This window comes from Gopherus flavomarginatus, chromosome 5 (genome assembly GCF_025201925.1).
Source record: "Gopherus flavomarginatus isolate rGopFla2 chromosome 5, rGopFla2.mat.asm, whole genome shotgun sequence".
Classification (NCBI taxonomy): Eukaryota; Metazoa; Chordata; order Testudines; family Testudinidae; genus Gopherus; species Gopherus flavomarginatus.
Genome location: NC_066621.1, coordinates 2,763,607 through 3,049,083, shown reverse-complemented (window position 1 = coordinate 3,049,083; position 285,477 = coordinate 2,763,607). Strand labels below are relative to the sequence as shown.

Below are 285,477 nucleotides of genomic sequence, written 5' to 3'. Positions count from 1 at the left end.
ACCCTACCCTGGACCTTCACGAGGATCAACTGTTTTCAAGTCTGAGTAAGGCTGTGGATTTTAAAGCCAATGGAAAGTGAGTCTCAAGCTTATCCATAACAAAGCTACTGCTCTACTCTAACGAGCCAGATCATCAGCACATGTAAATGGAAAATTGGCTTTAGTGGAGTTAGGCAACTGACACCAGCTGAGGATACAGCCTTCTTAAAATGTCAGGACCTCTAGAGGCAATAAATCTGATCTCCATGAGATTTGGCTCTGAATCAGAATTAATTCAAATTGCCAGAACCAAAAGAGAATATTTATTCCATTTTCATCAGAACCAGAGCAATTAAACCTACCTGCAGGAGGGAGACATCTGTTACTCTTGACTGTAAAGCAGATTGTTTGGAAGCCTTGTTTATAAAGTTATTTCAGTGCCATTTGGGGATGGAATCCTTGGGGAGCCCCAAAGTTCTGCAGTTCAGGGCAAACATGGATGGGGTCATTAAAACCTTCATATCTCCTAGGGATAACCACACAAAGATGTGTTGTGTCCAGTTATTGCTCCAACTTTTCGGTATTTTCTTTCCTCCCTTTTTCTTTGTTTCAAAGAGAACTGGCCCATTCCTCCCCTCCTATCCCCCAAATCCTGATCAGATGCTTAAGGGTCATTCACCTCAGAAGGTGCAAAAAGTGACATATGTTGGAAAATAGATCCATAACTGGTTCCTTTAATTAGAGCCCTGCAACTCCACAGATATCCATTTTATATCTGCAGACCATTTTGGTGGATCACGAATTGTCTCTCCCCTTGTGGGTTCCCATACCAGCTGCTCCATGAAGCAGCCATTTAAAGTATTGAGAAGTTTTGTCTCTGCCTTTCGTCCTGAGGCGACATGTACCCAGTCAATATGGGGATAATTGAAATCCCCTGCTATAACTGAGTTCTGTACTTTGATAGCTTCTCTGATCTCCCTTAGTGTTTTATTGTCACTATTACTGTCTTAGTCAGGTGGTCGATAAAAGATTCCTACTGCTATATTCTTCTTAGAGCATGGAATTACTGTCCATGGAGATTCTATGGAACATGTGAAATCATTTAAGATTTTTACTTCATTTGATTCTACATTTTCTTTCACATATGGTGCCTTTCCCCTTCCCTTGCACGACCTGTTCTGTACTTCCGATATATTTTGTACCCCGGAATGATTGTGTCCCATTGATTGTCCCCACTACACCAGGTTTTTGTGATGCCTATTATATCAATACCCTCCTTTAACCTGAGGCACTCTAGTTCACTCATCTTATTATTTAGACTTCTAGCATTTGTGTATAAGCACTTTAAAAACCTGTCTGTTTATTTGTCTGCCCTTTTCTGATGTGTCAGATTCTTTATGTGAATGTTTCATATCCATTCAGACTGCTACTGCAAAGATCATTTCCCTAGCCCATTGGTTTGACTATGTCATCTCTTTCTCAGTCTCCCTTTACTGGATCCCCTTTCTCTATGCTTCCTTCACTTTCAAGACTCTTCACAATCTATTCCAGCTGACCCTACCAACACTCACTATTGAAAGGCCACCATTCATCCCAGATTGGCCAGTAGGCCCAGCTTCTGTCGCTAACATGTTAAATTTTCAGACAAGAATCCTTGTGCTTTCCTCCCATGCCCCTCACACTTGGGAGGAGTGCCCTATAAATATTCACAACACTTTCTCATTCTCCTCCTTCCAATCCCTCCTGAAAACTCATGTTTGGTCTCACAGTCTCCAGAAACTTGATAACGATTAGGCCACAGTCTTATTGAGACAATTGCCCAGTATTGTGTCTTTTCTCGTACTGCCCCACCTGTCTGCAATGTCTGTTGTCTCCTGTCTTAAACTGGAAACCTCTGGGGCAAGGACTGTCTCTCTGTTGTGTCTATATGTACAGCACCCAGCACAATGGGGTACTGGTGGGCTCCTAGGGGTTCATTTTAATACAAATAAGAACAGTAACAATGAAGGCTGAATACTAGTGCAGGAGCCAAATCACATGGACCTAATTGCAAACTCTCTGGGGTATTTTATTATGTTTGTCAAATAAACAAACAAACAAACAAACAATAATAAATGACTAATCTATAGAGTTTAAGGCCAGAGGGCAACTATCAGTCTAATTTCTTACATATCACAGATCATTAATTGTTACAAATATAAAAACAGGGCAAGGAGAATATCTGACAGGTATGGCAATTTCCTGCCATATTTTTGGGAGATCTCACTGTAATGAGTGTATGTAACATTGTAGGCCAGTGAATATATGAAATTGAATGGCAGAGGAGACCACAATGCTCCAGTGGGAGGTAATTAGACAAATTGTCTCAGATTCTTCAGAGATCAGAAAAAAAGGGGTTTTTGGGTCAATAACCTGAGTTTAAACTGACTCAGGGCCTCCTTCCTGATCCAGCAAATGTACAGAACTTCTGTCCAAGGGGAGGGCCCCCAGTATTTAGGGAAGGGCTGGAAGGACTGTCACCTGCCAAAGATCTTACTGGAGTTGAGAGGGTGGGGACAGTGATCTATGGGAAGCTTTTCAGTGGGTGTGGAGGTTCTTTTATCATTTTAATTTGTTTTCTGTGTAAAGCTTTTACCTTAAGGATAAATGTGCTTGCTTAGAAAGATCTGTGTGATAACTGACAATTACACTGTTTTCTATCTCTGAGGAGACAAGTAAAGCAGGCTGGCTCATGGAATCTCATTGCTGTGGAATTCACAGTATAGGCAGGGAACTTTACAGCCTGGAAAATTTCAGTCAGAAAGTGGAGAGAGACTTCTACACATCCAAGGTTAGGTCTACACTGGGGGAGTGTGTCAACCTAAGATACACAACTTCGAGTAGCTGAAGTCGGCGTATCTTAGGTCGATTTACCTGGCCGTGAGAACAGCGGCAAGTTGACCGCTGCCGCTTCCCCCTCTCACCGCAGTGGAGTTCTGAAGTTGACAGCAGAGCGATCAGGGATCGATTTTATAGTGTCTACACTATAAGCAATATATTGATCCCTGATAGATCAATCACTACCCGCCAATCTGGAGGGTAGTGTAGACATACCCCAAGAGAAGTGACAGGTGGGGAGCCAGAATTCTAAGAGTCGGGGCACTTTCTGACCACAGAGGGGGAATATAGGGGCAGTTGCCCTGAACCGTGATGGAAAAATTGTTATTTTTCTCCAACTAATTTTGTTTTATTGATTAAAATTAAAAATGCATGACATTTCAACTGTTACCCAGGGTTTTCAGAACCCAAAGCAGTGGTAACTTAAATGTTTCACCCCAGGCAATGTCAGGAATAAATCAATGGGAACACAGCAATTCTGTCTGATGAAAGATTCATACAAGTAAATGTGCTCTTATCTAAAACTACGATTTGTTAGATTTAAGCACACACAGACATAAGCAATAGGTTTAGAACATATGAAATAGTTACATAGATTCTGAGATGGTATTGAGTAATTTGCAGCAGGACCGTGATGGCCAGACACTTCCCTGCCAGGGAGTATGGTGTCAAAAAAGATCTCTGCCTGGGGTCCCAGCAGCCACCCCCATGCCTGGGGCTCCACTGTCAGGCTTGCGCCCCAGGTTCCGGATGCTGCCCCACCCTGGAGTCCTGGCTGCCGGCCCCATGCCCGTCTCCAGCAGTGGCACCAGTCTCAGCCCCTCACCCTTGTCTGGGTCACTCACTCCAGGAGACACGGCCCTGCTCCTAGCCCCAGTTCTGGGGAGTGGTGGGGGGGGGACAGGGGTAAGTGGGCTGGTTTTCTGCACCCCCACTATGAAAAATGTTCTAGACACCCAATTACTGACTGAGTTTAGGTCGAATCTTTTCCTAGGAGTATCTTATTTCATAATTCGCCAACAGGTTATTCCTTTCACCTTCCTCTCGAGCAGCTGTGAGTGGTGACTTCCAGACAAAAGAAACAGTGATCTGATCTGGTACAGCAGTTATGGCTAAACGATGAAAGAGAGAGAACAACTCACACGTGACAGATGTTAGTTATGTTGTTTAATGAACTTATCAAGGTGTTTAGAGCCTAAGTGGAGCAAGGGCGTATAAAAATCTATATGGAATACAATGGAACTTATTCATATATTTTAAGGGTAGAAGAGACCATGAGCTCATGTAGCCTGACCTCCCATCTATCACAGGAAGCTAGTCAGAGCCGTAGAACCTAAGCAATTAATTCTGATGTTAACTACAGCATATTTTTTAGAAAAAAAATTATTATTGAAAAATTTCCAGTGACGGAGAATCCACTGCAACCCTAGGAAAGTTGTTACAATGGTTATTTAGAATACACTACAAATCCTAGTGTTTTAAAAATAATACACACTCCTTGAGTATAATTAAAAAGCTGATTTCAGTGAAGTCCTGCAATGATTAAACATGAAAATAACTTACAACAGCATATTACTTTATTATTGACAATGTTTTAGGATGTTCACCAGAACACTTAGAAAGACATGGTTTTGACACAAGGAAACTTAAAAAATCTATATTATCTTCTGGATTCGCAGCATTTTGTTAATCAGGCCAGTTATTTGTGTGACTAAATATGGACCCAGGGCCCTACATTAGACATTCGTTTATAGAAAAAACCCTTGACCTTCTCTCTGAATGAAATAATTGTAAGAAACCTGTACTTCTCACTGAGATTTGAACACAGATTGCTGTGATTAGAGCTGATAGTGATAACCATTGAAGCAGCATTAAAGGAGATTCACTCTTGATTTACACAGCAACATAAATCTTAAGCACATAGATGTGGAAATTTCTCCCTCTGGTCAAAATTTCAGAGAAGAGAATATTATTACCAAAATTACTTGCTTGACCAAAAGCAAAATTACTTGCTTGACCAATACTCCCAAGTTCTCTCCCTGTCCATCTCTTTCTTTTCTGCCTAAGACAATGACAACCACCACCAAAAACAGGCTATGGACTTTGGGTGCAGATTGAGATCTGAAACTTGGACAGCGGTGATTATGGGAACTTGTGGTAAGAACTCCACTTTACACCAAGGCTGGTTTGATAAGTTGAGAAAGTCTTTTATCTTTATTTTTCTTGTAACCATTTCTGAGTTTAACACCTTATTACTTGTCATCACTTAAAATCTATGTCTTTGCAGTTAAATAAACTTTTTTTGTTCTTGTATCAAAATTAATCCAGTGTTGTGAACTGTGTGGGTAACTCCATTTAGGATGGCAAGTTGTTGCATATTGTTTCCTTACAGGGACAACAGAGACCTTTGTTATCGGAGTTGTCCAGGACAAGGCTGGATAGTGCAGTACAGAATACACATTTGGTGGGGGGAAATCTAGGACTGAGAGAATGTTTGGGTCACCCAGTGGCTATTTTGTAAGGCAGAGATGATGCATCATGTGACTGAGGACAAAGACATGCACACACACTGTTCTTTCACCTGAGGACTTACATTAGTTCTTTCTTGTTTTGTTGTTTTCCTTAATCTAAAATAAAAGTCATTCCGACATTTGATTCTTCTCTGTGTGTGTGAAATATATATTCCCTATGAATATGAATTAACTTGTTCCAACCCCTCCTCCAGAACAAACCATTGATCTCCCCATAGATCTCACCTCTTCTTCATGCCGTACATTCAGACATGAGTTGGTTTAAGATTTTGAAACACTCACATATATTTTTATGCCTTAGGCTATGTCTACACTACACAGCTTTTAGTGACAGGGCTGGGTTGCTAAAAGTTGGGCAGGGTGAACGCTGTTGGTCGGCACTTTTGCCAACAAAATACTTCTACCACCACCGAGTGGGGTCTGCATTGTCGACAGGAGAGCGCTCCTGTTGTTCACACAGGCGCTGCTCACAGCAAACTTTTGTCTTTCAGGTGTGGGGGGAGGTTAAGTACCTGAAAAAAACAAAAGTTTTGTCTTTCAATTGTCAGTGTAGATGTGGCCTTAGTGTTTTCAGTGTCCAACTGAGACCAAGAGTAGAGGTACTGGGACTCTCATGAGAAAGTGGGTGTTTGCCAACTACGTTTTGCTCATTGCCAGCCCAGTATTATAGATTCCAGATGTTTGCTTTGCACAGAAAAGCTTTGGATGCTTAAACAAAACAGACCTACATTCTGAGAGCCAGAGCCTGGCCTGTCTCTACGGGGTCATTCACACATAAGGAGAAGCAGGACCCCACAGACTTCACCCTACGTAGGGGACTCTGTGGGGAAAGCATGGGCTGCACAGCTGACACATGGGTGGGTGGAAAGTTGGCAGAGCATTGCCTCTTCCCCTGTGTTCCAATGAATCATCATAGATGAGGGTAGCTATCGGCTGTGGCACCTGAGTCACAATTCAATCCCTGACCTCCTCCTGGGGTGGTATAGTTAAGCACTTGCCCCTTACACAGAGCAGGTGATCAAAGCACAAGGTAGCCCTGAACCGTTAGATAATTCCCAATCTCTTGAGCCATCTAATCTGCACAATCTGAACAACACCAAGAACTGAAAAGTCTCCATATTCCATCCCAAGTGCTTTGACTCATTCGGTCTCAGCGACCAATGGACCCGCTGGGACCAATTACCGACATGCACCACAGCGGCCTCGCAGGGCGTTATACAAATTACTTCTCCACAAAGATACCTGGCCTCAGCAACATGAAGATAGCTGAAGCTCCTTCGTCTATCCGACAGTTTGGAGAAACTTACAGTCCCAATGGCCTGTAAGAGAATATAAATCAGCCCCCTGCCCTTCCTCCAGATGGGACTTTCTTGGAGCCATCACATAAATTATTCATCCTCACACAGGTAGGTTTGCTTTGTCTGAGTGTAGCACTAGCGGGGAAAGAAAAGTAAAAGCCTATTGCAAGCAGCAAGTAAAATCTAATGATCCACTGGAAAATCGGGTTGAAGGTATAATTTTGACCTAAAATTTCCTAACTGATCCCAGAGCTACTTATGTAGGAAATGACCCCTTCAGCTGAAGCTGCTACATCCAGAATCTAAAGAGCAGCACACAGCAGGTGAATCGTTGTGTTGCTAGGCTGTACCCTGGGCTTGGTCTGTGTCTGGGGAGAGAGATGGTGCTGCAGATAACAGCAAATCACTTTTGATTCATTTCATGTGCTGTCATTATTAACTGTCCTCCCAACTCTGAGTCCTTTCTTCTCTCGCCCCCTTGTAAGAGGCCACCTTGTGGGAACCCAATGGGTAGTGTATAAATCCCAGATCACCCTCTGAGCTTTACTCATTCTGCAACTGCCCGGCATTGGGTAGAGATTAATTCCTATGAGATTTCCAGAAGGATGCACCAGAATTGACCACAGGGATCATTCACAGCAAAGCAACAGTGTTAGCCCCAGCAACATCATACTGGGAGTGTAAGGGTCACAGAAATAATCTTCCAAAAGATTTATTCTGAAGTTACTAGACTTGGCCAAGAGGGAAATGTGACCCAAGGATCTCTTGATACCAACTAGCAGAAGGCACATAGATATACAAGGAAACCTTTGGGTCTGATATCAGCACACTAATCCACCAAATTTTGTCATGTAAGGTCTCTAATGAAAGCCTGGGCCCCACTGGTCATCATAATCATTCAGCTTTATGTATGTATGTAAAATATGTGAAGACTTATGTATATATACAAAAAAATAGGGTCTCTAGGTTTGTGAGTTAACACAGGTCACCAAAAAGTAATCCACATATTCCTGGCAGTCAGAGGGGAAGAGATGCTTATCTCACTGTAACTGGTCATGTGCAAATTAATTCCTGTATGGACACCATTTGCAGCCTGAGCAAAATGCTAATCAATAAATGTTGGAAGCTGCAGGGAAAAACAACATGGGTAACCTATGTAAGGGTAAGAATCTATCTTTGAAACTACTTCTGGGATGCAGATTAACCCCCAATTATTCCTTCAACCTGTGAAGACAAGCTGCTAGCAGGATTGATTTTGAGAAGGGATCTCCGCCAAACTGCTTGAAAATGCTGGGGAAGGCCTGGGGTAAGCTATCTTGTGGGTAAACCATGATTTTTAGTGACTAAAAAAGTTATGGATTCAAGCTCAGATGCCTGTCTTTTGACGTTGTTGTGCCTTGTTAGTTAAGTTTAGGCTCTAGGAAGCATGCTATGATTTTGTTTTATAAGTAACTGTTTCCAATTATCTTACTTTCTATCACTTGAATCTCTGTTCTTTAATAATCAACTTATTCTTGTTTTCTATATATCTAAGTGCTGTGTGTTAAGTAGTGTGGTGATCCTAAGGTGTGTTTTGCAAGCTGCTGTGTACAATTTCTTTGGGGGTAGTGAGGCTGAGAGCTCTGGGTGTGTTCAGTGGAACAGGGGCTGAGTACACCAGAGGGACACGCAGAAGATTTGGGGGGGTTGATGTCTGCCTATGGGTAACCCGCACAGAGAAAGCGAGGCCTGCAGAGGTCTGGAAGGCTGCGCTTGTCTTGCCACAGGCTGGGGAATTTAGGTCTAGAGCCAGCGTGGACAAGACTTCCTCATGCTAAGGGTAGGTGGTGCTGAGGCGCCTCAGCCCTTGATACTCCTGGAAAGTATCACAGGAGAATTTAGCATTTAAAATAAGTTGGTCTTTAATCCCTTTTGTCATTAAAATACCCGAGTAGATTCTAATCCCCTGATCTCTGACCTTAGCAAGACAAGTTAACAACCTCGCCCACATCTGGTCATCCTTACCTGGTGATCAGGAAAACTGTGTACCTTTGCCATTGTTCTGAATAATTTATTCACCCAAAAATGCAGGTTTGCATCACCCAAAACTTCTGGCAGATTTGTGTCAAATTCAGTGAATGGTTTCAGGGAGGAAAAAATTTTTAAAAAGGTGAAATATTTCATTTTGACATTTTTGAAACAATGTGTTTCAAGGTTTTGTTTGGAAATGACATTTTATTTAAAAAAATATGTTAGATTTAACTTTAAAAGAACAAACATAAGAACATGAGAATGGCCGTACCGGGTCAGACCAAATTTCTATCCATCCCAGTATTCTGTCTGCTGACAGTGGTCAATGCCAGGTGACCTAGAGGGAGTGAACCTAACAGGTAATGATCAAGTGATCTCTCTCCTGCCATCCATCTCCATCCTCTGACAAACAGAGGCTAGGGACACCATTCCTTACCCATCCTGGCTAATAGCCATTTATGGACTTAACCTCCATGAATTTATCTAGTTCTCTTTTAAACCCTGTTATAGTCCTAGCCTTCACAACCTCCTCAGGCCAGGAGTTCCACAGGTTCCAAGGGAGCAGAGGGTAAAAATCTGACTTGTAAATGATTTTTTGGGGGGAGGAGGGAACATGTTGCTGTTATTTTAGGATTTTTCAGGTCAGTCACCAAATCAAAGCAAAACAAAAATCACCTAGCTCTAATGTAAGCTCCCTTGATTTCTGCTGGGGGGGGGGGGAAAGGTTTTTCAGCTGAGCCAACAGTGAACTTCACCCTCTGGCAATCAAGTCAGCACTATGTTATAGTTTTGTGCTAATAGTTGTTCTTTGCAGATTGTCCACTTCGAAAGAGAAAGAATGAGTTACTCACACATGGATAAAAGTACTCTTACTTTCAGCAAACAAGGGTCTCAAGTGGACTAAAATACTGTCATTGGTCATACAGAATTCCAGGTCCTCACACTATTTTTTATTTATACAGAAATTCCCCTTGTGTATGTCTGCTTCAAAGCCTGTGTGTAGCAATGGCCTGGGGAAATGACACCACTGTGACTGAATTCATCCTTGCAGGATTCACTGACCATCCAGAGCTGCAGGTTGCCCTCTTCCTCATATTTCTGGTGATCTATGTTCTCACCTTGCTGGGCAATTTGGGATGATTGGCCTAATCTGGAGGGACTCCAGATTTCATACCCCCATGTATATCTTGCTCAGCAACTTGTCACTTGTTGACCTTGGCTACTCCTCATCCATCGCCCCCAGGGTGCTGGTGAGCTTCTCAAGGAAGAGTAAGGCTATTTCCTACGCTGGATGTGCTGCACAGCTGTATTTTTTTTTTGTCTTTGCCACAGCTGAGTCTTTACTCCTTGCGGTGATGGCCTATGACCGTTATGTGGCTATCTGTAACCCACTGCTCTATAGGCTCATCATGTCCAAGAGGTCCTGCGTCTGGCTCTTGGCTAGCTCTTACATGGCTGGGGTTGCAAATGCAACCATGTTTACCAGCTGCACCTTTCAGCTGTCCTTCTGTGGGCCCAATGTAATTGATCATTACTTTTGTGACGTCCTTCCGCTCATGCGGCTCTCCTGCACCGACACTCACAACAATGAAATGTTGCTTTCTAGCTTTGCTGGTTCCATACAACTGACTACCATACTGATCATCCTCTTCTCTTATCTGTATATTACTGCTGCCATACTCAGGATCCGCTCTTCCGAGGGGAGGCGCAAAGCCTTCTCTACCTGCGCCTCTCACCTGACAGCCGTGGCTATATTCTATGGCACGACGGTCTTTATCTACTTACGACTCAGTTCCACCTCCTCAGGGGAGCAGGACCAGGTGATCTCTGTGTTCTACACGGTGGTGATCCCCATGCTGAACCCCCTCATCTACAGCCTGAGGAACAAGGAGGTGAAGGCCGCCCTGGGGAGAACATTAGAGAGAAGAAAGTTCTCTCAGCCGCTTTGATGAATAATTTGATCATGTTTTGCATTCCCTTCCACTCTATGTAACTTTATCATGAAAATCAAAACTCTAATACGTTCAAGTTTTAAGAATAATGTTTTAGAGAGGTGGCATGGTCCAACAGATAAGACACTCAGGAGATCTGGTGTGACAGATATTGCAACCCCATGCAGTATCTTTGGGACCATTATATTAAATTCCATTATATGAATGGTTTATGTATTACTGTTTTCTACTCTAGGGGGGATGGTTCCCACAGCACCTATGGGAACTAAAACCTGAGGGTGAGGGGTGTTGATTAAGGCAAGTCCCTGCGAGTAAACTCCAGAGAAATTCCAAGTGGAGTGGAGTCTGTCTCATTTAGGGCCAATGAACCTGTAACCCCTCTGTATGGTCCAGCAAGGACACCTGCTTTTAGGTTTCCAGCTCTGCAGCTCTCACCTCTCTTGGGTGGGGATGCACATCTCTCTCCCTCTTGACTGGGGTTTTCTGCAGTTCCACAGTTCACTACCTACACTGTGAATTCCCCAGTAAGCCAGACTGCCTAAGCCAACCTGCTTTACTTTTCTCCTTAGTGATAGAAAACAGTGTGATTGCTGCAGTTATAAGTTACCACACCACTCTTGCTAAGCAAGAAAATTCATTCTCAAGGGGAAAACATTGTAGAGAAAATATTAAAAGCAAGAAAAGAACCTACATGCATGCAAATAACTTCACCAAAGACCACCCCCAGCTCCAACAAGGGTTGGATGCTGAACTGTCCTTCAAACCTTACCATCAAGGTTTTTTTTTTTTCCTATGGTTACAAGCTCACAACACCTTTTGCTCAGAACAAACAAACAGACTGGGCTATGTCCTTCCAAAACTTCCCGGGAAGGATTGAGGCAGCCCTTGGAGACAAGATCCTGTCTGTTTGGAGCACTAGAAATAAGTCTCTGACTCAGTTTTAACTAAGGCTATTTAACTCAATGCCCCTCCTTTGTCCACTGGGCCTTGAAGAATCCAGTTTGAAAGGGTATACATAAGCCTCTCTCCAGGGGGTGGTAGCTCTCTAAAGATGTTACAACTTGAGTGAATTTACCCCTTCAACCTGTTCTTAATTTTTGGAGGGCGACAGTCCTCATGTCCCATAGAATTAAATACAATCCCTAGCACGCAATGATACATACATTTAATTCAATAAGTTTTCACATAATTCAGTAAGGTTTGTGCAGGATAATGTGTGAAATTGCCATCATAGGGTCTATGGATAGACAAGATAAGTGAGATTTTTTTATTAGACCAGCTTCTGTTGGTGAGACAAGCTTTTCAGCTCTACAGAGCCCTTCTGGAGACCTGAGAAAGGGCCAATGGGACAGAGAAGGAGGATACTGGAAGCCAGGGTTCCTGGGTTCTTTGCCCAGGTCTGAGAGAGTCTAGTGGGTTAGAAAAAACAGGCTTCACACCCATTCTGTGCCTGAATCTCCCTGCTAGGAGTGACAATGTTCTCTGAAAGTTCTCTTCATACAATACAGAAACCAGGAATTCTAGTTCCCAGCCAGCTCTGCCCCAGCCAGACCCTACTTACCAGCCAAAACTGGGAACAGAACACAGAAGCCCTAACTCTCAGCCCTTCTCTACAAAAGCCCATAGATAGAGGATTATCTTAAAGTTGCCCAACACTCTTCCTTAAGACTGCCTATAAACACAGTCCTATCTTACAAACTCTACCCCTCAATCTAAAGGAAACCACTACTCCCTGAGCATGGTCTTTTATAAAGAGAGGCAGTCAGGCTACTTGTGGGTGGGGCTAGAGGGCCTTAGCTCCGCCTCAGAGGCTCTCCTATATTAAGGGCACTCCAGCAAACACCCTCCTCTTTAAAGGGAAGGCATTTGCAAGGTAGGTTGTGGGTGTGAGATATTGAAAACTCATCTACTAGGGTTGGGACCCCAGGATCTCACCTGGACATTCCTTTGGGGGAAGGGAGGAGAATACTACATTGGGAGCTGAATGCAGTTGATATGAAAGAGCAGGTTTCTCTTTTCCCCGAGTACATAATTAATCTGTGGAACTTCCTGCTTCAGGATATTAACCTCCCCTGCACACACACACTTCTGTGGTTCACATATCTTGTTCTCTCAGTGTTTGTGTTGATTCACTCTCCCCAGTTGATTTCTCACAGTCATCAAGCACTCTTTCTGTACTGGAGCCAAAATTCAACTTTGTTCCTGTCCCAGCCCCACCCTGGGACATATTTCCTTGGACAGCCTGGCTTTTGGACTGCCACTCCGTTGCTTTTGATAGCCCTAGCAAGAGCTGGCAGGAGGGTGGTGTCAGGATAGGGTGGCCAACATTGTATTTCAAATATAAGGGGCTGTTTTCATAGCACCTCTGCCCCAGCCCTTCTCCCAGTATTATCATCAGTTTTAGTTTAATAATAAGCAGGACTCACCTACCTTCACCAGGGGGTATTTCTTGTGGCTTATTGCAATGCTCAGCAACACCTGATCTTGTAAGGAGATGAAAAAAATAAGGGATATCCCTTGAATAAGGGATTGCAGGCAACCCTATGTGAGGAGGGCACGTTAGAGTGGGGTTTCTACAGGCAGGAGGTTCTGGCTTCTGACAAGGGAATATTGGGAATAGGGTATAGGGAACCTTCCCCTTCTGGGGAAAGCTGGTCCCAATCTGACCTTTGGCCAGGGGCAGGGATGGGAGGAGGTCTGGGAATGGCATACAGGATCTTTCCCCTCTAGGCCCCTGAATCTGTTACATTGTATTTAATGAGTTGGTGGGTTCTCAGCCCAGTGTGTAGGACAAATGTGTCCACCTCCCAAAATTCACCACAGTTGGTACCAACTGACACCCTTGCTCACAAACCTCAGGCTGGGGGCTGACCAGGCTGAGCCCAGCTCTAGGGGTTACAGAGAGGCCTTCCAACTACTCCTTTTCCTGGCCACCAGAATCAGCAGGGCTGGGTAAGGAAACCTGTGTGGTTTTAATGGCCTGGACAGCATCTGACAGCAGCCCTGCTGAGGCTGTCAGAGCAGCTGTGCTCATTTGGTGGTGTTAATAGACACGTGATGGGCTCTGGAGGAAGGCGAGTCCACCAGACCTGCTGAGATGCTGCAGGTGTTGCTATTAATACAACTCCTCATAGATTAACTAGTTGTCTTGAGGCAAATGTTAGGGCCTGAGATTTGAAATCTCTGCTAGGAAATGGAGGGAGGTTAAGCTTCAGACAGGACACCTGGGTTCTAGTCCCAGCTGTGGGAAGAGAGTGGGGTCATATAGGTTAGGAGCTGGAGTGGGGCAGGGCTGGGAACTAGGACTTCTGGGTCCTATTTCTGGCTCTGGGAGTGGGGTGGGGAGAGAAGAGAGTCAGGACTCCTGCTTTCTAACTGCAGCTTGGGAAGGGAAGTTTTTTGGGTTAGATCAGGAGAGTTGGAAGCCAGGACTCCTGGGACCTACTCCTGGTTCTGGGAGGAGAGTGAGATCTAGTGGTTAGAGAAGGGCAGAGGGATAACCTGGTTGTCAAGACTCCTGGGTTCCATTCCCAGCTCGGTGGGAAGAGCCTAGAGGTGTTTGCATTTCCACCCTGCTGAGCTAGTCTTACTGGGTGGGAAAGGTGTGCAGTTACAGCATGAGGCTGATTGTTGTGCAGACCCTGTGCAGAGCTTTTTCGTGGTGCTTCCCTTGCTGCAGAAAGAAGGAGAATGAGCTCAGAGTGTCTCGGAGCCTGGTGATGGACCTGACTTTGGGAGCAGGGACTGGATCACGCAAGGACATTATTTCCTCTGGTGATCAGGCTCTGAGCCCTGCTCAGTCCTGGGATCCCTGAGGGAGGGTCCGGTGACCAAAGCTTTGTGACAGGATGAGCAGGAATTGGAGTGATTCACCCATCCCAGGCTGGGGGCCCTGAGCCATTTTGCTGTGTGCAACATGTAGGGATGGGTGGGAGAGGTGGGGATTCTAGGGCAGGGCACAAAGGGTTAACATCCCCCACAAATTGGGAGTATATTTAATCCTTGAGCAGCTGGGGGGTGCTCTTGAGCTGTAAGGGGTGACGCTTCGGGTGCTGAAGAGTAAGGTGCCATGCAGGGGTTTGGGGAAAGCCACATGACATAGAGAAGTGGGTTCAGGGATATAGGGCCTTTGCTGCGTTATGGGGTATAGGGGCCTCTGATCCAGGGGGGCACGGGCTGGCTCAGAGGGGTGGGGAATGGGACACAGGCCTTTCCCTTCCAAGGGGTCCTGACTCTGATCCAGTCTGAGGGCAGGGGGACCAGCTGGCTGGCGGAGGGGAGCGAGAAATGGGGGTGGATCCACAAGCACCTGGAGAACCATCAACAGGCCCTACTGTCCTCTGGGGTCCTATGTTTTGGGGAGAGCCAACAACTGCAGGCAGCCCCTTTACTCAACACTGTCCCCACATTTTCCACAGGCTGGGTTTGTCCTGGAAGTTATCTCATTGTTGAGGGTGACCTGGATTGCAAGGGAGGGTCTTCTGCAACAATGCAGATTCCACTCTACTAATTTCAATGAATGTTTGCAATGTCTTTGAAACACATTCACATTAATAATGCACAGTGGACCCACTTTAACCACACTTCCAAACTTTCTTGCCAAGTTACGCAATCTCAGTTTGGCAGGCACAGACTTTCTAATCATTTCCACCGGGAGCTTATTAACATGGTCAGAAGCTAATACTGTTTCTGGAGACATGGGTCAATTACACTAAACTGATCACCTCAGATCCTGAGATGGAGGTACCTGGAGACGTAACTTCCCTGGATTTTGCATTTTTGTTTTGTGGCCAGAGCCAGGGTGATTATTTTGAACCAGCGCACATAATCACCAAAGTGCATTGCCTTGTTCCTCATAGGGGAATTAAGGAAATTACCAGCAGAGAATTCCCTAAGAGGGAACATACAAAGACAGAAACTAATTATTTGATTTGTAACTGCAAAACGGCACAGAAGATATATTTGAAATTCAAAACTGTTGTTGCAGTGACTATATTAATATCAGTCAAATATTACTATTAATTCTACTAATGTCAGACCTACATATCCACCTCTCTCTCTGTAGCCCACATACCTTCTGCCCAGACCTTGTAGATCAGGATGGACACTTCTTGATTGGATGCACCTTAATACCATGGGAAAACAGCGAAAGAATATGGACAGAATAAACATGTTTTAAACTGAAACTGCTATCAGAGCTACAGGTTACAAAACAGGCCCTCCCATAGGATAGAATAATTCCCTTCGCTGCAGGAATGATTGGAATACTCCGACTTGTGGCATGCAGGACATGAGACTATCTGATAATCATAACCTTTTCTGGCCTTAAAATCTGTGGACCTGTGTACCAATTTAATTTCCTGTTTAAAAATAAAGCAAAGAGAAACCTCTGTGTTCGGAACTATTTCGGTGAATTCAGAGAGGAATAAAAAAAAAAAATTAAAACCAGTTGCTAAAGACAGAAAAGAACATTTTGAAAATCCACCCACTCCCCAAATAGACAGCGCATTTCATTTCTGATCTGTAGCAACCTTCCTGGCGTTTCTATTTCTATTCCTGGATCCCCTGGCATTCCAGTCCTGTCCAGCTCATCTCTAATCTGCGGGAGTCCCACACATGCCCCCAGCTCTGCATCAAATCCTAATTTGCACCACCTTGGTTTCCATTACACTAAATATGTAGGATATGTGCGCGCAAGCACACACACACACGCACACACAAAACCTCCACCAACACACTTTAGTGGAGAGGGCAGACAGCCTAGCATTGGGTGCCTGTGGCAGGGCAGGGAGGTGCGCTGCAGTGGGGGCAAAGACAAAATTGGAGGCTGGGGACTGGCTAGAGCAACATTTAGGGTGCTAGCCTGTTAGATGAGGTGGGTTCATGCCCCTGCCCCCTGTCATACCCTTAGAGTGTCAAACATATTGTAGGTTATGTCTACACTACCCCCCCGCATCGGCAGGTAGTGCTCAATCGATCGGGAGTCAATTTATCGTGTCTAGCCTAGATGCAATAAATCAATCCCCAGCCACTTTCTCACTGACTCCGGAACTCCAGCGCCATGAGAGGAGCAAGTGGAGTCGCTGAGGGAGTGGCGGCAGTCGACCCTGCGTCGTGAAGACGCCGAGGTAAGTCGACCTAAGATACATCGACATATTCCCGGAGCTGAAATTGTGTATCTTAGGTCGATTCCCACCCACCCCCCATTGTAGACCAGGACTAAGAAGTTGTTGACTGATATGTGCAGGCAGCAGCAGAGAGAACCGGAGAGCTACCTCCACCTACAACACCAACTACAGATTGCAAGGTGCTGCGACATGGTGATAATAGGAGCCACATGAGGATCTTAGATAGCTAGACCTCACCTGTAACAACCCCGCTAAATTCTTTGCCTGGATCCCCTGGAATTGCAGTTACAGCCTATCCACACAGCTCTGCTGATGCCCTTCAGTCCTGTTGTGCTACAACCCCCTGCCCCGATGTTTCACTCTTTGCCCCCCACCCCACACATCATACAGCTCTGCTAAAGTCTTTTCCATAAAATATTCCATGCGTAAGCACACTGAATTCCTTTCCGCTGATAAAGCCTGAAGTGCAATGTAATGGAACAACATGGGCAGAATTGTTTATACACTGGGAGCTTTGTGTACTGAAGGAGGCCTGGTTTTTCTTGCAATCTCCATCCTAAAGGAAGTCCAAGGTCCCCAGGCCATTTCCTTCCCAGAGGCGCCTTAGTCTGCACAATGGTTCCAAGCTCACTGTGGACTAATACTGAATGAGGAAGCACTGCCGTGGACTGGGTGTATTGAAGTTCTCTGCTGCCACACTGTCCTTGTGCATCTGAGAGGCATCACACAGATTGCACTAGCTAGGAGGGAATGTGGAGCAGAGTGTGTCCGGGAATAGGAGAGGGAGTGTGTGTTATGTCATTGGGCCTTATAGATAGTGTAATGAACATGCTGGCTCATGGTCAGGCCCCACAGCCCACCTGACTCCAGAATTAGCTGGAGGAAAAGGACTAGGCCACAGCTGATTCTGGGAGGGGATCTGGTTCGTGTATGACCATCAGAGAACGCTGTCTTACTCACGTTCTGCATTGTGACAGTAGAGAGGTCCGTGTGAACAGGCAAGGCAGTGACACCCAGAGGGCAAAAGAGAATCGGGGTCAGCCAGCGAGCTGCTGAGAGCGGGCTGTGGCCGGCCAGAGGCAGCAGTCTGGGAGCCGGTTGTGGAAGAGGAGGACAAGTAGCAGGCAGCCTGAGAGCAGGGCCAGAGGCCGGGGATGAGAAGTTGTAAGCCGAGCATTAAAGCACCCGAGGCTCTGAGAAGGCGAAGTGTTTAATGGGGATCCACCAAGGAACGGAGAACCCACCAGAGGCCTAGGGCTTGGAGGGCTCACCGTGCTGATCTCTGTGCTCATGGTACATGGAGCTCACTAGAAGGGACTGGTAAACTCACAGCAACACCATCCACTGGGCACTGTAGATTCGATAGAAGCAAAAGAAGAGCTGGATTATTCCTTGCAACGGGCGGGCCCCGATTGTGCCTGTTCGGCACAGCCAGCCCAGATCTTTACAGGTATTTACGTGCCTAATTCATATTGAAATCAATGGGGCCTGGATATGAAATCAATAGACCTATTAATGTCAGTGGGACTTACAGCAGGCCCATAGGGAACAGCACCTCCTCCTGTCTGGGTTCAGTCATCTCTGCTGCCTTCTAAGAGGGAGGGGGAACATGACCCTGTCTCCTCTCCCCCCTTGGGGGATTAGCAGGGAGCGATGCTTGGACTCAGAAAGTGAAGAGAATGTAGTTGTGCCAGCTTTCCGTGCAGGGGCTCTATGGTGGAAACTTTCCTTGCACTGTCTCCTTAACCCTGCATGTTCAAGCAAGGACAATGTGACCATTTGCAGCAACTGCTCCCCTAGAAACTTAGCTGTGCACAAATCCCCAGGCGTAGAAAACATGTCCTGCATCAAAACTATGTGTCATAATTGCTTAAAGGACCCAAGACCCTCAGCACCAAAGCATAGGCCCATACCCCTTGAGTGCACAGTAATTCCGTTTGCTGGTCTCTGTAGTAGATTTTTATCTTCTCTATGGACCAGCCACTAGACAGGGGCAGGGCGCATTTAGCTAGTATGTTACATGCACTCAGAAAGCTTTCCCTGGGCAAAATGCTCCCATAGAACTTTAAATTTGCTTGTTTGTTTATGGCCAATGTAATTAGCAGGAGATCTGGGCAATTAACTTGAATAGAGCATTTCTTGTTTACACCTGGTCCACTGGCATCAACAGAGTCATGCTGACGCAGAGCAGCCAGGGCTCTAGCTTTCACAGGGCTGAGTGGGGTAAAACAGTGATGTTTAAAGAATAATAATATGAGTTTGATTCCCATTAGCACTTGATCCCTTTATGGGTTTAGGTCTGATGTGGGGGACAGAGGCTAGAAGAGTGAAGCTGCTCACTAGAGTCAAGTTTTTCAAAAGTGAATAGTGGTTTTGAGTACCAAGCTTGAAGCACCTCACAAGGACTGGACTTTCAGAGAGCGCTGAGCACCCAGCTGCAATGAGTCAGATCACAGAAACCACCTTGGGAGCTGCCACCTAATGTGCTGAGACTATTTCTGTCCCTGCTTCCCTGCCCTGCTGCTTGGGACGTCAGAGCCCTGCCTGGTTTGAGCCAGACCCGCTAGCCTGCTGCAAACTCAGACCCAGGTCTGAACCACGTCCCCTACAGCTGTGGGCTTATCTGGAAGCAGCTTAAGAAATGTTCTTGTCTTTAACTCTGAGATGCCCAACTTCCAATGGGGTACACACCCTGAATAAATCCATTTTACCCTGTATAAAGCTTATGCAGGATAAACTCACAGTTTGTTCACTCTCTATAAGACTGATAGAGAGATACGCACACCTGTTTCCCCCTCCCCCCCGGTACTAATACATACTCTGGTTTAATTAATAAGTAAAAAGTGATTTTATTAAGTACATACATTGGATTTAAGTGGTTCCAAGTAGTAACAGACAGAACAAAGTGAATTACCAGGTAAAATAAAACAAAACACGCAAATCTATCTCTAATACAGTAATGAAACTGAACACAGATAAAAACCTCACCCTCATTGGTGTTCCATTAAGCTTCCTTTTACAGACCAGTCTCCCTCTAGTCTGGGTCCAGCAATCACTCACACCCCATGTAGTTACTGTCCTCTGTTCCCGTTTCTTTCAGGTATCTCCTTGGGGATGGAGAGGCTCTCTCTTGAAGCAGCTGAAGACAAAATGGAGGGGTCTCCCAGGGATTTTTATAGACTTTCTCCTCTGGGTGGAAACCCCTTCCACTCCCTGTGTTACAAAATGGAGTTTTGGAGTCCCATGGGCAAGTCACATGTCCATGCATGATTGAGTTCGTTACCAGCCAAGCCACATTCCTGGGGAAGCTCAGATGTGGATTGGCATCCCCAAGCTCTACTGTCTGTAAAGTGCTTCTTGACTGGCCACTGAACTTGCACATTTCTTTCTCCAGAAGCTGACTAAATGCTCTACTAGGCTACTTAAAATCAAGCAAGTATACAGCCAATATTCATTACTCCAACTACCCAAATGACACCTGCATACAAGTAGGAGGAATAGATTCAGTAGCTCATAACATTTGCAGAGATTTGTTACATGGCCTATGTAGCAAAAACATATTCCAGTTATCTCATATATACATTCATAAGCATAATTCCATAAAGCCTTATGGGGGTGCACCCTCACATCCTCCTTCTGAATTTACTCCCAGAGACTTGGACACTCTGCACGGCGGAGGCAGCATATGTAAAATCTGTTTGTCTCTCATCACACCTTCTTTCAGTACCTTTAAACCATAAGATGTCATTCATAAGCGTTCTAGCAAGTTTTGGGGTTCCTAATCCCCACATGCCTGAAAACAGGTTGGAGTGTAGTATTGCTAACAGAATGCAGACAGCAATATCTGTTAAAGTATAGGTTTCTTGGCATTTAGCCACCAATGCCATGAGGCAGTGTGCCTCAGTTTCCCTACCTGCACAGCAGCATTGGCCTCTTATGGTTTTGCTGCTGTGCCAAGCTTCCAGTCTGTTTAGAGGTGTAGGGCTGGAAGGTAACATGCTTGTGGGACTGTTTTTGTCACCATCCCCGCATGTATAACAGTTTTTTCCACAAATCAAGTATGCTCCCCGTCTTTAAAGGGTTTACCACCAGTATTAACGCCTTTGTTCTAACCCACAGAGGGATTAGCAAAAGACACAAGGTTGACAGCAAATCTACGGTGGAAAGGCTTTGTTCACACAATTTAGCTTGTTTAGTATCTACTCCTTTTTCCTATTTCTTTGTGCCCCCTGGTAGGCGCTCTGCTGCAGATTCTTCTCCCACTTTGGAGAAGGCTTTTGATTCAGGCATGTGTTTGGGGCTTTGGCAAGGACAGGGTGCACTGCAACCATGCCTGCCCTTGACCCCTCCCTCAGGAATTTCTTTAGGCTGGACCTCACTCCCTTGTGAAACTTCACCCAGAGACTTTTTCCCCTCCTGCCTTGAAGAGACAGTTTTATCTCTTAAAAGTGTAGCAAGAACAACATATTTCAATGGAGTGCTTTGGATTGGTACGATCCCTTTGGACACCCTACTTTCTGTTCCCAACAGGTCAGCTGGATGGGCTCCCCACTCCAGGAGATCTGACCCCCAGTTTTCCCTTCTAACCTGATTCACAGGAGAAGGGTCTGGTATTTTAAATGTAGATTTTTCACCCTCCTCCTGGGACAGATTCTCCCTCCAAAAGGTGGGTGGACTCTCCGCTCCCCACCTCACCTTCCGTCTGGGCTCCCCTCTCTGGGCTCCCCTCTGGGTCAGACACTCCTGTGTCCCCCAAAAAGGAAGGTGACCCTGGTCTGACCGTAGGCTTACAGCTACCAGCCATCCTGTGGTGATCTCACCCTTTCATGTCAATCGAACACTACTGTCAGTCAACACCACACCTTTGGTGTTACTGGGATAGTTTCTAGGCTGGTGGCTGTGACATACCGGAGTCCAACCCAGACTAATCAGCAGCTGTGTCACCCCTGCCTGCAACCTTGCAATGCCTTGCTGAAGTGGCTTCCACCTGGGCCACTCACAAACAACCATCTAGCAGGCAAATCACACCCTGAGCATGTGTGTGTAACTGCAGCCTGGCCAGGAATAGTTAGGTTACACTCAGGTTTTCATCACCCTTAGTTATACTGCAAGAGGACCTCAACACACTCCCCAGTCTTCGATTTCCCTCCAGAAATGTACGTCCTGTGCTGCCCCGTCCTCTTCTGGACAATACAGGTTACATTGTCCATTATTTACATAGATTATGCTGATATTTTATTTTTAACATTTATTTAGAGAACCATATTTTTGATCACTGTGGTATCCTATGACCTTCCCTTGAAAAGTAGGAAAGATTGGTTCACTCATTTTGATTTATGGAGACAACATGATGACCAGAGAAGCTCAGGAGGAAAAAGGATGCCATGATGATTGGCATGATATAAATAGCTAGATAATCTGGAGTACTCTTACATGTCTTATAGGTTTTACATTCCACCTCTTGGTCCCAGGACAATGAGGTGACTCTGAAACCAGGAATGACTCGGAAGATAACAGCTACAGCTGCAAACAATTAGTATGTTTCACCTGTTTCTAACTTTCTGTTCCTTTGAATCCAAATTTGTTGCTAAGGCTGGTTGAATGTTTTTCTTCTGAAGTTTTTTTAATGGGAAATTGTGTTTTAAATCAACTTTTTTTTCTTCAGATTATTGTTCCCCTGGAAATTATCAGCTTTCCACCAAAATACCAAACTCTCCTCCTCCCCAAACCATGGCTGTGGGACTCTGGTGAAGTTCCAGAGCAGTTCAGCAAGAGGAGAGACCATCATGCATCATGAGGGGATATAATCCAGGTGGGGAACCTGGCCCATGGAAGAGATTGATGGTGTGTGGTATCTGAGGCACCCTGGTGGTATTTCCAAGTCAAAATATTAAGTTCTTAGAAAAAGAATTCAGTCTCCACAACAAAAAAAGCCCAAAACCCTTTGTGGATCCGTTCTACCCAACTTGCACTGAAAACAGCAGGATGAAATATACCCCTAACCTCATACTCTGTAACTCTGGTAGAAATTGCCTCTTTTCAGAACACAGTAAAGAAGAGTAGGTCAAATTAATCCCCAGGGAACCAATTACACCGAGGGTGGCTTTGGCTCACTGAATGCCTTAATTAGGTGTTATGGCTCTCTGAGCTCAGATATTCCCAGTTGCTTCAGGAATCATGTCCCACAGATCACACATCTCAGTATAAAACTTCCCCAATGCTCCAAACTGGCAGTTTCTGTTACTGGAGAAATGCCACCACATCTCTCTCTCTCTCTCTCTTTGCAGCAGGTGCGTGCTATTGTCCTGAATTACAGTCTCACAAACACTTGGACACTATGAGGATCAGCAAGTGTTGAATTCAAGACCTCCAGCATTTAAAGCCTCAGCCCCAACTCCTACCCCTTAGCTAAAGGAGAGACCTTCTTGGATGGAAAAAATAGGCAATTACATAGTCACGGAAGCCAGTGCTTTCCAATGTGTCTCTGGGTTTTCATACTGGCTAAAGTAAATGCCAAAAAGCTTAATTAGCACAGTAAGCAACTTTACCCCAACCTGACATGCCAAGCCACAGAGCTCCCTTTGCTCAAGGAGGGCAGAAAGATTGACACTCCTTTACTCTCACCCTTTCTTTAGCTAAGGAATAGTCTCTTCAGACTGATTCTCTCACAGCACAGTCACAAGACACTGTTTGCTGTTTGGATTAGTGAACAGGAGTGTTTGGGTGGGGGGCATGATTAATCTGTGTGATATTGTACTTGCACAGTGTGTGCATCTTACTGAACAACTGGAATGACCAGCTGTGAACATCTGGCTCTGTGAACTAAGCCCTTCTCTGAGTGGGTACTGCTATGCATTAAGAAATTGATCTCTGTTTATTTTCTCTCACTTCATTACAGAGAAGGGACAGGTTTTCCACACCATCCACCTGCCCACATCTCTGTAGCTGCCTGATCTGTGTTCAGAGGAGATGGAAAAGGGAAATCACTCGGAGGCGACTGAGTTCATTCTCTCAGGACTGACAGATCATCCGGAGCTGCAGGTTCCCCTCTTTGTGGTGTTCCTACTGATTTATGGTATCACCCTGGTGGGGAATGGGGGGATTATCTTGTTAATCATGAGTGATCCACAGCTTCAGACCCCCATGTACTTTTTCCTCAGTATTTTGTCTTTCTGTGACCTCTGCTTATCCTCGATAATTTCCCCTAAGTTGCTGCTGAATATCTTAGCCGAGAGGAAAAGCATTTCTTACACTGCCTGCACTGTGCAAATGTATCTCTCAATTGTTTTTGGAGATGTAGAGAGCCTCTTGCTGGCTGTGATGGCGTATGACCGTTATGTGGCCATCTGTAACCCTCTGCTCTATACGGTCACCATGTCCAGGCAGCTTTGTAAACAGCTGGTGGCTGGGGTGTTTGCTGTGGGGACGGTGGATTCAGTGATATACATGAGTTTTATATTTCGTCTGTCATTCTGCAGCTCCAACATCATCAATCATTTCTTCTGTGATATCCCCCCACTGTTGGCGCTCTCCTGTTCTGACACCCGCATCAATGAGATTCTGATGCTTGTTTTCACCTACCTTTTTACAGTGGGCAGTTTTGTGACTGTCCTCCTCTCCTATGTCTATATCATCTCCACCATCCTACGGATCCTCTCCACGGAGGGCCAGCGCAAAGCCTTCTCCACCTGCTCTTTCCACTTGATGGTGGCGGTCCTGTTTTACTGCACCCAATTCTTCATCTATTTACGTCCCACCTCCAGCTATTCCATGGACACAGACAAAGTAGCCTCAGTGTTTTATATGTTAGTGATCCCCATGTTGAACCCACTCATCTACAGCCTGAGGAACAGGGAGGTTAAGGACGCCCTGAGGAGATCAATGAATAAACTCTTAACCAATTCCTGAATCTGTTTAACTCTGTACTGGTTTAGTGATGGGGAGTGGAAACAGGTGAATTCAATTCCCAGCCCATTGCAATGTAATTTCACAGAGCCTTTTGGGGTATTGTTCATTACTGTTTTGTTATTATTATTAATCTGTTTGTATCCCAACAAGGCCTGCAGGCGCCACCTAAAATCAAGGCTTTATTAGGTGATTACCTCAGCAAAATTCCAGGAGGCGCCTGTTTCACATGTGTGAATATAGGTAATGTGCTTCGAAAGCACAGACTTATTTGTATTGGGAATGAAGTGGAGGGCATCTAATATAGCTCCCTCTGCTTGGTACTGGGTTTGGTTTTGTTGTGCAGTTGCAAGTATGAAGTGTGTGATTTCTATGGCTGAACCAAAAGGCGTTTTGCACACCCTCCTGGTACTCTGCAGCCCTTTATGTCCCCTATGGGGTTGTTGTAGAGATTGTCACCTGTTTTTATCCATGTGTGTGGAGTAGAAAGGTGATTTCCAACTTTCTTTTAAGTTAAGGGAGCAACAAATAAAGTAAGAACAAGGGTAATGTTTCCAAAAGAGAGCATGGTGTCTGTGCATCCTCTGTGAGAATCTGCACTGAACTGAATACAAAATAATATGGAAAGCTTGAGTTTTCTCTATCATATAAATGAACCGGAAAGAAAAAGTCATATCAGACACTAGATGTTTATACCATAGAAGCAGGTTAGCTGTGAGTTCTTACTCTTCGTTCTGTGGGAAAGTACTACGGACTCTGAAGAACAGGGCTTCTGGGAATTGTACAGCTCTGGTTACTGTGAGTGAGAAATAGATAGAGCTGGGCCAATAGCTGATTTTTGAGTTCATGGGTGCTTACAAAAAATTGAAAAACAAATTCAGTTCAATCTGAACCAAATCTGAAAATTCCCTAAATGTTTGGCAAATATAAAACATTGACAAAAATGTCCTGTAGGGTTGAAGGAAATATTTAGCATGACCAGAAATGGAACATTTCCTTTCTTTCCTGGATACTTTTTGATGTAAAAGCAAAGACAATGTGGGGCCACACTGACAAAATGGAAGGAATGGAAGAGGCAATAATGGTGCTGCTTTCCTTGTAGACTTTAACTCAGTGATTAGATCATTCCCACGGGATGTGGGAGATACAGGTCAATTCCCCCTCTGTCTGCTGGGGAGAAGCAATTTGAATGTGGGTCTCCCACATTTCCAGAAAGTACCCTGACGACTGGGCTCTGTTCTGTCCTGCATCATTCTCAGGACTGGTCTACTCTACAGCTGTAAATTGATCTCAGGTATGTTACTTCAAGTTGACTAAGTTAGTCTGATTTACAGCGGTGCCACACCGTGCTATGTCACCGGGAGAGTTATGTAACTGAAGGAGTGTATCATACATCATCCGACAGCGTTAGTGTAGCCCAGCCCTGAGAAACATCCATGATGGAACATAGTGTCTGAGGGAGCTGGAGTACAGACTTCAACAGGTGAGACCTCTCCCATCCATTGAGCATGTCTTCTCCAGACCTGCTCAATCGACACCATTTCATCTATCCCAGTAGCCCCAATTTAGCCATTAGTGTAGATATGGCCTCAGTCTCCCCTGTTGAAGCTGTTGCATTGTGAATAAAACACTTGAAGAATCAGTGGGCCAGAAAGAGAGAATGTCTCTACAGACAAGTGGTTCAGGGCACCAATATGCTCAACTTCATGTCTCTGTTCCAAAGGTTATATAATTAGTCATCCACCATAGGACAACTTGGAAAGGAGAGATTGAGAGCAACCCAGACTGGAATAGCACATCACTCAGTGGCTGGGATGCTTTCTGTAAATACAGGAAACCCAAGTGCACATCTTTGCCCAGCACTGGACAGAAGGGGGAATTGAACCTGGATCTCACACCTCACCAGTGAAAACGCCAACTATTAAGCTAAAAATTACAAAAAAAGGGAGCATCACCACCTCCTACTGGTGGCTGCTTTGCCACCGATGCCTCAATCGAACTCCCCCACAAACATTGTTTTGAGACAAGGCTATTAGGAGCCTTTGTAACACATTTGTGAATAGTTTCAGGTCAACCCCAATGGCATTGTTTTTTACAATAAATTATTACTCCAGAAGAATTTCACCCATTTCTAGATACTTTTGTGTCCCAACCCTGGGAAATTACTTTAAAATATTTTAGGAGAACTGACCAACATATGAAGTGGAATAGTCACCTCTGTTTCGTATCATATTCAAAAGACCTCACGGGAGAGACAGTGATCCAAACAAGCTGATTCTCTGGCCCGCTGTGTTCCATTTCCACAAGGAAAGACATGGCAACAACATTAATTGCATGTGCTGGGCACACCTGTTGTCCTGGGAGCAAAGATGCTCCAGGGATGAAGTCTCAAAGTCATCCCAGGATGCAGCTCCAGAGGTATTGAGGGAAACGTTGTTGTGGTGAGCGAACAGGGAAAGATTCGACTCTGACTTTACGCTTCTGATTTTATGGTTCTGAGCAGATACTGCTTCCGTCTTCAACTCAATGTAAGTGAAGGGAGGAAAAACAAAGAGGTACCACCAAGTCATGGGCAAACAAGTCAGTTTCTGAGCACTTCAGCCTTTAATTGAAATGACAGTGAGCTGTTCATGGGAGGGGAAGGAGGAATTATCCAGAGAGGAGAAATTTCAACTTTTCTGAACATATTTACCTATCAAAAGAAGGAAAGAGCTTTACCAAGGGATAGAGAAGAGTGATTGGAAAAGGAGAGAGAAATAGCTTTAACAGGAAGGGGAAAACTCCCTCATCGATTCAGGGAATCAAGTCTATACCAGGTGTCGGCAACCTTTCAGAAGCTGTGTGCCAAGTCTTCATTTATTCACTCTAACTTAAGGTTTCGCTTGTCAGTCATACATTTTAACGTTTTTAGAAGAGCTCTTTCTTTAAGTCTATAATATATAACTAAACTATTGTATTTAAAGTAAATAAGGTTTTTAAAATGTTTAAGAACTTCATTTAAAATTAAATTAAAATGTAGAGCCCCTGCAAACTAGTGGCTAGGACCCGGGCCATGTGAGTGTCACTGAAAATCAGCTCCCGTGCTGCCTTTGGCACATGTGCCATAGGTTGCCTACCCCTGGTCTATACTAAAGCCATTACATTGCCTCAGCTATGGTGTGTAGCAGTGCCGCAGTGTAGATGCTTTCAATATTGATGGAAGAGTTTTCCCTTCAATGCAGTAAATCCATGTCTCCAGGAGGCAGTAGCACAGGGTGTGAAAAATTCCCCTCACCCCCAGTATGACAGAAATCTGTTGATCTATTTTTTTAAGCATAAACCAGGCCTCAGAGAAGCTGCCGGTGGAAAAGACCAAATGGGAAATCTAGTCCTATCTCCCTGCCAGGGCAGCAGAATCCCCTTCAGTCCTTCTTTTTGTTCAGGCAAGTTGGAAATATTCCAGCTGTCCCGACTTCCCTGTAGAGATTATTTTGCATTTTTCTGCATTCTGACTGAGCTCAGTGTCAGGCTGTGTGTGTGTATAGTGGAAACTCTGTGCGTGTGTGTGTGTTTGGTGTGCAGTGGGCACTGTGTGTGTTATGTGTAGTGGGCACTGTGTGTGTGTGTGTGTGTGTGTGTGTGTGTGCATTGGGCACTCTGTGTGTGCATGTGGTGGGGGGTACAGTGGAGCTTAATATCAAGTGTAGGCAGGTGTGTGTCCCTTGCCCAGCGCAGTGCTCAGGCTGGCATTCCCCCTCCTCCTAGTGCAGGGAGGGTTCCTTGTCAGATCATAGATTCATAGGACTGGAAGGGACCTCAAGAGGTCATCTGTTCCAATCCCCTGCACTAACAGCACAACTAAGTATTATCTAAACCATCCCGGACAGATGTTTGTCTAACCAGCTCTTAAAAATCTCCAGTGGTGGAGATTCCACAGCCTCCCTGGACAAGTTATTCCAGTACTTCACCACCCTCATTGCTGAGATGTTTTTCCTAATATTCAACCTAAACTGCCCTTGCTGCAATTGAAGTCCATGGGTTCTTGTCCTATCCTTCCCCTCCACACACACATTGTTTAGCAATTTTATTCCTAATTTTATTCCTAAACTCTGTGTTACGGGTTGGGTCACAAAAACCTCTTTGGAACTGGCACCTGATGTGCTGAGACGTGAAGTTGAACATCTCATCCTCTAGGTGAATGTCCCTAGCCATCAGTTTATAAAATCATTCTCACTTTCTGGACCTGTGAGACTTCCTCAGATTTTGTCCACTGATCTCAGTTGGGCCCTGCAGACCTTGTTGGAATACAAACAAATTAAGAATAATAACAATATAATAATGAACAATACTCATAAGAACACAAGAATGGCTGTACTTGGTCAGACCAAAGGTCTAACTAGCCCAGTATCATGTCTACTGACAGTGGCCAATGCCAGGTGCCCTGGAGTGAATGAACCTAACAGGTAATGATCAGGTGATCTCTCTCCTGCCATCCATCTCCATCCTCTGACAAACAGGGCTAAGGACACCATTCCTTACCCATCCTGGCTAATAGCCATTACTTGACTTAATCTTCATGAATTTATCCAGTTCTCCATGTTATAGTCCTAGCCTTCACAACCTCTTCAGGCAAGGAGTTCCACAGGTTGACTGTGCGCTGTGTGAAGAAAAACTTCCTTTTATTTGTTTTAAAGGTGCTGCCCATTAATTTCATTTGGTGGCCCCTAGTTTTCATATTATGGGAACAAGTAAATAACTTTTCCTTATTCACTTTCTCCAAACCACTCATAATTTTATATACCTCTATCACATCCCTCCCTAGTCTCCTCTTTTCCAAGCTGAAAAGTCCTAGCCTCTTTAATCTCTTCTCATATGGGACCCATTCCAAACCCCTAATATGAACCTTTTCTAATGCCAGTACATCCTTTTTGAGTGTCACTAGAGGAGGTTTTTGATCTAATTGATACATTTAACAAGTCACCAGAACCAAATGTCCTTCACCCAAGTTGAGGAGACCACATCTGTACTCTATTCAAGACATGGGAGTACCATGGATTTATATAAGGGAAAGAACATATTCTCTGTCTTAGTCTCTATCCTTTTTTAATGATTCCTAATATCCTGTTTGTTTTTTTGACTGCCTCTGCACACTACGTGGACGTCTTCAGAGAACTGTCCACAATGACTCCAAAATCTTTTTCCTGATTTGGTTGTAGCTAAATTAGCGCCCATCATATTGTATGTATAGTTGGGGTTATTTTTTCCAATGTGCATTACTTTACATTTATCCACGTTAAATTTCATTTGCCATTTTATTGCCCAATCACTTAGTTTTGTGAGATCTTTTTGAAGTTCTTCACAGTCTGCTTTGGTCCTAACTATCTTGAGTAGTTTAGTATCATCTGCAAACTTTGCCACCTCACTGTTTACCCCTTTCTCCAGATCATTTATGAATAAGTTGAATTGGATTGGTCCTAGGACAGACCGTTGGGGAACACCACTGGTTACCCCTCTCCAGTCTGAGAATTTACCAAGAAGATCTGTAACCTAGAGCTGAAAACAATCGTATCCCATTGCAAGACCCATCATCTGTCTGGGTTTACAGACCTTGAGAGAGATTAGAAAATCCTGCTTTCTAACGTATGTCCTGCTTTGAAATCACCTCCTCCCTGGATTGGAACTGGTGATGCAAAGGGGAAAGACACCGTGTCTCAGCCTCAAAACCTTGAGCCGTTCCCTTTCTCCAAAACTGTCTTCCTTAAATAGTAAGTTATTCCCCCACCTCCGTTGCTCAGCAATTAACTCACTGCTTCAGTTCTGCGGAGCACAACACATCAGAGGGAGGAGAGAGACTTTTTTTTTAACCTGGTATCAGTATAAAGGAGGTGCTGTCCTACGGGGCAATTTAAGTGATTTGTCCAGTTTGTGTCAGAGCAGAAGCATGAACCCAGCTCAGCTGAGTCAGAGTGCAGCAAACCATCTGCCCCCTATGGATCAGGGAGAGATGGATTAAATTATTCCTTTCCAATCCAAAAGAATCTGTGATCCTGTGACCCTAAATCTTTAAATAAATACACATCAGGTCAAATTTAATACCCAAATCCAAAACACATGGCACGTCCCATTATCCTTTACATCTGTTATGTACGCATGTCTGTTGCTATAGAACATTATATCTCATTCGCTTAACCAGTCTCCTTCTTGTTCTGCACTTCCTCACTGGTGACATTTTACCAGGTTAATCAAGAGATTCATTGAGCGAGGACTTCAGGACAGAGATGACAATGAAAATGTAGGAGATGAGGATAACGAGGACGGAGATGATTTCCACGGAGCTGCAGTACATATAGAGCAGGAGTTCACTGATGGAGGTATTGGAGCACAAGAACTTGAGGAGCTGAGGTGGGTCTTCCCACCCCCTTTCCTCCCTGTGACTGGCGGGGTGTTAACAGGCCACTTGCACCTTGAATGGTCCCTTGAAACATGTGTTAACTACCTATACTAAACAATCGATTCCACCGTGTATTGACCTGTGCTAGTCTGAGTTAGTTTCCCAGACCTGAAGAAGAGCTCTGTGTCGGCTCAAAAACTTGTCTCTGTTACCAACCGAAGTTGGTCCAAGAAAATACATTGCCTCCTCCGTCTTGTCTCTGTTCAGTTCTGGTCAGCTATTGTATCGGCATCCCTTTGCTCTCAATGACTAAGATCATGTCTACACTAGAGAGTTTACAGCAGCACAGAGGTACTAATGCAGCTGCGCCGCTGTATGATCGCTCGTGTAGCCGCTCTGTGCTGATGTGAGAGCTCTCCTGTTGGCCTAATAAAAGTACCTCCATGAGTGGTGGTTGCTATATTGGTGCGAGAGCTTCTGCCACCAACATAGAATCATTGAATATCAGGGTTGGAAGACACCTCAGGAGGTCATCTAGTCCAACCCCTTGCTCAAAGCAGGACCAACCCAACTAAATCATCCCAGCCAGGGCTTTGTCAAGCCGGGCCTTAAAAACCTCTAAGGAAGGAGACTCCACTCTCTCCTTAGGGAACCCATTCCAGTGCTTCACCACCCTACCAATGAAATAGCATTTCCTAATATCCTAGCTAGACCTCCCCCACTGCAACTTGAGACCATTGCTCCTTGTTCTGTCATCTGCTACCATTTTGAACAGCTGAGCTCCACATTTTTTGGAACCTCCCCTTCAGGTAGTTGAAAGCTGCTATCAAATCCCCCCTCACTCTTCTCTTCTGCACGCTAAATAACCACAGTTCCCTCAGCCTTTCCTCGTAAGTCATGTGCCCCAGTCCCCTAATAATTTTCGTTGCCCTCCACTGGACTCTCTCCAATTTGTCCACATCCTTTCTGAAGTGGGGGGGACCAAAACTGGATGCACTACTCCAGGTGTGGCCTCACCAATGTCAAATAGAGGGGAATGATCACTTTCCTCAATCTGCTGGCAATGCTCCTACTAATGCTGTACACACCAGTGCTTCTGATGGTGTAACTTACGTCACTCAGGGTGGTGTTTTTCTCACACCTCTGAGCGACACATTATACCGACAAAAGTGGTAGTGTAGACCTGGCCTAAGATGATTCCATTCTAGCACTGTCTAATATAATACAGACACTTGTAATGGATGAGGGTGTAAGTGGCAGATATAATTAATTTTCATGGTCTCATTAGAACTAGCCTCTTTGTATTTGGGTCACGTATTTGGTATGGGCCTCTGAATAGAGGCAGAGTTCTCTGATTTGAATTTCCATCCATGATCTTTCCATAAACAAGTGGATCTCACCTGAGGTTCAAAGGAGGCACTCATAGCAGTTAGAGCCTGGGTTTAAGGTAGCAATAACAATGCAACACTATAATAGCAATACATGTTTGCCGAAAGAGAGGCCAGGGACTGCTGATCTCAGTGTTTGTTGTGTGGTTATTACACTAATGGTATACATAGCTGTACATTGTGTTCCTTTTTTAAAAAAGCACATTAAATAAATCTACTCTATGCCATCCTGCCATATGGCTTGGCTGATACCAGAATATAAAGTACAAATGTTTCTTCTCTCATGCTTACAAAAGGATCGTTCTGTGACGTGTACTTCTGAAACTATCTGTCTGCCTCTCTGTGTACCAATCTACATTCTTATACAGGGCACATCACTGTAGAATTGGAGAGCCTTACAGACTGTTCAAGTGAGCAGATATGAGTCTCTAAAACTATTTTAAAATCAGTGGTTTCATGGCCAGCTTTAAGTGAGCATTTCTATGAGATGTGGTTATTTACAACACCAATGGAAAAAACACCTGACAGAGCAGCCACCTCAACCACATTCCCCAAAACAATAAAGAGAAGAGATGAAAAGGTTTGTTATTGGTTATTAAAATGACATGGAAACACATTCATCCTGAAACCATTTCCCCTCCCCAGTGATCTCCTCAGGGCGTCCTTCACCTCCTTGTTCCTCAGGCTGTAGATCAGGGGGTTCAGCATGGGGATCACCACTGTGTAGAACACAGAGGCCACCTGGTCTTGGCCCAGTGAGTAGCTGGATTTGGGGCGTCAGTATGTAAAGATCAGAGTCCCATAAAACATGGTGACCACCATCAGGTGGGAGGCACAGGCATTGAAGGCTTTGTGCCTGCCCTCGGCAGAGTGGATTTTCAGGATGGCAGCCAAGATGTACAGGTAAGAGAAAAAGATTATCGGGAGGGAGCTGATACAGGTGAAACCAGCTAAAAGAGAAATGATATTTTCAGAGATGGAGCTATCAGAGGATGATAGGGCTAGATGTGGAGGAGTGTCACAGAAAAAATGGCTGATGATATTGGAACCACAGTATGATAACCTGGTAATAACACACACAGTAATCATGGCATTTGTGAAGCCAGTGATATAGGAGCCAGCCACCGGTGGGACACAGACTTTATGGGACATAACTGATGAATAGAGCAAGGGTTTACAGATGGCCATGTAGCGGTCATACACCATTGCAGCTAGGAGGAAGCACTCTGTACATACCCAGGCAACAACAACAAAAACATTTGAGAAAAACACCCAGTGTAGGAAATGGCTTTGTTCTCTGCTAAGAAGTTTGCCAGCATCTTTGGGGTGACAGCAGATGAATAGCAGCACAGGAAGAAGTACATGGGGGTGTGTAGTCGGGAACTGATTCTGATCAAAATGATCATCCCAAGATTCTCCACCAGGGTGATAACATAGATCACCAAGAAGAACGCAAAGAGGTTGACCTGCAGCTTTGGATCATCTGTGAATCCCATGAGAATGAACTGGGTTGCTACGGTACAATTTTTCTCTTCCATGACTCCCACTTCTGATACCTGCCGAAAAGATGAATCAAGAGGAGATGAACTATTTCATGTCCAGTCATCATTTTGTGTACAAAATATGCAGATACATACATATTTTTGCATGCCTACTGCTTTGAGATTTGAGTCCCAGGAATATATATTCACAAACATTCAACCGTCTAAAGTACAAAGAAGGTACCAAACTCTTCTCTGGGATTGGCTTAAAATGGTTTCTGTAGTGACAGGCAGAAAACAAAACAACTGAGTGCTTAATTCAGTCTTATGCATCCGATAATTTGAATGCTTTCCATAATGCATTGCCTTGTATTTGGCATACTGTGTAAATGGGTGACTGAGATGGCAGGTGAGTAAGTGTCTGACTGCATGAATAAAGAGATGTAAAAGAATAGGTGGTTGGCAGGTGAATTGGTTTGTGGCTGGATGGGAGTGTCCGTTGTGATGGACAATCCGGATGTGTTAGAAAAGTATATGAAGGAGTGGGGAGTCGATGGTTGTGTAGGGAGTTGATAAGGTGGATAGATGAGTCAGTGGGCAGTCAAATGGAGAAAGTAGAATTGTGTGATTGGATTAGTGAGAAGGTGGCTGGGAGAATGCACCGGAAGACAGGCAGTGTGTTTATAGGTGTGTTGATCTCTGGATATTACAGAGACAAGGTGGGTCAGGTAGTACCTTTTATTGGACCAGCTTCTGTTGGTGAAAGAGACGAGCCTTTCAGTGACACAGGGCTACACAAAGACCTGACCGTTGGTCCAGTAAAAGATATTACCAGGTAGTATCTCTGTGGAGCAGACAGACAGATGTGTGAAAGAGTTTGAGGATGGGTGAATTGAGTGAGTGGTACTGTAGGTGTTCAGTAAGTTGAAAAAGTTCTTCGGTCTATTTCAGAGTGGAAAATGTTTTGTATGACAAAGATCACCCACCAGAACTGGAACGCATTGCAGAAGTGAAGGAGTGGAAGCTCAGAGATTGAGCTCTTATCCTAGCACAGGGGTTGGCAACCTTTCAGAAGTGGTGTGCCAAGTCTTCATTTATTCACTCTAATTTAAGGTTTTGCGTGCCAGTAATACATTTCAACATTTTTAGAAAGTCTCTTTCTATAAGTCTATAATATATAACTAAACTACAGTTGTATGTAAAATAAATAAGGTTTTACAATGTTTAAGAAGCCCCCCGGACTGGTGGCCAGGATCCAGGTAGTGTGAGTGCCACTGAAAATCAGCTTGCGTGCCGACTTCAGCACATGTGCCATAGGTTGCCTGCCCCTGCCCTAGCAAGTCAATCTTTTAGGAACAGTGTGGCAAGGAAACTTGATCTGTTACTGGTAATGCTGTTCTGTGAATAAACATAGAACTTGATGGAGCCAGGGCTGTCAATACAAGAGCAGTATAGCTAATGTGTTTAGTTACAGATGTATAAATTTAGCTCTTTCCCTCAGTGAAACAGCCCAGACGAATCATTATGTTAAATGCCAACCCTGTGCACTGGCTATTAGTTACATTATTACTCTATTGATACACAAAAATTGACATCAGTCTAATGAAAGAGGAAGGATAAGTTTTGTACTAAAGGCACTGGACTGGGTCTCCGAAGATATGGATTCAATTCCCCCTCTACCAGCTATATCGTCTCTGATCCTTCATGAATATGACTCAGAGGAAATATTCAAAAATGTCTATGTAATTTAGGACCCTAATTCCTATTTTCAAATGGGACCTTTGAAAATGGGACTCAAGCTCCTAAGTGATTTAGGCCCCTTTGAAAAATTCATGCTTTATCTCTCTGTGCCTAAGTTCCCCACCTGTAAAATTAGGATAGTAATACTTCTTGTCTCTCATCCTGTGTATGTCCTGTCCCTTTTGATCGCAAACTTGTTGGGGCATAGATTGTCTCTTATTATGTGTTTGTATATTGCCTGGTTTTCTGGGGACCTGATCTCAGTTGTGGCATTACTGTAATGCAAATAATTATTTCAAATCATTTCTTATCAGAAGAGTGAAAATCCAAGCATATTGCTTATGTTATTTAACCCAGTCATTCCTAAACAAATAGAAACTGAATCCAAGTTAGGAGTGAACAGTTTGGATTATTAAAAATATTTTGTTCCTTTGAATATAAAAGTTCATATAATTTTCAACTCCCACATAGCCGAATACAATTTTAAGACAGAGAATATATTATTGCTCTTATATAAATTGATGGTATGCCCACATCTTGAATACTGTGTACAGATGTGGTCTCCTCATCTCAAAAAGGAGATACTGGCATTAGAAAAGATTCAGAGAAGGGCAACTAAAATGATTAGAAGCTTGGAATGGATCCCATATGAGGAGAAATTAAAGAGGCTAGGACTCTTCAGCTTGGAAAAGAGGTGACTAAGGGGGGACATGATAGAGGTGTATAAAATCATGAGTGATGTGGAGAAAGTAGATAAGGAAAAGTTATTTATTTATTCCCATAATACAAGAACTAGGGGCCACCAAATGAAATTAATGGGCAGTAGGTTTAAAACAAATAATTTGAAGTTCTTCTTCACGCAGCGCACAGTCAACTTGTGGAACTCCTGGCCTGAGGAAGTTGTGAAGGCTTGGACTATAACACAGTTTAAAAGAGAACTAGATAAATTCATGGAGGTTAAGTCCTTTAATAGCTATTAGCCAGGCTGGGTAAGGAATGGTGTCCCTAGCCTCTGTTCATCAGAGGATGGAGATGGATGGCAGGAGAGAGATCACTTGATCATTGCCTGTTAGGTTCACTCCCTCTGGAGCACCTGGCATTGGCCACTGTCGGTAGACAGGATACTGGGCTAGATGGACCTTTGGTCTGACTCAGTACCCAGAACCCCTTATATTCTTTTTTTTTAACCACCATTTCAGTGGATGGAACCAACATTCCATTTATGCAAACAGCACCACAGGGAAACCCAATGACATTATCACAGCAGCAGAGCAGATGCTGAGAACTGTTTTAACTGTGTGCACCTCTTTCGACAGCTTTTTTATTCTTCTAGAAAGTGGGACAGAACATGAGGAAGGCGAGTGTTTATTTGCCTGTAGTTCTATTACAAAATATTACGGTTGCTCCCGGAGGGACTGAAAGAAGGAAATGAAATGAGTTATGGCAATAAATAAATGTGTGGAGGTATGTACCATTTGTGGTGGATTTGAATAAATGAATAAAGAAGGATGATGGGGAGGAAATGGTGTTCATCTGGCTTATGCAAACCTTTCACTGCATGTAGGCAACAGTCCTCTATCCTCAGAAAAACTGGAACATCCTAGAAATTACAGAGAGAAGTTCTTTCTGAGTATTGATCCTATGAAGGTAAAGTTTTGCTGAAGTGCTTGTTTCTGTGCCCTAATGAAGAAATTGGCTGAAAATCTTGATGCAACTGTGGTCACTAGAAATGATAAAATCTCTTATGGGAGATAAAAGGTTGGATATTAGGAAACACTATTTCACTAGGAGGGTGGTGAAGCACTGGAATGAGTTACCTAGGGAGGTGGTAGAATCTCCTTTCTTAGAAGTTTTTAAGGCCTGGCTTGACAAAGCCCTGGCTGGGATGATTTAGTTGGAGATTGGTCCTGCTTTGAGCAGGGGGTTGGACTAGATACCTCCTGAGGTCTCTCCCAACCCTAATATTCTATGATTCTATTATTTGAAAATGTTCACTAGTATTGTTGCCCTGGAATTTGACATTCCTGTGTGTACCCCAGAACCTGACAGTACTGCTCTCAGCCATTTTGTATGTGCAGCCTCTGCCGGCTGAAAACCAAACATCATCTCGTTAGAAAAAATAGGCCTCTGTGAGACAAGGTCGGATAACTGCATATTTGCTGTTTGTTATTTAGATGGGAGGAGAGGTCAGAAAGTTTTGGAGGAAAGTGAGTGGATACCGATGCTGGTTTTAGGCAGGGCCAGCTCTGTGTTTTTTGCTGCCTCTAAAGCAAAAAATAAAATAAAATAAAATAAAATCCGGAATGCCACCACCTAAGCAAAAGAAAAACAAAAAAGTGCCAGAGTGCTGCCCCTTGAAAACTGCCTCCCCAAGCACATGCTTGGGACACTGGTGCCTAGACATACTATTGTTATGACTAGAAACACTAGAAATGTTTTGAGATAATGAGCAGTGTGTTGAAATTAGGAGAATTGGTGACCCAGTAGAGGTTATTATGCTGTGCCACTAGGAGTCACCATAGGTTATGCACTTTGTTAGAGTTAGTTATACAAGATTAGGTAATAGTAAATATCTCGGAGCAGTCTGAGGGAGTTTTTCTTTGGGAAGGAAATGACATCTAAACTCCCCATCAGCTGGATGGAAAGAGCGCCCTTGGAAATCCAGCTGGTGATTATTTAAAACCATCTTAGACTGATGGTAACTATATCTGGGATGTTCTAAACCGATTGCTTCTGCCTGAGAGTGCGTATTAGCTAGTAAACTGTAGTTTTAGATAAGACTGCACTTGCTTGTGTTAACTTTCCCTCAGCCAGAGCCCTGTGTTCCCATTGATTTATTCCTGAGACCATCTGGAGTGAAACAGTTAAATTACCGATGCTGTGGGATCTGAAAACCCTGGGTAACAGTATTTTTGAGTTTACTCATCCTTAAAAGAGCGGTAGGACGACTGCCAGCCCTCCAGGCAGGGTGGTTTGTGCTGAGTTGCTTAGCCCTCTGGGGACTGCGGAAGGTGTGCACATACCTAGTGGCAGAATTTTAGGCACCTAGATGATTTTGGTAGCAGAAACTTGTCTACACTTGGCACAGCGGGGGGCCAGGGAATCATGTTGGGGGGGGCTCACATAGGAAAAGGTTGAGAACCCCTGACCTACACCATCCATGGCACCAGATTGCCCATAGCCACACACCCTTTAAAGAAGCACCTGGCACCAGGTTGTCTTCTTATGTTCAAAAAGCCTTATGTTTAAGGGACCTGGTTCCTCTCTCTCAAACACCAATTGTGTCAATGGTACATTTGTTTCTTCAGTCCCCACAACTTGGCCCATATAACATCCCTTCATTAGCTGCTTGATTTTGAGTGTTGGCAAGGCCTGATTCAAGGGACTTTTAGAGGTTTCCTTCTTTCATCAACAGGCCTTTTCCAGCTGCCCATCCTCTTTGATACAAAAATTGGGCAACCACTATATTAGTCAACAGTTTAGAGAGAAATGAACACTTCTCTAGTGCATTCGGCTGTCTCCTGAGCTAAGGAGGAACTTTTGTTTGGGTTGTAGCGGGACTGGGTGGGGAGGGATGGGAGGGTTGTGAAAAGGAACGGAGGAAGGATGAAAGCCTCCGCCCCCTTAGTTGTGTATTTCAGGTTTTATACTTGTTGATAGATTAAATATAAAAACTAAAGACTTATGGTCTTCTGACAATAGGCCCGTGTACATGTGTTGGGGTAGGGTAGTTGTATGGGCAGTGAGAAATCTGGCCCTACGCAAAGTATCCCTGAACCACTCAGTTCTCCCCTTTTCATCAAGTCTCCTCTTAAATCAGACCCTTTCCCACTGTAGTTATACCTTTTAACTTTCCCTCCATCCCTCTGCAATGGGACTTCAGTCTTATCACTGTTGCTTTCAGTCATTTCTCATGTCTCTCGTTTACTGGCTTGTATTATTTTGTAAGCAGAGTCAGGATAAGCTCTACCCTGACATCTGGTGGAAAGAATGTCAGAGAGTGTATTTGCATAGGCACGCCTACCCTATCCCAGACTGCTGAGCGGTGGGACTGCTTGGTGACAAATGACTCACCCTCAGTTGGGTGGTACTGGCTAGACAAGGGACATGGGTTCCAAACCCAGTGAAGTAGAGAGGTTGGGGACAGGTGTCTGTGTCTGGTGGTGCAGGCTCCTTGTGGAGCCAGAAGCACCAGTTGCACCCCCTCCTCTCTCCACTGTGGAATGTCAGAGTTGATTTTTGTTATTCCCCCAAGACTCTAAATACAGGTTACTGAGCTGAACACACTTTGGGCTAATGGTGCACAAGCACTGGGGCTCCCTCACTAAGAGTTGAAATCACTAAAGAGCTGAAATAACTGAGCTGAGAGCACTGAGTACTGTGCTAACTAGTGGGGGAGCCTGAAGTTATACTGTGGAACAGAGCAGCTGGCGGAGTGGAGCAGTTGCGGGGACGGCTGGAGCGGATCATGGGACAGCTGGTGGCAGCAGAGCGGCTGGCAGAGCGGAGTAGCTGTGGGACGGGTGGAGCTGCTCACAGAGTGAGCGGAGCCGAGCAGTTTTGCAGAGCAGCTCATGGAGCAGAGCAGCTGGTGGAGCGGAGCAGTTCCTGAGGACGGCTGGAGGAGCAGAGTGGAGCAGCTGGTAAAGCGGAGCAGTTCGTGGAGAAGGCGGAAGCAGAACCCACGGAGAGGCAGGGCAGTTGGCCCCGGACCACGTAAGGTGCCCCTTTCTACCCAGGCTGGGGGGAGGGACCTCTACAGATAGACTCTCGAACTCTGGGGTGGCATTGACCAGAGACTTTTGGGTTGTTGGACTTTGGGGTGATTGGACTTAAAACCCTAAGCGGAAAAAGGACAGTGCCAAATGTACTTGGAGGTGGGTTTTTGTTTATGGTTTGTGTTATAACCCTGTTTGTGGTGTTTCTCCAATGGGATGCCGCATTGATTCCTTCCTTTATTAAAAAAGATTTTGCTACACTCAGACTCCGTGCTTGCAAGAGGGGAAGTATTGCCTCCTAGAGGCGCCCAGGGGGGTGTGGTATCTGAGTGTCCCAGGTCACTGGGTGGGGGCTCGAGCCGGTTATGCATTGTGTTACTGAAACGGAACCCCTGGATACTGAACCCGGCCCTTGTTGCTGCCAACTCAGAGGGGCAGAAGGGTTACATTTAATGTTGCAAAGTAGCTAGACTCACAGCTTGTGGAAGATCAAAATATAAAGTGTTAAATAAGACCAGACCAATGATAACTGAGGGACTTTTCAATGCGATGCTGTAGCGAAAAATGTAATTGTTCTCTGCAGATGCTGCTACAAAATATCTCCAAGCACGCCAGCACCCTCCTGATTCTTTTGCTAATTTTATTTATTTCTTATTTCTTATAGTCCATGAAACAGAGTTTAGGAATAGGAGCAGAAACAAGGGGCTTCAACTGCAGCAAGGGAGGTTTAGGTTGGACATCAGGAAAAACTTCCTAACTGTCAAGGTGGGTCAGCACTGGAATAAGTTGGCCAGGAAGGTTGAGGAATGTCCATCATTGGAAATTTTTAAGAACAAGTTAGACAAACACCTGTCAGGGATGCACTAGATAATACTCAGTCCTGCAATGAGTGCAGGGGACTAGAATAGATGACCTCATAAGGTCCCCTCCAGTCCTATGATTCTATGATCTCACAAAGGGCCCTGCACCTGGGGATGGGGTGGGCTTGGGGAATGCCAGTTTATGCTTGACATTCAGTTCCACTGTACCCCCCACCACATGCACACACATAGTGCCCAGTGCTCACCAAACGCTCACAGAGAGACAGAGTGCCCACAACACACACACACAGCCTGACACAGAGCTCAATCAGAATGCAGAATAATCTCTGCTGGGAAGCTGGGACAGCTGGAATATTTCCAATCGGCCTGAACAAAGCGAACCGAAGGGGATTCTGCTGCCCTTGCAGGGAGATAGGACTAGATTTCCCATCTGGTATTTTAGATCAGCAGCTTCTCTGAGGCCTGGTTTATGCTTAAAAATTAGCTCAACCGAGCTCCGTCACGCAGAGCAGGGAAACTTTTCATACTATGTTCGAGGCAGTTAGCTTGTACTGACTTTCAGTGTAATTTTTCCATGGACATGGCTTAACTACATCAATAGAAAAACCCTTCCATCAATGTGGAAAACATCTACATGATGGTGCTGCTGCATATGATAGCTGTGTCAATGCACAAATGTGTTAAACATACTCCTAATAGGTTTGTCCCAAAGCAATGTGTGTGTGTGGGGAGGATTTAGGTTCCAGTGGCAACGCAGACACCATAGGAGGCAGTTGTGGTCCTTCCCTCTGTAATTTTTAGCCCAGTAATTTGGGTGCTCACCTGTGAGGTGAGAGATCTGGGTTCAATTCCCCCTTCTCTCCAGCACTAGGCAAAGCCATGTGTGACACTGCACTCCATACGCTTTATTATTTCTATGTCTGGAGTTAGGAGAATAAGATATAAACTTGTAGACATATTAAGTGGAGGCCATTAAGGATGCTTCAGAATCAATGAACTGTGAATGGCTCTGTTTACCTGCAAGCCTTCCAGTGTACATGAGGGGTAACCCAGGAAGAATGGAGACTGGGGGTCTGACAGTGACATGTGACCATGTCACCAGAGTCTGAAATCCATCTTGAAGCTGATACTTTTCCAGAGGGGGCTGGAATTTCAAAGAAAGGTTTCCCGCCTTGAGGATGTTCTATATCAAGTGGGGGAAGGCAAACAATGAGTGTCTTCAGCTGGCTTAAAACACGACCTCCCCACCCCACAAAGGGTGGGTAAGCAAAGGCTGGACCAAGGTCAGAAAAGGCATCTGACCTGAAAATTATTTTACATGAACTATCAACTTGGGTGAGAAGATAACATCTGTAACTGATTTCTGAGTGTATTAAGCTTAGCCTTGAGTGTTTTGTTTTGCTTTGTAACTTAGTCTGATCTGTCTGTTATTACTTAAAACTATTTAAATTCTACTTTTCCTACTTAATAAAATCACTGTTGTTTATTTATAAACTCAGAATACACTGTGCACTTGGATTTCCTGCATTTCCTGTGATGCTTCCTGTGTTTTATCAACTGATCTGAGTTGGGGCCTGCAGACTTTAGAGGAATACAAGCAAATTAATAATACTAACAATCTAATAATGAACAATATGACCACGGGCTCTGTGAAATTACATTGCAATTGGATGAGAATTGAATTCACATGGTCCCACTCCCCATCACAAAACCAGTACAGAGTTAAACAAATTCAGGAATTGGTTAGGAGTTTATTCATTGCTCTCCTCAGGGCGTCCTTCACCTCCTTGTTCCTCAGGCTGTAGATGAATGGGTTCAACATCGGGATCACCAGCGTGTAAAACACTGAGACTACTTTGTCTGTGTCCATGGAATAGCTGGAGGTGGGATGTAAATACACAAAGAGTTGGGTGCCATAAAACAGGGCCACCACAGTCAAGTGGAAAGAGCAGGTGGAGAAGGCTTTGAACCGGCCCTCAGCGGAGCGGATCTTCAGGATGGTGGAGATGATATAAACATAGGAGAGGAGGACAGTTACAAGGCTACCCACTATAATGCAGCTCATAAAAACAAACATCACAATTTCATTGATGTGGGTGTCAGAGCAGGAGAGCGCCAACAATGGGGAGATGTCACAGAAGAAATGATTGATGATGTTGGAGCTGCAGAATGACAGTCGAAATATAAAACATGTGTATATCATTGAATCTACAAACCCCACAGCATACACCCCAGCCACAATCCATTTACAACATTGCCTGGACATGGTAACTGTATAGAGCAGTGGGTTACAGATGGCCACATAACGGTCATACGCCATCACAGCCAGCAAGAAGCATTCAACATCTATAAAAACAGAGAGACTCATTTGCACAGTGCAGGCAGTGTAAGAAATGCTTTTCTTCTCGGCTACGAAATTTAGCAGCATTTTAGGGGAAATTATCGAGGAAAAGAAGAGGTCACAGAAAGACAAATTACTGAGGAAAAAGTACATGGGGGTGTGGAGTCGGGGGTCAATCTTGATTAACAAGATCATCCCCCCATTCCCCACCAGGGTGACACCATAAATCAGTAGGAACACCGCAAAGAGGGGGACCTGCAGCTCTGGACGATCTGTCAGTCCTGAAAGAATGAACTCAGTCACCTCCGAGTGATTTCCTTTTTCCATCTACTCTGAACACAGATCAGGCAGCTACAGAGATGTGGGCAGGTGGATGGTGCGGAAAACCTATCCCTTCTCTGTAATGAAGTAAATGAAGATAAATGGAGATCAGTTTCTTAATGGACATCAGTATCTGCTCAGGAAAGGGCTTAGTCCATAGTGCCAGATTTTCACAGCTGGTCATTCCAGGTGTTTGATAAGATGAACACACTGTGCAAATACAGTGACATGCAGGTTAATCATTCCCCGCACGCAAACACTCCTGGTAACATATCCGAACAGTAAACAGCGACTTGTGACTCTGCTGGGAGAGAATCAGTCTGAAGAGATAATTCCTTAGCTAAACAAGGGGTGAGAGGAAAGGAGTGTCAATCTTTCTACCCTCTTTGGGCAAGGGGAACTCTGTGGCTTGGCATGTTGGGTTGGGTTAAAGTTGCTTACTGTGCTAATTAAGCTTTTTGGCATTTACTTTAGCCAGTATGAAAACCCAGAGACACAATGGAAAGCACTGGCTTCAGTGACTATGTAATTACCTATTTTCTTGCAACCAAGGAGGTCGCTCCTTTAGCTGAAGGGGTAGGAATTGGGACTGAGGTGTTTAATGCTGGAGGTCTTGAATTCAATACCTGCTAATCCCCATGATGTCTGCGTGTGTATGTGTGTGACAGTAATTCCGGACAATCGCACGTACCTGCTGAGAAGAGAGAGAGAGAGATGTGTTGGTGTTTCCCCATCGTCAGAAACTGTCAGTTTGGAGCATGCGGTAAGTTTTATACTGAGATCTGTGATCTGTGGGACATGATTCCTGGAGCAACTGGGAATACCTGAGCTCAGAGAACCATAACACCTAATTAACTCATTCAGTGAACCAAAGCCACGTTTGGTTTAATTCATTCCCTGGGGATTAATTCAACCTACTCTTTCTTACCTTGTTATTAAATGATGCAATTTCTACCAGAGTTACAGAGTATGAGGTTAGGGGTATATTTCATCCTACTGTTTTCAGTGCAAGCTGGGTACTGCGTAAAGCTTATCCAGAAAGGGGGTTTGTTTGTGAAAACTGAAATCTTTTTGCTCGGAAATACCACAGGGGTGCATCAGATAGCACACAACACCAATCTCTTCTATGGGCCAGGCTCCTAGTCTGGACCGTATCTATCATGATGCATGATGGTCTCTCCCTTGCTGAACCGCCCTGGAACATCACCATGGTCCCACAGCCATAGTTTAGGGAGGAGGGGAGTTTGGTATTTTGATGGGAAGTTTATAATTTCCAGGTAGAAGGTTATTTTATGGAAAAAATAGTTGAATGGAAAACTCAATTTCCCATAAAAAACACTTCTCATAAAAAATTTCAAAAATTTGGAATTAAAGGAGCAGAAAATTAGATACAGGTGAAATGTACTAATTTTTTGCAGCTGTAACTGATATCTTGTCAGTCATTCCTGGTTTCAGAATCACCTCATTATCCTGGCCCCAATAAGTGGAATGTAAAACCTGTAAGACATGTAAGAGTACTTCAGATTATCTAGCTATCTTTCCCATGCCAATTACTATGGTATCCTATGTCCTTCCCTTGCTCGGTCACTTCCCAAAGTAGGAAGGATAGGTTTACTCATTATGCTTGATGGAGAAGACATGATGACCACAGGAGCTCAGGAGGACACCATAGCATGCTACTGATTTCTGCAGTTCACAAAACTATCCCTCTTGCATGCATATTAACTGCACACAGAGCTCAGCTTTAAGATGCTAAATAAAGCTATAAGTCAACTAGAACTAGTCATGCTCTCATAGTAAATATTAATACAATATTTTTGATTATAGTAACTCTCCACTTAACGTCCTCTCACTTAACATTGTTTCGATTTTAGTTTCCTGATCAGTTACAGAACCTGCTTGTTTAAAGTTGTGCAATGCTCCACTATAACATTGTTTGGCTGCTTGCTTTGTCCACAGCTGGCAGACCCCGTATCAGCTCCCATATGCCCCCCCAGCGCTTCCTGCCGGCAGACCCCACAGATCAGCACCTTCACCCTGCTTCCCCCACCTCCTGCCCATGGTAATCAGCTGATTTGCAGCATTTAGGAGGCAGGGGAGGGAGGGGGAGGAGCGAGGACAGGGCATGTGGAATAAAGGTGGAGGAGGTGCAGTAGAGAAGAGGCAGGTTAAGGATAGGGTTTTGAGGGAAGAGGTGGAATGGGCAGGCCAAGTGTTGAGCCCCCTACCTCTGGGGCATCACAGTAGGGGAAGCTTCTGCTGCTGTTGTGCAACGTGCTTCTCCTAACCTATGGGACCGTCAGCCTCCTTGCCTGCCTCATTGTCTGCATACTCAACTGTTTCTTTAAAACTGTTTTAAAAAACTTATACCTGTATTAAATTGTTTGTTTAATTTTTTTTAAAAGTATATAATGCCTTTTGTCTGGCAAAAAAAAAATATTCCCTGGAACCTAACCACCCCTATTTACATTAAGCAAAACAATGTTAAGCAAATTCAATTTCCTTATAAGAATTCAAGCTGCATTTTTCAGGAATATAACTACAATGTTAAGAGAGGAGTTACTGTGCGTAAAGTTGTAAGATGACACTGTATCAGGTTATTAATACATGTTCCAAACGCGGGCTGGCAAACTGGTCTGTTTTAAACAAAGAAATGTGTGTTCTGCTTAATTTTTTGTCTAAAGAATCACCAGAGTCTTCAAGCAGGAAGGGAAACAAAGGAAGCCCAAAAAGGTGAGGAAAAAACAGCAGGGAACATCCTTCTACAAATACATTTTGTCTTCTGGTACAAGGTGAAAATGTTTCTCAAAGTGGGAAAAGGACTATAAAAAGAAGGGGTAGACATACAAAGGCATGGCACACTCTCTCTCTTGCTCTCTATCTCTGCCTCTGCCCACTGATGCACTGCATCTGAAGGGATACAGGAAGCAGCCATTGGACGGGGAGAGGGGTCCTAACCTAAGAAATTTGGTCAGGAAGACTGATTGAAGCATGTGGTGAGGAAACATTTGCTTTGAATTTCATCTTATTTGTTAACTTTGCATTCTAGCTTTATTTTTTTTAACCAAATCTGACTTCTGTGCATCCTTATTTGCACTCATTTAAAATCTATCTTTGTAGTCAATAAACTTGGGAGGGATGTTTTGTTTGTGTTTAAATAGAAGTGTCTGAGAACCTAAGTTGCATGGATGTTAGTGCTATTAAATAAATAATGGACTATGTAAATTGTATTGTCCAGGAGGGGACTGGGCAACACAGGCCATATATTTCTGGAGGGAAATCGAAGACTGGGGAGTGTATTGGGGTCTCCATACAGTATAACCAAGGGTGGTGAGAGCCTGAGTGTAACCCAACTATTCCTGGCCAGGCTGCAGTTACACACACATGCTCAGGGTATGATTTGTTTGTTAGTGGCCCAGGTGGAAGCCATATCAGCAAGGCATTGCAAGGCTGTAGGCAGGTGTGACACACGTGCTCATTAATCTGAATTGGACCCTGGTATGTCACAGCCACAAACCTAGAAATATCCCAGTACCACCAAAGGTGTGGTGCTGACTGACAGTACTGTTTGATTGACATGAAAGGGTGAGGTCACCACAGGGATGGGCCCATGCACTGAATCATGGGTGCAGATGCGCAAGGACATTGTGGTCATCACCTACTGCCAAGGAGATCAATGGCAGGCCAGCTCTGACTCTTCCCTTCTTCACTATGGTAGCAGAAATTATCCCCTGCATTTTGTTTAACAATTTTCTTTACTGCTGTTTAGGGGGGTTAAAATCCTCCCCCTTCTGTCTTGGCAGATAGCAGCTGGCCTCGGGCTAAAGTTAGCTTTTTATTTAAAAACTAAGCTTCCTAGCTGCAGTGTTAAATGAACCTGTTCTTTGCTCCCCCCTCTTCCCTTGGCCTTATGTTCCTGCAAAAAAACCTTTCACTCCCCACTCACACACCTTTAACACTCCCCAAACAGGTTTGCAATGCTAGCAACACCATTAGCAATACACAGTGCTAATCTGCCTTCCCAAGGAACTCCCTAAGAAAGGGGGTTTGGGGTGTAACAAGGGCAGGCTGCAAAAAGGAGGATATTCCCCAAACTGGTGGCTAACACTGAAGATCTCTGCAGCATCTCTGCAGATGCTGTTATAAAATATCTCCAAGCATGCTAGCTTCCTCCTGATTCTTTTGTTAATTTTATTTATTTCCTATAATGTATAGTCCATGAAACAGAGTTTAGGAATAAAATTGAAAAACAATGGGTGAGAGGGGGGAGGTTAAGACAAGAACTGACGGACTTCAATTTCAGCAAGGGCAGTTTAGTTTGCACGTTAAGGAAAACATCTCAACAGTGAGAGTGGCTAAGCACTGGAATAACTTGCCCAGGAAGATTGTGGAATCTCCACCATTGGAGATTTTTAAGAGCAGGTTGGACAAACACCTGTCATGGATGGTCTAGATAGTATTTGGTCCTGCCATGAGTGCAAGGGACTGGAATAGATGACCTCTTGAGGGCCCTCCTAGTCCTTTGATCTCACAAAGGGCCTTACACTGGGGAAACACCAGCCTGAGCACTGGGCAAGGCAAGGGACACACACCTCCCTACACTTGACATTCAGCTCCACTGTATCCCCCATCACACACATAGTGCCCACAGCACACCAAGCACACACACACGCACTAAATACACAGTGCCCACTACACACACATGCAATGCCCAGTGCTCACCAAACACACACACACCGAGTGTCCACTACATAAACACAGCTGGACACCAAGCTTGGTCAGAATGCAGAATCATCTCTCCTAGGAAGTTGGCACAGCTGGAATATTTCCAGCTAGCCTGAACAAAAAGAACCCATAGGGACTCTGCTGCCCTGGCAGGCAGATAGGACTAGATTTCCCAACTGGGCTTTTCTATTGGTAGCTTCTCTGAGGTCTGCTTTATGCTTAAAAATTAGCTCAACCAAGCTGTGTCTCACAGGACTGAGAAACTTTTCATACCATGTGCAAGGCAGTTAGCTTGTACTGACGTTCAGCGTAATTCTTCCATTGACCTAGCTACTGCCTCTCAGAGATGTGGATTAACTACAATAGAAAAATCCAATCCAGCAATGTGAAAAGCATCTACACTATAGGGCTGCTGCGCTCCATAGCTGAGTCAATGTAATGGCTTTAGCTTAGACGTTCCCTGAATCGGTGGGGAAGTTTTCCCCCTTCCTATTAAAGCTATTTTTCTCTCCTTTTCCAGTCTCTCTTCTCCCTCCCTTAGTAAAGCTCTTTCCTTCTTTTGAAAGGTAAATAGGTTCAGAAAATTTGTAATTTCTCCTCGCAGGATAATTCCTCCTTCCCCTCCCACGAACAGCTCACTGTCATTTCAATTAAAGGCTGAAGTGCTCTGAAACTGACTTGTTTGCCCATGACATGGTGGAATCTCTTTGTTTTTCCTCCGTTCACTTACACTGAGTTAAGAAGGAGGGAAGCTCAGAACCCAAAAATCAGACTTAGAGTCAAATCTTTCCCTGTTTGTTGACCACACCAACGTGACCCTTAATACCTCTGGAGCTGCTTCCTTGAGTGGCAGAGGTTACATTTAGCTTTGATGACTTTGAGATTTACTCCGTGGAGCATCTTTGCTCCCAGGACAACAGGTGTGCACAGCACATCCAATTAATGTTGTTTCTGTGTATCTCCTTGTGGAAACGGAACACAGAGGGACAGAGAATCAGATGGCCTGGATAGCTGTCTCTCACGTGAGGTATTTTAATATGATACAAAACTGTGATGAATGTATTCCACTTTATTTGTTGGTTACCCCTCCAAATGTCTCTTTAAGAAATTTCCCAGAGTTGGGACAAAAAAGTGTCTAGAAATGGGTGAATTTCTCCTGGACTAATAAATTATTGTCAAAAACAATACCGTGTGGATTGACCTGAAACTATTCATAAATGTGTTACAAATACTCCCAATAGCTTTGTCCCAAAACAATGTGTGTGTGCCAGGGGAGGATTCGGGTGCTGGTCCTTCCCTTTGTAATTTTTAACCTAATAGCTGGGTTGTTGACCTGTGAGGTGGGTTCAATTCCCCTTTCTCTCCAGTGCTGGGCAAAGCCCGGTGTGACTCTGCACTCCATATGCTTTATGAAAATATGCTTCTGAATATGATACAACTGGAATATGCTTTATGCTAAGTGCCCCATGTAACTTATCATTATAAAGACCATAATCTACCAAGTGTGTTCATCAAATTTGTTTACATGGATTATTTTAATGTCTGGAGTTAGGAAAATAAGATATAAACGTGTATCACTGATGTAGACACATTAAGTGGAGGCCATTAAGGGTGCTTCAGAATCAATGAACTGTGAATGGCTCTGTTTACCTGCAAGCCTTCCTGTGTTCCTGTGGGCCAGCCCAGGAAGAATATGACTGGTAGGATCAGAGTAACCCCCTTAGGGCTGTCAACTGATGTGCCAAGACTGCTTCTGCCCCTGCTTTCCCTGCCAATTTGGAACTCCAGAACCCTGCCTGGTTGTGCCAGACACACTTGCCAGCTTCAAACACAGACCCAGGTCTGAACCGCGTCCCCCAAACTGCAGGCTTAACTGAGAGCAGCTTAAGAAGTGTTCTTGTCTCTAACACTCAGATGCCTAACTCCCAATAGGGTCCAAACCCCAAATAAATCCGTTTTACCCTGTATAAAGCTTAAACAGGGTAAACTATTGAATTGGTCTCCCTCTATAACACTTATAGATAGATTTACACAGGTGTTTGCTCCCCACCCCCTCAGGTATTAATACATACTCTGGGTTAAATAATAAGTAAAAAGTGATTTTATTAAATACAGAAAGTAGGATTTAAGTGGTTCCATGGACTACCAGAGAGAACAAAGTGAATGACCAAGCAAAATAAAATAGAACACACAAGTCTATGCCTAATACAGTAAGAAAACTGAATACAGATAAAACCTCCCTCTCAAAGGTGTTCCAGTAAGCTTCCTTTTACAGACTAGTCTCCTTCTAGTCTGGGTCCAGCAATCACTCACACCCCCTGTGGTTACTGTCCTCTGTTCCAGTTTCTTTAAGGTATCCTTTGGGGTGGACACCCCTCCCTGTCCCTGCATAGAATCCCAGCTACAAAATGGAGTTTTGGAGTCACATGTCCATGCATGACTGAGTTCCTTACCAGCCAAGCCACAATCCTGGGAAAGCTCAGATGTGGATTGGCATCTCCAAGTTTATTGTTGGCTTAAGTGGTTCTTGATAGGGCACTTACTGAGAATAGTCTTTTCTCACGAAGCTGACCAACTGCTTCACTGAGAGTATTTAAAATTAAACAAGTACATAGCCAATCTTCATAACTTTGAATACAAAAATGATACATTCATACAAATAGGAGGAATGTATTCAGTTGATCATAACCTTTGCTGACACATGTTACATGGCATATGTAGCATAAAACATATTCCAGTCATGGCATATTTCCATGAACACTTATGGGGTGCATCAGACTGGTGTCTTACAGTGACATGTAACAATGTCATCTGATACAAAAATCCATCTTGAATCTGGTACTTTTCCAGAGGGGGTGGAATTCCAAACAAAGGGATGTTCTATACAAAGTGGGGAAGGCAAACAATGAGTGTCTTCAGTTGGCTTAAGAGATGACCTCCCACCCCACAAAGATACCTGCAAGCACCTGGAAACAAAAGGACTTTAACTTCAGAGGTGAGGGAGAACAGGCTGGACCCAGGTCAGAAAAGGCATTGGACCTAAGAAGGATTTTACCTGAAGTAACAACTGGAGTGAAAAGTTAACATTTATAACTGATTTCAGAGTATATTAAGCTTAGCCTTGTGTGCTTTGTTTTATTTAGCTTTGTGACTTACTTTGTTGTGTCTGTTACGACTTAAAACCACTTAAATCCTACTTTTTATACTTAATAAAATCACTTTTTTATTTATAAACTCAGTGTAAGTAATTGTTACGGGGTGGGGGAGGGAGGGAAGAGTTTTGTATAGCTCTCTTGCAGTGATATAGAGGGTGAACATTTATCATTTTACTCTGTATAAGCTTTAAACAGAGTAAAACAGATTTCTTTGGGGTTCAGATCCCATTGGGAGCCGGGTGTCTGCATGCTGGAGACAGATATAATGCTGAGGTGGTTTCAGTCTGGATCTGCAGTTTGGGGTGTGTGGCCCTGACCCTTTGAGTGTGTTGCAGCTGGCTAGCGCGTCTGGCTCAACAAGGCAGGGTTCTTGAGGACCAGGCTGGCAGGGAAAACAGGATCAAAGGTAATTTCAACATAACAGGTGACAGTCCCAATAGGGGTCTCTGTGACCAAACCTGTCACACTATGCACATGTATATACCCCTTAATGATGTGCTATTCCAGTCTGGGTTCCTCTCAATTTCTCCTTCCAAAGTTGTTACACTGTGGATAACTAATTCAATAACCACTGGAATAGAGACGTGAAGTTCAGCATGTCACGCTCTAGGTGGGTGCCTCCAGCTACGAGCTTATAAAATCATTCTCTCTTTCTGGACCTGTGATTCTTCCCATGATTTGTCCACTGATCTCAGTTGGGGTTTGTTGGAATACAAACAAATTATTAATAATAATAATACAATAATGAACAATATGACCACGGGCTTTGCAAAATTACATTGCAATGGGCTGGGAAGTGAATTCACCTGTTTCCACTCCCCATCACTAAACATGTACTGAGTTTCACAGCTTCAAGAATTGGTTAGGAGTTTATTCATTGCTCTCCTCAGGGCGTCTTTCACCTCCTTGTTCCTCAGGCTATAGATGAGGCGGTTCAACATGGGGATCACCAGCGTGTAAAACACTGAGGCCACTTTGTCTGTGTCCATGGAATAGCTGGAGATGGAAGATAAATACATGAAGAGGAGGGTGCCAAAAAGCAGGACCACAGCAGTCAAGTGAAAACTGCAGGTGGAGAAGGCTTTGTGCCTCCCCTCGGTGGAGCGGATCTGCAGGATGGTGGAGGCAATATAGACATAGGAGAGGAGGACAGTTACAAGGCTGCTCACTATAATGCAGCTCGTGAAAGCAAACATCACAATCTCATTGATGTGGGTGTCATAACACGAGAGCGCCAGCAGTGGGGGGATATCACAGATGAAATGATTGATGATGTTGGAGCTGCAGAATGACAACCAAAATGTAAAAAATGTGTTTATCATTGAATCCACCAACCTCCCAGCGTACACCCCAGCCACCAGCTGCTTACAAAGCTGCCTGGACATGGTGATCGTATAGAGCAGCGGGTTACAGATGGCCACATATCTGTCATATGCCATTACAGACAGCAAGAGGCACTCAACAACTGTAAAAGCATCCGAGAGATACATTTGCACAGTGCAGGCAGTGTAAGAAATGCTTTTCCTCTCAACTAAGAAATTCAGCAGCCTCTTAGGGCAAATTGTTGAGGAATAGCAGAGATCACAGAAAAACAAATTACTGAGGAAAAAGTACATGAGGGTGTGGAGTAGGGATCAATCATGTTTAACAAGATCATCCCCCCATTCCCCACCAGTGTGATACCATACATCAGTAGGAACAACCAAAACAGGGGGACCCACAGTTCCGGATGATCTGTCAGTCCTGAGAGAATGAAATCGGTCGCCTCCAAATGATTTCCTTTTTCCATATCCTCTGTACACAGATCAGGCAGCTACAGAGATGTGGATAGGTGCATGGTGCAGAAAACCTGTCCCTTCTCTGTAATGAAGTAAGTGAAGATAAATGGAGATCAGTTTCTCAGTGGACATCAATACCCACTCAGGGAAAGGCTTAGTCCACAGAGCCAGATGTTCACAGCTGGTCATTCCAGTTGTGTGATAAAATAGACACTGTGTAAATACAATGACACACAGGTTAATCATGCCCCACACACGAACACTCCTGCTCACTAATCCAAGCAGCAAATAGTGACTTGTGACTCTGCTGTAAGAGAATCAGGGTGAAAATTGTTTCACTGTGAAGAAATTATTTGTAAGCTCAAAAAGGGGTGAAAGTAGAGGAGTGTCAATCTTTCTACCCTCTTTGGGCAAAGGGAGCTCTGTGGCTTGGCATGTCTGTTTGGGTTAAAGTTGCTTACTGTGCTAATTAAGCCTTATGGCATTTACTTTAGCCTGTATGAAAAGCTAGAGACACAATGGAAAGCACTGCCTTTGGTGACTGTGTAATTGCCTGTATTTTCCAAGCAAGGAGGTCGCTTCTTTAGCTGAAGGGGTAGGAGTTGGGGCTGAGGCTTTTAGTGCTGGAGGTCTTCAATTCAATCTGTTGATCCCCATGGTGTCCGTGTGTATGTGTGACTGTAATTCAGGACAATAGCACGTACCTGCTGAGAAGAGAGAGAGAGATGTGTTGGTGTTTCCCCATTGACAGAAACTGCCAGTTTGGAGCTTTTGAGAAGTTTTATACTGAGATGTGTGATCTGCGGGACATGATCCCTGAAGCAAGTGGGAATACCTGAGCTCAGAACGCCATAACACCTAATTAATACACTCAGTGAACCAAAGCCATCTTGGTGTAGTTGGTGCCCTGGGGATTAATTGGCCCACTCTTTTCTACCGTGTTATTAAATGATGCAATTTCTACCAGAGTTACAGAGTATGAGGCTAGAGGTATATTTCATCCTGATGTTTTCAGTACAAGCCAGGTACCATGTAGAGCTTATCCACAGAGCGGGTTTGTTTGTGGAGACCGAAATCTTTTTGTTAAAAACTTAATATTTCTATTCGGAAGTGCCACATGGGTGCATAAGATATCACACACTACGTATCTCTTCCATGTTCCAGGATCCCAGGCTGGACTACATCCCTAATGATGCATGATGATCTCTCCTCTTCCTGAACTGCCCTGGATCATCACCAGAGTCCCACAGCCACAATTTAGGGAGGAGGGGCATTTGGAATTTTGATGGAAAGCTGATAATTTCCAGGGAAAAGATAATTTCATGGAAAAAATAGTTGAATGGAAAATCCAATTTTCCATCAAAAAAATTCTCAAGAAAACTTTTCAGCCAGCCTTAGCAACAAATTTTGAATCAAAGGAATAGAAAGTTAGATACAGGTGAAACACACTAATTGTTTGGAGCTCTACCTGATATCTTCTCAGTCATTCCTGGTTTCAGAATCACCTCATTGTCACTGCCCCAATAGATGGAATATAAAACCTGTAAAATATGTAATAGTATCCCAGATTATCTAGCTATTTGTAGCATGCCAATCACCATGGTTCGCTTTGTCTTTCCCTTGCTAAGTTATTCCCCAAAGTAGGAAAGATAAGTTAACTCATTTTTCTTGATGGAGACCACATGATGGCCAGAGGAGCTCAGGAGGACACCACGGCATGCTGCAGACTTCTACAGTTCACGAACTATCCCTCTTGCTTGCATACTATATGCACACAGATCTCAGCTTTAAGATGCTAAATAAAGCTATGAGTCAACTAGAAATAGTCATGCTCTCATCGTAAATATTAATACAATATTTTTGATAACGTACAGCAACTCTCACTTAACATCCTCTTGCTTAATGTTGTTTCAATCTTACATCACCGCTCCATTACAGAACCTGCTCGTTTGTCCACAGCTGGCAGCCCCTCTATCAGCTCCCCTGTGCCCCTGCAGTTCCTCCTGCTGGCAGATTGCATAGATCAGTGCCTTCCCCCTGCTCCCCCCCACCTCCTGCCCATGGCAATCAGCTGGTTTGCAACATTCAGGAGTCAGTGGAGGGAGGGGGAGAAGTGAGGATGCGGCATGTGGAGTAAAGGGGGAGGAAGTGGGGGGAGAAGAGGCGGCTTAAGGGTGAGGTCTTGGGGGAAGGGGTGGAGTGGGTGGGCCAAGGGTTAAGCCCACCGCCTCTGGTGCTTGCACAGTGGGGGAAGCTGCCGCTGTGCTGCTCAACCTGCTTCTCCTAGCCTACGGCAACTTCAGCCTCCTTGCCTGCCTCATTGTCTGCAATGCCACTGGGCTGTGCCTATGTGGGGTTAGACAGGGGCATCTCCCATTGTTTCATATTCAGCAATGATGATTGCAGTATTAAATTGTTTCTTTAACATCGTTTTAAAAACTTATACCAGTATTAAATTGCTTGTTTAAAATTGTTTAAAATGTATATAATGCCTTTTGTCTGCCAAATAAAAATATTCCCTGGAACCTATCCACCCCTATTTACATTAATTCTTATGGGGAAATTGGATTCGCTTAACATCGTTTCACTTAAAGTTGCATTTTTCAGGAACATAACTACAATGTTAATGAGGAGCTACTGTATGTGAAGTTATAAGATTACACAGTATCAGGCTATTAATACATGTTCCAAACTCAGGCTGGCAAACGGCTCTGTCTTAAAAAAAGACATATGTGCTCTGCTTAATTTTGTATCTAAACAGTAACCAGAGTCATCAAGAAGGAAGGGAAGCGAAGCCCCAAAAAGTGAGGAAAAAGCAGCAGGGAACATCCTTCTATAAAGACATTTTGTCTTCTGGTAACCAGGTGGAAATGGTTCTCAAAGGGGGATAGGACTATAAAAAGAAGGGGCAGACATCCAAAGGCACCACTCTCTCGCTCTTTCTCTCTGCCTCTTCCCATTGATTCACTGCATCTGAAGGGATAAAGGAAGCAGCCATGGGACTTGCGGAGGTGTCCTGACCTAAGAAATTTGGTCAGGAAGGCTGCTGAAAGCATGTGGAGAGGAAAAATTTGCTTTGAATTTCATCTTATTTGTTAACTTAGGCATAAGTTGCATTCTAGTTTTATTTTTCTTGTAACCATGTCTGACGTCTATGCCTCCTTAATTACACTCACTTAAAATCTATCTGTGTAGTCAATCAGTTTAATCCAGTGTGTTTAAATAGAAGTGTCTGAGAAGCTAAGTTGCATGGATATTAGTGCTGTTACAGAAATAATGGACAATGTAGCTTGTATTGTCCAGGAGAGGACTGGACAGCACAGCACGTACATTTCTGGAGGGAAATCGAAGACTGGAAAGTGTGTTGGGGTGACCCTGCAGTATAACCAAAGGATGGTGCGAGCCTGAGTGTAACTCAACTATTCCTGGCCAGGCTGCAGTTACACACACATGCTCAGGGTGTGATTTGTTTGTGAGTGACCCAGGTGGAAGCCACTTCAGCAAGGCATTGCAAGGCTGCAGGCAGGTGTGACCCAGCTGCTGATTAGTCTGGTTTGGGCCCCGGTATGTCACAGTCACCAACCTAGAAAATATCCCAATAACACTAAAGGTGTGTTCATCCTATTGGTTTACATGGATTATTTCTATGTCTGGAGTTAGGAGAATAAGATAAAAAAACTTGTGTTATTGATGTAGACATATTAAGTGGCGGCCATTAAAGGTGTTTCAGAATCACTGAACTGTGAATGGCTCTGTTTACCTCCAAACCTTCCTGTGTATGTGTGGGCCAACCCAGGAAGAATGGAGATTGGGGTCTTACAATGACATGTGACCATGTCACCTGATATTGGAATCCATCTTGAAGCTGGTACTTTTCCAGAGGGGAGTGGAATTCCAAACAAAGGTTTCTCACCTTAGGGAAGTTCTGTATCAAATTGGGAAGCAAACAATGAGTGTCTTCACCTGCCGTAAGAGACGACTTCCCCACCCCACGGAGATACCTGCAACCACCTGGAAACAAGGACTGTAACCACAGGAGTGGAGGAGAACAGGCTGGACTCAGGTCAGAAAAGGCCTCTGACCTGAGAAGGATTTTACCTGAAGTAACAATGAGAGTGAGAAGTTAACATCTGTAACTGATTTCTGAGTCTATTAAGCTTAGACTTGCATATTTTGTTTTATTTTGCTTTGTGACTTACTTTGTTCTGTCTGTTAATACTTAAATTCTACTTTCATACTTTATAAATAAACAAAAGTTATTTTATTAACGAAGTGTAAGTAATTGTTACCTGAGGGAGGCGCGGCGAAGCTCTGAATATCTCCCTATCAGTGATATACAAGGTGAACATTTATCATTTTACCTGGTATAAGCTTTATACAGAGTAAAATTACTTTATTTGGGGTTTAGATCCTGTTGGGAGCTGGGTGTCTGCGTGCTGGAGACAGGTATCCTGCTGAGCTAGTTTCAGTCTAGATCTGCAGTTTGGGGGGCATGACCCAGAGACTGGGTCTGTGTTGCAGCAGGCTAGCATGTCTGGCTCAGCAAGTCAGGTACTGGAGGTCCAGGCTGGCAGGAAAAACAGGCTCAGAGGTAATTTCAGCACATCAGGTGACAGTCCCAATGGGAGTGTCTGTGAACAAACCCATCACACTATGCACTTGTGTTTCCTGCATTTCCAGAAAGCATGCCAGCCCCTGAGTGATGTGCTATTCCAGTCTGGTTTGATCTCAGTCTCTCCTTTCAATGTTGTTCTAATGGGGATAACTAATTAAATAGCCCTTGGAACAGAGATATGAAGTTGAGCATCTCACCCTCTAGGTGGATGCCCCTAGTCACCAGTCTATAAAATCATTCTCTCTTTCTGGCCCTGCAATGCTTCTCGTGTTTTGTCCACTGATCTCAGTTGGGGCCTGCAAACCTTGTTGTAATACAAACAAATTAATAATAACAACAATAGAATAAGGAACAATACTACCACGAACTCTGCGAAATTACATTGCAATGGGCTGGGAATTGAATTCCCCGGTTCCCACTCCCCATCACTAAACCAGTACAGAGTTAAACAGATTCAGGAATTGGTTAAGAGTTTATTCATTGCTCTCCTCAGGGCGTCCTTCACCTCCGTGTTCCTCAGGCTGTAGATGAGGGGGTTCAACATGGGGATCACCAGCGTGTAAAACACCGAGGCCACTTTGTCTATGTCCATGGAATAGCTGGAGGGAGGACATAAATACAGGAAAAGTTGGATGCCATAAAACAGGACCACAGAGGTTAAGTGGAAAGAGCAGGTAGAGAAGGCTTTGTGCCGGCCCTCGGCAGAGCGGATCTGCAGGATGGTGGAGATGATACAGACATAGGAGAGGAAGACAGTTACGAGGCTGCCCACTATAATGCAGCTCATAAAAACAAACATCACAATCTCATTGATGCGAGTATCAGAACAGGAGAGCACCAACAGTGGGGGGATGTCACAGAAGAAATGATTGATGATGTTGGAGCTGCAGAATGACAGCCAAAATGTAAAACATGTGTGTAACATTGAATCCACAAACCCCACAGCGTACACCCCAGCCACCAGCTGTTTACAAAGCTGCCTGGACATGGTGACCGTATAGAGCAGCGGTTTACAGATGGCCACATAACGGTCATACGCCATCACAGCCAGCAAGAGGCACACAACATCTGCAAAAGCGATAGATAGAGACATTTGCACAGCGCAGGCAGTGTAAGAAATGCTTTTCCTCTTGGCTAAGAAATTCAGCAGCATTTTAGGGGAAATTATCGAGGAAAAGAAGAGGTCACAGAAAGACAAATTACTGAGGAAAAAGTACATGGGGGTGTGGAGTCGGGGATCACTCATGATTAACAAGATCATCCCCCCATTCCCCACCAGGGTGATACCATACATCAGTAAGAACACCCCAAAGAGGGGGACCTGCAGCTCTGGACGATCTGTCAGTCCTGTGAGAATGAACTCAGTCACCTCCGAGTGATTTCCCTTTTCCATATCCTCTGTACAGAGATCAGGCAGCTCCAGAGATGTGGGCAGGTGGTTGGTTCGGAAAACCTGTCCCTTCTCTGTAATGAAGTAAGTGAAGATAAATGGAGATCAGTTTCTCAATGGACATCAGTACCCACTCAGGGAAAGGCTTAGTCCACAGAGCCAGATGTTCACAGCTGGTCGTTCCAGTTGTGTGATAAAATAGACACTGTGTAAATATAATGACACACAGGTTACTCATGCTCCACACACGAACAGTCCCATTCATTAATCCAAGCAGCAAGTAGTGACTTGTGAATCTGCTGTAAGAGAATCATGGTGAAAATTGTTTCAGTCTGAAGAGATTATTTGTAAGCTCAAAAAGGGGTGAGAATAGAGGAGTCTCAATCTTTCTACCATCTTTGGGCAAGGAGAGCTTTGTGGCTTGGCATGTCGGTTTGGGGTAAGTCTTGCTTACAGTGTAAATTCAGTTTTTTGGCGTTTACTTTAGCCTGTATGAGAACCCACAGATACAAGTGTCAATTTAATTGCCTATTTTTTCCAACCTTTAGCTGAAGGGGCAGGAGCTGGAGATGAGGCTTTTAGTGCTGGAGGTCTTGAATTCAATACCTGCTGATCACCATGGTGTCTCTCTGTGTGTGTGACTGTAATTCAGGACAATAGCACGTACCTGCTGAGAAGAGAGAGAGGGATGTGTTGGTGTTTCCCCATCAATAGAAACTGCTAATTTGGAGCATTTGGGAAGTTTTATACTGAGATGTGTGATCTGTGGGGCATGATTCCTGAAGCAACTGGGAATACCTGAGCTCAGAGAGCCATAACACCTAATTAAGGCATTCAGTGAGCCAAAGCCACCCTCGGTGTAATTGGTTCCCTGGGGATTAATTTGACCTACTCTTCCTTACTGTGTTCTGAAAAGAGGCAATTTCTACAAGAGTTACAGAGTATGAGGTTAGGGGTAGATTTCATCCTGCTGTTTTCAGTGCAAGCCATGCGCTGTGTAGAGCTGATCAGCAAAGGGTTATTTTTTTGAAGAGACCGAAATCTTTTTGAATCTTCATTTCTTCACTATGGAAGCAGAAATTATCCCCCATGGTGTTCAGGTTTTCCTGGTATTATCAGTGCTCCAGGACATGTTGGTACCCCCTTTTAAGTGGTGCCAACCTGTGAGGCATTGCAGGGTTGATTGTATTAGAAGGAAAAATTGAAGATCCATGTCAGCTCTATTCTTTAGTATAATCTGTGGGGGAGGGGTTACAAAGAATGTACACAAAGTCCTGCTTCTCTGAACACCGGTAGAAAGAACCAACAGCTAGCAATCTTTGTATTCAGAAACTCCCAAGTCTGTCACTCCAGGTCTGTACCCAGGAAACACTATGCCCCTACTTCCTCTAGGAGTCATGCTCATAACTCCTCCACCTGTCTTCTCTGCCTCCTGTGACCCAGAGGTGCCTGGGGCAGTCCTCAGTGAAAATGCCAAGGTCAGAGCAGGCTGCAAAAAGGAGGATATTCCCCAAACTCATGGTTAACAGAGTGTGACATTGCACCCCATAATTCTTTATAGAAATATGCTTATGGCTGGAAATATGACATAACTATAATATATTTTATACCAGATAGGCCATATAACAGATCTCTGCAAAGGTTATGATCTACTGGATATATTCATCCTATTTGCATGCATGTATTATTTTTTACTCAAAGTTATGAATATTAGCTAGGTACTTGTTTGATTTTAAGTAGCCTCAGTGAAGCATTTGGTCAGCTTCCAGAGAAAAGACTATTCTCAATAAGTGCCCAGTCAAAAAACATTTAAGCTAACAATGAACTTTTAGAGACACCAGTCCACATCTGAGCTTTCCTGGGAATGTGGCTAGGCTGGTAAGGAACATAATCGTGCAGTGACATATGACTTGCCCATGTGACTCTAAAACTCCATTTTGTAACTGGATTCTGCACAGGGGAGAAAATCTTTAAAAATCCATGGGAGACCCCTCCATTTTGTTTTCAGCTGGCTGAAGAGAGAGCCTCTCCACTCCAAAAGATACAGAACAGAGGACAGTAACTACAGGGGGTGTGAGTGATTGCTGGACCCAGACTAGATGGAGCCTCGTCTGTAAAAGGAAGCTTAATGGAACACCAATGAGGGTGAGGTTTTTATCTGTGTTCAGTTTCATTACTGTATTAGAGATAGATCTGCGTGTTTTATTTATTTTACTTGCTAATTTACTTTCTTCTATCTGTTATTACTTGGAACCACTTAAATCCTGCTTTCTATACTTAATAAAATCACTTTTTACTTATTAATTAACCCGGAGTATGTATTAGTACCTGGGGGAGGGGGGGCACACAGCTGTGCATATCTCTCTATCAGTGTTATAGAGGGGGAACAATCTATGAGTTTACCCTGTACAGGGTAAAACGGATTTATTCAGGGTTTGAACCCCATTGGGAGTTGAGTATCTGAGTGTAAAAGACAGAAACATTTCTTAACCTGCTTCCAGATAAGCCTACAGCTGTTAGGGGACATGGTTTCAGGTCTGGGTTTGCAGCAAGCTTAAACCAGGCAGGGCTCTGGAGTCCCAAGCTGCCAGGGCAGGAAAGCAGGGGCAGAAGTGGTCTTGGCACATCAGTTGGCAGCTCCCAAGGGGGTTTCTGTGATCCAACTCGTCACAGGTGGGTGCTCAGCACTCTCTGAAAGTCCAGTCCTTGGAAGATGCTTCAAACTTGGTACCCAAAACCACTATTCACTTTTGAAAAGCTTGACCCCTGAGCTCCTCCCTGCTCAGAGCGGCGTGGAAAAGGGGCGGGGCTGCAAGCTCCAGGCTGAGCGGAGGGAACTCCGGCCCCGCCAGAGCCACGCTGCGGCTGTTCAGGGGCGCTCCTGGACGAGCTGAGGCTCCAGGAGAGGGGAGGAGGCGGGGTCGGGCCGGGGCGGGAGCCTCACTCGTTCTCTTGGGATCCCCTGCTAAGCCTGGGGCCTGAGGCAAATTGCCCCACTTGCCCCCGCCTCTGGGTGGCCCTGCCTTTTCTAGGGTAGACTAAACCTCAACACATAGCTTTTTCCATTATTGGTCATTTATGCCTCATCACTCCAGGCTTTGTAATTTTCTGCGTGAAGAGGTTTTGAAAGAGAAATGTTCCATTAAACCTGGAAACACCAAGATTCCAGCAAATTAAAAGTTCTATGGGAGCATTTTGCACAGGAAAAACTTTCCGAGTGAATGTAACATACTAACTTAATGTGCCCTGCCCCGATCTAGTGGCTGGTCCCTAGAGAAGATAAAAATCTACTACGAAGACCAGCAAAAGAAATTGCTATGCTCTCAAGGGGTATGGGGCTGTGCTTTGGTGCTGAAGGTCTTGCGTCCTATAAACAATTGGGACACACAGTTTTGATGCAGGACATGTTTTCTAGGCCTGGGGATTTGTGCACAGCTAAGTTTCTAGGGGAGTAGATGCCAGCAAATGGTCACATTATCCTTGCTTGAATGTGCAGGGGTAAGGAGGCAGTGCAAGGGAAGTTCCTACTGCAGTGAGCAGTAGATCGGGCATAACTGCATTCTTTTTGCTTTCTGAGTCCAAGTATCACTCCCTGCTAATCCCCTTTTGGCTATGATCTATACCCCAAAAGGGGGGAAAGAAGCAGTGGGGAGATAGAGTCATGTTTCCCCTCCCTCTTAGAAGGCAGTAGAGATGACTGGACCTGGACAGGAGGAGGTGCTGTTCCCTTTGGGCCTGCTGTAATCCCCACTGATGTTAATAGGTCTATTGATTTCATATCTGGACCCCATTGATTTCAATGTGAATTAGGCTCCTAAATAACTGTAAAGATCTGGGCTGGCTGTGCCGAACAGGCACAATCGGGGCCCGCCCAATGCAAGGAATAGCCCAGCTCTTCCTTTTTTTCTATCGAATCTATTGTCCCCACTGGATGGTGTTGCTGCGAGTTTACCAGTCCCTACTAGTGAGGGACCATGAGCGCACAGGTCAGCACAGTGGGCCTTCCAAGCCCTAGGCCCTTGGTGGATTCTCCGTCCCTTGGTGGATGCCCATTAAACACTTCACTTTCTGAGAGCCTTGGGTGCTTTACTGCTCGGCTTACAACTTCTCATCCCCAGCTTCTGGCCCTGCTCTCAAGCTGCCTGCTACTTGTCCTCTTCCACAACCAGCTCCCAGGCTCCTGCCTCTGGCCGGCCACTGCCCATTCTGAGCAGCTCGCTGGCTGACCCTGGTCCTCTTCTGCCCTCTGGGTGTCATTGCTTTGCCTGTTCACACGGACCTCTCTACTGTCACAATGCGGAACGTGGGTAGAGACTGCGTTCTCTGGTGGTCATACACTAACCAGATCCCCTCCCAGAATGAGCTGTGGCCCAATCCTTTTCCTCCAGCTAATTCTGGGGTGGGGTGGGCAGTGGGGCCTGACCATGAGACAGCAGGTTCATCACATTCATCACACTATGTCTAGGGCCCAACACCATAACACACGCTCCCACTCCTGTCCCTGGACACTCTCTGCTCCACATTCCCTCGTCTGTGTGATGCCTCTCGGATGCACAAAGGTAGTGTGGGAGCAGAGAAATTCAGTGCACTCAAACACAACGAGGAGTCCTGTGGCACCTTAGGCGTAAGCTTTCATGGGCGGGTAGTGTAGACATACTCTTGGAATGTCACACTCTTTGTAGGTTATGTTGCTCCAATATCATTTTCAAAAGGTTTTTGGGCACTTAGAAATGTAAATACTATTCACTGTCAAAATCTCATTGACAGGGAGCAGGGACATGAACTCACCTCATCTAACAGGCTGGCGCCCTAAATGTTGCTCTAGCTAGTCCCCAGCCTCCAATTGTGTGTTTGCCTCACTACAGCTCACCTCCCTGCCCTGCCACAGGCACCCCAAATGCTAGGCTGTCTGCCCTCTCCACTAAAGTGTGTTGGTACAGATTGTGTATGTGTGTGTGCATGCACATACCATACATATTTAGTGTAACGGAAACCAAGGTGATGCAAATTAGCATTTGATGCAGAGCTGGGGGCATGTGTGGGAATCCTGCAGATTAGAGATGAGCTGGACAGGACTGGAATGCCAGGTGATCCAGGAATAGAAATAGAAATGCCAGGAAGGTTGCTACAGATCAGAAATGAAGTGCGCTGTCTATTTGGGGAGTGGGTGGATTTTCAAAATGTTCTTTTCTGTCTTTAGTAACTGGTTTTAAATTTTTTTTTATTCCGCTCTGAATTCATCCAAATAGTTACAAACCCAGAGGCTTCTCTTTGCAATATTGTTAAACAGGAAATTAAGTCAGTACACGGTGGGTCCATAGATTTTAAGGCCAGAAAAGGTCATGATTATCAGATAGTCTCATGTCCTGCATGCCACAAGTCGGAGTATTCCAACCATTCCTGCAGCGAAGGGAATTATTCTGTCTTATGGGAGAGCCTGTTTCATAACCTGTGGCTGTGATAGAAGTTTCAGTTTAAAACATGTTTATTCTGTCCACATTCTTTCTCTGTTTTCCCATGGTATTAAGGTGGATCCAATCAAGATGTGTCTGTCCTGGTCTACAAGGTCTGGGCAGAGGGTATGTGGGCTGCAGAGAGACGTGGATATGTAGGTCTGACATTAGTAGAATTAATAGTAATATTTGACTGATACTAATATAGTCACTGCAACAACAGTTTTGAATTTCAAATGTATCTTCTGTGCCGTTTTGCAGTTACAAATGAAATAATTAGTTTCTGTCTTTGTATGTTCCCTCTTAGGGAATTCTCTGCTGGTAATTTCCTTAATTCCCCTATGAGGAACAAGGCAATGCACTTTGGCAATTATGCGTGCTGGTTCCAAATAATCACCCTGGCTCTGGCAACAAACAAAAAATGCAAATTCCAGGGAGGTTACATCTGCAGGTGCCTCAATCTCGGGACCTGAGGCGATAAATTTAGTGTAATTGACCTATCTCTCCAGAAACAATATTAGCTTCTGACCATGTTAATAAGCTCCCAGTGGCATGATTAGAAAGTCTGTGACTGCCAAACTGAGATTGCGTAACTTGGCAAGAAAGTTTGGAAGTGTGGTTAAAGTGAGTCCACTGTGTATCATTAAAATCTGAATGTGTTTCAGAGACATTGCAAACATTCTTTGAAATTAGCAGGGCAGAAGCTGCATTGTTGCAGAAGACACTCCCATGCTTCCCAGGGCACTCTCAGTAGTGAAATAACTTCCAGGATGAACTCAGCCTGTGGAAAATGTGGGGACAGTGTAGAGTATAGGGGTCCCCTGCAGCTGTTGGCTCTCCCCAGGACATAGGACCTCAGAGGATAATACAGCCGTGGAACAATCAGTTCCCCCTACCCCTGTGGTTACTCACCATTTTGGGGCTTTTGTGGGTTATGTGCACTCTCCTTGGGACAGGCAGTTTGTGCTATTGTGTGCACTGTGCTTCTCTTTAAGTTCAGCCAAATCATTGTTCCGTCTGGAGTGAACAATGCTGCCTCTGTAAAATGTTGCATTTTGGCTTTACAGATGCAAACTTGAGATCCCAGCCATCCTTGTTATCAACGGCAGAAAGGTTGTGCAGCCTCAGGGAGGGCCATAAAGAAGCAAGGAAGACCTTCTGCATGAATCATGCAGCAGTCCCTTACTGAAAATCAAAAAGTGCAGGAGTGACGGGGAGCGAAAGGAGGGTCTGCCAGCAAAATGCGATTCGCCGGCAAGGAACCACGGAGCGGCTCCTAATCATCGTGAAGCACCAAGCGAACTCGATGCAGGAGCTCATAGCACTGCATATGAAGCAGATCCGCATCCCCCTCCCCTTTTGCAGGCCTTGTCCCAAAACTCTTTCCCTTGCACCTCCATGTCACCATCAACACACTTTCCCCAACATCCGGTTTCTTATCACCACCAGCTGTCTCCAACACCTTTAGTTTTACTGCCCAGCCCTGCAAACAACAACCCTTACCCACTGCACTCAACCCCCATCGCCATGCCTTTTAGCCAGCCTGAAGTGCAGCACTGATTGCACGGCACTCCAGACAGGAAGGTTGACTATGCTAAGGACATACACAAATCTGTGATTGGCCCGTTCCCCACGCCACCCCCTTTCTTCCTCCCACACAGCACAAATGTGTCATGCCATGTGTGTTTCTCCAGCAGTTGTGTTTCTTTTCAATAAATGAATTTTTTGGTTTGGGAAACATTCTTTATTGCATTAAGTAAAAGATACAGTAGCCCAGGAAAGCAATAGGCACTGCTCGTCACTGCATCATACATAGCAAACACAGATGCCTAGTAGCATTGGAACCACTTCACTTCATTCCTGTGCAGGGCACCAAACATTATTCGTGGCTTTCAGCATCGAATTGCTCCCTCAAGGCATCCCTAATCCTTATGGCCCCATCTTGGGCCTCTCTAATAGCCCTGCTCTCTGGCTGTTCAAATTCAGCCTCCAGATGTTGAACCTCAGTTGTCCATGCCTGAGTGAAGCTTTCTCCCTTCCCTTCACAAAAAAGGGTACAGCACGTGGCTATAACCGTGGGGATGTTGTCATCGGCCAGGTCCAATTTCCCATACAGACAGTGCCAGCGGGCCTTTAAACAGCCAAAGGGCACTCAACGCATTCTCCGCCAACTTGGCCTGTTGCTGAACTGCTCCTTGCTGCTGTCAAGGCTCCCTGTGTAGGGTTTCATGAGCCATAGCATTAAAGGGTTGGTGGGGTCTCTAAGGATCACAATGGGCATTTTGACTTCTCCTACAGAGATCTTCTGGTCCGGGAAGAAAGTCCCGGCTTGCAGCTTCCTGAAAAGCCCTGTGTTCCAAAAGATGCGTGCGTCATGCACCTTTCCAGACCAGCCTGTGTTAATAATGTCTGTGAAACGCCCATGGTGATCCACAAGCACCTGGAGAACCATAGAGAAATACCCCTTCCGATTTATGTACTCGAAGGTTAGGGGTCTGGTGCCAGAATGAGAATATGCATGCCATCTATCGCCTCTCCACAGTTAGGGAAACCCATTTGTGCAAAGCCAGCCACAATGTCATACATGTTCCCGAGTCACCGTTCTTCTGAGCAGGATGCGATTAATGGTCCAGAATCAACACGATTCCAGTGGTCGATTTGCCCACTCCGAACTGGTTAGCGACCGATCGGTAGCTGTCTGGAGTTGTCAGCTTCCAGATTGCAATTACTATGCACTTCTCCACTGGCAGGGCATCTCTCAATCTCGTATCCTTGCGCCGCAGGATGGGGGCGAGCTGAGTGCACAGTCCCATAAAAGTGTCTTTCCTTATCCGAAAGTCCTGCAGCCACTGCTTGTCATCCCAGACTTGCATGATGATGTGATCCCATCACTCAGTGCTTATTTCCCAAGCCTCAAAGCGGCGTTCCACAGTGGTGAGCATGTCCATAAATGCCACAAGCAATCTCTTGTCGCATGTGTCATGGGAGTCGACATCCTTGTCAGACTCCTCACTGTCACTTTGTAGCTTAAGGAGTAACTCAACTGCAATTCGTGACATGCTGGCGAGACCCATCAGCATATTGCTCAGCAGTTCGGGATCCATTCCTGCAGACTGAAAGGGAAGACAAAGCCTGCAGTACAAAAACCGCTGAAAGATGGCGCCAAATATGGACAGAAGTAAAGGGATTGCTGGGATGTGAAGTGATGCACCAGGAGGCAGCGGGACAGGACCCAGGATGCTATGCGCCCCCCTCCCCTTCCCACTAGCCTCAGTGCCAGAACGGGAAGAGGTGCTTTGTGGGATAGCTGCCCATAATGCACCACTCCGAATGCCACTGCAAGTGCCGCAAATGTGGCCACGCCACTGCGCTTGCAGCTATCAGTTTGAACACACGTCAGCGCTTTCCCTGTTGCTGTCTCTGAGGGCTGGTTTAACTCCTGGCACTCTACATCTGCAAGTGTAGACAAAGCCTTAGGCTTAACTAAACTAGGTTTCTAAATACTTAGCTTTGCTAGAAGAGCACAAAACGGCCAGAGCAATCTGATGAATCTGGCCCACAGTTCTCATACCTTGGAGAATAAATGTAGAGGCATGTTTGGCAAAGATAAGACTGTCTAACATCTGTCACACTGCCCAGGCTATTTCATCACTCCGAGCACTCCTGCCCTGCACACATCCTCTTGTATGGGACTCGTACGGCTCACTCCGCCTGACAGAACAATTGACAATACGGTTTTATCCCTGGTTGTGGCACTAAAACCACTGGCTAGGAGGGAGCACTGAGAGATCACAAATAAGGGACAAGGTTTTGAGTAGACAACGTGAGTGAATTTGATTTTATAACAAACAACATTCAAATATATGAGAAACCTCAACATAAGAAGTGCTTTGTAGTGAAAACTGTGGGCCAGAATCACTCCCAGCATAACTCCAGATGAAACCAGCAGAGCCGCCTCTTACATGAACTTGGCTCAGTGACAAAAATATAAACAAATGTGCAAATGAAACTGTCATTTTGACACCATTTTTAACGCCATCAATTTTGCCCTTAATAAGCACTTGAGCCCATAACAAGGACTGTTCATTCTGTGAGCAAAACCACACAGGTACTGCCATCTAGGCTTAAGGTCTCCTACCCTTTAGGTGGGCCAAACCTGACAGAGGCTTCTATGCAGGTTTCTGGCCCAATAATTTTTACATAAGCAGTAACACCTCACAGATATTACCAGGTCGGTTTTTGACCCAAGAATCTTTAGGTCAGCAATATTTCACCGGTAATTCCAGTGTAGTTGGAGTAGCACAAGCAGCTGAAGGGGGTAGCCACCACAAGTACACATCAATCCAAGATGCCAGGCATGTAGTTATGGTGGCTAGCTCCTCAAGCCACCCAAGTTTCATTCTATAGACATACCTTGCAGGCGAGCAATAACCCACAGGTAATGCCAATTAGGCCTTTGGGTGAATAATGCTACACAGGTATTGCCCGGAAGGCATGTGGTCTAATAATACTGAGATGAGCAATGGCACTCAGGTAGTGCCATGGAGGCATATGGCATAATGATCTTTAGATGAGCAATGATAGAAAATTACTGCTGTCTAGGCCTAAAGTTTAATAATCTTTACATTAGGGCTACCACATAGATACTACCATATAGGCCTGAAGCCTAATACTCCGGGGCACGTTGGTGCCCCCTTCTCTGAAGTGGTGCCAACCTCTGAGGCAATGCAGGGTTGATTGTATTAGAAGGAAAAATTAATCATCCAAGTCAGTTCTATTCTTTTGTATAATCCATAGGGGAGGAATTACAAACAATGTACACAAAGTCCTGCTTCCCTGAACACCAGTAGAAGCAACCAACAGCCAGAAATCTCTGTATTCAGAAACTCCCAAGTCTGTTGCTCCAGGTCTCTACCCAGGAAACACTATGCCTCTACTTACTCTAGGAACTCATAACTCCTCCTCCTGGCTTCTGTGCCTCTTGTGACCCAAAGGTGCCTCGGGCAGTCCTCTCTGAAGATGCCAAGGTCAGGGCAGACTCCAAAAAGTAGGATATTCCCCAAACTGGTGGTTAATACAGATGATCTCTACAGTATCTCCGCAGATCCTTCTACAAAATGTCTCAGAGCATGCCAGCTTTGTTCCCATTATTCTTTTATTAATTGTATTTATTTCCTATAATTTATAGTCCATGAAACAGAATGTGACGTTGCACCCGATAATGCTTTATAGAAATATGCTTATAACTGTAAATATGACATAACTGGAATATGGTTTATGTTAGATAGGCCATGTAACATATCTCTGCAAAGGTTACAATCTACTGGATATAGTCATCATATTTGCATCCATGTAGCATTTTTATATTCAAAGTTATGAATATTGGCTATGTATTTGTTTGAATTTAAGTAGCCTCAGTGAAGCATTTGGTCAGCTTCCTGAGAAAAGACTGTTCTCAGTAACTGTCCAGTCAAGAAACGCTTAAGCTAACAATGAAATTTGAGAGATGCTAGTCCACATCTGAGCTTTCCTGGGAACGTGGCATCGGCCTGCAAGGAACTGACTCATGCATGGACATGTGACTTGCCCATGTGACTCCGAAACTTCATCTTTGAGCTGGATTCTGGAGAGGAGAGGGGAAGGGGTTCCCACCCACAAATGAATGTCTTCTTAAGCCCCTGGGAAACCCCTCCATTTTGTCTTCAGCTGGCACAAAAAATAGCCTCTCCACCCCAATGAGATACCTGAAAGAAACTGGAACAAAGGACAGTAACTACAGGTGTGAGTGATTGATGGTGCCAGATTAGTAGGAAGTCTAGTCTGTGAAAGAAGCTTACTGGAACATCTCTGATTGTGAGATTTACCTGCATTTAGTTTTTACTGTATTAAGCTTAGACTTGTGTGTTTTGTTTTATTTTGTTTTGTATTATTGGACAATAGGAAAAACATCCCAACAGTGAGGGTGGCTAAGTACTCTAATAACTTGTCCAGGAAGGTTGTAGAATCTCCACCACTGGAGATTTTTAAGAGCAGGTTAGACAAACACCTGTCAGGGATGTTCTAGATAATACTTCGAACTGCCATGAGTGCAGGGGACTGGACTAGACGACCTCTCGAGGTCCCTTCCAGTCCTATGATTCTATGATCTCACAAGGAGGATCTCCCTGCACTGGGAGGAGGCGGGATGCCAACCTGAGAAGTGGGCAGGGCAAGAGACATGCACCTGCCTACACTAGACATTCAGCTCCACTCTACGTCCCACCACATGCACACACATATGCCCAATGCACACCAAACACACATACACAGACATAGTGCCCACTACACAAACAGTGCCAACTACACAACAAACACACACACACACAGAGACTGACGCTGAGCTCGGTCAGAATGCAGAATAATGCAGAATAATCTCTACTTGGAAGCTGAGAAGCTGGAATATTTCCAATCCAGCCTGAACAAAACGACCCGAAGGGGATTCTTCTGCCCTGGCAGGGAGATAGGACTAGATTTCCCAACTGATCTTTTCCATCGGCCGCTTCTCTGAGGCCTGGTTTATGCTTAAAAATTAGATCAACAGAGCTCCGTCACACAGGGCAGGAAAACATTTCATACCCTGTGCGAGGCAGTTAGCTTGTACTGACCCTCAGGGTAATTCTTCCTTTGACCCAGCTACTGCCTTTCGGAGATGTGGATTAACTACATTGAAGGAAAAACCTTTCCATCAATGTGGAAAACACCTACACTGTGGCACTCCTGCACACCAAAGCTGTAATGACCTTAGTATAGACATTTCCTGAATTGATTGGTGAGTTTTCCCCCTCCCTATTAAAGCTATTTTTCTCTCCTTTTCCAGTCACTCTTCTGCCTCCCTTGGTAAAGCTCTGTCCTTCTTTTGAGAGGTAAATAGGTTCAGAAATTTTGAAATTTTTCCTCTCACAATAATTCCTTCCTTCCCCTCCCATGAACAGCTCACTGTCCTTTCAATTAAAGGCTGAAATGCTCTGAAACTAACTGTTATCCCATGACTTGGTGACACCTCATTATTTAACCTCCCTTCACTTACATTGAGTTGAGAAGGTCAGAAGCAGTACTTGCACGATACTCTAAAATCAGACTAAAGGTCAAACCTTTCCCTGTTTGCTATCCACACCAACATTGCCCTTAATTCCTCAGGAGCCACTTCCTTGAGTGGCAGAGATTAAATTTAGTTTGATGACTTTGAGATTTGATACCTGGAGCATGTTTGCTCCCAGAACAACAGGTGAGCACAGCACATACAATTAATGTTGTTGCTGTGCCTTTCTTTGTGGAAATGGAACACAGAGGGCTAGAGCATCAGCTGATCTGGATCTCTGGCTCTCCCATGAGGTCTTTTTAATATGATACAAAACAGAGCTGATTGTATTACATTTTGTTTGTTGGTTACCTCTCCAAATGTTGCTTTGTGTCCCAATGATGGGAAATTACTTAAAGGTGTCTAGAAATGGGTGACTTTATTCTGGACTAACAATTTATTGTCAAAAACAATACCATTTGGATTGACCTGATACTCTTTACAAAGTGTTACAAATGTAACCCTTCTGCCCTTCTGAGTTGGCAGCAACAAGGGCCGGGTTCAGTATCCAGGGGTTCCGTTTCAGTAACACAATGCATAACCGGCTCGAGCCCCCACCCAGTGACCTGGGACACTCACATACCACACCCCTCTGGGCGCCTCTAGGAGGCAATACTTCCCCTCTCGCAAGCACGGAGTCTGAGTGTAGCAAAATCTTTTTTAATAAAGGAAGGAATCAATGCGGCATCCCATTGGAGAAACACCACAAACAGGGTTATAACACAAACCATAAACAAAAACCCACCTCCAAGTACGTTTGGCACTGTCCTTTTTCCGCTTAGGGTTTTAAGTCCAATCACCCCAAAGTCCAACAACCCAAAAGTCTCTGGTCAATGCCACCCCAGAGTTCGAGAGTTTATCTGTAGAGGTCCCCCCCCTAGCCTGGGTAAAAAGGGGCACCTTACGTGGTCCGGGGCCAACTGCCCTGCCTCTCCGTGGGTTCTGCTTCTGCCTTCTCCACGAACTGCTCTGCTTTACCAGCTGCTCCACTCTGCTCCTCCAGCCGTCCTCAGAAACTGCTCCGCTCCACCAGCTGCTCTGCTCCATGAGCTGCTCCAGTTCTTTCTGCAAACTGCTCGGCTCCTCTCACTCTGTGGGCCGCTCCACCCGTCCCACAGCTACTCCGCTCTGCCAGCTGCTCTGCTGCCACCAGCTGTCCCGTGATCCGCTCCAGCCGTCCCCACAACTGCTCCACTCCGCCAGCTCAGGCTCCCCCACTAGTTATCACAGTACTCAGTGCTCTCAACTCAGTAATTTTAGCTCTTTAGTGATTTCAACTCTTAGAGATCTCAGGTCTTCGTGGGGGAGCCCCAGTGCTAGTGCACCATTAGCCCAAAGTGCGTTCAGCTCAGTAACTTGTATTTAGATTCTTGAGGGAATAAAAAAATCAACTCTGACATTCCACAGTGGAGAGAGGAGGGGGTGCAACTGGTGCTTCTGGCTTCACAAGGAGACTGCACCACCAGGCACAGACACCTGTCCCCAGCCTCTCTCAGTTCACTGGGTTTTGGAACCCATGTCCCTTGTCTAGCAAGTACCACTCAACTGAGGGTGAGTCATTTGTCACCAAGCAGTCCCACCGCTCAGCAGTCTGGGATAGGGTAGGCGTGCCTATGCAAATACACTCTCTGACATTCTTTCCACCAGATATCAGAGGGTAGCCGTGTTAGTCTGGATCTGTAAAAGCAGCAAAGAATCCTGTGGCACCTTATAGACTAACAGACGTTTTGGAGCATGAGCTTTCGTGGGTGAATACCCACTTCCTCAGATGCATGTGAGTAATCTGAGGAAGTGGGTATTCACCCACGAAAGCTCATGCTCCAAAACGTCTGTTAGTCTATAAGGTGCCACAGGATTCTTTGCTGCCTTTCCACCAGATGTCAGGGTAGAGCTTATCCTGACTCTGCTTACACAAATACTCCAAAAGCTTTGTCCCTTTTACAGATTAGTCTCCTTCTAGTCTGGGTCCAGCAATCACTCACACCCCCTGTAGTTACTGTCCTTTGTACTAGTTTCTTTCAGGTAGCCTCCCCACCTGCAAAGGATATCTCTTGAACCAGCTGAAGACAAAATGGAGGGTCTCCAAAGGGTTTAAATAGAGTTTCTCTTGTGGGTGGACACCCTTCCCTCCCTCTGTGTGGAATCTCAACTACAAGATGGAGTTTTGGAGTCACATGGGCAAGTCAATGTCCGTGCATGACTCAATTCCTTACCAGCCAAGCCCCATTCCTGGGAAACCTCACATGTGGATTGGTGTCTCCAAGTTCACTGTTGGCTTAAGTGTTTCTTGATGGGGCACTTACTGAGAATAGTCCTTTCTCAGGAAGCTGACCAACTGCTTCACTGAGGCTATTTAAAATTAAACAAGTACATAGCCAATCTTCATAACTTTGATTACAAAAATGATAAAGGCATACAAATGAGAGGAATGTATTCAGTAGATCAGAACCTTTGCAGGGATATGTTACATGACATGTGTAGCATAAAACATTTTCCAGTCATGTCATATTTACGTTCATAAACATGTTTTCATAAAGCCTTATGAGGTGCAAACTCACACTGGCGTCTTACACTGACATGTAACAATATCATCTGATACTGGAATCCATCTTGAAGCTGGTACTTTTCCAGAGGGGAGTGGAATTTCAAACGAAGGTTTTCCGCCTTAGGGGTGTTCCATATAAAATGGGGAAAGCAAACAATGAGTGTCTTCAGTTGGCTTAAGAGATGATCTCCTCATCCCACAGAGATACCTGCAAACACCTGGAAACAAAAGGACTGCAACCGCAGGGGTGGGGGAGAACAGGCTGGACCCAGGTCAGAACTGGCATTTGACCTGAGAAAGATTTTACCTGAAGTAACAACTGGGGTGAGAAGTTAACATTTGTAACTGATTTCTGGGTGTATTAAGCTTACCCTTCTGTGTTTTGTTTTATTTAGCTTTGTGACTTACTTTTTTCTGTCTGTTACTACTTAAAACCACTTAAATCCCACTTTTTATAGTTAATAAAATCACATTTGTTTATTTATAAATAACTGTTACCTGGGAGGGCAAACAGTTGTGCATAGCTCTCTTGCAGTGATGTAGAGGTTGAAGATTTATCTTTCTACCATGTATAAACTTTGTACAGAGTAAAATGGATTTGTTTGGGGTTTAGATCCCATTAGGAGCTAGGTGTCTGTGCGCTGGAGACAGGTATCCTGCTGAGCTCATTTCAGTCTAGATCTACAGCTTTCAGGCCGTGGCCCAGACGCTGGGTGTGTGTTGCAGCAGGCTAGCCTGTCAGGCTCAACAAGGCAGGGTTCTGGAGACCCAGGCTGGCAGGGAAAATGGACTCAGAGGTAATTTCAGCAGAAAAGGTGACAGATCCAATAGGGGTATCTGTGACCAAACCTGTCACACTATGCACATGGATATGCCCCTGAGTGATGTGCTATTCCAGTCTGGGTTCCTCTCAATCTCTTTCTTAGTTGTTCTACTGTGGATAACTAATTCAATAACCATTGGAACAGAGACATGAAGTTGAGCATCTCACCCTCTAGCTGGATGAGCCTAGCCACCAGCTCATAAATCATTCTCTCTTTCTGGACCTCTGATACTTCCTGTGCTTTGTTCCCTGATCTCAGTTGGGGCCAGCAGACCTTGTTGGAATACAAAGAAATTAATAATAACAATACAATAATGAACAATATGACCACTGGCTCTGCGAAATTACATTGCAATGGGCTGGGAACTGAATTCACCTGTTTCCACTTCCCATCACTAAACATGTACGGAGTTTAACAGCTTCAAGAATTGGTTAGGAGTTTATTCATTGCTCTCCTCAGGGCGTCCTTCACCTCCTTGTTCCTCAGGCTGTAGATGAGAGGGTTCAGCATAGGGATCACCAGTGTATAAAACACTGAGGCCACTTTGTCTGTGTCCAAGGAATAGCTGGAGGTGGGACGTAAATACATGAAGAGGAGGGTGCCAAAAAGCAGGACCACAGCAGTCAAGTGAAAACTGCAGGTGGAGAAGGCTTTGTGCCTCCTCTCGGTGGAGCGGATCTGCAGGATGGTGGAGGTGATATAGACATAGGAGAGGAGGATAGTTACAAGGCTGCTCACTATAATGCAGCACACTAAAGTAAACATCACAATTTCATTGATGTAGGTGTCAGAACAGGAGAGCACCAGCAGTGGGGGGATGTCACAGAAGAAATGCTTGATGATGTTGGAGCTGCAGAATGACAGCCGAAATGTAAAACATGTGTGTATCATTGAATCCACCAATCCCACAGCGTACACCCCAGCCACCAGCTGTTTACAAAGTTTCCTGGACATAGTGGCCGTATAGAGCAGCGGGTTACAGATGGCCACATATCGGTCATATGCCATCACAGCCAGCAAGAGGCATTCAAAATCTGAAAAGACGTAAAAGAGATACAGTTGCACAGCGCAGGCAGTGTAAGAAATGCTTTTCCTCTCAGTTAAGAAATTCAGCAACATCTTAGGGGAAATTATCATGGAATAGCAGAGGTCACAGAAAGACAAATTACTGAGAAAAAAGTACATTGGGGTGTGAAGTCGGAGATCAATCATGATTAACAAGATCATCCCCCCATTCCCCACCAGTGTGATACCATAAATCACTAGGAACACCCCAAAGAGGGGGACCTGCAGCTCTGGACGATCTGTCAGTCCTGAGAGAATGAACTCAGTCGCCTCCGAGTGATTTCCCTTTTCCATCTCCTCTGAACACAGATCAGGCAGGTACAGAGATGTGGGCAGGTGGGTGGTGCAGAAAACCTGTCCCTTCTCTGTAATGAAGTAAGTGAAGATAAACGGAGATCAGTTTCTCAATGGACTTCAGTACCTGCTCAGGCAAGGGCTTCGTCCACAGAGGCAGATGTTCACAGCTGGTCATTTCAGTTGTTCGATAAAATACACACTGCATAAATACAATGACACGCAGGTTAATCATGCTCCACACAGGGACACTCCTGTTCACTAATCTGAGCAGCAAACAGTGATTGTGATTCTGCTGTAAGACAATCAGGGTGAAAACCATCTCAGTCTGGAGAGATTATTTGTTAGCTAAAGAAGGGGTGAGAGGAAAGAAGTGTCAATCTTTCTACCCTCTTTGAGCAAGGGAAGCTCTGTGGCTTGACATGTCGGGTTGGGGTAAAGCTGCTTACTGTGCTAATAAAGCTTTTGGGCCTTTATTTTAGCCTGTATGAAAACCCAGAGACATAGTGGAAAGTACTGATTTCAGTGACTATGTAATTGCCTATTTTCTCCAACCATGGAGGTCGCTCCTTTAGCTGAAAGGGTTGAAGTTGGGACTGAGGCTTTCACTGCTGGAGGTCATGCATTCAATACCTGCCAATCCCCGTGGTGTCTGTATGTGTGTGTGACTCTGATACTGGACAATCGTACGTACCTGCCTAGAAAAGAGAGACAGATGTGTTGGCGTTTCCCCATGGTCAGAATCTGCCAGTTTGGAGCAAGCAGGAAGTTTTATAGTGAGATTTGTGATCTATGGGACATGATTCCTTAAGCAACTGGGAATACCTGAGCTCAGAGAGACACAACACCTAATTAATAGGTTCAGTGAACCAAAGCCACCCTTGATATAACTCATGCCCTGGGGATTAATTAGTCCCACTCTTTTCTACTGTGTTATTAAACGATGCAACTTCTACCAGAGTTACAGAGTATGAGGTTAGGGGTAGATTTCATCATGCTGTTTTCAGTGCAAGCCAGGTACTGCGTAGAGATGATCCACAAATGTGATTTGTTGTGGAGACTGAAAGCATTTCTGCTTGGAAATACCATGAGGGTGCATAAGATACCACACACCATCAATCTATTCTGTGGACCAGGCTCCCCAGCTGGACTACATCCCTCATGAGACATGGTGGTCTCTCGTCTTGCTGAACTGCTCTGGAAAATCACCAGAGTCCTGCAGCCATGGTCTGGGGAGGAGGGGAGTTTGGTCTTTCTGATGGAAATCTTATATTTTCCAGAAAAAAGATAATTTCATGGAAAAAAAATAGTTCAATTGAAAATCCAATTTCCAATTAAAAAACTTTAAGAAATAATTTTAACCAGCCTTAGCCACAAGTCTGGAATCAAAGGAACAGAAAGTTAGATACACCTGAAACATACTAATTGTTTCAGAATCAACTCATTGTCCCAACCTCAATAGGTAATATATAAAACCCGTAACACATGTAAGAGTTCTCCAGATTATCACACGCCAATCACCATGGTATTCTATGCCCTTCCCTTGCTAGGTTACTCCCCAAAGTAGGAAGGATAGGTTCATGCATTGTGCTTGATGGAGACCACATGATGACCAGAGGAGCTCAGGAGGAGACCACAGCCATCTGCCCCCCATTGTTAATTTGGTGTTTCTCTGTAAAGCTGGAAATGACCAATGTTCCCTCTAATTTTTTTCATCCATGTTCAGATTGAATGCTATATTCAGCACCAATATCAAGGCCATTTATTGTGCATACTAATTCTAGATATAATATATATTTTTAAAAGTTCATAGGTATGGAGGAAGAAGAAGAAAGAATATTAAAACAAGGGATACTTAACAGGGTGCACTGCTTTAGATTCTTATTTAATATGAAATCAAATAATAAAAAAATTAACACTGCCTTGGAATACATGTATTTTACCATCCTTTCTAACTACTCAAGCTAGTAAACACAGCAAAATGTGGCGTCCTGAAAACAGCTACATAAATAAAACAAAGTCATCGTGGTCATTAAGAGAAAGCATAAAATATGCATCAGAGGCCTAATTAAATAAACTACTCCTACCACAGACCACTTAAATCTTCAGGGAAAGCTGCTCTCAAAAAATGAAGCATCTGCCAAAATACTATCATAGTGCGGACTTCTGCAGTTTACCAAACTATCCACCGTGCATGCATATTATCTGCACACACAGCTCAGCTTTAAGCTGCTAAATAAAAGTATGAGTTAAAAAGAAATTCTTTCACTGCAAATATTAATACAATATTTTCTCTTACTGGAAAGGAGAGTAAAAGGCATTCACTCGGCATGATACGATTTCTCTGGAATGTCAACACTTAGTTTGATTAATACTTCACACACAGAGAACAGTAAAAATAAGTAATAAAGCACCGCAGACAGGAAAACAAAGCCCCAAACAAATAAGTGACAACACTGAAAATATGAAGGGAAGCAAAACATCAAGTGGTTGATGATGGGTATTTTAAATGAGTGTTTATGACCCATGCAGTGCAAGTGCAACAAAGCCCTGTAGAAACAGGCAAAGTTCTTCTGGTTTCACATTGTGTGTGTCACCAAGTTAAACACTCGGAGTAGATTGACTCATTACATTTTTACGCACCCTGCAGGACAATAACACATAGCTTTGGGATTTGCAGAGAGATCCCTACTTCAAAGAGCTTGCAAATAAGGTCTTTATCCTACAAAACACCTAGCACCTTCACCAAACCTAGTGCTGCTTGCTACTTGTGAGTCAATGGGAGTACTCTGAAAAGCCAAAACTATACCAGAGAGCAAAGATCTGGCCTTAATGGTTTTCAATACCTCTCCCCAGACAAATGCTCCGCCACCTATTCCTTATTCCTCCCAAGGCCAGCACCTCATCTGACGCGTGCATTCTCTCCAAGGTCCAGGTGCATGGAGGTTTACTCTCTCGTGGACAGCCCTCCAGACACACTCCTTAGTGGGAATTGTGGATATTACCCTTCTGAATGGAATCAGTATTATAAAAATGGAATATTGGATGGTGGTAGTGCAGGTTTTGACAGATGAGATGAAGATCTTGATTTTTCGGGTTTCACACCCAAAGAGTAGCCTTCAACTTTCTATGCAAATACCTTTTATTTCACGGGAAAAGATTGATTCAAGAATGAAAAATAGTTAAGTCCCCGTGAAAGAGAGGACAATTTAATTTCTGTGCCCTTCCATGCTGGGATCTCTTCAATGCATGGCCAGGGATTTCATCTTGTGAAATAACCCAGTGGGAACCCTCTCAGCTCCTGTGCATTGCAAATATCCATTCTCTTCCTACAGGTCTCAGGACTTGGTTGCTTCTGAAATACAGATGAGCCCTTCCTGGACAATCTCCTCCAAGGAGATGTTCCTAGTGGCAGCCTCTTGTCCCTGCCCAGCAACCTGGTGAAGCCAGAGAAGAGAGAATGTGCATACTCTCTTGCCTTCTAGTGATATCACACAGGCGGACAGGGCATCATTAGACCTACATTCCTCAATGTGTGCCCACTGAGGATGTTCAGGGCTTCTCTGCACTGTGCCTACATCTGGTGGATATTGCTAGACTTGCTTAAAGAAGTAACCATAATATGGACACTACCTATTAGACCACACCCCCTGCTAGTGTAAATGGATGCCTCTCCCTGGGGGTCATTGGGCCAGATCAAGATGGTATAAATCAGCCTAGCTCCATTGAAGCCAATGAGCCAGATCTTCAACTCATGTGAATCGAGTATGTTTTGAATCATGAATGGGACAATGTACCAAAACACAATCACTTGACATCTTTAAATCAAGACTGGATTGCTCTCTAAAAGAGATGTTCTAGTTTTCATTAGTGGGTGAGGTTCCTGTGTTAGCCAATGGTCAGACTAGAAATCATGAATCTATAGAAAATCTGTGTCACTTCAAATGAAGTCAATGAGCCGATCCCCAGGTGGTGTAAATTGACACAGCTTCATAGAAGTCAGTGGCCCAGATCCCTCGCTGGTGTCAATCACTGTAGCGCAATTGAACTCCTGGCTCTTTAAAGGGAACTGCAGCACCATGGACAGCTCAGAAGTGGCAGGGACTGTGGACTTGTTCACACTGTGGGGGGTCGATGTAAGATATGTAAGATAAGTCGAAGTATCTTAGTTTGACTTACATGGCCATCCTCATGGCTGCAAGTCGACTGCCGTGGCTCCTCCTCCAACTCCACTTACTCCTCCTGCCAAGGTGGAGTATGGGCATTGATTCAGGGATCGATTTATCGCATCTAGATAAGATGTGATAAATCCATCCCCGACAAATCGATTACTACCCACTGATCCGGCGGGTAGTGTAGACATGGTCTGGTGCAGTAAGAAAGGGCTCCTGGCTGGCTGATAGGTCTGAACGTACATTTGCCCTGAGGTAAAGGTGGAGCATGAATCAGGGATGGGGCTATGTGGCAGTAGCCCAAGGGAGCTGAAAGCAGTTAATTAAGGGGATACAGTGATGTGTGGCTGCTGGTCTTAGGTCCCTGGGCTGGGACCTGGAGTCGTGTTTGGGCCACTGAGGAAGTGGCCTTCAGCTGAACCACAGTAAAAGGGATCAAACTACTTAGAGGACCATCTGGAGAGCTAGGCCCAGAAGGACCCAGAAAAAGCAAAATTGTTGTCTCCAGATAGGAAGCACTGGGGTTATGGCCAGATACCAGGGCTGGGACTATTTAAAGACTGTGGACACACCCAACCAGAAGGGGTGCTTGTGAGAGGTGGGTGCCACACAGTTACAGACCCCTAAAGGCATTAAATGAGTCCCTTAGAGACTGCCCTAACAGCAACCCCATTTTCATACCCAGGAACCCAGTCAAGCTAGGGAAGCGAGAATGTGCATTATCCCCCTGCTCTCTAGTGATTTCACACAGAAGTGTGGGGCTTCAATCAAACCTGTTTCATTCCTTAACAGATCCACTGAGGGGGAGTTTTCACTTGTTTAAACATCTCCCTAAAATGTAGGACTGTATTCATCCCTTAATGAATGAGAGCAGAGGGATGTCAAATCTAGCAAGAGTCATTGAAGGAGCAGCACTGGGTTTGCAGAATTTGGCCCCTGTCCTAGGTTTCCTTGGAAGGCCTATTTTACGAACTGTCTGGGATGTGGAGGTAGCTCCAGACTTCACCGAGACCACACCAGATGTTAACAAAATTCTAATCCATGTTAACTCCTGCTTGGTCCCCTCCACAGCTGGGTCCCCAAGTTATGTACCAATTGGGAGCAGGTTAAACACACTATGAGCCATTGCTGTGTGTTTCTTTGGAGGTGAGAGGGATGAGAGTGAAGAGTTTCATGGCAATAGAATACTTTCACATTCCCTTAAACTTTAAAGGGTGTTATTATACAATCCAGGGGTTGTTCCCATGGAAATTGTTCTGATTGTGCTGCTGAGTACATAAGGGTATGGGTGTGGCTACATCTGTTTGGTGTGTTTCACAGACAGTAGTTCTCTCACATTCTATGTTTCATATGTTTGAATAGCTGATTTTTTTGTCTAGTATTTGGGAGAGTGTAGCTTGTGGTGGGGATGGAATTGTTTGAGGATTTTTTGTTTTGTTGGCTTTTTAATGTATGCCTTATAATGTGCTGCTGGAAAACTCATAATTTGCTGATCAGTATTGTCCTGATAAAATATGTGTGGCATGTGAAGTTATAGGATTGCATTGTATGATGTTTTCTGAAAACATCCACTCAGTGAACCCTGCAGTGAAGTATCTAGCTACCTACCTACCTACCTAGTTTTACTGCACGTGTCAGCAGATACCAGCACACTTTATGAGTCCTTTGGCATTGCCTACTGAGGCTAAGATCAAGAATGCTGAGTGTTCAGATGGTCCATTCCCTTAGCTCTTTAACCCCAAGATGCACAAAGGGCCTTGAAGTTGAAAGGCCCCATAACCCGTTCTACTCATAATCAGGGACATGTGCGGGGATTTAAATGTGACTATTTGGAGGGGGACATTTTAAACTTTAACACCTCCCCACCCGATGCCCCCAGGCCCTGCTGCCCCCCCCCTTAGCTTCCACTGCCTCCGTGGGATCCCCACCCATCCCTCCAGCACCCCACTGCCTCCAACCCCCATTGTTCTGGGCTCTGAACCATTACTGGAGGCTGCGGGTGAGAAAGAGACAGGGCTCCGCAGGCTTCCTGGGCCCCCACCCCCAGCAGAACTCTGCTGTCAGCCCATCTTCCCTGTTCTAGGTGCCATCTAGTAGGGCTCAGCAGGAGTGCTAGCTGGAGTGCCATTCCCAGGCACTTCTCCAGCCATGGTCAGCTCAACTTCCACCCTGGCAGAAAGGGGTGAGGAGGGGCTTGGGGGAGGTAATATTGGGGCAGGGGCTGGTTCAGAAGCTGCAGGAAGTGGCAGAGATTCTGAGGGTCCATTCCCCTTTGTGCACGCCCCTGGTCATCATCATCACTTGACTCAATGACCAAGACATAAAATGTAGCTAAAAGAGGATGAAACTTTCCACGAATAGTTTTAGCCACTTTTCTTTTGGCCAGGAATTGGGCACCATGTCAGAGGAGGAGATGGTAAAGTGATCAGGAGCGACTCTTGAAAATGGGGGGAGGGACACTGACGGAAAAGTGAGTGGGCCTGCATGGGCCTCTGTGAAAAAAGGGTGCATGACTCAGTTCGCCCCTCCCATGCATCGGTGCTGAAAGTAGTAGTATTGAAATGATTCATTCAACCCAAAATGAATATTTTTTGCTTTGTCGACTTTTTTGATTCATCGATATTTTGGGGTAGTTTTTGGTTAGGATGAAGCGGAATATTTTTTTTCCAGCAAGCTGATAGCAGGTCCAGCTCTGTCCATGTCCCATTCACAGTGCCCTGAGCTAGAATGTTCCCTGAATCCCCGCTCTTCAGAGTCTAGAATCTTTTCAAGTAGACCTAAAAGCAAGAACTCACAGTAAACATGGTGATGTGGTATAAATATGTTGTGTAGTATATGACTTTTTTTTCCTGTTTATTTCTCTTTTACAAAAAATGCTGCCCTACCTCCCCACCCCTAGGTGCCATTTTGGTATTCAGTTCACTGTCCCATAGGTTTCAGAGTGGTAGCTGTGTTAGCCTGTATCAGTAAAAACAACTAGGAGTCCTTGAGGCACCTTAGAGACTAACAAATTTATTTGGGCATAAGCTTTCATGGGATATAACCCACTTCATCAGATGCATGGAGTGGAAAATACAGTAAGCTGATATAAATATACAGCACATGAAAAGATGAGAGTTGCCTTACCGAGTGAGGGAGCCAGTGCTAACGAGGCCAATTCAGTTAGGGTGGATGTGGCCCATTCCCAGAAGTTGACAAGAAGGTGTGAATATCAATAGAGGGAAAATTATTTTTGTAATGACCCAGCCACTCCCAGGCTTTATTCAGGCCTAATTTGATGGTGTCGAATTTGTAAATTATTTCCAGTTCTGCAAGTTTCTCGTTGAAGTCTGTTTTTGAAGCTTTTTTGTTGAAGAATGGCAAATCCTCACCTGATCTAGCAACCTGGTGTGTATACTATCTCTCTGGAGACAGTGGACTCAGTCATTTCTGTGAGAGCCCAGGGATAGGGGCTGGATACTGCCGGGGAACACGTTTCAAGGAACTTTCAGGCTTGGAGTGCAACTGAGGTGACATGCGAGGCAAAGTAAAGACTGGCTGAGCTTTGGAGGAGATTAGTTGGGGGGATGCAGGAGGGTTAACAAACTGGCGAGTCAGAGAGCTGACACATAATTTAGCCCCTGCAAGTCCCTTGCTCACTGATGCACTAGAAAGACAGTCTTGAATTCCCCAAGGAAGTGTCACAACCTTCTTGAAACTTTCTGGGGCTGCCAGATATTGTTGGAACAAAACAGAAGAGAAAAAAAACAATACAAATAATTCACAATGATAATAAGCATGATGAGGAATGAGAGTGCAGTGGAGTGGGAACTGAGTTCTCCTGCTTCCACCTCCCAATCAGTAACTCAGTATGGAGTAAACAGGCTCAAGAGAAAGTTAGCAATTTGTGTATCACTTTCCACTGGGCATCTTTCACCTCCTTGTTCCTCAGGCTGTAGATGAGGGGGTTCAGCATGGGGATCACCACCGTGTAGAACACAGAGGCTATTTTGTCAGTATCCAGGGAGTAATTGGTGGTGGGTCGGAAATACATGAAGAGGAGAGAGCCATGGAACATGGCCACAGCCGTTAGGTGGGAGGTGCAAGTGGAGAAGGCTTTGCGCCTACCCTTGGCAGAGTGGATCCGCAGGATAGTGATGATGATATAGGCATAGGAGAGGAGAATGATCACAATGCTACTCACCACCACGCAGCCAATCAAGGCAAACTTCAAAATCTCGGTGACGCGTGTATCGGAGCAGGAGAGCGACAATATCGGTGGAAAATCACAGAAGAAATGATTGATGACATTGGAGCTGCAGAATGATAAATGCAAAGTAAAAATGGTGTGTACCATTGTGTCCAGCAAGCCCACAACATACACCCCAGCCACTAGCTGATGACAGAGCCATCTGGACATGGTGACCGTATAGAGCAGTGGGTTACAGATGGCCACATAACGGTCATATGCCATCAGAGCCAGCAGGAGGCAATCGACGTGACCAAAAGTACCAAAGAGATACATTTGCACAGCGCAGGCATTGTACGAAATCCTTTTGCTCTCGGCTAAGAAGTTCAGCAGCATCTTAGGGGAAATTATCGAGGAAAGGCAGAGGTCACAGAAAGACAAATTACCCAGGAAAAAGTACATGGGGGTGTGGAGACGGGAGTCAATCTGGATTAACACAATCATTCCCAGATTCCCTACCAGGGTGACAATGTAGATCATTAGGAACATCACAAAGAGAGGGACCTGAAGCTCTGGACGATCTGTCAGCCCCGAGAGAATGAATTCTGTCACTGTTGAGTGATTTCCCTTTTCCATCTCCACAGAACCAAGATCAGGGAGCTGCGGTGATGTGGGCAGGCAGACAGCTCAGGAATTCTATCCCTTCCCTATAAGGAGAGGAAATAAAGAAATGATGGAGGTTAGTTTCTTAGGGGACTCGCCTGCTGAATCAAGAAAAGGCCTTAGTCCATCGACCCAGAGGCTCAGAGCTGATCATTCCAGTTATCTGATAAAATGAATACACAGCATAAATGTAAGAACAGCTGGGTTAACTATGCCCCAAACATGGGCATTGCTGGCCTCTAAGCACAGCAGTGAATAGTGACTTTTAACTATTGCATGAGAATTTCTGACAGAAACTCTCACCCCTTGTTTTTCCCAATTCATACAAGGTGAGCTCTGTGCTCTGGCATTTCAGTTCTCGGTTACTTATTGTGACCCAGTTACTTAGGGTGATAATTAAGCCTGTTCAGAAAATGAAAATCGGCTTTACCTTTGTTTGTATGAAATCCCAGAGTCATAATATAATGCACACATACACGCACCTGTAAACTGTTACTTTCTCCAAAAGATGAGGTTTTTTTCCCTTTAGCACAAGACATAGAAAGTGATGCTTTCGCTTCCAAAGGTCTTGGTTCAATCCTCGCTGATGACTGTAGTGTCTGAATTTGTATGCAAGCATGATTCAGTCCAACTGCATGTACCTGCAGAAGACAGAGAGATGTGTCTTTGCTTCAAGCTGCTACTCTGGAGAATTCAGGAGGTTTCACACTGTTCTTGGTGACCTGGGGGACCTGATCCCTGAAGCAATCATGTTCACCAAGATGCACAACACAATTAAAATGCACTGGGTCAGCCAAAGCCACCCCAAATGTAACTCATACCCTGGGGTTTAATCTGTTGCACCCTTTGCTTTGTTTGTTATTAAACAGTCCCATTTCTGCAGAGTTACCCAGGGCAGAGCCAGGAGTATGTTTCATTCTGCTGCTTTCACTGGGAGCTGGGTGAAGAGCGGAGTGGGTGTGATGAATATCATGGGAGTGGGGAGGAAAGGAGATTGAGAGAGAAAATGGGACGTCAATGGAGTTACCCCAGTGTGAGATGTCTGTGTCTCCAAATCCCCTCTTGTCCTACGAAATGATTTTGTTGTCCTTCTTCCAACCCCAAGACTCTAATTACAGCAAAACCACCCCAGAATTGGTCTGGTGTCCCATGCTGACCCCCACACGCTCTGCTGAATAATTTTAACCAACAATATCTCCTTTATTTATATATTTTTGTTTAATTCTCCCTTCGCTCCCCTTCCTTTCACATCTCCCCATCTCTTTTCCCTAAGCCTTTCCATGGCATGTTTTTCATTCTCCCTTTCCCCTCTCTCAGGGCTAAATTGTCACAGTCCTTCCTCAGCTAGGGAGAATAAGGCCTCTCCCCTGGCCTCTTGCTCAATGCTGCTCACCCAATACACCCCTCTGGGAACAAGCAGGTGGGGAGGATGACAAGGAGTGGGAGGAACCCCGGCTCCAGCCCCTTACTCGCCAGCTAGAGAGTAGCTGACTGCCTGCACTCTGCCTGGTGGGTTAGGGGGTAGACTGCTCCAGGATGATTAGTTATTCCTCCCCTCATGAAGCATGACAGAAACTGTGACTCCTTGTCTCTTGGGTGATGCAGCTACCTACTGACCCATACTTAGGGCAAATGGTAAGGTTACAATCTAGCATTGCATCTCCTTCCATTCATCCCCTTTCCCATGTTCCTCTCTCTTCCTCTAACTTGTTCATCCTCAGTCTTCTCCTGTCAGCTCCTTCACACTGCCCCCTACTCTTCCTCTACCCCTGGTTCTCAGGCTATTTCCACCTCCTCCTGTAGCTCTCACTCATCAGAGCTGGTGCCCTTTGGGATAAGGAATCTCTTTTGTCCAATAACATAAGTGTCATAGAATTATAGAAGATCAGGGTTGGAAGAGACCTCAGCAGGTCATATAGTCCAACTCCCTGCTCAAAGCAGGACCAACACAAACTAAATCATCCCAGCCAGGGCTTTGTCAAGCCGGGCCTGAAAAACCTCTAAGGAAGGAGATTCCACCACCTCCCTAGGTAACCCATTCCAGTGCTTCATCACTCTCCCAGTGAAATAGTGTTTCCCAATATCCAACCTAAACCTCCCCCACTGCAACTTGAGACCATTGCTCCTTGTTCTGTCATCTGCCACCACTGAGAACAGCTGAGCTCCAGCCTCTTTGGAACCCCCTTTCAGGTAGTTGAAAGCAGCTATCAAATCGCCCCTCATTCTTCTCTTCTGCAGACTAAATAACCCCAGTTCCCTCAGCCTCTGCTCATAAGTCAAGAGCTTTAGTGTCCACAGCTTTAGTCTTGTGATGTGACTCAGTTACAACAGCAGCAGCTCAAGTGCACTGCAAAGTTGAATTCTCTTCCTACAGATCCCATGACTCGGTTATTTCTGTAATACAGATGGGCCTTTACAGCACAATACTCTCATAGAGAATGTCCTAGCAGCAGCCCCTTGTCCCTAGTCAAGCTAATGAAGACAGAATTTGTTGTTGGTTTTGTTGGTGTTGGTCCTGCTTTGGGCAGGGAATTGGACTAGATGACCTCCTGAGATCTCTTCTAACTCTAATATTCTATGATTATCCCTCTGCCTTCTAGTGATGTCACACAGGATGGCAAGGCTCTATCAGAACCTAGATTCATAGATTTCCAGGCCAAATGGGACCGTTGTGATCATCTGGTCTGACTACCTGTACAGTGTAGGCCAGAGAATTGCCCCCAAATCATTCCTAGAGCAGATTTTAAAAAACCCTCCAATCTTGATTTTAAAATTGTCATTGATGGAGAATCCACCATGACCCATGGTAAATTACTCCAGTGGTTAATTACCTTCACTGATAAAAATGTGCACCTTATTTTCAGTCTGAATTTGTCAATGGTACAGCATGTCTTTAGAGAAGTCCTGTTACAGTGAATGAATGTCTCATGGTGGAAAGAGAAATAAGTCCCTCAGCCATTTATGAATGCGGGGTAGGGGGTGAGCGTGGAATTCAGGAAAGCTCTGTCTCTTGTACTCTCATAGAGACAGACACCCTCCTTTCCACTGGGAGATGTTACGTTGCACTTCATATGATTTTCCAGGATGAGCCAAATCCTTCCTCCTTTTCTGGCCCCTGTGCATCAGGCTGGTAGCACAAAGGGGGTGCAAAGCCAACCCAGTCACCAAGTTGAGGAGTCCCCTGACATGGGTGAGTTGCTGGGTAATGTAGAATAGGGGTAGTCATATCTGCACCATTATCCCTAGCCCGTCACCAGTTTAGGGGTGTGGCCAGAGAAAAGAAGGTGTGGCCAGAGAGCCCTTGTGCTCTGTTGAGCCTGGCCCAACACACTACAGCCTCATTCCAGAACAACAGTATTTAAATACACAAACCAGCCCACCCTAACGGAATTATATTAATTATTGTTGCAAAGATCAAGAATTCTATTCAGCTTTACATTTTCCCCACTAGGTGGCAATAGCACCACTAGGGATCCCCCGAGTTGAGGGGCTGTTGATCCATTGAGACTCAATGCAGCTCCAAGGAGGCCCTAAGTTGTAATGGGAGGGCTGAACTGAGACAAAGGCTGGATTGGGGGCCACCAAGGTGCCCAGCTGAAGCCTGATCCCTATTAAGTTAGCAGACATAAGAAAAAAATAGCATTAAACAATGGCTCCGCCCGTGTCACATCCACCTCCCCTCCCACACAAGCTCTTAGGGCTCACGCCAGCAAACCACTTTCGCAGATGCTTAGCTGGGCTAACATGAGGAGCTTTACAGAAATCAAGAGGCAGTTGCATGAGCTTCAAATTAAGCTCACGTGTGCTTGCAGCATCAGGTCCTTAGTGAGCTACAAGAGCGAATAGAAAATCACCAGCCAGTCATAAAACCATCTACAAGCAGCGGGTATAAGTGGTGAATCAATGCCACCAAAGAATTGCAGCTCTTTGCTAGGCTGCACTCGGGGGCTTGGTACGTGGAATCCTGCCACAGAGCACACTGGTCAAGAGCACACCCAGGTCCAGCTAGCTGACTGTGACCTCACTCACAATGGTGACATAGGAAGAAGAACATGGGAGTGGAGGGAGCGGTCAATCTTGACAGGTCTTATTTCATCCCTTGTCACTCCCTTGACTTCAGAGGTGTTGCTCCTGACCTCGAGCAGGATAAGGGATATCAGAATCAGGCTGTACAGTGGGGTCTGCCTGAGAAAGCTTAACTCAGGGATCTTACCTGCACTAGGAAATTTACTACTTGCCAGGTGCAATGCAGACTGGGCACCGCTGCACCGTTGCTGCCAATCAAGGCCGAGATGCCCACAGGTTTCCACCACATTCTGTGTAATTAAACATGCCGGCAACAATTTTCAAATTAGAGCGTTTGGATGCCTCCCTTTTGGGGTATGGAACGTGAGATGCCCTCACAGGGCCTGGGAGAGTGCTCAAGCATGTTCTGAAAATCAGCCCTTTTATGCAAAAAGAACAGGAGTCCTTGTGGCACCGTAGAGACTAACAAATTTATTTGAGCATAAGCTTTCGTGGGCTTTTGTGGCTGAACATGCCATAATTTTAAGGCACTAGTCACTCTTTACACTCTTGGTCTCCACACTGCAGCGTATGGCATGATTTCAGATAGGCTGTAATACCACTATTAATAACATGGCTACAGCAACAGGCAAAGTATTAAGAGTGTCTAGAAGGTGCTATGCCGCCTAGTGGGAAAAATGTCAAACTGAACATAATTCTTGCTCTATTATCCTGTTAGGGTTGGGTTTATTTGCTTGCCTTCATCAGTACTGTTGTTCTGGTATGAGCCTGTATGGATAGGGTGACCAGATGTCCCACTTTTAAAGGGACAGTCTCATTTGAGAGGACTTTTTCTCATACAGGCACCCATTACCCTCCACCCTCGTCTTGTTTTTTTCACAGTTGCTATCTGGTAACCCTATGCATGCAGAAAGTGTTGCACATAGTGCAAGTATGCTGTAAACTGCAAAAAGTCAGCACACAATGCTACTCCGTGAATTGAACCTGAGCTTCAATATTCTTCCCGCTGGAATCCTGAACACAGTAAATTCCTACACTCTGCACTCTGGCACCTCTAGGCTCAGCAGTTCATAGACCGGCACGTCTGGGTTTTCTGCATCCATTACAAATGTAAAAAAAAATAGTTTGAGCCCCAGAACCTAATTGCTTGAGCCCTGGCACCTCATTCATTACAAATTAAGTGCAGCCTGCACGAGTACTGTGTAATGTATTTTATTTCCTTACTCCTGTATTACCTACCTTCCCTTGTCCCCAAGGGAAAGAAACCCTATTTGCTCTATTAGGTTTATGTTAAGAAGGCAGAAAAACTGTGATTTTTATAGAAAGGATTTTTAAAATATTTTATTTGGGATAAAACAATGATCTTTACAATTAGGCCCAATCATATGAAAAGGACAAGATGAAAATATGAATTGTTCAAAGGAGCATAACAGCATAAATGCTCATATCCATCAGATACACTATTATCATGTAGCCCAGCAGTGTCTGGCAGGCTCATGGTGCTGAATGCTGTACCAGCACCTGGTGAAGACAAGTCCTGCCCCAGAGAGCTTGCTGTTTAAATAGACAAGACAAAAGAAGCATTATCACCTCTGCTTTACAGATGAAGAACTGAGGGCCAAAGAGGAGGAGTAATTTGACCAAGTTCATGGAGGGAACCTATGGTAGAGTTCAGACCTGCATTCAGGTCATCTGAATCCTGAACTAGTGTTTTAACTACAGAAACATCCTTGTCAAGCATGGTGCTACTAACACTCTAGCAGAGCTTTGTGGGATGCTATGCTTCTTGAGTCAGTATCCCCGTCACTTGCAGCTAATAAAGATCCCACGGTACGAGGGGTGACACTAGCATTCGGGAATGTTATTTACAGGACATTGATCAAATTCCGTCCCTGGCCAATATATTCTACCTCAGTAACATCCCCCTCCTCATTTCAGTTGGAGCTGCTAGGTCTAGCTTTTAAAAAGTGCCTTCTGGTTTTGGATGCCTCCATGTTTGACTGTGCAATCTTAAACATATGAGCACAGTGAACCTGCTCAGTCCCATCTTTTGCAAGGTGCTATCATCAGGGATGCTGCACCGTTTTCCCTGCCTCCCATCCCTGCCCGTTATTCTGAGACATGTTAATGTAGAGAGGATGAAAAATAATTTCTCAACATTACTCTCCCCAGGGCGTTCTTCACGTCCTTGTTCCTCAGGCTATAGATGAGGGGGTTCAGCATAGGGATTACCACCGTGTAGAACACAGAGGCCATTTTATCAGTGTCCAGGGAGTAGCTAGAACTGGGCCGAGTGTACATGAAAAGAAGAGTCCCATGGAAGATGGTGATACACAGGAGGTGGGAGGCGCAGGTGCTGAAGGCTTTTTGTTTCCCCTCAGCCAAGCGGGTCTGTATGATCGTGAGGAGGATGTAGAGGTAGGAGACCAGGATCAAGAGAGTGGTGCTAATCTCCACCACACTCATAGTGATGAAGAGCAGGAGCTCGTTGAGCCATGTGTCAGAGCAGGAGAGTGCTAGCAGTGCGGGAACATCACAGAAGAAATGATTGATGACATTGGAGCTGCAGAAAGACAACCGAAAGGTGAAATGGGTATGAACTAGCGAATCCACCAAACCTATTGTGTATGCCCCAGCTACCAGGCTGACACATAGCTGCCTGGACATGGTGATATTGTAAAGCAATGGCTTGCAGATGGCCATACAACGGTCATAGGCCATCGCGGCCAGGAGGAAGCACTCCGCATCCAAGAAAGAACCAAACACATAAGACTGTGCTGCACACCCAGCAAAGGAAATGGACTTGTCCTCTCTTAAGAAGTTCAGCAACATCTTGGGAACAATGGCAGAAGAGTAGCAGAGATCACAGAAGGACAAGTGACTGAGGAAGAAGTACATGGGGGTGTGAAGCTGGGGGTCAATCTTGATTAACACTATCATCCCAAGATTGCCCAGCAGGGTGATCGTATAGATAATTAGGAACACCACAAAAAGGACAACCTGCAGCTGTGGACTGTCTGTGAATCCCACGAGGATGAACTCGTGGACCATGGTGCTTCTGTTTCCTCGATCCATGTCAACAGCTTGTCCGTTTTTCTGCTGCCTAGATGAGACAGAAGGCAAATGGTGAAACTCAGTGGGAGTGAGACACAGTCATTGAAATGAACTTCCAGTAAACAATAGATACAGATGCAAATGACTTTGGTTTTATTCTGAATCAGAATAAAAGGCAGCATATGATTTTTTTTTCACTCAATGGAAAGTTCCAAAAAATACTGATTTGGAAATGTGGAAATGGTTCATTTTGACACTTTCAAACAGAATGTAATATTTTGACATTCTCAGATCAATATGTTTTGTTTCATCTTGGTTTCAGATCAGTCTCTGTCCTCCTGATCTGCCTCAAGACTCCATTCTCCTCTCTGGGCCGAACTCCAACTGGACCACATTTCCCACAATGCACCTGTGACACGCTGTACCCCTTTCTCAAAGGATTATGATAAATTTTGTACAAAGTGTGCCTTGTAAGGTATCATTTTAAAGCTTATAATGTGCTCATCATTATGGTGTCTCCTATGAAGCCCCATAGCAACTGAGGCAAACTCAGATTAACACTGAACTGACCTGAGACAAAATATTTCAATTCTGGTCAACGAACCCAAATATTTAGATTGTGTTCCACCCAACCTAAAATGACATATTTCTTTTCCATTTCCCTGATGGAAAATCCAAAAAAATAGACAACATATGATTATAATATTTTCATTATTGTTCTCTGGGTTTTTTTTTAACTGCTCCTGCATATTGAGCAAGGGTCTTCCTTGAATGTTCTCCAATGATGTTCAAGTCATTTTCTTGGGCTTCCCACTTATTATAGAATTTACCTGTGTTGCTTAATAGTTCATCACTCCTCCACCCCTCCCCACCTTACTTTGTATTAATGCAATGAAATACATCTGACATCATGTTCCTCTAGCTGCTGAAAAGGGCTCCCCACCCTCACAGCTCTGCCCATGGCACTCCATCCTGACTTGCAGCCCCCTACCATTCCAATCCTGAGTTTTACAACACACAGCTCTGGCAACACCCTTCGATCCCAACCGGCGGGCCCTAGACCTGGGCTCCCTGCATACACAGTCTGCTCTGCTAATGCCCCTTAGTCCTGACCTGCAGCCCCACTGCTATGCCAGTCCTAGATTACCTGACCCACCCACTCAGCTCTGCCACTGCCCCTCAGTGCCAACCAGCAGCCCCTCCACTATCCCACACACACATCTCTGCGGGTGTAACCCACAGAATCTCTTTCTCTTTCACCCGATTCTGTTCCTAATGTTTACCATCAATACCACTTATGTGGCACATGTGAGTAAAACTACATTTTCAGAAGCCTTCTCTTATTTCGGTGTCCAGAATGAGGAGTGGACATTTCCCCTGCTGTTGGGCCAGATTCTCAGCTGATGTAAATCATCATAGCCCTATTGGCATCAAGAGAATTACAATGGTTCATCCCAGCTGGCCCATCCCCGTGATGAGGAGATTGCCCAGAACAATCACCATGTGGGACAGTAAGAACAGGACAAAAAATACAAACTGCTGAGAGTGGGAAAGTGCAAGGAGAACAAATTCCATCACCACTGTGTGGTTCCCCTGATCCATGGCTTCAGTTCATGCCTTTTACAGAAAAGCTGGACTGGGAGGGGAGGGAGAGGAAGTTACAATCACACTCATGGCTGGTGAATAATGAAGTCCATTGCACAACATCAAGATTCACATATATAAATAAAGAAGCAAAGACATTTATATAGTTGTGTGAATAACAGAAATGTTGGTTGTGTTGCCATTCCAAAAAAAATGGGGGGACCAAATTGTTTTGGACTGAACCATTTTTTTTTCAAAATTTTCAACAAGATGAAATTAGAAAAAAAAATAGAAGTCAAAGAAACGTTTTGTTTGACCTGAAACAAACTGTTTGGCTTGATTTCAAGCATTTTTGATGTTTGTTTATTTTTTAAATAAAAGTACAGGATGTTTTGAAATGAAATGTCATTTCAAAAAAAAAACTTGATTTTTGCGGAATTATTTTGAGAGTTTTTTTCTGACCGACACATTGCGGCAAAACTAACATGAATTTGTGAAACACTTCAATGTTGCTGAATCTGCATATTTTAGCTTGAAAAGTTTCAGCTGAAAAATTTCACCCTGCTCAATATTTATAGCACATTCAGTATATTGTAGAGGGATCAATTTTGCCAGAGTATCACATAATAAGCAATGAGACTCCATGAGGAATTGTGTTTGCTAAGGTTTCAGCTTCACCTGCACTCTGCCCACTAATTCATCCCTATTCAGCTGATTCTAATGTTCTAAACCTCTGAGCACTTTCCATATAAACATTTGTTTTGTGTGTGTGTTTGGTTTGAACCACCAGCTACAAAATGTTTCTTGCTCTTCTCTAAAATAACACTAATATCTTTCTTGTATAGCATGTTTCATCACTAGATCTCAAAGTATTTTACAAAGGAGATAAGTATTTTCATTACCATTTTACATATGGGGAAACTGAAGTACAGAGAGGTGAAGTGACTTGACCAACATCACCCAGCATAACTGGGAGTTACATCATAGATCTCTCCTGAGTCCCAGGCCAATCTACTACTTACTAGGCCAAATGAGAAAATCCCTCTATCTTCTCCTTGTTGTCTCTTAACTATACTTTTCTGAATTTCAGAGCTGGTAACATTTAGACCAAAACTAAAAACAGCTCTAAGATTCAGCTACAAACGGATACCTTTTAGCCCTGTGATGGAGCTCAAAATTTACCCTTTCCAGTGGCTTTTGTATTCCAGCACACAAGATATATAGTAAAATTACATCCATTGGAGCCTTTGCCTCCAGTTTGTATGACTATCTCAAGGATAATGTGCTAGTTATTAGGCTCAGCAGCATTCATTTTCAGGGCACAGAAGAAGAACTCCCTCCATGGCAGGAACTCTCCAGGGAAAGTTCTCTGTCCTGTATTACGCAGGAGTTCCAGGCTAGTAGGGTGACCAGACAGCAAGTGAGAAAAACTGGGACAGGGGCTTGGGGAGGTAATAGAAGAAAATGACCCAAATATCAGGACTGTCCCTATAAAATAGGGACAGCTGGTCACCTTACAGACTAGTCCATAATGGTCCCTTCTGGCATTAAAATTTATGAGCACAGAATATGCAACATAGCTGTGCTGTGTGATAGGGAGCCCCGGCTGTGGGTCAGAGAATTGACTTTGTCCACTGGTTAAATCCCATTGCACTCCAGAATATTAAATAAACCTGCTGTGCAAAAGAGAAGTGCTATTGGAAGCCCGAAACGTACATGATCCCTCAGCTTGATTTGTAGAGGTTAGAGGAACAAAAGAGATGCTATTTCAGCTCATGATCTTCCATCACACTGTGTCAGAGACGTAGGCGAGTCAGTCCTGTCACAAGGTATCATGAATATTTAATTGTTAATTTTGGATTGAACTTTAAGTGGGGAAAAAAGGAAATTAAAAAAAACAAGTGTCAGTAACGCTAAATATTATGTAACACATAGCTACTAGTCCATACCATGAAGGTGGTGGTGTTTCATTGGTGCTGGCTACATATCTGAGATATACTTTGTGTACTTGTGCATGTAATTTTACCTTTGAATTCGGAAGACCAGACTCTAGGGGAAGACAGCCTGAGGCAATGCATCCAGGGGCTGGGACAATGACATAGAACTTGGCATAGTTCTATGTCATTGTCCCAGCCCCTGGATGCATTGTCCCAGCCCCTGGATGCATTGTCCCAGCCATCTGGATGCACTGTCCCAGCCCCTGGATGCATTGTCCCAGCCCCTGGATGCATTATCCCAGCCCTCTGTTCTTGGCTTTACCATAGACCTGCTGTGTGACTCTGGGCAAGTCACTTTTCCTGTTTCTTCTCCCATCCTTTGTCTCTCTTGTCTGTTTAGATGGTTTGGGGCAGGGACTGCCTCTTACTGTGGGTGTATTCCCTCTGGATTTCAGGTGCCTACTATGGATTTCTACAATGGGGCTCTAGGAACCAGACTCAAACCCTCGGTTCATTTCAAATTGGCCATCAGAGGGGAACGATTTTCAGTGACTACAAAATGGGTTGTATTCAAACGAGCAGAGACCTAGGAGAGTGAGGTTCCATATGGGATGTCCATGCACCTGCAGTCCAGATAGTTTTCATATGCTGAGGTCTAGCTCAGGGACTAAGGGCTGCATAATCTGTTACACTGGTTGTGAGTTACTGATTCTTTCCCCCTCTAGCTCACCAATTGATATGGCAGTTCAGCGAGGGAGGTCTCACACCACTGCAAGGTGCTGGCTGTTCAGGGGCATGTGAGGAATGAGTTGGTGATATCTCGGTACAGTTCCTTACTGGACAGGTGGCAAAAACCACCACCGTGATTGGCACCAGCTGTCCCGCTTGGTCTGTCAACCGAGGACAAGGTCTGAACGAATCATGGCAACTGAAGTCCCCTGTCACAAATATTGTGTGTGTGGAAAGGTGGGGCAGTCTTTCATAGTCATGCCTGAGACTCATTGTTGGGGCATTCTCTGTGTGTGCGTGTGTGTGTGTGTAGTGGGCACCTGTTCTGGTGATCATTGCGGAAGTCACTTCTCCAGCTCTGACAATCCACCATGTTTCACCAGCCTTAACTCATGGAAAATTCAGAGCAACCAACAAAACAACATAGAGAGAAAGGAAAACACATTCATCAAAGGGGAAAATTTAATTAGACCAATCCAGCATTAAGGTCCCCTCCCAGTCTAACGTCCCTGAAGTGAATAACTCCCATTAACATCAATGGGCTTAGGGACAAATATCTAAATGTACCTTTAAATATCAAGCCCTTTGTGTTTTCATTTATCTGTGAGAGAAAGAAGAAGTAACTCAGACAATCTCCCAGAAATACAACTTAGACTATGGCCCTAGCGGAAGAGTAATGAGGCTTCAGTCTTGCATTTAGTGCAGGCTGATGGATGCCTCACAGACAGACAGACGAGACACAGGACACTTACATGGGATGCGTTGCCGATGCTTTCCTGAGTGAGTCTGGTTTAACCTCCGCTGCTTTCATCTGCTACAGAGAAAAAGTCCTTCCACGTGAACAGCATCGGAAACCTGATTTGGAGAGAGTTGTTTAAACTCTGACATTGGCCAGTCAGCGCAGTGCTGTCTGCTGATGTATAAACCTCAGCCTCATGCCCAGAAAAAAAATGTATTCTGTGGGTCCCTCTGTGCAGTCTGGAGGTCACTAATGATCCACTTAGGGATCTGGGGAGGACGTTAAGCCATCAGCTTTCAGTGAAATTTTAATACTAAGGTCCCTCTGACCTCAGAATGGAGCAATGGCTATTTCTGTCCTTGCTGGCAGAGCCTGATCTAATTGGGCAGCTTCTCTCCATCTCTCGAACCAATCCACTCTCTTATTCTGGCAGTCGTTCATCTCCCGGAGGAGTAAGCTGAAGCAGAAATAGGTAAAGTAAGTTACATAGAAAGTCATGCACCTGGGGATCGAACTCCGACACTGGCATCATTTGGAAAGCAATTAAACTTTCTATTTCATCAGCCTCCTCCTGGGAAATAAACTGTTGATGTTGTGGGCCTATAGCTGAAAACTGGAATTAGATTTTGTCTGTTGCATCACACCAGGGCCACTTTGAAACCATCTTTTAGTGATATCCAAGGGAACACAGTCTTGGTAGTGGTAAAGGATTTCATTGAAGGTCTGTGATTTCATTACAAGGCATAAGAACAGGAAGCAAAAGAAATTAGTTTTGGATCGAAAGACCTCTCATTTTGCAAGTTAATTGGGACAAATGCTGAGCAGGAGTTCGTTATCATGGTCGTATAAACCTATTATTCATTATTATTTGTATTAGTGCTGCTTCTCAAAAAATCCACATCAGTTTACTCATCAGGGGCGTCTGACCCATTGACTTAAATAGAGATACATGGATTTACATAACCTGGCCCTGTTTACCTAAATGAAGTTATTCTGATTTCTGCCAGCAGGATCCCAGGTCTCATATTTTCTTTGTCTGTGCAGCTCTATAAGTCTTTACCTAGATAATGGCTCATGAATCAGTATGGTCACCATTTCTAGGTATTCCCAAAACAATGAAACCCTGTATGTCATAGGTTTATGGGTATTTAGGACCAAACTCTAATCCCCAAATGTCACAGCCAAAATTCAAGGGTTTGATCCTCAAGCAGGCTCTGGAGACCCTCAAGACAATAATTCTGAGGCATGTTTCCCAGCCGCGGGTGAGCAGTAAATGTCTAGAGGAAGGAGAGATAACAGACTCTCACACTTAACCATTTGATAAGAAATGAGAAAAACCCCATTTCTCCCACCCACCCCCATTTACCAGTCATCCAGAGTTGTGGGGAGGAGAAGGGGCCCAGTTTTGACATCTAAGAGATATTCAGAGAATTCTCCCAATCACTGTCTTTCCTAATGCATTGAAAGAACCACCTGTTGTCATTGGCCAGACATGGAGGGCAGAGATGTTCCCTGACTTCTTCTATGATATATGAAGATATGGATAGAGCAGGGTTGTTAGTGATGTGGAAAGTGGAAAGAATAGAGTGAGGGGCAGAAGAAGGGCTAATTCTGTGTATTGGGGAACGCCATCTCTGCCCTTCATTTGTCCATCACAACCCAAATTTCTGGAGCACAGGAGCCTGTCTACCTCTGCATCTACATGGTGCTCCTTGCTCATTGACTGGTAGGTCTCTGACCCTACCCCTCATTCCTGCTCCCATTTCCCTGAGGCCAGAAAAAGATGGCTGAAGCATTGCTTTAGCACAGCTCCAAATCTGTGGTTGGTGGGGAGACTATGATCTAGGCTATGTCATGAGTCTTATAGTTCTCCTGGTTAGATTTCTATTGTTAGAGAGACATAAAGATATGACCTAAATTGGTGCTGATCACAGAGGTCCTGTCTATGATGATTTTTCAATGGCCAATATCCATTGTGTGTAAACATCCATTAGCTGTCTTCAGTTAAGGCCAGTGTCCAACAAAATCAATGGAAATTCACCTTGTGGACTTCAGTGTTTTCGCGTTAATCCTTGGTATACAGAACTTAACCTTCGGATTTCTGCTCCAGATGATATTGTGACAACTGTGACACAGGGCCAGGGCCTGTGACAAAACTGGGGCAATGGGATTTCACTGCAGTACCAGTTCTCAAAGACACTCTGGTTGCACTGGATGATTAGATTTCGGAGGAAATGCCTGGTGACATGGCCCCTGCTGCTTACATTCCAGGATGCCACTTGTATTCCACCCCATGTTTAGTATGGGATCCCCATTGGTGTGGAAGAGGAACCCAGAATCTTTGGGAAATCTAGCAGTACCACTGGTGCTGTGACATCCTGCCTTGCACTCCAGCTCCTTGATACATTCATAGTGTAGCCCACTAGTCAAGGTGCATATCTGACCTTCCTATGTGCCAAAGTGGCTCTTTACTTCAAGCTGTACCAGCTCCTGCCTTTATTTGTGGAGATCCCTGATTAAACTCTTCATGACTGAGGGGGGACATGATAGCAGTTTTCAGGTATCTAAATGGGTGTCATAAGAAGGAGGGAGAAAACTTGTTCACCTTAGCCCCCAAGAATAGAACAAGAAGCAATGGGCTTAAACTGCAGCAAGGGAGATTTAGGTTGGACATTAGGAAAAAGTTCCTAACTGTCAGGGTGATTAAACACAGGAATAAATTGTCTAGGGAGGTTGTGGAATCTTTATTATTGGAGATATTTAAGAGTAGGTTAAATAAATGTCTATTAGGGATGGTCTAGACAGCATTTGGTCCTGCCATGAGGGCAGGGGACTGGACTAGATGACCTCTCGAGGTCCCTTCCAGTTCTAGAATCTATGAATCTATGTGTCAGTCCAGATGGAAGCTGTCACAGAGGCAGGATTGGAACCAAGTGGTCAAGGACATAGACTATATTTTTCCTTCATCTGCCTTGGCAATATCTGTACATGGGGAGCAGGAAATAAGGCTTGGTACCTTCTCTTCTACTTACACAGTATTCCAGGTATTTGTCCATTATGAGAAATGAGAGACATTAATCACTCCTATGGCAACAAGATGTTGGGTCACAAAACCACAATTGTGACAAAACTGCAAGAACTAGCACACAAGAGAAGCCAGTAGACATGATCAAACAGTGGCAGTGATCTTTGGGAAATTTCCCCTTTTTTGCTGAGCGAACCAATCGTGAATGCAATCCTGATTTTCTTTGACGATATTTGTAATTCTGAAGAATATGTTTAAATGTTAAACGAAATAACAGGGACTCCGGCAACGCCAGGCCAGCAGCAGAAGCAGTAATCGGCCTAGCTTCCAAACTCTCTTTGGTCAGCCCTGCATTAACTCCTCCAGTATATTCTCATAGGACTTGCCCAGGACTGTTACAGTCTGTTGGCTTTTCAGGTGCACGTGTGAAATGAGTTGGTGGGTTCTCAGTACAGTTCCTGACTGGACAGGGGTCAGCTAAGCAAAAACCACCATCACCATTGACACCAGGTGTCCCCCTTGAATCATGGGGGCTGAATTCCCCAGTCTGATAGTAGCTTTCGGGGGTGGGGTCTTGCAAAGTCATGGCTGAGACACGTTTCAAGGGAATTTGTCTGCATGGTGGGCAGCTGTTCTAGCAATAACTGTCGAACATTCACTCTCCAGCTCTGTCAGTCCAACCCCTCTCTCTAGCCTTGACACATTTTAAATACAGAACAACCAACAAAACATGAATGGAGAATGGAAAACAAGTTCCTCAAAGGGGAGAGTTTAATTGGACTGAGCCAGCAGTAGGGTCCCAGTCAAATGCACACTGAAGTCAATAGGAAGATTCCTATTAATGTCAATGGGTTTAGGGCCAGATTTTTAAGGGTATTGAAATTCACGTGACTTAGGCACCTAAGTGCCTTTCAAAATCTGACCCTTTGTGCTTTAATTTCTTTGTAAGAAAGGAAAAAGTAAAGGAAAACAATCTCTCAGAAATATGGCTTATCAGTGGAAGGAGCAAAGGCTACAGTCCTAGAGGAAGACTAATTATATATCAGCGAATCCCTCTATTTAGGGCTAGATGAAGGATGTATTAGAGATTCACAGATAGACTGACATACAGACAGGTGGGACGGTTACATTGACTTCATTGTCAATGCTTTCTGGGGTGTTTTTTTTTAATTTCTGCTACTTTAACCTGCTCCTGAATTAAAGTCTTCCAGTCTTATTAAGTTTGCAGATGATACCAAGCCGGGAGGGATTGCAACTGCTTTGGAGGACAGGGTCAAAATTCAAAATGATCTGGACAAATTGGAGAAATGGTCTGAGGTAAGCCGGATGAAGTTCAATAAAGACAAATGCAAAGTGCTCCACTTAGGAAGGAACAATCAGTTTCACACATACAGAATGGGAAGAGACTGTCTAGGAAGGAGTACGGCAGAAAGAGATCTAGGGGTCATAGAGGACCACAAGCTAAATACGAGTCAACAGTGTGATACTGTTGCAAAAAAAGCAAACGTGATTCTGGGATGCATTAACAGGTGTGTTGTAAACAAGACACGAGAAGTCATTCTTCCGCTCTACTCTGCGCTAGTCAGGCCTCAACTGGAGTATTGTGTCCAGTTCTGGGCACTGCATTTCAAGAAAGATGTGGAGAAATTGGAGAGGGTCCAGAGAAGAGCAACAAGAATGATTAAAGGTCTTGAGAACATGACCTACAAAGGAAGGTTGAAAGAATTGGGTTTATTTAGTTTGGAAAAGAGAAGACTGAGAGGGGACATGATAGCAGTTTTCAGGTATCTAAAAGGGTGTCATCAGGAGGAGGGAGAAAACTTGTTCATCTTAGCCTCTAATGATAGATCAAGAAGCAATGGGCTTAAACTGCAGCAAGGGAGATTTAGGTTGGACATTAGGAAAAAGTTCCTAACTGTCAGGGTAGTTAAACACTGGAATAAATTGCCTAGGGAGGTTGTGGAATCTCCATCTCTGGAGATATTTAAGAGTAGGTTAGATAAATGTCTATCAGGGATGGTCTAGACAGTATTTGGTCCTGCCATGAGGGCAGGGGACTGGACTCAATGACCTCTCAAGGTCCCTTCCAGGCCTAGAGTCCATGAGGTGCAATCAGCTTAAGAACCTACAGGGAAACCTGGTTCCTACAGGGCTATTTAAAGTGTCGCATTGGACAATCAGTACAGTAAAGAGTTTGTGGCTGGATGATGTTTAAACCTCATCCCTAGGCCAGAAATGAGACCCATTCTTAGAGTCCCTCTTTGCAATCTAGAGGTCACCAATGATGTGCTTAAGCATCTGGGGAGGGTATTTAACCCTGTCAGTACTGAGTTAAATTTTCATACCGAGGCCCTTCTGAGCTCATAAGGGACCAATGGCTATTTCTGTCCTTGCTGGCAGACCTGTAACCTATAGTACTAAACCACTTATATATATATATAATGCAAGAGACCTACAGGCCATATCCTGTATGTTAAGATAAAGCAAAATTAGATTATCTAGATTAAGACCTTTTATTCAGAAAGCAAAGTTGACCTATATCTTGTTACCTAAATAGATGAGTACTCACGCCTATGTCTATGACCTTTTATTCAGACTGATAGACAATGACGAATGGCATAGGGGGGATTTCCCACAGACTTAACAAGTACACCACAGGAGACTGATGTACATACATACCTGTCATCAATACGCACATACATACTAGCCTATGGGGTAAGTACACCCTAACATTTCTGTGGGTGAGGAATGAAGTTTGGGCATAAGAGAGAGCAGGTCCGGTATTTGCCCTATAAAAGAGGTAACCACCTCAATAGATTGTCTCCATTATCTTCAGTTTCTCCATTTTCTTACTAGCTTTAGATCTCCATTTCTCTCTGTCTCCATTTCTCACTTACTTGTTCCACTCTATCTATCTCCGATGACTGCTACTATTTGTAGGCTATACTTGTTCTTCTTAAACTTTGTTTCAAGGGAACTAGGCTAAGCTTGGTTTTCCTAAGTTTTATTCTTTGTTTATTAAGTTTTGATTTAAGATTAAGATAATCAAGTAAACCCTAGTCAGCTTTAACAGCTTTTAGCATTTTCTAAGCACTGCATCCCTCACTCAAGAATTGAGAAACCTGAACTGCAAGGCTGGTCCTGTGTCTCTTACCACCAGGTTACAAGGAAGAGTGTGAGTATATTAACCAAAGCTCTGTTGCATATAATACTATATTCTCATATGTATCTGATGAATAGCAGTAATGAAATTGTAACTTTGTAACTCTTGAGTATTTTACCTTTTACTTACTATTATTGATTTTAATAAAAAGTCTTTAAGGCTATATCCGTCTCAGTGTGAGCTTCCTGTCATACCCCTGAGGGTCCTTTATTACTTCTGTGAAGCCTGATTCAGGACAAGAACTTTTATCTTCTGATCAAACAGATTGGCGAGCCTAAACCCATACTAATTAGTCTTGTTAATTATTGTTATTATTATTATTAAAATAAATTACATTAATAAACTAAATTCCCATATTAGCCAAATTAATATTATCAGTACACCCTAAATCAGGCTACAGACCTTGACCTAAGTGAATAGCTTCCTTCCCTATCTCTCTGACCAGTTCACTCTCTTCTTCCGACAGTTGAAGGAGAAATAGTTAAGTAAGTTATGTAAAATTCATGCACCTGGGCTCCAGACTCTGATTCCAGAAGCATTTGTAAAGAAATAACATTTTCTATCTCATCAGCCTTGTTCTAGGTGCCAAACATTTAAGGTTTATTTAGCTAAAAACTGGAATTATATTTGCTGCTGGGACTTATTCAAAAGTTGCATTGCACCAGGACCCCCTTAAAACCAACTTTTAATTATACTCAAGGGAACCCACTCTAATAATTGTCAACAGATTTTGTGAAGAGTCTGTGTTCATAGTTACAAGCGGTGAGAACAGGAAGGAAAATAATTTATTTTTGGATCTAATGTCCTATCACTTTAAATGTTAATAGGACCAAATCCAGAGCTGGTAGAAGTTGGCATGGCTGCCTAGACTCCAGACAACTCCAAACACCAGCTGGGGATCCAGTTCACTGACTAACTTCAACAGAGATATGCTGATTTATACCGGTTGGGGACTTGCCCATGCTTGATTCCGCTGCGCAGCACTATAGGTGTTCACCAAGGTAACGGCTCACTAGGCACTATGATCACAATAACTAGGAGTTCAAAATAGTGACAGAAAGTGTTTGTGTGAGTTATTAATATTTTGAATCCAAATCTGCAGCCAGTGCTCAAGGGTTTAGGCATTTTACAAGCTCTGGCTGATACTCAAGACAGTCATTCTTAGGAACATTTTCCAGGAGCTGGTAAGCAAAGCAAGCCACAAGAAGGGAGAGAGAGCAGACTTTCACACCCAGCCATGTGTCAGGGAGTGAGGAAGACCCCGTTTCGCCCACACACACACACTCACATTTACCAAACATCCAAAGACGTGGGGAGAGAAAGGGAATTCAGCCCTGACTTCCAAGAGGTAGTAAGGGAAACAGGACTGTGAGGAATGATGAAGGAAAAGGAGGAACAGTAGCTGTAACTCCTCTGCTATCTCCATAGCAATAGCCCCACCCCATGAAATTCTGTGGATAGTTTCTCCCAAGTTACAGATTGGGCCTGGTTCACTCCCTACTACTTCCCCTGAACACTGTATTTTATCTCAACTTCCTCAAGAGCAATGTAAAGATTCATTTCCAAAGGGACTTTAATAAATAGCTAAGATGGTGACATTACCACCTGTACCACATATCCCATTAAATTTCCTGATGTTATCTGGTTCCTGCTTGCCCTGAGTCCTGAGGGTTAGGTCCAGTTAAATAGCCTTACGTTTGTTTTGGGTATCATAAACCAGCGTCATGGTGCGATGACATGTTATCTTCATGTTGAATCAACAGTGTTTTACCAGCCTGTTCTTATGACACAAAACCATCACATGCTGATGTGACCTCGTAATGCAGTATCAGGAATTCTGGGACATGACTATTTTCTACCGTGGGGCAAATTGCAAGAGGCAGGAACCCACAGGTGGAGGAAGTGATAAGCTAGGAGGTCCTTTCCCACCCATCTCAAACCATCCCAAGTCAACATTAACCAAATATCACTGCCTTCTACAAACTGTATTGTTGGGTGAATGAAATAATTTAGTCGTCACAATACAGCTTCTTACTCCTTGACCAATTGGTGTTAGCCTTGTCCATGAGAGACAAGCACAACGGTGAAAAAGTTCAGTCTTGCTCCTTCTCTGGAGATTGCTAACCATGGTATCCAAGTGGGGCATCTCTCTTGGGTGGCCTGGATGGCTCATATTCTAAAAAGATGAGCTTTCTGCATGTGTATGTGATGGGAGCATAGGGAGGGAACATCTAGATTTGTTTGAGAGGAGTCTCGTATTCACACAACTGGAGATATGCTCTGCTTTGAGTGCTCTGAAGTTTTGGTGGTCACATTCAGAAAGTTTGCAGGAATCTATTGATTGTGAGGAGGAGTGTTCATGTCTCAAATTGAATATAGCTTCTTTAGAAGGGCAAGTAGCATCACTGTAATTAATCGAGGTGAATCTGAGCATCTCTTCACCAGAACTCAGAGTAGCAGCCATGTTAGTCTGTATCCACAAAAAGAACAGGAGTACTTGTGGCACCTCGGAGACTAACAAATTTATTTCAGCATAAACTTTCGTGGGCTACAGCTCACTTCTTCGGATACATAGAATGGAAGACATTCCATTTACATTGCATGTAACAGATCCTCATAGTGAGCACATGCTTACATGTTCATGAGAACATAATGCAAAATTATTACTATTAGTAGTATTGCAGCATTGCCTAGTGGCCTCAACTGAAACTGGGACTCCATGTGCTTGGTGCTGTACAAACATAGTAAAAGACCGTACCTGCCCTGACGAGATTACAGTCTAAAATGGCAAAACATGGGAGGGAAGCAGAGGTCCAGAGAAAGGAAGTGACTGACCCAAATTCATAATATAAGAACCAAGACTACTACCCCATGACTTCAGAGCAGGAGTCCAGGGCTATCGCTGGCTCATACTGCTCCAGTGCTACTGGGACGACAATAATGACCACAAAAAAATCTAACTGAAATTAGGTATAAAATTGAACAAAGAACTGGAAAAATTTCCACTTTTCACTGAGCCTTAAATGTTGGAAGCGTTCACATCAAAGTAGAATGGTAATATGTAGCCTGATTTAGGGTGTACTAATAATATTAATGTAAGCTATCGCTTTAATTCTATTTTAATTTCATTAATATTGTTATTAATAATTGGTTATTAATATTAATTAGTAGGGTCTTAGGCTCACCAATCTGTTTGATCAGAAGATAAAACTTCTTGTCCTGAATCAGGCTCCACAGAATTTACAAAGGACCCTCAGGGGTAAGAAAGGAAGCTCACAGATATAGCTATAAAGACTTTTTATTAAAATCAGTGAAAAAGTAAGTAAACGGTAAAATAATCAGAGTTACAAACTTACAATTGCATTACTACTATTCAAAAGATTCATATGGTAATATAGTACTATATGCTACAAAGCTTTGGTTAATATACTCACACCCTTCCTTGATAATCTAGGGCTAAGAGACACAGGCCCAGCCTTGCGGTAGGGGTTTCTCAATTCTTCAGTGAGAGATGCAGTGCTTAGAAGAAATTAATGCTCAGAGTTATCACAACTACCTTAGGGTTTACTTGACTAACTTAAACTTAAACAGAAAACCTAAGAAACAAAGTAAGAATAAAAGTTTAGGGAAACCAAACTTTGCTAGTTCCCCTGAAACTTAGAAAGTTAAGAACAAGCACAGCCTACTAATAGTAGTAGTTGTAGTAGAGAGACAAAATAGAAGAGAAGAGAAGAGGACTAGAGATAGAGTAGAAATAGAATAGTCTAGCAAGGTGAGTCATCTCTTTTAGAGGGCACAAGTGCCAGAAATCCTTCATCTTATGCCCAAATTTCATTCCTCACCCACAAAATGTTAGGGTTTGCTTACCCCATAGGCTAGTAGTGTATGTGCGTATTGATGAATGTACCTACGCACTTATATTATTTCTGTTCTTTAGTCATTTCAGTTCTTTCTCTGTGGTGTACCTGTTAACTCTGTGGATGCAAATTGAAACCCCCCCCCATGCCATTCTTCCATTGTCTATTGGTCTAGACAAAAAGTCTTAGCTATTTAGGTAACAAGATGTAGATCAGCTTTGCTTTCTGGATAAAAAGTCTTAATATAGATATGCTAACTTTGCCTTAGCTTAACATACAGGATATGGCCTGTAGGTATCCTGCATTACAGCCACCCTGACTTTATTATAAATCTACAAACCTAGCACAATAAACCAAATACTTAAACTATAAGAAAATATTACATATAATTATATAATTATTATATATAATCTTTTCTTACAGTGTATGTATATATAAGCAGGTTAATTCTATAGGCTACACATAGCAGGATTCAGAGAAAATGATTGGGAATTTTCACAGAAAAAATGAACACCTCTGATATTAAAATCACTTTTCTCTAACATTCCTGATGAATAGCATTACTTGGCAGAATGACTATCATTCCACACAGCACATTTTTCATTTCACCCCTAACGTCGCTTTTCTGCTCCACAATTTTCTCATGGCATTTTTCACCTCCTCATTGCGCAGGGTATAGATCAAGGGATTCAGCATAGGGGTGATAATGATGTTGAACACCGTGACCATCTTATCCTCTGAGAAGGTGGTGGAAGGTCTTAAATACATGAAGATACATGGGCCGAAAAATATAATCACTACAGCAATATGGGAGGCACAGGTAGACAGAGCTTTGCGACGACCTTCGGAGGAGCGAGTTCTCAAGGAGACTAAGATGATGACATAGGACACAACCAGCACAACAAAACAGATCAGGGAAATCATCCCAGTATTGGCAATGACCATGACACCAACAAGATAAGTGTCAGTGCAGGCCAGTTTCAGCAAAGGGTGCACATCGCAGAAATAGTGGTCAATCTCGTTGGGCCCACAGAAGGGTAACTGGATGGTAAGGAGAGTCTGAACTATGGAATGCACAAAGGCACCCACCCATGAAGCCATCACAAGGGAGCCACAAACACACCCGGTCATGATGCTTGTGTAATGGAGGGGTTTGCAGATCGCGATGTAACGATCATATGCCATCACTGTGAGGAGAAAGATTTCAGTGCACCCGAAGAAATGGACCACAAACAGCTGTGCTATGCAACCATCAAAGGAGATGGTTTTCCTCTCCACGAAGAAGTCCGCAATCAGTTTTGGGGAAGTGACAGAGGAAAAGCACATGTCTACAAAGGCCAGGTAGCTGAGGAAGAAATACATGGGAGACTTCAGATACTGGCTGTTCTTTACAGTGACAATAATTAGAAGGTTTCCCAGCACAGTAGCGATATAGAGGAGTACAAAGAACACAAAACACACAGGCTGTAACATCTCATTGTGGCAAAGTCCCAAAAGGATGAATTCAGTCACATTCTGTGTGGGATCCATGGACTCAGTTTAAATAACAGGTATATGGAATACCGCTAATCCACCTGCCATGACACAAAAGAAGGAGAGGAACAATCAACAGATATTGACCGGTGATGAGATAAATGACAAGATGCATTGACTGAAGTGGTAGATGTTCTCCAAAAATGAAAATGAGCACTATGTAACTCAAGAAACTAGAGGAAATTGGCTTGAGTTGCATATTGCCATAAACAGTAAATACTCCAAATAATTAGAGTTTAAACTCTGAAGCCGATTCATTCTATTCTTTTCCCAGAGTGAATCATCAAAGACTTCAACTGTAAGTAAAAATTTAACTTTAACTACGCTTTGTAATCAGACCTACTATGATACTCATTCTATTTTATTCGTACAGCATTGTTAAACACCTTCAGAAATCCCATTTTTTAAGCAAGGATAACCATATCTCTTACCTTTGCATCTGAGCACATAAATGCTTAAAAAAGTTTTTATTTGTACATGCAAACATGAAACTGAGTTATCTCGTTCAGTAACCAGTGTTTGAAAACTGGTCTGATTATTTTGATCAGAAAATTATTTCACAATATTTACATTTAATTGAAAAGCCATTTTAACTGGAAAAAATGGTTTCTGTGGAGAATTTTGACAAGCTTTACACAAAACCCCAATTTCAACTAGAATTGAAACGCTAATTTATCAGCAGGACTCACGGATACACTTTAGATTATTAATGCTGCTCCAAAAATGCAAAGTAGCCATAAACACTGTTTGATTGACCAGTTAACTCTGACACCAGAGTGGTGGAAATCAGCTGAAGCCTACTAGCGAACCTAACACTTTATGTGTTACCATTTGACGTGAGGTGACTTAAATTAAATTTTCTGTGTTCAAACAAAAGTATTTACGTGCTGTCATAAGCAGGAATGGATTAAATATGAGGTGGGGATGGTCGTTGCTTACAGACTAGCATCTAATAAACCTTTTTTATACATTTCAAAACTAAAATTAAAATAATATGAAGATTTTTCAAGAGGGAAGCTTGCAATGAAGCTTTTAGAGTCATTCATCGTATTTTAGGTGAATTAGTTGGAGACTGATTGGTGGAGGGGGAATTAGATTGGAACGAATCCTAACAAGTTCTTTCTTTTTTCTTTTACATTGGTAGAGCTGAGCAGGAAAAGAACAGCATAAAATATTCAACCTTGCTGGACAACTCACATGGGTTGTTTTTGAAGGTCTCAAAACTTACCTGGATGGTGATAGGTTTTATTTTCCCTGCTTCTAACTTGCTCCCGTAGCAAAGGTGTTTGGATCAGAACAACAGTGAGCAGTTGATGAGAGTGATTTACAAGGTCATCGGTGACTCCCTGCTATACGAATTTTCTGCTTTGTAAATTTCATCCTAACACCTTTACAAGCCCTGTGTTAGGATGTCCTTTGCTGTCTGTCAATTCTGCAAAGGCCAAAGTAGCGAACTAGAGAAGTAGTTTGGTCAAGGCAGCCCTCAGGAATCTTTTCACATCAACCACTCTCCCAGCTCACAAAGCCTCAGGTCTAAGACCATCTCCATCCCTCACTCTGCAAAATCTGAGACCCAACAAGATCTGTGGGAAAAATTGTCTCTCTCTTTGCTGTGAAGTCACAGCAGAAATATTTAAAAGAAATATGTAGTGGCAGTGCGTCATTGTCTGGTTAATGAGCTCCCAGGGGCTTTTCAAGGCTTCTTCATTGGAAATAGTTTTGAAGAAGCACTCCCCTAGACAACTTTAAGCAAACTTTCAAAGCTCTGCTGAGACTTAGTCCCTTTCATTCTTTTCAAACTCCATCTTTCAATATGACATGCTCCCTCGCCTGCCTTCTCCGATTTTCACCAAGTGATGGCCTTAGAGATCTTGCTAGTATCTGGTTCTGTCTACTTGTGTCCCCTACATAAGAAGAGGGCACACGAAATCCTGTGTCAAGTTCCTCATTTCATTCCTATGCTTAGAAAGTGGACCTTGAGAACCTGGGCAAAAGGCAACAAGCTCTGTGGACCTGCTGTGCGTGAACAGCCATTGGATCAGGTCTTAACCGAAGAGAACTCATGCCCAACAAAATCAATGGAAAAATGCCAGGTTGACTTCAGTGGCTTTTGCATCACCCCTTAATCACTGATATATGGGACTGAAGAATGCTTGAATTTCTCTTCTACGTGATAATGTGACTCAGCTGTGACAGGACCAGGGCTTGTGACAAGACTGGGGCAATGGGATTTCACTGCAGCATCAGTTCTCAGAGACACCCTGGCTGCACAGGATGATGGGAGTTCTGAGGAAATGCCTCGTGATGTGGCCACTGCTGCTTCCATTCCAGGATGTTATCTTGTGTTCCACCCTATGCTTAGTCTGGGGTGCCACTGCTCTGGAAAGTGTGGGAAGTCTAGCAGCATCACTGGTGCTGGGACCTCCCATCTCATATAGGCACTTGGTACCATTTACAGTGAAAGTGTAACTCACTAGTGAACATGTGTCTCTGACCTTCCTATGTGCCTAAGTGCTGAAGCTGTTTCTCTTTAATTCAAGCTCTACCAACTCTTGCCTTTACCTCCGGAGATCTCCAGTTAGATCCTTGGTGCGTTACGTGTCGCAGATGGAGGCTGCTACAAAAACAGGAGTGGGACCATGGAATCAAGGATATAGAAGATGTTTGTACTTAGTATGGCTTTTCAAAATCTGTACATGGGGGTGGGATGGAAGAGAATATGGCTTGATATCCTCCCTTCTCCTTATGCAGCCATAGACAAACTGGTCCATCATAAGAGACGAGTTAGTTATTCCCTGTGGCAACACAACGTTGTGTCATGAAACCACAATTGCAATGATATGGCCAGATCAAGCAGTCATTTGAGACACTCAAACTATCCCACTGACATAGCATTCATTGAGAATTTATCCCCGTTTTTGCTAAGCAAATTATTCATACAAGCAATACTGATTTTCTTTGACCATATTTGTAACTCGACAATGTTCAGATGGGTAATTTTCACTTCTGAGTTGTTCACAAACTGTCCGCTCGGACTCTTCTCTCTCTATATTGAATTTTGCAGGCTGGTGGCCTGCCAATCGCTTCCAAATTCTAAGTGGGGACCCCAACTGCCTTCAGTGAACTCCCACTGTCCCAGTCCTGAATGGAAACAATGGAGAGGCTGTGGAAGCATCTTGAAGCCCCTTTAAGGTCACAGGACAGAGGACCTAATCAAGGAAATTATCCATGTACCTGCCGAGCTGCTGCTTGTGGCTTCCAAGGTGTACGCCCTAGAACACATGGAGGCCAATTCCTCACCATGCTTTGCTCCTGGGTCCACTCATTGACCTGTCTCAGCAGAGCAAAGAGCAGCACTGAGCCTTCAGTCATCCCCATACTGCTCCTCATGACCCATGCCTTAGTGGGGGTCTGTGTGTGCTAGCTCTGCACCAAATGGAAGAGGTGAGCACAGAATCCACACATCCTAGATGGTGGAGAGGGTCTAGGAATCTGATGCCTCTCCTGCTGAATAGACACAAGGCTCAGAGTGCCCTTTGTGGCATCCTAAGCGAATAACCCACCCAAAGCCCTATTTCTGCCAACTTAGCATGAGCTAAAAGCCAACGAGCTGGGAAGTTACAGCAGAAATATTTAGAGTGACTCATATAGTGGTAGCATGTCATAGCCTTGGATAATGCGTTCCCAGAAGCATTTCAAGATGTTTCCATGGGAAGCAACAGTGAAGAGGCAGCTACGCCATATTGCTTTGGATCCATCTTTCAGGCAAACTTTTGGTGCCTTTTGACAGTTAAGCCCAGATTTTTAGGCATTTCTCCACTTGGCATTACAAGAACTAAGGGACTTAGCTACACTGCCTTTTCAAAACTGACAGCGTCTAAGCAGCCTAAGTCAGATTGAGACTTAGGCTTCTAAATGTCTAAATCGCTTTTGAAAATGGAATTGAGCAATCTATGTCACTCAGACCTTGTAATATGGAGCAGAACAACATCTAAACATCTTTACACATTTGGTCTTTAGTCCCTTTACTTGTTCTGTGCCTCATGTAAGCAGGGGAATGGTCCCACTATTGTGGGGAACTTTCCTGGATTCTACACTAACCCTGCGGAAATGGGCTAAAGAAAGGATCTGAGTCCTCATTCCCACTTCCAATACCCAGAGGCCTCCCTGCCCTCGAGGCCTCCCCTTCCACTCTCCTGTCTGGCAGAGTCCTCGTAACCCCAACAAGGCTGGGCCCAGGATTCCTGGAGGGCTCAACTCCCAACCCTGCTGTGGTCACCTAGGACAGGGACTAGGGTCTCCCCACTCCGGGGTACTCTCTTTGCACTGCACACCTCCCTGACCCACTGATCACATCATACAATTTAAAGCAAATACAAGTTATTTAATTAACAATTAATTTTAAAAAAAGAATAAGGAAAAATGGGAAAGGTTAAAGGAAAACACATCACCCCGCTCTGTGAAAGGGACCATCACAAACAGTGTCTCTGGACATGGGGGCACTTCACAGTCTATTCCTTGTAGGTCCCAGGCCTCCTTCTCAGGCCCTGGCTGTGCTGCAGAGATACTGTGGGTCGGACACTTGCTCTGGTGGTGGCCACACACTCTCTCAGGCTCTGGAAGCCAGGACCCTTCTCCCCAGCGTCACCCTGACTCTGTCAGGGTTACGATCCCCCTCCAAGTCTGGCCTGCAGAGCCTCTTGGCTGAGGTGTCTCCCTGTGCTGTGTCCATTGCCCAGGGTCCCCCTCGCTCTCCCCAGCTGCTCACCGCACCCAGCTCCGGACTGCTCCAGCCACAGCTCCACACTGCCTCAGGCACGGCTGCTGCTGCTGCTCTGCCTTCAGCTCCCTGGGCTGCTTCTCTGGCCTCCCTGGCTCCAGTTGCTACAACTCTGCTCCCAGGGCAAGTGTCCTCTGCAGGCTGCTTCTGTGACTCTCCATCAGCTCTCACCTGCTTCCTGGGCTGCTTGTCTGGCCCCTCTGGCTCTGGTTGCTGCAGCTCCCCTCCCAGGGCAGGGCTGCTCTCTCTGGGCTGTGCTCTGGCTTTTTGGGCTGCAGCTCTGCTCCCAGCAGCTTAGCTTGGGCCCCTGCTCTTGCCTTAGCTCGCCCTCACTCTGTCTGACCCAGGTAATTTCAGCTCACATGGAGGATGGGACCCACCCTGGCCTTCTGTCTCTTTGATTAGCCTAACTGCCCTGTCAATCAGGCTGACGTGGATCATTGGCCTCTCGCCATTGTTCCTGGGGACTGTCAGTCTCAGGGTCCTGAATTGCCATCGATCCCTCCCCTTTTAGTGCTGGGAGCTAGCAACCAAAACACCCCCACAGAATGTAAGTGGGATAACAGTCCACTTACACTCGCGCTTATAATTAGACGTTTTACCAACAGATTGTGCTATAGGTTTGAGGCCTTTCTATTGCAAACATGATTCATATCTGGTTCATTCCATTGACACCTTTCTACATAACAAGACATTGCAGGAACTCCTGCATCAAAGTCTTCAGTTGTCTCCTAATGCTCAGGAAGAGGGATCTTGAGAAATGTAGCAATGGAGACTTAGCCCTCTAGGAAATGGTGGGTGTGAACAGCCATCACTTCTAAGTAGAGCTGTGTAAATAGATTTTTCAGTTCACTGGAAATTCCAAAGAGAAATGGCGGGAGAGAGGAACTGTTTTGGGTTGAACCAAAATGAAAATGTTGGTAAATTGAAAAGTTTAAAAAAAAAATCATTTTGGGTCAAACAAAATATTTTGTTTGACCATTAATGAAACACGTTGATTTGGTTTTGTGCAATTTTTAATATTTTTTTATTTTTTTAAATAAAAGTAAAGGAAATATTAAAACAAAAAGTCATTTTGAACCAAAAAACTGAAAGTTTTTTTTAGAAAAATCAAAACAAAATATTTATTTTTTCTGAAATTTTAAAAAAATTTTCCTTCCCCCCTTACCAAAACAATTCAGTGAAATCAACACTAAGTAGGTCAATTTACCTAAATCTACATTTTGCTCATAAAGAAGTTTCAGTTTCAAAAAGTCAGCTCACTCTAGTCCTAAGCAAACACTTAAAGAAGAGATTTAACAATATTCCGATTTCTGTTCTACGTGCTCATGCAGTAAAGTTACAGGCCTGAATCATGACAGTGCAAAGACCCATGGAAGGAATGAGTCCATTGATTTCACTGGGACCTGGATCAAAGGCCACACAGATTTAGGAGGTGGCTGCCCTTGTTCATTTGTGCAAGATCTGTATTAAGAGCAGGGATAAACACCCACAACCTCACTTACCAACTGACGGAACCAGTCCTGCATTTGATCTGTAATGAGAGACTTGTGATGTTAGCCTATCTGTAATGACACAAAACCGAGAATCTGAGATCTCTCTCAGCTCAGGCACATGGCAAAGTCAACTTATTCCTTTAAAATAGTATTCACTCAGAATTAGACTCAGTTTTTGCTCAACAAATCATTTGTCAAATGAACCTGATTTCCTTAGAATGAATTTGGTGTTTATAAGAATTTGGACAGTAGTTGGGCCAAAGGATGTTCATTTATGGGTTGTTCACAAATCGCTAGTCTTAACTATTCTGTCTTTGCTATTTGTTCTTTTGGGGGACAGGACACCTAAGCCATATGAGATACTTCCGACTCCCCACTTGAAGGGATGAACATAAAACTTTTTCATCTAGAGAATAATAAAAGGTAGAAAAGTGCTCTTTCTGGGACCAATTTTCAGAAGAATTTGCAATAATATCTGTCAAGGTTACTCCCCCACTCTGCACTTTAGGGTACAGATGTGGGAACCTGCATGGACACTTCTAAGCTTAATTACTAACTTAGATCTGGTAACACTGCCACCATGCAGATATTTTAGTGTCTGGAACACTTCCTGTCCCTCCAAAACCTTCCCCTCCCTGGGCAGCCTTGAGAGGCTTTTTCACCAAGTCCCTGGTGAACACCAATCCAACCCCTTGGATCTTAACACAAGGAGAATGCAACCATCTCCCCCTCCTTTCCCCCACCAATTCCTGGTAAGTCCAGATCCAATCCCCTTGGATCTTAAAACAAGGAAAAATCAATCAGGTTCTTAAAAAGAAGGCTTTTAATAAAAGAAAGAAAGGTAAAAATCATCTCTGTAATATCAGGATGGAAAATACTTTACAGGATAATCAGATTCATATAGGCCAGAGGAACCACCTCTAGCCTTCGGTTCAAAGTTACAGCAAACAGAGGTAAAATCCTCTCAGTAAAAAGGAACATTTACAAGTTGAGAAAACAAAAATAAGACTAACACGCCTTGCCTGGCTGTTACTTACAAGTTTGAAACTTGAGAGATTGATTCAGAAAGGTTTGGAGAGCCAGGATGGACGTCAGGTCCCTCTTAGTCCCAAGAGCAAACAACCCCCAAAACAAAGAGCACAAACAAAAGACTTCCCTCCACCAAGATTTGAAAGCATCTTGTCCCCTCATTGGTCCTCTGGTCAGGTGTCAGCCAGGTTTACTGAGCTTCTTAACCCTTTACAGGCAAAAGAGACATTAACCCTTAACTATCTGTTTATGACAATATGTATGAAAATTTTGGGGTTTCAAACACTTTCCTAAACATACCAGTGGTCACCCAAAAGCTGAAACCACACAAAACAAAGAACAGAACTCAGTGCATCAGAGTGACCCAAAGTGTTTGCTTTGGTTGTAGATATCGTCATCAATCCATTTTTTTGTTTTGCTTTGTTTTAACTATTAGACCAGGCATAAGAGCTAAGCTAATGTGAGTGAAGCAAACCAGTGTCTGGAATTCTTTTGTTCCAAGTTTACTTCAGCATCTGGAGACTCCTCTAACTCTTATTGCGCATGGCATATTCTCACTTTGTAGCTAAGTAATTAAGTGTGTGTAACAGTATAATTTAGTTTGCAACTTCCTTCATTACAGCACTTTTGTTTTCCAAAGAAGTTTTAATTATGCCCACTGGACCTACACTAAGTATCTCTGGATGTTACCATTGTATCCCTGTGTTGATGTTTATCTGAGATAAGAACAAGATTATAAAAAAAAAAAGTTATCATTAGATCCGAGTCCTACTTCAAAAGTTACTAAGTTACCAACAATCAAAGGAAATTCTTAATGGAACCTGCAACCTCCAGGATTTTGAAGCTCTGCTGGATTGTAAAAATAAAATATGGAGATTCCATCTTTTGCAATGATTTCTTCTGACAATGCTGGAACACAGCTGCACTTGACTATGAATCAAGCATTTGGCCCATTGTTCCATAAGTGCTCTGTACGATTTGGTATATTTTAGCAAGGCCGTAGAGTACAGAAAATCCTTATGTGCATTCAAAAGCTTTTTGTTTAGTTTTCTGTCCGACAAAGTCATATCAATCTAAATGATTTTTTTTCATGAAATCATATCTACTTCAGTGCAAATTCTCATAAAAAGAAATCAGAAAATTTAATTTCAGAAAAATAATACAAACTTTTCGTTTTGAAATGTTTCCTACTTTATTTTCATTTTTACCATACTTTTATTATTTTCATAGTAGTAGTGCACAATTGTTAAGTTATGTCCTAATGGGACATCTCATGTCAGATTATAATAATATAATAGTCAACATTTTCATAGAATCATAGGACTGGAAGGGACCTGGAGAGGTCATCAAGTCCAGCCCCCTGCACTCATGGCAGGCCCAGCAACATCTAGAACATCCCTGACAGGTGTTTGTCTAACCTGCTCTTAAAAATTTCCAATGATGGAGATTCCACAACCTCCCTAGGCAATTTATTCCAGTGCCGAACCACCCTGACAGTTAGGAAGTTTTTCGTAATATTCAACCTAAACCGCCCTTGCTGCAATTTAAGCCCATTGCTTGTCTTATCCTCAGAGACAGAGAATAATTTTTCTCCCTCCTCCTCGTAACAACCTTTTAGGTACTTGAAAACTGTTCTCCTGTCCCCTCTCAGTCTTCTCTTTTCCAGACTAAACAAACCCAATTCTTTCAATCTTCCCTCATAACTCATGTTTTCTAGACCTATAAGAATTTTTTGTTGCTCTTCTCTGGACTCTCTCCAATTTGGCCACATCCTTCCTGAAATGTGGCACTGTCATAGTATAATTCCCAAATCTGAACCTTAGCGTCCAAAATATGGATACTAGCATGAATTTTCCTAAGCTTAATTACCAGCTTAGATCTGATAGGCTGCCACGAATCAGGACTTAGGTAGAGCACCTGATAGACTCTGGTCTCCCCAAACCCTTCCCTGGGGATCCCTAAGACCCAGATTCCTTGAGTCTCACAACAAAGGGAATGAACCATTTCCCTTCCCCCTCCTTTTCTTCCTCCCAGCTCTTTCCCGCCCTGGGTACACTAGGAGACCACCGTGATTCAACTCCTTGAATCATCTCTTCCCCCTCCCTTCTTCCCCAGAGAGAGATACAGAGATAAACACAGAGAGCAGGTTTTTCTTCCCTCCTCCCTTTCCTTCCTCCCACCAATTCCCTGGTGAGTGCAGACTCAGTTCCTTTGAGCCTTAACTAGAAGAAAAAAATCAAACAGGTCTTAAAAGCAAAACTTTTAATAAAGAAAGAAAGAAAGAAAGAAATGGTCTATCTCCGCAATTTAGATGGTAAAAATACAGGGTTTTTAGCTTATAGACAATAGAAAGAAGCTTTCTCCAGGAGAAACACAATTTAAGCTACTTCCAGCAAGTACACATCTGCAAATGGAAAAAAACAAGTTAAAAGACTATAACCGCCTTTTTCTCTTACTCACAATTCTGAATAGATAAGAGACTGTATTTGGGAGATTGGCAGAAACCTGGTTGCACCTCTAGTCCCGTCCAGGACCCAGAGAGAACAACACACAAAAACAAAACCCACAAACTACGGCTTCCCTCCACCTAGATTTGAAAGTATCTTGTTTCCTGATTGGTCCTCTGGTCAGGTGTTGCAGGTCACTGTTTGTTAACCCTTTACAAGTGAAAGAGACATTAACCCTTAGCTATCTGTTTATGACAGGCACCCACAACTGAACACAGTACTCCAATTGAGGCCTAATTAGTGCAAAGTAGAACGGAAGAATTACTTCTGGTGTCTTGCTTCCAATACTCCTGCTAATACATTCTTTTTTTGGCAAAAGCTGTAAACTGTTGACATATACTTAACTTGTGGTCCACCATGACCCCAGATCCCTTTCTGCAGTCTCCTTCCTAGGCAGTCATTTCCCATTCTGTATGTGTTCAATTCATTGTTGCTTCCTAAGTGAAGCGCTTTGCATTTGTCCTTAACTTATGTAAGGGGGAGGGACAGTTAAGTGGTTTGAGCAGTAGCCTGCTAAACCCAGGGTTGGGCATTCAATTCTTGAAGGGGCCATTTAGGGATCAGGGGCAAAAATCAGTACTTGGTCCTGCTAGTGGAGGCTGGACTCAATGACCTTTCAAGGTCCCTTCCAGTTCTAGGAAACTGGTATATCTCCAATTATTACCTATTGAATTTCATCCTATTTACTTCAGAACATTTCTCCAGTTTCTCCAGATCATTTTGAATTTTCATCCTATCCTCCAAAGCACTTGCAACCCCTCCCAGCTTGGTATCTTCCACAAACGTTGTAAGTGTATTCTCTATGCCATTATCTAAATGGTTCATGAAAACATTGAAAAAAACGGTCTCAGAACTGATCCCTGTGGGAACCCAGTCACTCTACCCTTCCACCATGACTGTGAACCATTGTTAACTACTCTGTGGGAGCAGTTTTCCAACCAGTTATGCATCCACTTTATAGTAGCTCCTTCTAGATTGTATTTGCCTAGTTTCTTAATTAGAAGGTCATGCAAGACAGTATCACAAGCCTTACTAAAGTCGAGCTATACCACATCTAACACATTCCCCCTATCCACAAGGCTCGTTACCCTGTCAAAAAGGCTATCAGGTTGGTTTGACATGATTTCTTCTTGACAAATCCATGCTGACTATCACTTATCACCTTATTAACTTCTAGATATTGATTCCCTAATTATTTCCTCCATTATCTTAGCTGGTACAGAAGTGAAGCTGACTAGTCTTTAATTGCCTGGGTTGCCTTTATTTTTCTTTTAAGAGATAAGCACTATATGTGTTCTTTGCCAGTCTTCTGGAATCTGTCTTGTCTTAGAGGACTTTTCAAAAATAATAACTAATGGCTCAGATATCTCCTCAGCCAGTTCCTGGAGTATTCTAGGATGCATTTCATCAGGTCCTGGTGACTTGAAGACATCTAACTTGTCCAAGTAACTTTTAGCTTCTTCTTTCCCTATTTTAATGAGTGTTAATGTCTCAAATTATATGTAGCTTCTTTAGAAGGGCAAGTAGCATCACAGTAATTAATCGAGGTGAATCTGAACATCTCGTCACCAGGATTCAGAGTAGCAGCTGTGTTAGTCTGTATCCACAAAAAGAACAGGAGTACTTGTGGCATCTTAGAGTCTAACACATTTATTTCAGCATAAGCTTTCGTGGGCTACAGCTCACTTCCTCAGATGCACAGAATGGAACACACATTCCATTTACATTGCATTTAACATTTACATTGCATTTAACAGATCCTCATAGTGAGCACATGCTTACATGTTCATGAGACCATAATGTAAAATTATTACTATTAGTAAGATTGCAGCATTATCTAGTGGCCTCAACTGAAACTGGGACTCCATGTGCTTGGTACTGTACAAACATAGTAAAAGACCGTACCTGCCCTGAAGAGATTACAGTCTAAAATGGCAAAACATGAGATGGAAGCAGAGGTCCAGAGAAAGGAAGTTAGTGACTCAAATTCATAATCTAACTGAAATTAGGTATAAAATTGAACAAGGAACTGGAATACTCTAGTGAGGTGTGTCAACTCTTTTAGAGGGCACAAGTGCCAGAAATCCTTCCTCTTATGCCCAAATTTCATTCATCACCCACAAAATGTCAGGGTTTGCTTACCCCATAGGCTAGTATGGATGTGCGTATTGATGACATGTACCTACGCACTTATATTATTTCTGTTCTTTAGTCATTTCCATTCTTTCCCTGTGGTGTACCTGATAAGTCTGTGGGTATAAATTGAAATCCCTCCCATGCTATTCTTCCATTGTCTATTGGTCTAGATAAAAGGTATTAGCTATTTAGGTAACAAGATGTAGATCAACTTTGTTTTCTGGATAAAAGGTCTTAATATAGACATGCTAACTTTGCCTTAGATTAATATACAAGATATGGCCTGAGGTATCCTGCATTACATTCAATCTGACTTTATTATAAATCTACAAACCTAGCACAATAAACCAAATACTTAAACTATAGGAAAAAATTATATATAATTATATAATTATTAACTATAATCTTTCCTTATAGTATATATATATAAAAGCAGGTTAATTCTATAGGCTACACATAGCAGGATTCAGAGAAAATCATTGGAAATTTTCACAGAAAAACTGAACACCAGTGATATTAAAATCCCTTTACTCTAAAATTCCTGATGAATAGAACTGTAGAACTGGTAGAACTGTCACCATTCCACACAACACATTTTTCATGTCACCCCTAACGTCGCTTTTCTGCTCCATAATTTTCTTATGGCATTTTTCACCTCCTCATTGCGCAGGGTATAGATCAAGGGATTCAGCATAGGGGTGATAGTGGTGTAGAACACCGTGACCATCTTATCCTCTGAGAAGGTGGTGGAAGGTCTTAAATACATGAAGATTAATGGCCCGAAAAATATAATCACTACAGCAATATGGGAGGCACAGGTAGACAGAGCTTTGCGACGACCTTCGGAGGAGCGAGTTCTCAAGGAGACTAAGATGATGACATAGGACACAACCAGCACAACAAAACAGATCAGGGAAATCATCCCAGTATTGACAATGACCATGATGCCAACGGGAAAAGTGTCAGTGCAGGCCAGTTTCAGCAAAGGGTGCACATCGCAGAAATAGTGGTCAATCTCGTTGGGCCCACAGAAGGGTAACTGGATGATCAGAAGTGTCTGAGCTATGGAATGCAGAAAGCCACCCACCCATGAAGCCATCACAAGGGAGCCACAAACACACCTGGTCATGATGCATGTGTAATGGAGGGGTTTGCAGATCGCAATGTAACGATCGTACGCCATCACTGTGAGAAGGAAAGTTTCAGTGCACCCGAAGAAATGGAACACAAACAGCTGTGCTATGCAGCCATCAAAAGAGATGGTTTTCCTCTCCACGAAGAAGTCCACAATCAGTGTTGAGGCTGTGACAGAGGAGAAGCACATGTCTACAAAGGCCAGGTAGCTGAGGAAGAAATACATGGGAGATTTCAGATACTGGCTGTTCTTTACAGTGACAATAATTAGAAGGTTTCCCAGCACAGTAGCGATATAGAGGAGTACAAAGAACACAAAACACATAGGCTGTAACATCTCATTGTGGCAAAGTCCCAAAAGGATGAATTCAGTCACATTCTGTGTGGGCTCCATGGACTCAGTTTAAATAACAGGCATATGGAATACCGCTAATCCACCTGCCATGACACAAAAGAAGGAGAGGAACAATCAACAGATATTGACCGGTGATGAGATAAATGACAAGATGTATTGACTAAAGTCGTAGACTTTCTCCAAAAATGAAAACGAGCACTATGTAATTCAAGGAACTAGAGGAAATTGGCCTGAGTTCCATATTGCCATAAACAGTAAATACTCCAAATAACTAGAGTGGAAACTCTGAAGCCGATTCATTCTATTCTTCCCTCATAGTGAATCATTGAAGACTTTAACTGGAAGTGAAAAATTTAACCTTAGCTACGCTTTGCAATCAGCCCTTCCATGATACTCATTCTATTTTATTCATACTGCATTGTTAAACACCTTCAGAAATCCCATTTTTCAAGCAAGGATAGCCATATCTCTTACCTTTGCATCTGAGCACATAAATCCTCAAAAAAGTTTTTATTTGTACATGCAAACATGAAACTGAGTTATCTCATTCAGCAACCAAAGTTTTAAAACTGCTCTGATTATTTTCAACACAAAATTAGTTCACAACCTTTACATTTAGTTGAAAAGACATTTTAACTGAAAAAATGGTTTCAGTGGGGAATTTTGACCAGCTTTACACAATGCCCCAGTTTCAACTAGAATTGAAACACTAATTTATCAGCAGGACTCACGGATACACTTAAGATAAGTAATGCTGCTCCAAAAACACAAAGTAGCCATAAACACTGTTTGATTGACCAGTTAACTGTGACATCAGAGTGGGGGAAATCAGCTGAAGCCTACTAGTGAACTTGATTTTTGGGTGTTAACATTTGATGTGCGGTGACTGGAATTAAATTTTCTGTAATCAGACAAAAGTATTTATGTGAGGTCATAAGCAGGAATGGATTAATTATGATGTGGGAATGGTCACGGTTTACAGACTAGCATCTAATAAACCTTTTTTATACATTTCAAACCTAAAATTAGAATAATATGAAGATTTTTCAGGAGGGAAACTTGCAATGAAGATTTTAGAGTCATTCGTTGTATTTTAGGTGAGTTAGTTGGAGACTGATTGGTGGAGCGGGGAATTAGACTGGAATGAATCCTAACAAGTTCTTTCTTTTTTTTCTTTTTTTTTACATTGGTAAAGCTAAGTAGGAAAAGAACAGCATGAAATACTCAGCCTTGCTGGAAAATTCACATGGGTTGTATTTGCAGATCTCAAAACTTACCTGGATGGTGATGTGTTTTATTTTCCCTGCTTCTAACCCTGCTCCTGCAGCAAAGATCTTCAGGTCTCAAAAACAGTAAGCAGTTGATGAGGGCGACTTACAAGGTCATCAGTTACTCCCTGCTATATTAATTTTCTGCATTGTAAATTTCATCTTAACACCTTTACTAGCCCTGTGTAAGGATATCTTTTCCTGTTTGTCAATTCCACGAAGGCCAAAGTAGCTAACAAGAGAAGTGGTTTGGTCAAGGCAGCCCTCAGGAAGCTTTTCTCATCAACCACTCTTCCAGCTCACAAAGCCTCAGGTCTAAGACCATCTCCATCCCTCCCTCTGCAAAATCTAAGACCCAACAAGATCTGTGGGAAAAATTGTCTCTCTCTTTGCTGTGAAGTCACAGCAGAAATATTTAAAAGAAATATGTAGTGGCAGTGCCTCATTGCCTGGTTAATGAGCTCCCAGGGGCTTTTCAAGGCTTCTTCACTGGAAATAGTTTTGAAGAAGCACTCCCCTAGACTACTTTAAACAAGTCTTTGAAGCAAACTTTCAAAGCTCTACTGAGAGTTAGTCCCTTTCATTCTTTTCAAACTCCATCTTTCAATATGACACTCTCCCTCGCCTGCCTTCTCCTATTTTCACCAAGTGATGGCCTTAGAAATCTTGCTAGTATCTGGTTCCTTCTACTTGTGTCCTCTACATAAGAAGAGAGCACAGGAAATCCTGGTTCAAGTTTCTCATTTCACTCTTATGCTTAGAAAGTGGACCTTGAGAACTTGGGCAAAAGGCAACAAGCTCTTTGGACCTGCTGTGTGTGAAAAGCCATTGGATCAGGCCTTAATCGAAGAGAACTCATGCCCAACAAAATCAATGGAAAAATGCCAGGTTGATTTCAGTGGCTTTTGCATCACCCCTTAATCACTTCTATATGGGACTGAAGAATGCTTGGTTTTCTCTTCTACGTGATAATGTGACTCAGCTGTGACAGGACCAGGGCTTGTGACAAGATTGGGGCAATGGGATATCACTGGAGCATCAGTTCTCAGAGACACCCTGGCTGCACAGGATGATGAGAGTTCTGAGGAAATGCCTGGTGATGTGGCCACTGCTGCTTCCATTCCAGGATGTTATCTTGTGATCCACTCTATACTTAGTCTGGGGTGCCACTGCTCTGGAAAGTGAGGGAAGTCTAGCAGCATCACTGCTACTGGGACCTCCCATCTCATATAGGCATTTGATGCCATTCACAGTGAAAGTGTAACTCACTAGTGAACGTGTGTCTCCGACCTTCCTATGTGCCTAAGTGCTCAAGTTGTTCCTCTTTAATTCAAGCTGTACCAACTCCTGCCTTTACCTCCGGAGATCCCCAGTTAAATCCTGGTGTGTTGGGTGTCACAGATGGAGGCTGCTACAAAAACAGGAGTGGGACCATGGAATCAAGGATATAGAAGATGTTTGTACTTTGTATGGCTTTTCAAAATCTGTACATGGGGGTAGGAGGGAAGAGAGTATGGCTTGATACCCTCCATTCTACTTAGGTAGCCATAGACAAACTGGTCCATCATAAGAGACGAGTAAGTTATTCCCTGTGGCAACACATCGTTGTGTCATGAAACCACAATTTCAATGACATGGCCAGATCAAGCAGCCATTTGAGACACTCAAACTATCCCACTGACATAGAATTCCTTGAGAATTTATTCCCCTTTTTGCTAAGCAAATTATTCATACAAGCAATACTGATTTTCTTTGACCATATTTGTAACTCTTAAGTATACATGACAACGTTCAGATGGGTAATTTTCACTTCTGAGTTGTTCACAAACTGTTCACTCGGACTCTTCTCTCTCTGAAATAAATTTGGCAGGTTGGCGGCCTGCCAATCCCTTCCTAATACTGAGCTGGGACCGCAGCTGGCTTCAGTGAACTCCCACTGTCCCAGTCATAAATGGAAATAATGGAGAGGCTGCGGAAACCTCTTGATGCCCCTTTAAGGTCAGAGACAGAGGACCTAAGTAAGGAAATTATCCATGTACCTGCCGAGATGCTGTTTTTGGATTCCAAGGTGTATGCCTTAGAACACATGGAGGCCAATTCCTCACCATGCTTTGCTCCTGGGTCCACTCATTGACCTGTCTCAGAAGAGCAAAGAACAGCACCGAGCCTTCAGTCATCCCCATACTGCTCCTAGGTCTCAGGATCCATGCCTTGGTGGGGGTCTGTGTGTGTTAGCTCTGTGCCAAAAGAGAGTGGCTGCAACAAATGGAAGAGGTGAGCACAGAATCCACACATCCAAGATAGTGGGGAGGGTGAAGGAATCTGATGCCCCTCCTGATGAATAGACACAAGGCTCAGAGTGCCCTTTGTGGCATCCCTAAGTGAGTAACCCATCCAAACCCTATTGCTGCCATCTTAGCATGAACTAAAAGCCAACAAGCTGGGAAGTTACAGCAGAAATATTTAGAGTGAATCATATAGTGGTAGCATGACATAGCCTTGGGTAATGTGTTCCCAGAGGCATTTCAAGGTGCTTCCATTGGAAGCAACAGTGAAGAGGCAGCTACACCATATTACTTTGGATAAATCTTTCAGGCAAACGTTTGGTGCGTGTTGACAGTTAAGCCCAGATTTTTAGGCATTTCTCCTCTCAGTATTGCAAGAGCTAAGGGACGTAGCTACACTGCCTTTTCAAAATTGACAGCTTCTAAGCAGCGTAAGTCAGACTGAGATTTAGGCTTCTAAGTGTCTAAATCGCTTTTGAAAATGGGATTCAGCAATTTAAGTCACTGAGGCCTTGTGATACGGAGCAAAACAACATCTAAATACCTTCACAAATTTGGTCTTTCGTCCCTTTAGTTGTTCTGTGCTTCACACCTACAATTAGATGTTTTAACAACAGATTGTGCTATAGGTTTGAGGACTTTCTATCACAAACGTGATTCATATCCAGTTCATTCCATTGACCCCTTTCTACATAACAAGACATTGCAGGAACTCCTGTGTCAAAGTCTTCAGTTGTCTCCTAATGCTCAGGAAGAGGGATCTTGAGAAATGTAGCAATGGAGACTTAGTCCTCTAGGAAATGGTGGATATGAACAGGCATCGCTTGCACATCCAGTAGAGCTGTGTAAATAGTTTTTTCAGTTCACTGGACATTCCAGAAAGAAATTGTGGGAGAGAGCCACTGTTTTGGGTTGAACCAAAATGAAAATTTTGGTAAATTGAAAAGTTTAAAAATAAATTCAGGAAATATTTTGTTGGACCATTAATGAAACATGTTGATTTGCTTTTATGCAATTTTTAATTTTTTTTTATTTTTTAAATAGATGTAAAGGAAATGTTAATACAAAAAGTCATTTTGAACCAAAAAAACTGAAAGATTTTTTTAGAAAAATCAAAACAAATTATTTACTTTTTCTGAAATTTTTTAAAAGTTTCCCTTCCCCCGTTACCAAAATAACTCAGTGAAATCAACACTAAGTAGTTCAGTTTACTTAAATCTGCATTTTGCTGGTAAAAAAGTTTCAATTTTAAAAAAGTCAGCTCACTCTAGTCCTAAGCAATCACTTAAAGAAGAGATTTAACAATATGCCGATTTCTCTTCTACTTGCTCATGCAGTAAAGTTACAGTCCTCAATCATAACAATGCAAGGACCCATGGAAGGAATGATTAAGCAAGCTTTGCAGCAGAGACATTATACCAATATCAAGCAGTGAGGGCTCTGGGGAAGTGCATGCCCAAAGGGGTCCTGCCACATTTTGTCACAGGATGTTGCTTACATGTCACTCCATGACTGCTCTGGGCCTACAGCTGGAGTGGGAAGTCTAGCACCACCAGTGGTGCTGTGTTCTTACAGTGAAAGCCAGTGAAATGTTCCCATTGATTTCACTGGGACCTGGATCGAAGGCCACACAGATTTAGGAGGTGGCTGCCCTTGTTCATTTCTGCAAGAGATGTATTAGGGGTGGGGATAAACACCCACAACCTCCCTTACCAACTGACGGAACCAGTCCTGCATTGATCCATAATGAGAGACTTGTGATGTTAGCCTATCTGTAATGACACAAAGGAAATTCTTGATGGAACCTGCAACCTCCAGGATTTTGAAGCTCTGCTGGATTGCAAAAATTAAATATGGAGATTCCACCTTTTGCAATGATTTGTTCTGACAATGCTGGAACACAGCTGCACTTGACTATGAATCAAGCACTTGGCCCATTGCTCCATAAATGCTCTGTAGGATTTGGTATATTTTAGCAAGGCCATAGAGTACAGAAAATGCTTATGTGCATTCTAAAGCTTTTGGTTTAGTTTTCAGTCTGACAATGTCATATCAATCTAAATGATTTTTTTTCATGAAATCATATCTACTTCAGTGCAAATTCCCATAAAAAGAAATCAGAAAATGTAATTTCAGTAAAATAATTCAAACTTTTTGTTTTGAAAGGTTTTCTACTTTCTTTTCATTTTTACCATACTTTTATTATTTTCATAGTAGTAGTGCATAATTGTCAAGTTATGTCCTAATGGGACATCTCATGTCAGATTATAATAATATTATAGTCAACATTTTCATAGAATCATAGGACTGGAAGAGATCAGGAGAGGTCATCAAGTCCAGTTCCCTGCACTCATGGCAGGCCCAACACCATCTAGACCAACCCTGACAGGTGTTTGTCTAACCTGCTCTTAAAAATCTGCGATGATGGAGATTCCACAACCTCCCTAGGCAATTTATTCCAGTGCCGAACCACCCTGACAGTTAGGAACTTTTTCCTAATAGTCAACCTAAACCTCCCTTGCTGCTATTTAAGCCCATTGCTTGTCCTGTCCTCAGAGACTGAAAACAATTTTTTTCCCTCCTCCTTGTAACAACCTTTTAGGTACTTGAAAACTGTTCTCATGTCCCCTCTCAGTCTTCTCTTTTCCAGACTAAACAAACCCAATTCTTTCAATCTTCCCTCATAGCTCATGTTTTCTAGACCTTTAATAATTTTTTGTTGCTCTTCTCTGGACTCTCTCCAATTAGGCCACATCCTTCCTGAAATGTGGCACCCAGAACTGGATGCAGTACTCCAATTGAGGCCTAATCAGTTCAGAGTAGAACGGAAGAATTCTTTCTGGTGTCTTGCTTCCAATACTCCTGCTAATACATTATAGAAGGATGTTTCCTTTTTTTGCAAAAGCTTTACACTGTTGACTCATATTTAACTTGTGGTCCACTATGACCCCTGTCAAGGTTTTTTCCCCCACTTTGAGCTTTAGAGTACAAATGTGGGGGACCTGCATGGACCCTTTTAAGCTTAATGGCTAGCTTAGATCTGATATCGCTGCAACCAGCCAGAAATTCCAGTGTCTGGCACACTCCCTGTCCCCCCAGAACCTTTCCTGGGGAGCACAAATCCAAACCCCTTCTTTCCTCCCAGACCTTCCCCTCCCTGGGTTGCCTTGAGAGGCTTCACACAGATCCAAACTGCTTGGATCTTAGAACAAAGAGGGATTCACCTTCCCCCTCTTTTTCCCCCCACCAATCCCTGGTGAGTTCAGACCCAATCCCCTTGGGTCTTAAAACCAGGGAAAAAATCAATCAGGTTCTTAAGAAAGAAAGCTTTTAATTAAAGAAAGAAAAAGTAAAAATTATCTCTCTGAAATCAGGATGGAAAATGCTTTACAGGGTATTCAGATTCATATAGACTAGAGGGACCTCCACCCCTAGCCTTAGATTCAAAGTTACAGCAAACAGAGGTAAAAATCCTTCCAGAAAAAGGAAAAACAATCACAAGTGGAAAGAAAACAAACCTAAGACTAATCTGCCTTGCCTGGCTATACTTACAATTTTGAAACATGAAAGACTGATTCAGAAAGATTTGGAGAGCCTGGTTGTACGTCTGGTCCCTCTTTGTCCGAAGAGCGAAAAACGAACAAAACAACAACACAAACAAAGACTTCCCTCCACAAAGATTTGAAAGTATCTTGTCCCCCTATTGGTCCTCTGGTCAGGTGTCAGCCAGGTTTGCTGAGCTTCTTAACCCTTTACAGGTAAAGGAGACATTAACCCTTAACTATCTGATTATGACACATCCCCCAAATCTCAGACAGTGTGGAAGCACACTGGCGGTGATTTCTTCCTAGAACTTTAGAATAAATAGATTAATAAAACACATGCACCTTTACATATATTACTAATTGTGTAAACTACAAGACTTTTTACATTTTAAGGACAGTTATTAACCAGTTGATTCTGGGAAACTTTCACAGGAGAGTGCATCAGCTACTTTGTTAGAAGCTCCTGAAATGTGTTGAATTTCAAAATCAAAATTTTGGAGAGCTAAACTTCATCGAAGCAGTTTTTTGTTGTTTCCCTTGGCAGTATGAAGCCACTTAAGTGCAGCATGGTCGGTTTGTAACTGGAACCGCCATCCTCAAACGTATGGGCATAGCTTTTCAGGGCATGCACAATTGTGTAGCATTCTTTTTCACTGATTGACCAGTGGCTTTCCCTCTCAGACAGTTTCTTGCTGAGAAACACGACAGGATGGAAGTTTTGATCCGGTCCTTCCTGCATTAAAACTGCTCCCACACCACGCTTAGATGCATCTGTGGTTAGTAGGAATGGTTTGTCAAAGTCTGGGGCCCTTAGCATAGGGTCAGACATGAGTGTCGCCTTAAGCTGGGTAAAGGCCTTCTGACACTCATTAGTCCACTTAAGTGCATTCAGGTGGGTCTTTTTGGTCAGGTCTGTTAGTGGGGCAGCGATCTGGATGTAGTGTGGTACAAATCGCCTGTAATATCCGGCCAAGTCTGAGAAGGATTGGACCTGTTTCTTTGACTTTGGGACAGGCCACTTTTGGATAGCATCCACCTTGGCCTGTAGGGGGTTTATTGTTCCTTGACCCACCTGGTGTCCAAGGTAAGTCACTCTGTTTTGGCCTATTTGACACTTTTTAGCCTTAACAGTTAGTCCTGCCTGCCTGATGCGCTCGAAGACTTTTTCCAGGTGTTCTAGGTGTTCTGCCCATGAATCAGAATAATGGCCACATCATCGAGGTAGGCAACTGCATATTCTCCCAATCCTGCTAGGATATCATCCACTGGTCTTTGGAAGGTGGTGGGTGCATTTCACAGCCTGAAAGGAAGCACATTAAATTTATACACCCCTGCATGGGTGATGAACGCTGACCTTTCTTTGGTGGGTTCATCTAGTGGTACTTTCCAGTTCCCCTTGGTTAAGTCTATTGTAGAGATGAACTGAGCACATTCCAATTTTTCCAATAGCTCATCGGTGCATGGCATTGGATAGTTGTCGGGACGAGTTACAGCATTTAGCTTACGGTAGTCCACGCAAAAGCATATTTCCCCATCTGGTTTGGGTACCAGAACCACTGGAAATGCCCATGCACTGGTAGAGGGGCGGATTACACCCATCCGTAACATGTTTTGGATCTCCTGTTCTATATCAGCTTGGGCATGAGGAGACACCCGGTAGGGTGGGGTTCTAATTGAGTGACCATTACCTGTGTCAATGGAGTGGTATGCCTGTTCAGTCCGTCCTGGGGTGGCTGAGAACAACGGAGTGAAGCTACTGCACAGCTTCTTGATCTGTTGCCGATGCAGGCTTTCCAAGGTTGTGGAAAGGGTCACCTCTTCCATGCCACCGTCACTCTTTCCTTCGTAGTAGACACCTTCAGGCCACTCAGCTTCATCTTCTCCCTGGGCTTTAAACTGACAAACCTTTAAGTCTCTGGAATAAAAGGGTTTGAGAGATTTAACATGGTACACTTTAGGCTTTAGGGTGGAGGTGGGGAATGCTATGAGATAGTTAACAGCTCCTAAGCGCTCTTGGACCGTGAATGACCCTTCCCATGACACTTCCATTTTATGGGCCTGTTGCACCTTCAAGACCATAACCTGGTCTCCTACTTTGAAGGAACGCTATCTGGTATGTTTATCATACCAGGCCTTTTGCTCTTCCTGAGCATCCTTTAGGTTTTCTTTAGCAAGGGCTAAAGAGTGTTGGAGGGTGCTTTGTAGGTTGCTTACAAAGTCTAGAATGTTAGTTTCTGGAGAAGGCATAAACTCCTCCCATTGCTGCTTCACCAACTGTAATGGCCCCTTAACCTCGTGGCCATACACAAGTTTAAATGGTGAACACCCTAAGCTGGGATGTGGTACATCCCTGTAGGCAAAAAGCAACTGCTGCAGTGCTAGGTCCCAATCATTGAAGTGTTCATTTACAAATTTACGTATCATGGCCCCCAAAGTTCCATTAAACCTCTCCACCAGGCCATTGGTTTGATGGTGGTACGGGGTGGCAACCAAGTGATTCACCCCATGAACTTCCCACAGATCTTTCATGGTCCCTGCCAGGAAATTAGTTCCTGAATCTGTAAGGATGTTGGAGGGCCAACCTACCCTGGAAAAAATGTCTGTTAAGGCCTGGCACACAGTTTTAGCCCTGGTGTTGCTTAGAGCTACTGCTTCCGGCCATCGGGTAGCAAAGTCCACGAAAGTCAGTATGTACTGCTTTCCTCTGGGGTGTTTTTTTGGGAAAGGACCCAGAATATCCACAGCTACTCACTGAAATGGGACCTCAATTATGAGGAGTGGCTGGAGAGGGGCTTTGACCTGGTCTTGAGGCTTTCCCACTCATTGGTGCAACTCACAAGACCGGACATAATAAGCAAAGTCCTTGCTCATCTCCTCCCAGTGGAAGGACTTCCCCAACCTGTTTTTGGTTCTGCTCACCCCACCATGGCCACTGGGATGATCATGGGCTAAGCTTAAGAGCTTTTCCCTGTACTTAGTTGGAACCACCAACTGTTTTTGCGGATGCCAGTCTTCCTGGTGTCCTCCTGAAAGAGTCTTCTTGAACAAAAGTCCTTGTTCTACAACAAACCAGGATCGATTAGAAGAGCTGAGAGGCAGTGGAGTGCTCCGTGCCGCCGCCCAAGCTTTCTGAAGGCTGTCATCTGCTTCCTGCTCAGTCTGGAACTGTTCCCTTGAGGCTGGAGACATCAGTTCCTCCTTAGACTGTGGACTTGGGCTTGGTCCCTCTGGGAGCGATGTAGGTGATGGGGTTGTTTTTGTTGATGGTGAACCGCTCTCCGCTGGTGCACTAGGCAATATTTCAGGCTCTGGCTGAGCCTCTTGGGTAGGGTTGTCTGCTGCTTCTGCCAGTTCAGGCCCACTGGCGCCCTCAGGGGTTGGGGTTGGAGATGGGTTTGCAAGTGCTGGCATCAGTGCTGGCAAGGGTTCTGGTGCTGATTGCTTTTCCAGTTCCGGTTCTGGGACTGGATGCACTATGACTGTTGCCATCGTTGGCAGGAGATCCAGGTCCACCACCTCTGTCTGGGTCTCTGGGTACACAGACAGGGCCCTTGTGGACGGCTCGGGAACAGGGATGGGTCTGGAAGCTTGCCTGGCTTGGCTGCGTGTAACCATTCCCACTCTCTTGGCCTGCTTTACCTGGTTGGCCCAGTCTTCCCCCAGTAGCATGGGGATGGGATAATTGTCAGACTGCAAAAGTCCACATTCCTGACCAGCCTTTGTACTGGACAGGCAGTTCAGCTGTAGGCAAGTCTACAGATTTTGACATGAATGGCTAAATTGTCACTTGGGCCTCTGGGTTGATGAATTTGGGGTCCACTAAGGATTGGTGGATAGCTGATACTTGTCTCCCCGTGTCTCTCCATGCGATAACCTTCTTTCCGCCCACTCTCAAAGTTTCCCTTTGCTCTGAGGATATTTGAGAGGCATCTGGGCCTGGGGATCTTTGGTGTGATGGTGGTGCAATGAACTGCACTCGGTTGGGGTTCTTGGGGAAGTTGGCCTTTATATGTTCCAGTTCATTACATTTAGAGCATCGCCCAGCTGAATGGTCACTGGGTCGAGGTGGGTTGCTGGAGACTGGTGTGGTGGGACAATAGGGTGTTTGGGGCTTTCCTTGGATTGGGTTTTCCTTGGCCTCTGAACCTCCGATGGGCATGCTCAGGTGAAGGCCCCATTCTGATTCTGGCCTTGGTTTGAAAAAGTTCATAATCGCTTATGTGTTCCTTAGCATTTCAGCCACCACCTCAGCTAAGGGTCCACTGAGCTGTGGCCTCAGCTCTATCATGTACTGGTCTGTAGAGATGTTGTACCCAAGGCAGATCCTTTCAAAATTTTCCAAGAAGGCCTCAGTATCATCACCTGCCTTGTAGGTGGGGAATTTCTTGGGATGGTAAACAGTACCTGGAGAAGGGTCGTTAGGGTTGGCTGGTACATCTGGCTTAGCCTTTGCTAATTCCAGGGCCTGCTGGTGGGCCTCCCTCTGGATCTCCAGCTCTTTTTGTTTCATCTCCATAGCTCTCCTATGGGCAGCCTCTATGGCTTTCTCTTCTCTTTCTCTCCTCTCCATCTCTCTCCTGTACTCAGCCGCTTTGGCTTTCTCCTCTGCTTCCAGCCTAGTCAGCTCCTGTTTAGTTGCTTTCTTGGCACTCATTTTTCTGTTTTCTTGTGCTGGTGACACCCCCCTGCAGCTCAGGGCTGCTTGGTTAACAGAGATTTTCTAACTAGCTATGCCGGAGAAGTAGAAAGAAAGAAAACAATTCAGCTTGTGAATGCCTCTTTGCTGTCTGTTTGCTCCCAGCTTGAAGCCTCCTCCTAACAAAGACTCTTGTTCAAAACTTAACACCTCTGCCCTCAGGCTGCTTTCCAAGCAGCTAGAAACGAGAGAAAAAAAACTCACTGGCTTTTGGTTCTTAAAAACAATCCTTTCAGGCTGCTTTACAAGCAGCTAGAAAGGAGAGAAAAAAAATCACTGGCTTTTGGTTCTTAAACACAATCCCAACGCTGCTCACCATGTCAAGGTTTTATCCCCCACTTTGAGCTTTAGAGTACAAATGTGGGGGACCTGCATGGACCCTTCTAAACTTAATGGCTAGCTTAGATCTGATATTGCTGCAACCAGCCAGAAATTCCAGTGTCTGGCACACTCCCTGTCCCCCCAGAACCTTTCCTGGGGAACACAAATCCAAACCCCTTCTTTCCTCCCAGACCTTCCCCTCCCTGGGTTGCCTTGAGAGGCTTCACACAGATCCAAACTCCTTGGATCTTAAAACAAAGAGGGATTCACCTTCCCCCTCTTTTTCCCCCCACCAGTCCCTGGTGAGTTCAGACCCAATCCCCTTGGGTCTTAAAACCAGGGAAAAAATCAATCAGGTTCCTAAAAAAGAAAGCTTTTAATTAAAGAAAGAAAAAATAAAAATTCTCTCTCTAAAATCAGGATGGAAAATGCTTTACAGGGTATTCAGATTCATATAGACTAGAGGGACCTCCACCCCTAGCCTTAGATTCAAAGTTACAGCAAACAGAGGTAAAAATCCTTCCAGAAAAAGGAAAAACAATCACAAGTGGAAAGAAAACAACCTAAGACTAATCTGCCTTGCCTGGCTATACTTACAATTTTGAAACATGAAAGACTGATTCAGAAAGATTTGGAGAGCCTGGTTGTACGTCTGGTCCCTCTTTGTCCGAAGAGCGAACAACGAAAAAAACAACAACACAAACAAAGACTTCCCTCCACAAAGATTTGAAAGTATCTTGTCCCCCTATTGGTCCTCTGGTCAGGTGTCAGCCAGGTTCACTGAGCTTCTTAACCCTTTACAGGAAAAGGAGACATTAACCCTTAACCATCTGTTTATGACAACCCCAGATCCCTTTCTGCACTACTCCTTCCTAGGCAGTCATTTCCCATTCTGTATGTGTTCAACTGATTGTTGCTTCCTAAGTGGAGCGTTTTGAATTTGTCCTTATTGAATTTCATCCTATTTACTTCAGAACATTTCTCCAGTTTCTCCAGATCATTTTGAATTTTCATCCTATCCTCCAAAGCACTTGCAACCCCTCCCAGCTTGGTATCTTCCACAAACTTTGTAAGTGTACTCTCTATGCCATTATCTAAATGGTTGATGAAAACATTGAAAAAAACGGTCTCAGAACTGATCCCTGTGGGAACCCAGTCACTCTACCCTTCCACCATGACTGTGAACCATTTTTAACTACTCTGTGGGAGCAGTTTTCCAACCAGTTATGCATCCACTTTTTAGTAGCTCCTTCTAGATTGTATTTGCCTAGTTTCTTAATTAGAAGGTCATGCAAGACTGTATCACAAGCCTTACTAAAGTCGAGCTATACCACATCTAACACATTCCCCCTATCCACAAGGCTCGTTACCCTGTCAAAAAGGCTCTCCGGTTGGTTTGACATGATTTCTTCTTAACAAACCCATGCTGACTATCACTTATCACCTTATTATCTTCTAGATATTGATTCCCTAATTATTTGCTCCATTATCTTAGCTGGTACAGAAGTGAAGCTGACTGGTCTGTAATTGCCTGGGTTGCCTTTATTTCCCTTTTTTGAGATAAGCACTATATGTACTCTTTTCCAGTCTTCTGAAAGATCTCTTGTCTTCCAGGACTTTTCAAAAATAATAACTAATGGCTCAGATATCTCCTCAGCCAGTTCTTTGAGTATTCTAGGATGAAATTCATCAGGTCCTGGTGACTTGAAGACATCTAACTTGTCCAAGTAACTTTTTACTTGTTCTTTCCCTTTTTTAATGAGTGTTCATGTCTCACATCGAATGCAGCTTCTTTAGAAGGGCAAGTAGCATCACTGTAATTGATCGAGGTGAATCTGAGCATCTCATCACCAGGACTCAGAGTAGCAGCCGTTTTAGTCTGTATCCAGAAAAAGAACAGGAGTACTTGTGGCACCTTAGAGACTAACACATTTATTTCAGCTAAGCTTTTGTGGGCTACAGCTCACTTCCTCAGATGCACAGAATGGAAGACACATTCCATTTACATTGCATTTAACATTTACATTGCATTCAACAGATCCTCATAGTGAGCACATGCCTACATGTTCCTGAGAACATAATGCAAAATTATTGCTATTAGTAGTATTGCAGTAGTGCCTAGTGGCCTCAACTGAACCTGGGACTCCATGTGCTTGGTGCTGTACAAACATAGTAAAAGACCATACCTACCCTGAAGTCTAAAATGGCAAAACATGAGAGGGAAGCAGAGGTCCAGAGAAAGGAAGTGACTGACCCAAATTCATAATGGAACAGAACCAAGATTAATACCCCATGACTTCAGAGCCAGAGTCCAGGGCTATTGCTTGGTCATACTACTCCAGTGCTACTGGGACGACATTAATGACCATAAAAAAATCTAACTGAAATTAGGTATAAAATTGAACAAAGAACTGGAAAAATTACCACTTTTCACTGAGCCTTAAATGTTGGAAGAGTTCACTTCAAAGTAGAATGGCAATATGTAGCCTGATTTAGGGTATACTAAAAATGTTAATGTAAGCTATTGATTTAATTCTATTTTAATTTAATTAATATATTATTACTAATTGCTTATTAATATGAATTAGTATGAGTCTTAGGCCCACCCATCTGTTTGAACAGAAGATAAAAGTTCTTGTCCCGAATCAGTCTCCACAGAATTTACAAAGATATAGCTGTAAAAACTTTTTATTAAAATCAAAGAAATAGGAAGTAAACAGTAAAATAATCAGAGTTACAAAGTTACAATTGCATTACTGCTATTCAAAAGATACATATGGTAATATAGTACTATATGCTACAAAGCTTTGCTTAATATACTCAAACTCTTCCTTTATAACCTGGTGATAAGAGACACAGGCCCAGCCTCGCAGTTGGGGTTTCTCAGTTATTCAGTGAGAGATGCAGTGCTTAGAAGAAACCAATGCTGAGAGCTATCAGAACTAACTTAGGGTTTACTTGACTAACAAACTAAAACAGAAAACCTAAGAAACAAAGTAAGAATAAAAGTTTAGGGAAACCAAACTTTGCTAGTTCCCCTGAAACTTAGAAAGTTAAGAACAAGCACAGCCTGCTAATAGTAGTAGTCGTAGTAGAGAGATAGAATAGAAGAGGATTAGAGATAGAGAGATAGAAGAGAAGAGAAGAGAAGAGGACTAGAGATAAAGTAGAAATAGAGTAAGTGGGTCACCTCTTTTAGAGGACACAAGTGCCAGAAATCCTTCCTCTTATGCCCAAATTTCATTCCTCAACAACAAAATATTAGTGTTTGCTTACCCCATAGGCTAGTATATATGTGCGTATTGATGACATGTACCTACGCACTTATGTTATTTCTGTTCTTTAGTCATTTCCGTTCTTTCCCTGTGCTGTACCTGTTAAGTCTATGGGTACAAATTGAAACCCCTCCTATGCCATTCTTTTAACTATTGGTCTAGATAGAAGGTCTTAGCTATTTAGGTAACAAGATGTAGATCAACTTTCCTTTCTGGATAAAAGGTCTTAATATAGATATGCTAACTTTGCCTTCGCTTAGCATACAGGATATAGCCTGTAGGTCTCTTGCATTACAGCCAAACTTCCTTTATTATAAATTTACAAAACTAGTACAATAAACCAAATACTTAAACTATAAGAAATTATTATATATAATTATATAATTATTATACATAATCTTTTCTTATATATATATATATATATAAAAGCAGGTTAATCCTATAGGCTACACATAGCAGGATTCAGAGAAAATCATTGGGAATTTTCACAGAAAAAATGAACACCTCTGATATTAAAATCTCTTTTCTCTAACATTCCTGATGAATAGCATTACTTGGCAGAATAACTATCATTCCACACAGTACATTTTTCATTTCACCCCTAACGACGCTTTTCTGCTCCCTCATTTTCTCATGGCATTTTTCACCTCCTCATTGCGCAGAGTATAGATCAAGGGATTCAGAATAGGGGTGATAATGGTGTAGAACACCGTGACCATCTTATCCTCTGAGAAGGTGGTGGAAGGTCTTAAATACATGAAGATACATGGCCCGAAAAATATAATCACTACAGCAACATGGGAGGCACAGGTGGAAAGAGCTTTGCGACGACCTTCGGAGGAGCGAGTTCTCAAGGAGACTAAGATGATGACATAGGACACAACCAGCACAACAAAACAAGTCAAGGAAATCATCCCAGTGTTGGCAATGACCATGATGCCAACACGATAAATGTCAGTGCAGGCCAGTTTCAGCAAAGGGTGCACATCGCAGAAATAGTGGTCAATCTCGTTGGGCCCACAGAAGGGTAACTGGATGGTCAGAAGAGTCTGAACTATGGAATGCACAAAGGCACCCACCCATGAAGCCATCACAAGGGAGCCACAAACACACCCGGTCATGATGGTTGTGTAATGGAGGGGTTTGCAGATCGCGATGTAATGATCGTACGCCATCACAGTGAGGAGGAAGATTTCAGTGCACCCGAAGAAATGGAACACAAAAAGCTGTGTGATGCAGCCGTCAAAGGAGATGGTTTTCCTCTCCATGAAGAGGTCTGCAATCAGTTTTGGGGCAGTGACAGAGGAAAAGCACATGTCTATAAAGGATAGGTAGCTGAGGAAGAAATACATGGGAGACTTCAGACACTGGCTGTTCTTTATAGTGACAATAATTAGAAAATTTCCCAGCACAGTAGCAATATAGAGAAGTATAAAGAACACAAAACACACAGGCTGTAACATCTCATTGTGGCAAAGTCCCAAAAGGATGAATTCAGTCACATTCTGTGCGGGCTCCATGGACTCAGTTTAAATAACGGGTGTATGGAATCCCGCTACTCCACCTGACATGACACAAAAGAAGGAGAGGAACAATCAACAGATATTGACCGGTGATGAGATAAATGTCAAGATGCATAGACTGAAGAGGTAGACTTTGTCCAAAAATGAAAATGAGCACTATGTAACTCAAGGAACTAGAGGAAATTGGCTTGAGTTGCATATTGCCATGAACAGTATATACTCAAAATAATTAGAGTGGAAACTCTGAAACCGATTAATTCTATTCTTCCCCTACAGTGAATCATCAAAGACTTTAACTGGAAGTGAAAAATTTAACCTTAACTACGCTTTGCAATCAGCCCTTCCATGACTCTCATTCCATTTTACTCATGCTGCACTGTTAAACACCTACAGAAATCCCACTTTTCAAGCAAGAAAAGCATATCTCTTAGCTTTGCATCTGAGCACATAAATGCTCAAAAGAGTATTTATTTGTACATGCAAACATGAAACTGAGTTATGGAAATCAGCTGAAGCCTACTAGCGAACCTGACCCTTTGTGTGTTGCCATTTGATGTGAGGTGACATGAATTAAATTTTCTGTGGTCAAACGAAAGAAAAGACGGTTACTCACCTTTGTAACTGTTGTTCTTCGAGATGTGTTGCTCATATCTATTCCAGTTAGGTGTACGCGCCGCGCGTGCACATTCGTCGGAAAACTTTTACCCTAGCAACTCAGTGGGCCGGCAGGTCGCCCCCTAGAGTGGCGCCACCATGGCGCTCGATATATACCTCTGCCGGCCCACCCGCTCCTCAGTTCCTTCTTGCCGGCTACTCCGACAGTGGGGAAGGAGGGCGGGTGTGGAATGGATATGAGCAACACATCTCGAAGAACAACAGTTACAAAGGTGAGTAACCGTCTTTTCTTCTTCGAGTGATTGCTCATATCCATTCCAGTTAGGTGAATCCCAAGCCTTACGTAGGCGGTGGGGTCGGAGTGAAATGCGGCAGAATGAAAACTGCCGAGTCAGAGGCCACAGCCTCTCTTGACTGTTGAACCAGGGCATACTGCGAAGCAAAGGTATGGACCGAGGACCAATGGAGCTTCGCGACAGATCTCGTGGGTAGGTACACGAGCCAGCAAGGCGGCAGACGAAGCCTGAGCCCTGGTAGAATGCATGGTGATGTGGCTTGGTGAAATATGAGCCAAATCATAACAAGTGGGGATGTCCGCCATCACCCAAGATGAGATCCTCTGAGAGGAAAACAAGCAAGCCCTTCCTTTGGCCCGCTACCGCGACAGAGCCGGGGCACCTTAGGAGATGGGTCTGTCAGCACAATATAAATGCAAGCCCTCCACAGATGCCCAAGGAGTGCAATGGTTATGCCCATTGCGTTGAGCTGTGGGTAACATGAAAGGCCGAAACCCTTTAGGGAGGAGACGTAACAGCTACGAGGAAAGTTGTCGTGCAGGACAGGCATAGCAGAGGGCCAGTCGTGAACGGCTCGACTGAGGGAGACATAAGTCTGGTTAAAACGAGGCTGAGCTCCCAGGTCGGGGCTGGGCGGTGCACCCGAGGGTGCGAGCGCTCCAAGCCCTTGAGGGACCTCGAACCCATAGATCGTGCGAACAGGGAACGGCCACCTTAGCCTGCTGGGAGGTAGAGAGGCTGCTAAGTGTATCCTCAGCAATGATACCGTCAGGCCCTGCCGCTGAAGGCCAGAGGCAGGCCAAATAGAGGGGATCGAGACCTCAGCAGGAGCAAGATCGAGCGTATTGCAGCCGTAGAAGAAACACTTCCACCTGGCCCTGACCGTTGACCAGGTGGAAGGCTGCCCGTCACCCCGACTCAGGTACGCAGCAGCCACACCGTGAGGTAAACCAGCTGCAGGACCGAGCGACAAAGCCCGTTGTCGCCCTGAGTGATGAGGTCTGGGTGGGGTGGAAGGGTAATTAGGTCTGTTACTGACAGGCCGAGCAACATGGTAAATCAGTGCTGCCTGGACCACTCTGGAGTGATCATGACGATGCACGCTCTGCCCCTGCGGAGTTTGAGCAGGACCTAGCGGACCAGTGGGAACAGTGGGAAGGCATAATGCAATTGGCCTCTCCACGGCATCAGGAATGCGTCCAAGATCGATCCTGCGGAGAGACCTCGGAAGGAGCAGAACATCTGACATTTCCTGCTCTCGCAGTGAGCGAACAGGTCTGTGTGAGGAAACATCTCAACTTCCGGAAAGCCGAACGCCTCACATGGGGCAGAGTGATCGCTCGTAAGACCAGAAAGACTTGCTGAGGCAAAGCGTTAAGACGTTCCGAACGCCTGGGAGAAAGGACGTCACCAGCTCCATCGAATGGGCCATGCAAAAGACCCGGAAATGGATGGCCTCCTGACAAAAAAGGGGGGGGGGGCAATGTCCCTCCCCGGATACTCATGAAGCACATGGCCGTTGTGTTGGCCGTAAACACCGAGATACAACGGCCTCGCAGCTGCCGCCGGAACCCCTGGCACGCCAGGCGGACTACTCTCATTTTTGGGGCATTGATGTGGAATGCCAGCTCCCAAGAAGACCAAAGGCCTTAAGCCCGGGGGTGACCATGAGCACTCGAGCAGAGAGATGACGCGTCCGTCGTCCGGGCAGTGAGGGCTGGGGCGGATGAAACCGCATCCCTGCCCACATCAGGGAGGGAGGTAGCCACCACTCTAGGGAGTCTATGGTGTTCGAGGGAACGGTGACCACCATGACCATTGGCTCCCTGTCCGGGCGGTACGCCGAGGTGGGCCGGACTTGGCGAGGACGGAGGCGGAACGTGGCGTGTTTGGATACAAACTTGCGGGCAACCATGGACCCAGGAGACTGAGACAAGAACAAGTCGAGGTCGTTGGGAAAGCCCTTCGACCTCCTATGATTGTTGCCATCGCCTAAAACCGCAGGTGTGATAAGCAGGCTCCAGCTGGGTAGGAGACCAGGATAGCCCCTTGGAAGCCCAACCTCTGCGTGGGAACCAGAGTGGATTGCTCTATAGGAACCATCAGGCCTTGGCCTGTGAATAAGACCGTGACGATGTCCACGCACTGAGCGGTTTGTGTCTCAGAGTCTCCTCGGATAAGCGAATCGATGGTAGGCGGCGACTATGGCCGTAAGCCAGGAGAGTGACCGTTGGCTATAAGCGGAGGTACCTCCTGTGCGGAGGGAAGATGGCGTCACGAAAGTACGCGTCCCTCATATCCAGGGCGGCATAGTAGCCCCCAGGAGGTAAGGATGGAATAATGGTTCCCAGGGATACCATGCAGAACTTCAACCTCATTCTAAACCGGTTGAGTCCGTGCAGGACCAGGAAGGTCTGACCTGTGCCCGCGTGGGGGACTAGGGCATAACGGGAGTAAAACCCCTCGCCCCTTTCGCCCGCCGAAGGGGGACAGGGCTGGAGCAAATTAAAGGTGATACACTGTCCCCAGGTACACCTTGGAAGGTTCGTCTCCGGTCCCAGTGGTAATTACGAGGGACCTTGACCTTGGCTCTTTAGGGGGCCTGACGTTCGTCCGTGACCACCTTGGCCTTGCCGTTAGCCAAAGTTCTGCCTCTGGCTAGGCACAGAGTATGGCGGCTGGGGCCAGAAAGGCCTGCGTTTAATCGCCGGCGTATGCATGCTTAGAGAGCGCATTAGGAGCCCATTGACCACCAGGCTTCGCGGCCTGGGGCTGTCCCTGCCACGACGAGGCCTTTGCCAACAAAGGGTAAATCCTGAATGGCAAACTGCAGCTCCCGTCGGAGGCTTGAAACCTGAAGCCATGCACCTCATGGCGACGCCCAAGGCCAGAGCCCTGGCCGCAGTGTCTGCTGCGTCCAACGAGGCCTGGAGGGACGCTCCGGGAACCTCCTTTCTTCTGTCCTCCGAGACGGCAGCGGACTCCTGGCGGGAGGTCTGAAGGAAAAACTCCTTCACCCCGGTGCTATAAGTATTGCAGCTAAGCAAGGCTTGTTGCTTTGCTACCTAGAACTGTAGGGCCTCTGCAGAGTACCCTGGCGGCCAAGCAAGCCCATGCGCCAAGCCTCTTTCGGCATTGGGGCGGGCGCCCGCTGGCCATCATGTCAGGATCATGGTCCTGAGCATAGAATCTGCGCATATGGAATGACACAGATGCGTGTGCGGACTGCCACGGAGGTACTAAAGAAGGCACAGGCAGAGTCTCTGACTCACTCGGACCTTGCCCAACTCGGCACCGGGGACCGGCACCGGGAGGCGTACCGGTACCTGGAACGAGATCCAGACCCGCCACCAGAACGGTGCCGGGAGGTCAACCGAGATCTCGAGGCTCGGGGAGAGACTACAGGAGTCAAGGTATCCGCCGCGGCGCCGGGAGTCGGAACGGTGCCGACAGCGGGTCGGCGAACGGAATACCGGGCGGTGCAGCGAGTGTGACCAGTACCGATGAGGAAACAGCATCGGGACTGCCGATGGTGCCGGGCGTGTCGACAGAACCTGGAGTGCCTGCGGGACCGTAATCATGAACGGTGCCGCTCTGCTGTGCTGACAGAGGACGGTCACCTGAAGAGACTGTATCAGGCAGCATCGACTCTGTCATGGCAATGAAATTCCTCGCCGTCGGTAACGTCTCCGGCGCGGAGGGAACAGCAGGCTCAACCACAGCGCATAGTGGGGAGCTGTCAGGCATCGGATTCGACGGCCCTTGTGGGACCGGGGTTGACGGTACCGAGGTTCGGTGCCGGGCGATCCGAGTTAGATAAGCTGGCTGGCTGCGGTGCCGTCGGCACTGAAGCAGCAGGAGCAATAAGCTCAACCACGGCGCGTGCCGGGGAGTCGTCAGGCACCGGATTCGATAGCCCTTGTGGGACCGGAATCGACGGTGCCGACATTGTCGGTGCCTCAGAGGCGTCGGTGCTGGGCAATCCGACCGAGACTAGCCCTCTGGCTGCGATGCAGGTTGCACGGAAGCAGGAGCAGGGCTCTCAACCACGGCGCGTGCCGGGGAGCCCTCACGCCCTGGATCCTAACGGCCCTCGTGGGACCGGGACCGACGGTGCCGACGTCATCGGTGCCGCAGCAGACGTCGGTGCCGGGCGATCCGACTCAGGGGAGCCCTCTGGCTGCGGTGCCGTTGGCACGGAAGCAGCATGAGTAGTAACTCAACCACGGCGCGTGCCGGGGAGCCGTCAGGCACCGGATCCTAACGGCCCTCGTAGGACCGGGATCGGCGGTGCCGACGTCATCGGTGCCGCAGCAGGCGTCGGTGCCGGGCGATCTGACTCAGACGAGCTCTCTGGCTGCGGTGCCGCTGGCACGGAAGCAGCAGGAGCAGTAGCTCAACCACGGCGCGTGCCAGGGAGCCGTCAGGCACCGGATTCTACGGCCCTTACGGGACCGGGATTGACGGTGCCGACGTCGTCGATGCCTCAGCAGGTGTCGGTGCCGGGCGATCCGACCTAGACGGGCTCACTGGCTGCAGTGCCGCTGGCACGGAAGCAGCAGGAGCAGTAGCTCAACCACGGCGCGTGCCGGGGAGCCGTCAGGCACCGGATTCTACGGCCCTTACGGGACCGGGATCGACGGTGCCGACGTCGTCGATGCCTCAGCAGGTGTTGGTGCCGGGCGATCCGACCTAGACGGGCTCACTGGCTGCAGTGCCGCTGGCACGGAAGCAGCAGGAGCAGGAGCTCAACCACGGCGCGTGCCGGGGAGCCGTCAGGCACCGGATTCCACGGCCCTCGTGGGACCGGGATCGACGGTGCCGACGTCATCGGTGCCGGGTGATCCGTCTTAGATGAGCTCTCTGGCTGCGGTGCCGTTGGCACAGAAGCAGCAGGAGCAGTAAGCTCTACCACGGCGCGTGCCGGGGAGCTGCCAGGCACCGGATTCCGTGGCCCTGGGGGACTGGAAACGACGGTGTCGACGTCATCGGTGCCTCTGCAGGTGTCGGTGCCAGGTAATCCAACTTAGACGAGCTCCCTGGCTGCGATGCAGACGGCACGGAAGCAGCAGGAGCAGGGGGTCTCAACCACGGCGCGTGCCGGGGAGCCATCAGGCACCAGCAGGAATCGTAGGCTCTCTCGACCTCGGAAGAAGGGAGCGGTGCCGAGCCGATATCGGTGCCGGCGACGGCCGGTGCCGAAAGGCCTTGGTAGTATCGGCGGGGTCCGGTGCCAAGGAGGCTCTACTGCCCGCCGCTTGATCATCGCTCGGCGCCCCAGGTGGAGGGGTAAGTGAAAATCCCACACCGTTTTGTTCTCGGCTTAAAAGCCTTGCAAATGGGGCACTTAGCTGTCAAGTGTGATTCCCCGAGGCACTTGAAACAGGAGTCGTGGATCTCCCTTCGGCCGCGGCTTCTGGCACGCCGGCCCATTCGAAAAAACCGGTGAGCCCCGCATGGGCTCCGGGACCGGGTTCATGGAAGGGGCTACTTCCCGAACCCCGGTAACTAAACTAACCATGTTAGCAAAGAAAACGTATAACTATACAAATATATAAATAAAAGGGTTATAACTGCGTAACTATATACGAGAAATACGAGTAGCTAGGGAAGTGGAGGTCAGCTAAGCCGCGCTCCACTGTTCCAACGACCGACACGGGCGGTAAGAAGGAACTGAGGAGCGGGTGGGCCGGCAGAGGTATATATCGAGCGCCATGGTGGCGCCACTCTAGGGGGCGACCTGCCGGCCCACTGAGTTGCTAGGGTAAAAGTTTTCCGACGAATGTGCACGCGCGGCGCGTACACCTAACTGGAATGGATATGAGCAATCACTCGAAGAAGAATTTATGTGTTGTCATAAGCAGGAATGGATTAAATAATAGGTGGGGATGGTCATTGCTTACAGACTAACATCTAATAAACCTATTTTATACATTTAAAATCTAGACTTAAAATAATATGAAGATTTTTCAAGAGGGAAACTTGCAATGAAGATTTTAGAGTCATTCATCGTATTTTAGGTGAGTTAGTTGGAGACTGATTGGTGGAGGGGGAATTAGATTGGAATGAATCCTAATAAGTTGTGTTTTTTTGTGTCTTCTTTTACATTGGTAGAGCTGAGCAGGAAAAAACAGCATGAAATACTCAGCCTTGCTGGGTTGTATTTGCAGATCTCAAAACTTACCTGGATGGTGATGAGTTTTATTTTCCCTGCTTCTAACCTGCTCCCGCAGCAAAGGTGTTCCGGTCTGAACAACAGTGAGCAGTTGATGAGAGTGATTTACAAGGTCATCAGTGACTCCCTGCGATATGAATTTTCTGCTTTGTAAATTTCATCCTAACACCTTTACAAGCCCTGTGTTAGGATGTCCTTTGCTCTCTGTCAATTCTGCCAAGGCCACAGAAGCGAACTAGAGAAGTGGTTTGCTCAAGGCAGACCTCAGAATTTTTTTCACAGCAACCACTTTCCCAACTCACAAAGCCTCAGGTCTAAGACCGTCTCCATCCCTCACTCTGCAAAATCTAAGACCCAACAAGATCTGTGGGAAAAATTGTCTCTCTCCTTGCTGTGAAGTCACAGCAGAAATATTTAAAATAAATATGGAGTGGCAGTGCGTCATTGCCTGGTTAATGAGCTCCCAGTGGGCTTTTCAAGGCTTCTTCACTGGAAATAGTTTTGAAGAAGCACTCCCCTAGACAACTTTAAACAAGTCTTTGAAGCAAACTTTCAAAGCTCTGCTGAGAGTTAGTTCCTTTCATTCTTTTCAAACTCCAGCATTCAATATGACATCCTCCATCACCTGCCTTCTCCAATTTTCACCAAGTGATGGCCTTAGAGATCTTGCTAGTATCTGGTTCCTTCTACTTGTGTCCCCTGAAATCCTGTGCCAACTTCCTCATTTCACTCCTATGCTTAGAAAGTGGACCTTGAGAACTTGTGCAAAAGACAACAAGCTCTGTGGACATGCAGTGCATGAACAGCCATTGGATCAGGCCTTAATCGAAGAGAACTCATGCCCAACAAAATCAATGGAAAAATGCCAGGTTGACTTCAGTGGCTTTTGCATCACCCCTTAATCACTGATATATGGGACTGAAGAATGCTTGGATTTCTCTTCTACGTGATGGTGTGACTCAGCTGTGACAGGACCAGGGCTTGTGACAAGACTGGGGCAATGGGATTTCACTGCAGCACCAGTTCTAAGAGACACCCTGGCTGCACAGGGTGATGGGAGTTCTCAGGAAATGCCTGGTGATGTGGCCACTGCTGCCTCCATTCCAGGATGTTATCTTGTGTTCCACCCTATGCTTAGTCTGGGGTGCCACTGCTCTGGAAAGTGAGGAAAGTCTAGCAGCATCACTGGTGCTGGGACCTCCCATCTCATACAGGCAATTGGTACCATTCACAGTGAAAGTGTAACTCACTAGTGAACGTGTGTCTCCGACCTTCCTATGTGCCTAAGTGCTGAAGTTGTTCCTCTTTAATTCAAGCTGTACCAACTCCTGCCTTTACCTCCAGAGATCCCCAGTTAAATCCTTGGTGCGTTGGGTGTCACAGATGGAAGTTGCTACAAAAACAGGAGTGGGACCATGGAATCAAGGATATAGAAGATGTTTGTACTTTGTATGGCTTTTCAAATTTTGTACATGGGGGTGGGAGGGAAGAGAATATGGCTTGTTATCCTCCCTTCTCCTTATGCAGCCAAAAGCAAACTGATCCATCTTAAGAGAAGAGTTAGTTTTTCCCTGAGGCAACACAGCACTGTGTCATGAAACCACAATTGCAATGATATGGCCAGATCAAGCAGTCATTTGAGACACTCAGACTATTTCACTGACATAGCATTCATTGAGAATTTATCCCCGTTTTTGCTAAGCAAATTATTCAGACAAGCAATACTGATTTTCTTTGACCATATTTGTAACACTTAAGTATACATGACAATGTTCAGATGGGTAATTTTCACTTCTAATTTGTTCACTAACTGTTTGCTTGGACTCTTCTCTCTCTGTACTGAATTTGGCACCACCGAGCCTTCAGGCATCCCCATACTGCTCCTAGGTCTCATGACTCATGCCTTGGTGGGGGTCTGTGTGTGTTAGCTCTGTGCCACCAGAGAGTGGCCACAACAAATGGAAGAGGTGAGCACAGAATCCACACATCGAAGATGATGGGGAGGGTGAAGGAATCTGATGCCCCTCCTGATGAATAGACACAAGGCTCAGAGTGCCCTTTGTGGCATCCCTAAGTGAGTAACTCACCCAAAGCCCTATTCCTACCACTTAGCATGAGCTAAAAGCCAATGATCTGTGAAGTTACAGCAGAAACATTTAGAGTGAATCATATAGTGGTAGCATGACATTGCCTTGGGTAATGCATTCCCAGAAGCATTTCATGGTGATTCCATTGGAAGTCACAGTGAAGAGGCAGCTACTCCATATTGCTTTGGATAAATCTTTCAGGCAAACGTTAGGTGCATGTTGACAGTTAAGCCCAGATTTTTAGGCATTTCTCCTCTCAGTATTACAAGAGCTAAGGGCCTTAGCTACACTAACTTTTCAAAATTGACAGCTTCTAAGCAGCCTAAGTGAGACTGAGACTTAGGCTTCTAAGTGTCTAAATCGCTTTTGAAAATGGGATTCAGCAATCTAAGTCACTCAGGCCTTGTGACACGGAGCAAAACAACATCTAAATACCTTCACAAATTTGGTCTTTAGTCCCTTTAGTTGTTCTGTGTCTCACACTTACAATTAGAGGTTTTACCAACAGATTGTGCTATAGGTTGGAGGCCTTTCTATTGCAAACGTGATTCATATCTGGTTCATTCCATTGACCCCTTTCTACGTAACAAGACATTGCAGGAACTCCTGTGTCAAAGTCTTCAGTTGTCTCCTAACGCTCAGGAAGAGGGATCTTGAGAAGTGTAGCAATGGAGACTTAGCCCTCTAGGAAATGTTGGGTGTGAACAACTATCGCTTCTAAGTAGAGTCGTGTAAATAGATTTCTCAGTTCACTGGAAATTCCAAAGAGAAATTGTGTGGGAGAGGAACTGTTCTAGATTGAACCAAAACGAAAAGTTTGATGAATTGAAAAGCTTTTTTAAAAGTTCATTTTGGGTCAAATGAAATATTTTGTTGGACCATTAATAAAACATGTTGATTTGGTTTTGTGCAATTTTTAATATTTTTTTTATTTTTTTTAATAAAAGTAAAGGAAATGTTAAAACAAAAAGTCATTTTGAACCAAAAAAACTAAAAGATTGTTTTAGAAAAATCAAAACAAAATATTTATTTCTTTTTAACTTTTTAAAATTTTCCCTTCCCCCTTACCAAAACAATTCAGTGAAATCAAAAGTTTACTTAAATCTGCATTTTGCTGGTAAAAAAAGTTTCAATTTTAAAAAAGTCAGCTCACTCTAGTCCTAAGCAATCACTAAAAGAAGAGATTTAACAATATTCCGATTTCTGTTCTACGTGCTCATGCAGTAAAGTTACAGGCCTCAATCAAAACAGTGCAAGGACCCATGGAAGGAATGATTCAGCAAGCTTTGCAGCAGAGACATTATACCAATATCAAGCAGTGAGGGCTCTGGGGAAGTGCATGCCCAAAGGGGTCCTGCCACATTTTGTCACAGGATGTTGCTTACATGCCACTCCATGACTGCTCTGGGCCTACAGCTGGAGTGGGAAGTCTAGCACCACCAGTGGTGCTGTGTTCTTACGGTGAAAGCCAGTGAAAGGTTCCCATTGATTTCACTGGGACCTGGATCAAAGGCCACACAGATTTAGGAGGTTGCTGCCCTTGCTCATTTCGGCAAGAGATGTATTGGGAGTGGGGATAAACACCCACAACCTCACTTACCGACTGACGGAACCAGTCCTGCATTGATCAATAATGAGAGACTTGTGATGTTAGCCTATCTGTAATGACACAAAACCGAGAATCTGAGATCTCTCTCAGCGCAGGCACATGGCAAAGTCAACTTGTTCCTTTAAAACAGTAGTCACTGGGAATTAGACTCAGTTTTGCTTAACAAATCATTTGTCAAATGAACCTGATTTCCTTAGAATGAATTTGGTATTTATAAGAATTTGGACAGTAGTTGGGCCAAATGATGTTCATTTATGCGTTGTTCACAAATCGTTCACCTTAACTATTCCATCTTTGCTATTTGTTCTTTTCGGAGACAGGACACCTGAGCCATACGATATACTTCCTACTTCCCATTTGAAGTGAAGAATATAAAACTTTTTCATCTGGAGACTAATGAAAGGTGGAAAAATGCTCTTTCTGGGACCAATTTTCAGAAGAATTTGCAATAATATCTGTGAAAAGGTTGGGGTTTGCAAACACTTTCCTAAACATACCAGTGGACATGCAAAAGCTGAAACCACACAAAACAAAGAACAGAACTCAAAGGATCAGAGTGACTCGAACTGCATGCTTTGGTTGTAGATATAGTCATCAATCCATTTTTTTGTTTTACTTTGTTTTAACTATTAGACCAGGCATAGGAGCTAAGCTAATGTGAGTGAAGCAAACCAGTGTCTGGAATTCTTTTGTTCCAAGTTAACTTCAGCATCTGGAGACTCCTCTGACTCTTATTGTGCATGGCATATTCTCACTTTGTAGCTAAGTAATTGAGTGTAACAGTATAATTTAGTTTGCAACTTGCGTCATTACAGAACTTTTGTTTTCCAAAGAAGTTTTAATTATGCCCACTGGACCTACACTAAGTATCTCTGGATGTTACCGTTGTATCCCTGTGTTGGTGTTTATCTGAGATAAGAACAAGATTATAAAAAAAAAAGTTATCATTAGATCCGAGTCCTACTTCAAAAGTTACTAAGTTACCAACAATCAAAGGAAATTCTTAATGGAACCTGCAACCTCCAGGATTTTGAAGCTCTGCTGGGTTGTAAAAATAAAATATGGAGATTCCATCTTTTGCAATGATTTCTTCTGACAATGCTGGAACACAGCTGCACTTGACTATGAATCAAGCATTTGGCCCATTGTTCCATAAGTTCTCTGTACGATTTGGTATATTTTAGCAAGGCCGTAGAGTACAGAAAATCCTTATGTGCATTCAAAAGCTTTTTGTTTAGTTTTCTGTCCGACAAAATGATATCAATTTAAATGATTTTTTTCATGAAATCATATCTACTTCAGTGCAAATTCCCATAAAAATAAATCAGAAAACTTAATTTCAGAAAAATAATTCAAACTTGTAGTTTTAAAATGTTTTCTACTTTATTTTCATTTTTACCATACTTTTATTATTTTCATAGTAGTAGTGCACAATTGTTAAGTTATGTCCTAATGGGACATCTCATGTTAGATTATAATAATATGATAGTCAACATTTTCATAGAATCATAGGACTGGAAGGATCCTGGAGAGGTAATCAGGTCGAGTCAGGAAAGGCGCTAGAGTTTTTCACGCCCTAGGAGCACAGTCTTTTCACCGCCCCGCACGCCACTCCTGGAGCTCCGGTGAAGCTGCCGCAGCCATTTCTGCGGAGGGCCCGTTGGTCCGCAGCCCCGGTGGAGCTGCCACAGCCGTGCCTGTGGCAGCTCCACCGGAGCCGCGGACCAACAGACCCTCCGCAGGCACGACTGCGGCAGGTCCACCAGAGCCTCCTGCTGCCCCACCCCCGGCAAAATGCAACCCCCTGAAAATCCTGGCACCCTAGGCAATTGCCTAGTTCGCCTCAATGGAAGCGCCGGCCCTGGGTCCAGTCCCCTGCACTCATGGCAGGCCCAGCACCATCTAGAACATCCCTGACAGGTGTTTGTCTAACCTGCTCTTAAAAATCTCCGATCATGGAATATACACAACCTCCTTAGGCAATTTATTCCAGTGCCGATCCACCCTGACAGTTAGGAAGTTTTTCTTAATAGTCAACCTAAACCGCCCTTGCTGCTATTTAAGCCCATTGCTTGTCCTATCCTCAGAGACTGAGAATAATTTTTCTCCCTCCTTCTTCTAACAACCTTTTAGATACTTGAAAACTGTTCTCATGTCCCCTCTCAGTCTTCTCTTTTGCAGACTAAACAAACCCAATTCTTTCAATCTTCCCTCATAGCTCATGTTTTCTAGACCTTTAATAATTTTTTGTTGCTCTTCTCTGGACTCCCTGCAATTTAGCCACATCCTTCCTGAAATGTGGCACCCACTACTGGACACAGTGCTCCAATTCAAGCCTAATCAGTACAGAGTATAACGGAAGAATTACTTCTGGTGTCTTGCTTCCAATACTCCTGCTAATACATTCCAGAAGGATGTTTGCTTTTATTGCAAAAGCTTTACACTGTTGACTCATATTTAACTTGTGGTCTGCTATGACCCCAGATCCCTTTCCGCAGTACTCTTCCAAGGCAGTCATTTCCCATTCTATGTGTTCAACTGATTGTTGCTTCCTAAGTGGAGCATTTTGAATTTGTCCTTCTTGAATTTCATCCTATTTACTTCAGAACACTTCTCCAGTTTCTCCAGATCATTTTGAATTTTCATCCTATCCTCCAAGTTACTTGCAACCCCTCCCAGCTTGGTATCATCCATAAACTTTATAAGTGCACTCTCTATGCCATTATCTAAATGGTTGATGAAGACATTGAATAAATCAGTCCCAGAACTGATCCCTGCAGGACCCCACTCATTCTGCCCTTCTGCCATGACTATGAACCATTGATAAATACCCTGTGGGAGCAGTTTTCCAACCAGTTATGCATCCACTTTATAGTAGTTCCTTCTAGATTGTATTTGCCTAGTTTCTTAATTAGAAGGTCATGCAAGACTGTATCACAAGCCTTACTAAAGTCGAGCTATACCACATCTAACACATTCCCCCTATCCACAAGGCTCGTTACCCTGTCAAAAAGGGTCTCCGGTTGGTTTGACATGATTTCTTCTTGACAAACCCATGCTGACTATCACTTATCACCTTATTAACTTCTAGATATTGATTCCCTAATTATTTCCTCCATTATCTTAGCTGGTACAGAAGTGAAGCTGACTAGTCTTTAATTGCCTGGGTTGCCTTTATTTCCCTTTTTAGAGATAAGCACTATATGTGCTCTTTTCCAGTCTTCTGGAATCTCTCTTGTCTTCCAGGACTTTTCAAAAATAATAACTAATGGCTCAGATATCTCCTAAGCAAGTTCCTTGGGTATTCTAGGATGCATTTCATCAGGTCCTGGTGACTTGAAAACATCTAACTTGTCCAAGTAACTTTTAACTTCATCTTTCCTTATTTTAATGAGTGTTCATCTCTCAAATTGAATGTAGCTTCTTTAGAAGGGCAAGTAACATCATTGGAATTAATCGAGGTGAATCTGATCATCTCTTCACCAGAACTCAGAGTAGCAGCCGTGTTAGTCAGTATCCACAAAAAGAAGAGGAGTACTTATGGCACCTTAGAGACTAACATATTTATTTCAGCATAAGCTTTCATGGGTTACAGCTCACTTCTTCGGATGCACAGAATGGAATACGCATTCCATTTACATTGCATTTAACATATACATTGCATTAACAGATCCTCATAGTGAGCACATGCCTACATGTTCATGAGAACATAATGCAAAATTATTACTGGTAGTAGTATTCCAGCATTGCCTAGTGGACTCAACTGAAACTGGGACTCCATGTGCTTGGTACTGTACAAACATAGTAAAAGACCGTACCTGCCCTGAAGAGATTACAGTCTAAAATGGCAAAACATAGGAGGGAAGCAGAGGTCCAGAGAAAGAAAGTGACTGACTCAAATTCATAATATAACAGAACCAAGACTACTACCCCATGACTTCAGAGCAGGAGTCCAGGGCTATCGATGGGTCATACTGCTCCAGTGCTACTGGGACTACAATAATGACCACAAATAATCTATCTGAAATTAGGTATAAAATTGACCAAAGAACTGGAAAAATTTCCACTTTTCACTGAGCCTTAAATGTTGGAAGCATTCACATCAAAGTAGAATGGTAAGGTGTATCCTGATTTAGGGTGTACTTATAATATTAATGTAAGCTATTGATTTAATTCTATTTTAATTTCATTAATATTATAATTAATAATTGTTTATTAGCTTACCAATCTGTTTGATCAGAAGATAAAAGTTCTTGTCCTGAATCAGACTCCATAGAATTTACAAAGGACCCTCGGGGTATGAAAGGAAGCTCACAGATATAGCTGTAAAGACTTTTTATTAAAATCAATGAAATAGGAAGTAAACAGTAAAATAATCAGAGTTATAAAGTTACAATTGCATTACTGCTATTCAAAAAATACATATGGTAATATAATATTCTATGCTACACAGCTTTGCTTAATATACTCATACTCTTCCTTGATAACCTGGTGATAAGAGACACAGGCCCAGCCTCACGGTTGGGATTTCTCAATTCTTCAATGAGAGATGCAGTGCTTAGAAGAAACTAATGCTCAGAGCTATCAGAACTAACTTAGGGTTTACTTGACTAACTTAAACTTAATCAGAAAACCTAATAAACGAGGTAAGAATAAAAGTTTAGGGAAACCAAACTTTGCTAATTCCCCTCAAACTTAGAAAGTTTCATTCCACACATCCCATTTTTCATTTCACCCTTAACGTTGTTTTTCTGCTCCATAATTTTCTCATGGCATTTTTAACCTCCTCATTGCGTAAGGTATAAATCAAGGGATTCAGCAGAGGGGTGATAATGGTGTAGAACACCGTGACCATCTTATCCTCTGAGAAGGTGGTGGAAGGTCTTAAATACATGAAGATACATGGCCCGAAAAATATAATCACTACAGCAATATGGGAGGCACAGGTGGAAAGAGCTTTGCGACGACCTTCGGAGGAACGAGTTCTCAAGGAGACTAAGATGATGACATAGGACACAACCAGCACAACAAAACAGGTCAGGGAAATCATCCCTGTATTGGCAATGACCATGACGCCAACAAGATAAGTGTCAGTGCAGGCCAGTTTCAGCAAAGGATGCACATCACAGAAATAGTGGTCAATCTTGTTGGGCCCACAGAAGGGCAACTGGATGGTCAGGAGAGTCTGAACTAAGGAATGCACAAAGCCACCCACCCATGAAGCCATCACAAGGGAACCACAAACACACCCGGTCATGATGCTTGTGTAATGGAGGGGTTTGCAGATCGCGGTGTAACGATCATATGCCATCACAGTGAGGAGGAAGATTTCAGTGCACCCAAAGAAATGGGCCACAAACAGCTGTGCTATGCAGCCGTCAAAGGAGATGGTTTTCCTCTCCACGAAGAAGTCCGCAATCAGTTTTGGGGCAGTGACAGAGGAAAAGCACATGTCTACAAAGGACAGGTAGCTGAGGAAGAAATACATGGGAGACTTCAGATATTGGCTGTTCTTTACAGTGACAATAATTAGAAGGTTTCCCAGCACAGTAGCGATATAGAGGAGTACAAAGAACACAAAACATACAGGCTGTAACATCTCATTGTGGCAAAGTCCCAAAAGGATGAATTCAGTCACATTCTGTGTGGGTTCCATGGACTCAGTTTAAATAACAGGTATATGGAATCCCACTAATCCATCTGCCATGACACAAAAGAAGGAGAGGAACAATCAACAGATATTGACCGGTGATGAGATAAATGTCAAGATGCATTGACTGAAGTGATAGACTTTGTCCAAAAATGAAAATGAGCGCTATGTAACTCAAGGAACTAGAGGAAATTGGCTTGTGTTGCATATTGCCATTAACCTTAAATACTCAAAATTATTAGAATGGAAACTCTGAAGCCGATTCATTCTTTTCTTCCCCAATAGTGAATCATCAAAGACTTTAACTGGAAGTGAAAAATTTAATCTTAACTACGCTTTGCAATCAGCCCTTCCATCACACTCATTCTATTTTATTCGTACTGCATTGTTAAACACCTTCAGAAATCCCATTTTTCAAGCAAGGAAACCATATCTCTTACCTTTGCATCTGAGCACATAAATTCTCAAAAGAGTTTTTATTTATACATGCAAACATGAAACTGAGTTATCTTGTTCAGTAACCAATGTTTGAAAACTGCTCCGATTATTTTGATCACAAAATTATTTCACAACATTTACATTTAGTTGAAATGCCATTTTAACTGGAAAAAATGGTTTCTGTGGAGAATTTTGACCAGCTTTACACAAAACCCCAATTTCAATTAGAATTGGAACACTAATCTTTCAGCAGAACTCATGCATAAACTTTAGATTATTAAAGCTCCTCCAAAAATGCAAAGTAGCCATAAACACTGTTTGATTGACCAGTTAACTCCGACACCAGAGTGGTGGAAATCAGCTGAAACCTACTAGTGAACTTGCCCTTTTGTGTGTTACCATTTGATGTGACGTGACTGGAATTAAATTTTCTGTCTTCAAACAAAAGTATTTACGTGCTCTCATAAGCAGGAATGGATTAATTATGAGGTGGGGATGGTCATGGCTTACAGACTAGCATCTAATAAACCTTTTTCATACATTTCAAAACTAAAATTAGAATAATATGAAGATTTTTCAAGAGGGAAACTTGCAATGAAGATTTTAGAGTCATTCATCGTATTTTAGGTGAATTAGTTGGAGACTGATTGGTGGAGCGGGAATTAGATTGGAATGAATCCTAACAAGTTCTTTCTTTTTTTTTTTTTACATTGGTAGAGCTGAGCAGGAAAAGAACAGCATGAAATACTCAGCCTTGCTGGGTTGTATTTGCAGATCTCAAAACTTACCTGGATGGTGATGGGTTTTATTTTCCCTGCTTCTAACCTGCTCCCGCAGCAAAGATCTTCAGGTCTGAACAACAGTGAGCAGTTGATGAGGGCGATTTACAAGGTCATTAGTGACTCCCTGCGATATGAATTTTTTGCTTTGTAAATTTCATCCTAACACCTTTACAAGCCCTGTGTTAGGATGTCCTTTGCTCTCTGTCAATTCTGCCAAGGCCACAGAAGCGAACTAGAGAAGTGGTTTGCTCAAGGCAGACCTCAGCATTCTTTTCACAGCAACCACTTTCCCAACTCACAAAGCCTCAGGTCTAAGACCATCTCCATCCCTCACTCTGCAAAATCTAAGACCCAACAAGATCTGTGGAAAAAATTGTCTCTCTTCTTGCTGTGAAGTCACAAAAGAAATATTTAAAATAAATATGTAGTGGCAGTGCGTCATTGCCTGGTTAATGAGCTCCCAGGGGCTTTTCAAGGCTTCTTCACTGGAAATAGTTTTGAAGAAGCACTCCCCTAGACAACTTTAAACAAGTCTTTGAAGCAAACTTTCAAAGCTCTGCTGAGAGTTAGTTCCTTTCATTCTTTTCAAACTCCATCTTTCAATATGACACCCTCCCTCACCTGCCTTCTCCTATTTTCACCAAGTGATGGCCTTAGAAATCTTGCTAGTATCTGGTTCCTTCTACTTGTGTCCCCTACATAAGAAGAAGGCACAGGAAATCCGGGGTCAAATTCCTCATTTCACTCCTATGCTTAGAAAGTGGACCTTGAGAACTTGGGCAAAAGACAACAAGCTCTGTCGACCTGCTGTGTATGAACAGCCATTGGATCAGGTCTTAACCGAAGAGAACTCATACCCAACAAAATCAATGGAAAAATGCCAGGTTGACTTCAGTGGCTTTTGCATCACCCCTTAATCACTTCTATATGGGACTGAAGAATGCTTGGATTTCTCTTCTACGTGATAATGGGACTCAGCTGTGACAGGACCAGGGCTTGTGACAACGGGATTTCACTGCAGCATCAGTTCTCACAGAAACCCTGGCTGCACAGGATGACGGGAGTTCTGAGGAAATGCCTGGTGATGTGGCCACTGCTGCTTCCTTTCCAGGATGTTATTTGTGTTCCACCCTATGCTTAGTCTGGGGTGCCACTGCTGTGGAAAGTGAGGGAAGTCTAGCAACATCACTGGTGCTGGGACCTCCCATCTCATACAGGCAATTGGTACCATTCACAGTGAAAGTGTAACTCACTAGTGAATGTGTGTCTCGAACCTTCCTATGTGCATAAGTGCTGAAGCTGTTCCTCTTTAATTCAAGCTGTACCAACTCCTGCCTTTACCTCCAGAGATCCCCAGTTAAATCCTTGGTGTGTTGAGTGTCACAGATGGAAGTTGCTACAAAAACAGGAGTGGGACCATGGAATCAAGGATACAGAAGATGTTTGTACTTTGTATGGCTTTTCAAAATCTGTACATGGGGGTGGGAGGGAAGAGAATATGGCTTGATACCCTCCATTCTACTTATGCAGCCATAGACTAACTGGTCCATCTTAAGAGAAGAGTTAGTTATTCCCTGTGGCAACACAGCACTGTGTCATGAAACCACAATTGCAATGATATGGCCAGATCAAGCAGTCATTTGAGACACTCAGACTATTTCACTGACATAGCATTCATTGAGAATTTATCCCCGTTTTTGCTAAGCAAATTATTCAGACAAGCAATACTGATTTTCTTTAACCATATTTGTAACTCTTCAGTATACATGACAATGTTCAGATGGGTAATTTTCACTTCTGAGTCGTTCACAAACTGTTTGCTCGGACTCTTCTCTCTCTGTACTGAATTTGGCACCACCGAGCCTTCAGGCATCCCCATACTGCTCCTAGGTCTCATGACTCATGCCTTGGTGGGGGTCTGTGTGTGTTAGCTTTGTGCCACCAGAGAGTGACCGCAACAAATGGAAGAGGTGAGCACAGAATCCACACATCCAAGATGATGGGGAGGGTGAAGGAATCTGATGCCCCTCCTGATGAATAGACACAAGGCTCAGAGTGCCCTTTGTGGCATCCCTAAGTGAGTAACTCACCCAAAGCCCTATTGCTGCCACTTAGCGTGAGCTAAAAGCCAATGATCTGTGAAGTTACAGCAGAAACATTTAGAGTGAATCATATAGTGGTAGCATGACATTGCCTTGGGTAATGTATTCCCAGAGGCATTTCATGGTGATTCCATTGGAAGTCACAGTGAAGAGGAAGCTACGCCATATTGCTTTGGATAAATCTTTCAGGCAAACGTTTGGTGCGTGTTGACAGTTAAGCCCAGATTTTTAGGCATTTCTCCTCTCAGTATTACAAGAGCTAAGGGCCTTAGCTACACTGCCTTTTCAAAACTGACAGCTTCTAAGCAGCCTAAGTCAGACTGAGACGTAGGTTTTTAAGTGTCTAAATCACTTTTGAAAATGGGATTCAGCAATCTAAGTCACTCAGGCCTTGTGATATGGAGCAGTACAACATCTAAATACCTTCACAAATTTGGTCTTTAGTCCCTTTAGTTGTCCTGTGTCTCACACTTACAATTAGAGGTTTTACCAACAGATTGTGCTATAAGTTGGAGACCTTTCTATTGCAAACGTGATTCATATCTGGTTCATTCCATTGACCCCTTTCTACATAACAAGACATTGCAGGAACTCCTGTGTCAAAGTCTTCAGTTGTCTCCTAACGCTCAGGAAGAGGGATCTTGAGAAGTGTAGCAATGGAGACTTAGCCCTCTAGGAAATGTTGGGTGTGAACAGCTATCGCTTCTAAGTAGAGTCCTGTAAATAGATTTCTCAGTTCACTGGAAATTCCAAAGAGAAATTGTGTGGGAGACGAACTGTTCTGGGTTGAACCAAAATGAAAATTTTGGTAAATTGAATAGTTTTTAAAAATGTTCATTTTGGGTCAAAAGAAATATTTTTTGGACCGTTAATGAAACATGTTGATTTGGTTTTGTGCAATTTTTAATATTTTTTTTAAATAAAAGTAAAGGAAATGTTAAAACAAAAAGTCATTTTGAACCAAAAAAACTAAAAGATTGTTTTAGAAAAATCAAAACAAAATATTTATTTTTTTTGAAACTTTTTAAAAGTTTCCCTTCCCCCTTACCAAAACAATTCAATGAAATCAACAAGTTTACTTAAATCTGCATTTTGCTGGTAAAAAAGTTTCAATTTTAAAAAAGTCAGCTCACTCTAGTCCTAAGCAATCGCTTAAAGAAGAGATTTAGCAATATTCCGATTTCTGTTCTACGTGCTCATGCAGTAAAGTTACAGGCGTCAGTAATAACAGTGCAAGGACCCATGGAAGGAATGATTCAGCAAGCTTTGCAGCAGAGACATTATACCAATATCAAGCAGCGAGGGCTCTGGGGAAGTGCATGCCCAAAGGGGTCCTGCCACATTTTGTCACAGGATGTTGCTTACATGCCACTCCATGCTCTGAGCCTACAGCTGGAGTGGGAAGTCTAGCACCACCAGTGGTGCTGTGTTCTTACGGTGAAAGCCAGTGAAAGGTTCCCATTGATTTCACTGGGACCTGGATCAAAGGCCACACAGATTTAGGAGGTTGCTGCCCTTGCTCATTTCGGCAAGAGATGTATTGGGAGTGGGGATAAACACCCACAACCTCACTTACCGACTGACGGAACCAGTCCTGCATTGATCCATAATGAGAGACTTGTGATGTTAGCCTATCTTTAATGACACAAAACCGAGAATCTGAGATCTCTCTCAGCGCAGGCACATGGCAAAGTCAACTTATTCCTTTAAAACAGTAGTCACTGGGAATTAGACTCAGTTTTACTTAACAAATCATTTGTCAAATGAACCTGATTTCCTTAAAATGAATTTGGTATTTATAGGAATTTGGACAGTAGTTGGGCCAAATGATGTTCATTTATGCGTTGTTCACAAATTGCTCATCTTAACTATTCCATCTTTGCTATTTGTTCTTTTCGGAGACAGGACACCTGAGCCATACGATATACTTCCTACTTCCCATTTGAAGTGAAGGATATAAAACTTTTTCATCTGGAGACTAATGAAAGGTGGAAAAATGCTCTTTCTGGGACCAATTTTCAGAAGAATTTGCAATACTATCTGTGAAAAGGTTGGGGTTTGCAAACACTTTCCTAAACATACCAATGGACACCCAAAAGCTGAAACCACACAAAACAAAGAACAGAACTCAATGGATCAGAGTGACCCAAAGTGCTTGCTTTGGTTGTAGATACAGTCATCAATCCATTTTTTTGTTTTGCTTTGTTTTAACTATTAGACCAGGCATAGGAGCTGGGCTAATATGAGTGAAGCAAACCAGTGTCTGGAATTCTTTTGTTCCAAGTTTACTTCGGCATCTGGAGACTCCTCTGATTCTTATTGTGCATGGCATATTCTCACTTTGTAGCTAAGTAATTGAGTGTAACAGTATAATTTAGTTTGCAACTTGCGTCATTACAGAACTTTTGTTTTCCAAAGAAGTTTTAATTATGCCCATGGGACCTACGCTAAGTATCTCTGCATGTTACCATTGTATCCCTCTGTCGGTGTTTATCTGGGATAAGAACAAGATTATAAAAAAAAAGTTATCATTAGATCCGAGTCCTACTTCAAAAGTTACTAAGTTACCAACAATCAAAGGACATTCTTAATGGAACCTGCAACCTCCAGGATTTTGAAGCTCTGCTGGATTGTAAAAATAAAATATGGAGATTCCATCTTTTGCAATGATTTCTTCTGACAATGCTGGAACACAACTGCACTTGACTATGAATCAAGCATTTGGCCCATTGTTCCATAAGTGCTCTGTAGGATTTGGTATATTTTAGCAAGGCCATAGAGTACAGAAAATCCTTACGTGCATTCGAAAGCTTTTTGTTTAGGTTTCTAACAATGTCATATCAATTTAAATGATTTTTTCATGAAATCATATCTACTTCAGTGCAAATTCCCATAAAAAGAAATCAGAAAATTTAATTTCAGAAAAATAATACAAACTTTTTGTTTTGAAATGTTTTCTACTTTATTTTCATTTTTACCATACTTTTATAATTTTCATAGTAGTAGTGCATAATTGTCAAGTTATGTCCTAATGGGGCATCTCATGTCAGATTATAATAATATAATAGTCAACATTTTCATAGAATCATAGGACTGGAAGGGACCTGGAGAGGTCATCAAGTCCAGCCCCCTGCACTCATGGCAGGCCCAACACCATCTAGAACATCCCAGACAGGTGTTTGTCTAACCTACTCTTAAAAATCTCCAATGATGGAGATTCCACAGTCTCCCTATGGAATTTATTTCAGTGCCGAACCACCCTGACAGTTAGGAAGTTTTTTGTAATATTCAACCTAAACCGCCCTTGCTGCAATTTAAGCCCATTGCTTGTCCTATCCTCAGATAGGAATTTCCTCCCCCCCCCCCATAACCAAGAAGTCATTTAGCACTTCTGCCATTTGCACATTGTCTTTTATTGTTTTCCCCTCTTCATTTAGTAATGGGCCTACCCTGTCGTTGGTCTTCCTCTTGCTTCTAATGTATTTGTAGAATGTTTTGTTGTTACCCTTTATGTCTCAAGCTAGTTTGATCTCATTTTGTGTCTTGGCCTTTCTAATTTTGCCCCTACATACATTTTTTAAATGCAGGGGCCGGAAGAGGTGGGACAGGGGCGGGGCCAGGGATGGGGAGGGGTCAAGCACCCATTGGGCAGAAGGGAAATCAGCGCCTATGGAGACATGTGATTCTATCAGTCTCTAGAGACTATACGTGGATGTTGAAGGGAGAGGAGTTGCTTTGTGTTTGGGGTTGTAGTAGGCTTGCCTTGTGTGTTGTGGGGGAGTCAGGTTTTTTGCATTTCACATTTGGTAACTGTCATAAATATAAAGGGAAGGGTAACAACCTTTATGTATGCAGGAAAATAAAATCCCTCCTGGCCAGAGGTACAGAATCACTTTACCTGTAAGGGGTTAAGAAGCTCAAATAACCTGGCTGGCACCTGACCAAAAGGACCAATAAGGAAAGAAGATACTTTCAAATGGGGGGGGGGCTTGTTTGTGCTCTTTTTGTTTGTTCCCTCTCTGGACAGAGAAAGAGACCAAGCTGGTAAACCATCTTCTAAAAAGATACCTGAAATGATACATCTAAAGTTACAGAAATTGAAAGTAAAGCAAGGAGGTGCGTTAGATTATCTTTTGGTTTAGCTTGTGAATTTTCCCTCTGCTAAGAGGAAGTTTTATTCCTGTTTTTTGTTTTGGTTTTGGTTTTGGTTTTTTTTTGTAACTTGGAAGCTGAGCCCAAAGGGGAATTTTCTGTGTTTAAAATCTTTGTATTTACCCTGTAAAGTTCCCTTCCATTCTGATTTTGCAGGTGTGATTCTTTTACATTTAAAAACAAATAAAATTCTTCTTTTAAGAACCTGATTGATTTTCAGTGTCCTAAAAACCCAGGGGGTTGGTCTGTGCTCACATTGTAACCAATTGGTTACTATATTATTTTCAAGCCTCCTCAGGAAAGGGGGCGAAGGGGCTTGGGAGAATATTTTGGAGAAACAGGGACTCCAAGTGGCCTTTTTTCCTGTATTTTTGTTTAAAGCACTTGGTGGTGGCAGCAATACCGTCCAAGGACAAAGAAAGGATTTGTGCCTTGGGGAAGCTTTAACCTAAGCTGGTAGAAATAAGCTGAGGGGGTCTTTCATGCACGTCTCCATATCTGTACCCTAGAGTTCAGAGTGAGGAGGGAACCTTGACAGTAACCCTATTTGGCGGATGTGAGGGACTGATCTTTGTATTGCAGGATTTCTTTTTCCCCAGGTATTCAGACCTTGTTGTCTTTCTTCCTTGTTAATTGTACCTCTCTCAAGCCTGCTGCCAACATACTTCCCTTTGCTGTGTTTGACCTTCCCAAAATGGCTGCGGCCACACTTTCTCCCCCGCAGCCACGATTGTCAAATCTTATTTTTTTTTTCTTTAATAAAACTCTCTCTTCTTGCACTCAGCCACTCTCTAGTTACAGGATAATGAAAATCCCATTCAGCATCTCCGAGATTGCAAAGTCATTTTGATATGCTCTGCTGGCTGCAAACACTGGATTGTCTTTCAGAAGTTTCTCCCCCAAAGGCTGCTTTCTGGGACTGGGATCTGCCAGTTTTCTCAGCCTTCTTTTCAGAGTTGGCTTCACAGATGGTTATTCATTTGTAGGGCACAGCTATGCGGATTCAGATTCAGACATCTGGATTAAGCCACTATCTTGTTTGCTGGTTTAGTCACATCCCTTCCCCCGCCCTCCGCCCCTTGCATCCTGTTTTCAAGGAACATCTATTTGTGGTTAGTAGCAATTGGGTTACGACACTTAGAGCCATAGCCACTGGTAGTGTGTAAGACCAAGTCATTGGTCCCCCATGATCTACACCAACACACTGGAACCCCTAATGGGGCAACAGTATCCCTTGGGGGTGGTGTAGAGAAATCTTTGATCCATTCAGAAGATGGCAACCACACAGAAGAAGGTGTGGGGCAGGGAGGGAAGCTCCCATGTACCAGCCAGATACCGAAAGTGGTATCCTACTCCATCCTCTGGATAGGCTGCCCAGAGGAGAAGTGAAAAATGCTGACAGCAACTAAGTCAAGCCTGAAGTGCAACCAAGAGAGAGTAAAAATCAAACCCCACTGCATGTAAAAGAGCTCAAGAGATGTGTTCTTTACACAGATACAGGTAAATACCCTCTTAAGTCCAAGCTAGGACCAATCATGTGAATTAGAGACCTTAAGAAGAAGACAGTGTGAACATCCTTCTGTACAGCAATTTGAGTGTGCGCTTGTGTGTGTGTCTGCCTGCATGCATGTGTTCATCTCTGTGTGTTACTAACTATTCTTCAAGCAGACACTAAATACTCAAGTCTCTTTTTCTGTTTTTGATACTGTAAGGGATCCCTGGGTTAAAGTAGCATCATTCTAAAGCTGCTGTAAGTCTGGAGTTTTAGAAATCAGTTAGTGTTTGTGTCAGAATCCAAAAAGTTACATGCATTGTGTTAATTGGAAGGGGGATATATTAAGCAAGTGGAGCTGAATGTGATCTTTGTGAACAGTAAAGCTTAATGGGTGAGAGGTACTAGGAAACCATTTTAGGACTTGTACTTCCTTACAATCAAGGCAAAGTAATGGCATCTGGTTTTAGCAGACTTTGACCTAAATTACTCAGAGGGAAAGGATGCTCCATTAATCTCTCTGTAAACCTGTGAAAGGATTGCTTTCCTTAGCTTTTTCAGTCTGATGTGATGTCCAGTTACAGTGATTGGCAAGCTAGATAAACTGAACCATTGACTTACTGATTGTATTTCAGTTCTAATATCAATTTGACCATTTGAATCTATTCTTGTAGTTTCCTGACTTAACTTACAAGTTCACCTAGCTAGAAACTAGGGTTGCCAACCTTCCAGGATTGTCCTGGAATCTTTAATTACATTTTGTCATGTGATAGAACCACCAGGAATATAACCAACCAAAACTGGCAACTCCACTAGCAACATATTTCTCTTAAACAGATTTGTTTTATAATGCTTTGTGTCTCTTATACATTTATTACAAGATTACACACTGAATTCATTTCTTCCCCAAGACTTTAATGCAGACAAAGTGACCTGTGAAGGAGAGGAAGGTAAACTCGTTAACGATCATTCCTGACCCTATTCTATGTTTTAATTATTTAAAACACAGCCCTATTATTCCAACAATTGGGACGTGCTTGAGATCTATTGATGAAAAACACAGAGTATTATTGCTTACGGTGCCCTGAGGATGTGGATTTGATCTGGCTGAGTTATAAGAGTTTGAGAAATCATGGTTCATACATAAGTTGGGCGGGAGGTTAGTAGCAATAACACATTTCAATAAAAATCTCCAAGTGTTCTAAAGGAAGTGCTGCATGTGTGTAAATATTAAAAATGGCAAGTTAAAGGAATGTTACAGTTGCAAAGTCAAAACACTCAAACTGTACCTTTATTTCAGACCCCTGGTATGCATTCAGTGACATGGTTTTTAAATACATGATCACTTACTAATTTTTCACAGGACCCCTCACCCCATCTCATTTGCTGCAGAAGTTGAAAGGTGTCTAAGTGATCAGAGTGGGTACTGCAGGAAGAGAAAGGCTATTTAAGGCAATTCAATGCAGCCCTGGAGAAGTGGGGTCTTCTATTTTCACAGTTTGCCACTAACTGTGTGTTCCTCATTTTCTGAGTGCCCAGCATAAGACCTTGGCATCTGATTTGCAGAAGTGCAATTGAAGTTCTATGCTGACCAGGGAGTTATAAAAATGCTGAACACTCAGAAATAAAGGCAGCAGGAATATCAAACAGGCCACCCAAAATTAGTGTATTCTTTTGACAATCTACTCCTTAATCATTCTGTGCCTCAGTTTCCCATATGTTAAATTGGAATAATACCTCCATATCTCACAGGGATGTTGAGAAAACAAACTCATTAAATGTACCACTCAGACATTGTAGTGAGTGTGTCATAGAAGCACCCAAGAAGAAACTCTTAATTTTGTATTCAGTGCAAGGTTTGGGTTGTACGTGTTAAAGAAATTCTGGGGATGCATGCTGAATGAGAGGGCTAAAGGAAATATTTATTAACAGCCAAGTGACTGAATGAGGTAGGAGGCCAGTGGAAAAAAATACTATGTGATCATGTTGTCATAAACAGAAAGTTAAGGGTTAATGTCTCTTTTACCTGTAAAGGGTTAACAAACAGGGAACCAAACACATGACAAGGGGACCAATCAGGAGACAAGATACTTTCAAATCTCAGTGGAGGGAAGCCTTTGTTTGTGTTCTTTGGGTTTTGCTTTGTTCTCTCTGGGCTCTAAGAGTGACCACACGTACCTACAGGCTCTCTAATCTTCTATTCCAATTTTGTGAGTACAAAAGTAGAAAGGCGGTATAGTCTTTTCATTTGTTTTCCTTTATTTGCAAATGTGTATTTGGCTGGAAGTATTTTAAATTTTATTTCTATTGGAGGAGGCTGTTTCTCCAATTTCTTAAGCTGACAGACCCTGTAACTTTTTACCATCTAAATTGCAGAGATAGACCTTTTACTTTTTTCTTTCTTTTTATTAAAAGCTTTACTTTAAGACCTGTCTGATTTTTTTTCTCCTAATTAAGGCTCAAAGGAACTGAGTCTGTGTACACCAGGGAATTGGTGGGGAGAAGGGAAAGAGAGCAGAGGAGAGAAGGGAAAAGTGAATTTCCTCTTTGTTTTAGATTCACGGACTTTGAATCTGGATTGCCTCTGGGTGAAGGGAAAAGAGGAGGGGGGAAAGGTATCATTCCTCTCTGTATGGTGATTCAAGAAGTTTGAATCACGGTGATCTCCTAGTGTAGCCAGGGCGGGAAAGATCTGGGAGGAAGAAAGGAGTAGGGGGAATCCCTTTGTTTAGATTCACAGAGCTTGAATCTGTATATCTCTCCAGGAGCCCAGGGAGGGAACACCTGGAGGGGAGGAGGGGGAAGGGAAATGGTTTATTCCCCTTTGTTGTGAGACTCAAGGAATCTGGGTCTTGGGGGTCCCCAGGGAAGGTTTTGGGGGGACCAGAGTGTATCAGGCACTGGAATTCCTGATTGGTGGCAGCTTATCAGATCTAAGCTGGTAATTAAGCTTAGAGGAATTCATGCTAGTACCCATATTTTGGACGCTAAGGTTCAGAATTGGGAATTATACTATGACACATGTATTCAAGACTATCATAATTATGGACACTGCTTTGTCACTGTCACACTATGCCTAATTCACAGCACAGTCACAGTTAAAAAAAAATATACAGTTAATTTCATCCTGTGGTCATGGCAACAGAAACCTGTGTGACGGCAACTGAATGTAAAAACAAATATGCATTTATGAACACATAGAGTGTAGTGTCTGTGCTAAACAGAGAGCTTGTCTACAGGAACACTTAGTTAGAACATAAGAACGGCTGTACCGGGTCAGACCAAAGGTCCATCTAGCCCAGTATCTGTCTACCAATAGTGGCCAATGCCAGGTGCCCCAGAGGGAGTGAAGCTGACAGGCAATGATCAAGTGATCTCTCTCCTGCCATCCATCTCCATCCTCTGATGAACAGAGGCTAGGGACACCATTCCTTACCCATCCTGGCTAATAGCCATTTATGGACTTAGCCACCATGAATTTATCCAGTTCCCTTTTAAACATTGTTATAGTCCCAGCATTCACAACCTCCTCAGGCAAGGAGTTCCACAAGTTGACTGTGCGCTGTGTGAAGAACTTCCTTTTATTTGTTTTAAACCTGCTACCTATTAATTTCATTTGGTGACCTCTAGTTCTTGTATTATGGGAATAAGTAAATAACTTTTCCTTATCCACTTTCTCAACATCACTCATGATTTTATAAACCTCTATCATAGCCCCCCTTAGTCTCCTCTTTTCCAAGCTGAAGAGGCCTAGCATCTTTAATCTTTCCTCGTATGGGACCCTCTCCAAACCCCTAATCATTTTAGTTGCCCTTTTCTGAACCTTTTCTAGTGTCAGTATATCTTTTTTGAGGTGAGGAGACCACCTCTGTACACAGTATTCGAGATGTGGGTGTACCATGGATTTATAAAAGGGCAATAAGATATTCTCAGTCTTATTCTCTATCCCCTTTTTAATGATTCCTAACATCCTGTTCGCTTTTTTGACCGCCTCTGCACACTGCGTGGACATCTTCAGAGAACTATCCACGATGACGCCAAGATCTTTTTCCTGACTCATTGTAGCTAAATTAGCCCTCATCATATTGTATGTATAGTTGGGGCTATATTTTCCAAGGTGCATCACTTTACATTTATCCACATTAAATTTCATTTGCCATTTTGTTGCCCAATCACTTAGTTTTGTGAGAGCTTTTCGAAGTTCTTCACAATCTGCTTTGGTCTTAACTGTCTTGAACAGTTTAGTATCATCTGCAAACTTTGCCGCCTCACTGTTTACCCCTTTCTCCAGATCATTTATGAATAAATTGAATAGGATTGGTCCTAGGACTGACCCCTGGGGAACACCACTAGTTACCCCTCTCCATTCTGAGAATTTACCATTAATTTCTACCCTTTGTTCCCTGTCGTTTAACCAGTTCTCAATCCATGAAAGGACCTTCCCTTTTATCCCATGACAGCTTAATTTACGTAAGAGCCTTTGGTGAGGGACCTTGTCAAAGGCTTTCTGGAAATCTATGTCCACTGGATCCCCCTTGTCCACATGTTTGTTGACCCCTTTAAAGAACTCTAATAGATTAGCAAGACATGATTTCCCTTTACAGAAACCATGTTGACTATTGCTCAACAGTTTATGTTTTTCTATGTGTCTGACAATTTTATTCTTAACTATTGTTTCGACTAATTTGCCCAGTACCAACGTTAGACTTACCGGTCTGTAATTGCCAGGATCACCTCTAGAGCCCTTTTTAAATATTGGCGTTACATTAGCTAACTTCCAGTCATTGGAAGCCAATTTAAAGGACAGGTTACAAACCTTAGTTAATAGCTCCGCAACTTCATATTTGAGTTCTTTCAGAACTCTTGGGTGAATGCCATCTGGTCCCGGTGACTTGTTAATGTTGAGTTTATCAATTCCAAAACTTCCTCTAGTGAAACAAACATTAATAATATATAAGTAGCTAAGCCAGTCAATTTAACCTTGTACATTTTGTCTATGTCACTTCCTATTCTAAACCCCGTCTATTGCATTTATTCGTTTTACTGAGATTGATGGTCTTAATATCAACTACTTAATATCAAGAAGTGATGCTATTAAATTATAGCATTTAGAGCATGTCTGTCATTTACTCTCTGTGTTGTGTGTTCAGTGATTTGTATGCCTTTTTTGATATGTACATAAGAATCAACAGAGAATCATTTACTTAAAAAACAAAATAAAAGTCGAAACTGTCTTCCTTGGTGGTGGTTTTATTTTTGAAATGTTCCCTTGACATTTTTGGTAGTAAAGCTGATAGGAAGACAGTTAGGGTGAAGGAAAGAATGTTTTTTAATTGAGATGAAGGATCTACAGCTCCTATGGAGAAAGATTTAAGCATTATTCTTTTCTTGTTTCCATTGGTTAGCCCCTCCTCTCTTCTCATGGCATTTTCTGGTTATTACACTGCGTGCTGAAAAAAGAAAGAATCTTAAGAAAGTTTAACACATCATGCTCGTGTGCTACCCTTTGTGAGGGTAACTTCCTGCTTGTTTTCAGGGTGGGGTACAGATGCGGTTAGATGCTGCCTCTCTGTTTGGGCTACAAATGGAGTATAAAGATTGCTTATATCTATAACACAACATGAAAGTAAAATCCACAAGGAGAGGGACCTGAATAAAGAGATCTGTAGTAGAAGAGGAGACATGAGTGGCAGACATCAGCATGGGGTGGCGCTAGAGAGGCTGTGACTTGAGGAACCAGAAAAGGTGTAAAAAAACAAAGAGAAGTAACTGAGAAGTTTAAAGTAAGAGGAGATTAGGGGCCAGATTCAGATGTCAGTGACCGTGGTGTAAATCCAGAGGGACTCCCCTGACTTCACTGGAGATAGGGATATATTATAATCTGTTACACCAGTGTAAATCCCCTCTACTGAAATATGGAGTTACTCCAGAACTACACCTCTGTAACTGCAAGCAGAATCTGGTCTAAGAAGAATTGAAATAAGGTCTAGAAAAGGCCAAGTGGTTCACAGTTCAGAATGGCTACCAGGGGCATTGATGGAGGAGACTAGGAATAAGGGGAGATTCCAAGAGATGGGATAGAGATTGAGAAGGTTGGAGCTGCAGGAGCAGGAGCGGCACCGGGGTTTTTGGCATCCTAGGAAGGGGTCCTTCCGTGCTCCCGGTCTTCGGGGCACTTCAGCCACGGGTCCCAGAGCGAGTGAAGGACCCGCCGCAGAATTGCCGCCGAAGACCCAAAGCGCGGAAGGATCCACCACCACCGAACTGCCACTGAGAGTGGCAAAATGCCGCCCCTCCATATCCTGGTGCCCTAGGCGACCGCCTAGGTCACCTAAATGGAAGCGCCGGCCCTGTGCAGGAGGAGGAAACAGGCAATGAGAAGGCACTGAGGAGCAACTGGCTAAGGAGTGACTCCAGACTCTGGGGCCCACTCTGAGTAGCCAGGCAAACCTCTGGAGAGATGTGAGAGGGGAAAAGGAGAGAGGCCATGGTGCAGCTGATCGGAGGCAGTGAGTACAGTAACCCTTATGGTGACCTCAATACCCACTCCCAGCAGGGAGGGAGACGCTTGGATCCAGATAGCCACTTCTCTTCACACTAATATGAAAGGATTCGCTGCGGATTTCTTGCCAGTGGGTGCACCACCCTTTGCTAGTCCCCTAAATACTGCCCCACCCTTTAAAGGTGAGACTGCCATACGGGGAGATTTTGCTGCTAACCATAGAGACAAGGTATATTAGAATTGGGAGGAGACGTCAGTAAAAAATATTATTTCACCCTAGGAGGAAAGAAGGGAAGAAGACATGAAAGACCGAGGGACAGGAGGTGCATCCAAGCTGGAAACCGGAGTTCCTCAAGTAATGCAGGGACTCTGACATTGGATTCACTGCCTTTTGAGGAGCCTCAATGCTCTCATACAGCTAAGAGACAAAAATCTGGAACAACAGACTCTGTTTTGTGGATTGTTATTATTATTAACAACATTCACGTTGCAGTAGCACCTAAAGCTTCACTGAGCTCACCTCAGCTTCACGCCACAGCTGACCTTCATACCCTCTTCTCCCCAGCCCTGTCCCCCTTGCCCTCTTCTCTTCGGTGTCCCCTCTCCTTCCATTTACCTCATTGCCTCCTAACTAAACCCACTCCGCCCTCTGAAAACAATAATCAAACCACATAGATTCATGGATTCTAAGGCCAGAAGGGACCATTGTGATCATCTAATCTGACCTCCTGGATAACACAGGCCAGAGACCTGCCCCAAAATAGTTCCTAGAGCAGATCTCCTAGGGAAAAAATCTTGATTTAAAATGGCTAGTGATGGGGAATCCCCCATGACCCTTGGTAAGTTGTTCCAACAGTTAATTACTCTCACTTAATAAAATGTATGCCTTCCTTCCAGCTTGAATATGTCTAGTTTTAACTTCCAGCCATTGGATCATATTATATGTTTCTCTGTTAGACTGAAGAGCCTGTTATTAAATATTTGTTCCCCATGTAGGCACTTTTAGATTGTAATCAAGTCACCTCTTAACTTTCTCTTTGTTACATTAAATAGACTGAGCTCCTTGGGTTTATCACTATAAGGAATGTTTTCTAACCCTTTAATCATTCTCATGACTGTTCTCTGAATGTAGACTGCCTTGAGTGCAGGAGACTGGACTAGATGATCTCTTGAGGTCTGTTCCAGTCCTACACTTCTATGATACTTTCCTATTTACCAACACCCTTCTTGAATTGTGGATGCCATAATGGGACACAGTATTCCAGAAACATGACATTTGCTGCCACCGTATTGTTCCCTCTGCTTGTGTTTAAAACTCCTTTTCCCACCTGTGTCTCTCTGGTCTGTTTAGATTGTAATCTATGACATTTGCTGCCATCACATTGTTCACCCTGCTTGTTTGTTCTTTTGCAGTTAGGAAGGAACTGATGTTTTGATGCTGAGTTTCCTTTCAGAAACAGTTTGGCATCATTCAGTGCTTTCCTTCAAGAAAACAGAGTGCAATCTGATTAATGCTAATATCTGGGGCAAAACCACAAAGCAACAATATTTCCTACATCCCATTTCACAAGTCACTTTAATTGTTTTCTGCTCTATGACTAATAGTTACTACTGGAGCACCCCGTGTAAATCAGTTGTGGAGACATGTTTGGTGCCAGTTCAAGTGCTCATGATTTATTTAATTACTAACTGAACAACTGAAAGTGACACAAAGAGCTTGTCTGCATGAGAAAATTATACCAATTTAACTAAACCAATCTGGAAACTGATTTAGTTAAAGCCATGCAACTGTGCCCATATGTGGACATTCTTTAAGGGTACCTTAAATTGGTTTAACTTAAATCAATTCCTTAACAACTCAAGCTGAATAAATACAAGGCACCTAAAATGCCAACCGGCTTGCTGGCCAGGTTGAAACTATTTTCATCTATCTGCACTGATACCTTCCTTCCCCACCTCCCCAAAGGTTTACATTTAAAGATTTCCTCCTTCCCCAGTCACTTGCTGTGAGGACAATCCTTTGTCAATCACCCTAGGTCCTTCCCCTGCTACAGATTTAAAAGAAGGGTGCATCAACCTCCCCAGCCTACCAAAAGCTAGTAGAGAGAATGAGTCCTGCCCATCCCAGTCTTCCCTTTATAAAACCCCAGCTACTCATGTGACCCCCCTCCTCATTATTACTGACTGACAGCCTGTCCCTGCTGATTGCAAGTGAAGCCATTCTAGCTCCCTCAGCTGTGCACCCCTTCCCCCACTTCCAACAAGCCACCTCACCTCAACACCATCCAGGCCAGACCAGTAAGTTACATGGGAATTTCTTTTGTGGGGGAAAGGGACTACCAGCAGCTCTACTTCAGTTTCCAAATCTCTAATGGAAAACACAGTGTAACAGCATGATCCCCCTCAGGCTCTAATCAAATCCCATCCCCTGGCTGAGAGTTACACATGCTGACCTTAGATTCTGGGGGAACCTCTGTGAGACACACACTCACACAGACACACCCTCCATAGATCCAAGCCCAGGAAATCTTCTCTCATCCCCAGATGCACACTGCTGTCCTCTCAGTAACAGTTTAATAGAGCAGCCAGTTAGTAAAGCAGAAAGATCAGCACCTGGGGGCAAGCCTCTCCCAAAGAGAAGTGTCTGCCCTTTCCACAGCTGCAGGTCCCAAGTAACAGAGGGGCAACCAGTCTTGACCAGTGTCATGGCAAGGGGGCACTAGTGCAGTGAAAAGGCTCTGAGGAGAGTAGCCCAGTGGCTAGCTTGCCTTTATTATAGTGACTGCTTTGCATTATATTCAGCCATAATGCAAGGAACCTGCAGGCCAGTATCCTGTAAGACATTAGCTTCAGCAAGTTAGCATAAGGCTCGAGGCCTATGAACTTTGAAAGATAAAACTTTGAACAGATAAACAGCCCAACAGAAAATGCCAAGTATTTGGGGAGTTGAAAATAGAGTTTAAGGGAACCACAGATACATCAGTCAATCACCAAAGAGCCCTGGCGATGAACTGATGTACATAACAGGTATATGAGATTCATCTAAGACTAGTTTGCTTGCTTGCCTATATATCTTTTCTTATAAGTTTCTTTTGGGTTTGATTATTTGTTTTATTACAATAGGTTTATATTAGAGTATATTTGGGCCATAACACAAGGGACCTGCAGGTCACATCTTGTATATTGAGCTAAGACAAAGTCTGCATACATATGTTTGAGACCTTTCAACTAGATAGATGGTGATGAGCTAAAGCATACGGTCCATATATGGCTGCAACCGTTAACATAGAGGATGTGTTGATGTAGGCTGGCATAGGGACTTTCCTAAGTTCATACTCTTTTAAACTTAACAGGTACACCACAACTTGGAACATGGAAAAGAACCAAAAGAACCAGTTAGGGCAGAAATAACAATGTGATACCTAACCACAAAAGGGCCACGGTAATGAATTGACATATGTGATAATAAGTTTGGATCATTTATATATTAACCTATGGCGGAAGAAACCACTGCAACATTATAAGGTGAGGAAATACAAATAAGGAAAAATCCCCTGCTGAATATGCATTGAACATAACAGCATCAGCTTAACATATTATAAAAGTGGCATCCCAGCCTGGGGTGGTAGGAGAAGGAGTTGTAGTCCTTGGAAGGTTCCAGAATGCCCCCTGGTGGTGATGGGGAAAGTGATGGTGATGAGGAAGATGATGATTAATACTTCAGATTGTTCTGCAAGGGATGGTGTCAGTATATGGATGTGCAGATGTACATTCTGTGGTATCTCTATCTACCTTACTGCGTTGGGATGTTTTGTGACTGTGCTAAATGTATTAATAAACTATATTTGTAAATATAAAAAAGTTCCTATGGTGTGAGTGTTGCAACTGTGCACATCAGGGGTCCCAACTATATAATAATTTGAATAATACTGGGCTTTATCTTATGGCAAGAACCTGTCAACCCTCAAAGTGATTACTTAAGAATCCCCAGTTATCAATGTAATTAATACATAATCTAAAGATCGGGCAACAGCTGTATGAATTGTCCCTGCAGTGCCTGGGCCCAGACACAATGCATCACAAGTCAATAACTGATTGGGTGGGATACACAGGGCCAGCCACACAGCAAAGCAGTTAGACCCCAACCCCAGGGAAGGGATTTTCCCCATTTACAGGGGGAATTAGATTGTATTTTAAAAAAAATAAAAATACAAACTGGGATCCAACTGTGCAGGGTTAGAAATCACCAGTAATGACGTTCACAGCCCAAACAGCCTATCCGCTCCTGGCCCCAATCTCTTCTCCCTGTAGGGTACAGAGTGTGGCTGGATGGGACAAAGGCTCCCTCTCGTGTCCGAAAAGGGGAATATTTTCTACATTCTCAAGTTCTGTATCCTGTCTATTATTATTGTTGTTGTTATCTATAACCGTGGTAGCACCTACAAGCCCCAGGAACAGACCAGGACCCCACAGTGCTAGGGGCTGTACAAACACAGAACAGAGATATACCTTCCCCAAAGAGCTGACAATCAAACTGCTTAGTGGATTACCCCATGTCACCCACTTTCAATTGTTCCTTCTCACACGCAGCACCTGGCACTTCCTACACTTTGTCGCCTCTTATTATGCTGCCCAATTACCTGCATATGTAGCCCTGTCTGGAGTCCCTCACAATACCCTCCAAGCAAAATAATTCACTGGCATCTGCAACTTTTCCCATCTCACTCTTCACTCCTTTATTGCAGGTGGTTAATAAATACAACAAAGAACCCAGCTGTGGCACTGCTCCCTAGGAACCCCATTACTGACCTTGTTCTCACATGGGGAACCGGCCACTGATTCCTGCACAGTTCCTCCTGTCAGAGCAGTTGTGTGCCAGATGCCCAATTGCCCGTCACACAGGACAGTAAGTCCTTGCCCTGTGCAGAGGGACACCACATGGGTAATAAACCATACAGTCTATTTAAATTAAATGACCAAGGCTAGAAAATACATCTAAAGGACTTTACAACCACACCTGCCACCCCCTGTGCTAGTGCCCGTCTGTGTGTGATAAGATGGCAAAGGTGGCTGGAAGGACCAAAAGCCCCCAAAGAACCAAGCTTCAAAGACAGGCGGGCTTTACAATATGCACCTTGGTCTTGTCCAGTCCCTCCAAGGAAACACCCAGCTCTTCCTGGTCCTCTCCTACTAAAAAACTATCCTCAGCCCAGGCTTGCAGGGCTCTTCCCCATCAAGTCCGTCTGCTAGACCCTAGAGGTCTGTGATTCACAGGGGTGCTGTCACCATGCACCTTTTGCACCTTCACTTTGTGCCATCTGGACACATTTTCTACACAACTGATTAACGAGCCTCTTGCCAGATGTCCGAATGTCCTTCCTCCCACCATTGCTCCCTGCTCCTGTGTATGGCCTCAGTGCTGGGCTCTCTCCCCTGCGGCTGCTGAGGGGCTGGGGGTGGGACTCCCGGCCTCCCTCCCTCAGGCTGCTCAGGGCTCCCTCCCCACAGCTCAGCCTGAGGGAGATGGGGCAGCAGCTCCCCGGGGGCAGGAACCCAGGAGGGGCTGAGGCTGAAAAGCAAACAGCCCCCTCCTGAGTGTCCTGCCCCTGCCTGGGGCAGAGGGGTGCAGATGGGCTGAGGGGATGGGGCACAGAAGGGAACAACAGCAGTTCCCCCACCCACTGCTGCTCTCCCTCTCCCCTCCCCACCACAAAGACCCCATGTCTTCCCCTCGTTTACACACTCCCAAACCCTCCCCTCAGCCTCCCCTGGGCATCCATTTTGGTGGTTTAACCGTCACCCCACGACCACTTCACACACCCCTCAGCGTGTCATTTCCCCTTGCCCCGGTTATATCAGTTTAACTGTCACCCCATGAACACCCCACATCCTCTCCCATGCCCCCCACCCCAGAGTTTGCTGGTTTAACTACCACCTCACGGGACGTTCTAGAAGAGCTGGGGGTGGCTGAGGAGGGGAAATGGAGGGGCCGGGGGGAAGGGGAGTGAGTCAAAGGGGACATGGGAGGGAAGGGTTCAGAATTTGTGAGGAGGTTGGCACTGGTGGGGGAGATAGTTTAGAGATAATTCAAGCCCCCTCCCTCCTCAGCATAGGATGCAACCAGGCTACATTCCTCAGCAGGGACTTTTCCAGCCCCCACCCCCCACCCCCAGTGCAAGGGAGTCAGACATTTTCCCCTCTCCCCTAAGATGGGGTGGGGGGCTTTCCCTTGCCAAGCCAGGCTCATTGGGGCTCCAGCAGGGCCCAGCTCCAAGCCGCAGCTCAGGCCTTTCCCAGGCCCCCATCCCTGGCAGCTGCCACTGCCCTAGAGCTGGCAGCAGTCCCTTATTTCTTCATCTCCGCACAACGATATCAGAAATTGCTGAGGGCTGCAAAAATCAGCAAGAAATATCCTTGACAAATATTGGTGACTATTGCTTAATAAATAATATAGTAATTAATAATGTCAGGAGGAGGGGTTGGGTGAGAGTGCTAAGAAAACAGTCCCTTAGTTTTGAAATACAATATTGGCAACCCTACATTCTCCCAACTAGAGAGACCCCAGAGCTGGAGATACTGGGGGAATGGGACGTATGTGGAGGGGCATGGAACAGACACCCCACACTTCCTGTCTCGGGGGGTGGGGGGTATGTCTAGACTGCACACTAAGCCTGGGCTCTGACTCAGGTTTGAGCCCAAGGCCCCCTTTCCATGCACAAACAGATCAGTCTGACTCAGGTCAACAAGCACTCCTGACCTGAGCTCTACGACCTTGCTAGGGGAAGTGGGGGGGAGGGTATCAGAGCACAAGTCTCGTTGTGACTCACGTTCAAGTTCTGTCATTTTACAGTGTGGATGCAGGTCCAGCTGCCGACCTGAGTCAGAGGGTCTGTATAGCACAATATGGACGCATTAGCATGGCAGTGAGACCTGGATCCAGCACCTGCAAACCCAGGTTTGCAATGCAGTGTGGAAGCCCAAGCATGGGCATGGAAACACCAGCTCCACAAGGCTGGGTACCACAGACCCAGGCTTAGTGTGCAGTGTAGACATACCCAGGGAGATTCTGTAGCGGACAGTCTTGCTTTAGCCCCCTATTGGAGCAGACAGCCTCAGTCACTGCAGGGGCATCAGGCTGTCCAAGAGGCACTAAGCACCAATTGTCTGCTCATTGTGTTGCCTGGATATTTACTGGCAGTCCTTTCCATTCCACCAAGTGTTAAATTTATGGCCCGGATACCCAGAGCACTGAATATTTTCATAAGTGAGTAGAAATAAATAATGACATGGAATAATGGGGCAAATGAAAAGACAGGTAAAATCTGCTGGTGCCACCAAATGATTGTCTGGGGAGGACTGTGGGGGATTCTAGAGAAATGGGGTCATTGGGCAGCACCAGTGCAGGCGCCATTGGGTGCAGATGAGAACCACGCCTCCCACAATCCCGCCCTCTGAAAGCTTCCATCTTTGCGGAGCTATTTTAATACCTGGGTCGATTCATAGATTTCAGTGCCAGAAGAGAGCACTTTGATTATCTACTCTGACCTCCTGTGATAAAAGACCTTCCTAGATCAAGCAGATCTGATTAGTAACGGTGATACCTATCCTCAAATTCTGTTGGAGTTTGGTTGCTATTTAGGGTCTGTCCCTGGCATGGGCCAGCCAACAGCAATGGAGTTATTAAAACACTTCTGCAGACAACAGCAGACTTGTCATGATACTGTGGCAGGAGCTCAGAGCTGAGTTCGTTGGAGGTGAGAATTTGATTGTGCAGGCAACAGGCTTGGGGCTAGGTTTTGTTTCATTAGTACATTTTTTTTCTCCCTGGGAAAAAGTAGCATGGATAGAACTAGGTAATGAGGAAATATGGGTACTTTTATCCTCAGTAGAGGCTATATCTATCTGCCCTTATAAGAACTATAACAGCAGTGTACAAATATGCTATTTTTTGTTGTTTCTGAGGCCCAAATCCTCAAAAAAATTTAGGCTCCTCACTTCCATTGAAATCAAGGGAAGTTAAGACCATAAATACCTTTGAGGATTTAGGCCTGAATTAATTCACCCTTTCCCCACTATGAAGTATACACAGGAGGGGCATGTGGCAGCTCAGGTGAAACCATACCAACCAATTGGTTTGTACTCCCCCAGAACAAGGGACCCATAAGCATAAGTTTCTCAGGTCCCCAAAGACAAAGGCTATAGTGGAAACACTGGTTTAACCCTGGGATCCCTTAATGTATCAAAAACAGACTTGATGGTTTAGTGTCTACATGGGGAACAGTTAGTAACACACAGACGCTTGCGCACATTCACGCACACACTCACATCTGTGCACACAGTAGTGGGTGCTGGAGTGAATTGAGTGTCCTCAAATTGCTGTACAGAAAGATTTTCACACTGGCTTCTTCTTAAAGTCTCTAACTCACGTGATTGGTCCTACCTTGGACTTAAGAGGGTATTTACCGGTATCTGCATAGAGAACACATCTCTTGAGCTCTTTCACATGCAGTGGGGTTTGATCTTTACTCTCTCTTGGTTGCACCTAAGGCTTCCTGTTGCTGTCAATGTTCTTTACTACTACTCCTCTGGGTGCTGGTGGCCAATCCAGGGGATGGAGTAAGATACAACTTCTGATATCTTGCTGGTATATGATAGTTCCCATCCCTTCGCCCCCCCCAAACACACTTTCTTCTGTATGATTAGCACCTTTTGTAAGGATCCATAATTTCTCTGCTCCACCCCAAGAGATACTCTTGTCCAATCAGGGGTTCCAGTATGATCTGTGGTTTTAAATTGCTAGGATTCCTCTGGTTTGCAATCAAAGCAACGCTTCTTCAGTGGAAATCAAATTAATTTCATGACAGTGTGAGGTCCTCCCTCTTCCATTTTAACTAAACAGGTCTGCATAGTCCTTCCGCTGCTGTCCAATGCTACATGGGTCACAGCAGAATTGACCGGCCTTTTTACCTTTCAGCACTCTCCTGCTCCAAGGATGAAGCTGAGCAAGAAATCCCATTTAAAAAAATTGCAAACCCACATAGGTCACATTTGTGAGCCACTTTCATAGAGAGCAATCATCACTTCCTTCCATCCTTATTATAGTATCAGGGTGCCTCTCAATTCTGGTCAAATCATAGAAAGGCAGCTCTGGGATGTGACCAGGACAGAATTAAAAACTAGCAGCATAATTAGTGCCAGTCAACACTGCTTTATGGAAAATAGGTCTCATCAAACAAATTTGATTTCATTTTTGTGTGAGATTACAAGTTTGGTGGATAAAGGTAACTGTGTTGACAAAATATATTTAGACACCTGTAAGACACTTGACTTTGTCCCCCATACACAGGATATTCTGATTTTCAAAAATAGCATATGCAAAGTCAAACAGCACATAATAAATAGATTTTGAAAATAGCTAACTAATGGAGATCAAAAAGGAATTGTAAGTGGGTAATCACCATCAAATGAAGGTGTTTCCACTGGGACCCCACAGAATCTGTTATTCACACAATCCTATTTAATAGTTTTATTGGTGGTCTGGAAGAAAACGTAAAATTGTTGGTAAATGAGGCTGACATGTAATGACCAAAGGTGTCGTGGTTTCCTGCCAGTACCTGGAGGAAATGATGTGGTACGTGTGACAGATATGGTAATTTCCTGCTGTATCCTTGGGAAAGTCCTTATTGAGTTAAGATTAAATATTTGTGGAGTCCATTGTATTAAATGCCAAGGTTATGTAGTATTGTAGGCCAGGATTATATATGATCTCTCTAAGGGGGAGTTGGGATCTGGACCCTAGGAAGTGTTACGAACTTCAAAGGAGTGTATTATCAATGTGCCAGACAGGAATGGACTTTTGGGTCAAACAGTTAGGTGAAATACCTAAAGGGAGGTGAATGCAAATTCCCACCTCCACTTATACAAAAATCCAGCCTTGTATGCCTTGAGATGGGGACCATTGTCTGCTGATCACCTGTTCCTGGAATCTGAAGATCAAAGGTCCAAGCCAAATACGGGAAAGACTGACCAATTTGTGCTGGAGCTGGTTCTGAGCTGAAGAGGTTATAAACTAGTAAACACATAACAATTCCTTAGTGGAATCTGAAGGACTGTTCAGCCGAAGTGATTGGGGTGGTCTCTGGTAAGCTGATTAGCGTGCATGTAGGTTCTTTTCTTTTTTTAATGTTTTCTGTGTAATGCTTTAACCTTAAGAATAAATGTGCTTGCTTAGAAAGAGTGGTGTGGTAACCAATAACTGCTGGCAATACACACTGGGCACAGCATTTAGAGACAAAGCAAAGCCCAAATGCTGGCTTGCTGGAGATATCACAATGTAGGCAGGGAATTGTGCAGCATGGAAAACCCAAGTCAGGAAGAAGAGAGACGGCAGTCTCTGCCCAGGAGAGGGGGAATACAGGTGCGGTTTCCCTGAACTGCGATAGTATGTTAAATTCAATGAAGGGGAGCTGGCTGCCAGTTGAAGATTCTTCTCAGACACTGTCCTGGGTGTTCAATCCTCTTTGTGATGTTTCCTGGGATGGGGGATCCCCTTTCTGGTAGGTAGTTTCAGATTCCCATCCCTGGATGTGGAGTGGGGATCTCTCCTACAGCCTTGGGCAGGCAGGAATTCATCCAGAAACCACTCCAACACCGCCATCAGCTTCATCCACCCATAACCTCAATGCCCTTCCAGCATCCATCCCTCAGTCCCTGGGCAGAGGCCTTCCTTCCTGTGGGCTCTGGCTGCTTATTGAACATGTTGCAGGCTCACATGGGACAGGCTGGTGACTGGGTCTGCCCCCCGACTCAGCTCTCAGCATGCAGTTTGATTTTCTGCCAGCCCGTTATGCAACCAGAGCGCTCTGTGGGGTAGACTGGCCAGCTCCTCTTGTTTGGTCATCTCCCAGCCAATCAGGATGGGGCAGATCAAGTCCCTGTGCCCAGACCCCCATTTCCCTGGCAGGAACGCCGGGAGGGGAAGTTAAAGGGGGACTGCAAGCGGAAGAGGTGAGGAGGGGCCCCCCTTGCTCTGACCCAGGGCCCCACAAAAGCATTATATACCTCTGGCTGCAAGTCTAGTTAAATCTCAGGAGTTGCACTCACTTTACAGCAGTTCTGACCTCTCACTGTTAGGTCTGAGAAGGTGGCTGGATGGAGCAATGGCTCCCTCTTGTGTCCCATGGGGGGGAATCTCTTTTAATGCTATGTTCCTCTTGCCAGAGTTGCTTTCTGATGATTTACTGTCAGTCGTGTAGCTGTAGCACTCTCGTGGCCAACACGGAGTCCGACCTGTGGCTCCAGCCCAGAAAAGGCGGGCACAGGAACGCAGCAGGGAAACTCCCCTCTACCACAAGGTACCTGTTCCAAACCCCTTGGAGTAAACATGCACACACACCTGAAGAGTACAATGAATATAGGACAAGGAAATATATTTTTACAGAGAAATGAATGGAGAAATCAGGGGGGAAAGATGGAGGAGCAGTAAAACAGGTTAGATCCCATGCGAGGACCCCCAAGCCCCCAAAATTACCAGGATAGACACCAAGCAATGCGTCTACACTCAGCGTTCAGGAATTTTGGGCAGCATTCAAATCCGGCAGCAGATTTTGAGTGCTCCTAGCCGTCTTCAACACCAGTAAACAAACTCCTGCGCCCTCTTCTGCTGCTCTCTGCAAACCCACACAGAGCGACAATCTCCCCACTTAACTAGCTACAGCCTCTGGCCTTATTCCCAGTGCAAGGCCGCAAACCCCAGTACTCACAGCCCCACACAGCTGTGGGCAGCAGTGATCTTGGGTCCAACTCTGGTTTGTCCTTCTCAGGTAATTCCTCCCTGGCACAGCCCTTCTCCTGGCTCCCATCCTGGGAAGTCCCCGGTCGGCTGCTCTGTCTCTCCCAGGATTCAGGATGGTTCTCAGCTGCTTTGCTACACGAGGGCCTGCTCACTGTGGGCTCTTTTGTCTGGAGCTACTGATCCATGCATACCCATACTCTCCCTCTGTCCTATAGTCATCAGCCCATGCTAGGGGGAAGGGATAGCTCAGTGGTTTGAGCATTGGCCTGCTAAACCCAGGGTTGTGAGTTGAATCCTTGAGGGGGCCATTTAGGGAACTGGGGTAAAAAACTGTCTGGGGATTGATCCTGCTTTAAGCAGAAAGTTAGACTAGGTGACCTCCTGAGGTCCCTTCTAACCTGATATTCTATGATTTCAAAGGATATTTTTGGGAACACAGCAAACTGACAGGCTGAGTAGAGCCATTTATTTGATTGAGCAGGCATCAACAGAGTTAATGTCAAGCAGGTCACTCTATCTCCATCCCTAGATCCTGCTCAGTCTGTCTAACCCTAGCCAAGCCACCTGTAGATCCTTTAAGACAGTTGTTTAGACTGACCCATAGCTTCATTGTCATAGTGGTTTCTGCTCTTTGCTATCCAGTTTCTTTCCTGTGGCAATATTGCCATGTCGGCCTCCCATTTATACCAAAGTCTTACTACAAGGAATTTATCACATCTCTCTTGCTTCTCTGGGACCCTCAGGGAATGGAGGCTTCTGCAAATCCAGAAACTTGCTTGAACATCTCATCCTGAGGCTTCAATGGCAGGTTGGAGAGTTTTGACTCCAGCTCCAGCTCCTTAAATTCAGATAAGATTTGCTTTTCCAGGTCAGTTAGGAAGGTCTGAATGTCTGCAGAAAACTGGTGGGCCATTGCTGTGTTTCTGAACAGTATCCCCACTAAGCTGTCCTTGGAAATGACCAGATCCTGCTCCAGTGCTTTGCAAAAGTCATCTAAGAAAGCAGAGACTGAGTTAGGCTTTATGTCCTTGGCGTGTTCCAGAACTCCTCTCACTTTGTTTACTATTGTGGATAGAATCTCTCTTTCCAGGACTTCCAAGCCATTAGTCTTGTTATAGTAATCTAACAAGTGTCTGTGGATCCAGCTTTGGACAAACTCTTCATAGCTGTTAATGTAATTCAGATAGTTCTTGAAGTTCCCATCTTCCAGGAGCTTCTTCTCCACGGTAAACTGGAAAAAGATCTTGCAGCCATATTTAATGGCCTGCCCACTGCTGAGGAAGTCATCCACTATTTCTGTTGCGATTCTTTTATTAACATAGTCAATCAGGGCAGGTTTGAGACAATGTTCACAGAAATCCCAGGCCCTCTTTTGGCAGGAATCCTTCTCTAAATAAAGATCTTTAAATCGGGAGAGGTACTGAGGTTTAAACTTCTCCAGATGTTTCTGGGGATTGTGTTCCTGGATAAATACTTCATGCATCTTCTGAAACTCATGAGCCGCTTCCCCCAGAATGTGAAGCTTCAGGTCAACTTCGAAGAATGCATTAGTATAACATTTCCGAACATCCGCCTCTTGGAGCCTCTCGTTGATCATACGCAGCAATTCCCTGCAGTAGGTTTTGTCATAGTCTGTTTTGGAAATGACCTTTTCTTGAATGTAATCCTGGCACTGATCCATCAGCGATTTAGCAATGTCTTTTGCTTTCTGAAGGTAACTATCTTTGTGCAACCCTGCTCTTTGTATCAGCCATTTTTCCAAATACTTAGATTTCATCTTGAATGAGTTCATTCTATAATCCTTCAGGCTTCCTGCTCCTTGTAGCATCTCTGTGATGGCACTCCTTTGATTCATCAGGTCATTTCTTAACTGGGCCTCCATATCTCCAGCAACTTGGCAGTTCTGCAGAGGACAGAGTGATGTTTCGTGACATACTGCTTCAAATTTGGACTCCAGTTTCTTGTCATCTAGTTGCTGTGTGCTCCTCCTGCAGTTTGCCAATAACTGATCAATTTCTCCTTCAACTATTTTCATGTAGTTAATCTGGATGTTGTGTGACTTCAGCCTGCCTATTTGAGTAAGAATAGCTTCTTCGCATTTTCTGAACACGTGGGTTTTAAGGTCATTCTTGAGTGTTTTAATGCACCTTATAAAATCTCCTTTGTACTTTTCCACTAGGTGCAAGTCTGAGGCCTTCCTTGCAAAATATTGTTGTAAGCAGTCCATGATCTTTTGCTCACCATACTGCAGTTTTTCCAGTGCTATGTTTTTAAAGACAGAGAAATTTAAGTCTGCTGCTGACTGGTTGAGGATGAAAGTTTCTTTTTCAGATACCCACAGATGCATCTCCTTGCGGAAACCCCATTCCCACTCTGCATAATTCATAGACAGCTGGTTATAGACTTCATCTACAAGGCTGCTTTTGAAGCTAACGCCAAAATCTTCATGTTTTATAATGTTCCACAGGCTTCTCAGCCTTTCAATAAACTGGGGAATGTCCTTAAGGGATCTGTTAGCAGAGCAAGATTTTGTAAATTCAAACAGGTAATTCTTTAACTCACACACCCTCTCACTGTATCCTATGTTGACTGGAGCAATGGGAGGGACTCCATGCCACAGCCCAGGGATGTACCAGTTGTGTTTCTCTGGATCATAATCCATAATATCCAAAATTGCCATTTCCTTGATTTGCGTCTCCATCTTTGCTGCAGCTTTGCTCATTTCATCCAGCTGCTCCAGGAGGTGTTTCCTGTTCCCCATGTTTTGTTCATGTGCAGACACATCACTGACATTCTGATGCACAAACTGGCAGTTGGGTTTGTGTCCGATTTCCTCCATTCTGAGAAAGGCATGGACCACAATTTGCAGCACATCCTTCATTTCAGTGGCGTTCTCCACGGCCATGTTAACAATGGTTATGTCACTCAGTCCAACCACTAGGGTGGCCAGCTCATTGTCATGTTCATAACTATCCTCCAACATGGCCAGCTCAGGGGCTTTCAGTCCTTCTGTGTCTATCACCAGGATGAAATCACAGCCCAGCTCCTGCTGAAAGTTCTCTGCCACTTGAATGAGTGACATGAAGGCTCCTCGCGTACACCGGCCACTGCTCACTGCAAACTGCAGGCCGAACATGGTGTTGAGGAGGGTGGATTTCCCAGTGCTCTGTCCTCCTAGCACTGTTAGAACCAGCATTCTAGACCTTCCCCCCAGCTTGGCATGGAGCTGAGTCAGAACATCTGTCACCCACTGCAGTGGGATGTTGGAGGCATCTCCATCAATGAGCTCCATGGGAAACCCTTCCAGCATCAGGTCAGCTGCTATACCTGGAAGATGGATGAATTGTCTTTGGCTTTCTGTTATTTTGCTTTGTTTTACCCTTGAATGTTCAGCCTCATAGAATTGCGCCAACTCACGCATGAAATGCTCAGACCCTAAGGATCTGGCAGAGATTAGTTTACCGAGTTCTGCTAGCTCTTGTGGGTCGCTCTCTGAAGTTTTAACTTTCTCTTTATACTCTGCTTGTAAGCTAGCAAGATTCCCCCTTGTAATGTGATCTAGGCTAAGATGCATCCATTTCAGGAAATAACATCTTTCCACTTGGGAGAGACATGCTATCCCACTGATAAATTGAACCAAACCATCAGTAAGGTCCCACTGATTCTTTTCTTTGTGTAATGCCACCAATTTTTCTTTCAACTCAGATTCATATTTCTCTAAGTGGGCTGTCCTTCGTTTTCGCATTCGACACAGCTCTTTTTCCACTTTAGCCACAGTCTTCCCTAGATCCCCTTGCAGTCTCAGCATTTCTCTTTTGTACTTTGCAACGTCTTTTATTTCCGCAGTGATTTCTTTAACGCACTTGCTGGCGCTCTGACATTCTTCGCAGTCCTCATCTACCTGGATTCCTAGTTCCCGAGCAGTCTCTGCCATGTCTTCCATAGTCACGTGCCTATGAGGAAACTTTGTTATTCTTCCAATGGTGGATCGCAGCTTTTTCACAAGCTGTGCCTGGTTAGTTGTGCTCTGTTTGAACAATAGGTGTGATTTACTCAATTTCAGATCCAGAACTAGCTTTTTAAGGAAGCCCAATGTGTCCTTTGATTTCTCAGCCTCAGAACTGAGCATAAAATACAGTTTTGTGCCTGCTTCCTTCAAAGACAATAGAAGAGTATATTCCCTTTCAGTGAGTCTTTCAACAAATATGATCATAAGAGTTGATACCTTCATTAAAAAGCTGAACTGCAGCTGGTGCGATTCAATGTCTCCATGCAGATTTGTAACTGCAATGGATTCTGAGAAAAGATCTGAATTCTCCCTCCCAGCAGGGAAATACCAGGAAATCTCGACCAGCCCATCTGCAATTTCTCGAGGGACGTTCCCACACTCCATGTCCCGATGGATGAAGAAATCATGGTACTGCTGGGAGGGGCTGAGAACCTCATTGAGAAGTTTGGACTTGGAGAAGCTGCAGCTCCCCATCCGTACAAAGGAAATGGTTGGCATTGCTGTGAGCACCAGGCTCTCCTCTCTGAACCCTCTGCTCTCCGCCAGGGAGTGCGGCCTCCACTTCTTCACAATGTCCCTCATGGCCCACAGCATTAGGGTGCACTTGGGGGTGTCGAGGGCAGGTAGCAGCAGAGGGAGGGCAAACTGGCACATGGACATTCTGGACAAGATCTCCTGCTGTAGGAAACTGTCTGAGCAAAGCAGAACGGCACAGAGAATGTCAAGCGGGTGCAGAGAATCAGTAGTGCAAGTGTCATTAAGAGAAAAAAAATCATCCTCAATATCCAGTTCCTCCTCATCCTCACTGACTGCTTCATCTTCAAGCTCCCCATGCCCAAGGCTTGTGCTTCTGGTCATCCCATTCAGAGCCATCACCTTTCTCAGGAAATGCCATGGTAAATCCCCCAAGGTCTGAGCAGACCAGTTCTTTAGACTTTCTGGGCTGATTTTCTGGAGGTCACGTAATGTGAGCTTCCTACTTCTGTACTTCTTCAGTTTCATCTTGAACAGGATGCCCTGAAATGTTCTTCTCCGCTCTGTGGAAAGACAAAGATGATATTGCGGTGGTGAAGAAATGGTTTTAAACGGAATGGATCCTTTCAAGGTTGGGGCAGCGATGGGAACAAAATGAACAGCAGCTAACTTCACAGGCTGGAAACAGAACATATGGAACTGACCCTTCTCAACCTCCATGCAGCTTAAAGCACTGCTCCACTCTGAGAGGTGACTTTGTATAACCAGCCTGTTTTTCAACAGATCTGACTTTAGAAACAAAAGTAAATTCTTTCTTTCCGGCCCAGCAGAGCCAGCATAGCTATGAATTGGGGAGCAGGGTTAGATTCCTTCTAATGCAACATTAGTACGGCTTATAGGTGCCAATTAATGACAAAGAGCAGGGTGGGAAGGCAGAGAGAACCAGGAAGGGGTCACCAAGGGCAGGATGGGTGATGGCAGAGTCAGTGAGAGGGACACTGGGGGCAGAATTTGGCGTGCAGAATCTTTAAAACTAATGATGGAGAAAGTAAGAACCCAGCTTCCCCAGGTCAGACCTGCTGTAACTCAACCATAAGCTACGAGCTGGATGCAAGAATCATTGGGTCAAATTCTCTGGCCTGGGTTCTGCCAGAGGCAGACTAAAGGATCAAAATGATCCCTTCTTGCCTCAAATTTTCTGAGCCCACAAGGAGAGAAGTCAGAGAAATCGTCCTTTTTCTTGGAAGTGTGCACACACTTGATTTTAAAAGAATTTGCCCACATTAAACATGCAGCCACCTGACAAAAATTTTTTTTACAGAGTCACTTTTCAGCCTAGATTATTGCAAAAGTATAAATTGCAGCTGGGCACCCAATTCCCATTCATAGTCCATGGAATTGGAAGCCTAGCTCCCATTTGTATTTTTGAAAATTTCCATTCCTTGGTCTTTTAAATAACTGCTTGGTTTTCATTTAGTCTTTAGCATTCCTCAATGTCAACAAATTTAATTGTTTTTCACTCTTTCTATATTTATTATTCCTGTTTGTTCCCTCTGTGCCTTGGCTACGAACTGGCTTATATAATAGCTGCACAGAGCAGAGCTTTCGGTGTTTCATTTTCAGGTGTTGTCAACTCAAAATTAAATGATTTGGGGGTGGGAGGGTTCATTTAAGGGCTGAACCAAAACAATCAATTATTCTCTCAGCTCGAGTGCAAAGATCAGCGTAGCATCGTCTTCATTGCTAGAGACTAACGCCAACATTTTCAAACTTGCCCACTAGTTTTTGGTGTCTTTCTACTTGACACACCTAGGTCTAACTGGCACCCTGAGATACCTGGAACTTGATTTTCCACAGTGTTCTGAGCACTCACAGCTCCCGTTGGTTTCTAGCTTTGTGGGGGCTCGTCCCTTCAGAAACTCCATCTCTAAGTATCTAGTCTGGGCATCCACTTTGACAATTTGGGCCCAAGCCTCTTTCTCATGGTTCTGCGGTCTCTCTCTTTCTCCTTTTATGGAGTTACCAGACCTAGTCTCGCCCAATGACTAGATTCTCCAGCAGTTCAGTATGAGGCAATGCTGCCTTCAAGCCCATAGGCAAGTTTTAGTCTGGTGATATCTCCAGCACAAGATTAATATCTCCCACGTCTATCCACACCACTAAGCTTCAGAAGGCATATTCCATCAGACAGCTTATTGTCCCCCCTGTGTTGTAATTCAAACTGATAAAGCTCAGTGAGATGTTCATTACTACAGCGTGTCAACTGCAAGTACAGAAGGAAGGGTTATAAGAGACAGTACTTTTGAAAGAGGCTGGCATCTGCTGCACATTGGATTCTTGCTCCAGATTGGACCCATCTGTCTCCGGGTTTCGCGGCGTCACTGATTCCAGCTCCAGATTTATAACATCTAGCAAGAAATATAGAGAAAATGTGTTATTGGTACCTAGTCAACATCTCTCTTTGATGTGGAGGCTCCCACCTGTTTAGTTAATACACACACACACACATACACAAAATGCTCTGGATCACTGCGTCTTCTCGTTGAGCAAGTGGCCTATTCTCCTGCTCTCTCTCCCCTTCCTGAACTTCCCCATCCCTCTATGTGATGCATTTCCACCAACCACAGCACACATGCTTCCACTTGGCCTCTGCCACTTTTTGACACCCCCCCCCATTTTTATGTGGGGTTTCCTGTTTCTCTTGCCCCCATTCATCCATGGTAGGATCCTGCCTGCTCCCCTTTCCTGTCAGGTTTCTCTTTTCCTCTACCCATCCATATGGTGCATCCCATTTGCCTGTCTCTGGAGCTGCATTGGTGGGCTGCCAACCAGTCCCACCATGTGTGTTCAGAAGCAAGAACGGCAGAAATATTTCCACCCTAGTCCCAGCTGCTGGAGTGAAGTAAACCCAGATCAGAAACGTAGTATTGTCATAGGTGCCGCTAATGAGGTGCAGGAAATGAAAGGGGAAAATCCCCTTCGCCCGCCCCCAGATTTTTTTACTGTGCCTTTCAATGTTGCTGAAGGATGCATGCATCATGCTTATAACATTCGGAAATGACATCAAGCTGGGAGAGGTTGCAAGCACTTTGGAGGACAGGATTAGAATTCAAAACAACCTTGACAAATTTGAGAACTGGTCTGAAATCAACAAGGAGAAATTCAATAAAGACAAGTGCAAAGTACTTCACTTAGGAAGGAAAATTCAAATGCACAGCTACAAAATGGGGAATAACTGGCTAGGCGGCAGTACAGCAGAAAAGGATCTGGGGGTTAGAGTGGATCACAAATTGAATATGAGTCAACAAATATGATGCAGTTGCAAAAAAAGACTATATCATGCTGGAGTGTTGTGACCCTAAGAGCACCCCAATGCCAGATGGCAAGGTGATCCTGGTATGTAACCGTAAATCTTAGCTGGCCTGACCAGCTCGATACACCTCACACGCTGTTGTCATGCTATTCATTTAAAAAGTGTCTTATAGAATATCATTTGAAAACTTATAACATGCTGGTATTAATATCAATGTGAACTCTATGCAACAATGTTGTATGTGAAATGATGGACATTCTCTTATATTACAATTTGGAGTCTATAAACAGAAAAATAAGGCAAAGCAGGAGACGGGCAAACACCTCTTTTGCTCAACTGCAGATCAAACTAGGTGTGACCAGAGAAAGGGTCCATGGTCTATTCATTTGCATTGGAGATGTCAGGAAGATCATTTGCATTGTAAATCACAGGAGAAAATTTACCTGGTGTCGGCTCTCTGGTGAACCCAGAAAGCTGAGCCTCCAGGAGAGCTTCCTAACTTTTAAGACAAAGATAACATTTGGGGATATTAGGAACTACTGAACGACTTTGAGGTATCCATCACCTGAGAGAACAAAGAAGCCATGCTTTGTATTTGTGCAAAATGGGTCCTCCTGCTAAAACAGGTCTGAAGAAAGCTGACAAATTGATGTGAGTAAGAAATAACATTAGTCAAAGCTATATCTTGCTACAATTCAGTTTTGACATTAGAAAGCGTGTTTTGCTTTGTAACCCTTTCATGCCTCTTTTACTCTGGCTTGAAATCACATCAATCTATGTTCTTTGTTAATTAACTTAGCCTTAGTTTTACATCAGATTGTCTCAGTATAGTGCATTAAGGTGGAGTGTATCACCCCCACTGAGCTAACAAGTTGTGGTGTGCCCTTGCTCTGGAGGCAGCAAATGTGGTGTTAACTCTATGAGTGTCCAGTGAGAGGAAACAGCAGGGAAGACGGTTTGGGGAGATTCAGGATGAGGGGGCATTGGGGGTCAACCTGCAAAGAGTAACTGGGCTGGCAGTAGCTCAGGGTGAGACTTTTGTGCAGTGGGCATATGGCTGGCATCAGGGCTCAGAGCTAAAGCTGCACAGCAGCAGGCACCCAGGGTTACAGGGCAGCAGTGGCAGAATCCAATACTGACCTGGGTAAAGACCCAAAGCACTACAGGTGTATTAACATGTGTGTTGTATGTTCAACATGGGAAGTAATTGTTCTGCTCTACTCAGCACTGTGTCCAATTCTGGGTGCCACGCTTAAGGAAAGATGTGGATACACTGGAGAAAGTCCAGAGGAAAGCAACCTGACCTATGAGGAACGATTAAAAATACGGGGCATGTTTACTCTTGAGAAAAGAAGACCAAGGGGGGACCTGATAAGTCTTCAGATATGTTAAGGGCTATTATAAAGAGGACCATGATCAATTGCTCTCCATGTCCACTGAAGGTAGGACAAGAGAGAACAGCCTTAATCTGCAGCATGGTAGATCTAGGTTAGATATTAGGGAAAACTTTCTAACTCTAAGGACGGTTAAGCTCTGGACCAGGCTTCCAAAGGAGGTTGTGTAATCCCCGTCACTGGGGGGAGGTCTAGGTTTACTTGGTCCTCCCTCAGCACAAGGGGCTGGACTAGATGACCTCTCGAGGTCCCTTCCAGCCCAATATTTCTATGAGTCAATGATTTTCAGTCTTATTTCCTGCCCCTCATTCCAGCCCCCAAACATATTTTAATGATGCTGGATGCTGGCCTGCCCAAAACATCTATATATGTGGCCAGCCAAGAATCCAGCAAACTGGCTGTGCCTTTTTAGGAGAGAGGATTTTTTTCATAGATTCGCAGAGTTTGGGGCCAGAAAGGACTATCAGAGGATCTAGTCTGATCTCCTGTATAACAGGCTAGAGAATTTCACCGTTACCCCTGCACTGAGCCCAGTAACTTGTGTTTGACTAAAGCATTTTTTAGAAAGAGACATCCAGGCAGGATTGGACACCATCAAAGGATGGAGAATCCACCATTTCTCAGGGAATTAGTTCCAATGGTTAATTATTCCCTCTCTCCTGCCCCTGCCACAAGAATGGTGTCTTATTTCTGATTGGAATAGATCTGGTTTTAACGTCAATCCATTAGTTCTAGTTCTGCTTTTTGTCTCTAGATTAAAGATCCCTTTAGTACCTGGTATTTCCTCCCCACTGTCATCAAGTCACCTTTTGATCTTCTGTTTGATAAGGTAAACAGATTGTGCTCCATAAGTCTCTCATAAGACATATTTTCTAGCCTTTGAATCATTTCTAGCCTTTGAATCATTTCTGTGGCCTAAATTCTGCAGCAAGGTCCCTCAAGTTCTGTGGTTCTCTGGTGTAGCAAACTAGCGGTCCAATGGCTTCTTAAAAACAGAGGAGTTTAATTGACATAAATGAATAACACAATCAGTACCATAATTCCTGTGCTATTTTATTTGATATCCAGTTCAGTGCATCTCACCCTGCCCTATAAGTGTTAGTTTTCAATATGCCACATAACTTTGCCTTGAGATTACAGAGCTGCACTGCAGACACTGTTGCAGATTTCGGCAGCTGGGAAAGGAACACTGGGGGCTTCTAGGGTGGTAAGTGGTAATGAAGGATTGGGGGATTTGCTGGATGTTTCTCCTTAAATTATCAGCACCTAAAGAGTTAACAATGTTGGTATTCTGTCATTAGGGTTCAGACATCAGGATTCACTAGCAGCATTGAGATGAACCTCAAAGCTCTTGTTCCAGGTCGTCTGGAGACTCGGGCAGACATTGCCACACACAGTTCATATTTTTAAGCAATTATAAAGGCTAGATCTGTGATATTTTTGCAACAATGATGCTTAGATCCTGCAACAGGAGCCTGCATATGGGGAAGGAACTTGGTCACTCTCTTACCAGCTTGTGTTTCCTTGGTGAGTCTGTCTGCCAGGTCTCTTCGGTGGATGGATCTCAGCACTTGAATGGCCACCTCCACTCTGTAGTGCTCCCCATAGTAGTTGAGCAATTCCTTGGTGACATCCACAGGACGTGCTGTCTCCAGCTTGCCCCAGGGGATGTTGTTATACTGGTTTTCCACCTTGATTTCCTTCAGTTTCCACTTGAATCGCTTGAGGTCATCTTTCCCCAGCTCTTCCAGGGTCTCCAGCAGGAGATCGGTCACAGTCTTCGCCATACCACAAACCCTGGGGCAGCACAAGAAGGAGCCACAACTGACTGCCAGAGCCAGAGACTTGGCTGGGGAAAAAATAAAAATCTTTGCAAAGAGAGAACAAGTTCAGGAAATGAAACTAAAACTCTAGCGTCTTTGGCTCACAAACATCCCAGTGATATTTACATCTCTGCTTCGGGCCTGGACAGTTCAGTTCACAGTGCCAAAGGCAAGGGGTCCTAAAGCAGGGGTCTCAAAGTCCCGGCCCATGGGCCAACTGCAGCCCGAGAACCTCCCCACTGCGGTCCACCGAGGAGAGATTCATGCAGCCAGGTTGCTGGTGTGAGGGCAATGTTTGCTGCAGGTGCCACCTCCCACAGCTCCCATTGGCTGGGAGAGAGGGACAGAGATACCATCACTAGTTGCTGGGCAGAGTCAGCCACAGAGGCAGCATCCCTTTTTTCCACAATGAATATAAACGAGTCAAAATACCGAACACAACTATCTGATGCACCCCTTACTGCAGTCCTGAAGGTTTCAACTGGTCAGCCACTGAGGCCAAACATCAACAAACTGACAGAACTGAAGCTTTGCCAGGTGCCTGGCAAACACTAAAAACTCTCTGGCAGGTGAAGAATTGTATGAAGTTGTATGACCGTTTTACTATTTCTAAGAAATTCAAAATAAAATTTCCAAGGACCGTCTAGCAGTGGTGCGGTTTAAAAACACGGCAAATGCTGCGCAGTTTTTGGTTCATGTTCAGGCCATCCTTCCCGAGCTGGAAAAAGAAATCTTAGCTGAATTTGACCAGTTGAAATTTGAATCCAAACTCTCCAACCTGTCCGTGAAGCCCCAGGATGAAATCTTCAACTGCGTGTTTGGCTGCGGGCAGCAGTGCCCATTCTGTAAAGTCCCCTGTGAAGCAGGAGGCACGGATCATACGGAACACTTTGCTACAGTCCATCGGCCTCAGGGATTAGGGCAGTGCAAAAATAAACGGACAGGAATGCTTGAGTACTCTTTGTGTTCTTCCGATGTGGTTTCCAACGCTGTATTTAGAAATTCAGAAACAGAAGAGAAATTTCATCCCTATAAAGATTATCGACGATATTACCCAGACTGGCGCATCCAGCCTGATCCCAGCATCGACACTTCTGACTACTGGAAGATCATTTTTAACAGGTTCAGCTATAAGTTTGCTAAGAAGTACAATGCTAAGCCAGCAAATCTGCCACAGGGTTGGGAAAAAAAAATAACCAAGGAGCAGATACTAGAGAGCCTAGAGGAAGCATTTAACATAAAACAATAAACCAACTCAGAGTCTTCTTAAGTGGGTTGGACATGTGCAAAACAACAGGGTTTGTTTGGGTTTTTTTTGTTGTTAATTGCATGCAAAAATGTCGCTTCTTATGCACATGTGGTTTCTTTAGCTGATGAAAATTGTAATTATGGGAAATCCTAAAGAGATGTGGCTTACTTACAGACCAAGCACCACCTGTCTCTGGCTACATCCTTCAGGTGATGTTCAGCTGGCTATTCAATTTACGTCCATCACTGGTGATGTTGTCGTGCCCACAAAACCACTGGCCATGTAGAAACATTCCCTGGTAAACACCTTTTGGAATTTGTCGGTCTTCTATTCTAATACTATATCCACCGAACCTGCAGCCATGGTGAAGCAGGCAGTTGCTGAGTTCAGCTTCACATATCCTCATTGCCGATTAAGTCCTGCCACGGGATACGGAGCCGCAGAGGATGAGAACTGAAAACTTCAGTCCAGTGTCCCTCAGCGCCCATGTTCACTGACACACAATGGAGTTGCCACAAGTGTGGTGCTGAAGATCCACAGCTTCGTAGCAAGCTTGATGTTATCACAGAGGCCGCTGAAGGGCCCGAAACATGGCAGCAGCTTCTGTAACAAAATTCAGAGTTTCTAAACAGAGTTCAACAGGGAAAGATTTTTCCTCCCCTCACCTTTTGCATCATGGTGATTAATGACAGAATTGAAGTGAGGAATATGCAAAAATGCAGCTCTGTAATTAGCATTTTTAAGCATCACCTTTGATCTGCTTTGGCCTGGTCTACACTTAAAATTTATGCCAGCATAGCTACGCCAATCAGGGGCCTGATAAAACCACAACCCCTAGTGACATAATCATGCCAACAAAACTCCAGTGAGCACCGCCATCAAAAGGGCATCTGGGTTGTAGCCCCGCCATGCTCCGCCCCGAGGCCGTCCTCCTGCTTGTCCCCTTCCCACCCCTGCTCCACCTCTTCCCCCGAGTACCCTCCCCGCCCACCATTTGGGGTGGATAGGCACGAACAGTGGATGGGGTAGGGCCACAGGGGAGGGGGCAAAGAGGCACGAGTGGTGGGTATGTGGGCGGAGCCTTAGGGGTGGGAGGCCAGGGGTGGGGTGGAGTTGGGTGAACACAGGGCGGGTGCAAGGATGTTTTGCGCCCTAAGTGAAACTTGCACCTCCCCCCAGCCCTGTGGCAGCTCTCCGCCCCCCCCGCCCTAAGGTGCCCCCCCCACGGCAGCTCCCCACCCCCCTGCCCTGAGGCACCCCCACTGTGGAATCTCCTCTCCTCTGCCCTGAGGTGCCCCCTCCACTGCAGCTCCCCCCGGCCTGGGGAGCCATGAGGCAGCTCCCAGCCCCAGCTCACCTCTGCTCTGCCTCCTCCCCGAGCACACCATCACTGCTCCACTTCTCCTCCTCCTAGGCTTGCAGTGCCAATCAGCTGCCGAAAGACCCGAAATTCCGCCCCCCAAATGCTAGCGCCCTAGGCGACCACCTAGGTCACCTAATGGGTTACACTGGCCCTGGGTGAACATGGGCGAGGCCTCGGGGGAAGGAGGCCAAGTGGGTGTCAGCCTCAGGGCAGAGCAGCGAGTGGGGCCACAGTCCACGTGCTGGTGGCTCCCCCAGTTTCTAGGGAGCTTCCAGCACTCATGCTGCCCAGCCTCCCCAAACGCAGGAGTCACACACTGCCTCTGCTCCATTGCCACAAATTATCCACTTCTTATCTGGAGGCACCAGCCCTGTCTACCTCCTTACCAGGCAAGGTATCATCCACGGTGGTAGAATGTTTAAAATGGAGAAGTCTTTTTCTAGCTAAGTAAACTCATGTAACATTTAATGAACAACTGCAATACGATTTCCGTACATTTGTTTTCAAATTTACCTTGGCTCTCTTCGCCCTCAGAATTCTTTATTCCTAACCTTTGCATATGATGAGTCTTGAACGATGATAAATACCTTAAGGATGCACTGAAAAGGGCAGAAGGAGAAGCAAACTTTAGATCCTATTGGGTAGGAACATGGAGAAGGCCAATGACTGGCAAGCTTGAGGAGAAACTTGCATGTGTTTAATTAGGATTAATTTTTTAAATGCCCCATCAACTACATTACAAAATCCTTTTAAAAGAGCCAGACGTCTTTTATAAATGCTTGTACTTTGTTTGCTGCTTTGATCAGTTCTCAGCAGCAGCCAACTTTTCTTCAGCGCTAAAATCTTTGCTTAAAATGAAAGCTGAGGTTCTGCTGTAATCTCATGACTCCTGAAGCTGAGGCACAGGTAAAGGCCTATAGTGTTTATGTCTTGATCCATCCCAGTTCCTGAGCCCTCATTTCTCCCTTGCCATGGTGGTGAGGCTTCTTATCAGCAGTCTTTCAACTTTATAGAGAGTTCTGTACTATAAGAAGTATGTTATCATTTGAGTCACACTGGAATTGCTGTAAAATCTAGAAACCTACAAACAAACACACACAACCCTCTTACACTACACAGAAGGGCCAAGTCTGATCTTTGGCTAAGTGGTCCTAAAGAATGCTACCCATCTGATCACATGATGGACCCATTTTACAGAACAGCCTGAAAGCAACCTAAGCATTTCAGCAAATCATGCAGACCCAGCTCCCCCGCATCAGAGCAGGTTAGGCCCAGCTGAGCTAATTAAAGGGCTACATTTGGGGCTATACGGCATGGCTATATTGCAAAGAAAACCCTGAGGCACCAGTTCTCACACAACCCAGGTCAACTGGCTCTGGCTCCCGAGCTAAAAATAGCCATGTACATGTTCCTGCTCGGGCTGGAGCCCAGGCTCTGAGACCCCTCCCCAAGTTTCAGAACACGGGCTCCAGCCCAAGCAGGAACGTCTACATGGCTATTTGTAGCCCAGCAGTCTGAACCCCGTCGATCAACCCGGACGCTGAGACTCAGCACTGCGGGTTTTCCTTTGCAGTGCAGACATACCCATAAAGGCCTGTCAGAGGGCAGGAAGAGGAGGAGCCGCTGGGGCAGCTTGTGCCAGAAGAGAGGAAGCCACAGAGTGGTGCTAATTCAGGGGTCGGCAACCTTTCAGAAGTGGTGTGCCGAGTCTTCATTTAGTCACTCTAATTTAAGGTTTCACGTGCCAGTAATACATTTTAACGTTTTTAGAAGGTCTCTTTCTATAAGTCTATAATATATAACTAAGCTATTGTTGTATGTAAAACAAATAAGGTTTTTAGAATGTTTAAGAAGTTTCATTTAAAATTAAATTAAAATGCAGAGCCCCCCCCCGGACTGGTGGCCAGGACCCGGGCAGTGTGAGTGCCACTGAAAATCAGCTGGCGTGCCGCCTTCGGCACAAGTGCCATAGGTTGCCTACCCCTGTGCTAATTCCTCTGGTGGCTGCCTGAGGAGGTAACCGTGGGGCCGACGTTCCAGAAAGGGAGCAGAGTTGGCTGGGAGCGGGACGCTGCAGGAAGCAGGCTCACCAGAACCCCCTTGGAGGCCGTGAAGCTGTAGGACAAGGGGTGAGTGAAGGGGCTGGTTTGGCTCAGGCTTGGACCATCCGCCATAAGTCCCTTCATCATCACCGCATCTCCCACCTCTGCCTATCCAGCCCAAGCTGGTGCCGCCTCCTCAGGGAGGGTCACATCGACACAGGACCCACCGGGTGAGGAGCTGGGGCGAGGATGTAGGAACAGTGCAGAGACTAGCGCAGAGTCAACGGGGACATTTCTGAAGTGGGGAGAGGGACATGGGTATCCGCCACTGCACAGCGCTGACCCCACTGACTCTCCCTGCCCAGCTATGATCTTTCCTTGCCCCCTTGAAGCAGCTGTATCAGGGGGGAGGGTGAGCCTGGAGCCCCCTTCCCAGACCTGGGAGCAGCTAGGGGAAGACAGGGAGTTCTGGGTTCCTTCTCCTGATTGGGGAGCAGCGAATGGAAGAACATCCCTCACCTTGTCCTGGTGAAGCAGCACAGGAGGTGAGGGGGGTTGAGGGGGTGAGCACAGATGGCTGCATGTGTTCCCCCACCCTAACCCTAACCTCAGCCCTGGTGGCCCCATTAAAATAGGGTCATGACCCACTTTGGGGTCCCAACCCACGTTTGAGAACCGCTGACCTAGATGCATCCACTCTCGAAGTTAGGTCGGCATAGTGACAAAAGGAGGGGGGTTTTCACACCTCTGAGCAACATAGTTAAGTCAACCTACATTTTAAGTGTAGACTGGGCCTAAGCAACAGTCTGTGGTGCCACAAGGTGCGACTTCTGCTCCATTTTTCCTGGGATTCGTTTAGACAAGATACATTCTCTGAAGCCGCTGACCGGAAAGACGCCATCTGGAGGGCACTAAGCTAGCCCAGACGCTGAATGAATTTGGTGTAATAAGGCTTAATAACCTGTTACTTCTCTACCAACAGTAGCTCCTTAAGATCAGAAGTGTCAATTCAGTGTCTGGGGCTCTGAATTTGGGGTGGGAAGTGAAATGCACAGCCCTGGTCCAGGGCACATTGTGCAGAGCAGCTCTGACAGAGGGGAGGGAGGGGGACTGCTCCATGCAGTGTGCACTGGAGAGCTTTTAGTTTCTTTTTTGGCTTATCTCTGGGAACAAATCATTGCTGAGCTTCCTGTTTGCATGCACAGAAGCAGTTTCCTGAGGCTGTGCTCTGTCTTCTGAGGAAGCAGCATGGAGGAGACGGTGAGAGATCGTCTGCTGGGAACCCTGGAAGACCCAGGAGAAGAGTTTGAGACATTTAAATCCTTCTTGCAAGTGAAATTCAGTTGCAAGAAGGCTCTGGAAACATCCCCTGGAGCACCCTGCAGGTGGCAGACCCCAGAGACCTAACTGACGAGCTGCTCCATGGCTCCAAGGAGGACGATGGGGTGGAGGTGACTAGGGAGGTGCTGAGGGCCATAAGCCAGCAAGACCTGGCAGAGAGATTGACAAAAACAACAGGATCTGGTAAGAAACAAGACCTGGAGGGATAAAACCCCTTCTCTGACAGTCACTCTTCTGCAACTTCCCTGTGCAGCATTTGCTTTGTCATGTGTGTGTGCATGAGCCTAGATAAAATATGGCCTTAATTCTCCATATACTGTAGGCATCTCAGGAGTTTGCAAGAAGGTTCCAGAAAGTTCTTAGATTTTAGGTGTATTTGTATACTTCTTGGGTAATCTGTGCTCCCTCTTCAGATCCAGGTTTTACTTTTTTCCTTCTCCCGGTTTTCAACAAAAGCAAAAAAAAAAAAAAAGTTGGATTGTTTGCCTGTATGTTTCCATCAAGAGGTATGTCCTCTGCTTAGTGAGCTTTCAGTTCTTGCCACGTTTGGTACAAACCAAAAAATATATTTATGTGACTACATTGACCCAGCAATGCGGAGAGTCTGCATAAACAAAGAAACGTGAGACTATATTGCTAGGGCTAAACTACAAAAGTATGGAATGAATAAGATCTGAAATATGATTTGAAATCAGAGTGAGAAATCAGAGGTGTCTCACCCACATAAATACAGTTCTGTCTCGTTTTACACTGGGGTTTCACCTATAACACAGTAAGATTTTTGGCTCCCGAGGACAGCATTATATCTGGGTAGAGGTATATATAGATATGAGGCTGAAAATGTATCCTCTAGGCTTAAAGCAAGCCCAGGCAAAAACTCTCCAAGAACAGAGAGGCAGTTCACATCTCATCAGGGCATGGATGGGGCAAACCCAGCCTCATAGGAACAATGGACATGGGATTAAGCAGCAACATAAGAATCTGTTAGACCCTGGAGGGAGTCAACCCCCTTCCTTTGGGCAGTTTGGGACTGCGATGAGGTAATGCTCACCTGACTCTGAAGGGGAGGGGGCAAAGCCAAGAGGGAAGAAAGGACATGATAAAAGGGAGAGACATTTTGCCATGTGCTCTCTCTTCCGCTTACATCTACAGACACCTCCACCACCAAGCAACAACCACTGATCAAAGGGGAGAGCCGGGCTGAAGAGCCAACTTGTGGAGAAAAGCATCTAAGTTTTAAGGACATTGAACGTGTTAAGATCAGTTTAAAATGTGTTTTGCTTTTATTTCATTTGACAAAATCTGACTTGTTGTGCTTTGACTTATCACTTAAATCTACCTTTATAGTTAATAAATCTGTTTGTTTATTCTACCTGAAGCAGTGTGTTTGGTTCGCAGTGTGTCAGAGGCTCCCCTGGGGAGAAGCCTGGTACATATCAATTTCTTAGTTAAATTGACAAACTTACATAAACACCCAGTGGGCATGACTGGACACTTCAAGACGAAGGTGTCACGGTGTTGTGGGGGAGACAAGGCCCTGCACCCCCAGCTTCCTGCTATTCACCGTGACTCTCAGCCAGCCAGTAAAACATAAGGTTTATTTAGATGACAGGAGCACAGTCCAAAACAGGTCTTGCTGATACAGACAACAGGATCCCCTTTAGTTAGGTCCATCTGGGGGCCCCAGGGAGGCCACAGCCCTGTTGGTCGGGGCGCTCCTCTCCATTTCCCAGCCAGCTCCAAAAACTAAAACTCCCTCCAGCCTCTCACTCAGCCTCCCCCCGGCTCCTCCCCCAGTCTTTGTGTCCTTTGTCCAGTTTCCCGGGCAGAGGTGTTACCTGGCCTCCAACCCCCCTCCTGGGTCCTCCTGTTACATGCTCAGGTATCCTCCCTTCCCCAATGCAGACAGTTCCAGCAAAACTCCCCTGCAACCTTCCCAGGTCAATACTCCTCACTCAGTATTCAAAGAACACATCAAGAACATTCCCCCTTCATCACAGGAGTTCCTGGGGTTGTGTCTGGGACCAGAGATATTGGCTAGCGTCATTCGCTTGCACATACCTGGGAGCAGCTCACATGCCAGAGGCTGTGCGTGACCAGCCCAGGAGTGGGGGTTCTCACAGCAGAGCAGGGTGAGGCTGGCTCCCAGAGTCAAGGATTAGAGGGACCTAGAAGATCACCAGGCCAGATAACACAAGAGGGGAACGTCACACCCGGACATTAGAAAAATCCACCTGGACACAGAAAGGAGGCTCAAAAAAGATGCAATGTCCAGGAAAACTGGGACCACGTTGTCATCTTCCAGCAAGAGCATGTTATGTTTTTCTCTAACTTCAGTGTGTAGGCCGTGAACATAACAGTCTTGTGGCAGAATTTGGGGCAAGGGGGTGGAGGGCTGCGTGAGGAGCAGAGGCAGAGCCTGTGAGTCCCCCCTTGCTCCTGTCCCTGAACTTTCCTTGTGCAGAATGAAAATGCAGGAGAGGCCCATACGACTGCAACCTCAGGGCTGCAGGAACAGCTATGGAATTATTCTTCTCTTTGACCTAGTGGGAAAGGACTCCTGCCTCCCCAGCCCACAAGTAGCCAAGTCTGCTCCAAACCCCACTTGCTGCAGGGAAGGTTTTGGTCCTAACTGATTTTTCTGTTATTATATCTCACAGCTGTGAGATCCTTGCACCGCATAACATGTTCTCCTAGATCCCCTAGGTGATTTTGAAAAATCCTTAGAAGTGTTAAAGATGAACTTATTATCTTCATAGTTTTAAAGTTAGCACAACATGATGCATTTAGCAATTACCAACTTATTTATTTCCTTGTTTGATGACAATCAGTGAGCTAAGCATGGAGAAACTACCTTAGCAAGCAAAAATCCTTGTTTGTACGTCCTCAGTTCTCCACCAGCTTAGAACCTATTAGATACAAATAGAAACACCCGCATGAAATGATGCAGAATTAGGCACAAGTTTCATATGCTTTGGGTTTCACAGATCAAGTTGCAAAGCTGTCTTCACAATACTGCATAAAAGCATTTGCTGCTGTCACTGTCTTTTGATGGGGGAGGAAAGAGCATGGGGACTGTCTGTCATTACAAATGTTCAATGAGAGAGAAGCATGAAATCAATACAAATTAGGGGCCTAAATACTTTTGAAGATTCTGGGGCAAAGAGGTTTGGTTTTGGTTGGTTGGGGTTATTTGCTTTGCTGGGTTGGCTTGATTGGTAGGTAGGTTTGTTTAAATTTGAACAAAGAGAACAGAACAGGTTCCAAGGAACTGAAGAGGTAACAGAATAGAACTGAAAAGTTTAACTTCATTGATCATTTCTTTGCCCATTCATGCTCCAAAAATTTTTTGTGTGTTTTCTCCCTCTTTTTCACTCATACTTGAACATGAAGACCACAATTTTCACCACACCTGGTGGGCATATTTTAAATATCAGTTCTGAAACCTGCTCATGCTTTACTCTTTTTCTGCAGAGAGAAGGAGAGCACTCCAGGACCTCCTGTCCAAGCTGAAGATGGACCAGCACAAAAGCACAAAGCTGGGGTTGAGGGATCTTCAGGAAATCAACCCAGAAAGTCTAAAAGACTGGACTCCTCAGGCATTAGGGGATTTACCATGGCATTTTCTGAGGAAGGTCATGGCTCTGAATGGGATGGCCAGAAATGCAAACTTTTGGCGGGGAGCAACTGGTGACCAAGCCAGCAGTGAGGACAATGGTGGACAAGGTGACGGTGGCAATATTCTTCACCACAGCAACTCAGATGCCAGAGCTTCTCTGCACCCCCTCGACATTCTCTGTGCTGTTCTGCTTTGCTCAGACAGTTTCCTACAGCAGGAGATCCTGTCCAGAATGTCCATGTCCAGTTTGCCCTCCCTCTGCTGCTACCTGCCCTCGACACCCCCAAGTGCACCCTAATGCTGTGGGCCATGAGGGACATTGTGAGGAAGTGGAGGCCGCACTCCCTGGCAGAGAGCAGAGGGTTCAGAGAGGGGAGCCTGGTGCTCACAGCAATGCCAACAATTTCCTTTGTGCAGCTGGGGAGCTGCAGCTTCTCCAAGTCCAAACTCCTCAATATGGTTCTCAGCCTCTCCCAGCAGCACCACGATTTCTTCATCCATCGGGACATGGAGTCTGGGAACATCCCTCAGGAAATGGCAGATGGGCTGGTTGAGATTTCCTGGTATTTCCCTGGGGAGAAGGAGAGTTCAGATCTTTTCCCAGAGCCTGTCGCAGTTACAAACCTGCGCAGAGACATTGAGTCGCACTGGCTGCAGTTCAGCTTTTTAACACAGGTCTCCTCAGCAGTGTTCATAGTTACTGAGAGCATCAGTGAGAGACAATAGGCACTGTTATCATCCCTGCAGGGATCAGCCACTAAATACAACTTCATCCTCAATTACGAATCTGGCAAATGGAGTGAAACTCAGGAATTCCTTAATAAATTAACCCCAGTGCTGAAGCTGAACAAATTCAATGTGCTGGAGAAAAGCAACAGCACAAATGAGACAGAATTTGTAGAAAATCTCCAGCGCATGATACGAAGCATAATGAACTCCTCTAACAAGAGAGTAAATATGAAAGACATGGCTATGGCAGCACGTGAATTAGGTGTCCAGGTAGATGAGGACTTTAAGGAATGTCAGAGCAGACGCAAGTGGGCTAGAGAAATTACCATGAATATGAGAGATGTGACCAATTGCAAGGCAGAAATGCTGAAACTCCAAGGAGATCTGTGGAATACCATGACTAAAGTAGAAAAAGAGCTGTGCAGAATGAAAGAACAAGGAACTGTCCCTCCTGAAGACTATAAAATGCAGCTGAAAGAAAAATTGTCAGAGCTTCATGCCCAGCAAAATAGTTGTGAGCTTAACGATGGGCTGATTAAATTTATCAATGGACTAGAACAACTGACTGCAGTGGAAAAACATCACTTCCTCAAATGGCTGAAATATACTCTGGATCACATTGCTAAGGATGAACATTCCACGTTACAAGCTCAGTATAATGCTTTGGCAGGTGACCCACAACAGCTAGAAGAACTGGGTGAATTAATCTCTGCCAGTTCCTTGGTTGTGGAGGGCAGAGCACTGGGAAATCCACCCTCCTCAACACCACGTTCGGCCTGCAGTTTGCAGTGAGCAGTGGCCGATGTATGCGAGGAGCCTTCATGTCCCTCATTCAAGTGGCAGAGAACTTTCAACATCCTGGAGCGTGAGTATGTGAGTGTGAGTGTGACCACCCCACACTCCTTCTTTTGAGCTTAGCTATCAATATAATAAACATGCTGCTTTCTGCCAAACTCTCGTGGGCCATTAGTCCTCCCTAAGCTTACTAGCTGGCCCAATTTCAGGTAACAGGACTCTGGGTTATTTACTAAGAATAAAGAACATGAGTCCTTGTGGCACCTTAGAGACTAACAAATTGATCTGAGCATAAGCTTTTGTGGGCTACAGCCCACTTCATCGGATGCACAGAATGGAACATATAGGAAGAAGATATATGCACATACAGAGAATATAAAAGGTGGAAGTCGCCTTACCCACTCTAAGAGGCTAATTAATTAAGATGAGCTATTATCAGCAGGAGGGAAAAAAAGTTTGTCTCTAAGGTGCCACAAGTACTCCTGTTCTTTTTGCGGATACAGACTACCATGGCTGCTACTCCGAAACCTGTTACTAAGAATAGTGCTCATTCATCATTTGGGGGCCTCGGTCATTATACTAAGAATACAAGTCGTGTTACGTTGCAACCATCCACCAAGCGTGTTTGATGTTTTTTATCTAACTTCTCCACATGTCTGCCAGGAACTTATTGCTTAGGACCAGATACTAAAGATATTTAAGTGCCTAACGTTGCAAATAGGCTCCTAGACGAAGATCCTGACAGTGAAAGGTGTTTTAGATGCCAGTGGTATTTAGGTCCCTAGTTTTAGTGTGGCCACACCTAAATGAGCCTATCCAAACCAGCCCATGTGTGGTGGAGGGAGTGGAAAACCAACTGCCCTCGCCCCTCTACCTCTCGCAGCTGGCCTAGGCCTGCCAGCCATGCTGTGTGATGAAGGGCAGGCCAGCAAGGCAGTGAATGCCGTGACCTCAGCTCACACCACCTCCATTTCATCTTGGCTCATCCCCAGCCAGACACAAATAGCATCAGGGACTGTGCCAAGCGCCACGTGAGGGGAGGAATATGCAAAGTGTCTCTGGGTTGTGACTTCTCTTGCCCTGATTTCCCAGGTGCCCAGAGAGAAGCCAGCCATGCCCTTGCCCCCATAGCCAGCTCACAACCCCTGCCTGACTCAGCTATTCTGCTACCGAAAGCCGAGCAGATTCCTCCCTAGAAGAGAAGATCTAGAGAGCAACTCAGCTTTTCTGCTGTATGAAACAGAGCCAAGACCCTGCTGCAGGAAGGGATCTCTCGCCTAGAGTGACTCTGCACTTCTGCTCTTTAACGCATAGCAGACACCTCGCTGAGAGGTGGGATCTGTCTCGACTCTCGCAGACCGTGGCAGGTAGGTGCTACATTTCAATAAACACTTGTGCCTCCTTCTGGCTAAACATTTCTTCAGCCAGATCCTGAGCTGCCTGCCGCGCTTTTCCTCACGTCTTACGCAGACTGGGTTTGGCCAAGCAGAAGCGGAGCTAGGATGGGGGGACCGGGCTCTATGATGATCTATATTTTTGGAGATTCATAAAGTTTAAGGCAGAGGTGGGCAAACTTTTTGGCCCAAGGGCCACATCGGGGTTCTGAAACCGGGTAGGGAAGGCTGTGCCTCCCCAAACAGCCTGGCCCCTGATCCCTATCTGCACCCTCCCACTTCCTGCCCCCCTCCGAATCCCCGAGTCATCCAACCCCCCTCCCCCGCTCCTTGTCTCCTGACCACCCCTTCCTGGGACCCACCACCCCTAACCACCCCCAGGATGCCATCCAACCCCCCTCCTCTGCTCCCTGTTCCCTGACTGCCAAGACCCCTATCCACACTCCCATCCCCTGACAGGCTCCCACCCCCATCCAACTGCCCCCTACTCCCTGTCCCCTGACCACTCCCTCCTAGGACCTCCCACCCCTAACTGCCCACCTCCGGGATCCCATCCCCATCCCCATCCAACCCCCCTGCTCTCTGTCCCCAGGCTGCCCAGACCCCTATCCACATCCCCGCCCTGACAGGACCCCCAGAACTCCCACCTCCATCCAACCACCTCCTGCTCCCTGTCCCCTGACTGCTCCCGGGATCCCCTGCCCCTTATCCAACCCTCTCGCTCCCCACCCTGATACCAGGACTGGCAGCCGCACTGCATGACCAGAGCCAACCATGCCGTCATACTGCCCAGCAGGAGCGGCAGGCCAGAGCGCTGCTGGCGCAGTGAGCTGAGGCTGCAGGGGACGAGGGACAGCAGGACGAGGCTAGGGGTTAGCCTCCTCGGCCGGGAGCTCAGGGGCTGGGCAGGACGGTCCGGTGAGCCAGATGTGGCCTGCGGGCCACAGTTTGCCCACCTCTGGGTTAAGATCAAAAGGGGTCATTATGATCAGCCAGTCTGGCTTCCTGTCTAGCACCAGCCAGGGAACTGAATGCAGGCCTCGAAACAGCACTGGGTCCAGTGATCATCATGGAAAGACCCAAGTGAAACAAGCATGGATATCTCACTCTGCTCTGAAATAGGACTATGGCTTTTCCAGCTCTTGCCTCTAAATCTTACCTCCCCAGTGTCAGAAAGAGGAGGAAGCAGCCAGGACTGACTTGGCTAGCCAAGCTGGTAGCCACCTGGCAAAAGCAGTAGCTGCTCCGTTTCTCCTCTGAGATGATGGCTAGAGAAAGAAGCAGCTGCACAACTGTTTTGAAGGTGTTTTGGAGGTTGGAAATTTTCTCAGCACCTAACTTGGAAAGAGAAAAGGCCCCAGAGCTGCAGTTACATTTTGGCATCATTATCTGAACTGGTCCTGACCCCTTCCTTGCATGGGTTAAGATGGGGTTGTCAGTAGGCAGACCGTGTGGTCCAAACCCGGACAGCTAGAGACTTTTCAGGGGACCCCACAGGATGTGCCAGGACTCAGGGCTTCAGCCCTGCTTGGAATCCCGTCAGGACTTGGGGTTTCAGAGGGAAGCGGGACACGTTTTGTTCCAGCCCTTCCTGACCTGGTGTAGATTTGGGATTGCAGAGATGGGAGAGGAGCTCACCCTGCACCAGCAAATCTTACAGGCATGAGAGTTGCTGGCTGCCTCCCTCCTTAGTCTCCCCATCCCTCAGTCAGCAGTCTCAGGGGCAGCACGCAGCCAGTAGCTACCCTGACAGGGATGGAAAATTACTCCGACCAGGGAGAAGCACCTGAACCACCGAGGTACACTCATCAGGATCAGCAAAGCCCCAGCACAGCCACCAAAGGCTGCCTATGACCCAGCCTCCATGAAGACATTGGCACATAGGCTACAAAGGGTTAAGCAGAGCAACAGCTAGGACACAGAGGCCAACAGGTAGGTGAGATTGCTCCCAGTGCAGGATGGGAAGATGAGAGGGGGTGAAGCATTCTTCTCTTGTGGAACCAGAGGCCACTGGACAGGAGGGTCACCTGCCATCACTGCTTGGGGAGGACCTGATGGGGAAGCGCCTGCACCCATGGATCCCTAAGGCAATCAGGTGCTGGGAAGCATGCCCCTAGGGTCATCCAGGCCACTGGATGGGTGGAGCACCCACCAACACTGGGTGGGGCACAGCCACCAGTAGGCATGGAACTGCAGGATGGAGATGTTAGTGCCTGGGTGAGAATCCTCCACAAGTTGGGAGCCCTCCGGGAGGGTTGTGGGTTTGCAAACACAGATCAGAGAAATCACCAAGCAAGAGAAGGTTTCCAGGGGCTTCTGACTCTGTAGTGAAAGGATGAAGAGTTCATGTGTATGAAGTGTTATTTTCTTTCAGGCTTGGATACGTACGTTAAAGAAACCACAAAAGACTGAAAAGTTTTTAATATATTATCTACATACAGCTATGCCTATAATAACTGTATTTGACAATACTCATTCAAAATTTAAAACAGTATTTTAATGCTAACATTTGCAACTATTTAACATTTTATTGAAGTACTTTCTCAAAGGCTTAGCTGTAATTTATTACATCTTTCTTGGAGGGTTTTTTTAGGTTATATAGTGGTTTGATTTTATTTTTCATTTAATGCGCTAAAAATATAAGCAATAGCCCCTGGGTATATTTCACAGCATTGTACATGTTCACTGAACACGGGCACTTGCAGTGTGAAAAACATTTCTCTGGAGTCCAGAGCTTGAGTGTATCTTGACCAAGAAATCTGGACCATGACAAAAAGTAATTGATTCCCCTGGACTAGGAGCTGAAGTCTTGGCCCAGATACCTGTGAAGTGACAGAAATGTGAACAGTTCCACCCCGTAGGTACTGCAGCTGGAGCTAGGCAGAATTTGTCATATGAAACTCACTCTGGCAAAAAACACAGATTCAGCAACAATGAAAAAGTTCATAAATTTATGTTGATTTCACTGAATCATTTTGGTTTGGGAAAAAAACACATTCCAAAACACCAAAACATTTAAACTGTGACATTTCTGGTACCAAACGTTTCAGTTTATCAGTTTGAAATGATTGTTTCAAAAAGTCCTTTAATTTTGTTTGGAAAACAACAACAACAATCAAAAGCATTAAAAAAACAGTCAAAATGGAACAAATGTTTGTTTTTTCTGGTCAAACAAAACTTTTCATTTGACCCAATTTTTTTATTTCTATGTTTTGAATTGCCAATGAACCAAAACATCTTTTCTTTGCCCAGTTCTGAGAGCAGAACCATTCTGCTTACAAGAAGAAATGGAGGAATCTGATGAATCTCACAGATTGTTTAACAGCTGGACACGGGTGAGGCCTCAGCTGGAGCACTGTGTCCAGTTTTATGCCCTGCACTTTAAAAAAGATGTGGCTAAACTGGAGAGAGTCCAAAGGAGGGCACCAAACATGAGAAGAGAACAAAACCTACGAGGAAAGGTCAAAAGACCTGGCCATGTTTAGTTTAGAGAAGAGAAAGCAGAGGAGTGACCTGATAACAATCTTCAAATATTTACAAGACTGTTAAAAAGAGCACAGTGATCAGTTTTTCTCCATGTCCGCTGAAAATAGAACAAGCAGTTAATCTGCAGCAAGGGAGATTTAGGTTAAATATTAGGAAACACTTTCTAACTGTGCGAGCACTGAAGCTCTGGAACAGGCTTCCAAGGGAGGTTGTGGAATCCTCACTGCTGAAGGTTTTTAAGAAAGGTTGGACAAAAACCAGTCACTGATGTCCACACCATTGGGGACTCGTTCACCTGCACATCTACCAATGTGATCTATGCCAACGTGTGCCAGCAATGCCCCTCTGCCATGTACATTGGTCAAACCTGACAGTCTCTACGCAAAAGAATAAATGGACACAAATCTGACATCAGGAGTCATAACATTAAAAAATCAGTAGGAGAACACTTCAAGCTCACTGGTCACTCAGTAACGACCTAAAAGTGGCAATTTTTCAACAAATAAAACTTCAAAAACAGACTCCAACATGAAACTGCAGAGCTGGAATTAATTTGCAAACTGGACACCATCAGATTAGGCCTAAATAAAGACTGGGAGTGGTTGGGTCATTACAAAAACTAAACCTAATTTCTCCAATACTAAATTTCCCCTACTGTTACTCACAACTTCTTGTCAACTGTCTGAAATGGGCCACTCTCATTACCACTTCAAAAGTTATTTTTCCTCCCTTGGTATCCTGCTGTCAATTGAATTGTCTCATTAGAGTGATGTCACACTTGGTAAGGCAACTCCCGTCTTTTCATGTATTTATACCTGCTCTTGTATTTTCCACTCCATGCATCTGATGAAGTGGGTTCCAGCCCATGAAAGTTTATGCCCAAATAAATTTCTTAGTCTCTAAGGTGCCACAAGGACCCCTTGTTGTTTTTGCTGATACAGACTAACACGGCTACTGCTCTGAAACCTAATGTCCTAGGTTTACTTGGTCCTGCCTCAGCACATGGGGGCCAGACTAGATGACCTCTCGAAGTCCCTTCCAGCCTGGCATTTCTGTGATTCTAACCCTAGCACCTTCTCTATCTCTAGTTCTTGCATCTCATACCATTTTATTATTAAATCATTCCAGAGCCTGTGATTCGGTAGCAATGGCCACTGGCGACAAATACACGATTATACGCACCAAACGCAAAGAGCTGATAGGAATCATTCAGAGAGACCCCGAGAGCGTCTTAGATGAGTTACTAGCTCAGTCCGTCATCACAGAGGAAGAGTACGACAGCGTGAACCAGCTACAAGACAAAGTGGCCCAAATTAGGAAATTGCTGATTTACATACAGAAAAGGGGGGAGTCGACCTGCCGAGACTTTCTGGAGTGTTTAGAAATTTTATTCCCAGGCACAAATCGGCTTTTGCAACCTTCAGAATACGGTAAGTTGCATCTCAAGCATAAGCGCTGACTTTCTAGCAGAACTGTCATATTGTGCTAGATTTATAGTCTGACCCAGGAATGTCGGAAGTCCCCTAAAGGGGAGGGAGGGGCCATAGGTGCCCAAACTGTGGCCCTGCCCCCCAAGCCCTGCCCCAGCCCCACCCCTTCTCCCTGAGCCCCAGCCCTGGCACCACTCATTCCCACCAAGGCCCTGCCCTCACACTGCCCCTTCTCCATCAGCCCCCGCCCTCGTGCCGCCCCTTCTCCTGAGGCCCAGGTCCTGCACCTCCTCTTCCCCCTCCAAGACCCCACCCCCCACTTGCTCCTCTCCACCCCCTCCCTCCCATCACTCACCCTTACGGCTGGTGAAAAGTAGAATGGCACAGTCCTTCCACTTTTAACAGTGGGGGCAGAATGGCCCCCTGGCTTTCCCTGTTCTGGTGCGCCTGGCCTGAGCGCAAAAAATAGTTAAAGAGGCTGTTTTTCCTCCATAAGAGAGGGGGGCTGATTGATTTAGGATATTCGTTTTGTTTATTTAAATGAGTTTAACAGATTATATGAATTTTAGGTCACAACATAGGTTGTCAACTTCAAATTTAGGTTTAAACAAATTTATTTTAAGAAAAAAATTACTTTTATTATTAATTTATATTAATATAATCATCATTATTATTTGTATTTTTGGAGGGCCTGGGAGGGGCAGCTCCCCATGTGCCAGGCAATTAGGGTGACCAGATGTCCCGATTTTATAGGGACCATCCTGATTCTTGGGTCTTTTTCTTATATAGGTTCCTATTACCCCCCACCCCCATCCCGATTTTTCACATTTGCTGTCTGGTCACCCTTCAGGCACTGCACAGTCTTACGGTTTATTGTTTGTAGTGTGGTCATCTGCCGGAATGGCGACCTTGCGTTTCTGTGCCGTGAATGAAGCCAGAGCATTGTCATTGGGCTGGTGGAGGAATGCGCCAAAGGGGCTGATCAAAGGAATCCCTCTGCCAAATGGTGCTCGGAGAGGGGAACCATACAGGCATAACGACATAAAGGACAGGCACAGGCGGCAGATATCATAGGCCAGGGCAGGCTAAACCTCCCCGACCCAGCCGGGGCCTGGCCCACGTTGTGCCTGAGGCCCTGCCTTCCCAGCTGGCAGCCTTGAGCTCGGGCCCGCCAGCAGCCAGGGGCGGCCCAGGGTGGTGCTGGGGCCAGCCGGGGAGCAGGACAGCTGGTCGGGACAGCACTGGAGCCGACCCAGCGCTGGGAGGGGTGGGGGGTAACTCAGCCCAGCGCTGGGGCCAGCCTGGTTCTTGTGGGGGGCACCTGGGGTGGGCAGGCTGTGGCTCCTTTGGCCATGCAGAGGGACCGCTTGGGGCTCTGGCAGGCGGGGCAGGTGCACTGCCCTGAAGGGAGGATTCCCCCACTGCTCATGGGGGCAGAAATGGCCTGGACCAGACTGGGGTGGCGGAGCCTCTCAGAGCGAAAGAGAGGGGACTAGTAAAAGCCTGTTCAACGCCAACGAGGCCCAACCATGAGTCTTGCACTGCCTGGGGGGTGCAAGGGGAGCTTCAAAGGGGAAAACCTGCCACAGGAAGGGGCAGTGAACTGGGAGAAGCTGCCCCGCCTCAGAGAGCCGAGAAGGAGACAGCAACCGGCCTCGCTGTGCCAGCAGCAGGCCCCGGCCTTGCAGCCGCGTGCCCTCCCAAGGAAGGGCTGAGGGTGTTGACTAGCCCAAAGGCCTGGCCCTGGCAGCTGGCCTGAGCTCCAGGTCACCCTGCCTTCTTTTCCATTCCCCACAGACTCCCCTGTCCCGTAAGGGAAGAGAGAGGGGAGAGGACTTTCCTTTTTTGTTTGTTGCTCCCAGAACCCCTTGGGCGTCTGCCAGGGTGGGGGAGAAAGAAACCTGAAGTGGGGTCTGCGAGGGACTTTAGGGGACTCTGCCCCCCCACAGGGCCCTAAACAACAGCAGATGAAATGGGAAGGTGCTGCATACACACAGTACAAAAAGCCAGCCCCAAAGAGTTTACAATCTCTTGTCACGCTGTCCTCAGGGTGCCCTTAACCATAAGCCACAGTGTCTCTTCTCTGTCTCAGCTTTGCTGGTGCTTAAACTGTGTGTCAGCTCCCTGCTGCACCAGCCCGTCCGCTCCACCACAAACTCCTCGACACTCAGCCAGTCTTAACCTTGCCTTGCAGGTGACGTTCAATTAATCCCAATTCCTGAGTTCCACAGAGACGTCTCTCGGCAGCATTCGGTCTCCCTCACCGGACACTCACAGAAATTATTAAAAAGGGAGAGCGAAAGCACACGCACAAAGCAGGACACGCACCAGTTTGGCTTGGGATTCTGTCACGGAGTCACCGGGTGATGCTCTGGAACTGCTCCCCACCAAGCCAGTCAGGACTTTGGGGAGCCTCTTCTCCCTTGGAGCAGACTTGTTCAGGGCAAGAAGCTCACACAGCTTCACCTCCTGGGTCTCTCCTTGGAGCATTCAGCATCCTCTGCCCCTCCGTGCGCTTCCCACAGCGAGTCCACCCCAGCGGCGTCCTGGGGAAGCCACCGGGTTCTGCACCCCCACTTTGCAGTCAGACGTGACTCTCAGCCAGCCAGTAAAACAGAGGTTTATTCGATGACAGGAACAGGGTCTAAAACAGAGCTTGTAGGTACAGCGAACCAGACCCCTCGGCTGGGTCCATTCTGGGGGGCAGTGAGCCAGACCCCCAGGTCTGCCCTCCACCCTTGGCCCCAGCCAGCTCCAGACTAACAACCCCTCCCAGCCCCTCCTCTCTCCTCAGCCCCTTTCCCGGGCCAGGAGGTCACCTGATCTCTTTGTCTCCAACACCTTCAGCTGGCACCTTTGCAGAGGAGGGACCCAGGCCATCAGTTGCTAGGAGACAGAGTGCCAGGCATTTAGGTGCACTGGCCCTTTGCTCTGCCAGATACTTAAGAACTGCCATGGGGACACTGAGGCACCAACACAGTATTCAGGGGAAATATTAAGAACTTTCCCAGTTCGTCACATCTCTCCCCCCTTCGAGACCGAACTGAGCGAGGTCACTCCAGCCAGTGACCTGGGGAAGTTCGAACCCACCAACTTCCATGGATGCCCCAGCATCTCTCCCATTCCTTGGTGTGAGTTACACCAGGACAGTCCAGTCTCACGCCCTCCCTTAGATCAGGTGTGCTTGATGGCACTTGCAGGCCACATGTGGGAAGGTTTATGCGGCTTGAACCCTTTTGCTACCCCAATACCCCTGGGGTTCAAACTGGGACGGGGTCTTCTCCCAGCTCTCTGGACTGCGATTCGGGCTCTCTTGCTTAAGAGCCCCCATCTTGGCCTTGGCCAGCTCTAGGCTTGGGCAGCTGCTTTCCACTTCGTGGCCCAGATACAACACCTCTGCCATCCCCAACTTACACTTTCCAGCTTTTACCGTCAGTCCCACCTCCTTGAGGCAGCCCATCCCCCTTTTCACCTGGGACACCTGTTCCTCCCAGGTCTGGCTAAAGATGCACATGTTATCAGTGTCTGCCAGGGCCAAGTTCTCCATCTCCCTCTGCTTGTTTAGAATCTCCCCAGGCCTAGGCATGGCGTCGGCATCGGACACTGTGATGGCTTTAAGCTTCTGATAGCCCTCATAAAACCAGATCATCCTGTTTCCCTTGGGGATCAGCCCCACGGGTGAGGCCCATGGGCTGTAAAATGGCTGGATCCCATCTAAAGGCAGCATGTCCCTGACCTCTCTCTCCAGGTTCTGGGCTGCTTTCCCAGTGACTCTGAACGGGGAACACTTGATGGGGAGATTGGCTCCCACCTCAGGGAAGAGATCCCCCAGGGGGTCTTCCCCTTTCTCCATCCAATCCTCCCCCTTCAGGTCCAGGGGTCCCCTCACTCTCCTCCCATCCAGCAGCTCAAATGGGAAGAGCCCTGTGGATTCCTGGAGCACCACCAGCTGCCTCCCGATTCCCCCCAGTTCTACTTCCCCTTGGGGAGCCCATTCCCGGTACAGGAATCCCTTCTCCTGCAGGACTCTGTCCCTGCAGCCTTCCCCAAGGGGGTTTGCAGCACTGTGGCCAGCAAGTTCCCTCAGCTTTTCCAAGGAGGGATCCTTTTGCAGCTCGGTCTGGGATTCAGCAGCTGGGGCAAGGAGTGGGACCTGCTCCCTCTCACTGGCTGGGCCTGGGGTCACAGCCCCCCTGAGCCCTGTCCCTGGTAGCTCCCTCCCTGCTGTGTAATCACTTCCCAGCAGCACGTCTGGACCAGGCAAACCTGGTTGGCAGCCGACCTGCCCTGCCTGGGTGTCCCCCCACTCAGCTGGGGTCTCAGCTCCCCCTGTGCTCAGCGCTGCCCTTGCTGTCCCAGTGGGGCAAGGCAGCGAGCTCTTTGCTCTGGTCACAGCATCAGAGCCAGCGTGAGCCCCCTCTCCGGTGTGCAGGGGGGCGGGGAGCATCTTTCCCTCCCACTCAGCCCCAGGGGGCTGGTTACAGGTAGGCAGGTATCCTGAGCCCTGCAGCCCCTCCTCCGTGCCAGCCAGGTCATTTGCATTTCCACTGACCATTTCCATCCTAGCCAATTGGTTCCCTGGATTTGAATTCAAACCCTCGGCCGTTACAGGAGCGGGGCCTGGATCCTGTCCCATGGGAAGACAGTCACCCCCCAACACGGCCTCCCAGCCGATATCCTGGAGAACCCCAACGACCAGCCAGCCCGACCCCTTCTGGGTCTGCACAGGGATCTGGGCCATAGGCAGGGCGAGGGGCTTCACCCCAGGGAACTTCACCCATGTCCCACAGTCCCTCAGCATCTGGGGCTGCACCACCACAGTTCTCTCTGTCCCAGGGTCTCGCCCCGGCAGGCGTGTTTCCCCACTGACCCCTGGGCAGCCCCCTATGTCTCTCTGCTCCACCATCACCAGTCCACGCTGCTGCTGCTTCTCCTGCAGCTTTTCCTCAGGCTCTTGCTTTCTCTCACGGTCCTCTCGCTCTCTCGGGCTCTGCTCCCATCCCATCCGTCTCCAATCTCCCGATGAGGAACCCAATCGTGAAGATCCTCGTCTGACTGGGGACCAGACTCCCGGGGATGCCTGGCTGATGCTCCAGCTGCTCTCAGATCCTCTTGTAGCCTCATCTGGGCCAGGAATCTGCTCCTCAGAGCGGTGCTTTTCCTCCAACTGCACGATTAACTGTGCCTTGGTGAATTTCCCCATGTGTAACCCTCTCTTTGTGCACAGGATCACAATGTCCTTCTCAAGGAGATGGTGATAGGCCATCACTTCACCGTTCCCAAGTGGCTCTGGACTCACAGGCCTGTGTGCTCTTGGCTCCCCCATGGTTTCCAGGAAGAACCCCTGGTGTGCCAGCCCTTCTTGTGATCACCACCTCTTTGCCAGGGTCGAGCTGCAGACTCCTCCGCCCCTGGGACTGCTCCTGCAATCCCCCGGGGAACCCTGCTACTGCAAAAATCCTTCTCTCTCCCAGGGTCGAGCGGCAAGCTCCTCCGCCCGAGACTGCTCGCTGCAGTCCTCAGGGGGACCCCGTTACTCCAACAGTCCTTCTCGCTGGTCACACACTCCCAGAGGTTAACTGCCCCCTGAAACCGTCCCTCTCTGAGCCTTCAGCACCGCTGGTCCTCATTATCCCTCCTCTGTTTTACTGCTCCCCAGTCACTTACTGCAAGCAGCACCATTCACGGGAGCCTCCTCTCCCTTGGAGCAGACTTGTTCAGGGCAAGAAGCTCACACAGCTTCACCTCCTGGGTCTCTCCTTGGAGCATTCAGCATCCTCTGCCCCTCCGTGCGCTTCCCACAGCGAGTCCACCCCAGCGGGGTCCTGGGGAAGCCACCGGGTTCTGCACCCCCACTTTGCAGTCAGACGTGACTCTCAGCCAGCCAGTAAAACAGAGGTTTATTCGATGACAGGAACAGGGTCTAAAACAGAGCTTGTAGGTACAGCGAACCAGACCCCTCGGCTGGGTCCATTCTGGGGGGCAGTGAGCCAGACCCCCAGGTCTGCCCTCCACCCTTGGCCCCAGCCAGCTCCAGACTAACAACCCCTCCCAGCCCCTCCTCTCTCCTCAGCCCCTTTCCCGGGCCAGGAGGTCACCTGATCTCTTTGTCTCCAACACCTTCAGCTGGCACCTTTGCAGAGGAGGGACCCAGGCCATCAGTTGCTAGGAGACAGAGTGCCAGGCATTTAGGTGCACTGGCCCTTTGCTCTGCCAGATACTTAAGAACTGCCATGGGGACACTGAGGCACCAACACAGTATTCAGGGGAAATATTAAGAACTTTCCCAGTTCGTCACATCTCTCCCCCCTTCGAGACCGAACTGAGCGAGGTCACTCCAGCCAGTGACCTGGGGAAGTTCGAACCCACCAACTTCCATGGATGCCCCAGCATCTCTCCCATTCCTTGGTGTGAGTTACACCAGGACAGTCCAGTCTCACGCCCTCCCTTAGATCAGGTGTGCTTGATGGCACTTGCAGGCCACATGTGGGAAGGTTTATGCGGCTTGAACCCTTTTGCTACCCCAATACCCCTGGGGTTCAAACTGGGACGGGGTCTTCTCCCAGCTCTCTGGGCTGCGATTCGGGCTCTCTTGCTTAAGAGCCCCCATCTTGGCCTTGGCCAGCTCTAGGCTTGGGCAGCTGCTTTCCACTTCGTGGCCCAGATACAACACCTCTGCCATCCCCAACTTACACTTTCCAGCTTTTACCGTCAGTCCCACCTCCTTGAGGCAGCCCATCCCCCTTTTCACCTGGGACACCTGTTCCTCCCAGGTCTGGCTAAAGATGCACATGTTATCAGTGTCTGCCAGGGCCAAGTTCTCCATCTCCCTCTGCTTGTTTAGAATCTCCCCAGGCCTAGGCATGGCGTCGGCATCGGACACTGTGATGGCTTTAAGCTTCTGATAGCCCTCATAAAACCAGATCATCCTGTTTCCCTTGGGGATCAGCCCCACGGGTGAGGCCCATGGGCTGTAAAATGGCTGGATCCCATCTAAAGGCAGCATGTCCCTGACCTCTCTCTCCAGGTTCTGGGCTGCTTTCCCAGTGACTCTGAACGGGGAACACTTGATGGGGAGATTGGCTCCCACCTCAGGGAAGAGATCCCCCAGGGGGTCTTCCCCTTTCTCCATCCAATCCTCCCCCTTCAGGTCCAGGGGTCCCCTCACTCTCCTCCCATCCAGCAGCTCAAATGGGAAGAGCCCTGTGGATTCCTGGAGCACCACCAGCTGCCTCCCGATTCCCCCCAGTTCTACTTCCCCTTGGGGAGCCCATTCCCGGTACAGGAATCCCTTCTCCTGCAGGACTCTGTCCCTGCAGCCTTCCCCAAGGGGGTTTGCAGCACTGTGGCCAGCAAGTTCCCTCAGCTTTTCCAAGGAGGGATCCTTTTGCAGCTCGGTCTGGGATTCAGCAGCTGGGGCAAGGAGTGGGACCTGCTCCCTCTCACTGGCTGGGCCTGGGGTCACAGCCCCCCTGAGCCCTGTCCCTGGTAGCTCCCTCCCTGCTGTGTAATCACTTCCCAGCAGCACGTCTGGACCAGGCAAACCTGGTTGGCAGCCGACCTGCCCTGCCTGGGTGTCCCCCCACTCAGCTGGGGTCTCAGCTCCCCCTGTGCTCAGCGCTGCCCTTGCTGTCCCAGTGGGGCAAGGCAGCGAGCTCTTTGCTCTGGTCACAGCATCAGAGCCAGCGTGAGCCCCCTCTCCGGTGTGCAGGGGGGCGGGGAGCATCTTTCCCTCCCACTCAGCCCCAGGGGGCTGGTTACAGGTAGGCAGGTATCCTGAGCCCTGCAGCCCCTCCTCCGTGCCAGCCAGGTCATTTGCATTTCCACTGACCATTTCCATCCTAGCCAATTGGTTCCCTGGATTTGAATTCAAACCCTCGGCCGTTACAGGAGCGGGGCCTGGATCCTGTCCCATGGGAAGACAGTCACGCCCCAACACGGCCTCCCAGCCGATATCCTGGAGAACCCCAACGACCAGCCAGCCCGACCCCTTCTGGGTCTGCACAGGGATCTGGGCCATAGGCAGGGCGAGGGGCTTCACCCCAGGGAACTTCACCCATGTCCCACAGTCCCTCAGCATCTGGGGCTGCACCACCACAGTTCTCTCTGTCCCAGGGTCTCGCCCCGGCAGGCGTGTTTCCCCACTGACCCCTGGGCAGCCCCCTATGTCTCTCTGCTCCACCATCACCAGTCCACGCTGCTGCTGCTTCTCCTGCAGCTTTTCCTCAGGCTCTTGCTTTCTCTCACGGTCCTCTCGCTCTCTCGGGCTCTGCTCCCATCCCATCCGTCTCCAATCTCCCGATGAGGAACCCAATCGTGAAGATCCTCGTCTGACTGGGGACCAGACTCCCGGGGATGCCTGGCTGATGCTCCAGCTGCTCTCAGATCCTCTTGTAGCCTCATCTGGGCCAGGAATCTGCTCCTCAGAGCGGTGCTTTTCCTCCAACTGCACGATTAACTGTGCCTTGGTGAATTTCCCCATGTGTAACCCTCTCTTTGTGCACAGGATCACAATGTCCTTCTCAAGGAGATGGTGATAGGCCATCACTTCACCGTTCCCAAGTGGCTCTGGACTCACAGGCCTGTGTGCTCTTGGCTCCCCCATGGTTTCCAGGAAGAACCCCTGGTGTGCCAGCCCTTCTTGTGATCACCACCTCTTTGCCAGGGTCGAGCTGCAGACTCCTCCGCCCCTGGGACTGCTCCTGCAATCCCCCGGGGAACCCTGCTACTGCAAAAATCCTTCTCTCTCCCAGGGTCGAGCGGCAAGCTCCTCCGCCCGAGACTGCTCGCTGCAGTCCTCAGGGGGACCCCGTTACTCCAACAGTCCTTCTTGCTGGTCACGCACTCCCAGAGGTTAACTGCCCCCTGAAACCGTCCCTCTCTGAGCCTTCAGCACCCCTGGTCCTCATTATCCCTCCTCTGTTTTACTGCTCCCCAGTCACTTACTGCAAGCAGCACCATTCACGGGAGCCTCCTCTCCCTTGGAGCAGACTTGTTCAGGGCAAGAAGCTCACACAGCTTCACCTCCTGGGTCTCTCCTTGGAGCATTCAGCATCCTCTGCCCCTCCGTGCGCTTCCCACAGCGAGTCCACCCCAGCGGGGTCCTGGGGAAGCCACCGGGTTCTGCACCCCCACTTTGCAGTCAGACGTGACTCTCAGCCAGCCAGTAAAACAGAGGTTTATTCAACGACAGGAACAGGGTCTAAAACAGAGCTTGTAGGTACAGCGAACCGGACCCCTCGGCTGGGTCCATTCTGGGGGGCAGTGAGCCAGACCCCCAGGTCTGCCCTCCACCCTTGGCCCCAGCCAGCTCCAGACTAACAACCCCTCCCAGCCCCTCCTCTCTCCTCAGCCCCTTTCCCGGGCCAGGAGGTCACCTGATCTCTTTGTCTCCAACACCTTCAGCTGGCACCTTTGCAGAGGAGGGGCCCAGGCCATCAGTTGCTAGGAGACAGAGTGCCAGGCATTTAGGTGCACTGGCCCTTTGCTCTGCCAGATACTTAAGAACTGCCATGGGGACACTGAGGCACCAACACAGTATTCAGGGGAAATATTAAGAACTTTCCCAGTTCGTCACAGATTCACATTTTACTTTCGTATCCAGCGCTGAGATGGTTCATAGTAAAACTAAGCCTGAGTTCCTTAAGGAAAAGCAGATACTGAAGTGATACTAAGCAAGAGCGGAAGTTACGAACGAAACAAAAGTAACACGCTTTCTAGTGACTCAAACTTCACTTTAGCAAGGTCCAGTCTTCTTCTCAGCAGCTTTCTCACTTGCATCGAGTTACCAGCATCACCAGCCCCTCAGGAGCCGCTGGTCACAGAATCAGAGGGCATTGATCCCTTTGTCCCAAGTGATGGATACCTGCAGAGCCCCCCGTTCTTCCCTTTCACCGCCCAGAATGCCTTTGAGATGAACTCTGTGAACAGTAAACCCAGATAAAGTTCCTCTCCCCAGCTGCTGCTTCTTCCAGATGCAGGCAGCAGACCCCTTCTTCCACCTCAGGCCCATTGGCTCTCTCAATTGTCTTGATCACTTCGTTTATCTTAGATGTCAATGTCCTTCTATTGCCCTGTGCTTGTGATCCAGCAATGCCGTTTTTCTTGACCCACATTCCTTTGTCAAGGGCAGGTTTATTTCTCAGATACCTTCCCCAGTGGCAGATTAGCCACTGGGCTGATGGGGCCTGTGCTCAGGGGCTCCAGAAAAAATCTGCCACCAGGCAGCAGAAGCCCGGAGCCCCGTCATGAGCACCGAGTTGGTGGGTGGGATAGGGGAAGCCCCCGCATGCTGACTCCACTTCCCGGCAGAAGCGCCAGGCACCTGAACCCCGGCTGTGGCACTGGGACTGGAGGAGATCTCACTCCTTGCTGTGACCCCGGGGTCATGGCTGGGTGGTGGGCAGAGCTTCTCTGGTCTGGAGTGGGGCAGAAAAGAGCAAATGGGTTGTGGGGCTGCTGTGGGGGGATGGAAATGGGTGAGATCATAGATGGAACAGGGGCATGGTCATGGGGGGGAAAGGGCAGAATGGGGTGGGGCTGTGGGCAGGGCCACAGGCGGAAAGGGTGGGAGAGGACCCCCACTTAGTCTCCAGGAAACCTTAATCCACCTCTAGCCTTCACAATGTGTATTAAGATTATACATACATCCCTATATACAACCCCTATATCCTGACTCTCACCAGCGTGTCATCAGTTTTTATATGATACTTTACAAGACACTGTTTGGCTAAATATTTTCACAATATCGGGTGGGCCGCACCCTTCGCCAATTGACATAATGGGGCTGTTAGAATCACACCTACGTAAATACTCTCAAGTTTCATGTAACTTTTGTCTGGGAATTTCTCAGAGCTGCGTGCTGCACCATTCATTAAGCTGGTTATTTGAGTGTATGGAGATAAATGAAGCAAACAAAGAAAATTAGCAACTGAATACTGCTCACCTATTCCTCCTCTGTTTTTCTTGGTAGATTTTTTCAACCCAGAGCGAGATTCACGCACTGTGCGAGACCCAGAACCAAGGGAGAGAGATTTTTTCAATCCAGAGCACCATACAGAGCTGAAGGATGAAGATGGTTTCAATCCAGAGCAGGAATCAGAGACTCAGGAAGACCCAGAGCCAAAGGAGAAAGATGATTTCAATCCAGAGCCCGATCCACAGCTGGAGGAGGAAGACAGTTCAAATCCAGAGAAGGAATCAGACATTGAGCCAGACCTGGAGACGGGTGGTTCCGATTTGGAGCAGGAATCAGAGACTCGGCAAGATCAAGAGCCCGAGGAGGAAGATGGCTCAAATCCAGAGCAAGAATTAGAGACGGAACCAGACCCTGAGCCAGAAGGTTCAAATTCAGAGCAGGAATCGGATACTCAGTGAGACCTAGACCCTGGTGGGAGAAAAACCATGTCTCAAAAGGAACATCCTCATAGGTGATTCATTCTATATCCGTAGAGTCTACTTTGACTGCCATGGGCTGCCCTTTGAGTTCCAACCGCTTATAACCATTAATTCACTCCAAGAGGCCACCGACGGAGAAGAGCAATTCCCTTGCTGTTGCCAGGATTGCGTTGTTAACTAGAAGGGGGATCCCTGTGTAGCGCTGTGCATGATCATAGCAGCACTGCGATTTCTTCATCCATCGGGACGTGGGGTTTGGGAACGTCCCTCGGGAAACCGCAGATGGGCTGATTGAGATTTTCTAGTATTTCCCTGCTGGGAGGGAGAATTCAAATGCACCCGTGTGAACTATCCCATCCAGCACAAATGGTCAGGGCGCAGGCAGGAGAAGTGGGAGGCCACAACTGTTTCTCTAATTGTAGCTCTTGCAATTGGCATCCAAGCCTTTGTCACTTTGCTGTTAGACCCGGTTGGACACGGCAGCTGTTGCAGAATTAGGCAGCTAAGCAGGGTGTCATTTCACGAGCCAAACCTGTGACCAATAATAGCTGCCAATTGGTTCCCAGATTGACTTGAAGATCTTGGTTAAACTACCAGGTGGCGTAAGACCTACCTATTAATAGCTGCTTCTCTCTCTGTGATATCTGCTGTCATGTCCACCCTCTGCCTAGGTCCTTTCTCATCCACTGAGCTGGGAAGCTCAGATGCGTTCTGCAGCGGTTCCCTTGCTTGTTCAACGGTGGTGAATCTTTCCTCTCCAGGGCCTCGTTCTTATCTCTTCTTGCTGCTTCCTTGTATTTTACCATCACTCCCTAGATGCAGCCCCCTTGCACTTTCTTCACTGGATGCCAATGGCCCAAATACCCATTTTATTAGCCCCTTCTGAAGCCCTTCAGCATCCAGCTCACCCAAAAAACTGGGTGACACTAGACAATTTTCCCATCTCCCTCTTCATCCCATTATTCCCAGCCTGTAATAAATATAGTGAATAACTCCAGCCCTGGTATTGATCTCACCCCTGGATGTGGGGTTGCGTCTTCAAACCAATTCGATTATTTGCACTCACTGCTCCTATGGAGGGTGTGGAGGGGTCGAGGACAAGCTCCAGAACTGCTCAATGCACAGTGGCAGTCAAAAAGGCTAACAATATGTCAGGAACTATTAAGAAAGAGATAAAAAAATAAGACAGAAAAATATCATCATGCCACTGCACAAATCTGTGGGTTCAGAAAAGAGCAACCAAGATGATCAAGGATATGGAATAGCTTCCACACGAGGAGAGACTAAAAAGATTAGAGCTGTTCAGCTTACAAAACAGACGACTAAAGGCGGATATGATGGAGGTCTATAAAATAAGGAATGGAGTAGGAAAAGGGAACAGAGAAGTGTTATTTACCCTTTCCTACAACACAAGAACCAGGGATCACCCATGGAAATTAACAGGCAACAGGTTTAAGATAAACAAGAGCAAGTGCTTTTTCCACGCAACACACAATTAACCTGTGGAACTCATCGCCACAGGATGTTGTGATGGCCAAAAGTATAACTTGAGTTAATTTAAAAAAACCAGCTGGATAAGTTCATGGAGGACAGGTCCATCAGTGGTTATTAGCCAAGCACAATCTCATGCTTACAGCCACCCTAAACTTGTGACTGCAAGAACCCAAGAGTGGAAGACAAAGGTGGATCACTCCATAGTTGCCTTATTCTGTTCTCTCCACGAAGCTCTGTTACTGGCCACCATCAGAGACAGGATACTGGGCTAGATGACCTTTGGTGTGACCCTCTAAGGCAACTCTTATGTTTCTTATGTAACCTCCCTTCTCTGATGGGTGCAAACCTTCTTCTGATCTCCTGCCTCAGTTTATTCCTGGCCAGTTTATCCTCATTTGTTCTTGGGCTGACACTGTCTTTTAGCTTCAGTAGCTCTTCACCCTCGCTGGTGTTTGACCCACTAAGTATGGGATTTCCAGGGCAGTATGTTGGAGAAGACAATTTCAACACATTTCTCCATTGTCAAAAGAGCTGGAGTGGAAAGCCAACAAGGCTGAATGGATCTAACTGTGAAACAATGGCACAGCCATCAGAGGGGCATTATCTTAGGGAGTGTGTACATGAGGAAAATAATTCAGATTAAGGTAGGGTGTGAATTTAATAGCAGAATAGCTATTCCTTATTAACTGCATGTGTGGACACACTTATTCTGGAATAAGGTACCCTTGTTCCAGAAGAAGCGTACTCCCACATGGAGTGAAACTGGAATAGTTAATCAGGAATAACTCCATGTGTAGACAAGCCATAAATCCAAATGGGGAGCAATTTAGGAATAGCTATTGAGGTTCATGTTCCCATATAGACAAGCACTGAGATGCTTTCCTTATCTGGAGTTAACTGGGAGCAGGCTTCTGGGCTTGCTAAAACAATGTAAATGGGTCTGCTCCCGGAACTGAAAAGTGAAGCTTACCTAACTGAGCTTGTAGTGAGGCAGAAGGTGGTTTGCCAGGAGTAGATTTTTATTGATAAATGTCAATAAATGTTGATTTCACCATACACACACGAAGCAATGCAAAAATATTTCCATCAATAATAATCGAAATTTACAGAGAGCCAAACTAAAGAAAATGCTGCCTGAGAATGTATTGGCCTTTGGTTTAAGGCTGGCTATTAACTGTGTACACTTTGACTTATGCAGCATTGTTGGTCGCTCCCAGGATATTAGAGAGACAAGGTGAGTGAGGGAATAGCTTTTTTTTGGATCAACTTTCGTTGGGAGAGGGAACGAAACTTTTGAGCTACACAGAGTTCTTCTTCAGGTCTGGGAAAGGAACTCACAGTGCCACAGCTAAATATAAGATGGAACAGATAATTTAGCATAACTGGTCAGCACATATTCTAAGGGCCCATTGAAGGTGACAAGTCCCGTTAATACCCAACGATAAACTTGAGATACAGTAATGATATTTTCATCTTCAACTCCCTCATCGATTTCCACCACAACTTCAACAACCACCATCTGTCCATTAAACTCTTTCTGGAACTTTCCCACACTAGCATCAACTTCCTGGATGCCACAATCAACTTCAACAATGGAACCCAACAGACAACCATATATAAGAAACCTACAGATCTCCACACCTGCCTTCATAGTTCTAGTAACCACCCCAAACACGCCAAAGACATCTGTTATCTACAGCCAGGCACTCAGATGCTCTGAGGAGATAGTCTGCTATATACACCTTAACACAGTCAAAACTGCCTTCACCAAACAAGGACACTCCACCGGAGAAGTAGATCTCATCATGGAATGGGCCACCCAAATACCCTGAGAGAACCTGCTTCAAAACAGAAATAAAACCCTCTCCAACCGCACGCCTCTAGTTGTCACCTACCCCCCACGCTGGAACCCATATAGTGTATCATCAAACAACTACAACCCATTCTCGATGGGGACTCCATCCTGAAAGAAATCTTTCCTGAACCCACTCTTCTGGCCCTCAAACAACCTCTCCAAGCTCATCATCAGAAGTGAGCTCCCCACAGACGAGGACACACCAATTCAAAGCGGCGCCAGAACAAGAGATGCAAAACCTGAAGACATCTCTCCACTGTTACAATGATCAACACCCTCCACAAGACACCTTTCAAGATCCAAGGTCCTACACATGCCTATCACAACGTGTGGGGTACCTCATCCAATGCACTAAATGCCTCAATAGCAACTAGTTGGGTGAAACCAGACAATCACTGTGCTCTCAGATGAACTCACACAGGAAAATGATAAAACACAAAAACACCCGGGGTGAACACTTTTCACAAAGCAATTACTCTCTGTCTGACCTATCAGTCCCCATCCTCAAAGGAAACCTGCACAACACTATTAAAAGATGAGCCTGGGAGCTTGAATTCATAATTCTGCTAGACACAAAATCATGGATTGAACCGAGACACTGGATTTATGGTTTATCACAACAATCTGTAACCCGCTCACCCTGTTTTTCCATCCATTAACTAAAGGAGTGTTAACGAACGGTTCCACCTTGAATGGTCCCTGAGGCTGAGAGTATGAGCTATTTACACTCTACTATCTGTTTGATCTTCTATTTAGCAGTGACTCTGAGTACCTTTCCCAGACCTAAAGAAGAGCTCCGTGTAGCCCGACAGCTTGGCTCCCACACCAACAGAAATTGGTCCAATAAAAAAAATATTATCTCATCTGCCTTGTCTCGCTAACGTACTTGGACTTGGGATGTTGCCAATTTGTGTTTGAACGGTTCTAAAGCTTGAACTTTTTGAATCTCAACCTCTACTGTCATTAAATTATTGTCTGACCCCCCATAATTTTGCACAACTGTGAAAATTGTAATTGATAAAAAATTTAAAAAATGCTTAAAAATAAACATCGGGATTATCCGTTGAAATGATAAAAAAATCCATCCGAGTCTTATCATAAGACTGGATGAAGCCAGACACACCTGTTGGCTGGTGGTTATTTTGAAACTATTTTTTCCTGAAATATTTTGTTCCATTGGCTAATAAACCTTTGTTTCCAGAAGGCTGTTTGGTCCCTGGATAGCACTGGTCACGGGCTCCCGAAGAAAACACTCCTGGGGACCCTCCCCGATATAATATCTGATGGGGTGACAGAAACAGCCATTTCGCCCCCCCACCCCCGCTGTTTGGATATTCCAGAAAGAAAGAATAGGCCCCAGCCCCAAAAGATGTCATGTGAACAGAAGAGAACCTCAAACTTTCCATTCTTGTTTAAATGAGGAAGTTTCTTGCCCTCACTGATGGCAGAGAAAGGGCAAATTTCTCACCTGATCATTTACTTTCCGCTACACCCTCAAGCAACCAGAAGAGCTCCTTCTCAACGAGACTGAGAGCAGAGCTACACAGCAGGGACACCGTGTGTCATCCCGCACTTTTTTTCCTCATCTCCCCCATCATCATCCACACTCACACGTTGAACTCCACTGCCATTCTCACAACGCCCTGTACCCGTATCCTCCAGATTTCGCAGGTCATGGATTCCAAGGCCAGAAGGGACCATTAGGATCATCTTGTCTGACCTCCCTGTACAACACAGGTCACAGAACTGCCCCAAAATAATTCCTAGAGCAGAGCTTTTAGCAAAACATCCAACCTTGCCCCCGCCCACTTCCTGGAACCCAGCATGAGTGACAGACGCAAGGAGCTCCAGCTATTCAGCTTAACAAAGAGAAGAGCAAAGGGGGGTGACTTGATCCTAGTTTGCAAGTACCTACATGGGGAAAAAATATTTGATCACGGGCTGTCCAAGCTATCAAGACAAATCTAACAAGGTCCAATGGCTGAAGATTGAACCTAGAAAAATTCAGACTGGAAACACGGGGCACATTTTTAACACTGAGAGGAATTAACCACTGGAATGACTTCCCAAGTGTTGTGGTAGATATTCCATTATGGCAGTTTTTAAATCAAGATGGGATGTTTTCCTAAAAGATCTGCTCTATTTCAAATGGAAGTTAATTCCCAGAAGTTGTATGGCTTGTATCTGACTAGATGATCACAGTGATGCTAGGAATCACCCTGCTCCCTCCGGTACAGAGTCACACGGCCTCACCGCCTTTCAGAATCGGCACTTTTAATCGGAATCACAGCGAGATACACGTCACAGGGCTGGTTCCCCCGGCCACCCCTGAGGAGGGGAGTCAAATCCACATCCTGTCCCACCCCCACCCCCGAAATAAACGAGAAAGCAGGAAAACAATAACCAGAGCTAGAATTGGCATCTGCCATCTGCAGTGGGTGGGAGGGGAATCCAGCGTCCAGGCGCAACCATAAAAATCTTCCCCTGTCCAAAGTGTGAAGGGGTCAGGCTGGAGAGACAGGTGGGGGAGCGATTCTGGAGTCATGCGCAGCAATAAAAGCCTTCCCCCCACTCCAATGCCATCCTTTGATTTGGTTTCTTCAGAAGAAGGGAATGAAACAAGGGTGAGAAAACGAGTGCGCAAGGTGCTGGCAGTGTGGAGCTACCAATGAAGGTACGTGCGCCGGGAAGCGTCCGTTGCCTTAAAAACCTGTTTGGGGTTGGGGCCGACCCATGCCCCACCCCCCTGGAATAAAGAATCCAATAGGGTGCTCCCAGGGGTGGGGCTGGAATAATCAGCGGGAGGCGACGCCCTGTCCGTAAGCACAAAGTCCCGCCCCCTTGCGGAGACACTGGGAACCCAGGAGTCCAGGGCCGTGGGATCGGGTCCGTAGGGATCCAAGCACAGAGACACGGGAAGCAAAGCCGATGTCCATGCGGAGCCGGAGGGTGTGGCGGGCCAGCGAGACGGGGGAAGTCTCTAGATGCGGAAACTCTCCTCCTTGCCATCGATGTGTTTCAGACGGAGGTACACGTCGGTGCCAATGCCCTGCAGGGACTGGATGTGCAGCGAGCCCCCCAGGTACTCGGCGTAGGCCCGGGAGGTCGGCAGCCCGAAGCCGAACCTGCGGCGGAGACAGACAGACAGACTGGGGGGTAATCACATGGGAGTTATAGACTGAGACTGTCAGCTCTTTGGACTATTGTAATACACCTAATAAATAACGGACATCACCCAGCACAATAGGTCCTGGGCCATGTATGGAGCGCCTAGGCGCTACCATAATACACCTAATAACATGCAGCGCCTAGCACAACGGGGTCCTGGGCCATGACTGGGGCTCCCAGGCGTGACCATAATCACAGCTAATAAATAATAATATACACAACCCTAGATGCCAACTCTGTGTGTACTCAAGAACCCATGGGGAAAAAAATAGATGGTGTTCAGCATCCACCAGCCGCTCAGCTGTTTGGTGGCTCGCTGGAGGCGCTTGGGGGAGGGCAGAGAGCAGCCGGCAGTCAGGGAATCTTGAGGAAGGGGGTGGAGTCGGGGCAGAAAGAGGCAGAGCGAGGGCAGGAAGAGGCGGAGCACCCACCAGGAAAAATAAAAGTCAGCACCTGTGCACACAACTTATTGTAAATAGCCAACACAGAGATGCTGTGGTGGTCCTGGACTGGGAAGCAGGACTCCTGGGCTGTGTAGGAGAGGAGTGGGGTCTAGTGGGTTAAAGCAGAGGGGCTGCGTCTAAGGCTCCTGGGTTCTATCCATCCGCTCAAACCTCCGTCCTGTTTAACCATTTCTGGGAGCAGAGATTCCTGTTTGTGGAACCAATGGCGGTGGGGCAGAGCCGCCGGGGAAAAGTTTGATGACTCGTCTTTTCGTCAAAACACATGGGATGAACAAATTGGAAACTGACAAAACGTTTCAACGTTTTCAAAACAACAACGCTCCAATTTTCCCGTTTGAAATCCCTTCGACCTTTGAGCTATTTAGACTGATCAGCTGGTGAAAACGGGTTGAAATCACAGAAGGGTCGGGCAGGAAAAGTCACCAAGTCCCGCCCCTGCGCTGAGGCAGGACCAAGTAAACCGAGACCCGCCCTGACAGGTGTTTGTCCCACCTGTTCTTAAAAACCTCCGACACTGCACACTCCGCAAACTCCCTAAGAAAGCTGCTCTGGGTCTGAACTAACCTTAGCGTTAAAAAGTTTTTCCTAAGATCTAAACAAAACATTTCAATGGACCCAAATCAAGGGTGGAGGGAATCGGCTTTTCGATACATGGACGCTGTCAAGATTTTAATTCGCGGACTGTGAAACTCCTCACACTCTCGGCAAAATTGGCAAGACGGGAAAAACCTGCTCCTGCCCAGCTGGGTGGATCCTGGCTGAGGACTCGTCCAGGATGCCCCGTTGGCAGAGGATGCTGGGAATGCTACCACAGAGCCGGTGCCACTGCAGCTCAAAGCACCAGACTCACCCGTGCATGGGGCCCGACTGGCCGCTGTTGACCATGTCCACCATGTTCCCGAAGAGGGTGTTCATGCGGGGGTCTTGAGCACTGGACTCTGCCGTGGTGAAGTGATAATCCGTCACCTTCTCCAGGTGCTCGTGCGGGATCCCACCACCCCGGTCCGAAATCCTATTGGGAGGAACAGGGTCCACTCAGTACCTTGCAGCCAATAAACCATGGCTCACCCCACTTCAACTCATCTAGCTGGTCCCCATCTGGGGCAGGATAGCCTATTCCCCGATGGAGACGCCCCATCCGATCCCGGGACAACATTTCCCCTTTCTTAATTTCACCCCTTGCCTCAGCGACCCCGGCGGGATCCCCGCTGACGTCACTGGGGGCGGGATTCCAATCTAAGCTGGCTGTACTGACAGCCGGCACATAGTACCTGATGATCAGGTCGATGTCGTTGTTGGCGATGGTAATGACAATGTCGGGCACATTGTACGGAGTGTCCAGGTGAGATTCCATGGTGGCTCTGGGGAAGGAGGAGAGTGAAAAATTTAGCCTAAAATCAGGCCCCGCCTATCCGCCCAGTGCTCCCTAGAGGGGAAAGGCCACAGGTCCATTCCCTGCCCCCCTGAGCCAGCCAGTCCTCTGCCCTGGGGCTGGATCAGAGCCAGCACCCCCTAGAGGGGAAAGGCCCCAGGCCCCATTACTCGCCCCCTGAGCCAGCCCCATTGCCATGCACTGGGTGGATGGAGGAGCTCACCTCATGGCGTTCTTGAGCAGCTCCGGCAGGATGTAGTCTAGGGGCATGGGGATGAAGGGGAATCGAGCAGCCACATGCCCATTGATCCGCACCCGCGGGGCGTTCCCGTACTTGTGCTCACACAGACGCCTGCGCCCGGGAAAGAGGGGGAGGAACAGAGCATTATCCAGGCTGGGTCGGTCACTCAACTTCCCCATTGCACCGGATCAATCCTGATTCCAACTCCCCCGATCTAATCCACCAGATCCCACTCCCCTCCCAGAGCTGGGGATAGAATCCAGGAGTCCTGGCTCCCAGTCCCCTCTGTTCTAACCACTAGACCCCACTCTTGTTCATACGGACAGATTTCCCCTTCCACTCAGGATGAATGAACATCCCCAGCATGCCAGCCATACCTCAGAGCGTTCCCTAAATACATGCCGCAGCCAATCATCTACCCTGAAAAAATCCATTCCTTAATCTGAGATGATTTTAAATTGTCGAGCTCCAAACACATCTCAGCCAGTCAGTGGTTAACCAAGAACAGCAGGAGCTCTGCAAGCCACCGACTGAACCGGAGAAGGGAACCACCCCGTACGAATCCACCTGCAGATCCAGCGGAGAGACACTTTGTGGAAGAAGACATTTCCCCTGCTCTCCCTCCACGCTGCACTTAATTCGGAACAGGGCAAAGTTTAAAGGGTGTAACTCTGGGCTGAGTCCACAAGGTGGCGCCACAGACCATCATGATTCCTTACCTAGCAAAATCCACCCATTTCTCAATGATTTTCTTTGGGGAGAGACGGGTGCAGATGATTCCCACGAAGTCCGGCTGCCAATCAGAGAGAGAGCACCAGTCAAGCAGGGCTTTAACCCATGTCCCATGCCCCGCCCCCCGCCCCCAAGTCTGCCAGTCCTTCGCCCTGGGACCGGAGAGGAGCCAGCACCCCCTAGAGCGGAAAAGCTCCATTTCCATTCCATGCCCCCCTGAGCCAGCCAGTCCCACGCCCTGGGACCAGATGAGAACCAGTGCCCCCTAGAGGGGAAAGGTCTATCCCCCACCCCCTGAGCCAGCCAGTCCCACGCCCTGTGATTGGAGATGAGCCAGCACCCCCTAGAGGGAAGGCTCCAGACCCAAGCAGGGCGGTTCCACAATAGATTATGAATTCCCGGGGGGCTGACTCTAATCTGTTGGGGGCAGCCAGCTGTGTCTCATATGTTGCCCATTCTAGGGCGGCAAAGAGCCGAGGGGAATGGGAGAGCAGAGGCCAGACCGTACCTTTTCCTCGTGCAGCGCCAGGTGATGGATCGCCAGCATCCGGATCCCCAGCCGGGAGGTGAGCGTCTTGTCTAGGAAATAGCGGATGACCTTCTCGTCCTGACATGGGAGGAGAACGGCAGCGAAGGGGTTAACAAGACAACAGCTTAACAAAGAGGCAGCGAGGCCCAGTCGGGAGTGCACCCAGATGACTTGGCCTGCTGAGTGACGTTGGGTAAGTCATGTTCCCGTTTTGAGCCTCAGTGTCCCCATCTATAAAATGGGGATAAAAATACCAGCCTCCTTTGTAAAGCGCTTTGAGATCTACAGATGGAGAATGCTCATTAAGTACAAGGAATCAGTTCTGCACTGACACCGAGGCGACACACAGAACCAAAGCCAAATACTGCCATACGGCTCAGACGGAAAAGGATACCTATGAGCAATAACCAGGAACCAGAGACAATAAATGGATACAAATTTTAAAAAGCTTAAAAATAAACACTGATATTCTCCATGGAATAAAAATGGAACTCCGCCAAGCCTAGACGTAGACGAGTGGCATAAAATATTGAATGATTCTTGAAAAAGAATCATAAATGCAATCAGCGTAATGGGATTTAATGAGCTAACACAATCCAAGGAAAATCAACAAGAATCAATAAAAGATAAGTCCAAGATGAATACTGATGATCAGAAATTAGCATAATAGTGGGAAAAATAAAGAAATCATGATTATTAATCCCAAAATAAAACACAAGCATAAGGGGAATTAATAATTGATAATAAAATATGGATTAACCAGTTAGTAAAATATTAAATAGCAAACACAGAACATGATCATTTGGACGTAAGCAGGTGGAATGTTGACAACAATACTGAAATGATGATCATTAGTCATCAATAATAACAGTCGTACAAGGCACTAGCAAAACTGATCATTCTAAATAATAATTAATCAGCAGTAACTAAGCAGTGACAGTGCGTGTTATAATCATTCCAAGTGCTCATGAAATACTTTTCATCAGCGATTCTCACTTTACAAAGGATGGTATTTACCTCACTTACAGATGGGGAAAACGACACACCAACAGGAGACGTGACTAGACCAAGCTCATCCACCAGAGTGCATAGCAGAGCTGAGAATGGAACCCAGGAGTCCTGGCTCCCAGCCCCACCACTCTAACCCACTAGACCCCACTCCCCTCTCAGAGCTGGGGATAGAACCCAGGTGTCCTGGCTCCCAGCACCCCTTGCTTTAAGCCCTCTCACAATCCCAGCCCCCCGATACCTGGATGTGTTTGCGACACTCCCGCAACCCCTCAGCCAGCAGCGTCACCACGTCCTTGTGATCATCCAGCAGCTGCCGGACCAGCTTGCAGTACTGGGCCTCTGCCTCTTGGTCCTTGATCTGGGAGGGGACAGAACGGAAGAGACATGAACCGGTATGGAAGTCAGCACCCCCTGCAGGAGAAAGACCCCATGTCCATTTCTCCACACCTCTGAGCCAGCCAGTCCCACGCCCTGGGGCCAGATCAGAGACGGCACCCCAGAGAGGGGAAAGGGTCATGTCCCAATTCCGCCAAACAACCAGCCTATGGTAGATGTATTGTGACACCTTAGCTATATAGACCCAAATTCAGAACAGCAGAGATCCCGAGAGACAGAAAGATGCACACTAGGATGGAGGGAGGAATCAATTCAGTTGAGACAGCTGGATGGTGCATACAGAGATGGATGGAGGGATGGATCCAGTCGAGATAGATGGCTGATGTGTACAGGGATAGATGGATGGATGGATCCAGTTGAGACAGACAGATAGCAGGTATGGGGTGGATGGATTCGGCCAAGATAGGTGGCTCATGTCTACAGGAATGGATGGATGGATGGATGGATCCAGTTGAGATAGATGGATGGCATGCACAGGGATGGATGGAGGGATTGACAGATGGATGGATCCAGTTAAGAAAGTCGAATGGCGTGTACAGGGAGGGATGGCGTGTACAGGGAGAGATGAAGTACTGTGGAGTTGGACGGAGGGAGATGTAATAACCCACGTTATCCTCATCCTCCCTGCAGATATTCTACCCTTCACTCGATTGGTCCAGGCCCAGGATCAGTTGGCGATGGGGGAAGCGAACGTATAACCTGTTCCCATATTTTAACTAATCCTTTGTGTGCTGGGGGCCACCAGGTAACTGAATACTCACCGGGGGGAATTCGCTCAGCATCAGGAAGGCTCGGATGTACAGCTCATGCTGAAGGACGCAAAAACGAATAAGCATAAAGCGAGGCACAGAAACACTGACTGGCAGCAGGATTCACCTGATAGAGCTCAGGAGTCCTGAGGAGACTGGGCAGGGAGTGAGGGATAGTGGGATACAGCAGGGGTGGCTGGGAGCCAGGACTCCTGGGTTCTCTCCCCAGCCCTGGGAAGGGAGTGGGGGCTACTGGGTTAAAGCCGAGTGGCTGGGAGCCAGGACTCCTGGGATCTCTCCCCAGCTCTGAGAAGGGAGCGGGGGTTACTGGGTTAAAGCCGGGTGGTTGGGAGCCAGGACTCCTGGGATCTCTCCCCAGCTCTGAGAAGGGAGTGGGGGCTAGTGGGTTAGAGCAGGGGGACAGAAGCCAGGTCTCTTGTGTTCTAACCCCACCCACACTACAACCAGCAGCTCCCCCCCGTGTTCCCTCCCCGCTCATGGTGTTCCTCAGCTGTGCCCCCGCTCAGGTACGTACCACGTGGAGGATGGTGGGGTTGCATCCGATGATGAAGGGGAGGCTGCGGAAGCCCTTGATGCGGTGGGCGATGCGGACGGGCAGCTCACGGTGAAGGTAATGGGCACTTTTCTACAGGAGGAAGAACTCAGAGTGTAACTGACCGGGGTCAGGGGAGAGTGGCCAGAGCAAGGGGGATGGGAGCCAGGACTTCTGGGTTCTGTCCCCAGCTCTGGGAGGGAAGAAGGGTCTAGTGCTTAAAGCAGAAGGGGCTGGGAGCCAGGACTCCTGGTTTAATCAAGCTAAAGAGGTAAAGTGCTGATCCTACATCTGTGCCTAATTCTGTTCTCCCTCCCTTAATCCCGATCCCTGTAATCAACCAGTCCGAATTCTCCTTCACTCTCTGTTTTAAATTGCTTTGAAGAAAAACTGCACAACCGTTCCCCAGCTGTCCTCACCCCAGAGGTGGCTGCATCTCAGTGCTGGGTGAGTCGTCGCTGTGCAGAGACTGGGATGAAGATTGCTACAATCCCATCAGTTCTTTTAACAAGGCAGGAAGTAACATGCTGGCGATCTGCCTGGAAACAGCCTGCGAACCCTCAGGCCTGGGCAGACTAGAGAACAGTGCTGAGCAACGAGTGTATCAGTTCTCAGCTGTACACACAATTGACAGAACCCAGGAGTCCTGGCTCCCAGCACCCCTCTGCTCTAACCCACCAGCCTCCACTCCGCACAGAGCTGGGGATAGAACCCAGGAGTCCTGGCTCCCAGCCCCCTGCTCTAACTCACTAGACTCCACCCCCCTCCCAGAGCCAGGCAAAGAACCCAGGAGTCCTAAGAGATCCCATCCCACAGTCTGAATGAGGCACAGGCTGGGTGTGTCCTGGCATCTGTCCTGCTCAGGAGAGGCTGGCACCCATCTGTTGGCATCTTCAGGGCTGCTTCCATCCCTCCCTCACAGGACCCAACCTGCAGCCCACACCTCCTCCCCACCTATTCCAGTAGAGCTAGAGTCAGAGTGGCCGGGAGCAGGACACCTGGGTTCTCTCCCTGGCTCTGGGAGGGGATTGGTATCTAATGGTTAGAGCAGGGAGCTGAAGCCAGGACTCCTGGGTTCTCTCCCCAGCTCCGGGAGGGGAGTGATATCTAATAGTTAGAACAAGGGGCTGGGAGCCAGGACTCCTGGGTTCTATTAATTCCCTGCGTGACTGTGTGATTCCCCGCCCCCGCTCTGTGCCTCAGTTTCCCCAGAATATATAACCGAGATAACACTCTCTTCCCGTCCAGTTCAGAGCAGTTCATTTTGAGCTCTCCAATGGGCCAGGTGGGGGCCTGCTGGGGGACTGTGCCGGTCCCCAACTTACCAGGAGGTGGCTGCCATCCTGCGACCGTCCCGAATACAACATGGTGGTGGGTGTCAATCTCACAGACGGCTGGGAAAAAACGGAAAGGAGGCGGATGAATGTAGGGTCCAGAGCGCCCCCTGAGGGCAGAGGAGGGAACAGCAGGCGGAGCGTGGCAATACAGCTATGGTGGGGTGGGTCATAGGGGGTGGGTCTGTGGGTTGTCCACAGGAACAGGAGAAAGAGAGGGAGTGGCGGACAGGGGAAAGAATGGGACAGGAATGCTGAGAGAATGAAGGAGGAAGAAACAAAAAAGGAATGAGAGGGAAAGTGGATGAGGAAGAAAGGAAAGAGAAAGAGGGAGAGAAAAGAGCAAATGAGAAAGAAAAGGAAGCCAGGACTGCATGACAAAAATCAAAGGAGCAGGAGTGAGGGAAAGAATGAACGAGACAGGGAAGAAAAAGGAGAGAACTGGGACTGAATAGGGAAGAAATGGCAGGCAGCAGAAAGGAGTGAATGAAGGAAAGAAAAATGGAGAGAGAAGAATGAGTGAGGAAGAAACAAAAAGGAGAAAGACTGTGAAAGAAGCAGAGCAGAGGGAGAGAAAAGAACTAAAGAAGGAAGAACGGAGGAGGAGGAGGAGGAAAGAGCTTGATTCCATTCTTCCGAGGACCCACACACAGGGCTGGACACCCTCTGAGCCAGGGGACCTCACACAGGGCTGGACACCCTCTGAGCCAGGGGATCCCCACACAGGGCTGGACATCTCCAAGCCAGCACATCACACACACACACACACACACACACACACACACACCCCAGCCAAGTGTCATGGGATTCAGGAAGGGGCAGTTTGGGGGAGGAGGAATTGGAAACCGCAATGCAGCAAATGGCACCACGCTCTGACACAGTGGGGGATACCAGGCTAGATGGGCTCGTGGGTCTGATTCAGGTGGCAGGGCAGGGGCAGAGACGGGCCCTTGGGGGAACCCCAGACTTGGTTGTGCCAAACACTTTCGCTGTCAGGAGGCACATGGGAGCCCAGACCTGCTGCTGGGACCAACGCCCCAGATTCCCTAGTGATGAGCCAGCACCTGCCTCGAGATGCAGAGCAGCTACAGCCGTCCTGACGCCTTCAATCTGCAAGGCCTGGGAGGGCCATGGGGGTAATGGCTCCCATCCCCCAGCCTGTTCCCTTGTGCGGCTGTTCCCCAGCTGCCTCGCCCCAGAGGTGGCTGCATCTCAGCACCAGGCGAGCTGTCCTCTTTCCTCAGAAACTGGGCCTCATAATTCAGCCCCGTCTTTTAACGGCCCGGGGCCCAGGATTTGGGTCTCCCCAGCTGAGGTGCGGACTCTTTAGAGGGAATGAACAGGAGTTGCCATGGATTCCTAGACAACCGAGAGGGTTGCCACGGCAATAACGCTAACTGCCTAGCAACAGGGAAGGGGCTTTCAAAGGATGTTCATTGGAAAAAACAAACAGGAAATCAAAAGTAGCGAATGCAATGAGGGGGTGGGGGGCTTCAGACTGGACTCTTCAAGGCCGGATCAGAGCCGGTGCCCCCTAGAGACCCCGTGCCCCATTCCCCACACCCCTGAGCCAGTTAGTCCCTGCCCTGGGGCCAGATTGGAGCTGGCGCCCCCTAGAGGGGAAAAGGCCCCTTAATTTCAGTCTTCAGTCTATTTCACTAAACCCAGATTAATACCTCCTGGACTGGCAATGCATCCCTTCTTCTCTGGCACGTGTGTGCATGTTTTATTTGCCAGTGGCTGAAATTAATATTTAACTCCCCTCGAGTACAGGGGATGGGCAGTAATTCTTCAGCAAGTCGCCTGGTCTCTCTGAGTAAATATTTGGCTGCTAAACAGTGGCTGATGCTGCCAAGCTCCGTCCCGTATACCTGCTGTTCTCTGACCCCTTTTCCCTTCCTATTTAACACACTGGGACCGACTTACCCCGCGGCACAGCCATTGTACCAGGGAATGAACCTGCTGTCTCAGCGTGGGGGATATGAGCCAAGAGAGGAACAGATGACTCACATACAAGAAACGGGTCACCAGTGTGGAGATGCAACCACCTCTGGGATGGGGTAGTTGGGGACCAGCCGTGCAGCGAGGCCATAGGAGGCTGGTGCTGAGATGTGGCTGACTCTGGGGCAGGCCCCAGCAGCCGGCTAACATGAGTGGTGCGTAGGGCTTTGGAACAGGAAGTGAAAAGGAATCCTGTGTCCAACTGAAAGAGCAGAAGGGAATTTGGGAGAGTAGAGTGGAGTCACCGGAGCTGGAATTTGGCCAGGATCTGAGGATGAATGAGCCCCACCCGGCGCGCTGCAGCACAGTGCCCCCTAGCACCCACACTGGGGCATTGAGGCCAGCTGTGAAAGCCCTCTCCCACACTCCCTGCAGCACAGCACCCCCTAGTGCCACTCACTGGGTTTGCCTCAGTTTCCCTCCAAGCACTGAATGTCCCCTCTGGGAGGGGAAAAGGCTGATTCAGCCAACACCTCTCACCTTCTCTGCTGCGACATCAATGGCTGACTGGTTGTAGAAGGAGGTGACTGTCTTGGACCGCTCTCGAGCCAGCTCCACTTGGTGGTTATCCATGACAGAAGTGGACCGGTACCGGAGGGCAGGGGACAGGAGCCGGTGTATGGAGGGGGCCCGGTTCCCTGCTCCTCCCAGCTCCATCCTCACTAGCGCTTTCCACAGCATCTTCCTGCCTTCACAGACACCTGGAGGTGAGAGATAGGAACACTCAGAGCAAAGCTGGCACTGGCATGCGGCTGCCTCTGGGCTGGGCTAAAGGGCGAACAACCAGACATAACACCACAACAGGATGGCTCGCCCGGCGCTGAGATGCACTGACTCTGGGGTGAGGCAGCTGGGGGGGGATGGCCGCACTCAATGGGGCGGTCTAGGCAGCAACCATGGGCCCAATCTTGGTTAGGAACTTTCAGCTGCTCTCAAAATAGACGGTCTCCGGAAGTCACTTACCTCAAGTGAACTTGGTTATTTTGTGGTGGTTTCCTTCCTTGCCAACAGCCGGGAGCGCAGTTTCCATCTAAAAGAAAAAGACACACGGTGGGGTTTTCACATCCTCACGAAGAGAGAATAATTCATCTCCAGGACTCCTGGGTTCTATTCCCCGGCTTTGCTCCAGCTTCCTGGTGGCATCCCGGGCCAGGCGCCGCACCTATCTGGGCCTCACTTTCCCCATCGGCACAACTGGGAGATTGGTCCTGCCTTTGTCTGTTTGAATGGCAAACGCTTCCAGGCAGGGACTGACTCTCACTGGGGTCTGTGCAGCACCAGGCATGATGGGGCCTCAGATCTCAGGCAGGCGGAGGGTCTATGCAGCATCCAGCATGACGGGGACCTTGATCTCGGTTGGGGCGCAGGGAGTTCCGTGTAGCACCCAGCATGATGGGGGCCCCGAACTTGGTCAGGGTAATAACTTCGGGGCGTACTGAGAAATTCTGAAAAAGTGAAAGTGTGACGTAAATGACAGACAGAAGGGATAGATAGATAGATAGATAGATAGATAGGGTGTATGGGGAGAGAGAGATAGATAGATAGATAGGATGTATGGGGATAGGGAGAGGGAGAGAGAGAGAGAGAGAAAGCGTGCTGTTTAGAGATGGACGGCTAGCTACAGACTGACGAGAGAACAGATGCAGAGGGAAATAAACAAAGAGACTGACAGAGAGATCAGAAAGTAACCGAGCTCGGGGGCGGACACCTGGACAGATCACTGAGGGCCTGGCTAGAGAGAGAGCAGATTAGAGAGAAACCAGGGTGACGTGTTGTGTCTTTGGCTTGCTGGATCTGCTCCCTGTGGAGCCCAGCCAGCCAAAGAGCTGACAGGGAAGAGCCCAGGTGGACAGAGCAGGAAGGGGGGGCGGACAGAAATGCAGAGAGAGAGAGAGAGAGAAAGAAAGAGCCAATCAGTGACTGGATGGAAGAAGGCCAAGCACCGACCTACGCCCGAGTGGAAGGAAGCCCCTGGCTCCCTGTCAAGGTTCCTTCCCCACTCTGAACTTTAGGGCACAGATGTGGGGACCTGCATGGACACTTCTAAGCTTAATTACCAGCTTAGATCTGGTATCGCTGCCACCACCCCCAAGCACTACTTTTCTTCCCTGGGTAGTCTTGAGAGACTTCACCAATTTCCTGGTGAACCTAGAGCCAAACCCCTTGGATCTTAAAGCAAGGAGAAATTAACCATCCCCCTTCCTTTCTCCCACCAACTCCTGGTGGATCCAGATCCAACCCCCTTGGATCTAAAAACAAGGAAAAAATTAATCAGATATTTAAAAAGAAGGCTTTTAATTAAAGAAAAGAAAGGTAAAAGAAAACCCTCTGGGAGAGATTAGCATACCAGCTACTCTCACAGACAACAGATTCCAAACACAGAGGATGTTCTCCTGGGCAAAAACAGACAGGCAGACAGACATCCTACAGACAGGCAGACAGATGGACAGACATCCTAGGGATGGACAGACACCATAAGAGCAAGCAGACAGACATCCTAGAGATAGGCAGACAGAAGGCCAGACATCCTGGAGATGGACAGACAGATACCCTATGGACAGACAGATGGACAGGCACCCTATGGACAGGCAAACAGACAGCCATCCTAGGGACTTAGGGACAGACAGACATTAAGATGGACATGCCAGGGAAGGATGACAGATGGACTGACATTCCAGGGATCTAGGGATGGGCAGACACATGGACAGAACCAGGATCCCCCAATGCTTCGCGCAGGGTCTTTGTTCCCAGTTCCCCCTCTCCAGCAGCCCCTCAACATCACCCCCAGCCGAGCTACCCCCTCCCCCCATTCTAGGTCAACTCAAGCTGCTGCTGTGATACACACCCCCTCCCCCAAGTCAATTCCAGATCAGGCGGGGGTGGGGGATGTCACAGGAGGAACCTTTCCTTCTGGGGCCCCAGTTCCAATCCCAGGAGTGGCCAGACGATGGGGCCCCTGCCAGGCGGATGTTTGGCAAGATGAATTTGGTGGGTCTGGGCATTACCCCAAGGCCAGCAGAGAGGGCTAGGGCTGGAAAGTGAGGAGAGCCTCATGGACATGGGGTTATTGATGTGGGGACAGAAGCCAGGAGTCCTGCCTCTCAGCTCCAGCCCCACGAGACCCCACTCCCCTCTCGGAGCTGGGGATAGAACTCAAGAGTCCTGCCTCTTGGCTCCACCCCTGAAACCCCCTAGATCCCACACCCCTCTCAGAGCTGGGGAGAGAACCCAGGAGTCCTGCCTCTTGGCCCCACCCCCCAAACATATGAGACCCCACTCCCCTCTCAGAGCTGGGGAGAGAATGCAGGAGTCCTGGCTCTCCGCCCCACCCCCAGGGCCGGTGCTTCCATTGAGGCGAACTAGGCAATCACCTAGGGCGCCAGGATTTTCGGGGGGCGGCATTTTGCCGGGGGGGGGGGCAGGTGGTTCCGGTGGACCTGCCACAGTCGTGCCTGCGGACAGTCTGCTGGTCCCACGCGGCTCCAGTGGACCTCCCGCGGAAATGGCTGCAGCAGCTCCACCAGAGCTGTGGGAGCAGCGTGCAGGGTGGCGAAATGGCCGTGCACCTAGGGCGCGAAAAACTCTAGTGCCGGTCCTGCCCACCCCCCAAACACACGAGACCCTACTCCCCTGTCAGAGCTGGGGATAGAACCCAGGAGTCCTTGCTCTCAGCCCCACCCCTCAATCCACGAGACCCCATGCCCCTGTCAGAGCCAGGAAAGAACACAGGAGTCCTGGCTCCCAGCCCTCTGTAACAGACATGGGTGGTCAGATTTACCTCAGGCCACTGGCATTTAGCCCTGGCGTGAACCACGCACAGATGAGAGGATCCAGAGAGATGCATACCAGGCCCCACCCCAATCACTCCGTGCCACCTCGCCACCCACAGAAAAGCAATCTGCCACCAGATGTCAAAGAGGAGAGAAAAAATGTCAGAACTCCTGGGTTCTCTCCCCAGCTATGGGAGGGGAGTGGGATCTAGTGGGTTAGAGCAGAGGGGCTGGGAGCCAAGACTCCTGGGTCCTGAGGCTATCCACCCACTTCGTCCTGGGTTTGGAACAGCTGTTACCGCGGCACTCTGGGAAAGCAGCGATCACACTAACAGCAGAACAAGGCTCCGTTTGTCTGGCTGGCACGGTCGGATTGCAAGCACTCTGCATAGCAGCCTTGCCTGCCTCCTGCCCCTACCCTGTCCTCAATTCACCCCCAGCAGCTATGCCCCCTACGGATGGTCTCTAGCACATGGAGGGGAGAGGCCGTGTTCCCACAAAGTAGCCTGTTCAGCGAGAATGATTTCAGCCTCCCACCGCCCCCTAATATACAGTCCCACACTGATGGAAGGGGGTACTGTGTCTTGGAACCCCACAGGTCTCTTTAGCCTGCTGCACTGGGACAGGGGCAACATGGGAACAGTGATCAGTGCCATATACTGGGTACAATGCCTGCTCCGAGGCTGCTATAGGGCCAGACAGGCTTCCCCAAGCCCCAGGTGAGCTTGGAGGGGATACCAGCCCTAGACAGATCGTCCAAGGCATGTGGCGCTGGGCCAACGAGCCATGGTCCATCTAGGCACTATGCTGCATATAAGGCCCAGATGGCATCTAAATTACTCGCTTGTGTTCACAAGCTGCCGAAACCTCTCCATCACCAAGATCCAACCCAGCGAGATCCCAGAGCCGTGGGGGGCTAGTGGGTGAGAGCAGGGGGCGCTGGGAGTCAGGACTCCGGGGTTTTCTCCCCAGATCTGGGAGGGGAGGGAGTGGTCCAGCATGGCGCATTTCAGGTCTTATCCCAGGGTACCCATACCAGGGGCAGGTACGTGCCAGGCCCCCAGGACCGTCCAGCGCCCCTAGCCCGGGCTCTTTGCACTCCAGAAGGCAGCGCAGGGGGCGGCGGAGCTGGGACAGGATAGCAGGAGTCCAGCCCTAACATCAGGGACAGCACGGGCACCGGCCCCACCACGGCCAACTCACGGGCATCAAAGCATTGCAGGCGCATCCCTGGCACCCAGCTCCACCCCTGCAGACCCCTCTCTGGGGATGGAACCCAGGAGTCCAGGTCCCAAGCCTGCCCCCACCACCCCTCTAACCACTAGACCCGCTCCCTTCCCAGAGCTGGGGGTGGAACCCAGGAGTCCTGATCACCCAGCCCCGCCCTGCTCTGACCATTAGACCCCACTCCTCCCCCTCCCCGGGCAGGGGATGGAACCCAGGAGTCCGAGGCCGGACTCGAACCGGGGAATCAGAAACCCCTGGGCCCGTGTCCCATCCCCTTGCACCACATGGGGAAAGCAGGGAATGGTACAGCCCCACCACCCCCCTGCCGCCACAGTGGTACGTTCTAAAGGGGGTCCTTACCGCCAGGTGCGGGGCCTGCAGCGTTCCACTCGAGGGGACCGGAGCGAGCCGGCGGCCAGCGCTGCTGGGAGGGCGGGGGGAGACACCGCAGCCACCGCGCAACCCGGAAGCAGGGAGTCTTGGGAAACGTAGTCCCAGTCGGCAGCCTTCCCTAGGCAAGTCAACAGGAAAGAGCCTTCTGGAGAACTACAACTCCCAGAAGGCTATGCGGTGAGCAGTCTTCATGATCGGCTAGAGGCGCAAGACATCATGGGGAACGTAGTCCCATAGGGTACCTCCATGCAAGTCAATTGGAAAAGCCTGCTGGCCTGCCTGCAGTTCCCTGCATGCTCTGCAAAGGGAAGAGGAGCCTCCCCCCGTATTAAAGAAAGGCACAGTGCCTCATGGGAGGTGTAGTGAAACGTCTTGAGCAGACATCACTAGGAGCCAGGACTCCTGGGTTCTAGCCAGGGCCCTGGGAGGAAAGCAGGTTTGATCTGGGAGCCAAGCCTCCTGGGTTCTTTTGTTCATTATTTCTGCTATAGAAAACCTAGCAGCCCCAGGCTCAGAGCAGGGCACTATTCTGCAAGGTGCTGTACCAACACCTAAAAAGGCCATTCCTGCACCAAAGAGGAGGGGACGTTTAACTGTTGATAGGGGGCAGGGAGGGGGCACAATTTAAAGGTTCTGGCGGACTGTAGCAGGCTTCAGGACAGGTATGCAAGAGACAACGGAGTTTTGATTTCTAGAACTGCTTCTGATGTCATGTTTTACAATACTGTGTAATAGCAGATAGAGCCTGTTCCAAAAGGGAGGTACCTGGGAAGGAAAATGTGGTTATCTGATTCATATGTGCATTAAAAATCTTAACAAGAAAGTTGTCTAAATATATGGTTAAGAGCTAAGGCTAATTTGTACACAGGTGGCTCTGACACTTGAAATTCTTTTAAAAGAACACTCAGAAATTATTATGGATTCTGTCATTTATTTCTTTGGTGTGCTGCCTGAAAATAAAGTGCCAGAATCAATCCTGTGAATGACTATAATCCCAACACAACTACACACAGCTTTATTATTACAATCAAACCATGTGAGGTTTTGATCAAAAAACCCCTCTATTTTAGTGAAAATGTTGTTTGGAGCAAAGAAACTGTGTTTGCAGAATCACGTTTCTTTCCCCACTAAAAGACAAACAAACATGTCTTGTGTAGAGGTCTGCATGGATACCCCTTGGGTTTTAATTACCCAAATCTCTTGGGTATAAATTATTAGATAAACGACTTTGGATAAAATACAGCAGCAATTCTGTTGTTACCACACGTTGCTGGCAAGCGTAATTTAGACATTGGTGAAACAGTTTTAATATTGGAGATTAACTTAGCCTTCTTAGTGTAGAAAAAGTTCAAACTTCATTGTCTTTTCACCATTGTACAAAGCTAATAACAGATGCGCTATTAAATTAACTTAGTTTAAACACAGACTGTCCTTGAACTGCTTTTCAGAAAAATAAGTAAAAAGCCAAATAAAATCCCAAGGCCTAATGAACATATTTGCGAATGCCATGCTGACTTCTGAAAAAGTGAAAATCACAGAACAATTAAGGCAAAGGGTCAAAGACACCCGTTGGTTATGTTAAGGCTTTAAAGTCTGGAAATAAACTACTGCACACACACATTTTGAACCCACTCCCTGCAAAAAATGTAAATCTTGGCAGAAATATGGGGGGGAGGGCACATGATCCCACCCCCAATACATTGCTTCTGCCAAAGACCTTAACAGATAGTTGCACCCACCTCTTCCACTGACCTGCTGTGCAACTTTGGGCACATCCTTTCCCCTCTCTGTTATCTGTTTCCTGATGTGTGAAACAACCATAATGGCATCTCACAGGGGGCACTGAAGATTACCTAACTTGAATTTGCAAATTGCTTTGAGATGGTAGGTGGAAAGACTCAAGGGAAGGGCAGATTAGACCTTCAGAGTCCCTCCTACTGACACACGCAATTTAGGATTACGGCAAGCAACAGAAGATTTAAGGTCACGCTGGTCCAATTGCCCAGGCAGTGAAATTAACATGTAGGGAAATCTGAACTCTATGCATCTCTGCGGCAAGCAGAGCTGACCTGTGGAACACACTGCTGCAGAGATCAGAGACTGTATTTTGGTGTAACGCACACTGAACATGGATGCTACGATCGGTCTGCAGTGAAAGAAGCACCCTGGGAGCTCAGGGCTCACCTCAGCAAGGCATCATAGAGGGGCTGCACCTTCCTATGAACCATCCATTGTTGAGCAGAGATGGGAGCAGGACCAGATTTACTTAGTCCATGGATCTGAGCTGGGGCATCAGGGAGAGGGAAGACACCAGTCTCGATCCAACTCTTGTCCTATCACCATATCGTAATGATCTGTACCTTTATAGCCTGACACCACTATCTATGCATCACCTGGCTCCAAAGTTTCCAAAGGGTTAAATAACGAGACATCAAACGCACCCAGCTGCCTGTTGCTGAGAGCGACTTTATTTCAGCTACAAAAATGTGCTTTTGTACACAATCAGCTGCAAACAAGACAGCTCCAGCTGGTCTCTGCATTGGCATATTGATTTGGTGCACAGTGCCCCCTGCTGGTCAGTTAACTAAAGTACTGCTGTCATTGCAGCAGGGGATGTACAAGCCGGGGGAAATGCAGGGCTGGACTGTGTTCTTGTTTACTCCATTCACACTGAGTTTATTAAGATCAGAATCCAGCCCTGCCTCCATTGATGTCGGTAGGGGTCATATGTCTCTCACTCTCCCTCACACATGCAACTGGTCCCTGCTGGAAAGAATCGAGGTGGCATTAGAGCATCCCTGCCCCCTGCTGGAGGTGATGAAACCTGATCTCCCGTGTGTGTCTCATACAGTCCCTTGCTGTGTGTCATGTACCCATTTCAACCCACCTTATACCAGCATTTTGGTTAAATCAGAAATGGCTTCAGTTTGTGTGTAAAGGGTGATGGATCCAGGGTCTGATCTGGTTTGGCAGGGAGGGGACAGGGTACCAGGCTAGATGGGCCCCTGGCTGCTATACAAAGAGGGTTCGTTATTGCCACTGAAGATCCAGGAGGGGGCTGGGCCGGGCTCCCCCAGCCACGCTCACTGCCCCTTGGGTTTGACGCGGCGCTGCCCACTCCCGCTCAGGCAGACCAGACGCTTGTAGTTGAGGAGGAGGAGGGCGCCGTTCAGCAGGTAGGTGGTGACGCACACCAGGCAGAAGTCGTGGAGCACGAAGAAGAGGATGTAGGCCAGGTAGAGCGAGCCGGCAATAGAGACCATGGAGGTGCCCAGCAGGGTGACGGCCGCCAGGGTGCTGGGAGAGAAGCCTGGAGACGGTTAGAGACAGGGCTCGTTAGTCTATCAGGCACCAGCCTGCCCCTGTGTGACGGGGTAGATATCCCCCCCAAAAACACTTACCCAGCAGTGTCTGTAGGATGTAGAAGACAATGCCAAATAAGCTGTTAGGCTGATTAAAGACGCTGTGTTTCCCCAGGAGATCTTCCACCAAGCCAAAGCCACGGCCCCACCTGCAGAGAGAAACGGGGATGTAGAACTAGGGGCTAAAAGGAGGTTTGCTGTGTACAGACAGCGACTCTCATCTTTCACAATGTGGACTCTGCTCTAACCACTAGACCCTACTCCCCACCCAAGGCCGGGGATAGAACCCAGGAGTCCTGACTCCCAGGCCCCCCACTCTAAACACTAGACCCCACTCCCCTCCCAAGGCCGGGGATTGAACCCAGAAGTCCTGACTCCCAGGCCCCTAACGTCTGTTCCAGCTGGGGAGGGCAGAGAGCTCTTATTCTTGGAGCCCCTAGCACAGGGAGCTCTGTCCCCTTCCTGTTTGCTGCCTCCCCCTTGCAATTTTTATGCCAGTAACAAATTCTGATGATAGTTCAATTCACACTCCCTGGCACTGAGGGACCCCACTGAGCTGAGGCTGGGGGGCCACAGGGGTGGGCTGGCTCAGCTGAGTGGAACAACCCCTGGGGCCCTAATAGGGACCAGAACCGGGTTACATTGCAGTTCCCGTAGGCCCGGCAATGGCCAGAGCTAATGCCCCTACATACGTGGCAGAAATAGAACACCCTGGTAATGATTGGCAACGGCCCCCACCCATCACAGCACAGCAGGCGGGACTGGTGGCCTAGGAAACGTTTTCATTGATAAAAGCTCCTCACTTCCCCATCCCCCTCATAGGAGGGAAGCCAGCTGTTTATCCCACAGCCAGATGTTTCAGGGTGTTTTCCACTGCGAGGGGAGGGGGAAGCACAGGCAGAATTGGCGTCTGTCTGAGGCACACGCAATCATGCCCGCTGACACCAACACACACACACAGCCAAACACGAGTCCTGACAATATCAGAACTGGTGTTTCACCCGCGCCCCAGATTCCTGCGTGTGTTTTTGATCAAGATCAGGCCCCCATCATGCTGAGCAAACCTCCCCAGCCCTCCCCGAGTGAAATCAGTGCCCCACCATGTGCCCAGTACTGCATGGATCCAACTTGCCCTTTCCTGACTGAGACTGGGACCCCAGTCATGCCAGACACTGCATAGACTCCCCCAGCCAAAACCAGACCTCCCCACTGCTCCAAGTGCTGCACAGACCCCTCCCTCCCCGACCAAGATTAGGGCCCACCACTGTTCCAGATGCTGGGCAGACACACAATGAGAGAGGGTCCCTGCCTCGCAGAGCTGACAGTCTAAACAAACAAAGAATAGTTCTCCCCATTTTACAGAAACTGAGGCCCAGAGGCAGCATCTGAGGCAGAGCTAGGAACAAAACCAAGATCTCCTGGGTCCAAATCTAGTGCCTCACTTCATGGCCCAGCCCCACTGGTTCTGTTGTCAAGCCAGGGTCATTCCCCTTCCACCTCTTTCTGCCAGTGATAAAGCGTCAGTCACCTCTGCCCCATCCCTGCGTTCGATCTGGCTGTTTGCAGAAGACTGAGTAAACTTAACTCTGGTTCTTTCCCTCCATCCCCTGCACTTCCCCCAGGAATATTTTCTCCCTCTACTAAAAAGGACAGCAATTCACTCCAGACCCTTCAAAAAGGACCTCCAAATGAAATAAAAAGTAGTTTTTAATGTTCCTCTGTCCTCCAACTGAAAAGTAGTTTCAAGTGCCCCCCCATTCCTTTGACAAATGTTTGCTGTTTTATAACCACATTTCCCTATATTTTTAAAAAATGTTTCTCCCCCCCACACACCCCACCCCACCTCCCCAGTCTAGAAGCACTAAAGAAGGATCAACAGCCCATAGCACCAGGCACGGTACAAACCAGGGCCAAGATGACAAACCTCGCCTCTGAGAACTGAGCAAGAGCTCCGAGCTCCTGCGAAACCCCATTCTAGCCACTTGGCTGGTGGGTCCAGCTCACTGAGGGTCACCAGATTTGGGAAGAGGAATTCCCCCAGCTCAGACTGGCAGGGACCATGGGGCAGACTTCACCTCCCTCTGCAGCGTGGATCGCCTGGGCACATCTCACCTAATACATTCCCTGGCATCGCGAGGGCACTGGGGACCCCTCAGTTTTGCCTGTCCTCTGCCTCATCGCTCTCAACACAGAGGTAACAGAAAAACTGACCAGCCTGCGCTCTCCAAGTCAGACCAGATGATCTCAGGGTCTCTCTGGATCTACCAAACAAACTGGGGGAGCTGACAACACAGAGCACAAAGGGGACAGGCTGGAAATAGAGATGCCAGGTCATCAGCAGGGCTGAGGCAGCAGGAAATGACTAAGCAGAGGGCGCAGAACCACAGGGCTCTCACATGGAGTGGGAAAGCACACAGGGCCTAGGAGGCTGGGGTGTACCCCGTGGGATAGGCATACAGGGCTGCAGCACGGCATAGTGGTGTGGGCACAGCACAGGGGGCAGCAGGGTGGAACACAGCGCATGGGATTGGGACAGCAGAGCTATTGCATGGGGGGCTGGGGCAGTTGGGGGGCTATTGCACATGGAGGGCAGAAGCACGGATGTCACTGCACAGGGAGGCTGAGGAAACGGGACCATGTTCCAGTAGGGAGCAAGGGTTGGAGTGGGGCGAGGAGGAGTCATGCAATGGGGCCAGGGGGTGCAGTGCGGGGACGGGAGTCATACAATCGGGCTGGAGTGTTGCAGAGGGAGCTGGGGTTGCAGTGGGGCAAAGGGGAGTCATGCCATGGGGCCAGGGGTTGCAGTGGGGGCAAGGAGGAGTCATGCCATGGGGCCGGGAGTTGCAGTGGGGCGAGGGGAAGTCATGCCATGGGGCCAGGGGTTGCAGTGGGGCGAGGGGGAGTCATGCCATGGGGCCAGGGGTTGCAGTGGGGCGAGGGGGAGTCATGCCATGGGGCCAGGGGTTGCAGTGGGGCGAGGGGGAGTCATGCCATGGGGCCAGGGGTTGCAGTGGGGCGAGGGGGAGTCATGCCATGGGGCCAGGGGTTGCAATGGGGAGTCATGCCATGGGGCCGGGGGTTGCAGTTGGGGCGAGGAGTCATGCAGTGGGGCAAAGGGGAGTCATGCCATGGAGCCGGGGGTTGCAGTTGGGGCGAGGAGTCATGCAGTGGGGCAAAGGGGAGTCATGCCATGGAGCCGGGGGTTGCAGTTGGGGCGAGGGGGAGCCATGCCGTGGGGCCGGGGGTTGCAGTTGGGGCGAGGGGGAGCCATGCCGTGGGGCCGGGGGTTGCAGTTGGGGCGAGGGGGAGCCATGCCGTGGGGCCGGGGGTTGCAGTTGGGGCGAGGGGGAGCCATGCCGTGGGGCCGGGGGTTGCAGTTGGGGCGAGGGGGAGCCATGCCGTGGGGCCGGGGGTTGCAGTGGGGGGAGAGGGAGCCATGCCGTGGGGCCGGGGGTTGCAGTGGGGGGAGAGGGAGCCATGCCGTGGGGCCGGGGGTTGCAGTGGGGGGAGAGGGAGCCATGCCGTGGGGCCGGGGGTTGCAGTGGGGGGAGAGGGAGCCATGCCGTGGGGCCGGGGGTTGCAGTGGGGGGAGAGGGAGCCATGCCGTGGGGCCGGGGGTTGCAGTGGGGGGAGAGGGAGCCATGCCGTGGGGCCGGGGGTTGCAGTGGGGGGAGAGGGAGCCATGCCGTGGGGCCGGGGGTTGCAGTGGGGGGAGAGGGAGCCATGCCGTGGGGCCGGGGGTTGCAGTGGGGGGAGAGGGAGCCATGCCGTGGGGCCGGGGGTTGCAGTGGGGGGAGAGGGAGCCATGCCGTGGGGCCGGGGGTTGCAGTGGGGGGGAGAGGGAGCCATGCCGTGGGGCCGGGGGTTGCAGTGGGGGGAGAGGGAGCCATGCCGTGGGGCCGGGGGTTGCAGTGGGGGGAGAGGGAGCCATGCCGTGGGGCCGGGGGTTGCAGTGGGGGGAGAGGGAGCCATGCCGTGGGGCCGGGGGTTGCAGTGGGGGGAGAGGGAGCCATGCCGTGGGGCCGGGGGTTGCAGTGGGGGGAGAGGGAGCCATGCCGTGGGGCCGGGGGTTGCAGTGGGGGGAGAGGGAGCCATGCCGTGGGGCCGGGGGTTGCAGTGGGGGGAGAGGGAGCCATGCCGTGGGGCCGGGGGTTGCAGTGGGGGGAGAGGGAGCCATGCCGTGGGGCCGGGGGTTGCAGTGGGGGGAGAGGGAGCCATGCCGTGGGGCCGGGGGTTGCAGTGGGGGGAGAGGGAGCCATGCCGTGGGGCCGGGGGTTGCAGTGGGGGGAGAGGGAGCCATGCCGTGGGGCCGGGGGTTGCAGTGGGGGGAGAGGGAGCCATGCCGTGGGGCCGGGGGTTGCAGTGGGGGGAGAGGGAGCCATGCCGTGGGGCCGGGGGTTGCAGTGGGGGGAGAGGGAGCCATGCCGTGGGGCCGGGGGTTGCAGTGGGGGGAGAGGGAGCCATGCCGTGGGGCCGGGGGTTGCAGTGGGGGGAGAGGGAGCCATGCCGTGGGGCCGGGGGTTGCAGTGGGGGGGAGAGGGAGCCATGCCGTGGGGCCGGGGGTTGCAGTGGGGGGAGAGGGAGCCATGCCGTGGGGCCGGGGGTTGCAGTGGGGGGAGAGGGAGCCATGCCGTGGGGCCGGGGGTTGCAGTGGGGGGAGAGGGAGCCATGCCGTGGGGCCGGGGGTTGCAATGGGCGAGGGAGAGTCATGCCATGGGGCCGGGGGTTGCAATGGGGCCGGGAGAGTCATGCCATGGGGCCGGGGGTTGCAATGGGGGAGAGGAAGCCATGCCATGGGGCCGGGGGTTGCAGTGGGGGGAGAGGGAGCCATGCCGTGGGGCCGGGGGTTGCAGTGGAGGGAGGGAGAGTCATGCCGTGGGGCCGGGGGTTGCAATGGGGCCGGGAGAGTCATGCCATGGGGCCGGGGGTTGCAATGGGGAGAGGAAGCCATGCCATGGGGCCGGGGGTTGCAGTGGGGGGAGAGGGAGCCATGCCGTGGGGCCGGGGGTTGCAGTGGAGGGAGGGAGAGTCATGCCGTGGGGCCGGGGGTTGCAATGGGGCCGGGAGAGTCATGCCATGGGGCCGGGGGTTGCAGTGGGGGGAGAGGAAGCCATGCCATGGGGCCGGGGGTTGCAGTGGGGGGAGAGGGAGCCATGCCATGGGGCCGGGGGTTGCAGTGGGGGGAGAGGGAGCCATGCCGTGGGGCCGGGGGTTGCAATGGGGCCGGGAGAGTCATGCCATGGGGCCGGACCCCCCCCCACGCACCTGGAGGTGAAAACCTTGGAGCAGCTGACGGAGGGGCTCAGGTCGCACAAGGCCAGGTAGTCGGGGTCCCGCTCCCGCGAGCTCTCCACGTGCAGCGCGTACACGGAGAGCGCCAGCCCCAGCGCGCAGAGCACGAGCCGCAGCGCCCGTTCCCAGCCCGGGACCGCCATCGCTCGCTGCCACCGCGCGCCGGGCACGAGCTCGCCCCCACTGGCCCGAGAGCCTGCCAATCAGCAACCGACGCGATCCCATTGGCTATCCCTTCAAGAGGCGGGAAGGGGAAGCAAAGGGTTCTGGGATATATAGTTTTATGTACCCAGTGGCGAAGAAGTGGGAGCTATGGGACTTATGGGAGAAGGGTGGGGTCCAGTGGTTGGAAGAGGGGCAGTGCCTGGGAGCCAAATGAAAGGTCCTACACCTAGCAACAACGCATGCTGGCCACACCTATAGACTGGGGAAGTGTGTCCAGGAAAGCAGTGACTCTGGCAAGGATTTAGGGGCCAGAGTGTAGAAGCCACTCAAGATGAGCTCCCAGTGTGATGCTGTGGTGAACAGGGCTAAAGCCATCATTAGACGTAGGGGCAGAGCCCTGAGTAGGATAGGAAGCTGTAACAATGCTGATTCTGGCAGGACCCAACTGAGATTGCCAATTCAGAACAAGCAGCAAAGAATCATGTGGCACCTTATAGACTAACAGACGTTTTGGAGCATGAACTTTCGTGGGTGAATACCCACTTCATCAGATGCATGACAAACAAATTCAGAACAAATTGCTTCGAGCAGGACAGTTACAGCCCAAAGCTGGAGGGGTTTCCACCTCTAAGGCAAACCAAACAGAGAATACATCAGTTTTACTCCACTGGCCAACCACCAGTCACACAAGCATTTCCCTTGGACACTGCAGTTTCCTAGTATCACCACCAGCGCCACTCGTGATAGGGATGAATGGTTATGAAAACCAATACCCCAGTAAAACAGAAAAGATTCTCTCAAAGGACCCCAAAGGACCAAGCCTCAGACCCAGGCCAATATACAAATCAGGTCTTACCCTCAAATCACACTGTTCCCAATCCTTTAGAATCTAAAATCTAAAGATTTATTCATGAAGGGCCAAAGGTATAGACGAGAGCTAGAATTAGTTAAATGAAATCGATTACATACAGTAACGGCAAAGTTCTTGGTTCAGGCTTGAGACAGAATAAACTGCAAGTTCAAATCAAGTCTCGGGAGTACATCCATAGCTGGGATGGGTCATTCAGTCCTTTGTATAAAGCTTCAGTTTGTAGCAAAGTCCCTCCAGAGGTATGAAGCAGGACTGAAGACAAGATGGAGACGAGGAATCAGCCTTTTTATAGTCTCTTGCCATGTGGTCTTTGCTTTCTTTGTCCCAAGGACACTCTATCCAGAAAAACCTTAGAGTTCTGTCCATTGGCAGGTCCCTGCATACCTTGCTGAGTTACAAGGTGCATCTGCCTTCTCTCACTGGGTCCATTGTATAGCTGATGGTCCTTAATGGGCCATCAAGCAGGCTAGGCAGAACTGACACCAACTTGTCTGGGGTGCTCCCTGGAAGCATAGCACAAGTTTGAAATACAGTATAGAGCCAATATTCATAATGTCAACTACAAAAATGATACATTTATACAGATAGCATAATTATAATCAGTCAGTCAGAACCTCTCCATAGACCCCTTACACGACAACCTTTGTACAGTATTGGCTGCAAATATATAACAGTGCTCGCAGCGGTGATCTTTACAGTTATAGATGATGTCAATAACGTCACAGGAAGTGAGACTGATATTGGAATACTGCCTCCAGTTTTGGTGTCCTCCTTTGAATAAGATATTGTGAAATTGGAGCTGAGGCAGCAAAGAGCCACCAAATGTTCTGAAGGCTGGAGAAAAATGCCTTCTAGTGAGCTATTGAAAGAGCTCACTCTGTTTAGCTTATCAAAAGAAGATTGAAAGATGACTTCACTGAAGTGCTGAAGTGCCTTAATGGAGAGAAAATGTTGGGTATGTTGGAGAAAAACTCAGTTCTCACTCTTTGGTTGGGTGTAGCAGAATCAAATACTTTATTTATTCTCAAGCAATTGCAAAGAGGGAGGGAGTGCCCTAGGACACAGGGTTTCCCCCTCCTAGGCAGTCTCTCAACTAGTAAACAATTACAGCAAGCATTTATACTTTTTGTTACCTAGAATAATGAGCAACAGCTGCATTTTGTTTATACATGGGCCATCTTGTTATTTTATTTTTCTCACTTCTATTTAGACACCAGTCTACATTCCTCATTATCGACACAAGGTCGCAATGACTTCTCCCACAGTTCTTTCCCACTCGCTTCACACAATTCTCGCTTCTACAAATCTCGCATTATTAGGGCTACAGCTAGCCTAACTCTTGCTAACAGAGACTGTCTTGCATTAAGATCCCCTACAAACCCCTGTCAGTTCTTTCTCTACTTCCACAGGTATTAAAGGGCTCTTTAATCTAGCAAAGAAAGGCATAACAAGACCCAGTGACTGGAAGGGGAAAAGAGACAAATTCATTTTACAAATGAGGCACAGATATTCAACAGGGAGGATGATTCACCACAGGAACAAGCTACCAAGGAAAGTGGTGGATTCTGTATCTCCTGATGTCATTTAATGAAGATTAGATGCCTTTCTGGAATGTGTTTGCCCCAAAAGTAGCTATTGTGTCATACAGGAGGCCTGTGAGATGAGGGGGGCAGATTAGATGCTCTAATGGTCTCTTCTGGCCATAAAGTCTACTCATTTCTGAAAAATCTGCCTTCTCTCTGAAAAAGTGGGAGCAGCGTCTGATGTTTTCTGTTTAGCCAGCTTTCTTCCTAGAATGAACACTCCTTGAGTGGGGTTGGGGTGACCAGATGTCCCGATTTTATAGGGACAGTCCCTATTTTGGGGTCTTTTTCTTATATAGGTTCCTATTACCCTCCAACCCCTGTCCAGATTTTTCACATTTGCTATCTGGTCACCCTAAGTGAGGTGATCACAGGGAGTAGCTCAAACCTCCAAAGTGCCTGGCCAGGGGCAGGACATTAGCCCGGCAAGGGAGGGGTGTGGCAGTGACATCACAAAGGCCTTTTGCAGGACCTCAGACTATTGGTCAAAGGTGGTGGGGAGGTGGTGACCTCACAGAGAGATGCTGACATCAGCCAGGCAGGACAGGATTGAGGGGCCAAGGAAACCTCAGAGACACCTGTGGCTTTGCTTCATCACGTCTCTTTCTCAAGGTCTCTCTTTGAGGACTGAGAGTGCATTCGGGTTCACGAACGGGAGCGCAAGGAGGAAACTCTTCCTAGTTTTCTCCTTCCCTTTAGTGATTTTTACTAGAAAACAGCTGTCCCATTTTAGAAGGTAAGAGTCTCCTCGAGGTTTGAAACCTGTTCAGTCTCATCCATCTGGTGACAGTTGAATTCTAGGCATGGAAAACACAAGCTTAAGGAGGCAGAATTTTATTCTGCACCTGGGATTTTGTCCCTTAGAATCACTGGGGACATTAGGGTTTGTCCTTTTTGTTTCACCTGTTCCTCCATCCATCCCTCCCTCCCCCCGTCTCTTCTTTTCTTGCTTCTTTTGTCCTTTCTCCTGTTCTCCTCCCCACACCAGGAGTGGTGTGTGTGTGTGGCAGGTGAGTGTTCTGCAGCTCCCACTGTGGAAGGTCCACCCTAAATGTGGGGCTGAAATAGTGCTCGGGTAGTGATCCCCACCAGTGACCTGGGCCATCCTTTGGGCTCTCTGGTGAGAATCCTCAGCCTCCTGTCCTCAGAATCTACCCTGACTGGCTGAGCAGGGGATTATTGACAGGGAGGAGACTCAGGTCCTTTTTGTTCTCTTTTAAGACCAAGTAAATAAGTCAGAACCGGTCATATGTTTCACAAATGTTGCTGCTTCTCTGCATTGTCTCTGAGCAGTTCATGATTCTTTCTAACATTCCAGTTCTCCTAAAATACTTGCTGAATAATTACTGTGCACTGTTGTTGGTCTGAAGCTCATCTGAGAGCATTTTATTCAGGTCATTCAATGTATGAAATTCAAGCTCTGATGGTTAGTTTGAAAATCAGGGCTCTTGGGTCCTATTCCCAACTCTGCCATTGACTGGCTGTGTGATCTAAGACAAGTCAATTCTCCTTTCTCAGCCTTAGCTTCTCCCTCTTTCAAGTAGGGATAATAATGATCTGCTCCCACCTATCTCACAGTGGGTGGAGGGTGGGGATCCATTGGAGAGTGTCACTAGGAGTAGTGCATAATATGAGGTGTCCTATCACGTTTACTCAAAGCAGATTATGATATAATAGAATAGCTGAAATAGTTTATTTTATTTGTATTTTTTTTATTTTGAAATTGTTAAGAGCAGCAACTCCTTAGCTCAGACGGAAGCATCTCATCTAATTTTCGAGATCTAAGTGTCTCCTCTTTGTGTGCAACAAGACAATTTAACACACTGTGACAAACAGGAGAGGCTTTAGTTTTGCAACAAAATATTTTTTCAAAGAACTTTCATCCCACTTGTTATAAATTCAAGAAACAACCTGGTTTAGTCTGAATGGGATTTTCTGACAGAACCAGTTTCAATGAAATTTCCCCACCATCTCAATTCCTGGGCTCTATCCCTGCCTCTGGGGGGCGGGGTTTATCCGTTAGAACAGGAGTCAGGACAGGTGGATTACCTTTATGGCTCTGCCACCGCCTTGCTGTGTAGGCTCTTGGGCAGGGCAGCCCAGAGGGGGGGCAAATGGGGCAATTTGCCACAGGCCCCGGGCCCTGCAGGGGCCCCCACAAGAATATAGTGTTCTAGAATATTGCAACTATTTTTTATGGAAGGGGTCCCCATAATTGCTTTTCCCTAGGCCCCCTGAATCCTCTGGACAGCCCTGCCCTTGGGTAGGTCACTTCCCTTCTCTGGACCTCAGGCTTCTCTCCATCTGTCCAATGGGAACAGGGAAAATTCTCGAACTCTGGGCAGTTGGGAGCCTGAGTGAGATAAGGGGTGTTAAAGCCTTCTGTGAAGGAGAAAGTGGAGTTTCTCAGTGTTTAGCACCAAGCAATTCTAAAGTTTGCTAAAATGTCTAGTCTGTGGAAACAACAAATGGTCAGAGCCAAATTTTTTAACGACTGCCTTTTTAAACGCCCATTCAGGGATGTGAGTCCCTGTCTCTTAGGTACCTGGGGTTCCTTGCCAGCAGGAGAGAAGAGATTCCTGCCTCTATTTTTGTGGCCTTAACAAACCAGATACCGTGCCCCAGTTCTCATCTGAGAGCCCTGAAAAAGAACATCTTCCCATCCATGAACAAGACAGGACCTATCTTTAAAAGGGGAACAAAGAGACCCCTGGGACTTACAGACTAGCTAGCCTCACTTCCATAGCTGGAGAGATACTGAAATACATGATTACACAATCAGTTTGTCAGCAGCACCTACAGGATACTTTGCTTCTTAGGACTAAGGAGCATGGATTTGTCAAGAACAAATCATTCCAAACCAATCCTCTTTCCTTCTTTGGCAGGGTTCCGCAGTGGGGAGCTGGAGCCAGTTCCCACCGGTTCGCGGGAACCGGTTGTTCAATTTAGAAGCCCTTTTAGAACTGGTTGTCCCACGCGGGACATCTGGTTCTAAAAGGGCTTTTAAATGTAACAACCCGTAAAGATCCAGCAGCTCCCCACCTTGCCCTGCCCCCGGCCCCAGTTCACCTCTGCCTCCTTCCCTGAACGTGGGGAGCCTGGGAGGGCTGAGAAGGGTGGCTTTGAGCAAGTGAGTGGGGCGGAGGGGAGAGAGAGGAGGGCTCCGGGGTGGGGCGGCGCCCCCCCGGCCCCAGCTCCAGCTTCTGTCCCAGCTGGGTGGTGTGGCCCGGCCCCGGCTCCTGCACCAGTTTGGCCCGGCCCTGGCGTGGCCCAGATCCCTCCGGCCCTGGTAGCTTGGCCTACCTTTGGTACGGCCCCAACCAGTTGCCCCAGCCTGGCAGCGTTCCCTGACCCTGACTTTGGTCCCAGCCGGGCCCGGCTCTGGCTCCTGTCCCGGTGTGGCCCGGCCCCGGCGCAGCCTAGCTCCCTCCAGCCCCGGTGGCTTGGCCCACTTCTGGCCCTGGCCCCAGCCAGGTGCCCCAGCCAGGCGGCATGCCCCGACCCCGGCTCCGGCTCTGGTCCCAGTGGCACGGCATGGCAATGATCCTGGCGGCGCAGCCTGGCTCTGGTCCTGGCAGCGCAGCCCAGTCCTGGCCCAGCTCTGGCCCTGGCCCTGACTCCAACTGGCTGGGTAGAGTGCCTCCGGCCTGGCCCCGACTCTGGCCAGGCACCCCCAGCTGAGCGGCTCTGGCCCAGCCCAGCACCCCCAGCCAGGCCTCCAGTGCAGTAAAGGGGCAGGGAAGGGGTGTTGGAAGAGGGCAGAGGAGTTCAGGGGTGGGTGGATAGGGGTCGGGGTGGTCAGAGGGCAGGGAACAGGGGGATTGAATGGGGGCAAGGATCCCGGAGAGCCATCAGGAATGAGAGGAGAGATTGGATGGGGTGGCAGGGGGCAGTCAGGGGACAGGGAAGGGGGGTGGATGGGGCAGGGGTCCCGGGGGCGGGGGGGCCATGCCCCCCTCATGGGGTAAGGAGGAGGGAACCGGTTGTTAATTTTTTGGCAGCTCATCCTTGGTTCCGGGCCTAGTGGAGGTGGGTAAACAATAGATGGGATCTATCTCAGTATTACTAAGGCTTTTGATACAGTCCCATAGGCAGTGGCGTATTATCACCTAGGCCAACAAGGCCAAGGCCTAGGGCTGCAAATTTTCTCACGTCCTCTTCCCAGCTCTGCCCCTTCCTCAAATCCCAGGCCTGCCTCCTCCCCCAGGCGCTCCCCTCCTTCCATCTTCCTCCCAGTCTTGCCATACAAAAGCGGGCAAGTATTAAATCCCCATTTGACTGCTGGGGACAGAGCCCTGGAGGGGGGAGCAACTTGCCCAGAGTCCCCCAGGAAAAGGAAAACAACCAGCGGTGGAACCAATAGGAAACCAAGCAATGGAATTCGGGAGCCATCCATACTTCTGACACTTGGTGTGATCCTGAGCCAGTAGCTTCCCCTCCCCTGGCCTGTTTCTCACCAGTAGGGTTGGGACCGCAGTCCCGACAGCCCATGGGGGTTGGGAGGCTCCAGGAAGGTGTGTAAAGTGCTGGGATGTCAGGATCCTGGAGGCGCTGTCACCCCCACACTAGGGAAGTGTCCTGTACCCCCTGCTGCTGGCCGAGTTTCTCCGTCCCCTGGCAATAAGACAGACTCTTGTTTTTACAGCCAGCTTATCGTCCAGGGTCATCACCCTGCCTGCTGGCTGGGCAGGGCAACTCCTGAAGTCACCACTACCCTCTCCAGCCTGCCCTAGGCTTGGAGAGTGAGGAGAAGGGCGAGGGACGACCCTGAACATCCTCCATCCATCGCTCCGTCACCAGAGCAAGTGAGTGGCATTAGGGTTCCTCGGTGGCGTTCCCTGTCTGTCTGGGGAGAGGCAGAAAGAGGGGGAGAGAATCTCTCCCAAAGGAGATTGGATTTTCAAACACCCGCAGGAGTCCCTCGCTCTCAGACCGGGGAGGGACTTCTCCAGAGCCATCTCCAGGGTGTTTGGCAAGGTCCCAGCAATGGGGCTCCCAGCCCTTCCCTTGTGGGAGACTGTTCCCCAGGCTGAGACTCTCTGAGCCGCTCCAGACCTGGTGAGCTGCAGAGCATGGAAATGAGTGGGAACCGAGGGGACCCTGGCCTTGCTATGCCTAGGGACTTTGAAGTGGGGAATGGTTTCCCAGGAGAAGTCCGGACTCCTGGGTTCTGTTCCTTCTCTAGCCTGGGCAGGGCAGGGATGGGGGAGGTGTGAGTGTGGCCTAGGGTGGCCGGAGGGAGCTGCTTGTCCAAAGTGACAGATGGTCTTTGTGACTGACCCCAGTGTTTAAAAAAGGACGAGACTCCCCGGCTCTTGCAGCCGGTTCTTGACGAGGGGGAACGTTGAAGAGGAGCAGGTCATGCAATGAACTCCTGCCAGTGTGTGTAGCTTGCACTCCCTGCACCGCTGTGAGGGGAGGAGGAGCTGCTCTGGCTGGGGCAGGGATGGGGAGGGACCAACAGGCTCGTTAGTGAGAGGCTGCCTTGACCCCAGACTCACGCCTGCTCCCGCTCGGTTCCAGGATGGCCAGGCTCCTGAGGATGTTCAGGAAGAAGGCTCTGCAGGTGGCCCCAGAGCCTGAGGGGAACAGCCACCATCTTCCCCAGGAGCAGAGCGGCCCCTCTGTCCCCGCTGGCGGGGAAGGAGCTCCCAGCCGAGCCAGAAGGTGGAAGTGCCCAGCCTTCTGGCGGAGAAAACCCACTCCCGGTGCAGGCGCCGAGGTGGGAGAGGCACCAGCCAGGCCTAAATGGAGCTGGGCCAGGCTGCGGCTGGGGAGGCAGGACCCAGCCCAGGAGCGGAACCGGGCAGGATGGCTCTGGGGCTTGCTGTGTGGGCAGCAGCGGGCCCAGGAGCCCAGCCCCGATTTCCAGCAGGAGGCATCACCTTGCCCGCTCAGTGGGGACCTTCCAGCCTCCGCAGGGCAGGAGGTGGAGGATCCCTCTCCGAGCACCAGCAGCTCGGCCCACTCCCAATGGGACAGCAGCAGCGCCTGGGACTCGGACAGCAGCGTGGCCGACGGACGCTTCTCCTTTGTTCAAGGTGAGGAGCCAGACTGGGCTCAGGGAGGGGTGAGGAGGGGACTGTGAAAATCCTGGGCCCAGGCCCTCGAGTAGTGCTCTGGGGGCAGGTCCCCAGCCCAGGGGTCTGGCCTGAGCCACGTGAACCCCACTGACACTAGATGCTGCCACTTTGGTCCTTGGTGCTCCATTGGGCAGGGGGAGGGGAGGCACCTCCCAGGGAGTCCAGGACAGTGTGGGGGTCTCTTTGCTATGGGCGCCTGAAGGAGTTGGGGGCAGCAGAAGTCACCTTGTCCCCTTCTCTCCCTGGTGCAGAGTCCACCAGGGACAGCGAGGAGGAGGAGGCAGAGGAGAAGGAATGGGTGGACCTGGTAACAGAGGAGGCTGCTCTCAAAATCATCCGAGAGCAGCTCCAGGGCCGAGAAAAGGTACAAACGTTCCCCAGCTGTGCCGGAACCGAGATTGTCCTGCTCCTTCTCAGCATCTCAACCCCCTGCAGAGGGTCTTGGCCCTCATCAGCCACCCCCCAATGGAGACCTTTCTCCTCCCTGATCTGGGACCCCCAAGATGTGAGTGTTTGTCACACACTAGCCGGGGTCTCCTCCCCCAACAGGCACTGACCCAGCTCCTGACCCTGCTTGTGTAGGAGTCGTGGGTGATTTGGACAATGGGTGGGTCCCCACTATCCTCCATCCGGGCCTAAGTCCTGCGGCTGTGGCAGGGAGGTCCCTGGCTAACTGGCTCTCTCTCCCCTAACCCCACTCCTGGTGGGTGCAGGACGAGGCCCAGCAGCTCGTCTTCCTGCAGGCCGTCCGCCCCGTGTGTCTCGCTGCACGGCAGAGAGGGCAGGACACATTGGAGCCACACTGCTCCAAGGCGGCTGTGGTGGAGAGGATTGTGGTGAGCGAGACATGGCGCCCAGCAGCTGGAGGGTGGACAGAGACATGGGAGGGGCAGGGGTCTCCCCAGGCTGACGGCTGGGGGATGGCTGGTGCGGGAGGGGCAGCTGAGGCCAGGGATTGCTGGGGCTGAAGATTGGGGAGAAGAGACGGGAGAACTAGTGGGCAGGAATTGGAGGAGCGGGAGGCAGCTGGGGGCATCATGCTGGCTGTGTAATCTCCTCCTTGGGAAGTGTCAGTGCTGCCCAAATCTCACACACTCCTTTGTTTCCTTGGGTCTCCTAGGAGCTCATCGAGGAGATTCCTAATGACTTTGCACCCAGCGCCATCCTGGCCAGCTCCCTCCTTGCTGTGGCCAACCTCAGGTACCAAGACCCTCTTGCCCGGTTCCCCTAACCCTGGTGCTGCTCAGGCCCATGGCTGGGAGTCACTGCCCCTCCCACTCTCAGGTCACCTCCCAAGGGTGGCTCCTCTGGCAGAGGTGGCAGGAAGGGTCACTCCCTCTCCTGGCTGCTCTGTTCCTGACACTCCAGTAACATTGTAATGGCTTTGGGGGGAGGCTGACTCCCAGGATCAGATACAGGAGGGGCAGCAGGGTCCAAGGAACAAACGCCATTCCTGCCCTGCCACTGTCTGTCTGGGAAACCTTGGCCTTATCGTTCCCTGGTTCAGTGCCTCCGTTTCCATTCTCACCAGCCTCTGCCTATTTCCCTTCACTTTCATGTCCGTGTTGGTGCCAGTCCCACCCCCGCATTGCACAGTCTAATACCAGCTCCTCTCTCTTGCCAGCACCATGACTCCTGCCCTGGAGCCAGAGCTGGAGACCCGCCTCCTCCGAGCTGCCCTGCTTGTTGTTTTCACCCTGGGTGCGCAGACTGACACCTTGCAAGTCCAGGTAGATCGTGCTAAATCATGGATTGAAGAGCCACTGTCATCCTGCCCTAATCCTTGCTAATTGCCTGCAGTGGGATATGAATAAGAGAAGCCAGGATCTGTGTTTGGGGGTCTAACCAGTGCTTCCCACAGACCCCCCTCTTCCCATCCCGTGGCAGGTGTAGCCCCAGTTTCCCTAACTCTGACCCATGGCTCTCCCTTGCTTGGCAGGATCTGCACAGGCTTGTGCCAGACCATCTGGACACCATGCTGAGGAATCTGCTGGCAGAGTCTCCTGACACCTACAAGCTCCACTACATCTTGGAGGTGAGCCCGATGAGAGGGGTGGCGGCAATTTTACCTTAACTCTTCGATCCATTTTCCAGTCTGTCCTCCCAGCTGGGCCCCCAGTGGGCCGCCCTTGGTCAAGGCAGTCAGTGCAATGCGGTGTGAGGCCCTTCCTCCTTGAAGGACAGAGGAAGGAGCTGGGACTTCAAGCCAGAGCTCTGCCTGGTTCTGTTGAGCACTAACCATAGGGCCCCTGGCTGGCTTGGAGGGTGAGAGTCTGAACCCCTCCTGTGAGATCCAGAAGATGGTCCTCAGAGAAGAGTCACAGGCTCATTCCTAGAGAAACAGGAGGAGGCCAGAGAATCAGCCCTTGTCTCTGATGGGCCCCGAGATTACTGGGGGGATTGTGCTCCCACTCAGTCCCTTCACCCAGCCAAGGACTTGAGAACCAGAGAGGGGTGAGGGGTCTGTCTCCTTCCTGGTGAGCTGTTCAGGATTCAGTTCAGGGAGGATGGGACCAGCCCCCACACCGAGCATTGTCCCAATCTAGAGAGACAATGACAGGTTGTGACCTGCAGGATACAAGCATCATCCTGGGGGCAACAAACCCCTTCTAAAGCTCTGTGATCAATGAATCAGATATTCCACCCGCATACAATGTCTCAGCCTCCTGGGGATGGGGAGGGGCTCAGTAGCACAACACATGCACCTGCCTACTGCTTCTGAGCTGCCTCCTTTCCCCACAGCATATTAACCATTGGATCGCATCCAAGGTGTCGGGAGAGAGAGCCGGGGCCATCAGGAGCAGCGCTGCCCTGCTCACCTCCGTCATCACCCTCCCTGATTTTGACGTAAGTGACCTCTGACCCCAGCTTCCTGACTCCAGGCGAGGGTGGGCTGGCTTCAACGGGCTGTAGGATCTGCTGCTGCAGGGGCTGTGGGTTCGGAGTGTTCCTCTCGGGAAGGCAGAGCCAGAGCAGAGAATGAGCCTGGCTTGAGTCAAGTTCTTCTTGTCCTGGTTAAGTGGCGACTCTCACTTTTAAAGGGACCGTGCTCCAGATTGATGCCTTCCTATCATCCTGGCGCAGCTGGGGAAGCAAATCCTCATAGAGGGCCCTGCCCACATCTCTGGGCTCCAGGCTCGCTTGCGAGCAGAGATAATTATGGGTCCAGCTCTAGCTCCTATCTTCTAGCATCTCCTGCAGAGGGGCTGAGGGGAAGGGGAGTCCTGGCCCAGCGGGGACTGGGAGCTGACAGGAAAATGCTGTTGGAGTCCCCTCTCCCATCCATTAGAGCTCAGCCGAATTCCCCAAGATTGGTCACCATGTAGCACAGCTGGCTCTGTTTGTCGGTGACCCAGACCAGAACATCAGTCGGCAGGCCAGGGAGGGGGTTTACCGGCTCTATCAACTCCTGCTGCACCACAGGGGTAAGGAACCCAGCTGGGAAATGGCCCCTGCTAGACGAGTGACCCCGGCTGGAGGATGAGTCTCTCTCTCTCTCTCTGTGCTCTACACCACCACCCTCACAATTCTGTTGGGCCGGGCACACAGCGAGGACTCTGCCCACTGTGCAGCCACCAATGGGATTGGAAGGACACAAGCCCTGCAACCAGAATGTCAAATGTGTGTGTGTCTCTTTTTCCCAGGCCTGACCATCCACGAGGCCGAAGACCTGTGGTGCTGGGATTGGCATCAGGACAGCAGGCTCCTCGGCTATAAAAACACAGCCAGGGTGGGGGAGGTAAGGACACTCTGCCAGGGCATGGCACAGCTCTGGCAGTATGGGTGGCTGCCTCCTGGAGCCACTCAACGGAGATGCCATTCTAGTCCAGGATTTGGAGCCTGGTTCTGAGCCATCTGCTGAAGCCTCACATCCGGTTGGTTTCAGGTCTTCAGAAAGTTCTTCTCTTCGGGGCAGAGAAGATTCTTCCTGCAGACCGCAGTGCAGGCCATCCACAACCCCCTACTGCAAATCAGCCAGGCTGGGCTGGTCCTGGCCTACTCCCTCCTGGGGGAAGCCCAGCAACTCATGGCGGCCGAGGTGAGCAGCTGCATTAGACTCAGGAGATTGGGCCGGGCCCAGGCCTCATTCCCATCCTCTGGCCATTTGCTGGCCTGGCAGCAAGGCAACTGGTGGGCAATGAGAGTGAGAGCAGGTGCTCCTGGGAAGGGAGATGAATTCACCTCCATGAGCAGGAGGGAGTCAGCTTGTCCCCGGAGCAGCTCCAGCCCAGCTCATTAGCAAGGCTAATTAATGACAAGCATTGCCTCATCACAGATTTCTGTTCTTGGGAAGGGAAACAGAGTCCTCTAAGTGCCCTCTGTGAGCTTCTCCTGTCACCTGAAATACCACCCAGAGTTGCTTCCATCACTGGCAGCCTGGGAGGCCAAGAACTGTCGGGTGATGGCGACTGACCAGGCAGTTCTGAGGCACATGGATGAGGGAAGCTTGTCCTGCTGCTGGCAGGGATGGACTCGCTCTCGAGAGAATGGGAGGATTCAGTCATCAGGGGCTACTGACCTGCCCCATTCACCAGGGCTGCCATCCTGCAACTTCAGCATTAGTGGCTGGGATGACTTGGGGAAAGGTCTCAAGCTCCCCACATCCCACTTCACTGCTGCCAGAATCCCTCCTGCCCCCCACCCCCCCGCTAGAGCCCCCTCCCTGCCCAAGCTGGAGGCAGGGGAGGAGAGCTTGAGTTGTGGATTGGAGGTGGAACAGCTGTCAGGGCAATAGGTGGGAGGTAGCAGGAGCTCCCCCTGCAAGGAGGAGGGTTGGCACTGGAGGTCACTAGAAAGGACAAGACTCCATTCTGGGGGTCAGGAGGGGGACTCCATCCCTCAGAGATGGGCCGGTGCTGGGTGGAAATGCTGCTGCTCCCAGGTGCCCTTAATTCCCCCTGATTCCACAGGGGCGTCTGAGTCTCTGACAGGTCCTCGTTCCCTTGCAGGAGGAGGACGTCACGGCCAAAATAATGCAACAACTTCACATCATCCGGCAATTGCGCCAAGTGCCTGAGGCGCTGCAGGAGTTCTGCCTCCCCGGCCATCAGCTACTCCCACTCCCTGTAAACAAGCAGGAGGGCGAGGGACCCTCTACACGCCCCTTGGAGGGCGGACGTTATATCACCTCGCCCCCCTCGCCTGTAGGACGGTTTGCTGGCAGGCAACAGGGGCCTCTGGGAGACTGTGCTGAGACTGAGTTGCATCTATCCGAGCAGGAGAGCGAGGGACCCTCTACATACCCCTTGGCAGGCAGCGGCTATATCGCCCCGCCCCCCTCGCCATAAGGACCGGGGCGTGGCCGGAAATATAAAAGGCCAGCCCTGCAGCACAGTTAGGGGAGAGCCTGCAAGAGAGGAGGACTCTTGGCCTGTTCCCCAGAGGCCCAGAGAGGAACCCTCGCCTGGCTGTTCTCGATCCCCAGGTGTGGATGAGGACTGGCCCAGGGTACATGCCACGGTTTACTCTGAGGAGCCGGAAGAGGCCTGGAGGCTGCAGGTACCAAACCCTGGGGAGGCAGGAAGTAGCCCAGGGGCAGCCCTGGCGCAGCCGGCTGCGGAGCCCGGCGTGGCTCAGTCGATTTGTTGCAGCTGGATCCCCACCGATGCAGGGATTTCTGCCCTGCCAAGGCCCTGGGCCAGGACACGGTGGAGTAGGGTGGGCCCATGTCCCTCTGCCACTCCATCCCAGGTGGCTGACCCCTTTTATGGTGCAAGAAGGCTCTAGCCTAGGACAAGAGCTCACTGATAACTAACCTGGATGGCTGTTTGTTGGCTGGCTACTGGGGCCCCGCCCAGGCTACAGCCAGCCCTGTCAAGACTGTTTGCTCGCTGGCTGCCTGAGTTCCACCCAGGCCAGGGCCTGCCCTTGAAGACAGGTTGTTTGTGGGGTGCTTGGGCCCCACCCAGGCCAGAGCCACCCCAATAGACTGTGCTGAGGGGCTGACCACTTGAGCGACCTCAGCCTAGCAAGGCCGGCTCTACCATTTTTACTGCCACAAGCAAAAAACAACAACAACAACAACAAAAATGCTCGGACTGCCGTGGCCTGAACTGCCGAAGCAGAAAAAAGAAAAAAGAAAACGGCCGGACTACCGCCGCCCCACGAATTGATGGAATGTCGCCCCTTAGCATGTGCAGCCCCCAGCATGTGCTTGCTCGGCTGGTGCCTGGAGCTGGCCCTGCAGCCCAGGCCACAGCCTGGTAGCGACAATTGATCGTGGGGGTGGTGTGGCTGCCCCACCTCCATGCAAGAGGAGGCTTGAGTGGGCCAGAACAGCTGTGCAGGCTGGCAGCCAATCAGCAAAGGGCCTACTGAGAGCCAATCAGATTAGAGCCAGCCAATCAGGCTAGGCCAGACCTTATATAAAGGCTGCTCTGGTGAGCAGCAGGCAGTCTGTCCCAGACCTTTGTGGGGGAAGGTCTCTCTCCAGAGCAGGAGACCAGCACTTTGGACGGAGCAGTGCTGGGCAGGCTCAGGGGGAGCATAATGGGGGTCTGGCCCAAGAACTGCCAGACTGCAGACCCTGATAGAAAGGGCCTAGAGAGTGTGAGGGGCCAGAGGGGAAGTGGCCCAGGGACAGTTGGACAAAGGGAGAGAAGGAGGGCAGGGAGGCTGCCACCAGAGGGTCCCTGGGTTGGGACCCAGAGTAGTGGGCAGGCCTGGGTCCCCCTCCCCTTCCCTCTTGTACTGCACCTTGCTATGTGGTGGCAGACACAAATTGCAACCAGCCCTTAAGACAAGGGGCTAGACTTTGGGGGTTGTGGTTAGCCACTGAGGCAGGTACAAGGACTGTTGCTAATTCCCCACCCCCCTGGAAGGGGGTGAGGATGGGCTAGTGGGCACTGCTGGAGGGGCAGTGGCCTGAAGAAGCTTACCGTCAAGAGGGGAGCAATGTGGGTCCAGATGCCAATGGAGGACAAGAGACGGATGGGACACCACCAGCAGAGGGTGCTCCCCACGGACTGAGCTAATTCCCAGAGTGACCAGCAGGAGGCGCCACGGTGTTGAGTCCCAACACCGTCACACATGGTGGAGAAATCAGGCACAGGAGTCTGCCCCTGATACTAGGGGCAACAGCAAGGACTAGGCAGCTTGTGCCACACTGAGAGACTGAGACAAAACAATGGAGAAAAGAGACTTGTATTGGAGGGCCAGGTGGCTCGGCTCGCCAAGCAGCAGAGGGAGTTGTTCTGGCTGCTGCGGGGATTGGCACTCAGACCAAACAAGAGATCCAGCACCAAGGACGAGAGGCTGGGGCCAGGAACTCTGAACTGCTTTGCCTGTCGGCGACAAGGACACTACAGGAGGGAGTGTCGCTACTGGGAGAGGGCAGAGAGGCCCCACCCAGAAAGGGCACCCTCTGCTTGTTGGGTCTGTGGGGAGGCAGGGCACCTGAAGAGATGGTGCCCCTACAAGGCTCCCAAGGCCCAGGCCTGCCCAGAAGGAAGGGCTAGGGCCCAAACAAGCAGGAATAGAGACGTGGCAGGGGGAAGACCCAGAAAGTGCTTCTGCTGCCACAAAGGGGGATATTTAAAGAGGCACTGCCCCCTGAGGCAGAAAGGGGGTGTGTCTGAGACAAGGGCTTGATCAGAGACCAGCCCCAGGGAAGGGGCAGTGAAGACCGAGGCCCCTAGAGAGAAAAAGGCTGGGGCAGAGAGGCCCCACCAAAATGAGGGAACCCACATAGGAGCCAAGAGGGCCAATGTGGCAACCCAAACAGAAGCAGGAAACCACGGAGGACCAGGGTGGTCTACAATGGGAACCCAGAACCTAGGGGTGGGAAGCAGGTTGCTCCAGACTGTGGAGGGCCTGCGAGAGGAAAGAGATGCCCTGCAGGCCCAGCTGCGAGGGAAGCTGGGGCGATGGGGACCTCCTTCTTTCCCCCCCTCCCCCAGTGAGCATCTTTGAGGGGGAGGGTGTGTGGTGGGCGACTGCCCCACCCCCATGTGAGACAGGGCTAGAGCAGGCCAGAAAAACTGCACAGGCCGGCAGCCAATCAGGGCCGAGATTAAAGCCAGCCAATCAGGCTATTCTAGGCCCTATATAAAGTCTGCCCAGAAGAGCAGCAGGCAGTCTGTCCTAGATCTTCATGGGAGGGGGGCAAGTCGGTCTCCAGAGCAGGAGACCAGCACCTCTGACAGAGCAGTGCTGAGCAGTACAGCACCTGGCCATGTGGTGGCTGAGACAAATTGCAACTGGCTCTTGAGATAAGGAGCGGGTTGTGGTTGGCCACTGAGGCAGTTGAAGGACTGTTGCTCCCCACCCTCCCTGCCAGCCCCCTGGAAGGGGGTGAGGATGAAGGACGCTGTCAAGCCAGGAGCAACGCAGGTCCAGCCACCAACAGAGGGCAAGAGATGGACGGGACACTGGCAGCAGAGGGTACTCCCCATGAACGGAGCTAATTCCCAGAGCAACTAGCGGGAGGTGCCATTGTGGTGAGTCCCAACCCAGTCACAACTGCCTAGCCCTACCGTGGGCCCCCAGCTACCCTGCAGATGCTGGTCCGGACCAGACTGAGCCAGCCAGAGTGGCCTCCCTCCAAGCGGGAGAGTGAGGGACCCCTACAGGGAGCTGGTGGAAGGGGAAATGGAGCCCCCTGGCACTTACAGAAAGTCACTGCCCTCTCTGTGGAGCAGCATCCTTCCCTCTTCCCCCCAGATTCCTTCATCTGGGGCAGAAGCTCTTTCCCTCACACCCACTCCCCTCATCCCCTTTCCTTGGTCTACTCCTCATTCCCGCTGTGCCCAGGCAGAGCTCTCCCTGCCCCATATGGTACAGAAAGGCCCTTGTGTCAGGGCCACAGCCCCAGCCACAGCCCCACTGAAGCTTGGAAAGATCCACTTTTGAGGAGGTGGGGGTGGGACAGAGGTTCAGGGCTAGATTCACCTTCTGCCCTTTATTCTCCCCTTGGCCCTTCTATGGGGTCTCTGGGTGTGGCAGGAATAGGAGCCTCCTTCCCAGCTGTCTTCCGGGCCCTGGGATCCGGCACAGGGAGCAGTGGAGACAGGTCACCTCGTCCCAGCCAAGCAAGCAATGCTGGCTCTCAAGAGGCTTAGATAGAAGACCCCACTCCCTTATGGAGGTAAGAGCCATTTACTCCCTGGGGCCTGTGGGTCTTTTGGGGGATAAATGGCATCCCCGATGCATAGCCTGGCTCGGAGCTTCCCCTGTCCCTGGCTCCCAGCTCTGGGAGAGAGAGATCTCCATCGTACCACTCTGGTTTTGTTCCTAGGAAGGTGCTCCCCAGAGACGTCCTCGAACCTGGACTCCTGAGAGCAATTCTGGCAGGAGACTCCAGTCCCTCGGGCATGAAGAGCGCATCGAGTAGTCTCAATCACCTGGCATCTCCGGTCTCGAGCTCCACTTCCCGCAGCAGGGCAAACGAACCCATCAGCTCCCAGAATCCCAACCCTGACTTCCTTCTGCTCAGCAGTGAAGTTTCTCCAGCCCCTCACCACACCTGTCAGCCTCTGAATGTCAGAGTCACCAGCACGAGCAAACTCCAGTTCCAGGAAGTGGGGCCTGTATGTCTTCAGACCTGGTTTCCAGAGGGACTGAGATGGGGAGCAAGGACCTCAGGCCAAGAACAGTTGGAGTGGGCAGCGCAGGCCTGTAACAGGGTGCTTTCCTCTGGGCTGCACAGCATGGGGCCTAGCCAAGCTGATTATCAAATGAGCCCTAACTGAGAGGCAAAAGGAGAGGCCAGCCCCTCCCACCTTCCCTCCCCCTGGAGCATCACTGAACTATCAAAAATGAATACAGTGGAGTCGCATCTTACGCTAGGGGTTGGGTTCTAAGGTCAGCATGTGTCAGGGTTCCTTCCCCACTCTGAATTTTAGAATACAGATGTGGGGACCTGCATGAAAGATCCCCTAAGCTTATTTTTACCAGCTTAGGTTAGTAGTAATAAGCTCGATAGTATTCATCACCATGCAATTTTGACAGGTTTCCACGCCCCTTTTAGGGCTTATGTCCCGCCTTCCCACCCCCCATTTCCGTTGGCGCCGACGGCCATTTTGAAAAAAGTGCGCATGTATGTGTTTGACTAGGGGAAGTGTATTAAATATCAGGGTGGATTAAGAATAAAGTTAAATAATATTGAAAGCTAGGTTTATAAAGGGAATTTTCTAAGGCAAAACCTGTTTGGTAAGCACAGTATAAAAAGGCATTGAAACTAGTTAATATCAATGTAGGTTAAGAAAGAAACATTATAAACTAAGTTTAAAAGGATAATTAACTGAAGCAAAACCTGTTTTGTAAGGACATAACCAAAAACTATAAGGAAATACTTAAAAACTAGGTTTAAAAAAAATTGACCAAGGCAAAGCCTGTTTGGGAGGCCCTGGGTAAAAAAGTGAATAAAAAGGCATTGAAACTATTGAATACCAATATAGGTTAAAAAAAAAAGCTTTTTAATATTATTAAATAATATTAAAAACAATGCAGCTAGGTTTAAAAGGGGAATTGACTGAAGCAAAACCTGTTTAGTAAGCACATGGCCAAAAACTATAAAGGAGTACTAAGAAAAAGGCATTTAAAAACATTAAAAACTAGGTTTAAAAGAAAATGTACTAAGGCAGTGTAATAAAAGTAAATAAAACATATTAAAACTGTTTAATAGCGGTGTAGGTTAAGAAATTTGCTAAAAAAATACAATTAAAACTATTTAATGCCGGTGTAGGTTAAAAACTAGGTTTAAAAGAAAATGTACTAAGGCAGTGTAATAAAAGTGAATAAAACATATTAAAACTAGTCAATACCAATGTAAGTTAAGAAAAAACGAGGTTTAAAAGGAAAATTGACAAAGACAAAGCCTGTTTGGTAAGCACAGGGTAAAAACTCTATAAAAAAATGGCTAAGAAAAATACAATAAAGCTCAGGGTAAAATTAAAAAATGTTTACCTTTGCAGTCTTTTTGTAAAACGAGGCAGCTTTTCTGGTTTAACCCTAGTAAATAAAACACATTAAAACTAGTTAATACCAATGTAGGTTAAGAAAAAACGAGTTTTAAAAGGAAAATTGACCAAGGTGAAGCCTGTTTGGTAAGCCCGGGGTAAAAAAGCATTGAAACTATTCAATATCAGTGTAGATTAAGAAAAAAGAGCAAAGATAGAGAGCACACGGCGGAATCAGAATGAGACAGAGAGAGAAGCAGTCAGAGTCTGTTTAGTAAGCACAGGGTAAAAAAGCATTCAGAATCAGGGCGGGTTACAAGACAAGAAAAGCGAGGAGAGAGTCCGCTTTGCAAAGAGCAAAGATAGAGAGCACAGGGTAGGATTAAAGAGAGAGAGAATTGTTACCTTTGCCCGTCTTTCTGTAGAATGAGGTAGCTTTCCTGGTTCTGACTCTCTCCGGCTTGTTATCACCGCCTTTGGATCGGCCCAATCAGAGGTGGTTGTACAACAGCGTCATAGAATTCATTTTCCTGAACCAATCCTAGTGTTTCAAGAGTTTAAGCAAGAGCCTTTTAAAAACCAGCTATTGTCTACCAATCAGCACGTGTTTTTGTGTATAAAAACACGTGGTTTTGCGAGCGGGTTTTTTAACAGAGAAACTAAACACAAAGGCATGTCCCTGTACAAAACACCTACAGAAGCCAAGAAGCCGGAATTGCCCCTGGGTGCGCCAGTCCGTGTTCAGAAAAGAAGGCTCCTTTCCAGTTATTTTGCCAACGAGAAAGGGTTGTTGCCGAGCCCTGTGTTTTATTCTGAAATAGAACTGAAAAAAGAGGAGCCACAGCCGTTTGTAAAAAATCAAGTGCGAAAAAATTTGTTGTCAGATTTGGAAAAAACAGAATTAAAGGCAGAGGTAAACCTTTCTTTTTTGTAACAAATTACAAAGTGTTTTATAAAAATAAAGGGTTAAATCTTTTTGTTTTTATAGGGGGGAATGGAAGAAGAGCCTATATATGAGGACATGGCAACCGAGGAACAGCCGCAGGATAGCGATGTTGAAAACCAGCCGATAGACCCCGAGTTGTGGAAAGATGGCGATATTGTTACAGTAAAAGATTTATCAGTTGTAAAAAATAAAATAAAAAAATTAGTGTATTTACACTTTTAAAAAATGACTTTTGATTTTTTAACAGATAACCAAGCCTGGGCCATACAAGATTACTGCTTTGGTGTGTAACAAACGGCCAACAGTTGCAGAGACAGAAACACCCGAGGAGGTAAAGAAAGCTTAACTTATTTGAAATATTTATATATGTGTGTATGACACTAATTAAGCGTTAATATACGGTTGGTTTAATAATAGGCTGCTGAAACTATGATTGACGGAGGTGATTCAGAAACAAAAGACACAAATGGGGTGTCAATGGTAAAACCCAAAGAACACGACGAGGTAAAAGTTACTTAAATAATTTTTAAAAAAAATATAAATATAAACATATATAAGAGTGGTAAAATAAAACTATATGTTTTGTGTTTAATAACAGGAAGGTGATACGGGGTTCAACGGTGCGTCAGTTGAGGATGATGATAATTCAGAATCAGACGAGGGTACGACTGAGGTAGCACAAATAAACTGTAGGCTTTTTTATTTTAAAATTTTTGCATCAAAAAACTTAAAATATGTTTTTACAATGTTTTTAACAGACATCTTCAGAGGATGAAAAGAGGCAGCCTCTAAGCAGAACAGCCGTAATATGTACCTGTTGTTTTTGTGTGAAGCAAGATGTTAAAAAAAAGTCTGTAAAAAGTAAGGAGAGTGACCAGAAAAGCTGTGAAGAAGAAAAAACAACTTTTGGAAAACTGTGCAGCCTGCGCTGTAAATAAGTCCAACCCTTTTAGTCACCCTTGTATTTTTTGGGATCGCTCAGAAGTATTTTACCAGCTTAGACGTATTTCTTCTAAACTGAATGCGGCCCAGCTGGTAAATGTAATTATAGCTGAAGGCTACAAACTGAAAAAGCTTAACATAACCACTCAAACTATAACCAAAGTTGTTAAAATGATTAGGGAGGTTGGAAAATCATCTGACCCGGTGGCCTTGCTGGTAGACCTGTCAAAAGAGGTGGCCCCCGATATTGGCCGAGTGTAAATACACTAATTTTTTTATTTTATTTTTTACAACTGATAAATCTTTTACTGTAACAATATCGCCATCTTTCCACAACTCGGGGTCTATCGGCTGGTTTTCAACATCTCTATCCTGCGGCTGTTCCTCGGTTGCCATGTCCTCATATACAGGCTCTTCTTCCATTCCCCCCATAAAAACAAAAAGATTTAACCCTTTATTTTTATAAAACATTTTGTAATTTGTTACAAAAAAAAAAAAGGTTTACCTCTGCCTTTAATTCTGTTTTTTCCAAATCTGACAGCAAATTTTTTCGCACTTGATTTTTTACAAACGGCTGTGGCTCCTCTTTTTTCAGTTCTATTTCAGAATAAAACACAGGGCTCGGCAACAACCCTTTCTCGTTGGCAAAATAACTGGAAAGGAGCCTTCTTTTCTGAACACGGACTGGCGCACCCAGGGGCAATTCCGGCTTCTTGGCTTCTGTAGGTGTTTTGTACAGGGACATGCCTTTGTGTTTAGTTTCTCTGTTAAAAAACCCGCTCGCAAAACCACGTGTTTTTATACACAAAAACACGTGCTGATTGGTAGACAATAGCTGGTTTTTAAAAGGCTCTTGCTTAAACTCTTGAAACACTAGGATTGGTTCAGGAAAATGAATTCTATGACGCTGTTGTACAACCACCTCTGATTGGGCCGATCCAAAGGCGGTGATAACAAGCCGGAGAGAGTCAGAACCAGGAAAGCTACCTCATTCTACAGAAAGACGGGCAAAGGTAACAATTCTCTCTCTCTTTAATCCTACCCTGTGCTCTCTATCTTTGCTCTTTGCAAAGCGGACTCTCTCCTCGCTTTTCTTGTCTTGTAACCCGCCCTGATTCTGAATGCTTTTTTACCCTGTGCTTACTAAACAGACTCTGACTGCTTCTCTCTCTGTCTCATTCTGATTCCGCCGTGTGCTCTCTATCTTTGCTCTTTTTTCTTAATCTACACTGATATTGAATAGTTTCAATGCTTTTTTACCCCGGGCTTACCAAACAGGCTTCACCTTGGTCAATTTTCCTTTTAAAACTCGTTTTTTCTTAACCTACATTGGTATTAACTAGTTTTAATGTGTTTTATTTACTAGGGTTAAACCAGAAAAGCTGCCTCGTTTTACAAAAAGACTGCAAAGGTAAACATTTTTTAATTTTACCCTGAGCTTTATTGTATTTTTCTTAGCCATTTTTTTATAGAGTTTTTACCCTGTGCTTACCAAACAGGCTTTGTCTTTGTCAATTTTCCTTTTAAACCTCGTTTTTTCTTAACTTACATTGGTATTGACTAGTTTTAATATGTTTTATTCACTTTTATTACACTGCCTTAGTACATTTTCTTTTAAACCTAGTTTTTAACCTACACCGGCATTAAATAGTTTTAATTGTATTTTTTTTAGCAAATTTCTTAACCTACACCGCTATTAAACAGTTTTAATATGTTTTATTTACTTTTATTACACTGCCTTAGTACATTTTCTTTTAAACCTAGTTTTTAATGTTTTTAAATGCCTTTTTCTTAGTACCCCTTTATAGTTTTTGGCCATGTGCTTACTAAACAGGTTTTGCTTCAGTCAATTCCCCTTTTAACCCAGCTGTATTGTTTTTAATATTATTTAATAATATTAAAAAGCTTTTTTTTAACCTATATTGGTATTCAATAGTTTCAATGCCTTTTTATTCACTTTTTTACCCAGGGCCTCCCAAACAGGCTTTGCCTTGGTCAATTTTTTTTAAACCTAGTTTTTAAGTATTTCCTTATAGTTTTTGGTTATGTCCTTACAAAACAGGTTTTGCTTCAGTTAATTATCCTTTTAAACTTAGTTTATAATGTTTCTTTCTTAACCTACATTGATATTAACTAGTTTCAATGCCTTTTTATACTGTGCTTACCAAACAGGTTTTGCCTTAGAAAATTCCCTTTATAAACCTAGCTTTCAATATTATTTAACTTTATTCTTAATCCACCCTGATATTTAATACACTTCCCCTAGTCAAACACATACATGCGCACTTTTTTCAAAATGGCCGTCGGCGCCAACGGAAATGGGGGGTGGGAAGGCGGGACATAAGCCCTAAAAGGGGCGTGGAAACCTGTCAAAATTGCATGGTGATGAATACTATCGAGCTTATTACTACTTAGGTTAAAAACTTCCCCAAGGCACACATTCCTTCCTTGCCTTAGTGCTGCCACCACCAAGTGATTTAAACATTCAGGAAGGGCCACTTGGGGGATATTTGGGGAAGGTAGGGCTCCAAGTCCCTACACCCCCTTTTCTTGGGGAGGCTTGGGACTAATATCCTCACCAATTGGTACAGCTGAACACAGACCCAAACCCTTGGAGCTTAAGAACAATGAAAAAACAATTGGGTTCTTAAAAGAAGAATTTTAATTGAAGAAAAGGTAAGTACTTTACAGAATAACAAACAACTCAAACACAGAGTATTTCCCCTCTAGACAAAACTTTAAAGTTACAAAGACAGGGATAAACCTCTCTTAGCACAGGGGAAAATCGCAAGATAAACCAAAAGAGAACCTAATATATTTATTTCCTATTACTACAATACTAAATGCTTAAGGAGATGTAATTTCCCTGCCTTGTTTCCAGGCTGGCTCTGAGAGAAACAGATAAATCTGCAGGGGGAAGGTTTTTTATGAGTTAGAATTATAGAATTCCAGGGTTGGAAGGGACCTCAGGAGTTCATCTAGTCCAACCCCCTACTCAAAGTATGACTCATCCCCAGACATATTTTTGCCCTAAATGGCCCCCTCAATGATTGAACTCAAAACCCTCTAGTCAGCAGGCCCATGCTCAATCTTCTCCCCATATTGGTCCTTTTGGTCAGGTGCCACCCGGGTTATCTGCACTTCTTAACCCTTTACGGGTCAAAGAGGAATTAACCCCTTAGCTGTATGTTTATGACAATGTGTAAGAGGAAGACTGTGTATAGTGAAAATTACCATAAAGTACAATATACATAGTGTACCCTGTATTCACTAGAACAGGGGTCCTCAACCTATGGCACACGTGCTGATTTTTTTTTTTAGATCGCAGGTTGTGGGTCCCAGCTGCTGCTGAGCCCACTGCCTGCCTGGGGTTCCAGTCACTCAGCCGGCAGCAGGCTGAGTGGGGCCCGCGGACAGGACCCCGGCTGGCAAGAGCTGGCGGACAGAACTCCAGACCAGCAACAGGCTCAGCTCCTGCCAGCCAGGGTCCCAGCTGCCGGCCCTGCTCATCCTTCTGCCAGCCAGAGTCCCAGCCAGTAGCTCCTCTCAGCCTCCTGCCGGCCTGGGGTTCCGTTCACCCAGGCCGACAGGGCGCTGAGCGCAGCTGGCGGCACAGACCCTGGCTGGCAGCAGGCTGAGCAGGGCCGGCGGCCGGAACCCCAGACTGGCAGCGGGCTGAGAGGCTTAGCCGGCTGCCAGTCTCGGGTTCCGGCTGCCGGCCCCTTGCCAACATGGGTGTCGGCCACCAGCCCCGCTCAGCCCACTGCCGGCCCGGGGTTCTGTTCACCCAGGCCAACAGGAGGCTGAGTGCAGCCGGCAGCTGGGCCCTGGCTGGCAGCCGGCTGAGTTGCTCAACTGGCTGCTGGTCCTGGGGTCCCGGCTATCAGCCCCGCTCAGCCCTCTGCTGGCCTGGGGTTCCATTCACCCAGGCGGGCAGGAGGTTGAGTGGGGCTGGCTGCCAGGACCCCAGACTGGCAGCAAGCTGAGCTGCTCGGCCTGCTGCCAGTTTGAGGATCCGTCCACCAGTTCCTGGCAGCTGGGATCCCGGCCGCTGGCCCCACTCAGTCCACTGCCAGCCTGGGGTTCTGTTCACCCAGGCTGGCAGGAGAGTGAGCTCAGCCAGTGGCTAGGACCCCGGCTGGCAGCAGGCTGAGGTCCCAGCTGCTAGCCCCACTTAGCCTTCTGCCAGCCCTGAACAGGCTGAGCAGGGCTGGCAGCTGGCAGTGGGCTGAGCAGGGCTGGCGGCCTGGACCCCGGCTGGCAGCAGGCTGAGGTCCCAGCCGCCAGCTCCACTTAGCTTTCTGCCAGCCTTGAGCCGGGTCAGTGGCCTAAGAACCGGTGGCAAAGACCTCAGACCAGCAACAGGCTGAGTTGCTCAGCCTGCTGCCAGTGTGGAATTCTGTCCACCGGCCCCGCTCAACACGCTGATGGTTTAGGGCTCCAGCTGCCAGCCAGGGTCCGGGCTGCTGGCCCTCCTCAGCCCCCTGTCAGCCAGAGTCTCAGCCGGTAGCTCAGCTCAGCCTCCTGCCGGTCTGGGTGAACGGTCTGGGGTTCCATTCACCGAAGGCGGCAGGAGGCTGAGAGGAGCTGGCGGTTGGGACCCCCGCTGGCAGCAGACTGAGCGGAGCCAGCGACTGGAACCCCATCTGGCAGGAGCTGGTGGACAGAACCCTAGACTGGCAGTGGGCTCAGCAACTCAGCCTCCTGACGGTCTAGTGTTCTGGCTGCCGGCCCCTTTCCAACTGGGGTCTCAGCCGCTGGCCCCACTCAGCCTCCTGACGGCCTAGGTGAACAGAACCTCAGACTATCAGCAGGCTGAGTGAGGCTGGCCGCCAAGACCCCAGACCTGCAGCAGGCTGAGCTGCTCGGCCTCATGGCCGGCTCCAGGTACCAGCATTCCAAGCAGGTGCTTGGGGCGGCAGTCCCTGTGTTTTTGCCCCCAAGCAGCGTGCTGAATTGCCGCTACAGACAGCAGGGGCAGGCCGTGGGCTGTTAGGGTGGCACATGTGTTTCCAGCTGCATACGGACTGCCCCTGATGCCCGCGGTTGCAATTCGCCACCAGGGCTGGTGCAACCATTTAGGTGACCTAGGCGGTCATCTGGGGCACTAGGATTTGGGAGGGCGGCATTTTTGTCAGCAGCGACCATGGTGGCCAGATCTTCGGCCACCCCAGTTGCCACCAGCATTTAGGTGGAGGGAGCTGGGGCAGGGGGTGTGGGGAGGGCTGCCTGCAGCAAGTCGGGGGTGGGGGCACACAGGGAACTCCCTGCTCCGCCTCCACCTGGAGCATGCCGTGACTGCTTCACTTTTCCCACCTCTTAGGCTTGCAGCATCTAAACTGATTGGCACTGCAAACCTGAGAGGTGGGAAAAGTGAAGCAGTGATGGCGTGCTCAGGGTGGAGGCGGAGCTGGGGGGTGCCTCAGGGGGGAGCTGTTGTCATGGGGGGAGGCTCGGGGTGGGGGCAGTGCAAGGTGGAAGTTTTTGCCTAGGGCACGAAACATTCTTCCACCAGCCCTGTTCACCACGCTGCTTGGGGCGGCGAAAACAGTAGAGCCAGCCCTGCTCAGTCTGCTGCCAGTCTGAAGTTCTGTCCACCAGTTCCTGACAGCCGGGCTCCCGGCCGCCGGCCCCGCTCAGCCCACTGCTGGCTGAGTGTACACAACCCCAGGCTGGCACCAGGCTCAGCGGTGGCCGGGACCCGCAGCCTGCCATTTAAAAAAAAGATTGGCTTGCATGTCACCTTTTGGCATGCGTGCTGTAGGTTGAGGACCCCTGTTCTAGTGTATACTGTGTGTACTGTACTTTGATTTTCACTATATGCAATTTTCCAGTTATGCGCTGACCTTAGAACCTAGCCCCTGCAAAAGATGTGACTCCACTGTAGTGTAAAAAAGAATTGAGGCACCGCTTTTTGGTGCCCCCAAATCTTGGCACTCTAGGTAGCCGCCTAGTGGTTACACCGGCCCTGGAGGCCAGGGCCCCAAGAAGTTAGAAAGAAAGGAGAAGGGGTCCTCTGACACAAACCGACACAAGGCAGGCAACGTGGAGGTGGCAGGGATGGCCATGGACTTTGTGGACCCTCCACCAACACACCCTGTCAGGTGCTGCAGGGAGGTGAAGGACAAAATGGTTGGCCCAGAAATGAAGTAGGGACAAACAAGGGTGGAGCAGTCCATGGTGGGCTTTCCAAGCCTGATGGGAAAGGTTTTGGGGGATGCAGTGGCAGTAGCAAGAAGGCTACAGAAGAAGTTCAAGGCTTCAGAACAGGCTCTGCAAGCAGCTGTTAATGAGACTGCGTGGCTGCAGGAAGAGTGTTGGGATACTGCAGAAGAGGAGAGTTGCCTCTTAATTCTGGTGAGCAAGTTGGCAGTGGAGCTGGAGACACTGTTGGAGCAGGCAGTACAAGCTCCCAGCCGGTGACAGCGATGAGATGCCGTGTGGTGGAGGTGGGAGCAGAGGCTGAAGCTCTAGCAGTTTCCACCAAAGAACACCACCGTGTCTTTCTATGGTCTGCCTAGGGCTCACCATCTGTCTTGGAGCTGATAGATTGTCCTTGATGGGCCATGTTCTTGTGTGTGGTGGAGCTGTGTGCCAGAGAGGGCCAGGAGCAGATGCCCCACATCTAGCCAGGACTGGGCTAAACAGCCTGTAACACTAGGTGAGTCTAACCATGGCCACAACACAGACCCCCTGGGCATCCGTGGGGACTGAATTTGAGCCCTTCAGTACCAAGAGCCCAACTTGAATCATGACAGTGGTGGCCCCTGCCAGCCCCTCTGAGGTGAGTCAGTGTTAACTGGGGCATAGGGATAGAAAGCAACTGGCTGCAAGGTCACACACAATGTCACTGACAGAGGCAGGAAGGAAGCATGGTACTGATGCCAGTCCAGCTCCAACCACTAGACTCCACCCACTTCCAAAGTCCAAGAACCCAGGAGCCCTGACTGACAGCTGGGCCTTAAATGACAAGATCAACCTCCCTCCCACTCAGGAAGCCATAGAAGGGACCATCTGCTGAGCTCCCCTTTGCAATGCCACTGTCAGAGACCATTGCCAGGGGTGCCAAGTGACTGAGCAGGAAACTCGAGAACCTCCTAGAGATTCGCAGGTGTTTGACTGTGACCCTCTGGGAGCCATGGGAAGAGACTCTCCTGCTCTAACAAAGGGTTTCCGTTCTCCTAGACAGCCGGTGAAGCCAGTTTGCAGAATGCGGAAGAGCCCTTTGGCAACGGGTTGGAGGATTCACCATGTAGGTGGCAGCATCTGCAGTGCCTGGGGTCCCCAGGGGCCAAGCCTCCACTCCTGACACTCCAGGCTGCTCTCAGTGGGGCTTGGCTTTAGCTGCTCAATGGCAAATGCAGCCGCCCAAAAAAGTGAAGAATGGAAGTGAAAGAGCAAAGCTGGACCATCTGCTGAGCTGCTGCAATCAAGTGAGCAGAGCCAGGGAGAGAAGAGGGAGGACTTGAAGGTGACTGGTGGCTGTAGGAAGAAGCAGCAGTTTGGGAGCCAGGAGAGTAGAAATAAATAATTAATGACAAATACTGCGGGCTTTGTCTTGTGTGGTGAAGGGTTGAAAAGGGGTCTCTTTACTAGGATGCTAAACTTCAAAATAGCTGTGTATGATGACAGGGCAGGTCTGGAAAGGTAAGAGGTCACTCTAGGGGTTTGAAGTCCCCCATTCTGGCACTATTGTCTGCTTCTACCAGCTGATCTCAGCCCAGCAAATCCCTCAGGTGGTAGCAGTAGTGAGCTCTTGTCCTCCTTTTCTGGACTCGCCACCAGAAAAAGGACGCAATACTGCCAAGGAAATAGAGGCAGTGTTGCCTGTTAATGACTCTTGTGGGGGAGCACAGCAGGATCCTTTGGACTAGGTAGGAGCCACATGTCTTCAAACCAGCACATGCCCACATGTCAAAGACGTCTCTCCGGATCCCAGAGCTTCCTCAGTCCTAAAGAGCCAGATGGAATCTGGCCTCTCTCTCTCCCCACTTCAGCAGTCCAGAAAAAGTTATTTGTAAGCACATGATGTGTCCTCTTCTGAGCCACTCACCTGCTGGTGACTAATTCAGTCAGAGTCCAGGCTCACTGTCATGCATTCCTCTGGGCTGTGACAAGCAGGAGGACATGAGTTGCAATGGATCCTCTTGTGCATAGGCTGAGTGGGCAACCCCTCTACTGCCATATCTGGTTCCCAGCCCACCCGCACCAAGGAGGAGGTGATGGACTTAACCCAAAGGTGGGGGTAGGAGAAAGCAGAGTGAAGAGGTGATCAGAGAGCCATCCCATAGCATTCCTCCTACAGTCTCTCCAACAACCACCTGGCTCCTTCCTGCCATAGGCAACAGCCCCTAGGTTCCACAGGGAATTTCTGAATTAACCCTCTAGAAAGCTGCCTCTGGCTTTCTACAAGCTCTCTCACAGCTGTCATGAGAGGTAAGGAATAAGGTCCTGCCTCCCCCAACGGCTCGGGGGAATCCTCTCAGAGAATCAGTGCAGGGCTTTATGCAGCTCTACAAACCGATCCCTTTGCGTGGTGTTGTCAAGAAGCTGCACCTCCCCTTGGCAGCTCTTTTCAGAGCAACATTAAGTCCCACAGAGATTTCTGCTCTAAATGCTCCAGGCCTGAGGGAAGGATTCTGTGGAAAACAGGCCTCTCCCTTGCTCCAATCCAGGCTCTGCGATTCTGATGATGCAGACACTTGAGGGTTCCTGGAGAGCATGCTGCAACGCCAGCAATCCCATGCTGCCTCAGCCCTGGGTACACGTTCTCTTTCTCCCCCAGCACCTTGCAATGGAGGGAAAAAAGGGAAATGTGAGATGGAGTCTCCCCCTGGCTTACAGATAACCCAGCCTACAGCAACACCAGTGTGTACTCAGGGGAATGCTGGGCTGCAGTGTGTGTGCCCTGCAAGATATCACTCGTGAAGGGAAGCAACACTGCTCTTGGCAGCAAAATATGGGCAATAAGGAAGAGGAGTTGGAAATTCTCCATGGGGAGGGGAAATGGGAAACCCCGTGGGATGATGTGCATGACTGGAATGTTCGTGTCGCTGGTTACAAGCCATTGAGGTAGGGGAGAGAAGGTAAAAAAAAGTGGTGGGCAGAGTGGCACTTTACATCAGACCAGTGGTTCTCAAGCTGTGGGTCAGGACCCCAAAGTGGGTTGCAACCCCATTTTAATGGGGTCACCAGGCCTGGGGTTAAAGCTGAAACCTGAGCCCCACTGCCTGAGGCTGAAGCCAAAGTCTTAGGGCCTCAGCCCTGGGCAGTCAGGCTCAGGTTGCAGGCCCCTTGTCTGGGGCTGAAGCCCTTGGGCTTTGATTTTGGCCTCCCCATACAGGGTGGGGGGACTTGGGCTTTGGCTTTCCCCCGGCACTCATAGCTGTGGGGCTCGTGAGGACTCAGGCTTCATTCCTCCTCTTGCGGTCATGTAGTAATTTTTGTTGTCAGAAGTGGGTCAGAGTGCAGTGAAGTTTGAGAACCCCTGCATTAGACATATCATCACCTGTTTTACATTCTTGCTTATTAAGGACCCCAGGACCTCGAACGGATGGAGATCAAGCTGCTAACTAACACAGCCCAGCAGATGAACCGGTGTGGAACTGGCACAGTTCACTGAATCCAAACCAGAAAGCAGGAAACGTTTCTCCTTTTGCACCTGTCTGTGACATGTGGGAAGAAATTAGGTTAGCCCGGGGGACTTCCTATTGGGAGACAGATGGGAGAGGTTTCACGTAGCCAGGAGTCCTTGGAGATTTTGAAAAATGATGGATACTTTTCTAATACAAAGTTTTGTACCCAACTAGGGGTGACTATTGTGGGCCTCGTTGTGGTGGATAAAGATGAACTGATCACTGGACTGGATGCGCGTGATTGCTCTGGGGATAGTGATCATGACTATTCAGTAAGGACCAATAAGGAGTTTTTGGAACAAATTGATAAATTAAATAGCAATAAGTCACCAGAACCAGATGTGTTCACCCAAGAGTTCTGAAGAAACTCAAATGTGAAATTGCAGTACTACAAACTAACTGTGGGATGTAACCTGTCCTTTAAATCAGCTTCCGTTCCAGATGCCTGCAGAAGAACTAATATGACACCAATGCATAAAAAAGGCTCCAGAGATGCTCCCGGCAATTACAGGCCACTAAGGCTAACTTCAGTGCCAGGCAAATTGAGTGAAATTCTAGTAAAGAGCACAATTATTAGACACACAAACATAATTTGTTGGGGAAGAGTGTAAAGAGAAACCATGCCTCACGAATCTACTAGAATTCTTCCAGGGAGTCAACAAGCAAGTGGATAAAGGTGATCCTGTGGATATAGTGTACTTAGATTTTCAGAAAACCTTTGACAAGGTCCCTGTCCAAAGGCTCTGAAGGAAAATGAGATAAGATAGAAGGTCCTATCTGGGATATAGTATCAGAGGGGTAGCCGTGTTAGTCTGGATCTGTAAAAGCAGCAAAGAATCCTGTGGCACCTTATAGACTAACAGACGTTTTGGAGCATGAGCTTTCGTGGGTGAATACCCACTTCTTCAGATGCATGTGGTGGAAATTTCCAGGGGCAGGTATATATGCTGGACAATGATCCCACACTTTCACAGGCCTTGGGTGGCAGGCCAGTCCTTGCCCACAGACAACCTGCCAACCTGAAACATATTCTCACCA

At 46.9% G+C, this 285,477-nt stretch overlaps 15 protein-coding genes and 2 pseudogenes across 20 annotated transcripts; 4 read left to right on the top strand and 13 right to left on the bottom strand.

Moving 5' to 3' along the window:
- The first annotated feature begins 7,801 nt into the window (after positions 1–7,801).
- Positions 7,802–10,644, top strand: LOC127052825 (olfactory receptor 1052-like). Its single transcript, XM_050956933.1, is given in 4 exon segments — positions 7,802–7,847; positions 9,658–9,678; positions 9,681–9,824; positions 9,827–10,644. Coding segments are annotated over 4 exon segments (1,029 nt in total).
- A 9,668-nt stretch (positions 10,645–20,312) lies between these two features.
- Positions 20,313–24,683, top strand: LOC127052844 (olfactory receptor-like protein OLF1). Of its 2 annotated transcripts, XM_050956963.1 has the most exons (2): positions 20,313–20,321; positions 23,745–24,683. In XM_050956963.1, the coding sequence occupies exons 1-2, from the start codon at positions 20,313–20,315 to the stop codon at positions 24,681–24,683; spliced, it is 948 nt and encodes a 315-aa protein (XP_050812920.1). The 2 variants fall into 2 exon arrangements, with proteins under 2 accessions (XP_050812920.1, XP_050812921.1); XM_050956964.1 differs by lacking the exon at positions 20,313–20,321 and having other exon boundaries at positions 23,721–24,683.
- Positions 24,684–33,023: 8,340 nt separating this feature from the next.
- LOC127051287 (olfactory receptor 5F1-like) lies at positions 33,024–33,979 on the bottom strand (annotated as a pseudogene).
- An 8,876-nt stretch (positions 33,980–42,855) lies between these two features.
- LOC127052839 (olfactory receptor 1009-like) lies at positions 42,856–49,280 on the bottom strand. 2 transcript variants are annotated; one of them, XM_050956958.1, is made up of 2 exons: positions 49,272–49,280; positions 42,856–43,866 (listed from the first exon to the last, which is right to left on the bottom strand). In XM_050956958.1, the coding sequence occupies exons 1-2, from the start codon at positions 49,278–49,280 to the stop codon at positions 42,931–42,933; spliced, it is 945 nt and encodes a 314-aa protein (XP_050812915.1). In that variant the 3' UTR covers positions 42,856–42,930. The 2 variants fall into 2 exon arrangements, with proteins under 2 accessions (XP_050812915.1, XP_050812914.1); XM_050956957.1 differs by lacking the exon at positions 49,272–49,280 and adding an exon at positions 47,115–47,123.
- A 3,311-nt stretch (positions 49,281–52,591) lies between these two features.
- On the bottom strand, positions 52,592–53,529 carry LOC127052837 (olfactory receptor 1038-like; annotated as a pseudogene).
- Positions 53,530–58,587: 5,058 nt separating this feature from the next.
- Positions 58,588–59,550, bottom strand: LOC127052892 (olfactory receptor 1019-like). The gene has a single exon (XM_050957037.1). The coding sequence runs from the start codon at positions 59,524–59,526 to the stop codon at positions 58,588–58,590; it is 939 nt and encodes a 312-aa protein (XP_050812994.1). The 5' UTR covers positions 59,527–59,550.
- Positions 59,551–75,882: 16,332 nt separating this feature from the next.
- LOC127052893 (olfactory receptor 1019-like) lies at positions 75,883–76,845 on the bottom strand. The gene has a single exon (XM_050957038.1). The coding sequence runs from the start codon at positions 76,819–76,821 to the stop codon at positions 75,883–75,885; it is 939 nt and encodes a 312-aa protein (XP_050812995.1). The 5' UTR covers positions 76,822–76,845.
- An 8,013-nt stretch (positions 76,846–84,858) lies between these two features.
- Positions 84,859–85,797, bottom strand: LOC127052835 (olfactory receptor 1009-like). The gene has a single exon (XM_050956953.1). The coding sequence runs from the start codon at positions 85,795–85,797 to the stop codon at positions 84,859–84,861; it is 939 nt and encodes a 312-aa protein (XP_050812910.1).
- Positions 85,798–91,974: 6,177 nt separating this feature from the next.
- Positions 91,975–92,925, bottom strand: LOC127052832 (olfactory receptor 5AR1-like). Its single transcript, XM_050956950.1, has one exon. It carries the CDS (start codon positions 92,923–92,925, stop codon positions 91,975–91,977), a length of 951 nt encoding a protein of 316 aa, XP_050812907.1.
- Positions 92,926–108,538: 15,613 nt separating this feature from the next.
- LOC127052735 (olfactory receptor 4S2-like) lies at positions 108,539–194,809 on the bottom strand. Of its 2 annotated transcripts, XM_050956666.1 has the most exons (3): positions 194,216–194,809; positions 190,299–190,406; positions 183,136–188,561 (listed from the first exon to the last, which is right to left on the bottom strand). In XM_050956666.1, exons 1-3 carry the CDS (start codon positions 194,490–194,492, stop codon positions 184,255–184,257), a joined length of 4,692 nt encoding a protein of 1,563 aa, XP_050812623.1. In that variant the 5' UTR covers positions 194,493–194,809; the 3' UTR covers positions 183,136–184,254. The 2 variants fall into 2 exon arrangements, with proteins under 2 accessions (XP_050812624.1, XP_050812623.1); XM_050956667.1 differs by lacking the exons at positions 183,136–188,561; positions 194,216–194,809 and adding an exon at positions 108,539–109,512 and having other exon boundaries at positions 190,299–190,363.
- LOC127052980 (olfactory receptor 4S2-like) lies at positions 122,018–128,206 on the bottom strand. The gene is made up of 2 exons (XM_050957161.1): positions 128,175–128,206; positions 122,018–122,762 (listed from the first exon to the last, which is right to left on the bottom strand). The coding sequence occupies exons 1-2, from the start codon at positions 128,204–128,206 to the stop codon at positions 122,018–122,020; spliced, it is 777 nt and encodes a 258-aa protein (XP_050813118.1).
- On the bottom strand, positions 138,922–139,818 carry LOC127052847 (olfactory receptor 4S2-like). The gene has a single exon (XM_050956968.1). It carries the CDS (start codon positions 139,816–139,818, stop codon positions 138,922–138,924), a length of 897 nt encoding a protein of 298 aa, XP_050812925.1.
- LOC127052843 (olfactory receptor 4S2-like) lies at positions 155,264–156,259 on the bottom strand. Its single transcript, XM_050956962.1, has one exon. It carries the CDS (start codon positions 156,257–156,259, stop codon positions 155,330–155,332), a length of 930 nt encoding a protein of 309 aa, XP_050812919.1. The 3' UTR covers positions 155,264–155,329.
- Positions 194,810–200,388: 5,579 nt separating the features above from the next.
- Positions 200,389–205,721, top strand: LOC127052786 (up-regulator of cell proliferation-like). Its single transcript, XM_050956844.1, is given in 3 exon segments — positions 200,389–200,706; positions 203,998–204,381; positions 204,384–205,721. Coding segments are annotated over 2 exon segments (1,623 nt in total). The 5' UTR covers positions 200,389–200,706; positions 203,998–204,038; the 3' UTR covers positions 205,664–205,721.
- A 1,007-nt stretch (positions 205,722–206,728) lies between these two features.
- On the top strand, positions 206,729–225,978 carry NOL3 (nucleolar protein 3). The gene is made up of 3 exons (XM_050956993.1): positions 206,729–207,033; positions 211,675–211,976; positions 222,949–225,978. The coding sequence occupies exons 2-3, from the start codon at positions 211,694–211,696 to the stop codon at positions 223,350–223,352; spliced, it is 687 nt and encodes a 228-aa protein (XP_050812950.1). The 5' UTR covers positions 206,729–207,033; positions 211,675–211,693; the 3' UTR covers positions 223,353–225,978.
- A 3,001-nt stretch (positions 225,979–228,979) lies between these two features.
- On the bottom strand, positions 228,980–244,738 carry BCKDK (branched chain keto acid dehydrogenase kinase). Of its 3 annotated transcripts, none has more exons than XM_050956902.1 (14): positions 244,630–244,724; positions 242,118–242,303; positions 240,236–240,302; positions 239,753–239,973; positions 237,263–237,331; positions 235,920–236,030; positions 235,397–235,444; positions 234,478–234,597; positions 233,208–233,306; positions 232,687–232,760; positions 231,950–232,078; positions 231,626–231,715; positions 231,205–231,366; positions 228,980–229,847 (listed from the first exon to the last, which is right to left on the bottom strand). In XM_050956902.1, the coding sequence occupies exons 4-14, from the start codon at positions 239,951–239,953 to the stop codon at positions 229,703–229,705; spliced, it is 1,248 nt and encodes a 415-aa protein (XP_050812859.1). In that variant the 5' UTR covers positions 239,954–239,973; positions 240,236–240,302; positions 242,118–242,303; positions 244,630–244,724; the 3' UTR covers positions 228,980–229,702. The 3 variants fall into 3 exon arrangements, with proteins under 3 accessions (XP_050812859.1, XP_050812858.1, XP_050812856.1); XM_050956901.1 differs by lacking the exon at positions 242,118–242,303 and adding an exon at positions 240,534–240,717 and having other exon boundaries at positions 244,630–244,723; XM_050956899.1 differs by lacking the exon at positions 242,118–242,303 and having other exon boundaries at positions 244,630–244,738.
- Positions 244,739–247,108: 2,370 nt separating this feature from the next.
- On the bottom strand, positions 247,109–253,487 carry LOC127052882 (vitamin K epoxide reductase complex subunit 1-like protein 1). The gene is made up of 3 exons (XM_050957021.1): positions 253,290–253,487; positions 248,064–248,173; positions 247,109–247,972 (listed from the first exon to the last, which is right to left on the bottom strand). Exons 1-3 carry the CDS (start codon positions 253,457–253,459, stop codon positions 247,746–247,748), a joined length of 507 nt encoding a protein of 168 aa, XP_050812978.1. The 5' UTR covers positions 253,460–253,487; the 3' UTR covers positions 247,109–247,745.
- Positions 253,488–285,477: the final 31,990 nt, after the last annotated feature.

Bases quoted from the DNA above. Each gene is read 5' to 3' on its own strand.
- LOC127052892 (XM_050957037.1), bottom strand. From the start codon at position 59,526: ATGGAAAAGGGAAATCACTCGGAGGTGACTGAGTTCATTCTCACAGGA.
- LOC127052893 (XM_050957038.1), bottom strand. From the start codon at position 76,821: ATGGAAAAGGGAAATCACTCGGAGGCGACTGAGTTCATTCTCTCAGGA.
- LOC127052835 (XM_050956953.1), bottom strand. From the start codon at position 85,797: ATGGAAAAGGGAAATCACTCAACAGTGACAGAATTCATTCTCTCGGGG.
- LOC127052832 (XM_050956950.1), bottom strand. From the start codon at position 92,925: ATGGATCGAGGAAACAGAAGCACCATGGTCCACGAGTTCATCCTCGTG.
- LOC127052980 (XM_050957161.1), bottom strand. From the start codon at position 128,206: ATGGATCAATGCAGGACTGGTTCCGTCAGTTG. The intron at 122,763-128,174 runs GTAAGGGAGGTT...TTTCTTCCTCAG, and splicing joins AGGACTGGTTCCGTCAGTTG to CTACCTGGCCTTTGTAGACA.
- LOC127052847 (XM_050956968.1), bottom strand. From the start codon at position 139,818: ATGGAGCCCGCACAGAATGTGACTGAATTCATCCTTTTGGGACTTTGC.
- LOC127052843 (XM_050956962.1), bottom strand. From the start codon at position 156,259: ATGGAACCCACACAGAATGTGACTGAATTCATCCTTTTGGGACTTTGC.
- LOC127052735 (XM_050956666.1), bottom strand. From the start codon at position 194,492: ATGGCGAAGACTGTGACCGATCTCCTGCTGGAGACCCTGGAAGAGCTG. The intron at 190,407-194,215 runs GTAAGAGAGTGA...ATTTCTTGCTAG, and splicing joins CACCAAGGAAACACAAGCTG to ATGTTATAAATCTGGAGCTG. The intron at 188,562-190,298 runs GTACTGTCTCTT...GTCTTTCCACAG, and splicing joins GATGCCAGCCTCTTTCAAAA to AGCGGAGAAGAACATTTCAG.
- NOL3 (XM_050956993.1), top strand. From the start codon at position 211,694: ATGGCCACTGGCGACAAATACACGATTATACGCACCAAACGCAAAGAG. The intron at 211,977-222,948 runs GTAAGTTGCATC...TTTTCTTGGTAG, and splicing joins TTTGCAACCTTCAGAATACG to ATTTTTTCAACCCAGAGCGA.
- BCKDK (XM_050956899.1), bottom strand. From the start codon at position 239,953: ATGCTGTGGAAAGCGCTAGTGAGGATGGAGCTGGGAGGAGCAGGGAAC. The intron at 235,445-235,919 runs GTACGTACCTGA...TGCGTCCTTCAG, and splicing joins ACCCCACCATCCTCCACGTG to CATGAGCTGTACATCCGAGC. The intron at 232,761-233,207 runs GTACGGTCTGGC...TCTGATTGGCAG, and splicing joins TGGCGCTGCACGAGGAAAAG to CCGGACTTCGTGGGAATCAT.
- LOC127052882 (XM_050957021.1), bottom strand. From the start codon at position 253,459: ATGGCGGTCCCGGGCTGGGAACGGGCGCTGCGGCTCGTGCTCTGCGCG. The intron at 248,174-253,289 runs GTGCGTGGGGGG...TTCTCTCTGCAG, and splicing joins TCCAAGGTTTTCACCTCCAG to GTGGGGCCGTGGCTTTGGCT. The intron at 247,973-248,063 runs GTAAGTGTTTTT...AACCGTCTCCAG, and splicing joins CATCCTACAGACACTGCTGG to GCTTCTCTCCCAGCACCCTG.